This window comes from Alosa alosa, chromosome 11 (genome assembly GCF_017589495.1).
Source record: "Alosa alosa isolate M-15738 ecotype Scorff River chromosome 11, AALO_Geno_1.1, whole genome shotgun sequence".
NCBI classification, from domain to species: Eukaryota; Metazoa; Chordata; class Actinopteri; order Clupeiformes; family Clupeidae; genus Alosa; species Alosa alosa.
The window spans coordinates 22,796,582-23,084,939 of NC_063199.1; the positions used below are offsets into that span (position 1 = coordinate 22,796,582).

General features: G+C 43.8%; 10 protein-coding genes and 3 long non-coding RNA genes across 21 annotated transcripts; 5 read left to right on the top strand and 8 right to left on the bottom strand.

The window, feature by feature from the left end:
- Window positions 1–3,926: 3,926 nt before the first annotated feature.
- On the top strand, window positions 3,927–6,645 carry tmem258 (transmembrane protein 258). Of its 2 annotated transcripts, none has more exons than XM_048258086.1 (4): window positions 3,927–4,035; window positions 4,684–4,793; window positions 5,248–5,376; window positions 6,458–6,645. In XM_048258086.1, the coding sequence occupies exons 1-3, from the start codon at window positions 4,033–4,035 to the stop codon at window positions 5,372–5,374; spliced, it is 240 nt and encodes a 79-aa protein (XP_048114043.1). In that variant the 5' UTR covers window positions 3,927–4,032; the 3' UTR covers window positions 5,375–5,376; window positions 6,458–6,645. The 2 variants fall into 2 exon arrangements, with proteins under 2 accessions (XP_048114043.1, XP_048114044.1); XM_048258087.1 differs by having other exon boundaries at window positions 6,463–6,645.
- A 4,124-nt stretch (window positions 6,646–10,769) lies between these two features.
- LOC125304002 lies at window positions 10,770–11,937 on the top strand. Its single transcript, XR_007195156.1, has 3 exons — window positions 10,770–11,043; window positions 11,181–11,254; window positions 11,629–11,937. It is a non-coding gene; the product is annotated as an uncharacterized LOC125304002 (long non-coding RNA).
- A 1,671-nt stretch (window positions 11,938–13,608) lies between these two features.
- Window positions 13,609–21,171, bottom strand: tmem138 (transmembrane protein 138). Of its 4 annotated transcripts, none has more exons than XM_048257499.1 (5): window positions 20,894–21,171; window positions 18,768–19,343; window positions 16,985–17,156; window positions 15,702–15,777; window positions 13,609–15,078 (listed from the first exon to the last, which is right to left on the bottom strand). In XM_048257499.1, the coding sequence occupies exons 2-5, from the start codon at window positions 18,893–18,895 to the stop codon at window positions 14,966–14,968; spliced, it is 489 nt and encodes a 162-aa protein (XP_048113456.1). In that variant the 5' UTR covers window positions 18,896–19,343; window positions 20,894–21,171; the 3' UTR covers window positions 13,609–14,965. The 4 variants fall into 4 exon arrangements, with proteins under 4 accessions (XP_048113456.1, XP_048113457.1, XP_048113458.1 ...); XM_048257500.1 differs by lacking the exon at window positions 20,894–21,171 and adding an exon at window positions 19,496–19,570; XM_048257501.1 differs by lacking the exon at window positions 20,894–21,171 and adding an exon at window positions 19,485–19,570.
- A 3,349-nt stretch (window positions 21,172–24,520) lies between these two features.
- cracr2b (calcium release activated channel regulator 2B) lies at window positions 24,521–39,396 on the top strand. Its single transcript, XM_048257498.1, is given in 19 exon segments — window positions 24,521–25,051; window positions 27,284–27,546; window positions 27,887–27,998; window positions 28,297–28,453; window positions 29,032–29,178; window positions 29,487–29,577; window positions 30,698–30,793; window positions 30,894–30,984; window positions 30,987–31,080; window positions 31,611–31,682; window positions 31,865–31,919; window positions 33,170–33,252; window positions 33,899–34,013; window positions 35,068–35,212; window positions 35,858–35,939; window positions 36,752–36,866; window positions 37,287–37,385; window positions 37,987–38,063; window positions 39,039–39,396. Coding segments are annotated over 18 exon segments (1,980 nt in total). The 5' UTR covers window positions 24,521–25,051; window positions 27,284–27,285; the 3' UTR covers window positions 39,127–39,396.
- Window positions 39,397–39,959: 563 nt separating this feature from the next.
- Window positions 39,960–45,747, bottom strand: LOC125302806 (trichohyalin-like). Its single transcript, XM_048256126.1, has 6 exons — window positions 45,642–45,747; window positions 45,209–45,366; window positions 43,950–45,075; window positions 40,638–43,803; window positions 40,218–40,501; window positions 39,960–40,115 (listed from the first exon to the last, which is right to left on the bottom strand). The coding sequence occupies exons 2-6, from the start codon at window positions 45,355–45,357 to the stop codon at window positions 40,113–40,115; spliced, it is 4,728 nt and encodes a 1,575-aa protein (XP_048112083.1). The 5' UTR covers window positions 45,358–45,366; window positions 45,642–45,747; the 3' UTR covers window positions 39,960–40,112.
- A 6,673-nt stretch (window positions 45,748–52,420) lies between these two features.
- On the bottom strand, window positions 52,421–92,926 carry tspan18b (tetraspanin 18b). The gene is made up of 9 exons (XM_048256202.1): window positions 92,603–92,926; window positions 74,687–74,754; window positions 59,646–59,741; window positions 56,909–57,103; window positions 56,092–56,166; window positions 55,886–55,984; window positions 54,828–54,989; window positions 53,857–53,940; window positions 52,421–53,332 (listed from the first exon to the last, which is right to left on the bottom strand). Exons 2-9 carry the CDS (start codon window positions 74,687–74,689, stop codon window positions 53,285–53,287), a joined length of 762 nt encoding a protein of 253 aa, XP_048112159.1. The 5' UTR covers window positions 74,690–74,754; window positions 92,603–92,926; the 3' UTR covers window positions 52,421–53,284.
- A 38,470-nt stretch (window positions 92,927–131,396) lies between these two features.
- cd82b (CD82 molecule b) lies at window positions 131,397–154,208 on the bottom strand. The gene is made up of 9 exons (XM_048257825.1): window positions 154,054–154,208; window positions 147,006–147,078; window positions 144,514–144,586; window positions 138,818–138,942; window positions 135,990–136,064; window positions 134,564–134,662; window positions 133,957–134,118; window positions 131,984–132,067; window positions 131,397–131,515 (listed from the first exon to the last, which is right to left on the bottom strand). Exons 2-9 carry the CDS (start codon window positions 147,066–147,068, stop codon window positions 131,438–131,440), a joined length of 759 nt encoding a protein of 252 aa, XP_048113782.1. The 5' UTR covers window positions 147,069–147,078; window positions 154,054–154,208; the 3' UTR covers window positions 131,397–131,437.
- Window positions 154,209–159,158: 4,950 nt separating this feature from the next.
- LOC125303567 (tumor protein p53-inducible protein 11-like) lies at window positions 159,159–213,434 on the bottom strand. Of its 3 annotated transcripts, none has more exons than XM_048257381.1 (8): window positions 213,332–213,434; window positions 207,304–207,429; window positions 177,396–177,533; window positions 168,270–168,328; window positions 167,354–167,402; window positions 166,479–166,575; window positions 164,220–164,321; window positions 159,159–162,104 (listed from the first exon to the last, which is right to left on the bottom strand). In XM_048257381.1, the coding sequence occupies exons 3-8, from the start codon at window positions 177,522–177,524 to the stop codon at window positions 161,971–161,973; spliced, it is 570 nt and encodes a 189-aa protein (XP_048113338.1). In that variant the 5' UTR covers window positions 177,525–177,533; window positions 207,304–207,429; window positions 213,332–213,434; the 3' UTR covers window positions 159,159–161,970. The 3 variants fall into 3 exon arrangements, with proteins under 3 accessions (XP_048113338.1, XP_048113337.1, XP_048113336.1); XM_048257380.1 differs by lacking the exon at window positions 213,332–213,434 and adding an exon at window positions 213,183–213,310; XM_048257379.1 differs by lacking the exons at window positions 207,304–207,429; window positions 213,332–213,434 and adding an exon at window positions 184,753–184,816.
- On the top strand, window positions 171,595–176,866 carry LOC125303570. The gene is made up of 3 exons (XR_007195062.1): window positions 171,595–171,884; window positions 176,461–176,518; window positions 176,622–176,866. It is a non-coding gene; the product is annotated as an uncharacterized LOC125303570 (long non-coding RNA).
- Window positions 213,435–223,595: 10,161 nt separating the features above from the next.
- On the bottom strand, window positions 223,596–224,927 carry LOC125304028. The gene is made up of 3 exons (XR_007195160.1): window positions 224,847–224,927; window positions 224,681–224,726; window positions 223,596–224,185 (listed from the first exon to the last, which is right to left on the bottom strand). It is a non-coding gene; the product is annotated as an uncharacterized LOC125304028 (long non-coding RNA).
- Window positions 224,928–227,641: 2,714 nt separating this feature from the next.
- Window positions 227,642–235,562, bottom strand: si:dkey-29p10.4 (E3 ubiquitin/ISG15 ligase TRIM25). Its single transcript, XM_048257209.1, has 7 exons — window positions 235,175–235,562; window positions 233,954–234,903; window positions 232,921–233,016; window positions 232,411–232,659; window positions 232,103–232,125; window positions 231,784–231,932; window positions 227,642–228,415 (listed from the first exon to the last, which is right to left on the bottom strand). Exons 1-7 carry the CDS (start codon window positions 235,425–235,427, stop codon window positions 227,850–227,852), a joined length of 2,286 nt encoding a protein of 761 aa, XP_048113166.1. The 5' UTR covers window positions 235,428–235,562; the 3' UTR covers window positions 227,642–227,849.
- A 2,337-nt stretch (window positions 235,563–237,899) lies between these two features.
- Window positions 237,900–242,725, top strand: LOC125302807 (lysosomal protective protein-like). Its single transcript, XM_048256127.1, has 11 exons — window positions 237,900–238,075; window positions 238,263–238,374; window positions 238,668–238,754; window positions 239,395–239,553; window positions 239,638–239,729; window positions 240,015–240,099; window positions 240,262–240,420; window positions 241,117–241,244; window positions 241,546–241,716; window positions 241,885–241,966; window positions 242,569–242,725. The coding sequence occupies exons 1-11, from the start codon at window positions 237,900–237,902 to the stop codon at window positions 242,647–242,649; spliced, it is 1,332 nt and encodes a 443-aa protein (XP_048112084.1). The 3' UTR covers window positions 242,650–242,725.
- Window positions 242,726–244,725: 2,000 nt separating this feature from the next.
- LOC125303450 (LHFPL tetraspan subfamily member 3 protein-like) lies at window positions 244,726–278,538 on the bottom strand. 3 transcript variants are annotated; one of them, XM_048257213.1, is made up of 5 exons: window positions 277,961–278,538; window positions 276,959–277,726; window positions 250,831–251,067; window positions 245,227–245,257; window positions 244,726–244,865 (listed from the first exon to the last, which is right to left on the bottom strand). In XM_048257213.1, the coding sequence occupies exons 2-4, from the start codon at window positions 277,383–277,385 to the stop codon at window positions 245,238–245,240; spliced, it is 684 nt and encodes a 227-aa protein (XP_048113170.1). In that variant the 5' UTR covers window positions 277,386–277,726; window positions 277,961–278,538; the 3' UTR covers window positions 244,726–244,865; window positions 245,227–245,237. The 3 variants fall into 3 exon arrangements, with proteins under 3 accessions (XP_048113170.1, XP_048113167.1, XP_048113169.1); XM_048257210.1 differs by having other exon boundaries at window positions 276,959–277,730; XM_048257212.1 differs by having other exon boundaries at window positions 276,959–278,538.
- Window positions 278,539–288,358: the final 9,820 nt, after the last annotated feature.

Below are 288,358 nucleotides of genomic sequence, written 5' to 3' on the forward strand. Positions count from 1 at the left end.
TTGTCATATTTCAGACAGCATGTACTTACATCGTAATGAATACTTTCAAGAATGATGAGTGAATTAAATGTTAATTCTGAACTATCTTTGTGTGATTAATTTGTTTTTCTACTTTATTGTATGAGGGGAGAAGTGTGTCCATAAGCTTTTCTTTAATATATCGGGTGAATAGTGTCTCTGCATGTGTGGTTTTCCATCTTAAATCTAATGATAGGCTACAATAAACAGGTGATTATGGAAAGTTGTTGCAGCATGAGACAAATAGCCTATTAATTAAAAAAAAACATTTTTTTTTACATTATTAACTAAAGGATGGCAGTCAGTTCAATTGGGGTGATATGTCTTGTTCAATTCAATATTAACACTTGCAGCAAAGCTCAAATATAATATGTAGCATATCCAATACATATAACAAATACGGTAATGAATAAGTATAGGCTAGAGAAAAGAAGAACATAACAGATAGCCTACATTAGGGGTAGCTGATACACATTTTTGTTTCCTATACTTAAAGCCATACATTATATTACATTTGGCTGACACACTCCATAAAGCATGCAAACCCAAACGCATCTCTCAAAGTTATATGAAGATCAGGATGTTTGTTGGTAAACAGGAAGCGATTAATGCCTTTGTCAGGCCTCCTCTGACGTCAAGATTGTAGGCGGATATGTCGATGCGCAGACTTCAGTTCCCATTATGCATTATACAAACGCGTGTGACTTCCGGACATACGTGGCCTTTATGCCGAAGCTGTTAAAGAAGTGGATAAGGAGAAAAGGCAAAATGAAACCATGATTAATTCAGAGAGTTTAGTGCTATTTATAGCATAATAAATTGTACTGAGCAGGCTAAAAACAGAACAGAGAAAATTAGAATTATAGTGAAAGCTGCAGCAAAATTCTTAAACCTCACTAACTTATCTTGGGAAAAGATCTATGCTGATCTGAATAGGTTGGGCGAACCCCCAGAGATAGTAGTTTCATCACCATTGATAAGTCAACCTTAGTGATCCTACAATGGAATGCTAGAAGTCTTACAGCTAATGGTCAGGAATTTAAAGGTTTCCTCCAAGATTTAAATGATAAACCAGATGTGATTTGTGTTCAGGAATCCTGGCTAAAGAGTTCACTAGATGAGAGGGAATGGGAGGGAATTTGAGTATCCAGTAATGACTAGTGATCAAAGAGTTATCACAAATAGTATAAAGCAGAGGCCATAGCAAAGGCATTGGTAAAGGTGCATAGCTCAGAGAACCTTAATCATGAGGAGAAAAAGGGAAGAGATATGACAGTTAAAAAATACAGATGTGTTTTATTTGAGGAGACAGGAGATGGGGAAAGTTTAAATGCTCCTTTTAACCTACAAGAACTTAATTGGGCATTAAAGAAAGTTGGAAGGTCTACCCCAGGGAGGGATATGATCTGTTATGTCATGCTAGAGAATTTGACTGATAAGGGGAAGGAGGTGGTGTTGAGTTTATTTAATAGGGTGTGGTCAGAGGGAGTCATCCCAGCAGAATGGAAGCAGTCTGTTATCATTCCTATTCGGAAGCCTGGAAAAGATGCAAAGTGCCCAAGTAATTACAGACCTATAGCATAAACTTCGCAAATGGGTAAAATAATGGAAATAATGGTGAATGACAGATTGGTTTACTGGTTAGAAACAAGAAACCTTTTACATAGCTATCAGAGTGGTTTTAGGAAAGGAAGGGGGACTATGGATCCAATAGTTGCTTTGGAAGATTCAATAAGGAAAGCAGGTTAATAAGGAGACAGTTTTGGCCATATTTTTTTATGTTGAAAAGGCCTATGACATGGTATGGAGGGAATGTCTTCTTATTAAGCTGAGGCAAATGGGAATCAGCGGAAGAATGCTCCAGTGGATTAGTAACTTTTTATCTGGTAGGCGAATTATAGTTAAAATGAATGAAGAATATAGTAATGAATATGTAGTTGAGAATGGTGTACCTCAAGGTAGTATTATCAGTCCAGTATTATTTTTGATTATGATTAATGATGTTTTTAAAAGTATAGAGAGATCAGTTAATGTTGCATTGTTTGCAGATGATGGGGCTATGTGGAAGAGAGGTAGAAATGTTAACTTTATTGTGAATGAGATGCAACAGTCAGTGGACGCTGTCCAAAGATGGGCACTTGAATGGGGATTTAGAATTTCCATAGATAAGACTAAGACAGTATTTTTTACTAGGAGAAATATTCCCCAAGATTTAAAACTGAAGATATTTGGTACAGATCTAGAAAGAGATTGTTTCAAATATTTAGGCCTATGGTTTGACAAGAGGCTAACCTGGTCTGTGCATATACAGAAGATGATAGAGAAATGTAATAAAGTGTTAAATGTGATGCGATGCTTGCGTGGAGTGGACTGGGGTGCAAATAGGCCAGCCTTGAGAACTATTTACATCAGCCTCATTAGGTCTGTATTCGACTATGGGTGTGTAGCTTACAGATCTGTAGTTAAGTCCCACTTAATGAAGTTAGATGTAATTCAACATAAAGCTTTGAGGTTATGCTTTATGCTATAAAGACTACCCCAGTTAATGCAATTCAGGTTGAGATGGGTGAAATGCCTCTGCATATTAGGAGGGATCAGTTAACACTGGTTTATTGGGCTAATCTTAGAGGGCAAAAGGAAGATCATATAAATCAAGCCTCTTTAATCCACTGTCAAGAGAGAGATAAGTCTCAAAATCAAAGCTTTGGGTGGATTATATCTCAGAAGACAAGTGAATTGGGTCCTCATCTGCTTAATGTGTGTCCATCAGTGTCTTATCCAACAGTTCCATTGTGGATACTGAGAAACCCTGTAATTGACTAGATTGACTAATTGATAGAATTAAAATTGAGTGAAGAAATTAACAGCAGTATAGTAGAATACCACATTAGAGATGTATATAGAGACAAAGTAGTGGTATTTACAGATGCATCAAAGTCAATTAGAAGGTAAAGTTGGTGTTGCATTTGTAATTCCTAGTTTCAATATCTTCAATATCTGTAAAAAAGAAAGACTGAGTAATGATCTTGCAGTTTATACAGCTGAGCTAGTAGCTATTCTTATCGCTTTGTCCTGGGTTGAGAGTAATAGACCTAGAAATGGGGTGTTAGTTGCTTCAGATTCTGTATCTGCATTGATGAGCATCCAAAGCGCTATGTCTCAGTCCAGGCAGGATATTGTTTTAGAAATTGTACAGATGATAAGTAGATTGTTAAATTCTGATATAAATGTAAGTTTTCTATGGGTACCAGCGCATTTAGGAGTGCAGGGAAATGAATTAGCTGATAAGAACGCTAAGAAGGCATGCGAATCTCTTAAGGTCACCATGGATATAAATCATAGTAAATCTGAAATTAAAACCATAGTCAAATCAAAATCTAAGGGAAAATGGCAAAGTGATTGGGATAATGCTAGCACTGGTAGGAAATTCTACAGTATCCAGAGGTTTGTGGGCAGTGCAAGACCAACTACTAGATCTACTCATGAAGAAAACATTATCTCAAGAATGAGGTTTGGGCATACTGGTTTGGCTAGTACTTTATTTCTTTTAAAAAAGCATGCTGATGGAAAGCATGCTGATGTAGCGTATGTGATGCCGCTGAGACTGTAGAGCATGTTGTAGAAAAATGTAATAAGTTTAACCAGGAGAGACAGCAACTCATTCAAGAGTTGGAGATAGAAAGTGAGTCTTTAAGAGTAGAAACAATTCTTCAGAAAAACTCAGGTGAAGTTTGTTTTAGAGCTTTGTTTCACTTCTTGGAAGAAACTGGTCTGATTGGAAGAATATAGAGTAGCCTAATTCCTTTTCTTTCTTTATTGATTTTTATTTTTATTTATTTTTTTAGCTATTATCAAGATTTAAACATATCCAGACTCACACTCCATTTCGGTAGGTGGCGGTAATGCTTCCAAAAGATGTTTGCCAACCGCCATTAAAAAGGAAAGAAGAAGAAGAAGAAGAACATACGTGGCCTTTTCTAGAGAGGCACAAGCAGGAGCTCATCACTACACAAAATGGTAAGTGTTTTGCTATTAATTAAGTATATAGGGCAGATTTGTTGTTTCTGCCTGAAACAAACTGGTGTTTACGTTCAGCACTTACGAATACCCTAAGCTTTAGATTTCTGCGACGTACAGGTGCACACTAGCCTAACGTTACTTGTCATTAGCAAGCACACTTTCTAGCAATTGCTGATTAGCCAGCCGAATTAAACACGTTCAGTTTAGAGTGACTAGTTGTCATTAAAATGCATATGCAATATGATTTATCTTCTGTACATACCTGAAACCAATGTAACTAATATACCGTTAACATGGTAACGTTAACCATAGATGTTAGCTAGCATAGCTCACAGCTGATTGACAATCACATAGGCTATAATATGACACATGAATTTAACTGCGTACCCAGGATGTGTGGTAGGCTATCATAATGCAACATCAATAATCTAAATCAGTGATCCGTAGGGTATGACACCTTATATTATGCATAACATGTGCAAATGAAGTCGCAACTTCTAGTCGCTCTGTCTGAATGAAAACTAGCTATTTTGGCTAATGACAGCTCCAATTGCATGCTGTATGCTATTTGTAAGCCTTTTGCTGAACGTATTGATCCTCATCGCGAATGTGTATCTCTCTCCCTTGCTTTGCTTTGCATTGCAGGAGCTGGAGACTATGACGAGATACACGAGCCCGGTGAACCCGGCCGTGTTCCCCCACCTGACCGTGGTCCTGCTGGCCATCGGAATGTTCTTCACAGCCTGGTTCTTTGTGTATCCTTTCTTAGCGAGAAAATGTACCTGATGCTATAAGTTTGCACTGAAGGTGTTGCAGTCAAACCAGCTGAACACAAAGCTTTTTTCCGATCATTTTTGTTAATGGGGGGGTAGAAAAATGTCAGGAAGACCATTTGCTGTCAGCGTCTGGCTGCACATACTGTAATATACTGCAATATACTAATACGATTTGAACTGGAGTTTACCTACTGTAATATACTGCAATATACTAATACAATTTTAACTGGAGTTTACCTCCTGTATTCCTCCCAGTGTTTTGAAATGGCCGACTGAAGGGAATTCTGACCACACATGAGGAGAAACATGCCAAAGAGTCTAGAAGTGAATAAGACCCCATATAGAAATGACACTCTTCTGCATTGCACTGCTCATCTTTGTAGCTCATGATCTCTAAAAAAAGAAAACACTCACCTAACTCAAGCCCTTTCAGCTATGAGGTGACGTCGACCAAATACACCCGGGACGTGTACAAGGAGCTGCTGATCTCGCTGGTGGCGTCGCTCTTCATGGGTTTCGGAGTGCTCTTCCTGTTACTGTGGGTCGGCATCTATGTGTGAAGGTGAGGTGAGGGGAGGCGAGGAGAGGTGTATGGAATCAAAACAACGCCAATAATATTTTGTACCCGTAAAAAGATATTCACATGTGTAATAGAGTTTTGCAGCTGTATAAAACAATTTGTGCTTGTGCATGGAAACTTTGTACTTGTAGAAATATTTTGTGCATGTGCGAAAAAAAAATGTCTTCAAGGATATGATTTGCACATGTCAATCAGCGCTGTGCACCAACTTGCTGGCCCTGAATCTAGCTAGCTACCAAATCGGACCATATCCTTGATATAACGAGAAACAGGTGGAAAGAGCTCTGGTGTGAAAACCCACTGATTGTGTTCTGCGTTTTACATTGACCTTGGTAACCACTCCAAATACACTTACTTGTGCTTGAGCCATTTCTCTGTCTGCTCTGCAGTCAGGCTTGTTTCTGTGGCTGTCTGAGCTAGGTTCAGATTCAGATTCAGTGCGCAGCGCTGATTGGCTAGTCAGTAGGCGATGTAATGTGCTTGGCCGACAAAACACTGCCAAAATTTGTGCCTGTAAAAAAGTTTTATAGTTTTGTACATCCAGTGTTGCACACGAACATGAATGTCTTAATATTTCTGCAGGTAGGCCTATTTATTTATTTTTTTCACACAGAAATTCATTTCACAGCTACAAAACGGTTCTACACATGTGCAAATCATATCCTCGGTGACAATTTTTTTTCGCACATGCACAAAATATTTCTACAAGTACAAAGTTTCCGTGCACAAGCACAAATTGTTTTATACAGCTGCAAAACTCTACACATGTGAATATCTTTATTATCTTAAAATAGTATTGCCGTTGTTTTGGTTCCATAGAGGTGAGGGGGCGGTTAAAGTTTGTGTGTGTGGTGTGTATGTGGTGTTTGTGTTGTTTATTGTTTGCGTGTGTGTATGGTGTGGTGTTTGTGTGCGAGTGTATTTGGTGTGTGATTGTGTGTGGTGTTGTGTTAATGTGCAAGTGTGTGTGTGTGTGTGTGTGTGTGTGTGTGGGTCCTAACCCACTGTGGTACTGCACTGCTTCTGCCTCTAATCCCTGGTGGTGTTCTGTTCTGTGTTCAAGATTAGGCCCTGGTGCTGGTGGCGTGGTCCAGAGGAGCATTCCTGCGGGCCGGGTGCTGATCCCGGCGCACACCATCGTTCTGGGCCGTGCCACGGACACCGGGCTCAGGGAGGGGGGACTTTGCACTGACATGGGGCGGGGTTTCGGGTTCTGTGGTCACCAATAAAGAGAGATTTCGTACAAAAACACACAGATTTCCGACTGGTGATTGGATCAGCTGCTCATGCTGTGCTGTGTGCTTTAAGGGTTTGCTTTAATCACAACATAATGCTTGTATCCTGCAGTAATAATCTGCTAATTGAGCAATATCCCATTTGACCAGTAAAGGAATTTGTAGAGCACTATTTATTCCCTTTAAGGAGGTGCACAATTCCCATTACGTTCTGGCTTTATGCAAGTATGAATAAACAACAGTACTGTTAGCGGGGGAAATGTCACTGTCAATGCCATTTAAACTACAGAATCTCTAAATTATCAGTGATAGACAAGCCTTTGACATGAAGCCTTGGTAACACTGAAAAGAAAGCAATATAAAGTACCTCAGACATCCCTCAGTGCTTTCTTTAACTAAACAGTTCCATATAGTCTATGAGCCAGCGTAGAAGTCTGTGCCACGAGAGGGCAACACACCAAACCTGTTTTATTTGGTTTGTCTATGCCTCCACATGACTGACAAAAATGTGATGGACTTTCCAAACTCATTTCTTTCTACACCCTCTTCAGTAAATTTCCCATTGAAAGGAATGTGTTTTTATGCATTTAGGTGAAAAAAGTACACTATTACATGATGATCTGTGCCATGAAGGGGAAACTGACCAACCCTATAAAGCATATTATATTTTTTCGGGAAAGGGGTTGTCCTGTGAGGAAATTTGTTCTCTGCATTTTACCCATCTGGGTGTAGTGTGCACACATTCACACACACACACACACACACACACACACTTGGAGCAGAGATCTGGGAGACCACACACACTAGGAGTACACCTACACATCTGGAGCAGTGGACAGCCCTTAATCTGGTGCCCGGGGAGCAGTTAAGGGTTAGGTGCCTTGCTCAAGGGCATCTCATCCGTGGATGTGGGAGGGCTATTTTAATCACTCCCCCCACCCATATTTTCCTACCAGTCAGGATTGAACCGGCCGCCCTTCGGTCACAAGTCCCTAAACAGTAGGCCATGGATGCCCAAAAAGAAAGCCAAAGTCCTTTTAGGCAAGTCCCTCCACTCGGCGGCCATTATGCAACGCTTTTTGGGCGCTCATCGGGCATCCTATTCGGCAGAAACAGCAGGATGTGATCTAACATGACATGAGACATGTTCCATGTTCCATGTTAGTGTGCCCGGTCTTGGCTGCTAGTGAATAGCCCTGACCTAAACCATATATTTTCTGAAAGTATACCCTCAAGATGTAACATGGGCTTGGACATTTCCCACCCTCCTTAGGACTTTGCTGCCCAATAGGTAAATTGGGTGTATGGCTACAAGTATATTAAGTGCTCTACTAAGCTTCAGCTGTGAGTTCAAGATGTCCATCATGCTTTTATGTGTTAGACACATACATGTATAGCTATCAGAAAATAACAATAAAGTTTGATGCCTTCAGTTGGCACCGATCGGCCCAAAATGGGCCTTTGGCTCATATATGCATGGACACATGTATCAGGTGAAGGTTCCAGCCAACAATGCTTTCTTGAACTGGTCAGTTTTTCTAACAGCAGAAGTGCCACTGACTGACCAAAAAGTGAGAGATCCCTGACCCCTCCCCTCATGAGTTCCTCCAGCTGCAGATGGATTAGAGCAGGGGTTCCCAAACTTTTCTACGACAAGGCCCCCCAAATACCACTAGGTTCTGGCCAAGGACCCCCTTGATGTTTTATTAATTAAACCCATCGACAATACTACGGCAAATGTATAAATACATTAAGCTAATCTAATAATTATTTTAGCCACAACCACATCGCGATGGAGCATACAGTGTGTAACATTTTTATTTGGGGCTTTCTGCTATATGAGAGCCATCACTCTACTATTATTCCCAATCATTATTATGGGAAATATGTTCAAATATGCGTCACATTATTATAATGGCATTGTATAACAACCCTCATAGTACAGTATATTTTAAATGTTTCAAATGTATTTATTTCTTGCTTTTATTTTCCCCTCCAACTTGCTGAGGCCCCCCTGGCACCCCCTCGCGGCCCCCCAGGGGGCCCCGCCCCCACTTTGAAAACCACTGGATTAGAGTGTCACTCCAGAACTGCAGAGCTGCACAGGGCAGCTTAGCACTGTTGAGGGGTCAGACACCCATCGGCTCAGTCTGTTTCCCATGGTCTCAGTGTTGGAGTTCATCCCCTGCTCATCCACACCTGACTAAACTCAGCAGAGAGATAGGGAGTGCTAAACCTCCTAAAAGAATTCTCTATTAGGGTGTAACCACTTCCTCTGGGTTAAGTACTAAGGTTTCACTGTTACCAAATTGAAATATCCCCCTGATTTGTTAAATCAGAGGCACACACAGCTTATGTCGACAGTTTAAAAAAAAACATTCCATAATCATAAACTGCAAATGATATAGCCTAAAACAGGAAAACTGCAGCCGTGCACATTTTCACCAAAGCGACTGAGAAAAATATATACTACATATAATCACACTAAAGAATTCCGCTCATGAACTATAACAGAGAAACATGAGAAATAATGTATAATCATTTTATCATTAACGTTGAAATCATTTGCAATAGGCCTACTGACGAGCTCAAATTCAGGCATCAACGTAATGACAACCTGCTAAAAAAAATAGCTCTCTGGCTTAATTAATTAATCCAAGATGTAAGACGTCTTGCACCTGCGACACTACGCCTCATTAATTAGCCTAATTCACGTTATAGTCCGGCAGCCATGGGGTCAGACCTGGTTTTGTCGGTTAATTTTTTTTTTTTTTTGCAGAATCTTGTAGACTAGGGGCATCTCTTCAAGATTTAGGATGGTGCCCAGTGATATCCCTTGGGCAATTTTGTATATTAACCCTTTCTTGTTCAATGTACTGTATTGAATACAAGGTGAGACACTAGGTGAGTAGGGTAAAAAAAATAACTAGCAGATATCGCTATGAAACTTCCCCAGTTGATTAGCCTACTTACATTAATATGGAAAAAAATGTATTACAAGTTATCTGAAATGTAATGTTTAAATATGCAAATTAGGCATAATCGAATTAAATATGTGCCGATGTGCATAAACTTAAAAAAAAAATCTGAACATTGGATGATGCCGGGTTCAAAATTACTTTTTCATTGTGTTTACATATATGATGAAAAGTCTTTTAAACAGGAAATTTGTATTACAAGTTTTCTGTAATTTAATGTTTAAATATGAAAAAGCCCAATGTGCCAAAATCATGAAAAACTAGGATATACCTGTAATTTTACGATGAGTACTCATATTAAATGCCTGTCGCCTGTAATAATTCTGAAATGTACACTTTTCCTCTAATATTAGTTCTGATTAGTATTAGTAGTATCTATTAGTCCAGTTCTGGCTCATCCTACCCAAAAACATGCAGAGAACATTGCAAGGCACACCATTAACCTGGCAACTGCATCTGAGAGCTACAAGGATTTTCACTCTTGCAGCCACATCTCTGGTGCAAGTTTGACCTTTTCTGGTAGACTGGTTGGGCTCAGAAACGATTCAATTAATCTTTTTTTCAAATGGCAGTTGAATTTCCAACTGAAGTTATTAAAATGAATATTCTCTTTTTGAATGACGAGTTTAGGCTCTGCGCATAGACTACTACTGCAATAAAGAAAAAAAAAAAGTATATTTTATACAAATTAGAACAGTAGAATAGACACCCTAGAAATCAGCTAAGGGCAGTGTACTGTAGGCTAACAGTAGTCATTTGCATAGCTGTGCAGTAAGTAAACCCAAAGTCAAAGTCAAACATTTAGAGGCCCTGTAAACCAAAAGTGTATGTGCTTTTGAGTATTTTTTTTTCACTCCACAGAAAAAAGGGGTCTATAACCACCCAAATCAGTTTGAAAAACATTGGCAAATATGAAATGGCTGGTGTATGTAGTCTCGCATGCTGTGGGAAGTTCCACTGATGGCAACTAAAGGAGTACCGTTACACCGGTGTGACGGGAATGTTGGGAAATTAACATTCTAAAGAATATCTGGGTTCATTGAATTCAACATAGAATTCTAGAACCTTCAATTGTTGCGGAACTTAGAATGTTCAAAAACCTACACCTTTAAGGGTTAACAACTAATGCTTTTTTTTGTCTTTGTCAATGGTGAGACTGGGTGTTGCCCACCAGCCTTATTCTGTGGCTTTGTATTGTGTAAAAGAGTTCAATTACATTTTATAGATAAGTCAGGGATTTCATTCTTAACTGGTTGTCAGACCTGGTGTTCTGCATTAGTATGTATAATAAGTGATTTGATGAATCTCTACCCCGTGACAATCTAGTGGTGGCTAAAAGAGATGTAGGCTACATAGCAAAGATGGGTCAAGTGAAGATGTGATAACTGCAACCCCAAATCTGCAAAACCTGACCAGTTGCCAAACTGGAAACGTGGGTAAGGATGGTGGGTTGTGTGGCTTTAAATTGTTATAACTGAAACAATATTTACTTAATACTTATGTAAGTAATGTGGTTATGTACGTGACCATGCCCTGAACCATGCCAAAAATGTGTTTTCTATGAAATACAAAGATGAGGCACGTGAAGATGATATGGTGGCCATAACTCCAAATCTGTGGAATTCATACATCAGCTGAAGTAACTTAGTGAGTAAATCAGTGCATTGTGTTTGACGGTCCTGTAAACCAAAAATTCTAATGTACAATTTCACTAAATCAAGGCTATGCAAGGCATTTTGTGTCAACTGATTCTGAGACTGACTGTCCGGAATCAGTGTGGCATCTACTTTGGTGCAGTCGTGCTCTTTCTCCATACAAGTTTTGATGGACATGTTGAGATTAAAGTCGACATGATATTTCAACTTTATTCTCAATTTTGAGTTTAATGTCATTGGCATTTTTTTTTTCTTCATGTGTGGACCTAATTGTACAATCAGTGCAAAGGTGTTCCCACCATGGTTTCAAGCATTCTCTAAACTAGCCAATTACAGCATGTCGCTTTCAATGCTTTTTCTCTGTAGCCGTCTACAGTGTTGCACCCTCTAGTCAGCCCAGACTTGGTGCCACTAGGAACTGCTCGGCGATCTCCTGAGCTGGGTGACGTGACCAAGGTGCATTAGGGGCAGCCTGGAGCCTAAGGTCATCTGCATCCCTTGGAGGGAGATGGGGGAAGGCTTGAGCACTGGTATCTTTGACTGCTCTTTGTTGGTCCAGACTTTCTTGACGGCGGCCCCCAGAACCATGACCTGAAAGACAAACAGGGTGGCCAACCACACCTCCCTGATGACTGCGGAGTGGGCTTGCACCTTTTGCAGCTATTTAGACAGTAATCCCCAATCTCTCATGTTGTGTAATTTCCTACATTTCTCTTTATGAAGAAAAACAAACATAGCTATGAAATAAAATATATCTTTCAATTTCTTATGTGGTATTCAACATTTCTCTTGTTATGGGGAAGTGATCTAACCTGACTCTCGCCAGATGAATTTTGTTCCGCTTAGCTCCGCCTAGCTTCACTCACATCCATCTGGGACCGGTTCCGTTGAGAGTGATTTCTGCTCCAGATTTTATGGTAGAGCCAATCAGGACGCAGGGCTGGAGTTTCATAGATGTGACATAGCATAGAAGCGACTGTGAGACTGTTATCAGCACCACGGGTTGGCTTCGATGTGAGTGGTTGAAGTAGCACGTCAATAGATGACGGACAACTGGCTTATCCAATCATACGCAAGCATTTTTTGATTAGGCCCAGCCTTCTGAAGCAACACTTCAATGGATTCATCCCAGATGGATGAGTGGAGCTAGGCGGAACGAAATTCATCTGGCGAGAGTCAGGTTAGAAGTGATCATCATTGGAGTATGATCATACTTTCTAATGAAGAGTTACAACGCTCAAAAATCCTCCATAGAAATGCATGGGGTTAGTTTCTAACGCCAATATGGCAGTTGTCTACACATATCCCACCCCTTCCGTGGCAAAGTCGACGTGAATACATTGTTCCAATCATGTGGTGGGTTGTGAATACACCATGCCAATCATGTGTTGTGATCTTGCCCCTGGAGCAAGGTTGGTTTTGTGAAGCCTTGTGCACGCATAAGTGCCCGATAAGTGTCCAAAAAGCGCTGTAATATGGCCGCAGAGTGGAGGGACTTGCCTAAAAGGACTTTAGTATGATGGGGTGGAAGTACAGCTCCACTTCCTCTTAGCGCTGTTACTGAAAACATCCAGTAGAGGGAGCTTACGCCTCTCCATGCATTTCAGCACAGAGTAATCCACCATGTAGACATGGCATAGAACACCATTACGATAGAAGCAACCACACAACATATGGTTTCAGAAAATTAACCCATCTGTGTGTTGAACAGGACAATTGCTTTCCTGTTTTTCACTTCATGTGGCAGACGGACTTTACAGGTGTCGTCTAAAATATCAGTGGACTCTTGACCCCACAAATGGCGATAAGGCACCAGGCACCATCGTGATGACACACATCCACAACCACACTCGTGCCTCACTTCACACACACTTCCTGGTAAACAGAGAACAGTCTGATGCGTCAGTCAGCGCCTGGCTATTTCTAGTGCGTCTTCTGTTTGTGGAGCTCTAAGTCCCAATCCCAGATTAATGTTTGAGTTAAGAATAGCAGTCTGAGAGAGTGGACTGGCCGAGGCCATGACTAAGAAGTCACGCCGGGGAAGGGAAAAACCATGACCCCTACATGATCAGAAGGCAGTGTCCATTGGATGACACACACCTGCAGGACTAACACACCAGGCATCTGAGACATAGAGCTCTTTAACAGTAGTGTTCTCACTGTGATATTCAGATGATGTAAGTGCTCACTAGGGGGAAGAACTGTGATTTTGGGCTAATTTCAGACACAGATGATGTAAGTGGTTATCACATCACAGGCTGTCACCACCCCAAAAAAGCGAATTAAAAACACAGTATACAGCAACAGACCCATGACCACAAACTTCAAAGACAACATTTATTTGGACACGTTGAGGCAGGCACATGACGTCAGAGCACAAAAAAAAAACCCCACTGAATTATGAAAACCGAGACACTACGCTGCCAAGGTGAGCACCAGCCACCCGCCTCAAAACTAGTGTGTGCACACCTACACCCACTCAAGAGCAGGACTGATGTGTGTACCTTTACTGATTTATTTATGATCTCCTAGAGTTCTGGAGGCCAAGCATGGTTATGTGTTCTCCTGTGCACAATGGAAGCATGGAACACTCTTCCCTGGGTAGTGTTGTACGTACTGAGCCAGTGGCAGTCAGCTGAGGCACTTTGAGTAAATCCTGGCTGCGGGCCGAATGCTGTCGAGCTGATTTCTGGGTGACTAATGATCGTGAGGCAGATGACACATCAGTCTTGCTCGTAGTGGGAGCTGTGTTAGTTTTCCACGGGAATACAAAAAAAAAAACATAATATGCCAGAGTGAACTACTACAGATTAAAATTAAAGTGGCACAAAAATTAACAATTAAAAAAGTGGCACAAAAAAACAATAAACACAAAATCTACTGAGCTTCCATCTGGTCTCACATGACCTATGCATCACCCATCCCAGCGGATGCATGTCCTCTAATCTAGCCGTTTCAGTGGCTTGCTTTGCACTTTTATCCAAAAACATCAGCTTAAAACAAGGTATCATACCCTCTACTAATCAGTAACATTCATAGGCAATAGAATACGTCAGCTATAACATTCTTCAGTTCAGACAAAGATAATAATCCAAAATACAAATCTGCTTGTGTCCATATAAAGAATGTTCTTGATTTACAAGCTTCTGTCTCTTTGTGATGAATGTGCCAACATATTATAAGTAGACTCTAAGTGAATAAAAAATGTAAAAGCTAGATTATCAGTCTTAGTTCATGGTTGAGCGCTGATGTCTACTTTGTTGCAGTGTTGAGTGCAGAGCCACACAGTGTTCCCCAGTCTGGGCTTCAATTCCACCTTTTTTGCACTACTACTGGACTACAACTCCCAAACCTCAACAGGAAGCTTCCTCCGTCATCTCTGTGGCGACTCCTAACATTCCAGCATCCCCACTGGGACCTGGAGCTGAGCTGACTTCTAACTTCCTTCTGGAAGGGTTTCACAGAGCTGCATTGTCCGCCCACCTCTTCAGATGTCCATGTCCTCCATCTTGGCTCTGTAACACTGCACCATCCGAGTTCCTCTCCTCTCCATGTCGTCCATCTTGGCTCTGTAACACTGCAGCATCCTGAGTTCCTCATCTCTCCATGTCCGTCATCTTGGCTCTGAAGAGTCAGAAGTCCCTCCCTGTTGTATCTGCGTGTGGTGGTGGTGCGTGCTGGACTGTGCTGGCCACAGCTGGGCTCATTGGCGGGCGCGTGCGAAGGCATCACGCAGCCAGGGCGAGTCTTCGTATAGCCTTGGGTCCCCGAGGTACTCCGTGGTGCGCTTGTAGAAGTAGTAGTACAGCACTGCAGCTGGAAATACAACACACACAAATCAAAAGGGAATATATGCATCGGCTCACAGATCACTAAAGTTTGCCTACAAAAAGGACTCAAAAGATGCCATCTTCGCCTATAAGGAGATCCCGATCTTAGCACACCCGCAAACTCAGAAAGGCTGAAAAAGGTGACATATTTCCAAAAACCCCCCACAGAAGATTTTAGATTCCAACACGTAGAAGATTAGATTTCACATTAGAAGATTTTAGATTTCAACACGTAAATGAAGGGATATTGGGAATAACCGACATGTACATTACATGCACATAGGTAGACCTGCAATACTGAATATTAAATATTATCATATTAGGCAAAGATTCAGCTTTGGGTCCTTGTTTGTAGTCGAACTTCAGAGGCTTCTATTTTTATCTTACACATGGTAATCTAGTCTTTGTCATACATATTAAAAATCAAAAGCATAAAAGCAGTCCATTTGAATTAGTGCTGTCTGAACACCTTTGGCACCTTAAGATCTATGCTTGTGCACAGAAAGTGAAAAAAAAAACATGACTATACTATAGGATAAATCTGTGTGTCTGTGTTTACTGCCTGTAAGAGGGTTTCTACAAAGCTGAGCTCAGGGGGAGCTTGTTTACCGAGTCGCTGGAAGACGAAGAGCACTTGGAGGCCATCCGTCCACACAAAGCGGTTGGACTCCATCCATCTGAGGTTCTACACCGGGCCAGAGAGTGACATCATCAGACACCTTTAGCCTACACACACACACACACACCTGCTGCGCCAATTTACACACGCACACACATTATAACCACATAACTGCAGGCAAGAACACCAATTTACACACACACACACACATTATAACCACATTAGCGCAGGCAAGAACACCAATTTACACACACACATTAGCGCAGGCAAGAACACCAATTTACACACACACACACACACATTATAACCACATTACCGCAGGCAAGAACACCAATTTACACACACGCATTATAACCACATTAGCGCAGGCAAAAACACCAATTTACACACACACACACACACACACACACACACACACACACACACACATTATACTACTATATAATTTATTTTCAGCTTTAAAGGTACACTATGCAGGTTATTTTCGGTGACTGTAGAGCTACCCCTAGATTCGCAATATATTTAGATTTTACCGTTGTAAATAGCCTACCTTTTGTGTCTTGCGGCTTTAAAGGCCTGGAGATCTTATGTGTGTGTGTGTGTGTGTGTCTCACCATCATCCAGCAGTGGAGGCAGTTACTGAGTATGAGGTAGAGGGCAGACAGCATGTGTGTGTGTGTCTCGTGTGTGTGTGTGTGTGTGTGTGTCTCACCATCATCCAGCAGTGGAGGCAGATGCAGAGTGTGAGGTACAGTGCAGACAGCATTAGCAGAGTGTGTGTGTGTGTGTGTGTATGTGTATGTCTGTGTATGTGTGTGTCTCACCATCATCCAGCAGTGGAGGCAGATGCTGAGTGTGAGGTACAGTGCAGACAGCATTAGCAGTGTGTGTGTGTGTGTGTGTGTGTGTCGTGTGTGTGTCTCACCATCATCCAGCAGTGGAGGCAAATGCTGAGTGTGAGGTACAGTGCAGACAGCATTAGCAGAGTGTGTGTGTATGTGTATGTGTGTGTATGTGTATGTCTGTGTATGTGTGTGTCTCACCATCATCCAGCAGTGGAGGCAGATGCTGAGTGTGAGGTACAGTGCAGACAGCATTAGCAGTGTGTGTGTGTGTGTGTGTGTGTGTGTGTGTGTGTGTGTGTCGTGTGTGTGTCTCACCATCATCCAGCAGTGGAGGGAGATGCTGAGTGTGAGGTACAGTTCAGACAGCATTAGCAGTGTGTGTGTGTGTATGTGTGTGTGTGTGTGTGTGTGTCGTGTGTGTGTCTCACCATCATCCAGCAGTGGAGGCAAATGCTGAGTGTGAGGTACAGTGCAGACAGCATTAACAGCGCTCTGAAGCGCTCCAGCAGCAGGGACACCAGCCCCACCTGGAACACGTACGTGTTGAACATCATCAACAGGATGATGATCACGTTAAACAGGATGGCGATGTCCTGAATACTACGGACAGATAGCGGGACAGAGAGAAATAAACAAACACATTAATCCTGGTGATGATCTCGTTAAAACAGGATGGCTGATGGCTGACCGACCCACACGTGGGGTTCAGTGCCCACGGGGACCCAGGTTCGATTCTGGCCTGCGGTCATTTCCTGATCTCACCCCATCTCTCTCGCCCACCTGCTTCCTGTCTCTCTCCATTGTCCTGTCGATATGAAGACAAAAGCCCCCCCCCTAAAAAAAAAAAAAAAATATACACCGGTAATAAAAAAAAAAAACAGGATGGCGATATCCTGGATTCTACAGAGAGAGAGGCAGAGAGATAGAAACACAGTAATTCTGTTTGGAAGTCATGGATTTTGAACACTACCACACACACAAGATGTTCTTGGCATAAGTTGTCATTACAGTATGGAAATGTACTCATTTCTGATTAGTTGAATTAAAAGAATCCCCAGACAGCCCTTTGGAAAGTCCATATTATAGCAACCTACTGTACATGGGCCCCAGCCAATGGCGCGACTGGCTGGGGCACCCGCACCGTACGCCGGCGACCCGGGTTCGATTCCCGCCCCGTGGTTCTTTCTGGATCCCACCCCCGACTCTCTCCCACTTGCTTCCTAGTTCCTAGTTCACTTGCTTCCTAGTTCACTTCAATGCTGAACTCTGTCCAAAGCTATACATTTAAAAACCCACCAGATTTGCTATAGAGCCATACTGTGAAAGGCCTACATTAAAGTAGAAGTCTACATCTGCCTTGGGCACCAAGGGTAACTGGCTCTAGCTCTGAAACTGCCCTGACTTCTTCACTTTTCAGAATCTCTGCAGTGAGGAACAGTGTGGTGAGACAGAGGCCAAACCAGAGCATATTGACCTCAGAAGGGTCAACCTGTCTCCTGTGCTCCTCCATCTCTCTCATCTCTCATTTTTCCCTCTTTCTTTTAATCTTCACTCTGTTCGCCTCTTTATCTCTTCGTCTCCCCCTCTCCAAGTTAACATAACCCTGCCCAGTCCATGTCTCCATCTCATCCCACGGGTCCTTCTCTGTCTCGTGAGTCGTGACGTTTCCCCATCACTGGCAGCAGCATGGCGTCCTGCAGTTACGCTGAGATGTGAGGAAAGACATGAAGCCCAGATGGGTTGGCCATTACCCATCTTTACAACCCTACAGCCAGAGTCTGAACACACAGTACATCATGCTTGCAGAATAGTAAACAGAATAGCAATCAAGGTCCACCCAGAGCCAGCCATAGCTGTTTAGAATCTCTGCAATCTTTTAGTTCTGCCCTGCCTCTCTCCATCTCTTCCTCCCTCCTCCTCTCTCCTTCTCTTTATCCCTATCTCTTCCTCTCTTCTTTTCTCCTTCTCTTCATCCCTCCTTCCCTGCCTCTCTCCATCTCTCTCTCCCTCTCTTCTGTTTAGAGAACAGTTTTTGCTTTTCTTGTCAGGTGTGTCAATGTTGTCTGTTGTCTTTTGGTTCGCTCACTTGCAAAAGAGATGCAAATCTCGAGATGAGTGATTTTTCCTGGATTAAATGTAAAATGTTACAGGTGAAATAAAAAATAAACATTAAAAGGTAAAATAAGAATTCAAAATAAATAACCCACTCACATGAAGAGCACGAGCTGGACGACTGGTGCGGCTCTCAGCAGCTCGCTGAAGGAGTTCACGAACAGGTCATAGGTCAGCAGGGCCAGCTGGATCAGCAGCACCAGCGAGTAGTTGTTGGTCTGGAGCATCTCAGGGGCCGTGCTGGGCCCTCTGGCCCACCCAAGGCTGTGCTGGCTGGGGCTACAGAGCTTGGCTCAGCCTCCCTAGGGCTATCCTCTTCCAGAGCAGTCCAGTGTGGTCAACGGTAGCTACATGCCGTCACAATCCCAAGTTATGTTAAGGAATCGTCACAAACCGTGTCACTGAAACCCAAATCCAAGTGATGGATGGACAACTTGGTGAAGTTCAACGTGGTCTTAGACTTCAAAATTGGTGCAAGTCCATATTATGTACAGTAGATGCAGTTTCAGTATTTTGATATTTTGCCTTGGTCTTGTCCATGCTGATCATGGATGAGTTCATAAAATAGCCAATTTCCAGAACTTGCCCATTACTGGGTGTCTGAGTACACACATATCCTCACTGGTGTTGTGTTAAATGTCAGTCTTCTGACAGATTTCAAAACACTATCAAAACCTGTGGAGGGAAATAGAATAATAACTTTAAAAAAAAATAAGCCTGGCACAAGCTGAAGCAATGCTCAAAACATTCAATTAATTTCAAAGAATCTCAATTAAACAGCGTAGAATTTCAAGTCAGTCACGGTCACCACAACACCTATCCAATACCCATGTGTACTTGATTATCTCGTCTCTCTTTTCTTCCGTGTCAGTGTGCTCTGTTCAGCACCTGGTCTACTGGCACACTGGCCCCCGTCCAAACAGACTGCGGGAGTCCTGGCTAAGACGTGAGGTAATTATTGTTCGACACACCTGGACCTGGCCCAGTGTTCCTCAAGGTGTTTTGCGCTAATTAGGCTGTTACACGGGCACGGGTGACCTCAGCAGGAGGAGCGGGGATTAAAGTTTAATTTCACTGAGTGAGGAGGGGAGACTTTTTCAATCTGCACTTAATCTTACTGACAAACTGTATTTCTCTTATCAACACCACTTTGGTAAAATCAGATGGTACGTGTTGTGGTGGACTTGTGAGTGGTAGACTTGAATGTCATCAGTCTTTGTGTTCCAGTTGCAATATACGTTTGGCAAGGCCATTACCCTGCCACCTGGTGACTCCAAATGACCGTTGGAACGGTATTAGTACGCACATGGCGACTGAGGGATTAACTAGCTATCTAGCACCTGTTCCACAACGTTGCCTTCAACTCAAAACTAACGACAGAGGTCAACGCTAGAAAAATATGACCACACATGATCATGGCAAATATTGACAGTGAAATATATGAAGCAACTCGTTCACTGGTATACACGTGGTCAGTGATGTTAGCTAACTCAGACACTGATTTGAAAATGGATCAACCAGAGACGGTATCTTTGGATCAACTTGAAATTGGCTAAGTTATCTCGTAACTCCCCCAATTATCACCACTTTTGTTCGGAAAATCTAAAACAACGATGTTTTTTAACACTTCAAAATAACATTTGCGAAATCAACCTTACATTTTTCAGTAGCCATAGTTGTGTAGATTTGAACAAATTCTGGTTTGGTTCTTAACGGGAGCATGTACTGCCTGAAATATCCGATTTTGTTTACCATGCTCGGAGTTATAGTGCTGGCCTGATGGGTTCCCTATTGAACGGTAAGACCGAGAATTCTCGTCATGAAATTAAAATTCCACTGGAGCTCCAAGCGGATGTGTACAAGCAGCCTTACAACACTGTTTACAGCTCTTCGAGTCACGGTAAAATGTCATTTTTGGTACATAGCTAATTTAGATACACCTATGGTGTGGCTGCTTGCGCTTCTTTAGGAATTCGCTGTCTTGGTTTGTATAGAAATGGATATTAAGTGACCATACACGTAAGACGGCAGAAATACGGGACTGATGGTAATAGGGGGAGTTCCGATATTATTGTGACACCCTGGATATCTTGAGAGAGAGAAGTTATCAAACATATATCACGGGCATAATTTAACATTTACTCTAACAAAGCATTACGTTGCATTTCTTTGAGCAAAACAACAAAGTAATCACAGCTTCAAACAGTAAGAAAAGTTACCGTTACCTGCTGCAGCAGCTGATGATGTTTGCTGGCTGGCTAATTAGTTAGCTAACGTTAGATATGATGGCTAGCTTCTAAGCGTACCCCAGCTTGGCTAACGTTAGATTTCGCCTCGAATGGAGGTATTATAAACTGATAAATCTTTGTACACTAGTAATTACACTGTGTATTGATATAGACCCAAAATATCACACTACTTTGTCCAAGTCATATGATCGGCAAAAAAAAGACGAAACAAATATCCCAGTGTAGCCCGCTGACAACAACTCCACGCTTCCAGGGAGGACTCTTCCGATGTCTCCCATAGCAACTCAGCCAGATGGCTTGCCGCTTTTACCGTAAAGATTAGAAAAACTTGCACTAACACATGCACGGGGTGAAGATAGATTACCGATTTTTACAAGAAATAAAAATTCACATTTTATTCTATAAGTTCAATTGTGAGTGAACAAGATGTCTCATACACTTGTTAAAGAAAAGTACAGTTTATCATTTTTTTTTAAAACATCATACACCGGCCTTTACGGTAAAGCATATTCAGAAACTCTTATTTATTGCCATCTAGTGGAATGAGTTGAACGGGCGCATGCATTAACACACCAGTTCGGAAAGAGGTTTGACGACCAAATTCCACCAGACAGGTGAGTGGCTTTTGGTATGATTAGGGTAGTATTCACAACCCTGAATTAAACAGAAATAAACCCTTGATGCAGCGAGAGATATAGTGTACGTTACGACAATGTGTCTTTTCAAAACTGCACCTTCATAATTTATTGATCGTGGGTCTATCAATTTCATAGGCGAAGCTGGAGACTACACTTTCACGTGTGGCATTTGGAATTCAGGAGCACTGGATGAATGATATTGCATTTGCGAACTATAACCATGGTCATGGTTACCAGAAAATGTTCCCGTTTTGCCTTTAAGCCATAGCTTAATGAATGACAGTTGTATATGCCCCCATGTGTGCGCAATAGCCCACAGTGGGAAGTTACAATAGCCTTTATGAGCCGGTGCCATGGCATCCACTTAGTTGTCTTCTCTCTGCCCTTGTGCAATGAATACTTTTCAACTTAATAATTATTTTAGAATTGGAGTTTGTCTACAGAATAGGTAATAATTTGATTGTGATTGCGCCCTGTTTGAGGCTCAATACATATAATGTTGTTTAAATCATGTAGCCTAGTCTTCTTATCCAGTATGTGCCTTGCCTTTAAAAACTCGTAGTCGTTCTCGTAGGCTATCACTGTGTTTCCACTCAGCAAGACTGAGAAGTCGTTCTCGTAGGCTATCACTGTGTTTCCACTCAGCAAGACTAGCAACTAAAACTTTACTTATCTGAAGTCCTGGAATAGTTTGCTGCATTTTTTTCTTTTTTTTTCATAATTTCCCTCTTGGCTGACATATGGCTGATCTGCCTTCTGATACCTTATCGTGCCCAGGGATTTTCCAAGGACACAGTCACACAGGTGCACAGTAAAGCTACAGGCTACAGATAGCCAGCTGTTGACAGACACAGAAACTCCCACATCTAAACTGTGCAATATGAATCCATGACTTGTTTTGTTGGATCTTAAGTTTTGTAAAGCTGTCAGTCAACTACTGCACGCAGAGGAGAGAAAACAGACAATCTTTCTCGTGGTTGACAGTGTTTATTTTCACTTGCTTATTTCACTTGCTTTCTCAAATAAATGTGTCCATACATTAACATGTGTAGGCTACTGCCCAAATCCTTAGGATTATAATCAACTGCTGCTATAATATGTAAGTCACTCTAGAAGAATTGTGTTGTATGTAAGATGACTGTACTGCTGTACATTGCAGGTCACCTAATGCGTAGTAAGCTTGAGGAATGCCCCAGATGTAATCTCTCCCATATCTGTTCATATCAGTGTAGACTCCTCAGTCTGCATTCACAGCCTGTCAACAAGGCCTTATCTCTCATGAGGTCACTTACAGCGTTAAGAAGATGGGTCAGTGATGGGTCTCAGTGACGGTCAATAGTGCTAAGTGCTAAGTGTGTGTGTGTGTGTCTGGAATGAAGTATGCTGATTCAAAGCTACACTGGTAAGTGCACTAGTGGTGTGCGATACTGTAAAATTTGGTTTAGATTTGGTTTAAATATAGGGCCAGTATTGCCGATACCGATACCAATACTGATATTTGTAACTAAAAGCAGTTTATATACTTTTATGTAGCGGAGAACAGTGTGTTATGATTTATGACGTGAATAAAACATCAATATGCTAAATTTGAATACATTTCCATGACCACTAATGAATTTATGATTTCCACTGTAAATAATTTACAAACATTTCAGCAACGAAACATTGCAAAGCGGGCATGCAAGATGTGAAAGGAATGGTGTTTGCTTGAATGTAGGCTAGCCCTAAAGTGCACTGGGTCTTGGTGGTTCGGACAGTGGATTGAACTGTGTGTGTGATGTGTGCTAGGTGAGGCAGCCGTGGCCTACTGGTTAGCACTTCGGACTTGTAACCGGAGAGTTGCCGGTTCGAACCCCGTGAGTATCCCTCCCGTAACCAGCAAGAACGGCGGAAGTGCCCTTGAGCAAGGCACCTAACCCCTCACTGCTCCCCAAGTGCCGGTGTAGCAGGCAGCTCACTGTGTCGGGATTAGTGTGTGCTTCACCTCACTGTGTGCTGAGTGTGTTTCACTAATTCACGGATTGGGATAAATGCACAATGCAAATGACAGGATCAAAAGAGTATGTATACTTTATACTTAAGGTCTTGGTGGCAGTTGTATATGACCCCATGTGTGCGCAATAGCCCACAGTGGGAAGTTACAGTAGCCTTTATGAGCCGGTGCCATGGCATCCACCTAGTTGTCTTCTCTCTGCCCTTGTGCGATGAGTATTTTTCAACTTAATAATTATTTTAGAGTTGGAGTTTGTCTACAGAATAGGTAATAATTTGATTGTGATTGCGCCCTGTTTGAGGCTCAATACATATATTGTTGTTTAAATCATGTAGTCTTATCCAGTATGTGCCTTGCCTTTAAAAACTGCAAGAGTAGCCTGTTGTGGTTCTTCTCGTAGGCTATCACTGTGTTTCCACTCAGCAAGACTAGAAACCAAAACTTTACTTATCTGAAGTCTTGGAATAGTTTGCTGCATTTTTTTCTTTTCCTTTTCATTTTTTTCATTTCCTTGTGTGTGTGTGCTGAGTGTGTTTCACTAATTCACGGATTGGGATAAATGCACAATGCAAATGACGGGATCAAAAGAGTATATATACTTTATACTTAAGGTCTTGGTGGCTTGAACAGTGACTGTTCAGGATTGGCCAGCTGCTGCCAGCGTTCCTCTCCGGCGCACACCTGTCTGCCGGTCTGTGGGTGTATTGAGTGCCGTGATCGCTGTGGTTATGTCAATGCAAACTATGGCAAATGTTTTATTTGCATAAGACTCAGTGTCCCGGCTCACAGCCCTCCATCGGCGCCTAGATGGAATTCCATGACTGTGTCATCCTGTTCCCTTTGTCCTCACATCCTGGAAAGGAGAGAGGAGGGGGAGAAAGAAGAGGAACAAAGGAAGGTGGAGGAGGTTTGTGTGTGTGTGTGTGTGTGTGTGTGTGTGTGTGTGTGTGCGCGCGCATGTTAGGGGCAGGACATTACAAACTGTACATTATTATATTATCTAGAACTCCTACATAAAACGTTCAAGCCTGCACTTGTTACTAGATAGGCTTGAGTTGGATTGACGACAAGTGCCTGTGACTCCTGAAGAGCGTCTCTTTAGCGCGTGTTCCTTCTCACCTCAGCGATACTGGCGTGTGTTAATGAGTTTGAAATGATTCTGTTGTGGTCTAGTCACCTGAGGGGAGTTTGGTGAGGTTATACTGCGCGTGGTTAAAGTTTGTTTGATAAGGGTGGAACGCCAGCCAGCCTGCCACCTGACACACACACACACACACAAAGTGCACACGCAAAGCAAACAGCACTACTGAAAGCATCCCTACGTGGGTGAAACTTGGTAAACAGCCTTTAAAACCATCTCTGAGACACAAGATCTCACAGGACCGAGCCGTTTGTTTGGTTTGTTTTAAGACATTATTACACCGAGTGATCTCACTTACAGCAGTTCAGAAACATTGCTGTTGGTAACATGCCGGACTACATTTCCGAGAGGCAACCACTGCGGTAACTATGGAGAGAATTCAAATTGATAGGCCTAGTCTCCTTATCATTTTACCATGGGAAAACCTTTAGGAAACGTAAATACCCTCACTGTAGGCCAAACCGAGATGCCTAAATGGCTATTCCCCACTCAGGTGAATAGCTCTGCAGTGTTAGCTGGTGAAGGACGACATGTTTGAAGGTTATTGGAGCAGTGCTGTTTACCTCAGCTCTATTTCTGGTTGCCAGGCAGCTCTTCCTGTCTAGGTGCTCAATTGTCTTTGCAGGAGAAACATTATTGTTTCTGAAGAAAATGAACACTGTTGACACAATGGAAAATCTCCACAAGCTGCAACTCATGTGTATTACTTATTAGCCAAACCAAGGCTGTCAGCTGAATGAAGGGTGATGGTCCATGCAGACTATGTCCTGCTAACCATAACCTAAGCAAACAAAGATGATTAACGACAAGCTGTCACACACACACACACACACACACACACACACACACACACACATTTCATCAGAACTTAACTAAAATGTACTGCTGTGGGAAAGGTACACACGCTCATGAAACAACAACTGAATTAGGGGATTATTAAATTATGATAATTACACACTAGAAAAAACTGTGATGCTTAAGAAGTCATCCCCATGGCTTGTTTGGCTGCCTGCGGGAGTAAGAGCTCAGTTTATTTTTAATCTCTCCTCTGAGGAAGTAATTTTGTGAACACAGCTGATGTTAGCATTTTTGATGGCCAATAACTCGTAACAGTACAGTACAACTAGGGTTGCAAAATTCCGGGAATTTTTTAAGTTGGAAACTTTCCATGGGAATTAACGGGAATATACGGGAATAAACGGGAATTAATGGGAATAAACTCTGAATTTTTAATATGGCAAGTTAGTCTATAACAGGGAACTTAAATGTAGTGGACAAAACCCCATCTTGCAGCATAACACTAGTTAAAACAACCTGATTTAATGCAATTTCAGTCAAATTTCCCTGCACATACAGTACGTCAATCCCATGCACACAGCAATCAGCATAGGCTACTAGACGTAAAGGAAACCTATGGTGCATTCATGTGCATGGGGAAAATAAATTCCCAGTGAAAACGTCATCTCGTGGGAATAACTGGTGTGAAACTGGGATAAGTTTGCGAACAGAGTTGCCCAGTTATGGGATTGTCGTCACTTTTGTCCTCATTCAAATTGGTGAACGTCATTTTGCACTGTAATTAAACTGTAATTAAACTGTAATGGGACGATTAATCTGTCTGATTAAGCTTGACAACTTGGTTGGGGTGGTATGTTTTTTTTTTTTTTTTTGTTTTACCATTTTCTGGGATTCTAACTGAACAAACTGATAGTCAAGATAGTTAATGCTCCAACCAATCGGATTTTTGAGTGGCGTGGTGTATCTTGGGCAGTTCAGTGGTTTTAGTGTTGCTAGCTTAGCACGCTAATAAACCATAGGCAGAGAATGGGATTCCCGCTAGCATGGTAGCTAGCTTGTATGCTAAGCTAAGCGAAAATATGAACAAACAAATCATATTGGTTATTATGAAACAAAATGTTAATGTTTGTATATGAAAAAGTAGGAATTCAAAGTTAATTCCTGTAAATTCCCATTAATTCCCATAATTTCCTTTAATTCCATTAAAGTTTCCAATTTGGAAAATTTCCAAAATTCCCCAGCTTAACTTCCCATGGAAAGTTTCCGGAAATTTACCGGAAATTTTCCGCCCCTTTGCAACCCTAAGTACTAATAACTTAACAGTAATGGGTGATGTGCTGGAGATTGGAGATGCAAGTGATGTTGCTGTACGTCTCACTGTAATTGCCATTTTTCTTTGTATTTTTCACAGTGAGGGCGATTGTGGTGAAGGGAATTGGAATCGTGTTACCTAAATTGTGTTATTCTGGTTGCCAGGTCACTCCCCCTGCTGTTGTTGTCCGTTGTCATGTCAGGAGAAACATTGCTGTTTCTCAAGAAAATGACCACAGAGCCAAACAGCCTGAGCTGCAAATGAGGTCTAGCTCATTGAGATTTTCAGTTGTGTCAACAAACATGAAGGGAACTCCCACTTAAGTTGGGAGTGCACACGTGACAGAAGAATAGTTTGAAACACAGCTGAAAGGTGAACATGCAAAACATGTTTCCCAGCCTATATCTTGCTTTCCTTCATTTCATCTCTCTCTCTCTCTCTCTCTCTCTCTCTCTCTCTCTCTCTCTCTCTCTCTCTCATCCAGTGATGTCAGCCTGGGTGGGGGACGGTGTGGTCCTGGAGGGGGAGGGCAGTGGAGTGACCAGCCCCAGCCCCATCCTTAGCCCCTGCCTGAGGGGCCAAAAGAGAAGCAGCAGCAGCAGCAGCAGCCTACGGAGGCGAGGAGGCTTAGCGTCCCCTGGTGGGTGGGAGGCCCCTCAGCAGCAGCACAGCATGGACAAGGCCACCGAGCTGTTTGAACTGTGTGACAAAGAGGGCAAGGGCTTCATCACCAAGCGGGACATGCAGGTGAGAGAGGCCTAGTGCTGCCAACGCTACTCTCTCTGAACTCTACCCTTTACCCCATGCATTCTTGTGTGGGGGTGACTGTTTGATGTGCAGCCTCTGTCAAACACAACATGCCCAGACATGCCAGGTCTTTTTTTATTCTACTTTCATCTCTCTCTCTCTCTCACACAGTAAAATTCAAATGAGCTTCATTAGCATGGCGTGGTATTTTCAAAGTTCCCTCTCTTTTCTATTCTCTCTCCCCCTCTCTCTCCCCTTTCGCTTGCACTCTCTATCTCTTTCTCTCCCTCTCTTCCGCCCTCTCTTTCTCCCTCCCTCTCTCTCCCTCCCTCTCCCACAGCGGTTGCAGGGAGAGCTGCCGTTGTCTCCTGACCAGCTCGAGTCAGTGTTTGAGAGTCTGGACAAGGACAGCAACGGATTCCTCACACCCGTGGAGTTCCACACTGGACTAGGTCTGCACAGGGCAGCCACCTACAGTCATAGGAGTTAATATTCATACAGTTACTTTACACACACACACACACACACACACACACACACACACACAGAGGTCAGGCTGGTTTATAGAGCTGCCAGGTCAGACTTGCATATAGATAAACAGCTCTTCCAATGCAACAGATTGCAGCCTTGCCAAATAGCAATTCTACAAGATTTTCAAGGATTACTCCTGCTATCTTTCTCTTTCCCCCCCCCCCCCTATTCCCTCCCTCACCTAAACACACACACACACACACACACACACACACACAGGGGAGCTTGTGGGAGAGCAGGAGACGGAGCCGGAGCTGGAGCCAGAGATGGCCCACACAGAGCCGTCAGCTGCAGCGTCCGAGCGGAAGGTGGACCCTAGGGAGTTGAGGTTCACACAGACCCTGGCTGAGCTGGGGGCAGACACAGTCTTCGCAGAGTGAGCAGGACATCTCACGTGTGTGTGTGTGTGTGTGTGTGTGTGTGTGTGTGTGTGTGTGTGTGCGTGTGTGTATATTGGGGCAGCTGTGGCCTACTGGTTAGCGCTTCGGACTTGTAACCGGAGGGTTGCCGGTCGCCGGTTCGAACCCTGACCAGTAGGCACAGCTGAAGTGCCCTTGAGCAAGGGCACTCACTGCTCCCCGAGCGCCGCTGTTGTTGCAGGCAGCTCACTGTGCCGGGATTAGTGTGTGCTTCACCTCACTGTGTGTTCACTGTGTGCTGAGTGTGTTTCACTAATTCACGGATTGGGATAAGAGACCAAATTTCCCTCACGGGATCAAAAGAGTATATATGTGTGACCATGTGTGACCCTAGCTGAGCTGGGGGCAGACAGTCTTCACAGAGTGAGCAGGACATATCACGTACGTACGCACGCACACGCGCGTGTGTGTGTGTGTGTCTTTGTGGTGTGTGTGTGACCCTGGCTGAGCTGGGATCTGTCATGGTCATATACATGGACATACATGCCCTTACACTTTGTGTGTGTGTGTGTGTGTGTGTGTGTGTGTGTGTTAGTCATTGGGAGCTGTGCTCCCTGTGGTCAGGGCTGCAGAGGGAGAGGCCTGAGCTGCTGAAGTTGCTGGAGGAGGTGCTGTCTCAGGCTCTAGCCCACCTACAGGACTCCGTCCGGGAGCGGGACACTTTGGAGCAGGCACTGCGCAGGTCAGACCCTCTCTCTCAACAGGACTCACACATCACAGTTGTTAGAATACTGCAGGATGAGCTGAAGTACAATGTGTGTAATGGCTACAAACTGCCATTGATTTGGAGTAGACATAATCAGATAGAGGAACCTTATATAGAGGATTTGAAATGTAGAAATTTTCTCTGATCTTAAGGAAAGGATTTTGGTGTTCACAAGTGAGTCTTAATGAATATGCATGTTTGTGTATGTTTGTGTGTGTTTGTTCACATACATGTATATGTGTATACTTCTTTACTGTATACTTTGGTGTGTGTGTGTGTGTTAGGAGGGAACACGAGCATGACCGTGAGGTGCGGTCTATCTATGAGGACATGGAGAGCCAGATTAGAGAGGAGAGAGAGAAACGAATAGCTCAGGTACAGCCCCACACTCTACAGCCCCACACACTACAGGTACACACTCTACAGCCCCACACACTACAGGTACAGCCCCACACAGGTACAGCCCCACACACGACAGGTACAGCCACACACACTACAGCCCCACACACTACAGGTACAGCCCCACACACTACAGGTACAGCCACACACACTACAGCCCCACACGCTACAGGTACACACTCTACAGCCCCACACACTACAGGTACAGCCCCACACACTACAGGTACAGCCCCACACACTACAGGTACAGCCCCACACACTACAGGTACAGCCCCACACTCTACAGCCCCACACACTACAGGTACAGCCACACACACTACAGCCCCACACACAACAGGTACAGCCACACACAATACAGGTACAGCCACACACTCTACAGCCCCACACACGACAGGTACAGCTCCACACACTACAGGTACACACTTTACAGCACCACACACGACAGGTACATCCCCACACTCTACAGCCCCACACACTACAGGTACAGCCCAAACACACTACAGCCCCACACACTACAGGTACACACTCTACAGGTACACACTCTACAACCCCACACACTACAGGTACACACTCTACAGCCCCACACACTACAGCCCCACACACTACAGGTACAACCCCACACTCTACAGCCCCACACACTACAGGTACAGCACCCCACACACTACAGGTACAGCCCCACACACTACAGCCCCACACTCTACAGCCCCACACTCTACAGCCCACACTCTACAGCCCCACACTACAGGTACAGCCCCACACACACTACAGGTACAGTGGTGGTGGTGGTGGTGGTTATTATGATGCTTATGATCGTCGCAGTACTGGTGATGACGACGACGATGATGATGATGACTATTTTGGTGATAAAAGACAGAATGAGGATGAAGATGGCAGTGGTGATGGTGTTGATTATGATTATGGTTATGGTTATGGTTATGGTGATGGTGATGATAATGATAATGATAATGATAATGACGATGATGATAGTTTTGGTGATGAAAGACAGTAGGAGGATGATGATGGTAGTGGTAGTGGTGGTGATAACAATGATTATGATTATGGTGATGAGGATGATGATGTTGTTTTGGTGATGAAGGACAGTATGAAGCCTGTGAACAGAAGTGAGCAGCTGCTGGAGGAGCTGGCGATGCGTGAACAGGAGCTGGAATTCGCCCTCACCAAACAGAGAGAGGTACACACACACACACACACACGCACATATATATATATATATATATATATATATATATATATATATATTTCACTTCCTCCCCTCTCTCTCTCTGTCTCAGTTGGAGAGTAGGATAGCCAGTATGCGTGCGGAGCAGGCGACCACCCGTGAGCAGAACCAGCGTCTCCACAACCTCAACAAGCAGCTGCAGGACACCTGGACACCAACCGGGACGAGCTGCAGACAGCACTACACCAGCTAGAACTGCTGCAGACCAGCGTCAACCAGCACACACAGGGACGTGAAAGGTGAGGGGTTACAGAGGTTAAAGGTTAAAAGTTACACCAGGATGCGAGAGGTGAGGGATCAGAGGTTAGAGGTTAAAGTTTACGCCACCAGGGACGAGCTGCCGACAGCACTACGCCAGATAGAACTGCTTCAGACCAGCGTCAACCAGCAAACGCAGGGATGCGAGAGGTGAGGACTCCGAGGTTAGAGGTCACACCAGCTAGTTGGGAGGAAGTGCAGACTAGCATTGATAGAGAAGATGGATAGATAAATAAATAGATTAAATAGATAGACACTGTTAACTACAATGATGGTTAAGGTTAGGGATTGGACTTGGTTATGTTCAATAATTGTTCAGCAACACCACCAGTGTTACATACTGATATTGATCCCAGTTTCCCATTCCCAGTAACGTGTTACGGAATGTTTCAGTGTGAAATATCTGTTTCTCCATCTCTCTCTATCTATCTTTCTCTTCTCTCACTTTCTCTTCTTTTTCTCCTCCTCTTCTGTCTCCCTGTCTGACCCCACGTGCCTCCTTGTCCGTCAGAGTGGTGCTGAAGGTGTCCAGGAACATGCAGAGGGAGCGGGAGAGTCTGACGAGGCAGCTGGACATGCTCAGGTACGCCTCACCTGGATCTGTGTCGCCATGGAGACGGGGCACAAGCTACATCTTGACTGTCTATTGATCCCATATCCAATAAATCCAAAAACTATCCATCTCTCTCTCTCTCTCTCTCTCTCTCTCTCTCTCTCTCTCTCTCTCTCTCTCTCTCTCTCTCTCTCTCTCTCTCTCTCTCTTAGGGACATGAATAAGAGACTGCGTGATGAGAAGGACGCACATCAGTCTCAGAAGAGGGTTAGTTATGATCAATCCTTCCCCTCTCCCTTCCCCTTCCCACAATACACCTGTGCGCAGGTCACGTGCCCCTGGCCACCGTGGTCAGTTCAACCCTTCTGACCCTCGTCTGGGTGGAACCGGCCCGATATCATCACAGCTCGGATGTAGCATGTTACTGTGAGCCCGTTTGGACCAGTGTCTACCCTCTTAGCCGTTTATTTTGGGGCCACTGTTGTTCATTATTTTTCATTTTCATTCATTCATTCATTCATTCGTTCATTTTCATTTCAGCCGACAGCGAAGTTCAGCAATGTATGTGTGATAGGCCACACATCAGTGTCATATTTTTGGATTGTAATGTTAATAATTATCTGAATTTATGACTGTACAGTATACCTCAATGTCATGCTTTATTTATGTTATTCAACAAACAAAAAATAATTGAAAGAAATGACAAAGATCAAAAATTCCTGTCATGCCTTTTGCTTGTGTACACTGTTACCCGGATGTGACACAGAGTCTGCGGTTAACATTTTGTTCTGAGCCAGTTCACTTCTGTACAAATGAATTGTCTCCATTGTGAATGTTCAGTCTAGTCTGTTGAGTAGTCAGTAAAGAACCGTATAGACTTGCAGTGGTCCACTGTGTTTTAAATAGACTGTTACAGCTGCTCCCTACTAAATTCAAATGAGTGGGGCAAGCTTACTTTTCTGTGGGTTTTTCAAAGAGGGATTTTTTAGACACCGACAGACAAAACTGTGGATCTGCCAACTCTATGTTCATAAGTGTTGAACTTTAACAGAAATGTGTAGATCGTATTTAAACATTGCTTTCTTAAACAGTGGTTGGTTAAGAGCACTGGTTGTGTGCTTGTTAAAACCATTAGTCATGAACAAATACACTCTTTCTACAAAAAAACGTAAAAACAAAAAATAAATCCTTTGTTGAAGGTGTTTTTGTCTGTTTTTTCCACAGCACTGTTAAAGCCCCACACACACGCACACATACACGCACACACACACACTTGAGCATATTCTGAACATCTAGAGGTCATGTCTAAATGAAATAATATGACACTCACACCACGTCCTCTCTCTTCCTTTCCCTCTCTTCTTCTTATTCACTGACTTCCTCCCTCTCTCTTCTTCTTTCTCTCTGGTTCTTCCTCCCTCTCTCTTTTTCCTTCTTTCTCTTTGGTTCTTCTTCTTTCTCTATTTTTCTTCCTCTCTCTCTCTCTCTCTGGTTCTCCCATGGCTCACCCTGCTCAGATGTGTGGCATGGAGAAGCGTCCGCTGGAGAAGAAAGGGTCAGTTATTGGTGACTACATGCAGCTGAGAGAGACAGCCACTAGGTGTGTGTTTGTCCACCCTTTCCAACACCCCTCTCAAACCTACCGACCACACAGTACAGGTGCACACAAGGTGAATATCATAGAAAAGTTTATTTATTTCAAAAAGTGAAACTTTCATATAATTTAGAGATTCATTACACACAAAGTGAAATACACTGCTCAAACAAATTAAGGGAACACTTACAGTTTTCCACAATTGTTTCCACCCTTTTCTCCATTCTCAAACTACATTCACAGAATGTCTGACAGTTCTTGGGAAAAAAAAATAAAACAGTGTCAGAGTACCGATCCAGTGTATGAATGAAGAATAACCTTAATTTTTTTTAGCAGTATATTTCAAGTCTTTTGTCATTCTAATCTTGATTACAGTTTACACTACAGCTCATGAAATCAAAAATCCAGTATTAAAATATTACAATAAAGAACTTCTAATACAGAAATGTCAACCTAAGAAGAGCTCTAATCAGCTAATTAAGTCAAAACACCAGCAATGGCTTCCTGAACCTTTAATCTCTCAGTCTGGGCAGGGCAATGGACTTTTCAGCGATATTCACTTTTTTAAATGCACCTGTATTAAAAAAGAGTTTCTATCACACAACCCAAACGATGGGTAAGGACTGAAATATGGCCATGTCAATCATTTAAGGCAAGTGACCTCTGCCAGCGACAGCTTTGTGGACCGGCTAGCAGAGGCGAGGGATACCAAGGCAACAGCCAATGAGAGGGCAGCGATTGCTGATGGATGTTCAGACAGTGGAGAGGTAGATAAACCCTGTATACATTTTCAGAAGGGATGGATGAAAATATCACAAAAACAATGTATGGGATGCTGTGTGTGTGTGTGATATCTGACAGTATAAAATATGCTGTGTGTGTGTGTGTGTGTGTGATATCTGACAGTATAAAAGATGCTCTGTGTGTGTGTGTGTGTGTGATATCTGACAGTATAAAAGATGCTCTGTGTGTGTGTGTGATATCTGACAGTATAAAAGATGCTCTGTGTGTGTGTGTGTGTGTGTGATATCTGACAGTATAAAAGATGCTCTGTGTGTGTGTGTGTGTGTGTGTGTGTGTGTGTGTGTGATATCTGACAGTATAAAAGATGCTCTGTGTGTGTGTGTGTGTGTGTGTGTGTGTGTGTGTGTGTGTGATATCTGACAGTATAAAAGATGCTCTGTGTGTGTGTGTGTGTGTGTGTGTGTGTGTGTGTGTGTGATATCTGACAGTATAAAAGATGCTCTGTGTGTGTATGTGTGTGTGTGTCTGCACCTGTAATAAGGCAGCAACAAAAAGAAAGGAAGAGAATGTAAATGACTCAGTGAATTTGCGTTTCACACCTGAACTTCTCCCTTAAAGAGACAGCCACGCAGAAGGTGCGTTTCACACCTGAACTTCTCCCTTAAAGAGACAGCCACGCAGAAGGTGCGTTTCACACCTGAACTTCTCCCTTAAAGAGACAGCCACGCAGAAGGTGCGTTTCACACCTGAACTTCTCCCTTAAAGAGACAGCCACGCAGAAGGTGCGTTTCACACCTGAACTTCTCTCTTAAAGAGACAAATCACGCAGAAGGGGCATTTCACACCTGAAGTTCTCTCGTAAAAAGACAGCCACGCTGAAGGTGCGTTTCACACCTGAACTTCTCCCTTAAAGAGACAGCCCCCACAGAAGGTCGTTTCACACCTGAAGTTCTCCTTAAAGAGACAGCCCCACAGAAGGTCAGGTTTCACACCTGAACTTCTCCCTTAAAGAGACAGCCACGCAGAAGGTGCGTTTCACACCTGAACTCTCTCTCTCTCTCCACCCTGTTCCCCCAGTCCCTTTCTCCCACAGGCCCTCGTGTGGCGAGCCCACAGCGGGTGTTCAAGGTGGTGTTCCTGGGGAACTCGGCCGTGGGCAAGAGCTCATTCATCCATCACTGTTGCCAGGGCAACTTCCCCAATAACCTCAGCTCCACCGTGGGTCAGTCCCAGCCAATCAGAGCTCTGAGCTCACACCAGCACATAAGCCTACACATGACATGCTGCATACTGCCAGTTTGAGCTTCAACCTCGAAGGAGAATTCCGGCGATTTTTCACATAGATCTGTGTTTCTCAAGGTGACCGAATAGTGTCAGTACAAAAAGAAGCAGAAAAAATCGGTGCTACTTAGTTGCTAACAGCTAACAGCTACAGTACAGCAGCCAGGGAGCCACAGTGTACCCTACAGTGTTATAGTCTGGGGGCATGAACATGGGGGTCATGAACATGCAGCGACTCAAGCTGGGTAGAACCGATTTGTTTTGTCTCTTTTCGTATTGACAGTATTCGGTGACCTCGGGAAACAGAGATCTATGTGAAAAATCACCAGAATTTCTCCTTTAAGTTGTTCTAGCACAAATAGGCATGCATCAATTTTTTGCTTGTTGTGAATCCTCTTCAATAATGTTAATGGGTAGAATTGTAACCAGGTCTATGTGTGTGTGTGTGTGTGTGTGTTGTGTGTGTGTGAGAGAGAGCTTGTCTGTGTCCACTCATATCATTTGAAAAGTACTATTCATGATTTACTCCACATCTACTACTGATGTATTATTGCCGGTTGTAATAGTTGGGTTTGATTGTTGACAGGTATAGATTTCCAGGTGAGGAGCGTACAGCTGGAATCGTCCTCCATCGCCCTTCAGTTATGGGACACTGCAGGGCAGGAGAGGTCAGAGATCAACCACTCAACCGCTAATAACAACAAACAAACAACAATACAGATAAAAACTCTTACATCTACTGCAGTCCATTCACAGTGACTCTAGTAACCTCCATAAACAACAACAGAGATGAAAACTTAATAGAAGACTTGTAACTGGCCTAGTTAAAAGGTGATATTCATCTTAGTTTGTTGAGAACAGCCCCAGGAGTGTTAGATACAGTATGAGTTCCTTCAATCTGTGCAGCACGGCGTTCATTATTAGTATCAGCAGCACAATGTGAATTAAGAGCTATCAAAACCCATCTAGACTCATGTGCTGGATGAGAGGATCGATTGATTGGCAGGGTGGGTGGAGAAGGAGCTCTGAGAGGATCGATTGATTGCTACTGAACAAGCTCAATTGACTAGTTGCACGAAAGGCTCTCGGGAGCTTGTTTGTTTCCTGTGAAGCCAAGTTTGTTTGAACCTGCCGCTATTCTGAATGTAATTAGTGTCTACATGGACCCGGTTGGGGTATGCACCTAGTGAATCAGCACGTTACGGTAAAGAAGGACGTGTAGACACTAATGAGGTCGCTATGAACACAAATGGTTGTAGGTGCGTTGGATAAAGGTTTACCATTCAAATGGAATGTTTTTCAAAATTGTGTGTCTGGTGTTGATCTGTAGCCCCAGGTTCCACTGCATAACTGTACTAGGCTAAATCACTGAACTAGCTGTGGCGTCTGTGTGTCACCTCTCAGCGTGTGTGTGTGTGTGTGTGTGTGTGTGTGTGTGTGTGTGTGTCTGTCCCTGTGACGTCTGTCTTCTCCTCCTCAGGTTCCACAGCATCACTCAGCAGTACTACCGCAAGGCGGACGGAATCCTGGCCGTCTATGACATCACAAGTGCCCCGTCCTTGCGCTCCCTCACGGGATGGCTGGACCAGGTGCAGGTCAGTCGCACGTCTGAAACGTGTTCACACTGAGCTGCTGAAACATGTGTGTGTGTGGGGGTCAGTCGCATGTCAGCGATCAGCATGTTCACACAGAGCTGCTGAAACGTGTGTGTGTGTCTGTGTGTGTGTGTGTGGGGGGGTCAGTCGCACGTCTGAAAGATCAGCGTGTTCACACAGAGCTGCTGAAATGTGTGTGTGTGTGTGTGTGTGTGTGTGTGTGTGTGTGTGTGTGTGTGTGTGTGTGCTGTCATGCTCACACCAGGCTATCTGAAAGAGCCTGGGGTCACTTAACATGCATGGAAAAAGACAACTTATTGCCTTTCTCACTCAGAAATATATGTTTTGAGTGTATATGTTTTGAGTGTATATGTTTTGAGTGTATATGTGTTGTGCATTTGCTTATTTTTGGTTTGGCAGGAAAGGGTGGCAGAGGGTGCTGTGTTGATGTTGCTTGGGAATAAATCAGACATGGCAGAGAGAGAGGTGCCTCAGACAGAGGGCCAGAAAGTAGCAGAGGTGAAACACACACACACACACACACACACACACACACACACACACACACAAGAGACAAGAGACACACACACACACACACACACATAAAAACACTGTACACACACACACACGGACACACGGACACACACACACACACAAAAACACTAAACACACACACACACTCACACACGGACACACACACACATAAAAACACTGTACACACACACACACACAGACACACGGACACACACACACACAAAAACACTAAACACACACACACACACACACACACACACACACAATAAAAACACTTAAAATCTTAGAATCATATGCAGTAACACACAAAGCTATACTAGCTAGATACTCACAGAGCATTGCACATTGCTTTTTTCAGCATAAATGATTTCTCCAAACTGAAACGAACAAAGCTGTGTTCTCCTCACAGCAGGAGAATGCTGGAAACCTTTTGTTACAGGGTCCATTTTTACATAACTATCTAAAGATCTGTTCATCTTTGCCTGTGTGTGTGTGTGTGTGTGTGTGTGTGTGTGTGTGTGTGTGTGTGTGTGTGTGTGTGTGTGTGTGTATGTATGTGTGTGTGTGTGTGTGTGTGTGCGCGCAGCGGTACCAGGCTGAGTTCTTCGAGTGCAGTGCCAAAAGTGGACACAACGTGGTGGAATCCATGACACGGCTGGCCAGGTGAAGCGTTCAGACACTACCTCACACACACATCACCACCTCTCACACACACACACACACACACACACAACACACACACACACACACACACACACACACACACACACACACACACTCCACACTCACACTCACACACACACACACACACACACACACACACACACACACACACACACACACACACCACTGACCACCCCAATGCAACCTCATGATGTCCATGACATGACTGGCCAGGTGAGACCTAAATACCAAATCCCAAAACTATCCAAATAAAATTGTGTAGTCTAAGCCTCTCAGATGCAGCTCTACTGATTTATAGGCTGATATTTCAGATTGCTATTCCCTTTGGAGGCCCATTACAGGTGCTGATGTCCAGCCTCTTACACAGACTGGCAGTGATGCCCAGCCTCTTACCAGGGCCGGCGGAAGGCAATCCTGCGCCCTGGGCGAAATAGGAATATGTCGCCTTACACAGACTGGCGATGGTGCCCATCCTATTAGACATACATAGCCTGGCAGTGATGCCCAGCCTCTTACCAGCCTTGAACTCTGCAGCATAGTTAGCCATGTAGATAGTCACAGCAGAACTCCACACCGGCCCAATACAGCAGCGTGGCCGTTTCTGTGTCCCGTGGGGAAGTTGTGAAATGTTCTCTTGCTCTGCCTATGACTGCTCAGTTAAATGCTAGGGTGTGAATTGCTACGGTGCTTATTGTTGAGTTTTTTTCTGATGAGGGGATGGGAAAATGTCAAAGATTCATTATAAAACAATATGTTTAATCAAAAAAGATTCTATTAATAAGAAAGTCGTACTGAATAAACTGTTTTGTTTTGTGTGGTCCCCAGTGAGTGTGTGTGTGTGTGTGTGTGTGTGTGTGTGTGTGTGTGTGTGTGTGTGTGTGTGTGTGTGTGTGTGTGTGTGTGTGTGTGGTGTAGGTTTCTGTATCATCTCACACGGTTCTCTGTCTCCTTCAGGTTGCTGGCCCAGCAGCAGGACAGGCAGTGTGACAGTGCCCTTCTGCTGGACAGCCAGTCCACCCCTAGAGGGCGCTGCTGTAAATGACATGGACATGTTTGTGGGAGAGGACAGCCGTACGGTGGACGCGGGATGGGTTGACACATGGCACAGAGTGGAAAGCAGTTTTCAGGTTGCAGGAGATAAGAGGTCAATTCAGAATCAGAATCCAGTATTTTTTTTCTTTCCAAATCTCCAGCAACCCAAAGAAATGTAGCAAAGAGTAAACCAATTGTTATTTGCTGTTTGTTGTGCAGTTCCACATTTTACATGTGTTGTATTGTGATCAACAAAATAAAAGAATCATGTGAAACCTTATGACGGTCACCAGCTGACGACAAACGACTGACGACACCATTACTGGTGTAGGGGCCAGTGTCCAGAGCCTAGGGTCCCACATAGCAAGACCCCTGACTAGGGTTTGAACCAAAGACCCTGGTTAGTTTATTTATTTGTGTATGTATGATTGTAATATCATTATTATTATGGGTAGTTGTTGTCATAGTATTAGTATATACTTGCCATGCTTTTTTAAGGGAGACTTGGTCTTACTCAATATCTCACTGCAATATGGAAAGAGCGACTTTTATTGGGGTATTCAGTTCTCTTCCAGGTAACCTCTGTAGGTTTATTATTTTCTTGGATTGGGGTCTTTACTGGCATATTTTGATTACTCCAGCTCCTGTTTTTCCATGTTACTCTTTCTATGTGCTGTATCTCATGCTAGTAACTCTCTTTCTCTTATCCTCCGCTCGTCTTTCAAGCTCTCTTTGCTTATGAATGTCAAGCTGTTAATTGATTCTATTCAATTGAATTACTTCAACTCAAAAGAAGAATGAGTTAAAAAAAAAAAAAACAATACTACACAACACTCAACCAGCTATAGATGAGAAATATCCCATTGCTTGCAATATATTTTATTCAATGACCATGAATGAATATGAATGAAAGAAAAAATAAAATCGCTGAAAAAATAGTTGTTGTCGCATCAGAAAGCCGTCCATCCTTTTTGAAGGCGAGATTTTCTAAACTGCTCACTGAAATGAAAAAAAATAAAAAACTTTTTAGTATTAAAAACACCAACTGACACAGCTATAAAATGACCATTTGGAAAAAAGAGAAAATAACAGAATACAGACCTGGTTACGAGACCTGGAAGCCTCTCGTTGCAATTTTTGTTCGCGTCGTTGTCGCATACTTTCGTATATGTCCTTCTTTTGCTGCCGGTATGCTTGTTTTTTAGCCTTCTTCCGCTCCAATTTTTCTTGCTTTTCAGCCCTCTCCTTCTGCTTTTTCTCAGCCTGTTTAGCCTCCCACTTTTTCCAGGACTCTTCCTTCTGCTGCCATTTCTCCTCTGACCTCCGTAGTTCCTCTCTCTTTTGCCTCTCCCTCTCTGCTCTGGAAATGGGTGCATCTAGATACCCTGAACACAGAACAAAAGGTTAGTACTGTAGCTACACAAAACAACAGTGATTCTTTCTGAAGATGTTGCATTTCTTTACAGACAAATTCTTCAGGGATGCACAAGTGAAACAGCATAAACATGTTGGATATCTTACATGCATAGAAGTTGTCGTCTCCCTCCTTCTCTTCTCTCTCATGTGTCCTACCCATTTTTGTCTGGTAGTAGGTTTTGACTCTTTTATTAACCCACCCCACCATTCTCCTCCTCACACTCTTGTCCTTCTGTTTAGTCTCTGCTTCCCCTGGAATCTCATCAGCTGAGTTAAGTGCTTTCAGGGAAGCGTTTTCAGCCTGCTCCTCCTCATCCCTCACATCTGATGTGTGACTCGACTGACCCCAGCTTCCCAGGGATAGCGTATCTTCTGTGGAAACTTGAGCTTCATTGTCCTCCTCAACCTGTGCCAACTGACCTGCAGTTTCACTTGTTTCTGAGATTTGTTCCACCCTCTCACTCACTGTGGCAAATGCTGATAGCATGAAAGTATTTTCGTCCTGCTTGGCATCTTCTACCTGACAGGTCGGTTTTGGGTATTCTGTAGGTGTTGGCTCAGTAACAGGCAGAGCCTTAGGTGACCGTTCAAGATTGTTTGACTTCCCACGGCGGGACTTTGGCTTTCGATTAATTGTAGTAGGCTGGACGACAGGCAGATACAGTGGTCTTCTCACCTTTGCAGGGTACGGGATTGCTCCTTTATCCATTGGGTTTTGGCATTCAGATCTCTGCCTAGTGACCTCCACAAGTTTACCATTTTCTGGGAATAGGGTCTTTACCGCCATCTTTTGTTGGTCCAGGTCCATATTATTCTGTCTGTGTATCTCTTTCTGCCTTGCAATCTCTTTCTCTCTCTCCATCTCCTTTTGTCTTTCAAGTTCTTTTTGCTTTTCCATTCCAAGCTGCTTTTCTATTTGCCTCTCTCTGTCTTTCTCTTTCTGCCTTGCAATCTCTTTCTCTCTCTCCATCTCTGTTTGTTGCATCAGTTCTTGTTGCTTTTCCATTTCAAGCTGCTCTTCCCTCTCTTTCTGCTTTTCTGCCTGGCTCTGTCTCTGAGTCTCTGTGTGTTCTTTGATGCACGGTGCCTTTTTCTCACACAGCTCTCTCTCTGTGGCTTTGCGTTCTGCCTCTGTCTGTCTCACCAGCTCTGGTTCTTTAGTCACTTGCATCTCTGCCTCCTGCCACTGCTGCTTTTCAAGTTCTTGTGATACCTCAAACTTCCTCTGACGATTTCGTCTACATTCACTCCTCTCCTCACTTTTGTTTTGATCCATCACTCTCTCTGTTTCAACATTTTTGTCAATATTTCTAAGCCTGTCATCTGATTTTCCTTTCACGTGCTGTTGTTCCACTTCTCTCTCTCCATCTCTTTCTCTCTTGTTTTTCTTGACATGGATGTGTTCCTTCTGAATGAATAGTTCTTCACCTATAACTCGCTGTTCTTCTTCCAAATTCTCTCTCCTTCCTTTCACTTTTTTCTGTTTTATTTTTTGGAACCAGTCCATTCCCTCATCTCCAACGTTCTTTACCTCTTTTATTTCCGCTTTATTCATCTCAGTCAGTCTTTGTTCTTCAGCATCTGTTTGTGCCGCACGTCGTCCTCCTGCTCTCACCACAGTGCTTTTATTTGGTTCAGTTTGCTTCTCCAGCTCCTGTCTACTCTGCTCTCTGCTTTGTTGATGTTTCCTCCTGATCTCACTCCATTTGTCCTCACCTTTCTGACGGCCCACATCTCCAAGCCAGTCATCCTCCAGTTCCTTGTGTTGTCGCTCAGTTTCTCTCTTTACCTCTGTGAGTGTTCTTCTACTTGTTCTTCTTTGTTTTCTTTCTTCCTTGATCGTTATTTCACTTCCTGAATCCACCAGTTTCTCCTGTTTTTGTCTGATGTCTCCCAGCCAGTCCATCCCTTGGGTTAAAATGTCATTTTTTGCCATTGGTTTTACCTCAGAGTCTTCTGTTCTTCCTGTTGAGGTATCCTGCAGAAATATCTGTTCCTCTTGCTGGGTGACATCTTTGTTTTTGTCTGCTTTTTGCCTCATGTCACTCAGCCAGTCCATCCCTTCAATGGTTGGTTTCCTCTCCTCATTTGATGTTTTTTCTTCATTTTCAATTTCCGTCTTCCTCACTTGTCTTTTCTCTGGATTATTTTCTCCCTTTTGCAAATCTCTCTCTGTATCTTTCTTTTTCTCCACCTTTTGCTTGATTTCTCTCATCCATTCTTTACCTTTGTCGATCACTTTCTCCAGTTCTGTTGTTCTGTGTGTCTCCACCACTGTTGCTCTTCTTTCATCCCTCTCAGTCTCTCTCTGCCTTTCCATTTCCATCACTTTATTTCTGCTGTGCTCTTCTTCTCTCAGTTTCAACATCTCCTGATTGGCCTTTAACTTTCTCTCCAGCTCTCTGGTCTTCTCCTCCCATTCCTTCTGTTTTTTCTCCTCATTTTCCCTCCATCTTTCCTCTTGTCTCTTTTTGTCCATCTCTCTCTCCATCACAAAGTTTTGCTCCATTTGTTCCCTCAGCTCTTGCAGGCTCTTCTGTTCTCGTCGGATTTCTTTCTCACAGGAAGGAACTCCATTTGTTCCCTCAGCCTGTCTGTCTCTCTCTTCCTCTGATCCAATATCCAGGGGTCTATGTCTTTCTTTTTCCATTTTTGTTTCAGTGTGTCTCAGTGCCTTCATGTGAGTTTTGTCCAAGTGTTCAATACGTCCCAAGAGTTCTTCCTCTCTTCTCTGAGCCATTGCTCTCTGTTTCTCGAGTATTTGCTCCTTCTCCAACATTTTTGCCTCAAACTGTTGGGTTTCTTCATCAAACTCTCTCTGTGTTTCCATTTTTTCCTCATAGTGTTTCTCCATGTCTTTAAGCGGCATCTTTAGCTCATGCATCTTCTTTAGCTCTTTAATTTGTGTCTCCAGTGCCTTCTGTCTCTGATCCCACTCCCTTTCCTTATCTTTCTTCTTTTCTTCCTCTTGCTTCTTCTCTCTCTGCCTGATCCATTCTTCCTCTATCTCTCTCTCTTTTTTCCTCTCTATCTCTCTCATTCTCTCAATATTTCTCATTTTCACCTGGTGCATTTCAATCTCAATGAGTCTCTCCAACTCTCTCATCCTCTCTTCATATCTCAGAGTGTCTCTCTGCCTCTCCATCTCTCTCACTTTCTCCAGTTGAGCAGTTCTGTCTGCCTCGGCCATAACTTCTCTCCTTCCCTCCAGTGAGAAGTTGCTTATCCTTTCTCTGCTGATCTCACTGCTGCCGATTCTCCCCATCTGTTCCTAAAATATAAAGTAATCCATATTATGTTTTAACAATCATATAGTCTGTGGCTTTAATATAGAAAATATATAATGATAACATACAGTATTGTACCACATCTCAACAGCCATTTTCTATCGCTATTGTTAAATGGCTTTGCACTTACTTTGTCTGTCTTTGTGACTGGTTTCCCTAGATGCTGCATGTCTCCCAGTAGCTTTCCATCTTCCAGGTGGGATGATCTTTCTCTCTGCCTCAGCCTCTCCATTTCTCCTCTCCCATCCTCACTCTCTTTGCTGATCCGAGTCTCTGGCACGGCCCCCTTGGCCTCCAGTCTCTGGATCTGTAAAAGTATCCTGTCCTGCTGTTCCTGAACTCTCCTCAGCTTAGTGAAAAGCCAGTTGGGCAGACTTGTAGTGCGAACACTCTCTTGGGACTTGCTCAGAGCTTCGCTGCCCGTCATTTTCTCCAGTTGTTGTTGTTTCAGGCGGGACTGTCTTTCCTTCTCCCTCAGTCTCTGCTGCTGCTCTCTCTCATCCTCACTCATGTCCTCACTGTCCGAGGAGGTCCACACCTCAGCCTTGGCCTCCTTATCTTGCAGTCTCTGGATCTTAAGATGAAGTGTTCCCTCCTGTTCTCGGAGCCTCTGCAACTCCTCAATCTCTTCCTTGGTCAGTCTCCAGGTCTGTTGACTGGTTGTCTTGGCCCACTCCTGCAGCACTACCTGTTTCAGTGTTTGCAGCTCTTTCTCCATCTCCTTCTCCCTTTTTCTCCTCATCTCCAGCAGCTGTGCTGCCTTTTGCCGCCTCTTCACCTCTTTTTGCCTCTCCACCTCCATCTTTCTCTGCACCTCTTTTTGCCTCTCCACCTCCATCTTTCTCTGCACCTCTTTTTGCCTCTCCACCTCCATCTTTCTCTGCAGCTCCCATTCTTCCTGGGCCCTCATGCCCATCCTGTACCAGCCCTCCTCTGGCTGCCTCCTTCCCTCTCTGAGTCTCAGCAGAGTCCTCAGTTTGATCCAGCATCCCCAGCAGTTCATGGACTCTTCGTCACTGTCAGATTGGTACTGCAGGTGAATGTCTACATGGTCGGCCACCTTGAACCTTCCTCTGTCTGGCAGGTCCTGGGCATAATCATATGTCTCCAGGTTGGAAGGAACTTTTGGTTGTTGCCTCTCTCTGTCCATTTGCCTGCCCTGCTTGTTGTTCATGGCCTTTGGCTTCACAGTATAGGCATGTGCTCGGCCCACACCACCCCTTTTGCCTCTTTTCGGTGTACTTGAGCTCTCAGCCCTGTAGGTAGTGCAAAACGTTTCATGATGTTAAAATCCATGAAGTACAGTGCTAAAAAATGTCAATCATGATGCTGAAATGGATTTTTCAATGACGATTGCAGTGATCAGAGTTATGTCACAGGGATTCATACCTTGAAGTAGCAACAGTGCTGGCATCCTCATTTGTGCAGATTTGATAAAAGGGTTCATTAACTGGTCTTCCCTTCTTCAGTGATTGACGGAGCTCTTCAGGAAGTCGGTCATGGACTGTCTGCAGTGTTGACTGTATCCAGTCGGTCATTTCCTGGCTCTGTGACAGCACGTGAGGATCAGTTCAATTGCTTGGGAACATGAAAACCTCTCTCTAATGCACTATTCTCATATATTGGTAAGAAATTATACAGTGGATATAGTATGCTAATTGTACCAGTGGTTGTGCTAATTCAATAGAGACAGAATCACAGTCACAGAATTGCCAGTTCTGTATGATTACAGTACATATAGATTCATAAATTGTACCTTTAGTATTTAGTTTTCAGCTAAAATGTTGTTCATAGTAATTTCCTGCCTGTTTGTAAGACTTACCTGTGGGGAGTCTGAGCCCCCGATAATGATAGCCTGATAACCTTAATTTGAAACTGAAAATGGAGTGTATTACTAATGAAGATGAACAAAAAAATGATGTTTGATTCCTGTGAATGTCAGGGTTTATGTTTGGGTTCTGTTTGCTATGGCAACCATTATGTGTTCTTTGATCTTATTATTGCATCACACTTATTAGCCTACTGTCATTTGGAATCACTCAAAATTCTAGCCTCCATGTCATTTGAAATCATTCAGTCTTTCAGCATTGTAATAAGATAATGCAGTCTATGGCATGGCTCATTTGTTGTTGTTGTTGTTGTTGTTGTGCACAAGTACTTATCAATAATGGTAAACTTGTGATACTTATTTATATATTTATTTACTTTATAAGTATTTACTTTATATATTTATTTACATTATTTTTTATTTCTTCATTCATTCACTGAGCTTCTTATAATGGTGATGACAACAACAACAACAACAACAACAATAATAATAATAATAATAATAATAATAATAATAATAATAATAATAATAATAATAATATATGATCTGTTACAAAATGTTACAAAACAGTAGGCAGGTTGTGTATTTTTTTTTTTTAATTTCCACCACCGAAGCACCACAAACAATCATTTTGGCTGCAATCTGAATGACTATAAGATGTATTAGAAAAGCTAAGCGACCAAGAGTTGAAATGGGCCCGAATAGGTAGCATTTAAATAAACTGATAGTGAATCAGAGATTGCCCTATAGGCCAGCTAGCAGCAGCAAGGGTCCAGTAGAGGTTGGCTGCTAGAGGAGTTACATGTCAAGTCAAGCCAAGTCACATTTATTTACATAGCACGCAATACCCAAGGTCCTATTTGACTGATCATAGACCATATGTGCTTCCCATTTTGTATCATCTGCAGCTGCCTCACTACACATGCAAGCTGTGTATTCGTTAAAACCTTTTGGAACTACCAGAACTCCCCATTCCAAGCTGAGAGTGTTCGTCCAATAACTGTTATACTACTATTATAAGGTTATAATTCAAGCCATCCTCATATGCCGTTTTTTTCCTTGTAAATCCACGGCCATGTAAAATATGTATTAAATACACTAGTATTTCTAGTTCAGTGTAAAACATACCTGTGTGGAATCTCACCACTGATTCAAAACTTTCTCTGTAACAATAATGATCATCGAAGCAAGTAGACTTATGTGCTGCTCTGTCGGTCAGAACTTGACAAATGAGTAGGCTATTTTACTTCAGGATTTACAGAGCTTGATTTGTCCATGGTAACCATTATGACATCACTTATTGTTTTACTTGTCACTCATTAGAATCATATCCTACTACAAGTAGTAGTAGTAGTAGTAGTAGTAGTAGTAGTAGTGGTGGTGGCCTAAAAGAAGAAATCAGTTTGCTATAGTGCCACAAAGACTCAGTTACATGTTATTTGTTTTAAATGCATTTTTCGGTCTTACTCAAAACTTCACCAATTTATGTTGTTTGGTCCCAAATGAGAAATTACATTTGTTATTATCCACAAACAGACCCTAGACAAATCAGTTATGTGCAAAGTGAAGATAAAATGAGAAATTGTAGCCTGGTGCATTGCATTTCAGATAATTTTAGAAACACATTGGTAGAACTATGAGAGATTTTATGGCATACAGTAGCCTATGAAATAATCGTTTAATTTAATTCCCATTTCATTTTTGATCACCTACACCTAGACAATGATTTGGAGTGAAGAACCCTTTTATTTGTTTCATTGAGGAGCATAACTAACTAATAATGCTAAGTCTCTAAATTAACAGAATATATCAAGGCCGAGCAAGGATGACTGGACTAAATGCCGTCATGCTTGTATATATGTTTTGTTACATAGCCCCTTTCAAAGCACAAAAAGGTCGACAACAACCCTCTCTACCAATCAGGGCATGTAGCACTGAACATGAAAAAGGCACATTCAGTGTGTACAGCCGTGGGCAGGTTTTTGGTGGGCAGCCGTGGCCCACTGGTTAGCACTCTGGACTTGTAACCGGAGGGTTGCCGGTTCGAGCCCCGACCAGTGGGCCTCGGCTAAAGTGCCCTTGAGCAAGGCACCTAACCCCTCACTGCTCCCCGGCGCCGCCCGTTGTAACAGGCAGCTCACTGCGCCCGGGATTAGTGTGTGCTTCACCTAACTGTGTGTTCACTGTGTGCTGTTTGTGTTTCACTAATTCACCGATTGGGTTAAATGCAGAGACCAAATTTCCCTCACGGGATCAAAAAAGTATATATACATACATACAGTGTTTTGGACGACGGAAAAACACATTTTGAACACATTATTTATGCATTTACAGTAAGCTATATATTGTACCAGTTATGTCAGATATCTCTATACAACGCACTCTGATACTGTCGCTGCAAAAGGCCTTGAGTTTTTTATTCATCACAATAGACTAGAGTGTAGTGATTGGACACATGCAAGATGTGTGCTGTTGTACATGGGTTTGTGTGCAGCTGTGTGAAAGGTGTGAAGAGGTTTTGAAAAAAAAAAGAGGCCTCAAAAAATGCTTCATCCACTACTGTACGCCGACATACTAGATGCCTGGTGCCACAACTCAGTTTTCCATGACCAGTGTCCCCTCTGGTGTGAATGTTGAACGGCTCAAGGTGACCCGAGAGAAAATTTGGAACAGGCTCCTGTTTTAATTGCATTGCAAGTCTTCATATGAGGGTTGCCTCTTCATTTAAATTGCTACCAGCTAGGCAATGTTTTTGCCCCTTTCTTCTGACCAAAAAAATAGATCCAAATTGTATTTCTTCCACAAGCTATAAAGGCAGTTAACAGCCATTCCATCTTCTCTCCAGCCAGGATGGACTAATCTGCAGCAACTGAGACGGCAGGAGCGAGACTCCTATAGCGGGGGAAATAAGTATTGAACATGTCAACATTCTTTTCAGTAGGAGCTGCAAGGCCTAATGGATGTTCAGGAACAGTGCTCAGATCTCTGTGTGTGTGTGTGTGTGTGTGTGTGTGTGTGTGTGTTTGTTTATCTCTGAGTCCTATAGGCCTATACTTGCAGAGAGACCACACATTACATTTTCACCAGACATTAGGGTAATCCACACATATAAACAATCCAAACATTAAAGGCATAAATAAAATTATGGGTGGATAACTTAAGTGGTTTGACACAGGAAAAAAGTAGGCTACGTTGTAAAAAATGTTGACACGTTCAATACTTATTTCCCCCACTGTATACAAAAGTATAAAAGACTTTTCTCGTTTTATGGCAGGTTGATTTATAATCTCTCTCTCTGTCTCTCTGTCTATCTCTCTCTCTGTCTATCTCCTGAATTTGTTGTGAATCATATGGACATTTTCCCATCTCCTTATCAGCAAAAACTCAACAATTAGCACCATAGCAATTAGCACCATAGCAATTAGCTGAGCACGCTGTCAGAGGCAGAGCCATTTTCCCCACGGGACACAGAAACGGCCTCACTGAACACATGCTTCTCCGTCTCCTCTGCATATGATTCTAAGTGTTTTTATGTGTGTGTGTGTGTGTGTGTGTGTGTGTGTGTGGTGTAGGTTTCTGTATCATCTCACTGTCCCTGTCTCCTCTCTCTCTCAGGTTGCTGGCCCAGCAGCAGGACAGGCAGTGTGACAGTGCCCTTCTGCTGGATAGCTAGTCCACCCCTAGAGGGCGCTGCTGTAAATGACATGGACATGTTTGTGGGAGAGGACAGCCGTACAGGTGGACGCGGGATGGGTTGACACATGGCGCAGAGTGGGAAGCAGTTTTCAGGTTGCAGTAGATCAGAGGTCAATGCAGAATTAGATCTCCAGCAACCCAAAGTTTATTTAAGTTTATTTACTAATATGTGTATATATGTATGCAGGCGTATCTATTATTGTTAGTAATAGTAGTAGTAGTGGTCGCAGTGGTAGGAGGAGGAGGAGTATTTGGGAATCCACTTATTTTAATCCACTTTTTTAAAGGGAGCCTTGGTCATCTCCATGAAATATGAAACTTTTATTTGGGTATTTTATTCAGATCTCTTCTTAGTATTGTCTCACTGTAAAACATAATAGCTTTCCTTACTTAAAATGTTCTAGTAAGTAGAATTCAGTTTTTGTCTTTTGTTGAGATTACTTGCCTAAAATGAGTGTTACTTAATTGTGAGGTGGAAAAGTAAACAGTCAAGTAAACTATAGTTTACAGTCAAGTAAACTATAATTGCTGAAGTTTGTGCTACACTGTAAAGTTAACTTGTTAACCTTACTTAACCTGTTAGTTAACCTTACTTTATAAAAGCATGCAAACCGATTGCCCTTGCAATTTGTGAAAGAAACAAATGCTTACTTAGTGTAGTGCACTTACACTACTAAGAATTCCTATTCCACCTAACTTGGTCATTACAATATAAGTAAACTGTATGTTTATTAAACACCACACATGTATTGATGTTTGTGCTAACTAATGTTACAGTTCAGCTAACTAATATGCCATTTCCCACAATGCATTTCCAGAATGCCACAGCCCTGGCCTACATATTTTTAAAGGGCTCACATATGTGATGTAGTAGGGATGTAGGGATGTAGTGGTAAAATAAGAGGTGGATAAACTATGAGTGGTTTCGGTGAGGTGGACTGCTCCATGCGGTATCGGATTGAAAAAGGCATTCAGATTCAGAACATGTTTGATGATGGCGGAGGTTATTCTACAATACCAGAGTGTTGATGAGTGTACATAATGTAATATTGGATAATACAGTGTGATTTTTTAATTTTGAATGTTAAAAGTGAATAAACTCTAATAAAAGGTGAGTAAACTCTATTTCTGAAATTTCAGAGGTGGATAAACTGCGTTTATTTGTGTTTAGCCTCCACTTCATTCAATTCATAATTGGATCTCTTCCTGAAATGCCTGAAATTGCTGCTAGTGTTGAAGTCTAGCCAGTAAATGATGTTGATCTCTCTGGTCATTTGTAATGTGTCTTATTTTCATAGGGTGAAAATACAATTCTTTGAATGTAATTGGCAGAATGCTATCTTGCTGGAATGTTATATTGAATTCAAACTTCAATGTAATAGGCTCAATCATTCTCCACTTTAGACAAAAACCTGAATTATACTTGCTAAACATTTTAAGTAAGGATAGCTGTTAGATTTTACAGGTTTATTATTTGGCTGGATCACAGTCTGTGTTGTCCTCCTCTAGGCCTACTGCATCTTCCTCCTCCCTCCTGGGACTCAGCTCTCTTTCTGTGGCTTTGTGCTCTGCTTCTGTTTGTCTCACGAGCTCTGCTTCTTCAGTCACTGCTGCTGCTTTCCCAGTTTGTGTGCTTCCTCGCACCTCCTCTGATGATTTGTAAGCTCACTTGGCCTTTTCTTTTGATCCATCACTCTCTTTTTTGACATTTTTATTCCTCCATGGAGCCTACAGCAATGGAGTTCAAAGGTCAAAGTTCAAGGTCACTGCAACTATGAAAGTCACATTCTTCTGAATGCTATATCTCAACAAAGCCTTGAGACACATGCTTCAAATTTAGTGTGAATGTTTACTTGGACTCTAAGATGAATTGATTTTGGAGGTCAAAGTTCATGGTCACTGTCAACACATTTTATGTCCCATTCTCGTAGACATGATATCTGAAGAGTGCCTTGAGGCACGTTCTTTTTGGGTGTAAACGTTCACTTGTACTAAAAGATCAACTGGTTAGATTCCTTTCAACTCTATAATATGTATTACATGCCTTGCCACACAAATGTACAGTATATGTCAACCAGAATTTCAGGGCTGTGAACGCAGAGTAATTCTAGTTTGAATATTTCTCAGCCAGTCATCTAATTTTCCCTCTATGTTCCATTTCTCTCTCGTTTTTCCTTCTGAATAAATAGTTCATCCATAACTTGCTGTCCCTCTTCCAAACTCTCTCCTTCCTTTCACCTTTTCTGCTTTATTTTTTCAAACCAGTCCATTCCCTCATCTCCATGGTTCTTTACCTCTTTTATGTCCTGTGTAATCAACTCTGTCAGTCTTTGATCTTTGCATTGGTCTTGCCGCACATCTTCCTCTTGGTCTCACCCCCCACACACACAGCTCTTGTCTACTCTCCTCAGTGCTTCGGTGATGTTTCCTCCTGATCTCTGTCATTGGCACCATATCTCACTATTGTATTTAATGTTTATATTTCTTAGCATACACTTTTACCACTATTGATACTGCTACTACTACTAATAATAATAATACACAGCCCACTGCATGGTGTAAGGATGATGTCCCTTTCATAACTGAATGCACTTTGCTTTTTGCACGGAAGCCCAAGCCATATGTCATACTTCGGCATTGTGTGATTTAAAGGTACACTATGCAGGTTTAGCTATTTTAGAGGCTGTAGAGCTCCCTCTAGAGTTGCAATAGACTTATTTGCTTTGCTGTTGTAAATAGCAAACTTCTCGTGACTTATCCACCCTGTACACAATGAAAACGCTTTTGTTGTGGAGGTGAAGGATTAAAAACAGGAAAAAACTATTTCCAAAGATTCCGAGATTTGCCCAGCCGCCGTTCTTGAAGTTGCATGGCTGGTTTTCTCGGTAGCGACTCGCTACATCTATGCTGTAGGTAAACGATTCACCTATTACAAGTTTGTTTACAATCAAATTGGCTGTGTAAAGGTGAAAATCTTGCATAGCGTACCTTTAAATAGCCTATGAACAAAATGAACAATAAAATGTTCTATTGTCTAGATGGAAACTAATCTGAAATACATCAGGAACAAAACAGAGCACATTGAAGAGTCATTTAATGGCATCCTTATTTTTAAAGATTCTAATACAAAGGCATACGCAAACATCTCAGCTAAAATCACATACAATCACTATTGCAAGTAACATCACAATACAATACAAAATGCAACTTAAGTTGGCTTTCAAGCTTGAGGGTTTTATGGAAAAGGCCACACAGTCAGTTTCTCTCTCTCTATCCCTGTCACACACACACACACACACACACACACACACTCACACACACACTCAATTAACACGCACATTTCAGCATTTGGCGAAAAAGACATAGAAAGTGGTTTTCTAGGGCAAAATTTACAACAGTGTACACAGCATTTAGAATGTGTGGCTTTGACACAGCTCTTGACTGGTGTCTCAGGAGAAAGAAGTGGTCGGGCTGTGTTTTTAGAAGATGGGTGTAGCTTAAGCATACAGTGAAACATTAAAAAAAGAATCAAATTTCTGTACAGACTAGCCAACATTAATCAGTATAAATATTCTTCATTCAAAGTCAGTGCAGTGTCCTCCTCCTCTTCTGGATAAGCTTCTCCAGATCCTTTGCCCACCCCACTCCAATTACTAGAGCCTCTGAATCATGGGTCCAGATATGCTCTCTGATGCACGCTGTTTTGTTTGTGTTTCTGTCATGTGTTTGCATCTCAGTGTTATTTGATCACCAAGTACCTCAAAGGTCCAGCTGTGAAGTACAGGTAGTTCAGCCAATGACATTTCTCTCAATTTGTCAGATATAAAATGGAAAAAGAGAAAAAAAAAAACTTTATACAAATGTTTTTTTTGTTTTGTTTTTATGGACTTGCTTCTGGTGATATCCCTTTTGAAAAATTGTCCTTCCTTGAATCTCCGTCTTTACTGAATCCCCCTGAAGAGACACATTGCAAACACCATGGCGAAGAGCTGTGGAGAAAACAAACAGTCAACAAACAAACAAACAAACAAACACCACCACCTTCATGTTAACATTATATTACATTTACTGTATGTATAGTCATCACACATTTTATCTCTCAGTTGTATTGGGGATCATTCAATCTGTGTTGTTAGGTAATGCTATGAAGGGAACCAGTTATCCGTGGTGAATTTAGACAGGGCAACCACAGTGACCAAGTCCATTTTGCTATTTTGGTGGCCTTTACTGATAACAGTGAAAGCTGCAATTGCACCAGTTTACCACAAGAGGGACTATAAAATCACAATAAGCATTCCCAAGAACTCAACTAGGGGGCATTGTAAGCCAAGAAGCTATGCATGAGGCACTGGACTGTCAGCTGGCTGACAAAAAACAAGCGCCATTATTTCTGCCAGGCCAGCCAGAGAGGAGGGAATGGGTGTCACACTTGCTTTGACAAACACAATATAATGGGTTTTTTTTTAAATTGTTTTTATATAAAGTTATTCTTTATATAAAAGAGAGATATTACCTCAATGGTCAGAACCACAATAGTCAGAGCTCCAGCTACATAGATGTACATCTCAAAGTAGTCCACAACTGCAGAGTAGCAACCCTGTGTGACAAAATGGAAGACGGAGGGAAAGTGTTTATGAGACGGTCTGCTCAATTCAAGGTAAGAAAAACCTGGTAAAAAAACATATCCTTTCTGGCTGAATTACATAGTGGTGGCTGAATTATCCTGTGTCCCCTGCCTGTTGTTCCAATGCCATTATTGGCAAAAGGCCCTTATTTCAGTCATTGGTTCTGTTGGTTCTGTCTAACACATCACATGTCATATATTCTCGACATTGCGGCGACTTCCGGACTTGGGACAACTCGGAGTCTCGGACAACTCACTCAATCAAGCTGTCGTTATCAGAATAGTTCTATGACATTTTCAATGAGCAAACACAACGACGTGGTTTTGTCTTCACAGGGGGCTGGACGCACTAAGAATTACCGCCAAATGGCTGTTTCTCATGCTTTTCGCACTCGTATACAAAACTGATTGCACGTGGATCAAAGCGCATGGCTATCTGCGCTTTTCTTACTGATGCATATGCATTTATGGGAAGGCGAGATTAAAGTGGTAACAAAAGAGTATTGCGCAAACACATGCAAGAAGTGTTAATAGCGATTAATTAGGTAGTCCTCCATACATTAGGCTATGTATGAAAACAGTCTGTTTTGCAGTGAAAAACTTCCGCAATAAAAGCAGGTGTATTGCGTCAATTACACCAGATTTCCTTCATTGTACTATGTCAAAAGCAACCTTAACTTTTGTTTGCCTTTCTAATGTCCAGCACAGCGTATTAGCGCTTTCTTTGTACATCTAGCCCTGAGTGTCCATAGACTGCGCTTTATGTTAAGAGGAAATGGCGTGGCGCAATGTCGAGAATACAGTCATTCATGGAGGTGAAGGTCAATCCTGAGGGCAGTGGCGGTGGCGCGGGGTCTGACCTTGTTATAGCGGAACATCATGCTGCCCATGAGGCACTCCTGCTCCTCTCCAGGGTGAGTGATCCTCCGGCAGCACGCTTTGGGCACCATGTCGTTCGGATGGAGGACCCGGAAGAGGCTGTCCTCAAAGTCCTCGGGACTGTTCACCCCACAGCACTCAAACTGCAGGGGGAGGTTAGATGGTTAGATTTAGCCTTCCTATTCTTTGGTCTTTTCCTTGAATGTGTAATGTGAAATCCTTTCAAAGCAAAGCAACTGCTATTTGATTAACTGTAGTTATCAACTCCATATGATGTGTGCACTACTGTATATTGTTATGACATCCATTTGAATATAGTGTCTTATCCATATGTTAATAAAATTGTAATTTGTTGTTATATTATTGATTTATTTGACATGATTAACAACAGATATTGACTCCAAACACACTGCAGGGCTCATACCTACTCCTCTTAGACCAAGCACATGGTAGATAGATAGATAGATAGATAGATACTTTATTGATCCTCAAGGGGAAATTCAAGGGTCTCGGTAGCATACAGACATAACACACAACATGCACTTACAGCTGAAGTGGTAAACATAAGTGTAAGTATAAACATATAACTAAACTCCACTGTACAATAAAGACAGTAGAAGATAAGACAGATAAGAAAACTAACAAAACTAAAAACTAAATACACTATATAAGTTAAATTAAGAAAGTCCAATGTGCTTGAGGGTGATCAAGCATAAGACGCTTGTAGTGACAGGGCCAGGACTGGTGATGTGTAGTGATGTGCTAAAGGGAGTGAGTGTCATGGTGAAGGTGCAAACAGTAGTCCAGCCATAGTCCTTAGTTATGTGTGTCTGGCAAGGTGCTCAAGAGAGTGGGTGTCATGGTGGCAGTGGCCTTAGGGTGAGAACGAGTGGAAGGAGACGTTGAGCTACACCTGACACCTGTGACGTGGCGCGGTCCTGCAGACAGGGAAGCGCTCACTCACCGCGTTTATGACGGCGCTCACTCACCGCGTTTATGACGGCGCTCACTCACCGCGTTCATGACGGCGCTCACTCACCGTGTTCATGATGGCGTTCCATGTTGAGGTGAAAACGTCGGTGTTGTTGTAGCCTTGGTAGTGTTTCTTCAGCTCCCTGGTGAAGTACTCCCGTGTGAGCTGCGCACAGACACAAGGGACAGGACATGGGTATCGCCGCTCTGCCCAGCTCTGATGAAAACCATTACTCTTTCTCTCTCAAGGCCGATAACACAGAGGTGACTTACATTCTCCCGGAACACGAAGGCCAAGATAGCAGCCGCCAGCTCCGCCAGGAAGATGATGAGAATAAGCAGGAAGAACTGTGCGGAGGAAGACAGGTAAAATAAATTACCTTAATATAGAGAAGCATAATGCGTGCATGCGTGTAGTGTAGTATGTGTGTGTGTGTGTATAGAGAGAGTGCAGTATGCACCATCTGTGTATTCATGATGCTAAGAGAGCAAGACCAAGCGAGCCATAACCAATATCCTCGATGTGCTCAGTACTTTGAGGATCCAGTATTTATGAGGCTAAATGTGTTTGAGTTCATCTCTTCCCATCCAAACAGCAATCTGATGAGTCAGGCTTTGTAGCTTTTAGACCCATCAAAGCATTGTTGAAATGCAACAAAGAGGGGTAGACAGTCAAGATTGAGAGAGTAAATGAATGCAATCATCACTTTTAATTTACTAACTAGCATAAACCAGACAAGAGGCTGAAAGAAACTCCTCCTAGCATGAATGGATTATAACCTTCTAAATCTGATATTTAACCCTGTTATCAAACACACACACACACCTACACACACACCTACATACACACACACAACTATGCACACACACACACACACACACACACACACAAACACACACACCTCTACATACACACACACACACACACACACACACACAAAACACACACACACACACACACACACACAGTACACACAAACACACACACACACACACACACACATACACACACACACCTACATACACACACGTACACACACACACACACACACACACATACACACACTGATTTGTAATCAGAGGCACTCACGAAGAGCAGCAGACACTTGTTCTCCCGGATGGCTCCGCAGCAGCCCAGGAAGCCCAGCAGGAAGAGCATGCCCCCCATGGCCAGGATGATGTAGACCCCCGTGAACAGGAGCGGGTTGGCCGCCACTATCTCCCTGAAGCCCGTGGGGTCCACCAGCACCCACACGCCCACGCCCAGGAGGAACGAGCCACCCAGCTGGGGGAGAGAGAGAGAGAGGGAGAGAGGGAGGGAGAGAGAGTGTGTGTGAGAGTGGGAGAGCAAGGGGGGAGAAAGAGAAGGAGAGGGATTGAGAGAGAGAGAGAGAGATATAAAGAAAGAGGGAGGGAAAGAGAGAAAGAGAGAAAGAGAGAGGGAGGGAAGGAGGGAGAGAGAGGGAGAGAGAAGGAGGAAGAGAGAGAGAGGGAGAGAGAGATCCATGGTTATCTAGAGAGCCTACAGCCAGTCTGGAGCCCCTATGCTGTAGAGATAATACACACTCTGTGCTGGGGTATCAGCAGTGCTCATGTTGCCCCTGCTCTGTGTGCGTCTGGAGAACATTGTAGGCATATTCTGACACTCAACAGTGTACATTTGCTGTTTTATTCACAGAATAAAAAAAAAAAGTGATTTGAAGTGTGTGCCAATCACCCACCACTACACTTATCTAGGCTTGCTTAGTTCAGACTCCTCCATGTTCCAAAATAACCACGCTGATTCACTCCGCTAAATAAACCCAAACATTAAAACGGCTTTACAGCTGGAGGTAAACAAAGATGGGGAGTGTAAAGATGGGGAGTGTGGAGATACTGGAGCAGCAACACATGGACACATTACTGGAGCAGAGTGGGGGTTGGGTGGGGGGGGTCCTTCTGCCAGCTCGGCTTTACCCAATCATCTACCTGTCACACACAAGACGCAAACAAGACACACACACACACACACACACACACACACACACACACACACACACACACACTGTCAGGTTTGTGCTCAGAAGCACACACACACACACACAAAACCCCCATTGCTTTCACTGAAAAACCCTGACAGAAACTCCAGCAGGCGACAGTAGCTGGAGGTGGGGGGGGGGGGACTGCGAGTGATGGGAAAGGAGGAGTTGGTGATTAGGGAGGGGTAGGAGAGGCAGAGATAAGAGCCTCACACACACACACACACACACACCTCACACAATCCCTTTCTCCTCTGAGTCGAACCTGGGATTCTTTTCATAAATGTCTCATTAGCAATCTGTCAGTGTCTGTCCCACAGTCAGCCGCCTGGCAGACAGAGTGCTTGCGGGCGATAAACAGCGGCTTCATATTCAGGGAGAATGCATTCAAAGGTAGCTTATGATAGACAGCGTTTAAGGTGCGAAGTCAATATTGGCGAGCGCAGATGGCAGTAATTCTGCTGGGGAGCGGTGAGCGGTGCAGGACTCTGTTGTGCTTCTCACCTCTCTGATTCAGAAAGAGAGAGGAAATATGCTGACGAGGGCTTCACCTCCGTGAGGGGAATATGCAGCCGGCCGGGCTCTCTTTAGGAAGAACCGCACTTCTGTCCTCATTACTGCCCTTGTTTTTTTTAGATGTTTTCTGACATCTCCACACAGCGTCTCAATGACATCCTGACATCCTGACATCCAGACATGCTTCAGCCTCCACTCCACTCCACTCCACCCACTCCACCCCACCTCCTCCCACCTGCCTGGTCAACTCCATATTCTGCACACGTGGAGGAGGCCCAAGAGGCCCAGCAGTGTGTGATCAAAGCAGCTCCTGATGAGGAAGAAAAGGCAGACCCTTCCCTCTGTCTTTTCTCGCCTCGCTCCCTCTCCCTCTGTCTTTTCTCCTCTCTCTCTCTCTCCCTTTATCTCTCTTCCTCTCCCTCTCTCTCTCCCTCTCTCTCTCTATATCCCTCTCTCTCTCTATCTCTCTCCCCCTCTCCCTCTTTCTCTCCCGCCTTCTCTCTCCCTCTCTCTATATCCCTCTTCCTCTTTCTCCCTCTCTCTATCTCTCTCCCCCTCTCCATCTTTCTCTCCCTCCCTCTCTCCCTCTCTCTATATATCCCTCTCCCTCTCTCTATATATATCCCTCTCTCTCTCTCCCTCTCTCTCCTCTCATTCTCTAATCCACTCTTTCTTATCTGTCCTCCTTTCTCGGTCCAGTGGGTTGAAGGAGGAGATGAAAGAGAAGAGAAGAGTTAAACACTGACAGAGATAAATATCAGCACCGGCTCCTCATCCCCAAAGGGTCAAGGTAGCACAAATAGCCCACAAGGACTCACATGGTTGTGATTGGGCCAGGGGGGAGTGGGCAGTGGAGGGGGGGTGGGGGGTTATTTCTTTCTTGTTTTTAATTTGAGCTCCCCACCTCGGCTCCCCATTTGACATTTGAGAGCCTTGTTTTGATATGGCTGTGACATCATTTGATGAGCAATCTGGGTGACCCTTTGGACGCTGCAGACTCGAGATGGCAAGAGCGGACATAAAATATGTGTCCCCCCCCGTCTCAGGACTGTATAAAATAACAGCCGGTCATTTGCACAGCGGTGTCTGGCCCCCCATCGGGGCAGGCAGAGATGTTCTGGGGCAGGCCCAGGCACCAAGTGGTTTGGGAGTACTCTGGGAAATGTTGTTTTTTGGACAGAAAACCTCAGCCATTATGATAATTCTGGTGGGAAAGGGATGGAGGGAGAGAGAGAGAGAGAGAGAGAGAGAGGGAAGAGAGAGGGGGGACCAAGATGAGGAAGTTGAACTCACAAAGATGAGGAAGTTGAAGACAAACATGAGGTATTTGATGCAGCTGAGGCAGTCCCCCTCCATGGTGGTCCCCCGTGCAGAAGCCTCTCCAAGCCCCTGTGAGGGAAGAGAAAACAACAACAACATGGTTACTGTGCTGCACAACCTGCACCACAACACAAAACGTACGGCCATTCACATACACACACACATACACACACACACACACACACACACACACACACACACACACTTTTGAGTCTTGTTTCTCATCATGAGAAAGTACAGACTGGATACATGGCCTGCGATATCTCATTTAAAGCGATATATAACCTGCACCGAAAAACAAAAACACACACACACACACACTTTGAGTCTTGTTTCTCATGAGAAATCTAGTATAGACTGGGTAAAGGGTCTGCGATATCTCATTTATAGCGACACTCTTGGAAATATTGACCCAGAAGTGAGCACTGTGAGCAGCTGCTGTCGCCGCCTGCCCGCTCCAGATGGACACGCACTCGGCTTTTTCTCCCGAGAGAAGTTGCATTTTGGAGCCCTCCCATTCAGCCAGGCCCTTGTGGAGGTTATTGGGTCTGTTTTAGAGGCACGACTCTGCCTTTTAGCTTAATGAAGAGAGGGAGGGCTTCTGGCGCTGAGGAAGTCCATCCCTCTACCTGCCAAAGCACTCTTGCTGATGAGGCCCTATTAGGACAGCACTTCACCTTGATGAAACTGGGTCTTTTTCATTAGCGTGCGGCGTGTGGGGAGAGGCCTCCAATGGGCCTGATGGGCCGGCTGGCACAGCTGCCCCCCATCATTCAGGTGCTATTACGGGGAGGAGGGAGGGGGGTGTGTGTGGGGGGGGGATCACGCCGAGTGTCACCCCCAAAGTAAAGTCAGCCAGGAGCCAAGCCAAGGCCATTACTGGTCGTCCTCCAAGGGAGACAGGAATAATTAGAGATAGTGTCACCACCAGGGCCAATAGCCTAAACACAGTGGGTGAGGACAGCGCAGAGTGGAAATCAATGGAGGAAGTAGATATAGGGGTGAGGGGGCTGAAACAGTGGGGGAGGAGGCAGATGTTCTGATGGCAAAACTGTAATCAGTCTGCCTTCAGTGGGGTATTGCAGCCAGAGGGCTAGACGACAAGGTGCACATTAGAGCATGCAATCACAGTGCTTAGCGTTAGTCTTCCCCTCAAAAATGCTCTTAGAATAGTGTGCCATTTTTATATCTGACAGAGACCGTGTGTGCGTGTCAGAGCCTGGTCTTAATACTGACCATTATCTCCAGGGAGTCATCTCACTGGAGCACAGGCTGATTTACTTCTTTCATAAACCTCCTCACTTGAAGTGAGACGAGGGCCTCATCGTTTCGCAGCTCTACATCACGGAGAAGGGAATAACAAAACACAGCAGTGGGCGGTGTGCGTCCAGACAGACCCAGGACGTCTGATAGGGCCCTGGGGTGAAATAATGCTTAGGCTAGATAAAATGGCTGATGCCGCTAATACAATTCCCACCCCCAGTATATTGTTTCCAGCCCCCTTTGACACGATCGCACAATGTTCTGACAGGTGTTTCCCAGGGTCATCTTCCAGTGGAATTATAACCAAAGGCATCTGAGGGCGTCAGCAGGTGAGGTAGTGGAATCGATGTGGGTGGAGCAGAAAGGTGGAGAGAGGGGCAGGGAAAGATCTGCTGCTGGCATCCAGAAAAATGGAGAATTGTCAGTTTTCACCGTTCTTAATTAGAATGATTATTTTCCCCTGCTACTGTTTCTTCATTGACCCGGCGGAATTGACTGATTGTGAACCAGAGTTAACTACGCGCCTTCAATCGTAATGATGGGCTTAAGTATTGATTGTGTCTCTGGTGAGCGGCAGAGGGTTGATAGTGCCCCGAGGGCTATTAGCACTTTAATTAGCCCTCTCCCCCTCACCATCAGCCCCGCCCGCAGGGCATGCGCGCACACACACACACACACACACACACACACACACACACCACCCGCTGAGCACGAGGCTCACATCAGGATCTGCATTTATTATTTGCTCCGTGTTGAGTGTCAACTATACTGTCTGTCTTCTTGTCTTATTCTCCTCACTGTTTCCCGCTATCAGATATCAGAGAGAGAGAGAGCAAGAGAGAGCGGGAGAGAGAGAGAGAAAGAGAGAGAGAGAGTGCCAGGATTATAAAAATTGTGGGTGTGGGAATGGGTGGAGTACGGATGTAGCCTGAACTCTGGCAGTAAATGTGTTTGGATTGGTCTTTGTGCTGGTTGAAGTCTGAGAAAGGAGTATTCAAAAAATAATCCCACATTATTGACACAGTTTGCATCATAAAATACACTGTAAAAGTGCCCAATAATGAAAGAACAAGGATTTATTTTTCTTGGCAGAAGGCAATAATGTGTTTGCGGCGAGAACAATCATCAGATGATGGGTGACGTTGACAATAGCCTGATCCAGGCTTGGAATTTCACCATTCTAAGGGCAAGGCCACTTGGCCTTCAGTTGGGCATATTTGGTGGGGGGCACAAAGGCCACATGTCAGGGCACCAAGGCCAAAGTTAACTATACAGTAGTAGGCTATAAAAATGATCAAAGTTGTATTTAGCCTATTCATCAGTAGACCTGCATCACTGTATGAAACATTACAAAAACATGAAACATGACATATTACATAGAACTGTAAATCATTTGATCATCTAATATTTACAGATATCTAGGCTATATTTAACATTTATTTTATTTGGCCTGCTATAAAATCATGTATTGAACAATTTAAGCACAGCTCAGCTTTAAGAAACTCAAATAGCCTAGATGCAGCTTTCACAAACTCTTAGTCAGCTGTCCTCTGATTTACCGATATCTAGGCGATATTTGTAACATTTATTTTGTATTTGGCCCGTTATGAAATCATGTGGAACAATTTAAACACATTGTAAAACTTAAAGCCCAAATTTGGAGACATCCACGCATGTCAAAATTTACTGCAAATTCAAAACTGGATTACTCTGGAACGGCTAAGTGTACAGGGGACTGCTTTACACCTTTGTGTTCTGTAAGGTCTTCTGTTTATTCTGATATGGTTTGTCATGTGTTAAACGAAGGGTTCGTGAAGTATTCCACCGAGATGAATGGGTAGGGAGATGGACGCAAAACCTTCAGTAGAATGTTTGATTAAATTTAATTATATTATTTACTTCACGAACCGTTCACCACAGCAATTAGTGGCTAACATCGTTTAAAAGCTGAGAAAAAGCTCTTTCATGTGATACTTGTGATGTCTGTGTGATGAGTAGGCTACTTTGCGAGTAGTTCAACTGAGAAGAATGGGTGAATTTGGACGCACTTTCTTTCTTGCGCTGTCACTTTCTCCACTGCGTAAAAGACTAAATTAATTTGCGCTGTGAATGCTACAATTATTTTGACAGGCCATAGGTTAAAAACAATTGCTATTAGTAGGACGCAAAGCAAAATATTGAAAGAAGGGGGCACCAAGGCCACCATGGCCTGTAAACCTCTGATTTTCAATGGGGCATCACGGCCAAACCAAGGGGCAACGATGGCCGTCGTGGCCACCGTGAAATTCCTACCCTGGCCTGATCAATCAAATATTGAGGCACAATGCAGTCCCTGAAAGTACATTAAAATATATGCTACTGCATAGAGGGAGGAGATCAAGTCTGGTGGGCATTAGCAATAAATGCTGACATTACTTGTGGTATCTTTAAACACTGACCAAGAATATGACCAGTATCATTATTCTAGCTCATCTGAGAGTTTATGAAGCTGTCTTGGTTTACACATTCTTCGGAGATTAGATGTGATTCTTGGAAATCATTTTTCAAAATGTCAAACTTGCACAACCTCCGGTACTTGGCTCGCCCATTCTGTTTTGAACAACACTTTGCCTGCAGACTCCCAACCCCCAAATGACATGAAGGGTGATGTGCAAATATAGCTTGTTTTTTGCAACTTTATTATGAAACTAGAAAAGCATTTCCTGAAGGAAATACAGTGCATGAAAATGCTAAAATATGATGTAAAATATCATACAGAGTAAAAACAAACTATATTGGTTGCTAGGTAGATGAGGTAGGTGAAGCAGTTGAACAGGATGTGTAGTCTTAATAGCAGCCAGTTTGTATGCTTAAAGCCTGAGACTGGCAGTTGATACAGGTGGCCTGACCACCTGGCATAGGATTATAATTGCTTAACGGCTCTATTGTGATATCATCAGCCCATGTTAAGTCTATGGGGAAATTTTGAGTAGTTTTTAATTAATAGTTTAAAAAGTATAAAAGTTACAAAGTTGAAAAATACATTGCCCGGGTGTCCTAAGTAAGATCTACGTGACAAAGTCTGAATGAAGTTTCTACGTTAAACGGTTGAAGCTGCATTAACTGCGTTAGAAGGAAGAAGAAGAAGCCTAGGAAGAACAGTACAGTGCATTTTCATGCACTGTAATGACGTGAAATTACTCCCATGAAAGCAAGGCCTTTAAATCCTCCTCTGATTTTTTCTCTGTGTATGTCTTTCACTGTTGTAAACGCCGAGCGCTGCACTGGGCTTACTGTACGCTGGGGAATTGATGGGTCCCCTCGTTGAGAGAGGCGATGGCATAAACCGCAATAAATCACTCCGGCGGCCAGCACCGTCCAGCTCCGGAGAAAGTGCAGAGTAAACACGCCGCCGTTTCCCACGGCTCCCCCAAGACCCCGAACCCTCATCCATCAGCACAAGGGCCTCAGAGAGCTGGACCTGCAGGTCTGCAGAGAGTCAGGCCACGGCACGCTACTGCGCCCGTAACGCATGGGAGGGGAGCCGCCAGTCTCAGAGATGCTTAGCGCAGATGACAACAGACCAAAACCAACTACGATAGATCACAACAGACCACAGCTAATCCACCAACAACGAGGCTCATCCATGGCGCCCGGGGCCAGGACACCTGCAATAGCCACTATTGATCCAACAAATCACATCTAGACTGAGCTCTGCTAACGCGGCTCATTCATGGCAAGGATATTTCAAATTCACAGAATTCTAGAATTCAGAATTCTCGCTCATGGACATGAGAATAAACATTAAATTGGCAATAAATATTCATCAGTCAAGTGCCAGAGGCATGGTCTATTTAATGAACAGCAGATTTTTAGAGACCTCTCAAGTGAATCTTATCAAGTGAAAAGTACACAGATCTGAGACATTCCAGTGGATGTTTTCTGGAGGTAATGAGAATGTCATTGAGCAGTCTCTGCTCTGCTCTGAGGACAAACCACTCAGCACCACAGCTGTGACAGCACATATTTTACATTGACCAAACAACACACACACACACACACACACACACACACACACACACACGCGTGCGCGTTGATACTGATGGATGGCCAGAGTGGCTGAGCAGCCGCGTCGGAAATATACAAGGCCAGCAGGACAGACGCGAAGCCGTGCAGGGGCCGAGCTCTATAGGTACTGACGACTGAAACAGACTGGCCGACACACACACACACACACACACACACACACACACACCCTGTCCCGGTCCATCCTGTGGAATAAGCCGTCGGCTGCCAACACACTGTGATTCCACATGCCTCGCTCCAATAACCTGAAGGTAAACCGTAAAACGCCTGCAGGCATTTGGCAACTGAACAGCATGGCCTCCCCTTAATGCAATGAGAGGAAGCCAGTCAATGATAACATAAGGAGCCTGACACTGGAGAGAAGAAAATTCCTCCACCACTCTAGTAATATTGTGTGTGTGTGTGTGTGTGTGTGTGTGTGTTTGAGTGTGTGACGCTGGTCATGGTTGAGATTATGTACGGTATATTGAGATCATCCATCTTCTCTGCCTGTTTCTGAAAGTCATTTAAAAGAAAGCATCAATGAGCCTGGTCAGCCACTCTCCTATCAGCCCAGAGAGGCCGATCTGGTCAGTGTGTGATCCAACGCAGTGACAGGACACTGTAAGAAGTGGCTCCAGATGTTCTGTTGCATCCACGATAGCTTCTGGATATGGGGGGGGGGTGCTCCTTACAACACTATCTAAACTTAGTTTACTACTCTGCTGATGATGATAGAGGGAGGGCAAACAGGATGAGGTGCAGACAACCAGCCCCCGCCATATCCCCAACTCCCCGTCCACACACACACACTCACAGCCATCCCAAACAAGCTCAGATCCCCAGAGAAAACCTATTTGGAGTCTGTGTGTGTGTGTGTGAGAGGGAGAGATAGAATGAAATCGAGAGAGAGCGAAAGAGAGGAATGCAGCCTGATGCTGTCTCCAGTCCTCCCCAGGGTCCATCACATGAGTCCGGCACAAAAAAGGCAATTGGTACTGGTTTAACACTACGTAAACGGCATGCGTGGCGCTACATAAATAACACGCATAACAGTGTGCAAACACAAACAAACACACACTGCTTAGAATCCAACACTGTGACACTGTGCAAACATCCAGTACCAGCGCTTCAGAACCATTCATCTCATCGGCTAACGGCTCCGCAGTGTTGCTCGCTCTCTGGGGCTTATCACCGCAACATGATTAATAGTCCAGGCACTTGGGCCCACAGGGGCTAATGACCTGTTTTCTGCAGTTATCTTAAATCTATGTATTTTTTTCCACACACACACACACATAAACATACATACCATGACATTAGCTGGAATTGCGTGCACTGAGACACAAACACACATGCACAAACACACACACACATGAACATATGTACACTGAAATGAAGTGAAGCTCTGCACACCACACACTCCCTTTCCACATCCAGTATTCAGATCAGTCTCTGCCGCTCCCCCTATCTCCCTCGCTCTTCCTCCCAACTTTCATGTGACTGATGGGCCGATCCATATTCATTTAGGCAACTATCAAAGCAGCCCGGATCACCCTACACACACACACACACACACACACACACACACACACACACACACATTTCTTGCTAGAGCTAGACGCAGACAGAGCCCCACCCAGCCCAGCAGGCGTATGTCTCACCTCGGCTGTGGAGCTGATCATCCACTTCTCCTTGAGCTTGACACTCGCACTATATGATTAATCCAGCAGCCTTCGGTAGTGCCCCCCCCCCCACCCCCCCACACACACACACACTTCCCTACACGCAGCCCAGGATGAATTCATCATCAGTGGGACAAGGACGCTGTGTCCCCCTTCCTCCTCCTCCGCCTCACTGGGCCATGAGCCTGCATACATGAGGAGTCATCTGGCCTCCGATGCTGATGTCACCAGGGGCCACATGCGGACCCCCAGCCTCGCCGCGCCTCACAGGCCGACCCTGATATCATCACCTGTAATTGACCCCTAGGGAGAGCCCTACTTACCCTCTCCACCACACAGCGGGAGCAGGGGTGTGTGCATGCATACATCATGTGTGTGTGACAGTGCATGTGTGTGTGTGTGTGTGTGTGTCTGCATCAGTGTGTGTGTGTCTTTGTGTTGAGGTTGCTTTTGTGCTGCAGCATGGCCTGCTTCATGTGCTGTGCCGCAGGATGGTGCTCTCCACTCCTCTCCTCTCATCCCCGTCTCCAGCACTGACCTTAAATAAATCCTCCGCTTCTCTTCTCCATGCGTGGCTGGGACTGGGCCAGGTGCGCTGGCGGTGACGCGGAGCAGTGCGGAGAGGAGCGGAGAGAGCACTCTGGCGGAGGGACAGCATCTCCCCCTGAGGCCTGCTCCTGTCCCTTAATGAACCCCCAATTAGGAGGGAACGGGCCCCGGAGATGCAGCACTTTGAAGTGAGCAGAATACTAAGCAGATACACACACACACACACACACAGGCAGGCAGGCAGGGAGCATGTGTGGGGCATGTTGAGGCCACAGTTGGTCCCAGTCAGTGCAGGAGATCACAGGGATGATGAGGCGGTTCCTATGGCGATACTGAGCCTCTCTGCCGACGGCTCAGGGCTCGTGATGAGCCGCTCACCCAGAGGAGAGTGGTGGGGAAGTGATCGCTCTCACATCTGACACACTGGCATTAACAGTGCACTATATTAATTATATATTTACACTATTTTTATGCTAATCGCTTAGATGAGTACAAGTTTTTTTTTTTGGAGTATCTCAGCAAGTCAGGTTCACATGCTGTGAGCCATCACAAAAAATAACGACTTTGAGGAGAACAAAACTAGCTCTTTATTCAGCAATTAAAACATGCTCTATCCATGTGAACCAATCAGTCTACTTCAAAAGACACGGGCAGTCTTGCCTACCAAGTACTGCACTCTTATGGTTGTGATGTTGTGAAAGAGGTTAAACAAACCAGAATATCTGGGACAGTTTGCATAAAAAGGACACATTTCTAATCGCCCATACTATCATCCATGTTGCATTATAATTTAGCTTAATGCAACATCATATGTTATCCATTTGTTATCCTTATCCTGGTTTGCATGTGATGTTAGCAGACTGACAAGAGAGTGTGTAAGTTGTCATCTTTGTGCGGTTGATAGATGTGCTTCATCTGAAGACATTGTGTGTGTGTGTGTGTGTGTGTGTGTGTGTGTGTGTGTGTGTGTGTGTGTGTGTGTGTATGTATGTGTGTGTGTGTGTGTGTGTGTGTGTGTGTGTGTGTAGTGTGCTTCTCCTGGAGAGAGTGTGTGTGAGTGTGTGTGTGTGTGTAGTGTGCTTCTCCTGGAGAGAGTGTGTGTGAGTGTGCCGTTAAGTGTGTAGGGCAGGGGACAGCGCCTACAGCATCGAGAGCAACGCGCTCCGGCCGAGGCAGCTGACTCCCACATGAACAAGAGTCAGATCTGGAGGAGAATACGTCCAGTCAGAGGACACTGAGCCACAGAGCGTGATGCAGCGAGTGTGTGTGTCCGTATGTGTGTGTGTGTGTGTGTGTGTGTGTGTGTGTGTGTGTGTGTATGTATGTGTGTGTGTGTGTGTTGTGTTTGTGTGTGTGTGTGTGTGTATGTGTGTGTGTGTGTGTGTGTGTGTGTGTGTGTGTGTGTGTGTGTGTGTGTGTGTGTGTGTGTGTGTGAGCGTGATGCAGAGATGCGGCCTGGCAGTGTGCCTCTGACTGTCTCTACTTACACACAGGGAACACGACTCTCAGAGCCAACCAAGAACACTGATCACTTAACTGAGTGCTTATTATACTGGTCACACAGACAGTCAAATGACTTCAAAGAGTCTGTGTGCGCATTAAGGCACCCCAATACGGCTGAAAGACTGAGCGAAATGTGCAGTGACTATTAGGGGAATAATGAAGTAATGTGTTCACTACTTCCTTAAATCAGGGCTCAGACAAAAGAATCAGGACTACTTTGGCATGTACTACTGGTGAGACGCAGGTGCACATTAGGCACTAAATAGAGCCAATTTATGAGAACGGAAAGAGCCATTTATTTTTAGCTGACTGGTGAATGTGGAGAGAAAAGACTGTCTATATGGAGGAACAAATAGGGAGGCAGTCAACCAGTCAGGATCTCTGATACAGTACATTAATGAGTAGTGGGTGAAGAGAGAGAGAGAGAGAGAGAGAGAGAGAACAGGGAACAAAGAAAGAGAGAAATGGCAGCAAAGAAAAGAGCGAAACAAAGAAAGAGAGAAATGGCACCAAAGAAAAGAGCGAGACAAAGTGTGATGCCAATAACAGTGTGCTGTTCCATCTTTTTAGACACGTGTGAGAGACGCTGGGTTTGATGGGATGCCTCTGGAGCTCGCTCCGCATGCCGATGGGGATCAATGAGACACTCGGGCAGCTGATCGATTGGCTATCAAGCCACTGAGGCCAATCTGTGGACTCTCTCTCAATCTCTTTCTCTCTGTCTCCCTCTTTCTCTCTCTTTCTCTGTCTCTCTCTCTCTCCTCTCTCACTCTCTTTTTCTCTCCCCTTCCTTGCCCGTCCTTTATGGCTGAATGGCTCCTCTATCTTCGGAGGTGTTAGAGGACATATCGGTCTTGATTCACCAAGGCCTAATAAGCCCCTGCAGGGGTTTCCCAAGGCACTGGAATCCACCCCCCCCCCCCCCCCCCCCCCCCCACACACACACACACACTGTCCTGTTTCTTATTAGTAATTCAATCCCACTTTAACAACTCGAGCCATTGTGCTGGTAGTACTGAGCGCTAAGTCTGGTGCTTTTCGATCCGTTTAGCAGTTAGGGGGGTTGCACTTAAACAGTGTTAACATTCTTGTGGTTTAGATTAATGTAGTCAGCATCTACAGCCCCACTTGGTTCCAGAAGAACACCCCACCCCACCCCACCCCTTGGTCCCACCCCAGACCACCATTCTTCATCTTCTTGTACCAGAGCCAGTCTTCTCCATAGTCATGCCTCTAGTTGCTGTGAATAAGGGCCAGCGTTTACTTAATTAATGACTGTGCTGGTCAACAGTCACACCCTAATGCCCACAGCTCTGGAGAGGGTCAACAGTCACACCCTAATGCCCACAGCTCTGGAGGGGGTCAACAGTCACACCCCTAATGCCCTGTGAGGGTAATCACTTGCCTACTCTCTGGTGAGATTTGCCCCAGTGAGAGTAATCACTTGCCTACTCTCTGGTGAGATTTTCCCCCAGTGAGGGGTAATCACTTGCCTACTCTGGTGAGATTTGCCCCAGTGAGGGTATTCACTTGCCTACTCTCCTGGTGAGATTTGCCCCAGTAAGGGTATTCACTTGCCTACTCTGACAGACAGAGTTGATGTACAGTGGGAGCGAGAGCAGTGACAGCAGTGTGATGGAACGGGCCACAACCATGACACCCAGTGGCACGACTGGCAATCATCACACTTTTAGCATGGCCTCAGGGGTCTGCACACACACACACACACACACACACACACACACACACACACACACACACACACTCACACACACACACACACTGTCCTGTTTCTTATTATTAATTCAATCCCACTTTAACAACTTCGAGCCATTGTGCTGGTAGTACTGAGCGCTAAGTCTGGTGCTTTTCGATCCGTTTAGCAGTTAGGGGGGTTGCAATTTAACAGTGTTAACATTCTTGTGGTTTAGATTAATGTAGTCAGCATCTACAGCCCCACTTGGTTCCAGAAGAACACCCCACCCCACCCCCCCCCTTGGTCCCACCCCAGACCACCATTCTTCATCTTCTTGTACCAGAGCCAGTCTTCTCCATAGTCATGCCTCTAGTTGCTGTGAATAAGGGCCAGCGTTTACTTAATTAATGACTGTGCTGGTCAACAGTCACACCCTAATGCCCACAGCTCTGGAGAGGGTCAACAGTCACACCCTAATGCCCACAGCTCTGGAGGGGGTCAACAGTCACACCCTAATGCCCCTGTGAGGGTAATCACTTGCCTACTCTCTGGTGAGATTTGCCCCAGTGAGAGTAATCACTTGCCTACTCTCTGGTGAGATTTTCCCCAGTGAGGGTAATCACTTGCCTACTCTGGTGAGATTTGCCCCAGTGAGGGTATTCACTTGCCTACTCTCTGGTGAGATTTGCCCCAGTAAGGGTATTCACTTGCCTACTCTGACAGACAGAGTTGATGTACAGTGGGAGCGAGAGCAGTGACAGCAGTGTGATGGAACGGCCACCGCCATGACACCCAGTGGCACGACTGGCAATCATCACACTTTAGCATGGCCTCAGGGGTCTGCACACACACACACACACACACACACACACACACACACACACACACACACACACACACACTCACACACACACACACACGCCGACAGGCTGTCTCTGCCCACATGCTCTGCGCCGGTGACGAGCAGGGGCAATTATGTGCCTAGTCTTATCACCAGTGTTGTTGCCCGAGCTGCCATCCTATGCCTCCTCCCCTCTTCTGGGTGACCCTCACGTGGGCACCTGACATGTCAAGATCTGGCCAGCTTTGGGCCTCATTACCTCACAGCTCCCATAGTTTCACAGTAGACATCCACCTCTTGAGTCTCATCGTAAAAACACAGAACCTGCTGACCTGCAAGACGAGCGAAGGAAAAATGGATGTGTGTGTGTGTGTGTGTGTGTGTGTGTGTGTGTGTGTGTGTGTGTGTGTGTGTGTATGTGTCTGTGTGTGTGTGTGTGTGTGTGTGTGTGTGTGTGTGTGTGTGTGTGTGTGTGTGTGTTTCTCATATTTCTCTGTCTATGTGTGTGTGTGTGTGTGTGTGTGTGTATGTGTGTGTGTGTGTGTGTGTGTGTGTGTGTGTGTGTGTGTGTGTTGAGGTGGAAAGAGAAATCACATATGGTGTGATGGAATGGGGGCTGAGTTTGGGATGTCTCAGAGCAGTAATGAGACCTTCGGGAGCTCTCGTGAATAGGTTGAAAAAAGTTTCCAGTGTCAAGGAAATGCTGTGCATTCAGCTTGGAGGGCAAGGAGGAGGGGGATGGGTAAATGAAGGTTGGTGTGTGTGTGTGTGTGTGTGTGTGTGCACTATTTCTCTGTCTATGTGTGTGTGTGTGTGTGTGTGTGTGTGTGTGTGTGTGTGTGTGTGTGTGTGTGTGGGTGTATGTCTGTGTCCACGTGCATGTGGGTGTGCGCGTTGCATGTGTGTGTCTCCAAGGTAACCATGGTTTTTGTGGAGCCGCAACATGGGTAGGGGGGGTTGCCTGCAGACTGGTGCTCACGGCGTCAACACTTAACACAAGCACCCATCAGCGCAAACGAACACAGCACACTGTGCACTTTACAGATGGGGCCCAGGTTGGGTGGCCATTTGTCTAATGAGTGATCACTCAGGGCCCTGTCACCCCGCCATCTGGAGACACACCTCAGGCTCCACCCTGGTGAATAATGAGCAGAACGGGTCTAAGTGCCACAGTCAACAACCTCAGACTCAGTCCTCACTGTCAGAACCAGTATCAGAATAGCAGCTCAGAGAGACAGTGCGCCCAGCAATGTTTTATAATTTTATAATGATATATTTGTTCCAGCATGGCGCAATGAGGTAAATGGAACAAGTGGCCCTGGCTCTTCCTCTGCTGTGAGTATTTAGTATTGAGTATTGAGCATAGTCTGGGGGTTGCTTTTTTCTCCTCCCCTCTCCTCATGTTGTGCTGTATTCTTCCTCAATCCCCTGTCTTCCTGTCCTGTTTACCCCCTTGTCATATTGTATGTACCGGTATGTTTGTGTAATGTATGGACAGGTTGAAGGTTAATTTCACTGGTACTTGTGAGTATGTGACAATAAAGGCCTACTACTACTACTACTACTACTGCTATTTGCGTAGCATATAGTATGTATGAGTGTAGTTCTATTTAGTTCTTCAGGGTGTGAGTGTAGCTCAGTGTGTTTGTTTGGGGCACTGTGACTGCTGTCTTTAGAACTGTAAGCAAGAACAGAGGCTATTTATTGCAAGTTCAGGGCAGGCAATTCCAGCATAAATGAGGGAATGATATACGTCCTCATTGACATGGATGCAGTTGGAAATCGTTGAATACACACTGTTCTCTCCCCAAGTCACATGTGGGTGCCATCTGCGCTAGAATAAACACGCCAGCACAAAGGATTTGTCTTTGCAGACAAAAATGAGTCAGTCAGAACTAACAGAATCAGAGTGTGTTACTGAACAGGACATGTAAACGCACAAAGACTGCAAGTCAGTGTCCATGTCGGTGGCAAAAGTTCACGCCGTAATGAATGAATGGCACATTTCAGGGGAGGGGGGGGAGCCACCTGCTACTTCTGCTCCCACTTTCCCCAGCAGATTGTGTGTGTGTGTGTGTGTGTGAGAGAGAGAAAGAGGGAGAGAGAGAGAGAGAAAGAGGGAAGGACAAGAAGAGAGGGAGAAATGGTGTGCTGCAGTCAGACGGAAAGAGAGAGAGAGGGAGAGTGTGTGTCTTTCTAATTATGCAGGAGGCCATACATGATTAATCCATTTTTATATCACCAATCCAATATGCTCTCCTGGAGGCAGAGTGCACATACTCAAATATTAATGTGACAAGAGTGCTTATGCCTGATACACTGACACTATTACAGGGCAATTGACTTGCGCACTGCAGTGGCAAAGGTATGAAAATTCTCACTAAGTTTTAGCGTTTAGTCAGCAAAAGTTATTCCTCACCAGACAGCTACACACACACACACACACACATCCTCTCTCTCTCACTCTCTCTCTCTCTCTCTCACATACACATAAACACAGACACACACACACACACACACACACATAGACACACACATACTCACACACACACACACAGAGTGAAGTCTAAAGAGTAATCAAAATGATTTGCCTTGACACGCCCACCACCACACAGATAGAGAGCAAACAGAACAACACATTTGCTGTTTAGATCAGGAGAAAGGACCCATTTTGGAGGCCATAGTAATGATGAGCGTCTGTCAAAGCCCCCTTTAACCCCTGCAACCAAAGCTAGTCGGCTGGAGCTGTGTGCCTAGAATTTTAATGCCGTACGTCTCAATGCAAATGGCGCTTTCACAAAGGCCCCTCGGAGAGCCGGCGTGACAGCCGGAGACAAAGCCTGCGCCGGCTCTGCGCGGGACGTGGACACCTCCCGGTGGTTGCGCCACAATGGCCTTTGTGAGGCAACCGTCCATATCCAGCCAAACAAGGCTGTCAACAAGCACATTCGCCTCGGATTTCCTTTCAATTACTTCACCCTGCTGTATCGCACCTCCCCACCGGCCGCCAAATCGCATGCTAATGAACCACACTGGTGCTATCTGGCATATGTGGCCCCACACAACCACACAGCCCTGCAGAGGAACCAGAGACAGAGGAGGGGAGGGGGTAGCATGCTGACTGGACTAGGTGATGTGCATGTGTGTGTGGGTGTGTCCGTGTGGGTGTATAGTGTGTGTGTGTGTGTGTACAGTGTGTGTTTGTGTGTGTGTACAGTGTGTGTTTGTGTGTGTGTGTGTGTGTGTGTGTGTGTGTGTGTATGTGTGCGTGCATGCGTGTGTGTGTGTGCGTGTAAGGGGTGGTCTATGAGCTTGGTTGAAATACTTCACTATGTGAGGGGAGGGGTGGGGGAAAGAGCGGCCGTGTCAGGTGGAGGCGGCTGCTTCCAGGCAAGTTCAAATAAACACGACACAAGTCATAATATATACGTACCATGATGTGCCTCCTGGTTCAAGTCAGTGCAGCTCGGTCTGTTGCCACTCTTCTCCTGTTTACATTAGCTGTGTAAAAGAAGAGAGAAACACAAATAAAGGTTGGAGTTTGCCTTTCAGGCTCAGTGCTGATGGTAGTAAGGAACAAACATAATGGATTTACTTTTACAGAACAAAGAGGATGTCATCCTCCTCCCCCTGCCGCCTTCGCACCCCCTGAGGAGTTTTCAGTTTTGATTTGGGCAGCTGACAGACGTGCTGAAACAGGGTTGTGGGTGATGCGCACACTGCAGGAATCTGAGATGAAGTAAGACTCAAAGGGCCTTAAATGACGCGATTTAAGATTCATTATTTATGACACGCTCCCCGCGGTGCAGCAGCGGTGTTTTACCCGTCTGAATTTTTCACCGCGCAGCTGGAGGGCAAAATTAACGGGGACACAGTGGCTTTAATCGAACCAAAACCAAGGCTGTGTTGGAAGCAGGTGAAATATTAATGTCTGCCTCAAGATATTAGGCTCGGAGTTTCCTCCCGCTTGCCTAATTACCCTTCATTGTTGTATCCGATGTTCAGCACTCTCTCTCTCTGCCTCTCTCTCACTCTTCATCCCTATCTCTCACTCTTCACCTCTCTCTTCCTCTCTCTCTCTCTCTCCCTCTCTTTCTCTGTCTCCGTTCCACACTCTATATTCCTGCTATGGCGTGTGCTGTTAATGTTGATTAGCATCTGCGCTCATGAATAATTTACGGTAAACAGCGTTCCTTTCTAATTACCTGTAGCTCACTCTGAGTGTCAGCGTGCATTTCTGACTGCGGTGGGCTAATGAGCCTAAATACTTTAAACTTTTAGCTGTTGCTGCTGCTGCTCTGCCACAAGTGGCTTCCAGCTGCAAGGGAAAATCCAAAGGTGATGCGGTCTAATTAAGGGGCTGATATCCCTGCCACAGAACGAGGGGGGGAAATGTATTCCATCACGCTGTTTGGAATGACAACACTTTGGTGTTATTTCAAAAGGTATGCAGTGATGGATGGGGAGGAGTGCTGCATATGGAAGCAGGAGAATCTCCTCTCCGAAGAGGAATATTGGAATCTAGGCCATGTTTGGCCCACGAGGGAACCCGCTGAACGACAAGTGGCAATCGACTCGGATCGGACTGGGAGCCGTCAGCATTTGCATACTCATCACACAGAGCAGTCCCATCAGACGCGCTGGTCTGGTGGACTGCGACGAGCAGCATCTCGGCAGTACGTAGAGCAGTACGCGGACCGTGTTATTCCTCTCTAGCGCAGCCAATCACAGGCTTAATGGACACTGACTGATGGAATTATGAGAGCCTCTGCCTGTGTAATTACACACTTCCTACAAGGACATAACACTTCTTGCAATATCATCCTGACACACGCAACCACATCGGCAGCTGTCTGCATTAGATCGCAACAGTCTCTGTGCTGCAATGAGAACCACAAGCATCAATCAGAATATTGATTCTACAATTTATCTGGCGTTAATGAGTAAACAAGCTGCTTCTTTATAAAGTTTACAGATGGCATTGGTTTTGGGAGATGTTCTCTTCAGAAACCCAATGCTAGTGCTCGACCCCGCAAAAAGCCCGTGTTTGGAGTGCTGCTGCTTCACACTGAGCATGGTTGGGGAGAGTTGTCATTATTGTTCGGTAACCATAGCAACACACTGGAAGGAAAAGTGGAGCACCAATTGGATCTGCATCTAACAGCGATGGTGGGGTGAAGGTAGAGGAAAGGGGAAGGGGGGTGAAGAGAGGATGTGGGGGTGAGGAGAGGATGGGGGGGGGGTAAGGAGAGGATGGGGGGGGTTGAGGCAGGAATGAAAAGAGGAGAGCATAAGAAGGAGGCAGAAGCACACTGGGGAGGCTGGAATGGCATTGGGTCAACCAGGTTGAAAGAAATGAGCGCACAATGAGAGCTCATCTGCATTTTCTCAAGTGGCCGCCTCTAACCGGGCCTCCTCGTACTCACACAAATCAATGGCATTTGAGATCGACCACGCAGAGCTGGGGCCATTCATTGTGGCACTAATTGATTGGTCTCTGTTGACATTTATGTGTGTGCGGCAACCATATTTTCTCTAATGGAAGCTTTGAGGCAGAACACAGCAGCGTTTGCATCTTTACAATGGAAGTTTAGCAAACTCTCACGAGTCAGACGGATAGATTCCATGTACAGAGCATAGAATGGGGAGAAGTGCACAAAAACAGACATTACAGAGATTATGCAGATTACAGAAATTATATTTCCATTCAGATGATGATGATGATGATGATGATAATAATAACAATAACAATAATAATATTTTTAATTTCTAGAGCACTTTTCTAAATACTCAAAGACGCTTGAAATGTTGACTGCTGTGTCAGTGAGGACGCTTGAAATGTTGACTGCTGTGGCAGTGTGAGAGGTGGAAGAGCATTTGCTGGCACGCTGAGCGCATCATGTGGCTGTTGTGGACAGGAAGGCAATAGAGGATATCCTCATCCATGTTGTGCCTTTGCTCTCTTCCTGTTAGCCCAGTGCCCTTGTCCTCATTACTGAGCCCCTCTCTATTTCTGACTGCGCTCATCCCGAGCAAACCCCCAGGGGTCAGGACATGGCTGCAGCCGATGACAGACAAGTCCTCTGAGCTGTCCGTCGCAGAGGGAGGCAAGGAGGATAGACCAGGGCTTCAGTACCATGTGGGCCAGACACAAACCACTGGGTCTTCGTCGGTCACCCAGTAAACACGACGGTTTATTACTTGTTGTGGATGGTAAAGTAAATAAATACTTGACAGTCCATTCCGACTGGAATCATCCATTTTTTTTGTGTGTGTTTGGGGTGCTGTTGACATATATGGTTTGCTGCTCTGTCAGCTACTGTGGAATTCCTGTGTATCGACAGACGAGGGTGACAGGCTTGATATTGTCTACTGTTGCAGCCAATCACTGCTGCCGTTTTATTGATTGTAGTCATGGCAGCCAGATTTGTGGGCAGCTTGCTGGCTGCAGATAAACTCTATTAGGCCGCATCCAGCCTGTGGACCGCTAGTTGAATAGGCCGGCTCTTGATGAAGGTCTCAGACCTGAGAGATTCTTGATTCGCAAACAAGACTGTGGAAACATTTTAAGTAAATGTGGTAAAAAAAAAAGCTATAACCATTTAAAATGCCTGCCATTCACTGCTTCTCCTCCTCTCAGCATCCTCTGTTGCCCAGGGCCCAAAGAACCGCTGCACTCAGGGCCAGACGGGAGGAAGGTGTGTGGGGGGCATCAAAACATGGCTTTGAAGACAACGATTAGACTTGTGGGACTGGGTCAAGAGGTTTGAGAGGTGAGGGAGTTGTGTGTGTGTGTGTGTGTGTGTGTGTGTGGGGGGTACGGGGGAGCATCACCATGAGTGACGGCAAAGGCCGTGGAAGCTCTGTGAAGGCTAAGCTAGACCCGCGGGACACAATTAAGAGTGAGTCTTTCACAGCCAGTTACAAAAACAGAGCCAGCAGTCATGGGAAAGCACTTTCACAATATCTCTCTCTCACTCTCTCTTTCTTTCACCCTTTCTCTCTTGTGCGTTATTATTGATATTGACTAGAGTCAGGCGGGCAGGATGGGGGTTAATATGGATTCCTATGCACTGGGAGATACCAAAGCAAATGAATATCATTACACCTTTGGTGACATGGCAGACACCATGTCCAGACCACCATTTTTCTTTCTTCTTTGTTCTTTTCTTCTTGAAATATGTAGCACTTGTACAGATGTAAGTGATCGGGTTTATTTTTTTCAGTCTGATGTATAATGATATATTCAAAATATTGAATTGATGCAAATGTAATACTTGGTGGGCTAATATACACCATTATTTGCTCACAATTGTCTGATTCATTGACACGAAGGACTGACTGATTGGTAGACATGAGGCAGTGCCCACTATTTTGTCTATTTATATCTCCACCCACTCATCTGCTTGATACCTGATGAAGTCCTCTGGTCGAAACATTGTAGCCTAATAAAACACTCTGGGAGCTTATATAACAGTATCTCTTTATTTTTTCATTTATGGCTCAGCCTTATACCCAGCACCTGTTTAATTTTTTGTAGATGTGCGTGCACTTTCATTCAAAGAGAGGTAAACAAAACGTGTTGTTTGGACCTCGCTACAAGATACAGAAAAACTAAAGAGAGAATGATAAAAGATTTCTGAGGAAACAATGTCAACAAGACAGCAATGAAATCCCCCCAAAAAGAAAACATTAGGAGCTGCTGGACATGGGCCTTCTTTGTGTGCTATAAACACCCCCACTGTAAGCTTGCGCAATGAAGATGTGAAAGAAGCTCTACTCGACGCCTTGTTTAGATAAAATCCCAGGACGCTCCTCTGCCGTGCTGAGTTTCAAGAGGTGCTGCAGTGGCCAACATCTGCTTTCAATTGCGGCCTCTCATTAAAAGCCCACGGTAAACAGCATACATGCGCCTCTGATGTTGGCCCATGGTAAATCTCAAACACTGACGTGCCAGCGGCACGCATTCGTTATGAGGCCCTGACAGCTCTACTGCTTCTGAGAGGCTCTGAAGGTGTTTCTTCTGTGGTCCTGCCATGCCGTGTGTGTGCGTGTGTGTGTTTCTTCTGTGGTCGTGCCAAGCCGTGTGTGTGTGTGTGTGTGCTGAACAAAGTGTGCCTCTGGAGACCGGACCTCACCCTGTCACTCCCCTTGCCCCATTTGTCTCCCCAAAGGCACACAAAACATTTATTTAGTCGCTCAGACAAGAAGAGGAGGAGAAAACACACACACACAGCGATAACTATTTCAAAGCGAGAGGCCCTGGTTAGACAGGAAGTGTGCTCCTGACGTGCCTAATTAAAACCAGAGGAGGACCTCCATATTTACTTTCCGAGCGCTGGCTTCAGCACAGCTGATCGCCTGCTTACGCCATCAGCTAGCCTGCCCGGTGTCAGCGCTGGCAGTGGCTCTCACCACCAGCCTTAATAAGGGAGGCAGTGTGCCACAAGTGAGCGCACTCTCTACATCTCCCCCAGCCCCTCAGCACATAACAATAGAACTGGGAACTGGGAACGAAAGACCATTAAACAACTGACAAAATACATCCAATCTCTCCCACCCACACACAGAGTTCATTTAGGTCCGGGTCTTTCTGTTCCAGCTGCGGCTCTCTCTCTGTTTGCACTGGTCGATTAGCCAGTCACTGTGTGTATAATGTCCTTAAACACTGAGAAGACAACAGCTGATTAAAACTGCCATTGGAGACTCTAAGTGCTAATGAATAATGCTTGTGTTGTGGTGTTCGTGATGAATCAATAATGTTCCGGGAAAGAGTGTGAGGCGCTCGTGATGAGAGCAGAGCATTGTCGGAGATGGGTCACCAGTTAAAGGTGTGACACCAGCGAGGACTGTCCTGATTTCATGGGCCAGTCTGCGGGAGCACAGAGGCCAGACCCTCATGCTGGGCTTACGAGAGTCAGGAGTCTTGCGGCCAGATCGTTTCCTCGCTGGGACGGTGCAGACTGCAGGACTCCCTCATAAACACACACACATGTGCCCATAACACACACCAGCTACGGTTGGACAGGAATGTGTTCCAGCATGGAATGTGTTCCAGCATGAAAAGTGTTCAGACACTGCAAGGGCTTAATGTCACTTTGTCGAAGACACAGTATATTCAACATAATAGAAGAGTTGCCTGCTTAGATACGACATATCAGTACAATATAGGAAACAAAATGTCATAGCATGTCAACCGTAAGGCGAGGATCACATCAGCCAGCGGCAAGCAGCAGCGGCAAACGTAACGCAATGTTCAGACCATAATAAGTTTTATCTTGTTCCTAAGCAACATAAATGGTTTGTCAATTGAATACGCTCGCGTTGCGCTTTGAAAGTTGAACCAAGTTCAACGCTCAGCTTGTTCAACGCTAGCGTTACACCAGCGTTGCCATCGTTCCGCTGCCGAACCATAGAGAACAATAGGAAACCTGCCACTTGCCGCTGGCTAATGTGATCCCCGCCTAAATGTTTGAGTTTGCACAGCCGCTTAACCTGCTTGGCATCAGGGGTGTCTTGCCCTTAGACGCATGTTGTGTCATCCTGACCTGCTTTACCACTCAGTTCTCCTCATACACAGAGACCTCCATCAGGAGAAATTCTGCCTCCATCAGTCCCAGGAGAACTCTTATGAGGAGGAGGAGGAGCGGTGTTGGGTGGTGGAAAAGAGGCTGGCCATATTTTCCATCAGGCAGGCACACCCGTAAAAGCTCCTAAAACAGCCGTAAAAGCTCCTAAAACAGCATTAGAAGCATTCCTGCTCTGGGCAAAGGAAGGAGCGAGCGAGGAGACGTCATGTAAAATCACCCTCAACACAAAGGGGCCCTCCACACTCTGCGATTTAATCTTCAGGTGCAAGTGCAGAAATGGCCGCCCCATAAACAGTCCAACCAGGCTGTGAGAACTTTAAGAGCTCCCTGTGCGTTTTAGTCTGGGAAAACAAAGCACACAGGGGCCGCTGGGAGCTTATCAAAAAGAGACTAGCTGGTCAACAAGCTCTGATTGCTGATATGAAGTTTATGCAGGATGGGGTCCATTAGAGGGACCTGAGCGGTCTGCACTACAGGGACTGTCTTTGGAGAAACAAATGGGGGTTCGGGGTTAACCTACCACTCTCTCAAATGCATTTTGGCTACAATAGGCACCACTTGAAGTCTCTGGGCTGTGGGAAGGGGAGTTTACGTGATTGCGTCACAGTGATTTATAGGGTGAGGTGGGGGTTGGGGGGGGAGAGAGAAGTGCAAGTGGAACATGAGCCCTTCTGGAGGATGTCCAGCGTGAGATCCCTGAAGAAACACAAGTCAATAGGTTTCCACCACAACAGATGATGGATGTGGGGCAACAGGCAGAGACTAATGTGCTCGCTCAGTCAGGGTAACACATCCACAGCCTGCAGTCACAAAACTGCAAATAGCACAAAGGATAACGTAGTAACCTGATTTTTGGGAATTCTTGTACGCCGATGTTCTAGAAAACTGAAACCAAATTAAAACAATGTAGATTCTTATGTATTAGATGGCATAACTAAATTTGTTTATTCCCTGCCTTTCCAACCTAGAAATGTTGTAAATATGCTCAAACGTGTCATATTATATTGCCACTGAAGAGTGTTCTCATTATTTGACAACCCGAGTGGCTTGAGGAAGGGGTGTGTGCGTTGCAGCCCACAGTCTAATGGTTAAAACTAACATTTATGCCTATTTCCCACTCATCTAAAACATGCAGGCAAAACCAATCAACAGACACACTGGTCTCGTCGTTAAAAACAGGACCACACAAATAGTATGACTCAGTTTTTTAACCATCTAAACCGTTTTTTTTTTATCTGACTACAGACTGCTAAAGAAAACCATCTGGATCTGTTTTGACAGAAAAACAACCCTAGTTGAGTCAAGGTGAAATCCTTTCAATGCTATCGAGTTGTTTCACTTTTTGATGTGTCTGTCTATGATGATTTTTGTCAGTGTATTGGTAACAGTGCATGAAGTGACCAAGATTAAGAGGGCTAATCAACAGCCGCATTAAACACTCTGTCAAAGCTGAGCAGCTTAGCAATATAAACGGCTTTCAAAGCCATGATCTCCAACATTCACGAAACACAAAGCACAGTTCAGAGCTCAATTCCAAATGCCACAATTCACTCATAGGCACGGGGAATAACAGAGGTCTCACCCAACGCTGGCAGAAAGACCCTGACTGCAGGCTTATGGGAGGGAGAATAAAAATGCCCCTTTGAGCTTTCTGATGTGATTCTGTGTGTTGGGCTCTGAGCTGTGAAAGAATCCCTCAAACGACAATGATATCAGTGATGAAAAAGAGAAGATTACCAGGGGTAGATGGCTTCTGCAATTTTGGGAGGGGGATGGTATGTGTGTGTGTGTGTGTGTGTGTGTGTGTGTGTGTGTGTGTGTGTGTGTGTGTGTGTGTGTGTGTGTGTGTGTGTGTGGGTGGGTGGGTGCGTGCGTGAGTGTGTGTGTGGATATGTGTGCTAGAGAGTGTGTGTGTGTGTGTGTGTGTGTGTGTAAATAACATGGTATCTATTTTTTCAGAGCTTGCAACAGAATTCCCCTGTGGACTTCTATAATCTATTTGCTTCTTCAAAAGCAGCACATATCTTCAACCCCAAGTTTCAGATAAGATGACACCCTGAGCTTGCCTCCCCCAACAGCACCCTTTGAACCCCTCGAAGCATCCAGACTCGCTAATCGAGCACCATGGCATTGATTAGGTCATGTGCACACACACACGTACACACACTTGTGGTTGGGGGAGGGTGCTATCCCGGTCTCCTCCAGAGATCTCCAGTCCAGACCATCTGCTTTTACTTAGACTAAGACCACTCAACACCCTCCACAGCCTGAGCTGATGAAACACACACACACACTGCCAGTGGTTTATGACTACTGACTGCTTTCTCCTGTATTGCTTCACTCAAATGACTCAAAGGGATTTCGTAAGCTTCATTACATACCAGCATATAGTCAAGTCAAGTCAATTTATTTTTATAGTACATTTAATGCAACAGAGTTGACCCAAAGTGCTTATGTCCATTTTAAACATGATCTCAAGACAGCACCTAGCTCATATGTCACTATAAATTTTGAAATGAATCAGAGGTTGATGATGGTGCAACTCTTCCATAATAGAGGGACAATTGGGAGGCTCTGGACCCTTAACACATTCTCTTGGCCTCTTAGCCGTTTTACCTGCCTTAACCAAAGGTCTATTAAACCACTTCACTATCACCAGTGATCATAGGGGTCAGCTGGTAGAGGAAGGTTCTAACATGACCAAGTTCACAAATTCAAGTCCTTGGAAACCACACACATCAAATGTTTTGCATTGTTTTTGGAGACTATCGCCCGCTAAATAAACAAACGTAATGAAAATGCATCTCCACACACTCTAGCGTGGGGTCCCCCCTCTGACGGCAAACAGCCGGCCCTCCTAATGTTGCGCCCCTGTTTCTCTGCGCATCGGCCTCGCCAACAGGTGCATATAATTAGGTCAAACCGCCGTGGAAGCGTGCTGGCAGCGGAGCGCATGGCTAATCTTTGGGAACCCGTCCAAAGTTATCACTTCCTGACGATTGTTATTGGCCCAAAGCGAGATCGCACACGCTTGATTTACTGCTTGTCTCTGTCGTTTCCGCAATCTGCCCGTCGCGGCTGCCCTGTATCTGCATGGCCGCAGACACCTGCCACACCTTGTCCCAACTTCTGTCAAACCAAGTGAAGGACGTCACACCTTTTGTGGAGAGTCAGCGACCATAAGAAAGCTCCCTATTGCACAGCCCTCTTGCTTTTTTACATGGCTTTACCAGCCTCACGCTTAGTGCACAGTGCACGCTCACCACGCAAGTGAGGCTGATATGGAGATGAAGAAAGGAGAGAGAGAGAGATAGACATGAAAAGAGAAGGAGAGAGAGATAGACAGAGAGAGAGAAAAGAGAGAGAGAGAGAGATTAAGGCCAGTGGAGATTAGACTTCATGGTCTATTTCTCCCATTTGCTCGTTTAATGGGTAAGGTAATGATAAAGGAGCTCAGAGAATCCCCTCGGTGGCTCAGAGGAAATACCTTCAGCTTTTTTTCACGGGCTGCCTGCCACACACGTCTCCTAAAGAGCCACCTCCACCTCCTCCTCCTCCTCCTCCTCCTCCTCCACCTCCTCCTCCTCCACCTCTACCTCCTCCTCCTCCTCCTCCTCCTCCTCGCCGAGATGTGAGGAAGACTGCGGCCCTTTGATGAGGAGCCTGCACGCCGCGACTTATTATGAGGTCACAGTGGCTGCCGGTGAACTGCCCCCTACCCACCTCCATCATTCCGACTACCACAGGCATGTCTTAACACATGACCCTCGAACACCACCCACCTCACAGAACCACCACCACCACACACCACACACACTTCAAGCGCTGTTTGGCTTGAAAGTTTTATAAAGTGGTATTAAAAAATCATGAGGCACTCTCTGGACATGGCCTTTAATCATTCCCTCCCCTCAAGGGTGAAAATAAAAATCTACAACATGGAGATTTAATCTGCTTTAAACACCCACACTATTATGGCGGGGGTCTCCTAGGTAGCACATCCACAGGGGATAGGCCGAGAAGCAAATAGGTAGAAACCAAATGGTGGATGATGATCCCAGCAGGCGACTGCTCCAGAATGTTTTGAGTATTGAATAAAATGCCCAAGAAAGGAGCTGAGTAGAAACACGTGTTGTGTACTGAGTATGTCCATGTGCTGGTTTAGCTCAGCCATTAGCTAACCAGAAAACAGAGCACATTTTATTCCAGAACCTTCAGTGTTTAGAAGAGACAAGTAAACAATGTGCTATTGTGGAGAAGACTGTCATTTAAGCAGATCCTGGGTTTTTCAGATCATTCATTGTGAGGAGACTATACACACTACGGGCTACTGCATGGAAGGTATTTGCCTTCATATCCTACTGGCCCTGAAGGCCAGCATGCATAAGACTGTCTACTTCTGCAACTTCCAAATGAATGAGAGTGCAGGCAGCGAAATGTCCTTTTAACGGCAGCACTGCAGGTTTGCGGCATGCGCACGGTCCACTCCAACCCCCCCCCACCACCACCACCACCTCCTGTGGGGATGACGGAGTCGGTGATGGAGGAGCCACGCACGTCTGTCCCTGGCCAAGAAGGGAGCGTTCGGCCCGCTCGCTCTCACAGGTGCCTGCTTAAGCCACCAAGGCTTTTTTAATAAAGCACTGAGCACGTCCCTGGGCGGCCATCGGAGCGCTGCAGGGCCAGGCAGGTGCGGCGCCGTGTCTAATGGACTGCTGATGAGTGTGAGCACCCGCTGGGAGAGAGCGTGATGAGTGCGGGCACCCGTGGGGGGAGAGAGCGTAATTAGGACCAGCAGAGCAGGGACCCGCTGGAGACACGGGGGGAGCCTGGCGAGGTGCCGGTGATGGAGGCGGAGGAGACGCCGTGGAGGAGGGCTAACCTGGGGGCTCATTGGGCTGAGTTTAGCTGCGAAGGAGCAGGAGGGCTAACCTGGGGGCTCATTGGGCTGAGTTTAGCTGCGAAGGAGCAGGAGGGCTAACCTGGGGGCTCATTGGGCTGAGTGGGCTGCAGGATCGTGGCTGTGATGGCTGTGCTGGGGCTGAGGGCTAAATAGGTTTTACAATGGAGCCCACTGGAGCAATTAACACTGACAACTGGATTTGCATGTTATCTAAATATGTATAGAACTAATTACTCTATAATTACACTGTGTGTGTGAGTGTAAGGGTGGGGGGTATGGTGATGACCCATTTCTGTCTGTGAAAATTTACCATATTCACCTCCTTTCAAAATCAAAAAGGGGAATTCTTTCTGCTTGCATCAATGTGGGTTACATTTTCATGAGATCATTTGCCGACCCACAAGAATGCAAATAAACAGCCTAACTGCCGACCCTCCGCGGATAAACTAACCGACTCCAACACATCTCTCAGCACGCAACGTGGCACACCGAGGACGTCTCGTTTGTGGGGTTTGCGGCGTATTCTCCAGCCGATTTGTGTGTTTTTTTTACGCATGCCCTCCAGACAGTGCGCCTGATTTACTGCAACTACCCCAGAGGAGGGCCAGAGACGAGAGAAGCCAGCGGTGGAGAGCACAGCTCCAAACATGCTCGCCTATATCCAGCTCCTAAAAGGGCACACTGTTATTTAACCACGTCTCCAGAAAACCACCGCAGCAGCGGACCGACGTCATAGCCACTTCAGTGTCCCACTTCTGCTTCATGTCTATAAACTGTCCCTAACTGCAGCCTCCAGCATAATGGCCCGACATCCAGCCATAATAATCCCTGACCAAAACAAGCCTTTAATTAATAAGGCACCAGCCACCACAAGCCCTGAACATGTGTTTAGTTTAGTTTAATTAATATTTGGCTAATTGGTTTGGTTCAACCCCAAGGCAATAATTATGCCCATTTTTGTATTTGGTTGGCTAAATTGTGTTTGTGTGTGTGTGTGTGTGTGTGTGTGTGTGTGACGTGCGTGCACACGTTTGTGTGTGTGAATTTAATCACATCATCAGCAAGATATCACTGAATGTTTTGAATTAAGACACACACGTATATATATATATATATATATATATATATATATATATATATATATATATATATACATAAACCATAGACTGAACCATAGACTGAACTATCTCCGCCAAACTATCTTTTAGGCACAAAGGGAGGCCTGTTTCATTGTGGACAGGCCCCTTCACTCTCAATGTGAAACTTGATGCACAGAAGCATACCACAGACACGCTGCTAAAGCCAAGGGAGAAAATAGAGGGAGGGGGCAAAGTGGTCGGGTAGGAGGGGGTGGATTTCGGGAACAAATCTCTGCTGGAGAACACGGAGGCTAAGAGAAAGACCAGAAGCTGGAGGACTCCCATTTCAGCCATGAAATATGCCTGAGTCAGGAGAAGCAACCCAGCAGCTGACTGCACGGAGAGAGACAAGCTATGAAAACAAGCCCCAGACTGTCCAAGTGAGAAACAGAGGACTGCACTCTGCCCCGCGCCCGGCTAAAGGCTTCGCCGGTCAGTGAATGTGTTTATTAGGAGGAGCTCTACAAAAAAAAAAACCACCAAACAAAATGGTTCTGTATGCGACAGAGACACCACACTGAGGGGTCTTTTCAAAAAGCGGACGCCTGTACATCAATGCACACACACTTCCTGTACATCAATGCACACACACTTCCTAGGCCTTAACTCGGCTGCACCGCTTCATTCAGCGATGGAACTTTTTCTACCCCGCGGGAACATTTTCTTAATTATGATCCCAAATGATAACTCTCGCGAGTCGAGTCGGAGTCTATGGAAAACAGGAAGCCTGGCAGTTAACCACAAGTGGAGGAAAGAGCTGGGCTCATAGCAGGGCCGTTTTCACCCGGGACAGGATTTCCAGTGGAAGGCAACTCTGTGAGCGAAAACAATCACCGGTCACACGACTTCATTTGTGTTTGCCGCTCCACTCCCCCACTATGAACACAAGCACAGTTCATTGGGAAAGTCCAGTTGTGAGGACCCAGAGAATGGACTATAAATCCTTTAAGCTGCAAGCTGAGTGGCAATTATACCATGAGTTGCTATGTGTGTGAGTGTACACATGTTTGTTTGTTTGTGTCTTTGTGTGTGTGTGTGTGTGTGTGTTTGAGACAGAGAGAGAGAGAGAGAGAGAGAGAGGAAGAGAGAAAAAGAAAGAACATTACAACCTTATCTGCACTTCAACTAAGAAAATGTAAGCAAAGAAAAGCCAACAGATAACATTTTTTCAAAACCTTTTTCCAACTCCAAAACTTCCTTCTGATGTTGCTCTGTACTTGCTTGCTCAGCAGCTCATCCTCAATCAGCATAGTGCCTGTGCCATTATAAGGGACAAATCCCAGCTTGAGGACGAGTGTGACACGGTGCTATCTGCGAGGGAAGCATCTGGCTCACCTTAGACCTGCCAGACACCTCTTCAAGAGCGCGCTGGCCAACTAGGCGCTCCTCAGTCAGTGCCTCTCCTATCTGCCAGGTCCAGCTTGTCAAACGCTCACTTTTTAACTCATTACGAGCCCAACACATGCATTATGGAGGGGAAACCAACCAAAGGACAGATAAGCACCAAGAATCCTTGGGCCAAGCACAAACAAACAGTCTGTTTCCTCCCGATAAAGAGCACTCGTCAGCAGCTGTGGTGCTGGGACTTCCTTGTCTGGAGAGGACTAAAGGGACCCTCAGTTTAGGCTCCTGTCCAGTCCGCAGCTGGCTGTGACTGAGATTATTGTGCGTCTGGGTTTGTCTGTGCGTTCATGCAGGTGTTTTTTGTACCTGCAGGAGTGTGAGCATACATGTGCATCCGACTGGTTTAAAGTGAACAAGGACATTTGTGGGCTTTGATAACTATCTCTGCTCATAGAGTAGGGCCCCAGTGGACCGAACAAATCATCCTCACCAGTATTAATCATGGAAGTTTCGTCCTCGCATACATCTCTGCAGTAAAATGTGCACCCCATCCATTACAGGCAAGCACCTTATGCCACGCGCAGCTAATGGAGGGTCCTCCGGCAATCGAAAAAAGCAATTTTCTCATGGAGCCGGCAGATACTCTATTTAGCTTCCAAGCTCTCCGCGGACCATCGGCACTGGTGCATGCCGGACCTGACGTGCGCCACTGGGAAACAAGTGATGACCCGGCCTCGTTTTCTGCTAGCTCTGTAAAAATCTGTCGATACAGGACGTGCGCGGCAGGAGGAATGGGAGAGTGCAGGCAGGAGGAGGAAGAAGAGGAGGAGGAAGAAGAGGTGGAGGAGGAAGAAGTGCAGAGAGCACGAGGCAGAGAACGAAAAACAGAATCACCTGGGCTGATTAGGCGAGCGAAAACCGCAGCGGTGGACCAAACGAGGCCCGACGAGCAGCTCATCTGCAGGCGTGTCAGCGGACATTAGCGTTGCGGAGGGGCAGACGGAGCCGCCGCTTCCAACACTGGCGCCCCGCCGAGCAGAACCGCAGATTAATTTAGAGGGGCTCAGCCCTTTAATGACCGATTCCACGCCTACCCGGGCACCACAATGCCACTGTCTCATCTCTCTCGCCAGAGAAACGCCAGCGTAGCACCAGCAGCAACCTGAATCAGTGCCACACAGTAAAGACCGATAACCACCACAGGTAGACCCTGATGGGCTGGAGAGTTATTGAGAGCTCTATCAAACTAAACACTGATTGGACTAGGAGCTATTGAGAGCTCTATCAAACTAAACACTGATTTGACTAGGTGCAATGATACTGGGTGCTGTTAAACTGGATCCTATAGCAACAATGAAATGTGGACAAAAATCATATCTGACCAGCCTCCGTGAACAGGAAATAGAGACAACAGTATATCAGAAGGAACTAAATGTCCTGACGGCCCATTAAAAGGACAGTGTGTAAACTGTGAAACCAGAGGTTCAAGTCCTACTGTCACAGAGTCCCTTCTACGGAAATGCATGTTGTAGTCTAGCCAGGACTGTTAGTGTGAGGTCATTCCAATAGTTAACATTGAACACACAATAAAATACTGTCAAATAATTATTATGCGCACCTAAGCATTCTTGAATTTCCCCTTGGGGATCAATAAAGTATCTATCTATCTATCTATCTATCTATCTATCTATCTAAGTAACCTCACAGCTGTATTTTTTCAGAATCTGCTGAATTGGCAATGTTTTTAAAAAAGCAACTTCACTCAATAGCAGTTTCATCAAATGCCGTTCATACCATTGTTTCAGCATCCACTGCCATTGCTAATGTTAATAGATAATATGTTAAGACTAGGTGACATTTTCATTGAAACCTCCATCACCACCGACATAACCAAGTCATAGATATGGAAAATGCTATTTTCTTTTTTTGCCATTTTATCATCTGTCATGAGAATAAGAGATAGTATTAGGAATGTGCATAGTGGCAGTTGTGAGATATAGCGTCCATAATGAGATGTTCATAACAGGGTTATGTCAGTGCCATGGGACAAAGGCTCCAAGTGAACGTTTACTTCGTGGAGTCCATAGTTTAGTCAGTGTCCAGGACTTATGGATGGAGAACATCACAGGGTTTACCAATGTAATAAAGCTTTGGTGAAAAGAGGCCTCAGATTGTTTCACTAGGAAAGATGAGCTTTAGAGGAGAGCCTGTTATTTTCCTTCTGAGCACCATATATTTCCCATTGCAATATAGCATTACTGAGCTCTCCACTTTGCACATTCATCTTAAAAATCCTTACAGTCACAGAGCTCCTAGCTGCAATCTACCGGTCCATGAAAAATGAACCATAATCCTTCAGTGATGCTGCCTGGATGTCTCTTTTTGAACGAATGTGCAGTTTGCTCTTTTTTCTCCCTGCAGACATAACTATTGTTGCAGGGAAGCATAATTACTTCCCATCTCCCATGCTAGAAATGTTAGGAAAACACAGCTCTGGGCAGCTCTTCCAGAACTTTAGTCATTCTTATTGGCACGGCAACGGCACTGCACACCCGTCTCCACATTGCTCAGACCTCCTGGGCTTAAGATGCAAAAAAAACGTCTCAACCACTGGGAGAAGGAAATTACCCATAATGCCCTCAACATCCCTACAAAACGTGTACAGGCAAAACCCGACATCAGCCACAAGGCTACATCAACAACCAGAGGTCATGGCGAGAGCATATGTCGGGGATTACCTAAGGTCAGCAGCACTGCTGGGTGGAAAAGACGCAGGTCTCCTCAGCTCCCCGCAAAGCAGCACGACCTGGCCGCCAGGTCTCCTCAAACTCACCTGAGGGCTGACAGCAGCCATGACTTCAAGCTGAAGCACACGGACGCGCACACACACACCCGCCACGGCTCACCTCTGCTCACAGCAGCGCCACTTTAATGGATCCCTCTGAGCCAGTATGTTCATGCACAAGTGCCGGGCTAATTGAAACCTGATTTCCTTCTTCAGGGCCTCCACTCTCTACACTACTCTGCTGAGCAAGTGCACCACAGGCACTCCCAACCCATATGCCACAGATACAGGTCTTTAATACAGGCTTCTGCAAGCCTTTATTTTTCCTAAAAAGACATATATCTGCTGGACCTTTTCGGATGGGCTGTTGTAGGCTTAAAAGTGCTTCATATAAATGATTGCTAAATGTTTACAAAAGCTTTGTGCGCGCATATATTTATAGAGCACATTATATAAGAATGGAGTTAATAGGAAACAAATGACGTTCTTGGAATAAAAACAAGACACATTGCCAAAAGCAGCTACTTTTAAGACTACAGAGTAGTCGCCGTGAGAGTAGCATTCTCTCTAACACGCAGTGCAATAGGCCTAACTATATATTTTTTTTTATATCAGGACGAAGAGTCGTCTCTCTTTCCTCTTGATTGATTCACACTGACAGTGGACTCCTGCCCTACAGCAAAGGTGCCGCCAAAAGAGACATCCATCTGCCGACCCCGCGTGTCTTGGGGGACAATTCCCGCTATGAAGGGACCTCCATGGGCCGACGATGAGTGCTGTCACTCCCCGTGGGAAAGCCGCCAGCTTGACGGCACACCAGTTACGCTTTAAGATCACAAACGAAACATGACATTTTCCAAGAAGAAGCCCGTTCTGTGGGCTACTTGAGGCAACCACATCAACCTTAATTTACTTTCACGATTTATAAAGCACAATTTAAAGAAGTTTAGATGGGCAATACTTCACAACTATATACCCAATGCTTTTTGAACCTTAACTGCAATTCGGTTTTTAGGCTACTATCGTGAACTGCCATAATATTCTAACAGTATCCTTATCGCGGGTGCCACAGCAGAGTCAATGTGTTTTACAAATACATGAAGTGGAAACCAAAAAGAACAAAGAACCCCCTCTGTAAACGGACTAGAAATACCAGAACGCCTGCTGGAAATGTGGTACACACAAACATATAAAATGGAAAACGCGATATTAAGAATACTTGAGCTACATTGTGTTTAACACCAAGCAATATCCATTACCAAAGTATCCTGCCTACATCAGAATTCCACTTTGTGTTCCTCCAGGCTGCTAAAAGAAGCACTAACAGTAAACCCCCTCAGAATAACAATGAATGGTTGGCATGACATCTAATTAAATTACCGCTATCTACGAATACCAATCAGCTGCAAAATCCCCTCAACAGCCCCTGCGACTGCTGCGCTCTGAGATCGCATACAACACAAGCTCATATTATCATTCCAACATCGTTACAAAGCCTATCGACTGGAAAGTAGTATCATGGCATACATTTGAATACAAGAAGTTACAGTCCGTTTCAAAACAATAAAAGCAACTTGTTTGTAAAACTTACCTCAAACGCGCCTTAGACTCGAGATGTTTGTCTTGCCTACGTTGCGCTCCTGTAGCTATAACGGTATCAAGCAATAATATTTTTTGATTGTTGTATAGCCTACTGAACCGACTGATAAACTTCTCGGGATAATTCAAAACAAACACCGCAGTCTATAAATTCCCGTGTCCCTAGAACCGTACTCCCAGTTTGGTCATGCCTTCTCAGTGCCGGAATGGTATGCCAACAGTTTTCTTTGGGAACTCGCTTCACGCTGAGGACCGTATGAGCATCCACAGTGATCAGCCTACAAGGGCGGGCACTCGGCACCGAGGTTTACGCCTACTGTTAACTTATTTGCTCGAATACCGAGCCGACATTTCTTCCGTTCAAGTTGTAAATAATATACAGATAAACAGTTGTTATATCGCAATGTTTTTTGTTTGACAGATGAGTAACTTCCAACCAATCACATATTCTAATCGACTCCTCCCTAAAATAAATGAAAGTGTTGTTTTACAAGTGGGAGGGGACTGTGCGTTGTGGCAAAAGTGTTTGCTTTCCGCTGCGCCCCGCATGTCACTGAAACCACCACAGATGGCGAGATAGATAAGACAGCCTAAACGATCTTTCTTCCCCTCACTCACAGGTCATGACACTGACATTCCCTGTGGCACACGTGCTATACCCACACCGCCCCTCTTTAATTTTAAGATGAATCGCAGATTTCTGTGGGTAGCGTCTTGGGGATATACGCGCGTCTTGATTGATAGTTCAATGAGTGTGAGTCTGCGAGAGAGTTCATGATATGATATTTGGACAGGATTTCGAGATTAATCTCTCTCTCTCTCTCTCTCTCTCTCTCACACACACACACACACACACACACACACACTTGTATTCTATTTGTAAGCATCAGTCTCTTCTTAACAATATACAATGTTTCTGTAATGTCACAGCATTATTAGCTAAGTATTTGCTGGTTAACAACTGACTGTAACAGTATCTAGTAGAGCACAGCTGCCTGTGGTCATTGAGAGGAGAGACACGTGTTGGTGTGTTTTGTAGACACATGTGTAGGAGATTTGGCATGTGCTGTCTGCGTGTTATTGAAATGGGAGCCCTCGAGCCTAGTCAGGGAGCTGCTAGGGGCTGTAGAGAACGTGATTTCAGTGGGAAGAAGGGGGGAAGGGGAGTGTCTTAAGAAAACACAGGAGCCTGGGCCCTCTCTCTCTCTCTCTTCACTGGTCACCATAAAACCTTCTCTCAGACCAAGGGTGTTAGACTCTGGACTCACTCTCCCTGTGTCTCAACCCTCTGAAACCAGCTTTGCTTGTAGTTGCTCTGTGTTAACAGAGACACAATGGGATGACACAAATCTCATGGTCATTTATTACCCCCAGACAAAAGACGCTGTTAAAGGCCTTCCGTTTGTGCTCCATTTGGTTCTTGATGAATGAGCCATTGAGCAAGCGCTGTGACTGAAGGGGGCATGTGTGTGTTTGAAGGACATGATTGAAAGACTTCACTAAGAGAGTCCCCAAACTGCATGTTTATTTCGACGATCTGTGTAAGACACTCAAAACAGACCCTCACAACATCATCTGTGTGCCTCGCAGAGATTTTTCACTGTCTGGTAGACATTTGTTTTGTTTCCTAATGAAGACAGTATTTGGGATCATCACTAATATACTCGGGCTTCATCAGACACACTGACAGGTTGGGTTGTAAAGACTCCTTTTAGAGATACTCATGTTTATGCACCCCCTCCCACACACACACCCTGCTCTGTTTCTCTCTCTCCCTCACACACACACACACACACACACACACACACACACTTTGCCCCCCAGACTGGAAAGCACAGCAAAGCTTTTACTTCCATGCTACTGTGAGCACACTAATGTCACTGTCAACCTCACACAATCACACACACACACACTCACACACACACACACACACACACACACACACACACACACACACACACACACACACACACACACACACGCATAGATCCCAGGACACTGCTCTCATTCACATTTTGTCAACACGCATCATCACAGCATTTGTGGACAAACACACACACACACAAACACACACACTCAAACTCACTCTATTGTCACTCCCCAATGTTGAACACCCCCCCCCCTCCTCCTCCTCCTCTCTCTGTGTCCATCTTAGCCTTCTCTTCAGGCAGCCTCATTCTGTCAGGGGGCATCAGGCTGCACCCACGGGACAAGCTCCCTGCGCTCCACTCCACTGCCGCTGCCCGACACAGTAGCCTCCAGGGCCCCACTCCCTCCTGAGACGTGCGCCCTACCCGGGCAGCTAATCACCGTACGGGGGAAGGCTGGCTGGGGTGAGAGCACACTTATCAGGCTGGAGCACCGCACCGGGAGTGTGTATGCATGTAATGGGGACAGGCCAGAACATTTGGACTCACTGTGCGAATAAATCCTCTGCACACGTACACACATGGTCTGTGTTACCCACAACGCATGCACAGACGCGCACACACACACGCACACACGCACACACACACAAACACGCACACACAGAAGTGGTAATGGAAGGTCATGGCAAAGGAGAGTGTCTTCCTTATTTGAAATGTCTCCTTTTGTTCTAGAGCATTTTGTTTGTGTGTAGCTTAGCAACCAGTGAGAGCTATGTATGTTTATGTCTTCATGAGTGGAGAGCAGAGAATAAAACTGTTTCTCTCCGTGTATGGAAGTTAGGGACAGAGCAAGAAAGACAGCGAGAAGGAGGAGCTAAGAAATACTTATGGCAAGGTGAACAAGGTGCAAAGAAAAACAAACCCTTAGCTGTTGACACTGTATCAGCAACACTAACATCATGTAACATCATGTAATCCTTATATTGTAGTCACTGTCAGATAGTGTCTATTGACTCTGGGTAAGACTTGTTGACTTGATTTGGTTTTTATATTCTGGCTGCAAATGATAATCCCAAAATAGCTCATGTTAGAGCTCACATAGAGCCCAAACACAGAGTGCGAGTGTGCAGATTGGCAGATCAATGTTAATTGAGGGAGAAGACTCTGAAGGGTCCTTTAGAGACGTGGAGCACATGCCTGCTGGGGCTCATGTTATGAGATCTGATGAGGATACTTGGGGTGGAGAGGATGCAGAGGAACCATACTGTAGTGATTAGCCTGTAGAGAACAGTACTGTAGTGATTAGCCTGTAGAGAACCGAAATGTAGTGATTTGCCTGTAGAGAACCGTAATGTAGTGATTTGCCCCTAGAGAACAGGCTACTGTAGTGATTATGTAGAGAACTGAAATGTAGTGATTTGCCTGTAGAGAACAGTACTGCAGTGATTCGCCTGTAGAGAACAGTAGCCTACTGTAGTGATTATGTAGAGAACCGAAATGTAGTGATTAGCCTGTAGAGAAGAATAGGCTACTGTAGTGATTATGTAGAGAACTGAAATGTAGTGATTAGCCTGTAGAGAACAGTAGCCTACTGTAGTGATTATGTAGAGAACCGAAATGTAGTGGTTAGCCTGTAGAGAACAGTAGCCTACTGTAGTGATTATGTAGAGAACCGAAATGTAGTGGTTAGCCTGTAGAGAACAGTAGGCTACTGTAGTGATTATGTAGAGAACCGAATTGTAGTGATTTGCCAGTAAAGGACCGTATTGTAGTTATTTGCCTATAGAGATCTGTACTCTAGGGATTAGCCTGTATAGAGAACCGTACTGTAGTGATTTGCCCATAAAGAACCGTACTGTATTGATTAGCCTGCAGAGACACTGCATGTTTTGTAGACTGTTCTCTGAGCACACAGATCAGTGCGGGGAGATGGATGAGAAGTCTCTCTCGCATGTATTTGTGGGGAGACAGAAGACGGCAGATTTATTTGATGATCGGAAAGCCAGCAGCAGGTTTTTATTTTTGTCTTTCCCATATACAGTATGCGTATGAAATAAACTTGGCTCAGGCAGCGTCTCTGCCAAGGGTGGGGATCTAAAGTTAGTAAATTTCAGTTTAACATATTTTTGGAGAAAGTTCCTTTTTCCTGTGATTTTCCACCGCAAACGTCTCCACTCAAACAAAGTAATCAAGTCAGGTCTGTCTGTCCAGTCTCACCAGACAATACTGAGAACAGTGGCATCTGCTAGAGCAAAGCCCGCTGTCACGACACTCACAGTGGATGAAGGGCACTTACAGCCCACCCCAGGGGGTCAAGCCTGAGAGGATGGAGAAAGTGAAGGGAGGATAGAGAGAGTGGAGAGAAGGAGGATGGGGGATGGCAGGGGAGAGTGCGGGAATGAGCAGAGGGTGGTGTGTGTGTGTGTGTGTGTGTGTGTGTGTGGGGGGGGGATGCAGGGGGTAAAAGAGAGAATGAGCAGTGTCACACATATTCACATTGAGGCCCGCTGATGCTTCGTGCCCCCTCCCCCCATGCTCCTGCGGGGGCAAGCTGCGCTGCGCTGTGCCTTCCCGGTCTCCGTCTCTGGAGCAGGCCAAGCCAAGCGTGGCAGAAACCCACCATGTACCTCCACAGCCCCCATGAGGACGCGCTGGTGAGCTGGGAGAGGAGAAACTAGGGCAGGGGAACCGCACCTCTCCATCCACTGCTTCCCCACCACACTGCCCCTAATTTGATTCACTACCAGGGAGCCATCCATTTCTCTGTCGAGGACACATTTGTCCCTCTGCTTCCATTTCATTTGAATCTTTCTGGGGTTTTTTTTTCCTATTCTCTCTCCCAGCACCAGCCGGCTCTCCACAGTCATACGTCTGCCGTTCAATTAAATTTGCACACCAGGACACCACTTCAGCGCACGGCACATTTTTCAGTATTTCATCAGAGCGGTTAAATGTAATAATGTACCATGAGGAATGCATAATGTATGTTTGTGAAGCACTGACAGAAGAGCCCGTGTATTAAAGGTGAATGAGAGTGTGTTTGGAAATGCTGCAGGCTCTATACAAGCACAAGCCACTGCACAGAGTCCTCTCTCCAAGCCACAAGGGTGCTGCTATTTCCAAATGCCAGGCTCGGCAGTGATGAAATTGGACATGTGAGTGCTCTGATTGATTGTGTGTGTTTGTGGCGTGTGTGGAGGGTTGCTGGAATTGAATAGGAGAGAGATAAAGGCTTCATTTCGCTGGCCTGGGTTCATTGGAGATTATTCTGTGTAGGGCTCATCAGTCTTTTTTCATGAACTCTGATGGAAATTCTTTGCTTTGAATGATGTGGTGAAGACACCACAACTATTGTGCTCTCTCTCTCTCACCCGGCTAAATTTGTCCACGGTTAGGCTGATGCAAAAACCCGTTCACATAGCATCTGCAGGACCCAAAATTACCATAATTCTCACTGCTGTCTCACTTCTTTGAGCCCCAGACATACCACTACAACAGACCAACTGTTAGTGGACCTTGTAATGATGTCCACAGAGTTTGTTTTGGATTACGCCCAGTGGGTTCTCCATTGCAAAAAGACATTTCTTTTCAATGACCTTAATCACCCACACTCTTCTTCTACTCACTAGCTGCTCTAGCTAACTGTATGTAGGCTATGTGTGAAATATCCTTCACATGTTGCTCAAGCAATAGATTTTTTCTTGTTTCCCCTTTTTTGGAGGATGCTATCCTGCCAGTGTCTGCATGGAAACCAGCCCTTCCTTAGCAACTGCCTCCCCACTGGCTGCATGTGGTGCCCAGTGTATGCGCTTGCTGGAGGGCTCAGCTGTCAGTGGAGCTGGGCGATCGAGCGTTTTTCATTACCGCTACCTGAACTTCACTCAGCCCCGGCGTGCTCCTCCGGGGATTGCACCAGCACCTGCCAGCGGTCGTGGACGTCAATGCGAATCCCAGGCCTCCTCCTCTGTCTGAATTACTGCGGGCGGAGGATGGGAGCGCAAACACGGTTGAATTCTACGGGCCCTTTGTGTCTCCACGTCGCTTTGGTGCTGTAATGTGACAGCCGAGCTAGATCAAACAGACAGAGACAACACTGCAAACAAAGACAGGGTTACTGCACGCTCTGAGGAGATTTCCCACAGAAAACATTGTCTACACAAAATGTGTCGGTATGGATAGCAAGGAAGCTGGTGAAAAAAAGCAGACAAAAGACAGAAGCATGTTCACAGTCATCCCGTCTCTCTGTTCTTCTTGGAATGCTTTGATCCATTCGGCTGGGCTGTATACTTACCTGTCTGGACATGTAGGAGGACTAGAGCCTCAATGACGCGTTACAATAACAAACACCTTTTAGGGGATTGCCCAAAAAATGTTAGTCATGCATGCTGCCAAAATGAAATCCCCAAACAAGCACAAGCTACTTTTTCTAGTGGCTATTGTGAAATGTAGAAATAGGGTGTATGTTTCCAAGGCAAGGTAGGATCATACTCACAAGTCACTATTGTTATGATGTGGAGTACCTCATGGACTAGTTTGTGGGCCCTTACGGTCAGAACTGATAGAGGCAATACAGACAGGCAGAAAGGTCACACAGCACTGAGAGGGAGTTCATGCAGAATGATGTAGCTAGCTCATTTACTGGCTCTAACAAACTAAACCATGTGTTTGGATTTTTCTTCATAAGCACAACATAAATGTGCGCTCTATAATGTGAATATTAAAGCTCTGAAATGTGATTATGCAAGGTCATTATGACACAGTGAGTCATGGATGCCTGGGAGTATCTTTTGTTTTACCAGAGAGAGAGAGTGGTTGTGTTGTGAAATGTACAGCTCCAGAGTTAAGTTAAACTGTGTTACTGCTCTCAGCTCGACCTGAGGGACTTCTCTTCATTCCTCCCAATAACAGCTTCAGATCTCAAAACTAATGTCTTTGATGCCATTTCCTCAGGGACTATCCTGACAGCTTGGATTCCCTGCTGCAGTTGAGACGTCTGGCTAAGGAAATGTTAACATGAGATCTAAGCAAAGATTACCTTGTTAAAATGCCTGTCAGCTTTCTCCCTCTCTCGTCTTCTCTTGCCCTCTTTCTCCTGCTCTCTCCCTCTTTCTCCCTCATTCCCTCTCTCCCTTTCAGCTTTTAACAAGCAGAGGGTGTGGTTTTGAGGTCTTTGCTCACCTCACACCTTGCATCTCTGGGTTTCCTTCCTTTTATTAAACTGTTTACCCTGCAGAAAGCACATTGTTAATTACCGCAAACGCCACAGACGCTAGTGCCGGAGGGGGGAGAGCTGCTTAATTATTGAAGCAGTTTCCACTCGCGGAGCAGAGATGTGACAGAATGCACACGCGGGAAACTGGAACAAATTTAGGCCCCTCCCCCCTCCTCCTCTTCCTTCACCAGCACCACCATCACCACCACCATCAGCACCACTCAGACAATGGCTCACACATGCTTGTGCCAGAGGAGGCGAAATCAGCCAGGGAGAGAAGAGGCGCTCAGTATGCGCCCAAGTGTTTACCACCCACATAGGTGAGCGCCCATGCTAAGTAGCACTTATTTTCAATTAGCGCACCAGAGTCGGCAGGAACACAGGGAATTATATGCTGAGGCACAGACTTATTCTTCTCTTTTCGAAAAAAAAAACAAAATAATAACGGCAGATAATTTTTGGAATAATTGCAAATTTGCGCTGACAGCTGAATGCTCTCCAGAGGAGAAAAACCTTTCGAATCAAACATCTTAGTTCCCCTGTGCACAACGAGAGAGAGAGAGAGACAGCCAACGGAAACCTGCCCTACTGAAGTCAGACTAATGGCTATTTAATTCCAGGCAGTAACAGATTATCAAAGCCATTTAAAATAGCAATTATGAGAAGATGGAACGTGAAACGAACGGCTGCAGTAGAGGGGAAGAAAGAGGGGGGGTCACTTTCACCGAGAGGCCACATAGAGTGATGAAGAATGCAAATGAAATAAGCGCTTTTTTAATCCCTCTTCTCTCCAAGAGTCGGAGAAGAATATGTTTCTCTCTCGCTTTCTTACCCCCTCCACCATCATTGAATTCAAAAGGCAGAGCTTATGATTTAATCTATTCTACAGCGGAGGCCAGAGAGAGCTGGAGAGGGAGGGAGGGAGGGAGGGAGGGAGAGAGAGTGAGGGAGAGAGAGTGGGAGAGAGCGAGCTTCTTTTCCGCACTTCCCAGTGCAATAATGAAATGCATTTAACTGGAACTGGGGGAGGACAGAAGACAAAGAGGCGCAGAAGAAAAACAGGCAGAGAACGAGTGAGAAAGGGAGGAAGAAGGAGAGGATAGAGGGAAGAAGAAAATGAGAGAGGGTGAGGGAGGCAGCAGTCGGATGAGAGAAAGTGAGGGAGAGGAGGCAGGGTAAAACCACTTTAACTTAAGTGCCTCACACATAAAATATACAAAGCTTTGCCTGCTTCTGCTCTTGGGCCTGACATTTGGAGTGAGTGCTCAGAAGACGCTGACAGAGGAATGCTAACACGTTCGCCTCTCTTTTTTATTTACACTGGGGCTAAAAACAGACCAGTGGAGGTGAAAAGATAGCAAATGCTACAAGAAAAGAGAGAGAGAAAGAGAAAGAGAGAATGTCTGAGGTATTGTGAGAGGGGAGGGCCACAGAGATGCAGGCACCTCAGCATTGACATCACGGCGTGGATGAAATAATGACATAATGACATAAATGAGATGTGACAAGGGGTTATTACGGAGCTGACCTGTGGATCAGAGCAGAGACATACACACACACACACACACACACACACTCACACACACACACACACACAGATGAGATAAAATAATCTTACACAGACATACATACACATTCACATTTATACAAAACCACAAACACACAATGACAATAAACCCCAAATATACACACACACACATGCACACGCACACACACACATGCACACGCACACACACACACACACACACATACACACACACACAAAACATAACAGAAGTTTGCTCTCACAGCACACAAATTCAATTGGCTTCATATTACTCCATCTCAGCCTATGCTATTCTCTGATTCCTTGCCATTTCTGAACCCTAACGATTGGATCCCAAGTCAAATAAATATTTATGGCCATTAATACTCAAAAACCCCCGCCAGAAGAATGCATAATACTGTAGGCTTGTTCTCTCTCTCTCTCTCTCTCTCTCTCTCTCTCTCTCTCTGTGTCTCTCTCTCTCTCTCTCTCTCTCTCTCTCATGGAGGTGCACTCCAAGTACTACAAAGTCTCCATCACCATGACAACTGAGAGTTGAGCGTGTTGACTCGGCCGCGTCTGCACTGCACTAATAAAGAGCGCGCAGGTCCCCAAGCGAAGCATGCATATCCCGGCCAAACAAGTGTACACACACACACACACACACACACAGCATCCATATTTATGGTCAGGACATCACAGGGAATGCAGCGTGGCCCAGAGAAATGGTCCAGCTCCTATCATATCCATTACGCCGTTGTGTTTTGTGATGATACGCTGAGCAAGGAGACCTGGAGAGTTGGTGCTTCTTGCGTACGGTTTTAAGGTGAAATATGGCCGAAAAGGAGGAGATGGGGAGTGTCTAGTCTCTAGACTGGGGGTTGTGGGGGTGAGAGCTGTGTAGGGGGATCCCAGTTGAATGCATTTACAAGGTGTGTGACATATTTATTCATGTCAGACGGGTTCTGACAGGAACACATGTAAACACAGTTTCACTCTCACTCTCTCTCTCTATCTCTCTCTCTCTCTTGCTCTCAAAAACACATGCACACACTCATTATACACACACATGCGTAACATATGAATACATGCACACACTCACTAACAAAACAAACTCTCACACACTCTCTCTCTCTCTCACACACACACACACACACACACACACACACACTCACTCATACAAAACTTCTCCCAACCCAAGACATTCACATTTCCCTCTCAAATACAGATTCTCTCAGAAAAAAAACCCCATCAAAATAGATTTGCTTCCGTCTGCGGTTGTGTTGTGTGCGGATTGACATGATTTGTCTCTGCTGTGTGACACCTCCCAGGAGAGTAGGCTGCCAGGAGGAAGTCTGCTGTGGAGGAAGAGAGGGAGAGAGGGAGAGAGGGAGAGAGGAAGAGAGGGAGAGAGGGAGAGAGGAAGAGAGGGAGAGAGGAAGAAAGAAGAGTGACAGTCACATAAAAGGACTGAGATGGAAGGAAACGCACATAATAGCGAGATGCACACCTGGAAACAAAAGTTGAGTTATAATTAATGTGTGTGTGTGTGTGTGTGTGTGTGCATGCTTGTGTGCATGTGTATGTATATGTGTGTGTATTGGTGTGTGTGTATTGGTGTGTTTGTTTTTGTGTATGTATGTGTATACAATAGGTGTGTATGTGAGTGTGTGGTTAGGTGTGTGTGTGTGTGGGGGGGTGTCTGTGTGTATTGGTGTGTGTGTATTTGTGTAAGTGTGTGTATAGGTGTGTGTGTGTATGTGTGCATGCTTGTGTGTATGTGTATGTATATGTGTGTGTATTGGTGTGTGTGTGTATTGGTGTGTTTGTTTTTGTGTATGTATGTGTATACAGTAGGTGTGTATGTGAGTGTGTGGTTAGGTGTGTGTGTGTGGGGGGGGTGTCTGTGTGTATTGGTGTGTGTGTATTTGTGTAAGTGTGTGTATAGGTGTGTGTGTGTGTGTGTGCATGCTTGTGTGCATGTGTATGTATATGTGTGTGTGTATTGGTGTGTGTGTATTGGTGTGTTTGTTTTTGTGTATGTATGTGTATACAGTAGGTGTATATGTGAGTGTGTGGTTAGGTGTGTGTGTGGGGGGTGTCTGTGTGTATTGGTGTGTGTGTATTTGTGTAAGTGTGTGTATAGGTGTGTGTGTGTGTGTGTGTGTGTGTGTGTGTGTGTGTGTGTGTGTGTGTGTGTGTGTGTGCGTAGAACAGCGTACCTCCTGGGAGGATTAGACAGCTGAGGCATCAGTGAGCTCAGGAGGAGATGGCTTACTGTGGCTGCTTTCAAGGTAACACCCATATAAGCACCGCACACTGCCAGCCTACAGGGGGATGATGGGAAATGTCCCATCTCTGAGTACGTGTGTGTACCTGGGGGGCAGAGGAGGGGAGACAAGTTACAGCTCCAACTCCCACACAAAAACACTGGAATGGAATGAGGAGTTGTGATTGGAAAGGGAACAAAAACATAATTTGTGCTTATATAAACCTGCGCTTACATAAATCTTTCTCTTCCCTAGTGTAGTCCTAGCCTCCACAGCTGATGCCCCCTCACACACACACACACACACACACTACCACCCCCTCCAAAAATAAAACTCCAACACTCCTGCCTCTCCTTCATCTCACCCACTCCCACTCCACTCCAGAACAGACAGGCAGCTGCCACAGTCCCTGCACACCAGGTGTGTGTGTGTGTGTGTGTGTGTGTGTGTGTGTGTGTGTGTGTGTGTGTGTGTGTGTGTGTGTGTGTCTGTGTGTGTCTGTGTGTGTGTGTGTGTGTGTGTGTGTGTGTCTGTGTGTGTGTGAGTGTGTGTGTGTGTGTGTGTGTGTGTGTTGTGTGTGTGTGTGTGTGTGTGTCTGTGTCTGTGTGTGTGTGTGTCTGTGTGTGTGTGTGTGTGTGTGTGTGTGTGTGTGTGTGTGTGTGTGTGTGTGTGTGTGTGTGCGTGTGTGTGTGTGTGTCTGTGTCTGTGTGTGTGTGTGTCTGTGTGTGTATGTATGTGAGTGTGTAGGTGTGTGTGTGTGTGTGTGAGTGTGTGTGTGTGTGTTTGTGTGTCTGAGCGTGCCCATCCTTCACAGGCTCAGTATACTGTATCTACACACTGAGCTTTATGAAGATCCCCCCATCAAAATGAGCCCCTGAGATGCGAGGAGACAGTGTGTGCAGAAGACTTGGAAGATACTTAGGAGGACATTACAGTACCCTCCATAATTATTGGCACCTCTGCTAAAGTTGACTGAAAACAGGTATAGGTATAAAAAATAATCTGATGGTGATTTATTGTAATCTCACAATTATCTTCACACACACACACACACACACACACACACACACACACACACACACACACAGACACACACACACACACACACACACACACACACACACACACACATGCACACTCACACACACACAATATGTGTCACGCAGCCTGCATTCTCACTGCCCTCTCAGAGTTGACTGGACTCCTCCGCCTTGCCGATGACTCACCTATCCTGCTTGGTCACTGAGTTCAAGCCCCAGTAATGTACATGCAAGGCCCACAGCTACACACACACACACACACACACATAAACACACACACACACACACACACACACACACACACACACACACACACACACACACACACACACACATACACACACTCTCACACACACATACACACACACACACACACACACGCACAGGCCCACAGCTAGGCTACAGCTCATGTAGATGTTAGTCAAAGCCGTCGCTGGACCCTCAAAGCAGGAGGGTCGAGATAAACCTACTTATGATACAGAACAGCCAAATGGTGCCACACCTGTTTTCATTAGAAGCCTAATCCATTTACATTAAGAGTGTAGAGGGTATCTTGAGACAGATACAGGCTGAAATGGTTGTTTTTCAGACCTACACTACTGAATCCGGAGTATGCTTCACATGCTTTGTTACTGCTCTTTACTGGAATAAAGACTGAATGCTGCATCAACGAAAATAAAAAAATCTTTTTTTCTTACATGAAAGGGGGTGACGGGGTGACGTGAGATTTACCCGTCTGCCTTTCATTAGTTTGCCGCCCATAAGTCGGCATGTGATGGTCATTCAGAGGAGAGGGAGAGAGAGTGAAGAGAGGGGGCGGCAGTGGGGCACATGGTTAGAGAGTGAGAGGGAGGGGGGAGTGAAGGAGAGGGGTCTGCCCAGGGGCATGGGGCAAAAGGACAGCACTCAGAATGAGGACAGGACAGAGCGCCCAGCGAGGGAGGGAGCCTGTCCTTCTGCCCGCCTGCCACTTCTCTGTGTCATTAGGAGTCGTCAATTAAGACTGACCCAAAAACTCAGTCTGCACGAAACTCCATCACCACAGAGACCACAACAGATGTGCCAAATTTACTAACACCCCACACACACACACACACACACACACACACACACACACACACACACAGAGTCCCCTTCTATCCAGGCATGGGCTGTCTGTGGAGCCACAATGTATATCCACATGCAGCTCCTGTCCAAGGCTTAACACAGACCGACAGAGCACAGGGTCTAAAATTAGCTCATCCATTTCAGAGCTTTTGTGGTGTGTGTACTCTTTCAAAAATCCTCCCTTTATTTCGGCGCAATTGTCATCTAATAGTGGGCGAGCGGCGGTAATGACTTGCAGGGTGAGTGGGTAATTACTGAAGTGAAGCCCGTCTCACAGCCCGTCTCGTGCTGAGGGGACCAGTGGAAACTGGCATCCGCTGCACGGAAAAGAATGGAGGGCAGACAAAAAAAAAGGGAAAAAAAAATGGACGATGGCCCTTTCGTCAGAGAAGATGGAAACCGGCAAGGCACAGTTTTCTTCTGGTGTCACATTTGTGGCAAATATCCCAGAAGGCTTTGGGCTTTTGGAGCGTGTGAGAAAGGCAGGCAGGGCTCTGTGTTGTGGTGGCGACGGCTGCCGCGGTAGCAGCCTCGCCCGTCTCATCCTCATCCTATCCCCTTCAGGCACGAGGGCGGTGTTCCCTGCCAGGGCGGCCATCTTGGGGATATTAGCGCGTTAGCGTGATGATTTCGGGTGGAGAGAATGGGGCAGCAGTTTCCATTTGGCTGGTGCCAGGCATGTGCGGGGAGTTAGCGGTTGGGGAGAGGTGCCTGGGGTTGGCACGATGCTGGCAGGCTGGCACGGTGGCTGGCAGAGCCGGGCAGCAGATGCTGGGTCTCGGAGTCTCCAGCGGCCCTTATGAGTCTTGACACGTAGAGCGGTGGCACAGACCCGCACCCCCACAGACCTCCAGAAGAGCGCTCTGCGCCACTCCGCTCAGTTCAGCACGGCTTAGTTTGGCCTCTCAGCTGCCCCTTCCTGCCACTCAAGAGTGATAATGGAGCTGCAGAGTTGGAGCTGCAGAGTTGGAGCTGCAGAGTTGGAGGATTTATCCCTCTCCCTTTTTCATCCTTTCTTCTTCTCTCTCTCTGTCTCTGTCCCTCACACACACACACACACACACACACACACACACAGTCTTACTCACACACACACACACACACACACACAGACACACACACAAACACACACACACACACACACACACACACACACAGTCTTACTCTCACACACACACACACACACACACACACACACACACACACACACACACACACACACACACACACACAGTCTTACTCACACACACACACACACACACACACACACACACAGTCTTACTCACACACACACACACACACACACACACACAGACACACACACAAACACACACACACACACACACACGCACACAGTCTTACTCACACACACACACATACACACACACACACACAGTCTTACTCTCTACACACACACACACACACACACACACACACACACACACACACACTTACTCACTGACTTGCGGCTGTCAGTGCACACTCTCACTCTCTTTCTCTGTCTCACCCACACATACCATACAAAGGATTTTTCCTGTGCTCCTTCATCTTTTCTCTAACTGACCACGTCTTTCCGAAAGCTTCATCACTCTCTCCCTCTCTCTTTCTCTCTCTCTCTCCCCTCTCCCCCCCCTCTCTCTCTCTCTGTCCTTCTCTCTCACCCTCTCTCTCTCTCCTCTCTCCTTCTCTCTCTCCCTCTCTCTTCTTCTCTCCTGACTGTAGCGCAGGCTCTTTTCTCTACCCCTTGTCTTGTGTCTCTTTCCTCTCGGCAAATTTCAGTAGATTTCTCTCTCCTCCCTCTATTTGACAGCCGAAACCAGACAGAGCTCTCAGCGCACCCCGCGGTAATGCAAGCCAGATGAGTTAGAAAAACAGCAGCCTGCCTCGCCGAGAGAGGGCCTCCATTAAAGTGAATGGGGCCCATCATTCCTCCGCCCCCAACCACCCCCTCACCACCACCACCACCACCACCATCCCGCAGCCACTGGGCACAGCTCTGCAGCAGCACTGAGTGCCTACGTCCAGTGCCGGGTCCACACGGCGACCGTGGAGCTCCAACCTGATTTACAACGCCATTTGTGGGGAAAAATAAGCCGTTCTAATGACCAGCTCCCACAAGAGTCCCCAGCGCAGAGTCTCTGGAATCCACTGGCCCCTGAGGGAGAGTGGGACGCATTATTGGGTGTGACTGAAGTTATGGGCCCGAGCGTATCCGTCCAGACAGTCTCGAGCATTCCCCTGGCTGACCATCTCAGGCCATTACCCTGCTATTACGGACAGAGAATGCTAGAAAAACAACAGCCAAATTAGGCTTGAGCACACACAGTGTGCTTTGGCTGAAACCCAGCTGTTGGTAATCTAATCCATACCCAGGCCGAGGTGAGTCGAGCCTGAGGCAAGGCTGAGTAGGGGCTGAGTTAAGGCTGAGTAGAGGCTGAGTAGAGGCTGAGGTAAGGCTGAGTAGAGGCTGAGTAGAGGCTGAGGCAAGGCTGAGTTAAGGCTGAGTAGAGGCTGAGGTAAGGCTGAGGTAAGGCTGAGTAGAGGCTGAGTAGAGGCTGAGTAGAGGCTGAGGCAAGGCTGAGGTAAGGCTGAGTAGAGGCTGAGGTAAGGCTGAGGTAAGGCTGAGTAGAGGCTGAGGTAAGGCTGAGTAGAGGCTGAGGCAAGGCTGAGTAGAGGCTGAGGAGAGGCGGTCTTTTGAAGGGACTGCAGGGACTGACAGGCTGTGTCAGAATGTGCAGGCGGAGAGCAGGCTTCACCTTGCACGTCCCCGGACAGGTGACGTCAGGCAGGGCTGGTGTCTTCACTCTGTCACACAGCATTTGGGTTTGGGTCGGTCGAGGCTATTCTGGACTGCATTACTCTCTCCCCTCAGCGCGGTGCAGTGGGCGGCCGGGCGGAAGGACAGAGCTGGCCCCTCTGGGAGATTGTCCTGTCCCATCACGTCACTTTCTCTCTCATCTGGGCTGGCCACACAAACAGCACGGCACGCAAGTCACAGCCGCACTCTGCCCCCTCAGAGAGAGAGAGAGAGGGGAGGGGAAGGGAGAGATGAAAAAGGGAGGGAGAGGGAGTGATGGATAGAGCGAGATCAAAAGGGAGAGAGAGAAAAATCAAAAAAGAAGAAGTGGGTGGAAGGGAGGAATGTAGGGAGAAACAAAAAAGCAAGTGAAACAGCAAAAAGCAATGATTAAACTGCAAAGCAGAAACCGAGAGAGGGAGGGAGAGAGAGAGAGAGAAAGAGAGAGGGAGAGAGAGAGTAAGCAAATAAGTGAGAGAAAGAGAGAGAACAAAAAAATAGACATCTGTGAAGACAAACAATCGCGCTGAAGACGCTCCTGAACGCTCGCGCCACCTGATTACCACGCCTCCGTGTTCCGGGGGACTCCATCTCCCCCTTACTCTCCTCTTGTCTCCTCTCCTCTCTTCTTCCCCTTGTTCTCCTCTCCTCTCGTCTCCTCTTCCTCTCCTCTCGTCTCCTCTTCCTCTCCTCTTCCTCTCCTCTCCTCCTCCTCCCTCCTCCTCCTCCTCTCCTCTCCTCTCCGCCCGGGCGCAGCTGTGCATGCGGCTCATCCATCTGAGTGAATAATATCTCCTTACCTATAAATCTACATTTCCACGCTCCACTCGGGGAGCGTCTGGGGAGCTGGAACAATAACCCTGCAAGTGGTGGGGAACAAAGCCGAGGCCTTATCCCCAGCACGAGCAGTCGACCGGGAGACAGAGAGCGATGAGCACCAGCCAGCCAGCATTTAATGTGAAGCTCAAGTGGGTTCATACTGCGTAGACAGTGCAGGCTATAAAAAAGTGGCATTTCAATTAATGGGTGATTGCACACAGAAGAGCAGACAAAACAGGCTTTGGCTCACACACAATGCAGCGTTTTGTTCCCTCATAAGGTTGAACAAAACCTTTATTGGCTTCGAGGTGCATACTAACGTGTCTGTTTATAACATGGAGCAGCATGCAGGTGGAAACAAAGAGAGGGAGAGGGAAAAAAAGAGAGAGATAGAGATGGAGTGTGTGTGTGTGTGTGAGAGAGAGAAAGAGATAGATAGACAGAGAGCAAAAGAGAGAAAGAAAGAAAGAAAGAAAGAAAGAAAGAAAGAAAGAAAGAAAGAGAGAGAAGTAGGAAAGGAGAAGCTGGGAAGGAGAGATAGAGACGGGGTGTGTGTGTGTGTGAGAGAGAGAGGCAAATGAGTGAGTGAGAGAGAGAGAGAGCAAGTGAGTGAGTGAGAGAGAGAGAGAGATAAAGAGAGAGCTGTTGAGTGAGAGAGAGAGAGGGTGACTGTTAGCTCCATCTCTTCCACCACCCACTCCCTCCCCAGTGCGGTGAACTCTGAGAGGAGAAATAAGCAAATGACAACACTGGCAGACAAAAATACACCCGCATGCATAAACATCCCACGTCTGCTCGACTCTGCTTGCTTTTAACTGGCTGGCAACGCGCTCTGATGTGTGCCCAGCAGTGCCACTAAGCAGTCTGACCAGCTCGGCTCTCCTCCACCTCCCTCGTCATCAATCCCCGCCCTGGCAACCGCAGCCCCTGCAGCAGTGACCGCTGACCGGCTCCTCTGGACACGGCAGCAGTCGCGGCTCCGTCACAGCCGTCCAGGCACCAGGTGCGGTCCCAGATGAGAGCAGACCTGGGGCTCGTCCACCTCTAGCAGACGCAGCAGCAGGATAGGCAGGGCTGTTTTAATAAGGTTGTCATGGAACAGGACAATCCCATAATACCCATAAGCCCAGGTCCCTCTCTTGGATCTAGTCTGTCTCTGACGAGCTGAGCTTGGCTTGTAAAACCCAGATAACAGGGCCTAGTGGAGGGGAGCCCATCTGGACCTGGCCCGCGGGCTGCAGAACCCATCTGATGTTCGGGAAAGTGAATCTCGGGTCTTGTGTGTCCAAGTCGAGGAATGTTCATTGGAAAGCTTTTTGCTGCTGTCCGTATGTGTTAGACTGAGTGCAGTATTTTGAATGTTTGCTCATCTGTGCAGCTCCTTACAAGGCAAAATGTTTGGTCATCACAACATGAGCTCATGCTTTCGGGCATACTGGTCAGGAAAACATCCACTCACATCGTTTCAAAAAATGAGGGCACATGTGGATACACGAGTGGGACTGTGCTCCAAAAAGAGGGGAAGAGCTGGATCTCTTTGAACTGTGACCACTTTATAGATCACTGGTGCATTATTCAGTCCGTCTTCCTGGTCTTGGAAAAGGATGAATCTCCCCTGTCTGTCCTGGAATCAGAAGAATGTGAGCGGATGAGTGAATAGATGGCCGAGTGGTGTGCAGAAGAGCAGAGAGCTGCAGCTGCAACGCATCGTCCCTCTCATCACCTTTCTGTACTAAACACAATGTCTCCGTATATGTCCCACTCATTCTAGTCTCAACACACTTTGTTTAAGCAGCTAATCTGAACTGACATGCAGATAAAAGGATGGATGCAGCATGGTCTCCAGGTCCATTTCTCTATTATGTTGGAGCACAATCTACCCATCAGTTTATGCATATGTCTAAAAATATATCTATTCAGTTAATGCATAATGTAAAAATATATGTAGATATGTAGATACATCTAAAAATATATCAATTCATGTAGTTATGACTGAGCGATGCATGTTTCATTTGTAAAGGAAGGGACTTCACCTCTTAAAGTTTTGGGTTGAGCAAAATGTCACAAAAACCAAACATTCAAAATGTGTGAGAACCATCATCTGATTCCACGGGCACACACGCATACCGAGAGTGATTTACAGCCAAACACACACACACTCGAGTGTTGCTGTGGGGTCACTGTAGCGTGTGTGTTTACGCTTCCCCGGGGACGTGTGTCCTGGAGGTCTCCTGGACAGTTTGCTTTGCGGTTTGAAGGGGGGAAAACAGTCCCTAAATGTTCTGTGTCCCCGAGGAGGAGCCTGGGGGGGGGGGGGGGGGGGTTAGAGAGGCCCTGTCCTTTTGGGGGGGGGGGGGTTAGAGAGGCCCTGTCCTTTTGGGGGGAGGGGGTCCCCTCCCTCCCCTGACCTCCACTGCCCTGCCGTTCCTGCGGTTGGCTCTGTGGAGCTGACAAACACCACTCCTCTGGACGTCCCGGCGAGGGAAAGCCATTAGCTGCAGTGTGCTGCATCCCTCCCACCACAGCACACTGGAAACTGGATCCCCTCCACACACAGCCCAAGTTCCACCTAATAGAGAGGCCACTTACTCAGATTTAACGCTGCCAAGCAGTCACACACACTCACACATACACACTCACACATACACACTTATACACACACGCACACACACACGCACACACACACACGCACACACACACACACACACACACACATGTCCATACACACAAACTCCTATAGTCACACACACACACACACACGCACACACACACACACACACACGTTTCCCCTTCCCTTTGCAAACCCTATATCACTCACTGCCTTGCTCTTTTTCTAAGATCATAAATCTCTCCCCCTCTCTGAAGAACATTTTTCTCAGCCATCAGTGATAGCAGAAAGGCCGAGTAAAACTAAGTCAACAACATAATGTTTCAACATGATTTAGTATTGTTGGCACAAAACCTTCTCAGGACAAGACCTTTTCGGTATCTATTTTTTGTGTGTTTTTTTTTAACTTTGCTTCCAAGGGCACAATTCATTTTCTCACCTCGCTAATCTCCAGTATTTAGTATTGTACTCAACAGTATTTAGTATTGTTGGGAGAAAATATTTATGGTCTCTATTTTCTGAGTTTATTTACTTTCATTCTCGGGCCATAATTTATTGTCTCACCTCTGTACTCTCCAGGGAAGAATAATTATTCTTTGTCAACTTCTCCTTTTCAGGACATCCAATTCAGCATGTAAACATACACTACTCACAAAAAGTTAGGGATATCTGGGTCTGTGTAACGCTTTGCAGTGCTATGTTCTATTTGCAGAATTCACATTAAAAAATATAAAAATAGGCTTAAAAATCCATTATCCATTCTTTAGGACGGCACAGTAAATGGGTTATTGTTGCATATTTTGATTTTCAATTGAGCACAGTTACGTTTTTCTGTTCAGAAGTTAAAAATTGAAATGATGCATCAATTTTCTAATTTTCCTTTTTTGAGCTTTTGGTTGGACTGAACCACGAGCACCGGGGGGAGAACACCATTAAGCATGGCCAGGCTATATGGTGGAAGAAAGCGCCGCCTGAAGTTGTTTGTGATTTTGACTCATTAGCCTACTTTAGAGATTAATAACTAAAACTTCGCCGGTTTTTGGGAGATGGCACGTTAAACATAATTTTCAGCCTATGTTGAACATATACAGTATATTTGAATACCATGGCCATGCCATACCATGGCAAATAATTCCCCAAAGCAGAATGCTTTGCCATCGACGTCAGTCTAGGCTATACAGGCTACCCCAAGCACTGTTTGACATGGGACATTTTTGCTTATTTAACACTTTACGCTAGACTATAGGTTTCATTAGGCTAAACGAAGACACAACAGTGAGTATGCTTAATTTATCAGTTTATCCATTTATTAAGTTCAACAGCAAATAGCCTACATTGCTATAGGCTACTACGGCTCAAGTCCATTGGATCATGTACAGTAGTTCTCCAAAGCCTCCCAGAACATGAACATTCTACACACGTACTCATAAGTGTCAGGATGCAGCAATGTCTCCCTCTGCATCTGAAGTTCTGATCTCGAGCTGACATTATCAATCGCTTGGCACCTTGATGCAAGCTGAACTGTGTTTGATAGCCCTCCATCTCTACATCCGCTGATAAAATGTGATCACCAACATCGTTGCCAATATGTATCAGGTCACCCCCCTACGCTTGTGGTTCACCCCAACAAAAACGGTAAAAAAGGCAAAAATCCAATATTAACTGAATTTTACCTTTGTTTCCAATCCAATTTCTGTTTTTTTCCTTATCTTGCGTGACTAATGACACATTTAGAAAATAGCAGCAATTATCTATTTGCTGACCAGTTAAAAAAAAAAAAAAAATGGATTATTGAACACATTTTTTATTTGGATCAGATGGATGGAGAAAAAAAAAACAAAGCACTGCAAAGCGTTACACGGACCATATCTGGCTTTCGGGTGAAATTGAATGTTTCACTACAGAAAGTACTGAAACATTGAACTGTTGGGCATTCAAAGGTTATAATGGATTTTAGGTTCATCCTGATATTTCACCCGAAAGCGTGAGTAGTGTATAAGGCATTTTGCATTTTCAGATTATATTGTATAATATTTTTTATTAGTATATCCTATACATCTTTCTAGCTTTTAAGACCTTTTTTTCCACAAATGGCATCAAAAAAACATCATCTACTTTTCAGTGCTAAAGGTGAGAATGTTGTAAGTCACATAGCTCAACTCTACCCTGTGTCTGCCATACCAGGCACTCGCTGCTCTGTTCCAGAGGGAATCTTTATGTCGGCAGTTAGTGTGGCAGCTTGCAGCTGAGAGTGCTAAAGGTAGGGTGACATGTTTGTTTTTCTGTCTTTGTTTTTTTCTAATTGAATACCTGAGCCGTGCGCGCCTGGCAGGAGGCCTAACCCACAGCAGTGGCAGCAGCGGCAGCTGAGAGGCGTCGGCAGGACGGCAGCCCACTGACACGCTCATCATTAGTGCACTGAGCAGCACACAGCTGCTCCACTCTCGGCACCGCCACTCACCCAACTCACCCCCTTTACACACACACACAGACCACACACACACACATTCGTTCCCCACTACCCCCATCCCAACCCCACACACATACACACACACACAAACATCCACACACATTCATTCCCAACTACTCCCCCAACCACCCCCATTCCCCCACCACACACACACACACACACACACACACACATTCATTCCCCACTATTCCCCGCCACACACACACACATACACACACATTCATTCCCTACTCCCCGACACCCCCATTGCCCCACCACACACACATACACACACGCTACATTATTACACACACGCACGTACGTGCCTTGCATGTATGCGTGACGTGACGCACGCACACACACACACACACACACACACACACACACACACACACACACACACACACACACACAGTCATTCCCCACTACCTCCCTTCCTTTCCCCAGCCAGGAAGCAGGAACTGCAGAAGGGAGCGGGGTGCGTGTGGCACCATCTAAGGTACAGCGCCAGCGACTTGATGATCACAAGGCAGCCGCAATAAGGACAAGTCCCCTGGTGGAGGCTTCTGCTGTAAACACACAAACACCGGGAGGGCATGACAACGAGAGGAGAGGAAAGGAGAGGAGAAGAGAGTGCTGAGAGAGAGAGAGAGAGAGAAAGAGAGAAAGTGTAAAAAAGAGGAAGAAAGGGAGAGTGCGACCGAGCGCGTGAGAGCTCAGGGAGAGAACAGACCGAAGCGCAGCGGGGGAGACACTCTGGTCTCCATTTAAAAATGTGCCAATGAATCTCATTAGCTAACAGGGGCCCTCTAATCAGCCTCCAAGAATATGCACTGCAATAGGAGAACGAGAGGAGAAGAAAGAAGAAAGATCTCAGTGAATTCCTCTCCCCGTGGCCTGCCTGGCACCGGCATTGCAGTGCAGCACACACTAAAACACACACTAATGCATAAATTCACTGATTGGGCAACTAAAGGCTTTGATTAAAAGTCCTCTGGGTGGAGCCCCTCTTTTGTGAGACATCTGTTGCTTGTTGTACTTCCTGTGATTCTTACCTGTTCAAAGTCTCCAAGTAGCCGAGGCAGCACTTAAGTATGGGACTGCACAAAGCGATACGCCAACATCTGAAGGATTCTTTTTTTTTCTGGGGGTTCTGTTTTTTTGTGAAGTTTTCCACCCACTGGTGCGACAAGAGAGAAAAGAGTCCCTGAATAAGCATGTGGGTACCATAGAGGCCCAGTGTCAAGATCACAAGACACATGGCACATGTGTAACCTCTGGTCAATGCAATATCACAAAGGGAGATGAGTGAGGTTCACAGGTCACACACCATACATCAGGAGGAACCTGTAGCCTAAAGAGAGGCATCAGTTAACAATAGCAAACACAGGGTGCCCCTACACGTGTTCCCTCTGATGTGACCACCGCTACAGGAAACGGTGAAATAATGCCGGAAAACCAGACGCTTGACTCAGGACAGTTTTGTCTTCTTTATTTGAAAAACACCAGCATACTGCACACAATGGTGCCATGACTTTACAGAGGAAGCAAAAACAGAGAGCAAGAGACACAGCAGGAGGGAGAGAGAGCAGGGAGCCATTGCCTAAGGGAAGCTATTGAAGTGAATTTAAAGAGAGAGAGAGAGAGAGAGAGAGAGAGAGAGAGAGAGAGAGAGAGAAACAGAGAGTGAGAGACAGAGAGAACAGGGAGCCATTGCCTAAGGGAAGCTATTGAAGTGAATTTGCATGAGTACAGACACACACTAGCTTGTTCCTGTCAAGCAAAGACGTGTACTGTTATTACCAACAATTCCCATCTTACTCCAGGGCCTTCAGGGAAGGAACATACCTGTCCTGTTCTACATCAATAACATTGTAGATGACTGACTCGTGAGGCCTAGCCATGGACCATGTGCTGGCTACCAGGGAGGCATAACCGTTAAGTCCTGCCTGCAGAAACACCCTCCCGCCAGCTTTAAATAGCCTGCATCAGCCGTTAGCATTAGTATATTCATGCAAACACTATAAAAGTCAGGATTAGCATAGCTGGCAGGACACGGTATTAGCATTAGCAGCACTATCCCCTCTCCTGGAGACGATAAGCAAAAGGCCATCTTGAAAGCAATCAGCCTGGCTCTATTCTGAATGGATGAGACACTTGGAGTCCCTCATTATCCCTGCTGTTGCTCTCAGGGATCAGGCTCTCCAGAGACGGGCTTTGAGAAAGCCTAAGAAACAAGGCGATATTAGCGCTGAGGAAAGAGATATGAAGAGAAGAACCCAGTGAATACTGATGAGCCCGGGTCACCTGCTACTCAGCCCACTGCATAATGCTCTCTCTAATTTCTCTCAGTAGCCTATCTACTTCCCTTGAGAAATGCTGATTGAGTTGTAATGCATTCTTTCTCTCTTTTTTTCTGTACATATCTCGTATAATCCACCTGCATTCTTGTGATCACTTATTAAAAAGGCAGTGTTTCTCTCTCTCTCTCTCTCCCTGTCTCTCTCTCTTTGGTTCATGTCTTTGATACGCCATGCTGTTAGAGGGGATTTGATGACACAGTTTTGTGTCTGTTTGATCTACGGCCCTCTCCATTCCCTGGCTCCTCTTCCCGCTCTTCCTCGGCAGAATTCCCATGCTCCCTTGCTCCTGCCCTGCTCCGAGGGCGTGTGTGTGTGTTCCTGGCACCACTGGCCCGGCCGGTGGAGAAACGCTGCGTCCGCATGGGATAAATCACACTGGGAGCGAGGGGGCAGGGAGGGCCCTCTCACTGCAAGAGTTGGCTGGAAAATGACCACATCTGGGGGTCTGGAAATAGATAGATAGATACTTTATTGATCCCCAAGGAGAATTTCAGGGGGTCTCAGTAGCATACAGACATCACACACAACATGCACTTACAGCAGAAATGGTAAATATAAGTATAAGTATAAACATATAACCAAACTCCACTGTACAATAGAGACAGTAGGAGATAACAAAAACAAAACAAAACTAAATACACTATATAAATTAAATGTAAAACATTCAGTGTGCTTGAGGGTGATCAAGCATGAGACGCTTGTAGTGACAGGGCCTGTAGTTCTGTGTGCATGGTGAGGTGCTCAAGAGAGTGAGTGTCATGGTGAAGGTGCAAAAGTAGTCCAACAGTAGTCCTGTAGTTCTGTGTGTATGGTAAGGTGCTCAAGAGAGTGAGTGTCATGGTGAAGGTGCAAAAAGTAGTCCAACAGTAGTCCTGTAGTTCTGTGTGTATGGTAAGGTGCTCAAGAGAGTGAGTGTCACGGTGAAGGTGCAAAAAGTAGTCCAACAGTAGTCCTTTAGTTATGTGTGCATGGTAAGGTGCTCAAGAGAGTGAGTGTCATGGTGAAGGTGCAAAAAGTAGTCCAACATTAGTCCAACAGTGCAACAGTGCAATAAGGTCTAGAGCAGGGGTCCCCAACCTTTTATGTACCATGGCATGGACTGGTTTGATTCCCATTTTTTTTTCACGGACCGGGGGGGGGGGGGGGGGGGGGGTTGGGAGTTCCATGTTCCGTGTTGTGCATGCATTACTTGAAAAGAACTAGCTCCAGTTATATATGAACAGTGAAGGTAACAAACTCTTAAAAATGTGAAAAACGTGAACTTGAAGAAGTGAAAATTGAACAATATGAACTATGAAAATTGAACAACTTGAAGCTACATCTATCATGTGTGAACATGCTTAACAAAATATGGTAGCAAAACATGGGAACTAAACGTGCATTACGAATATAATCAGTGGGAGCCCTGTGCTTGTTTCCCTGCAACAAGAAGGTTCCATCTGGGGGTGATGGAAGACAGTGACACCCTCAGTGTGTTTGAAATGTCCAGTCGATTGCACAATTTGGTCTTAGTTGCAGTCATTGCCGAAAACCTGGCCTCGCATAGGCCTACGTGGTGGGAAATGGTAGCAATGTTTTCAGCGCTTTTACGGCTATCTCGGGATATTCTGCTTTGGTTTTCATCCAAAAACCCGCCAGAGAGGTTTCCTCATAGCCTACACCCTTAAGACCACCGTCATTTGCAATTTCGATCAACTGCTCTTCCTCCTGCGCTGACAAGTTAGTACGACGGAGTATTAGGGCCAGACATGAAGAAAAAAAATAATTTTGCCATGGCGAGATTAAAGTCGACATGTTGACTTTAAAGTCGACATGTCGACATTAAACTCGACATTTCGAGAATAAAGTTGAAATATCATGTCGACTTTAATCTCGACGTGTCGACATTAAACTCAACATTTTGAGAATAAAGTTAGTTTAGAGAGAGAACGACAGCTCGGGACGATTGAAAGGGAGAACGAATTAAACATTGCAGTTTTCTTCGAGTGCAACATTGATTAGACATACATCATGTGTCCAAAACATAGAACATATTAACCTCCGTTGCTCAGCCAAATACTTTCCTGTTATCATGGAGTTACAGGCGATAAATGCGATGGTCAAAAGTAAACGTCATAGCGGTTTATTTATTTATTGTAGGCCTAGATGTTTTTCATCTAAAGGTTCAACTTCATGCTTATGCACTAGACTAGGTATACTAAGTGCTCTCCCCAATCCCAGACTTTCACATTGCATGTTTGTTTGTAATGGATGCAAAACAGCCTGAATGTCTATGGAGGGACGAATGAAGCTGTCCTCCCGACCAGGCAACACCATGTAGGCCTAAGTAAATGCACACATATTCCCTCACGGGATCAAAAGAGTATGCCTATATACATATCTGTGTTTATAGCCTCCTATATGTATTGCAGGTGAGACATGGAAAAGCAGTTTTAGAAAAATGAGTTTTGCATGTTAACTATGGAGAGTGACAACAAAACATTCAGCTAAAGTTTTTCTTGAAGAGCTAGGTGAACTGCTATCAGTTGTTTGCATAGAGTATGACTGTCTTATTATATCAGGGGATCTAAACTTGCATGTGGATAATCCTGAAAACAATTATGCCAAGGAATTCATTGCACTAATCGATACTTTCTCCCTAACACAGCATGTACAGGGGCCAACACACTCTCTCGGCCATACCCTCGACCTTGTTATCACAAAGGGTCTCCGATGTCTCTACAGCTGTTAAAGACCTGGCCTTATCTGATCATTTTTGCGTGTTCTTTGATGTGTCTATGTCCCCACACTCTCAAAACACAGCTATGATGGTAAAAAGGAGAATCATAAATGATCAGACAAGTGCTCTCTTTGAGCAAGCACTTTCACTAAAGTCAAGTCAACTGTCAGACTCTGAAGACTTATTTGATCACTTTAATGCAAAATGGCAAACATTATGGATGACATTGCTCCATTACAATTCAAGAAAGTTAAGGACAAACAGAAAGCACCATGGAGGCAAAATCCAGCAGTTAAACTTCTAAAAAGAGAGTGTAGGAAGACTGAAAGAAATGGCGTAAATACAAACTTCAGATCCACTATGAAATCCATAAAGAGATGCTCGCACATATAACTCTGAAATATGCAAAGCAAGACAGTCTTTCTTTTCTAACATTATCAATAGAAGTTCAAATAACACTTTCGTATTCTATTTTCAACTGTTGATAAGTTAACAAATCCCCCTCACAATTAGCTCCTGAACTTCTCTCAACTAATAAATGCAATGAGTTTTCATCTTTTTTTTTTAAAGGTAAAATTGACAAAATCAGACTCAACATATCTGCTCAATTACAAATTCAACAACCTGAACTTCCAGCAACAAACAGAGGGAAACTAAACTTGATGTCAGAGTTCAGCTTGATAGACTACTGAAACACTTGAAAAAAACGGTACAGAATCTCAGCCCTTCCACATGTGTCTTAGACACTCTGCCTACCAATTTCTTCAAAACTGTTTTTCACCTCATAGCGGCGGATGTCCTTCAAATTGTAAATGTATCATTGCTGTCTGGCACGCTTTCTAAGTCACTGAAAACAGCTGTTGTAAAGCCACTTCTCAAGAAGAATAACCTGGATGCCTCCATGCTAAACAATTACAGGCCCATATCCAATCTACCTTTTATTGGCAAAATTATTGAAAAGTAGTCTTTAATCAATTAACCACCTTCCTAACATCAAATGGGTATTTTGATTACTTTCAGTCTGGTTTTCAGGCAAATCACAGCACTGAAACAGCTCTCATTAAAGTTTCCAATGACATGCAGCCTCAACACAGATTCAGGTAAAACATCAGTCCTAGTGCTACTGGACCTTAGTGCAGCATTTGACACTGTTGATCACAATATTTTACTACACAGACTAGAACACTGGGTTGGATTTACAGGCATAGTTATCAGCTGGCTAAAATCATATCTACAAGAAAGGAGCTTCTTTGTTGCCATTGGAAACTGTACCTCAACACCAACGTGTTTGACCTGTGGTGTTCCCCAGGGGTTGATCTTGGGGCCACTATAATTCAACCTCTATATGCTCCCACTTGGACAAATCATTCATAATAATTTGATTTCATATCATAGCTATGCAGATGACACACAAATTTACTTAGCTATATCACCAAACGACTATGGTCCTCTTGAATCTATGTGTCAGTGTATAGAACAAATCAACACCTGGATGTCTCAAAATTTTCTTCAGCTGAACAAAGAAAAAACTGAAGTAATTATATTTGGTAAAAAGGAGGAAAGACTTAGGGTTGCCACTCTCCTTGACACAAAAGGGTTGAAGGCAAAGATACTGTTAAAACCTTGGTGTATTAATTGACAGTGATCTAAATTTCAACAGCCACATGAAAGCGATAACTAAATCAGCTTTTTACCACCTCAAAATATTGTCAAACTCAGAGGGCTGATGTCAAAACATGACTTAGAAAAACTCATTCATGCATTTATCTCCAGCAGGGTTGATTACTGCAATGGACTGTTCACAGGCCTTCCTAAAAGACTATTAAACAGCTTCAGGTGATACAAAATGCAGCAGCTAGGACTCTAACAAAACTAAAAGAACTGACCACATTACTCCAATTCTTAAGTCCCTTGCACTGGCTTCCAGTAAGTCACAGAATTGACTTTAAAGCACTATTGCTTGTTTATAAATCAGTAAATGGAGCAGGACCTAAATACTTGTCAGACATGCTTCAGCAGTACACACCTTCTCGTCCTCTCAGGTCCCAGGTGAAAACCTGCTAGTAAAACCTACAGTTAGAACTAAACATGGTGAAGCAGCTTTTAGCTGCTATGCGGCTCAGCTGTGGAACCAACTTTCAGATGACATTAAAAGGCCCCAACTGTAGCCAGTTTTAAATCTAGACTTAAGACCAAACTGTTCTCAGGCGGCTTTCTGCTAACTGTGCCGAAGTTACAAATTCTGAATCTGCCTCGATAATTATTCTACTTTGTCTTTTATTACTTTTTACTACTTTTGCCTTTGTTTTTGCTTACTAATTATTCTTTATTTTTTTAAATGATTTTTACCTTGTGTTTTATGTTTTCTTTTTATTATGATCTTTACCTTTTAACTATTCTTTGACTATATTGCCCTTCTATGCTTTTATTTGTTATTATCGTTTGGTTTTGTTTATGTAAAGCACATTGAATGACCTCTGTGTATGAAATGTGCTATATAAATAAACTTGACTTGACTTGACTTGACTTGGGCCTTTGGGTCATGAAGGGCAGTTATTTGGATGTCGGTGGCCTTACCCACGTAAAACAGAGTGAAATAACATTTTGTAGCCTACTATAGAAACATTATATCAACATTAGTATTATTCTAGCTATATAATTGTGCATGGTATAACCGTGAGATACAGCGCTTCACGATGATGGCAATGAGAAGACGCAATCTATCTGAATACCTGCAATCTAGCAATCTATCTGAAATAACACCTATTTGAAGTAGGCCTATTATTCATGTCACATATTGTGTGTTAGTGTAGGCTACATAGCTTAAACTGTAGGCTATGTTTAAACTTTCTTTTCGAAGTTTAATGTCTGCATGTCGACTTTAAAAGTCGACACGCCGAGATTAAAGAATCATATTCAAATGTCGAAGTTTATTCTCGAAAAAGTCGACATGTCGAACTTTATTTAATGTCGACATGGCGACTTTAAAGTCGACATGACATTTCAACTTTATTCTCGAAATGTCGAGTTTCGAGAATAACATGTCGACTCGACATGTTGACTTTAAAGTTGACATGTCGACATTAAAGTAAACATGTCGAGTTTAATCTCGCCATGGCAAAAATATTTGTTGTCTTCATGTGTGGCCCTAATACTCCGTCGTAAGTTAGGACTATTCGGGATATTGACAAATGGGTTGCGGACCCACCCTACTGGCATTTCAACATTGATAAACGTTATAAACGTTTTTAAACAAACATTATAACGGGTGAATCAACGTTAAATTATGTGTTGGATTTGCAAATTGAATCAACGTTGATATCGCAACATTATTTCAACATCCGCCATTTCAACATTGGTGCTGATTTCCTTGATTTCTTATTTTACAACCATTTGTCAACATTTTACAATTAGCATTAAAACAGTGTTTCAACATTGACACAACAACTGACATTATTTCACCTATAATTCAACATTGATTTTCTTGACCTTTTTACAACCAACGTTGTTTCAATGTTTGTCTACATACCCTTTTACAACCATTTAGCATTAAACATTGTTTCAACATTGTTTAAACATTGACGCAACAACTGACGTTATTTCCCCTATATTTCAACGTTGAAGGTCGGTAGTGTGCCGGCTGGGCACTTATTGGTTTGCCGTGGATCTTTGGAGGATGGGAAGTAACGCTCAAACTCATTTGAAAGCGCAACAAGGTGATCGCGCACCAGCTGCGAGAGAAAGGGCCCTGCCTCAGTCTCTCCCAAAACCCCCACTACTGTTTGGAACATATCAAATACACCCCGATCCACTCGTCGTACCCACAAATCAAGCTTGGCTTTAAATGCAGCGACTTTATCTGCCAGTTTAGAGACAGTCGTCATTCTCCCCTGCAGTGACAGGTTGAGGTCATTAAGCAACCCAAATATGTCACACAGATAAGTGAGTTTTGACACCCAGCCCTCATCACTAAAATATGCAGCTAACGGTGACTTTTTTTCTGTAAGAAATCTCTGCAGTGGCTCTCGCAACTCAAACACTCTGGCCAGTGACCTGCAACCAACCAACTTGGATAGCGTACCACGGTGACCCATTCACCCTCTCTAACAACTGCCTCAATATCCTCTGACATATCATCAATTTGCCTATGGACAGTGCTTGCAGAAAGCGGTACCTGAGCTATTTTTTTAGCTGCAGCCTCCCCAAGGAGTTCATTGCACATGCCTTTACCAGCAGGCAGAATGAACTCTTCCCCAATAGTAAAGGGCTTCTTAGATTTAGCAATCCGACTAGCCACTATGAGGCTTTTAGCGCAGCCACGTTCACCGATGTGGTTGCTTTACGCACTAGTTTTTTGCCCTTCTTGCTCGCGTTTCTTACGCTCAAAGAACTCAAGGGGTTTGTCTTTAAGTGTAGGATGCTTGGACTCTGATGTCGAATTAGCTTTGATGGTTTCATTGCTTCGTTTGACAACTTATCGCCAAATACCACACATAAAGGACTTGGTGCATCACGAGTCACCGGTCTCTCTTGAAACCATATTTTAAATATGACTCGTCATATTTAGTATTGAATGACCCCTTCTTTTTCTTTGAGGTATCTGGCTCACCATCGTCAGTGGGTATTATTGTGAATGTGACATTATTGCGAATTAAATTGAGTTTATTTAGTTTGCATGCATTTTTTTTAAACTCTTGTCGTAGGCTACGGCCCGGTTAGGAATGTCCGGTGGTTGGGGACCGCTGGTCTAGAGACCAGCATAAATAATATGGACAAATAGGAGAGTAAAGTATAATGTAAACAAGGTAATATAAAAAACTATAAAAAACTATGTCAGTGCAAGAACAGGTTGAGGTTATAGGGTTACAGCCATTCAGTATTGTAGCAGAAACCATTGATCATGTGTGCTAATATAGCATGAAAAACAGTGTAGCAGAAAAACAGTAGTAAAAACATTAGGCTGTGGACATTAGTAAAACAGTAGTAAAACAGTAGTAAAGCAGTAGTGGGCAGTCAGTACTCAAACATGGAGAGGGTGGAGAGGCAGACAGACTAAGCAGAGAAGTCTATCTCTCCTCTTCCCTTTAGTGAAGCATTGAACAGTTCAATGGCCCTGGGGACAAATGACTTCCTCAGCCTTTCAGTTGTGCATGGCAGTGAGCGAAGTCTCCAGCTGATCAAGCTCTTTTGCTTTTTAATGGTGCTGAAGAGTGGATGGCTTTTCTTATTTCTTTTTTTTTTATATGTATAAAATAACAAAAAACAAAAATTGCAATGTAACATGCGAAATAAGTGAAGTGGGTACCTTACATGGATGTAGATAAATAATTGCAATAAAGTATAAAAAAAAAAAAAAGAGTGGATGGCATTCATTGTCCAAGATGTTGATCAGTTTGTTCAGGGTCCTTTTGTCAGATATTGAAGTGATGCACTCCAGTTCAGCTCCCACTACAGAGCCAGCCTTCCTTACCAGCCTGTCAAGTCGCCCAGCATCCTTCTTCTTTGTGCTTCCTCCCCACCACTGCATAGAAGAGGACGCTGACCACTACAGACTGGTAGAACATCCTGAGGAGCTCGCTGCACACATTGAAGGACCGCAGCCTCCTCAGGAAGTACAGCCTGCTCTGCCCTTTCTTGTAGAGTGTGTCAGTGTTGGCTGACCAGTCCAGTTTATTGTCCAGGTGGAGACCCAGATACTTGTAGGTGCTTACCACCTCCACATTGACCCCATCAATGGAGACTGGTAGCAGAGCGGGCTTAGACCTGCAGAAATCCACCACTATCTCCTTGGTCTTTGAAGTGTTGAGTTGAAGGTGATTGAGTTTGCACCATTGCACAAAGTCCTCCGCCAGGCTCCTGTACTCCTCTTGCTCGTCCCTGATACACCCCACAATTGCAGTATCGTCAGAAAACATCTGCATGTGGCATGACTCGGTGTTGTAGCAGAAGTCAGATGTGTACAGGGTGAACAGGACTGGAGAGATCACAGTTCCCTGTGGTGCTCCGGTGCTGCTACAGTCTGACAAACTGTGGTCGCTCGGTCAGGTAGTCTGTAATCCAGGTTACCAGGTGAGCGTCCACACCCATCTGCAAGAGCTTGTCTCCCAGTCTGAGGGGTTGGATGGTGTTAAAAGCACTTGAGAAATCAAAGAACATGATTCTCACAGCACTTTTCCCCTTGTCCAGGTGAGAATGTGTCCTGTGTGGAAGATAAGTGATGGCATTGTCCACGCCCACTTTCTCCTGGTATGCAAACTGTAACGGGTCTAGGGCATGGCGTATCTGGGGCCTGAGCATACCTAAGACCAGTCGCTCCAGTGTCTTCATCACATGTGTTGTTAGAGCGACAGGCCTGAAGTCATTAAGCTCACTGGGGTGTAGCTTCTGGGGAAGGGGCTAAGAGTCTTTTTTGGGGAGAGGGGGTTCTCAGCCAGTCTATGGCGATAAAAACACACAGTCTGTCACTGTGAGGGGGGATCCGAGTCTTTTTTCTGAAGACCATTGGACACTTCAGACTGAACATGTGAAAATATCTCTTTATGACACATATGTGCATGTCCCTTTTGTGTGGAGCAATATGACAGATGTGTGCTGTGCTTGATTGTAACATAATAGAATGGGTGAAGTATCAGGGTCAAAAGGGATCCTTTCACGAATTTGTATCAATAAAGTGATGCGATAACGCAGCCTTTTGTGTGTGTGTACCTGAATGCACGGTTCAGTCAACACACATGCTTGCATGTATGTATATCTCTGTACAACATACAGCATGCCAACAGATTCTGTTCTGGGTAATACTATGTTTACTGCTTACGGACCTGTTTTCATGGGTATATTTCCAGCGTTGGTGTATGAAATAGTGTTGTTTTGTTCCCTCAGTAATATGTGCAGAGGAAGCTCTATCACTGGAGGTTAATGGGCATCTCCGTGATGGAGCACAGTGGCACAGAGATAAACAGTCTCCATTTTAACCCTCGCCCACGGACCTCCTCTGCCTGTCACTCACACACATGCATTCAGACAGGATGAAAGAGAAGGGGAGGTGGTGAAAGGGAAAATAAAAGCAGACAAAGAGAGGGAGAAAGAGAGCAAGAGAGAGAGAGAGGAAGAGAGAGAAATGTCCACACTCCCCACATGAAATTATAATGCTGAGAGTTGTGTGCAGGAAGACACATGAAAAACGTTTTCACACTTTCCACAGGATGTACTAGATAATGGTGTAAAATTATGTTTAAGATACAAGCCACCACTATACAAAAGAGCCATTTAGGATGCTTGACAGTACAAACTGTGTAAAGACCAAGCAAGGCATATCAGGACAATAGCAACTCACATCACACCTGATTCAACAAAATACCTCACATCCTGTCTTTGGGTGGAAATCGAAAGTGATAAATGTCAAAAACCTGGTTTCTCTGCACCCGACTTAAGCTGTGTACAGTTTGGTTTCTCTGCACCCCTGGTTTAGTCGGTGTAGAGTTTGGTTTCTCCGCACCCCTGGTTTAGTTGGTGTAGAGTTTGGCCGGAACAACATCCTCTGTAAACCGTGTTTCCTCTGAGAGGGAGGAGCAGGTCGGAGCCAGAAAAAAAAAGGGACTAGTGGTCTGGTACTTCTCCAGCATCTTTCTCTCTCCTCATCCCCCTCTCTCTCTCCCTTATCTCTAGCTCTCTTCCTAATCTCCCTCTCTTTCCCCTCATCTCTCTCTCTCTGTAGGCTAACTCTCCTCATCTCTCTATCTATAGGCTAACTCTCCCCATCTCTCTGGGCTAACTCTCCTCCATCGTTGGCTTGTTTACAGTAGTGAAGAGAAATGTGTACCTTTCTGAATATCTCTGGCTGAGAGGCAAGGAGAGAAAGAGCATGTTTTTGGACCTTTGTCATCTTTGGCATTTGAACCCAGAGAGAAACTAAACTGCCATCTAATTCAAAATATGTCTAAACATTTATCCATTTCGGTATTGTTCAGCTTTCATGTACAGGAACTCAAAGATGGAAATGATGACCCTGTCCAAGATTAAATGAAAACTAGACCACTCAGTCTGAGGAAAGTGACTCTCATCATCTTATAATCTTTGCTCACTGATGTGATGACGGCCATTTTGCCATAGCCATGACGAGATCAACCCATACAGAAATCTTTTAACTGAATCAATGGGTTTCTGTTCTGTATATCTACCATTAACCATTTTAGTAACCCTGTCTACAGTGTCTAGTGTGTTGTAGACTACATAACTGTGAGGTGTGTTTGTGTATGTGTGTGTGTGTGTGTGTGTGTGTGTGTGTGTGTGTGTGTGTGTGTGTGTGTGTGTGTGTGTGTGTGTGTCAGTGGGTGGGTAGGTCTGAACCCAGTTGGCATCTGAAAACAGGAAACTCAATCAAACGGGGTGGCCAGATGAGGAAAGGGCCAGCAGGTGGGGGAGGGTCCCCTCCATTGTGGCTCTCTGGTAGGAAAGCGCCTGTCCGGCCGGTTGGCCCGCTACTCCAGAGAGAAAAGGATGCCCTCAGCCTCAGGGGCAGGAGCAGGGCACTGGGGCAGCAGGTACCCTCTGTGACCTCTGCACCGAGCAGAGCAGGAAAGCCACCGACCACGAGCATGACAACGCTGCAGCTACATCCTGCAGTGGACACACACACACACACACACGCATCCTCAGTGGATGAGAACCTGGCTGAGTTTGGCCAGATGGGATTGTCACAGCGTAACAACACATGGTTGGATATATGCGCATGCTGTCAGTAGCATACTAAAGAGAGGAAAAGACCCTTAGAGAAACCAGTCCAGGCCTAAGCTCCCTCCGCCTGATGCTAACAGCTCCATGGCTCCCAAATACCACACAAAAGGTAAATTGTAACTGGAATTTATCTGATTACATGCTCAATTCTCCACAGCATGCTCACACATAGCCGCACGCTCGATTACACACAGCTTGTGTGGAACACACACACACACACACACACACACAGTGTAGCCTACAACAACAACAACAACAGCAGCACTATTCTCATCACAAGAGAGAGGAATGTTTTGGTCTTGTCCCATTTCCACGCCCAATGTCCACATCTCTGCCTGCTGGTTGGCTCTTCCTCCATGGGATTGTGGGAACAGGTTGAGCAGGCTGCTGTTTCCTCCGTTAGGGATCTGCCTTGCCACTGAGGTCTTTGAAGCTTAGGATGAATCTGGCAACTCGCCTTCACATACTGGCAGAGCCCAGTGACGGGAACTTGGAAAACGCCTCTAAAGAATTAAGTGCTTCGACTGAGAAAACACACACACACACACACGCCAGGCAGGATCAGTGTGAAATCACAGAAATGGAGTCGTGCGAGTGAAGATATGTGGCCAGATTTATTGAAGTCCCTTATCAAGGAAACACACTTAACTGCATAGCTAACCACTACTATGTTCTGAGGATGTGCACCACCATACGTAATAGGCTACAATACAGTTTGTGACTTGCTCTCAGCAGCACTATAGAAACATTATATTGTTCTGAAAATAATTAGACTCAACTATTATAATCAGCACCACAAGTACCTGTGTTAAGGTAATTGCCCTTGATAATATTAGATCATAAAACCTTGACTAATAAACTATACCCTGTAAACTTCATTGTTAACAGGCATGTTCTGAGCAATGTTTGAATAGGAAAATAACAGGAGAAAGAGTGAGCTTATACTGGCCCCTGGTGGATGTTGTTTGTTCACTGCAGTTCTCTCAGTATTGGAGAGTACTGTATTAGTGTTTCACAATTGCTAACACTAAACTCCATTCTCTGAACCAAATTATCAGTTGCCTGAACACATTTCTTGAATCGATCACCCTTTTGGCAAACTGGCAAAAGGTAAACACAAAGAAAGCACAAATGCCATGTTTAACACAACTCAAAATTGATCACACTTGTTTTAAATGATGTGACAACCAATATAAGCTAGTTCGGAGTGTGAACGGGTTGCTGAACAGTGTAGGTTCATATCATATCATAACAGAACCGATCAGTGAGGCATTCAGAGTACATTGCAGGCTGTAGATTGCAATGTACTTCTCTTTTACAGTACTGAAATGATTGTCTTCTCTAGCATGCAGTTTTTCACAATTGCTAAAAACACAAACCTCCATTCTCAATACTGTTTACTGGATTTACAGTAAATGTTGAATCCACCCAGCAATCTTTTTGTTATGTTATTTAGATGCAAAATGCACTTACTGTATTGAAAACAAATTTCTCCTGGAGCTATGAGCTGCCCTGAACACCGTTTTCCATTTTTTGATGTAGTGTCTAATAACTGCTCAGTAGTATTTTTATTTTGACTTTGAATTGGAAAGGGTGGAAAAAATGTGTTTAGCACGCACACACAGAGAAATACACACATTGCATTGTTACATTAAATCATGTTTATTACAACAGATTCTGCAGTTGCAAACAAATGTGCATTACAGTCTAAATTCTTAGAATGCTAAACTTATTTAACAGAAATTAAACTGTGGTCTTACATGTTTGTCTTTATAAAAGTCCCTTTAGCAAAACAAAACAAAACAAAAAGCCTTCATCTCACATTATTTTACACAAAACTAAGTACAACTATTCAAAATTAACTGAAGAACTGTACTTACTTACACATCAAGACTGAGATGAATCTAAAATATATTTCCTGAAATATATCACATTAAAACAATGATGAATCAAAAAACTAAAACCAGCTACAGACTGGAAAGAATCAGACGGTGGGAACCAAAACAAAAAGGAATATGTCACAATGCTTGAAACCATGGCAGTGGATGTAACTGCAGGCTACTGTGCAAATGGAAACAGGTTTGAGCACTCAACCTGCTTTATCATGAACATCTAACGTAGGAGCCAGCCCCGGAGTAGTTGCCTGCATGTTCAGAGGACAATAGACTACCTCGTGCGACTTTCTGCCAAATAACAGAAAGCTTACATGTGTCTAAGGTGTGTCTGAGTCAAGCTTCGATTCCGCGTCCAGCTTTAGGTCCAGCATTAGTAGGTGAGGACAGCCAAAGAACCACAGACACAGATAGCCAAACTGGCAACACTTTACATTGTGTTTTCATAGACAAGAAAGGGGCCAAAACAAGGATTTATCTTAGAGCTCCAGAAAAGACTATTGTCGGATTGCTTAGATTTTGACCACATGCTGCTGATGAGGCTCTATGGGAGCCAGGCCTCCGTATCACACAGAGGAAGACGAAGATAAACGGTCATCATGAACAAAAATAAACAGACTCAACGCTTTCCTGTGAAAAAAAATAAGCTCAAAAGTTCTAACTAAAATCATATTTACATTTTCTTGAGACATTAAAAAACAAGAACAATCAAATAAAAAAAAAAGAAACCTAACGCACACACAAACCAAATCAACATGCAGATCGTGTGGATGGTACAGAGTGAGGATTTTAGGAGGAGCAGGTAGAGATGAAAACGCCTTCAGCTTTTGGTCACAGAGGTCGAAGAACGAAAGCCCACACTATGGGCTGGTGAACTGTTTTTGGATTACCACCTGGCCTCAATCCAACAGATTCATCACAACTCTCCTAGACCCCCATCCCCCACAGATCCAAGCTAGCATCCTTCAGTTGCCCTTCCCCTTTGCCCCTTCAGCCCCCATAACAACCCCCCCCCCCCAAACCCACAAGGCTCCATCACTGCCAAGCATCAGCTACTGATTAATGCTCCTGGTTAATGTTAAGACCAACACAAAGAGCTCTATAAGTGCGTCATAGCAGAGTGCATGATTTCTGAACAGTGATTGGGGGGGTATAACAACTGTACCTCTTTCTGAGACATTCCTCTCAAACAAATGAGAATAAACATGTGTGTACGTGTCCCATAGCATGTAGTGAAAATAGATGAAACGGAAAAAGATAAGAGAGAGGGGGGAAGGTCACGGTGTGAGCAGAATTGAATTCTTGCTTTTGTGTGGAAGATGGAAAGCTTTACAAAAGTGATTGTGTTGTTTTGTGAGTTTGTGAGTATGTGTATGTGTGTGTGTGTGTGTGTGTGTGTGTGTGTGTGTGTGTCCATCCATAGTCTCAGTATCTGGGCACTTTGGTGTAGTCTTCCTGATGGACACTCTTGCACAAACACATGGACAGGATCATTCCCAGGAGCTGGACAAAGACAAACATAAACATAAAACACAAACACAAACACAAACAGGTCAGCACCAAGGCCAGCACGCTGTTCAAAGGACACCCATTACAAACACAAACAAGCACTCTCCCACCCACATAAACAGCTCCCATTACCAACTGGGCCGAGGCTCCGTTTAGCTTGGCTTCCCCTCCGCTACGCAATGTGAGCGTTAATAACAGTGATTTGGTATCTGTGGCTGACTAAGTGTAGTGGATGATTATTAGGGGTGTCATGTCAATCAAAGGAAACGGGCCTGGGCAGGCAGAGTCTGTGTGTCACTGCCTTTCTTTCTCTCCAACATCACACACACACACACACACTCGACCGGAGCCATGCCAACACAGATATCACATACACACCTCAATCACACACAAACACTGCAATGCCGATCACACACACAAACCCCGACGACAGCCACACCAATGCAGATTACACACACATACCTCGACCACAGCCACGCCAATACAGATCCCAAGGATTACTCCACAGTTGTTGAGGAGCCAGTCCTCCACACTGGACATGCAGCCCTAGAGACAGAGAGAGAGAGAGAGAGAGAGAGAGAGAGAGAGAGAGAGAGAGAGAGAGAGAGAGAGAGAGAGAGAGAGAGAGAGAGAGAGAGAGATGAATGAGAGGATGATCCTGTGTGGACAGAGTCAGCCTCTCCAAACACAACTGTTATTGTTGGCTGAAGCAGCGGAGAGAAAGATCAACAGTGCAGGCCAGCGACGGACCAAATCATTTCAACGCTGGAATGGTGACTAGCAGAGACATAAGTGCAGATTGACAATAACCCAATAACCCCCACTTATTAGAATGACGGCTTTTGTTTGCTAAACTGACTACAGTGAGTGATGAAGAGACATGAAAATACCGGTAGCATATCGGAACTCCCCCTATTACCGTCGGTCCCGTATTTCCACCGTCTTGCGTGTATGTGTCACTTAATATCCATTTCTATACAAACCAAGACGGCGGACTCCTACAGAAACGCTAAACCACGCCTTTAACATAGGTGTATCTAAATTAGCTTTGTAACAAAAATGATATTTTACCGTGACTCGAGGAGCTGTAAACAGTGTTGTAAGGCTGCGTGTACACAACCGCTTGGAGCTCCAGTGGAATTTTAATTTCACGACGAGAATTCTCGGTCTAACTGTCCATGTGCCGTTGAAACGGTGAAAATAGGCGACCCATCAGGCCAGCACTATAACTCCGCGTGGTAAACAAAATCGGATATTTCAGGCAGTAAATGCTCCGTTAAGAACCAAACCAGATATCGTTCAAATCTACAATAACTATGGCTACTGAAAAATGTAAGGTTCATTTAGTAAATGTTATTTTGAAGTGTTAAAAAACATTGTTGTTTTAGAATTTCTGAACAAAAGTGGTGATAATTGGGGGTGTTACGATAGCATCTTTGAGAAAGAATCATGTTATAAATCAGACTACATGTGAAACAATAATAAATAAACTATATGAATACCTCAAGTAACACAATCCGTCACCATGTAAACATTCCTTCCTTCTACTTATTTCATGACTCATCTCAAATTCAAGATGGAATTGGGCCCTCTCTTGATAACCCAACTCTTCCAAGGATACCTCTTCTCCTAACACTTCTAACAACCTCACACACACACACACACACACGCTTACATTTATTCATTTAGTAGACACTGTTGTCTAAAGTGACTTACAAATGTTAACTATATTACAAGGGATTACATTGTCCCCAGAACAACTTGGTTAAGTGCCTTGCTCAAGGGCATAACGGTGGAAGCCGGGAATTGAGCCCACAACTTTCAGGCCACTGCATACTAGCCCAGTTCCTTAACCACCATATTACCACCACACCATGCACTTCACTTTACAGTCCATTTCTACCACTTTCTCCTTCGACTACACTTAAACTAGTACATACAACTTCTACACACTCACTCATCCCCTGGTAATAGTATTGATTGATATAGTATTAATTGCTCTGCATTGCAACTTGAATGTTATTCCTCATTTTTGTAAGTTGCTTTAGGGTTTCTCAACGGGGGCGTTCGTACAACCTAGGGGGGGCTAAACATGAGAGGTTTTTTTTTACATTTTAAACTTTCATGGTTTTCACATATTTTTGGTGCAAAAATAGGCTACCTGAAATAAATAGGCTATTTTCATTCATGGGTTTCTAACCCCTCTACCATCCCTGCTACATTTTACTGTTTATCTATGCTCAGTGGTCATACAGTGCAGTTCGGGCCTGCACACACCCGGACTCACGTTCCCCAGCCCCAGCTATCGTCATCTCTATAGCCCGTTTTCCCCTCGCTCTGGATGTGCACCTTAGAGGATGGTGGATTGCGCTTCTGAAAAATGACCTTGGGTTTGAAAAAGGCACTATCCAAATAAAAATGATTATTATTATTACCGTGGAGTAGACAGGCAAGGAAGGGGTGGAGGATTCACAAAGGCCTGTCTGCGGCAGACCACTGCCATTACCGCAGGAGCAGGGGTACAGGATCACGGAGCTGTTCCTTATCTGGACGTTCTCCGACCAGTTACCAGGGCCTGTCCAGCCACAGCACTTAATCTACACACATACAGAGAGAGAGAGAGAGAGAGAGAGAGAGAGAGAGAGAGAGAGAGAGAGAGAGAGAGAGAGAGAGAGAGGAGAGAGAGAGAGAGAGAGGGGGAGAGAGAGAGATTAGATTAAAATGATATGATATGGACAAGCAATGTAGACATGATCTGCATCAAAACAACATAACATCATAACACCAAATCTGCATTACACAATATACAGTTTCGGTAGTTTTGACTTCATTAAAGGGGTGGGGTTTTGGTTATGAACATTCTAACATAAGATTCCGTTCCGCAATAATTGAAGGTTCTAAAATTCTATGTTGAATTCAGAGCCCTAAAGAGAGAATTCAATGAACCCAGATATTCTTTAGAACGTTCAATTTCCAACATTCCCGTCACACCGGTGTGACTATACACCTTTAAGGGTTAAGGTCAAAAAAGGGAGTGCTCACCGTCTTTTGTAGGTAGTCCCAGGCCACGTCAGCTGTCCTGTTCTCCCCAGTGTAGTTGATCATGATTTTATTCACAATACCAGCCATCTCTTCCTTCAGCTTAAAGACAAGACAGAAGAAAATTGCCTTAGGAGGAGGCAATTGTTTACGACATCAAGTATGTTTCTGCCTGTCCGTGTGGCGCTCAATGTGGTTACTTGGGCTACATTTTCTGAGTCATATTCTGAGTCATGGGCCTCTTTTGAGGACTGTGCATTAGTGTACACACACACACACACACACACACACACACAGAGCAAAACAACAGTCATTGCAAAACCAGAGGTGCTTTTCCTTCTGTCTACGGTTAGCAAGCAGGTATGAGAGCCGGGACTTGTGAGAAATGTGGCAGCTGCGCAGCTAAAAGGCCTGGAGAGGGTAGGGGAAGGGAGAGCAGAGCGGAGCCCTCGTAAGGGACGCTATATGCTGCCTGAAAGCATCGCCCTGTTTTAGGAAGAAAGAGACTGCCCTGCCCTATAGTGAACCATGGTGGTTGAGTGTGTGTCTGTGTGTGTGTATGTGCACTTATGTGTATAGGGGGCATGTCTGTGCTTGGACTGTGTAAGACTGGTCCATCAGGTAACAGGGCGCGGAGTAAAGAGCAACTCTAATTACTGAATCGGGGAACTCCCAAAAGTCAAACCACAACTGCCGCCCGGCCCTTGCTGTGGGTCATGACGGGAGCTGACTGTAAACGCACTGGTGTGTGTGTGTGTGTGTGTGTGTGTGGGAGGGGGGGGATTTGGAGGTTTGCTGGTTTGGAGGTTTGCGGTTAACCAGAATCATTTGGAGTCCAAATCAGTTCGGAGATGTTGAACCTTTCAATTATGCGCTCCTTAAAGCAGCTCTGGCCACACCTTGTGGTGAGATGGCGGAGGAACTCACCTTCACATGTGCCTCACCTTCACATTATCAGTCACACACACTAGTGGTTTGTGTCATTTAATTTACTAAGAGCCTCAGGCCATACTCAGGAAATTAAACTATCCAAACCAATACTATATCCTAAGATGCTCTGCCTGGAGGGGGCACCATACCCACATGCAAAACTAGAAAACCCCAACATCTGGCTCCTTCAGCCTGGAACACTCTGTGGTTGTGTTTACCCTTTAAGTTTAAGTGCATAAAGGAGAAAACCACAGCACGGAATGACGCTATGTGCTATAAATATGACCTACCATCATGTCTGCATCACCTATCTGACTCACACATCTGCCCTTTGCCCCAAATGTGAAGGGGAACTCTGACAGTGCAAGGATTTCTTAATCTTATTTGATACCTACACATCCACGTGCACACACACACACACACACACACACACACAGACAAACTAACACATACACAATCACACACACACACCACTGGCAGTAGCGATGGGGTGACTCACCAGGTCCCGCTGGAAGTATATAAGCACAGCGGCCGTCACCTGGGCGATCAGGATGAGGAGCAAGCAAGTGAAGTACTGAGAGGGCGAGAAGGAGAGAAGACATTACCTCACACTCATTATCAATTACACCACACTCTTTATTCATTTATTTATAAATATATGTATGTTCATATGTACGTATGTATCTATGTATATATGTACAGTATGCATGTATGTATGTATGTATGTATGTATGTATGTATGTATGTATGTATGTATGTATGCATGCATGTACACACACCTGTGCGGTCAACCATTATTAGTGTTATTTTGTGAAAGGAGCCATGCAAAAGAGTGTGAGATCTGGAGATGATGACCTGGTGACCCTGGGTCGGAATTGAACCAGGGCCCCTTTGGGTACCTAGAGCCAAATATGGTCAGGATGCCACCACGTGCACCAAAGCTCCCCCGTGTCTTAACACTCTTCAGAGGACAGGGAGACGTTGGGTTGCAGTGCACTGGAATACCTTCCATCATGGAAGCTTGCGTTTCATTACCAAACCCCAACTTAACAGCAATTTAATAATGACGTTCAGAATTGGGACATCTAACAACATTTGAGCATTAAATGCTCATATCTGAGGTGCTATTATCGTGCAGAGAGGATCAGAGGATGAGACAGTTGTACATGTTGGGGGTTGAAGGGAGGGGTCCCTACTCTCACTACACATGGGGCATGACAGCTGGTTCACTCAGTGGGGTAAATGGGTCAAACAGTTCAACGTTACACCCACTGACCCCCTGCGATGGATTTAACCCTATGAAGGACACTGATCTGTCAGTTCCCCTCACAGACCCCTAAATCTCACGGGCTTATCCCCCCCCCCCCCATCTCTGCAAATCCACCAGCACGAAACCTGAAAGAAGGCACTGGCAAAGCCCCTTTACTGCTGAGACACACGCATACTCATACAGTTTATGATCATAAAGTGCAGTCCTTTTTACCTGCCAAGGGAAATTACTGCGATTCTGCTAGTCGCAGTATACATCCCGCCTACCAACAACAACAGCTATAAGAACGCGGCTCTTAGTGAACTGTACCAGGCTGTCAGTGAACAACAGACGGCACACCCAGACGGTTTCACCATCTTCACTGGAGATTTTAACCATGCTGATCTTAAAACTGTACTTCCAAAGCTACACCACCATGTTGATTTTCCAACAAGAGGAGATAACATCCTGGACCTGGTCTACACTACACACAAAGGAGCATACAAAGCCACCCCCCTCCCCCACATTGGACTTTCAGACCATATCACTGTTATGCTAATGCCCGCATACAGACAAAGGGTAAAGCTAACAAACCGGTTCGTAAGCAGGTAAAAGTGTGGCCTGAGGGGAGCCTCGATGCTCTTCGAGACTGCTTTGACACAACAGACTGGGAAATGTTTAAGCAGGCAGCCACTTACAACAACCGGACAGAGATAGAGGAGTATACAGACACTGTAACCTCTTACATCACCAAGTGCATCGATGATGTGACCCACACAAAAGACATCATCACTGGTGGGTCTCATCACCAAGGGCGACGAGACTCAATACAGGTTGGAGGTCGACCATCTGACCACGTGGTGCAGGGACAACAACCTCCTGCTGAACGTCAGCAAGACCAAAGAGATTGTTGTTGACTTCGGAGAGGTCACACCCAACACCTGCCACTGATCATCGACGGTGCTGTGGTGGAGAGAGCGAGCAGCACCAAATTCCTGGGGGTATTCATCAGTGAAGACCTCTCCTGGACCACCAACACTGCATCACTGGCTTAAGAGAGCTCAGCGCTGCCTGTACTTCCTCACGAAAACTCAGGCGAGCAAGTGCTCCACCAGCCATCATGACCACATTCTACCGAGGGCACCATTGAGAGCATCCTCTCCAGCTGTATCGCTGTGTGGGGCCGGAAGCTGCACTGAATACAACAGGAAAGCCCTGCAGCATAGTGAACACAGCTGGAAGGATTATTGGTGCTTCACCCCTCCCTGAAGGACATTTACACCTCCCACCTCACCCGCCAAAGGCGACCAAAATTGTGAGTGATGCAAGTCACCCACTCACCCCGTCCTGTTTGATCTACTGCCCTCTGGGAAGAGGTACAGAAGCCTCGCCCCCAAGACTACCAGACTCACCAACAGCTTCATACACCAAGCTGTAAGGATGCTGAACTCTCTCCCTCCTCTCCCCCTCCACCCTCAGCTACATAACATCCTGACATTGGACCCACAATGGCCGCCTGCACTACTCCACTTGCACACTTTACAACTTGTTGTTGTTGTCCTGAAAACACACTTCTGCTGCTCTTACATAACTTGCAACACTATGCCACTTTCTTTTTCTTACTTAGGTCAAACAGAACTACCCAAGCCTTTTATTGGCCTGACTTTGCACTAGTATTTTATTGACTGTCTATGCAACAATTTCAACCAAATTTTGCTGCTCTTATTTTTTTCATTATTATATGTGCCCTCTTATTTACTTCTATTTACTTACTTTTTGTTTACTTGAATGTTATGTTTGTCTGTGGACTTAAATTGGTAAAATATGTCTTGTCTTCACCGTGGGATAGTGAAAAACGTAATTTCGATCTCTTTGTATGTCTGGAACATGTGAAGAAATTGACAATAAAGCTGACTTTGACTTTTGACTTTTTGACCTTATTTGAACTGGATGAGAATCCAGCATTGAGCATCCACTTTTGGGTGGCATTCTGACCTTTCACAATACTCTCTCTCTGTGTGTGTGTGTGTGTGTGTGTGTGTGTGTGTGTGTGTGTGTGTGTGTGTGTAGGCACTCACCAGGCCGAGAAGGCAGCGGATCTCGTAGATGGCTCCGACACAGCCCAGGAAGCCCATGAGCATGGAGAGGGAGCCCACGCCGATCAGCATGTAGGAGGCCACCTTCAGCGTGCTCGACTCTTCCTCTGCACAGGAGATTCAAAACAATCAACAGTCACATATTGTTATATCACACATTCACTATACGTTGCGCATGTACACCACACATACATTATTCATCTCATTAAGGAGGGTAAAAATCTTGAGCTTTAGGCTCCTAGGCAGCAATAAATGAATTAAGAGTAGTATATTTAAGTGCATGTCATAAGTGTTGTGGCAATGTAGTAGCAGCTTCGTCTGTGTGTGTGTGTGTGTGTGTGTGTGCGCATGTGTTTATGTGTGTGTGTGTGTTTGTTGGGTTGTTTATGAGGAAGAAAGAGGAAAAACACGCCATATGCCAACAGGGTGAGGTTAACTCCCCACCTAGTCTCAAAAGGTCTAGCAGCATGCAGCATTTAACATATGCCATTTTTCTTTTTTACATTAGGACTTTAATCATTTCAATGTGTACTGGCATCCAAATGGCCAACAAATAGTGCACTTTAGCACACACAATGGGTGTCAAACGATGTTCGGAACCAAGAACGGCTGTTTAATGATCAGCACAAGGAAGAATGGATGTGAGGAAGCCAACATGCGGAGCTGCAACGCGTGGAGCTGTGGGAGGTCATCTTCCTGACCTAGTGCTGTCGCTGTGCGATGTGGGGGGGGGGGGGGGTCCACAGGATGGGGCCAAGGAGGAGTCACACGGCAGACCTTTTGGGGTTTTCCCAGATTCACACTCCTGTTATCTCCCCTGGAGCTTCTCCAGCAGGCCCTGCTGTGTATCCGGCGCTGCAGCCCTGGCTCAACGCACCGCGTCGGCCGCATCCCAAACCGCTCACTGCAGAGCTGGCGCAAAACGCTGCGTCGGCAGCATCCTAAACCGCTCACTGCGGAGCCAGGCGATCTGACATTGCGCAACCTGGACGTTCTCTGGAATTCTTCTGCTCTTTTCTCACTCTAACTGTAATCAGATCAAATCCTCTGCAGCCTTCCACACACACACACACACACACAAAACTCCTGGGCCACTACTTCTGAATCATTTGATTAATGTCCTAAATGACCGTTCAGAATCTTACTTGCATGTCTGTCAAATGTACACAGAACTTAAATTAGCCAAATGTTGAGAATTACTGTAAAAAAACGTTCTTCTTGCCTTAGATTTAAATTTAAAGTGTGGGTGTAGCCTATGGGCTATTTTCTGTGTGAAATGCATACCCAGTTTAAATGTCTAGGGAGACTAACAGCAGGTCTGCACTGTACAGTAGATTACATCTATGTACAGAACCACCTAACATACATTTTCCACTCTCTTATATAAACACAGAGGAATATATAGGCCTACATCTGTCCATGTGATGTGAAGACCATAGAGTATGCCTAAAGCCTACTACCGCAGACAGTATGAGAAGGGCTATTTAAACTGTTCCAATACCTTATCTTTCTTATCTTCATTTATTCGGCTGTAGCTTTTATCCAAAGCTACTTACAGATGTCAATTAATGACAGGGCCAGACTTCCTCACAACTTTTTAGACTACGGCATGCAAACCCGGCTCTATCCACAACATCATCATCATCATCATCATCATCACCACCACCACCACCACCATCACCAGTTTCTCACAACAAGCACAAATGTGCAGCATTCTACCTCACCTCAAATGTGCAACATTCTTAAAAGAAAGCAAACATGCTTTTTATAGTGTGCATCTCTGTGCCTCTCATAGTGGGAATTGTATATAGAACTATATAATTGTATATTTTTCTTTCTTATCTAATTAGTTTACTAAGTATTTATTCTGATAATTTGTACACACGTGTACAAGTGGCAAATCAAATCTAATCTTTTATCCTCCAATGTTCAGCACGTTCAGTATGTGATAAAGCACTCTAAAAATAAAATACATTATCATTATTATAATCTAATCTAAATTACATATGATCCATTTTTACAACCCAATCCATACCAATCAGGAGATATGAGATGAACCAACCTAAACAAACATATTTTTGAGCGACGCCAAGAAGAGGGGTTTGAAAGTTTAAAGCCTAACTTCCTCCTATATGCCGCAGTTATCACTTGCGATGACTATGTCAAATCACAATTTTCCACTGAGGTTAGCTAGTGTTTGCGTAGCGACTGCTGAAAACTCTCCCCCGTCTGACCCTCTCTCAGCCCCCCCTTTCTCTCCCGCTCACTTGAACACTGGCAAGTTTCCATATAGGCCGGAAATGGAATTCCAAAATAGCTTCTTCTCTGGGTTTGTACGGAAAGTCTGACATACAGAGAGTTGCGTTTTGTGACAAAAGGCATCGTTGATTTTCCGTACATTAACCTTTTCATCCATGGGGTCTGAAGGAACATATTGCTCAAAAACATTAGCCATACAGGCTGAAAAGTGTGATGGCATATTTATGGGAACAGAAATCAAAGTGCAACTTTCTCCATATAGAGAGACTAGCCAGAATATGGTAGTGACATTGAGTGTATAGAGTTGTACACAATTCAATATGAATGTCTTTCTAAAGCATAGATGACCTCCGATGCACAGCAACTCCTGTTCATATCATAACCACCTCTCACCAGTGTCCTTCTGCCACAAACACAGTGTTTTAATAGAAGAAGAAATCACTCTGGCATTTTACTCAGCTGAGATAAATATGTCAGCAGGAGGAAAACTGAACAATGGTAAACTAGGGAGGGTACCCCATACATGGCAACCCAAAAAAAAAAAGAAATCTCCTTAAAATGGAGCATCTGTTGTGAAGCCCCTCTATTAATAAGAGTGGCAGTGAAATAGGAGGAAGGAGAAGGAGGAAGAGGAGGAAGAAGAGGAGGAGAAAAGAAACAGGCACTGGAAAACTGAAAAAATACAGAATTCCTGTTTTCCACAGGCCTCTGAGGAGCTTCAGAGCAACCAGCTCCAGAGTCAATAAACAAACAGGCCCCGCTCACGCAGAGGCGCGCGCGCAAACACACACACACAGCGCTGAACTGGACACAGGGACCCCTGCGTAGGACCACCTCCCCCACCCCCAGAGACAGCGTCCTGGAGCACACCGGGGTGTGGATCTCTGACAAAGCACGGGGGATCTCATATCAAGAGCGTGTTGAAAGAGAGAAAGAGAAAGAGAAAGAGAAAGAGAGAGAAGGGAGGAGAGAGACAGAGAGAAAGAGAAACAGAGAGAAGGGGGAAAGAGAGAGAGAGAGAAAGAGAAACAGAGAGAAGGGGGGAAAGAGACAGAGAGAAAGAGAAAGAGAGAGAGAGGGAGAGGGGGAGAAAGACAGATAGGGGAGAGAGAGAGAGAGAGACAGAGAGAAGGGGGAGAGACAGAGAGAAAGAGAGAGAGAGAGAGAAGAGAGAGAGAGAGAGAGAGAGAGAGAGAGAGAGAGAGAGAGAGAGAGAGAGACAGAAAGAGAAAGAGAGAGAAGGGGGGAGAGAGACAGAGAGAAAGAGAGAGAGAAAGGGGAGAGAGACAGAGAGAGAGAGAGAGAGAGAGAGAGAGAGAGAAAGAGAAAGAGAGAGAAGGGGGAGAGACAGAGAGAGAGACAGAGAGAGAGAGAAAGAGACAGAGAGAAAGAGAAAGAGAGAGAAGGGGGGAGAGAGACAGAGAGAGAGAGAGAGAGACAGAGAGAGAGAGAGAGAGAGAGAGAGAGAGAGAGAGAGAGACAGAGAGACAGAGAGAGAGACAGAGAGAGAGAGACAGAGAGAGAGAGAGAGAGAGAGAGAGAGAGACAGAGAGAGAGAGGTTGGAACACGTTGGAAGTGAGCCAGATCCCTGAAATCTCAAGAGGGACTCCAATGGATCGCAGGAAAAAAAACAAAACAATGGGGATTCAGCAACAGTCAGGATAAAACGGGCCAAAACAAACCTGATAAGCAGACTCCGCAGCAAGACTGGACACGGTCCAGCAACGGCTCGCTTTTTTTCCAAAGATTTATGAGAAAAGGGAGAGAGGGAAACGAGAGACAAAAGGATGAGCCGTTTGGTAAGCAGCTCAAGTTCCCCTACGCTTTGGTCAAAATGTCACTCATCCGCTAACTCCTCCGGCACATCCAGCATAAACAAGAGAATTTTTTGGACAAATCCTTCCCAAACCTCTTCCAGAACAAACACCTTAACAGATAGTCTTGTGTCTCATAATATTCAGTTTCAAACGGCCCATATTACTCCAGCTTAATAATAATGAGCATAGAAGGTGCTCTGAAAAATGGGAAAGTGTGTGCGTGCGTGTGTGTTGAGTGTTGTGTGTGTGTGTATGTTTAAATGACATCCAGAGCACACAAAAGTTGCCAAACGAAACTCTAAAGAATCATTCATACACCCGATTCGTCTCAGCAAACTACTGCTTAGGGCTGTGCTCCATCTGTGGCGAACACATTGGAAGCATTTATTATAAATGAGGGAGATTTATGCGAGTTTCCGTCCCCTTCGCCTGGACTCCAGAGGGGCCGGGCCGAGCCAGGCTGGACTGAATGAGTTCAGCTGTTGGAGCTCGTCACTGTGGAACAGGGAGGGTTTTTAAAAAGGTACGTCCACCGAAAACCAGCTTCAGCTAGCCCAGTGAGCGCGCTGGGCTTTCTGGAGGTGGTGATGTAACAAGGAAAGAGACAGAAAAAAAGAGAGAGTGAGCGGGGAAACCACCATTTCCTGCCTAATGAAGTCACATATCTTCCTGTCAGCTGTACGGTGACGAGACCCAAGGTACAGGTACACTCATGAGAGGACTTCATACCTTTCGCCCCCCCAGCCCTCTCTTGGTTCCTTGACATCTGTGTGCGTGTGTGTGTGTGACTAAGCGAGGGAACATGAGCATGTGTGTGTGAAAGAGAGAGAAGAGAAAGAAAGAATAAGAGAGAGAAAGAAAGAGAGGGAAAGAAAAAGAGAAAAAAAAAAAAAAAAAAAAAAGACAGCAATGTGCAAATACAGGGTGTCGGGGTAGAAGACTCCTCCACCACTTAACTGTGCTTTCCATCAGACCTCTCCCCCAGCTTGGAGATGGCGGGGGCAGATACAGCAACATCACACTTGTACACATGCACGCAAGCTCACACATTCATTCACACCTTCTAGGCAGTCACACACGATGCACAACACGATGACACTACACACCCGCTCTTAATAAGCAGCAGTGGAAATAAGCAGGAGGAAATGCGCTGTAGAGGAAAGCGGCCCTGTCTAAGTAAGAATCTAAGCCGAAGTCGGGGGGGGGGTAGCGGTGATGAGTGCCGCACTTCACCACGCCGCGCCGGAGTGCCATGGGGGAACGGCTGAGTCAGTGGCAGCTTTGAAGAGGGGAAAGTGCTGAGGAGAGCTTCCTGTCCAGTCCCCGGGCCAAGACTATGACCTGCTTTTTTTTTTCCCCCCCCCGGTGGAAGGGGACGGCTGTACGGATTCTCGTCTGTGGGTCACATATTTTGGGTTTATTGCTCACATCCTTCGGATTTTACAGCCTTGTTCCCGGGGGACCGTGGTAAATGGGGCCAGAGAGAGTGAGGCATGGAAGATCAGATACTGCGTGAAGGAGCTTTGGGGGGATCCACTCTTAACTGTATGGTATAATTCAGTTCTGATGGGTTTTAAGTTGGTGAAACATCAAGTACTTACGCAACACAGCAATGAAGCTCTGGTTGTCCAGGAGGACCCACAGGCCAAAGCCCATGATCAGGGCTCCGAACAGCTAACAAAGGGAAGGGAAGAGAAAACAAAACCATCAGTTACTAAAAAAGAATGTGTGAGTGTGAGTGTGAGTGTGAGTGTGAGTGTGAGTGTGAGAGAGAGAGAGAGAGAGAGAGAGAGAGAGAAAAAGAGAGAAAGAAAGAGAGAAAGAGAGAGAGAAAGGCAGTGAGCATGTCCAAGACATCTGGGACTGATCAGGTCTTCCCTCGATAGGACAAGCTGGTGGATGTGGCTGTGGATACCCACATCACTGGCATTGCTGCCACGAGTGCTCGTAACTCTTCACTAACTAGCCCTCGCTCTCCAGCGACATTTTGATCACGTTTTTCCAACACTCTCTACTCCTAAACTCCTCCTACAGCTGTAGCTCCTGCCCCCCTCTGTACAGCTTCACATAGTACCCAATGTAATAACTCTTGCTATTATACACAGTTCCTGTCTGCCTTGCAGATGCCTACTCACAAACATCAAAGGTCTGCTGAGCTACCCTCGTTTCCTGCTGGGACTAATGTGTTGATGAGAGGAGAGACCGTCTCAAAACGGGGCGGCTCTCAGACAGAGGCTTGGGCCACAGGGGAAGGGCGGGGGTGGTGGGATGTCTGTCTGTCTGTGTGTGTGTGTGTGTGTGTGTGTGTGTGGACAGCTCTCCAGCGGAGATGGTCGAGGTGCCAGTCAGCTCTGGGAACTGGGGGGGGGGGGGGGGGGGGGGTGGTTGGAGTAACTGTGCGGTAGGAGAATGGAGGGGAGCGGTAGCAGCAGTGGAGGCATGTCGCTGCATAATTAATGTATGTGTGTGTGTGAGAGAGTGTGTGTGTGTATGTGTGTGTGTGAGAGAGTCTGTGTGTGAGTCTGTGTGTGAGGGATGCCTCACAGTGGTAAACATGGCCTTGTCCCACAAAAAAAAAAAAATCACCTAATTTTTCTCTTTAAATTATACATTTTTTTCAGTTTAAAAATTTGATATGTCATCTATGTTCTATTCTGAATAAAATATGGACTTTTGAAACATCCACATTATTGCATTCCGTTTTTATTTACAATTTGTACCTTGTCCCAACTTTTTTGGAATTGGGGTTGTATGTGTGTGAGAGTGTGTGTGTGTGTGTGAGTCTGTGTGTGAGTCTGTGTGTGTGTGAGTGGTAGCAGCAGTGGAGACCTGTCGCTACGTAATTAAAGAGCACTGCAGAGACACAGCAGGCACAGATCAGAGCAGGCACTCACTATAGCTCTTGCTCATACACACACACGCTGTCTTACATACGCGCACACACACAGTCTCTCACTGACACACACACACACACACACACACTAATGAGCTCCAGACCATGAGAAACCTCATCACAGCTCTTATCAGAGCTGCCATTATAGGGCTGATGTAACCCACTCTTTCCCCATGTCTAAACAGACACCTCTCTCTGCACGTCTAACTCCAACGCACCCTACAGCTGCAATGGGTAGACCCGAGTGAGTGCACAAGTGTTTGGTGGTGTTCGCTTTCTGAAACTCACTGGGACAAGTGTGTGTGTGTGTGTGTGTGTGTGTGTGTGTGTGTGACCCACTTATAAAGTATGTAGTATCTTCCTGAAATATTCCTGGCAGGACAAACAGCTGCTGTGTGGGTCAGGCATGTCCGAGGAGAGAGTGGAAATATGCGGCTTGGACGAGAGTGAGAATGAGAGCGGTAAGGGAAGCATAACCATAAGGCATGAGAGCAATTACGTAAGGGATAATGTATAGAACGCCGGTCATTATCTGGAAAATAAGTCCTGACGGCGAAATGGACCAGTGGAGGGGTCTTGCTTCGCCCTGAAGGGACTTATTTTCCCGATGATAACCCGCGTTCTATATATTATCCCGCTTATTATATGGCTACTTGCCAAAACAAAAAAATAAACTCCACATGATATGTCTCTTTACGTTTATTTGTTACCGTTTCATCGTGGCTTTTGCTGAGAAACAAATAATTTGCAACACACTGAACTTGAATCAAACATTCTTTAGAACACAGCTGAACCGTCTGCTTTCACTTTTGCAAGAAGTGACCGGATGAGTGAGCCATATAACAAATGCAAATACTTGCTGCGGGGAAGTATGTGGATAGTCAAATAACGGTGTGTAAATAACGTGTATGCTGATAAAAACATTTTACTAAAAGCCTACTCATATCACAAGTGAAACTGTGAGAATAAGCAGATAGGAGAGATCACAGATGGGCAACGTGCAGAAGTTAAATGAAAGGAGAACTGATTAACCATGTAGTTACAGTGAACTGAAGTAGTTACAGTGAACTGAGGCAGTTACAGTGAACTGAAGTAGTTACAGTGAACTAAGGCAGTTACAGTGAACTGAGGCAGTTACAGTGAACTACAGTGAGGTATGGACGAGGGAAACGGACGGAAGAGTGTTTTGAGCATACTCACAAAAAACAGGAGGTTGAAGAGGAACAGGAAATATTTGGTGGCCGTGATGCACCCCTTCCCCATGGTGACGCCCCTGGAAACGACAATCAACAGTTGAGTTGAGGAGGGTTAACTGGCAAACAGCAAAACATACAGTGGAAAAACAAACAAACCAGCTTCAAAACATTCGGAGTCCATGTCCAGTGGTTACATCAGCGCCGAGTGGGGCCTCTAAGAAGCCACACACAGCAGGTGTGTGCTCCACCACAACCCTCAGCTTCCGTCAGCTACTAAGTTAGAACTAATGCTGTTACAACTGACAACCAAAGAGACAGTAGCTTCAAGGAGAATGAAACCATTTTTTAAAATGTAGCAATGACGCATTGTTTATATACTGAAATGTTTTCTTGCCTCAATATTTACTGTCAGCTAATGGCAGACATCCCATATTAGATACTCAAGTTTTTTACCCTCAAGAGTTTTTAATCCTGATCGTGGTTTCTTAAACAAGCTGTTGGATGAAAGAACCAGCAGCTAGCTTTACCGTTTGGCCGTAGAGAACACGTTTTCATTTTCAAAAGGAAATAGCATCCGGCACACTTGTTCATGTGTGGCATGAAGGCCTGTTTACTCATCATTACAGTGTACTGTTATCACTAGGCTTCTTCTTCTCCTCCTCCTCCTCCTCCTTCTTCTTCTAACCAGTTTTTCTGCGTTTAATTCAGCTTAAACCGCTTAACGTAGAAACTTCATTCAAACTTTGTTGCGTAGGTCATCTAGAGGACTGGTGGGCAATGTATTTTTCATTTTTGTTGATTTGCACCTGTTCAAACTGCCATCTGCTCAAATAGGCTCCATTCCTCTGTGTCTCTCTATTGAACAAGAACACAAGGCACCTTCCATCCAACTGTCACTCACACATCCACTTCAAATTATTCATTCATCCATTAAACTATCTGTCTATCAACCTCCATTAAACTATCTACCTACATGTCCATTAAAGCAACACCAAAGAACTTTTCCTCTGCCGCACGCACGCAATTTGTTTATCCAACGGCTTTGTAAATAACGATGTCCATAGACAAGGTAGAATATGTTGCATGATTTTATGAAAGTAGGCTACGATGTATTGCGACATCATGCAAGTCAAATTTGTAGTTTCTTATGTCTGATTCCATCGAACTACAGATCCGCTACCCGATCTGGCAAACTTACATAGTGCGGTTATAGCCGATAGAGGGCCGCGAAGCGAATGCAGAAGTGCCGTTCACCCTGTTACGAGTTGATGAACCACGGAAACAATTTTGGAAACGTTATTTTAAGGTACAAAAAACTCTTTGGTGTTGCTTTAAACTATTTGTCTATCAACATTCATTAAAGCATGTCAACCTAGCAACCACCATAGCAACCAACATAGCAACCGCTTTATTTGGCAAAGCAATCATCATATGTACCTTTGCAGCACCCTAGCACTCATCTTAATTACCCTAGCAACCACCACTATAATGTCAACCTAGCAACCAACAGCAGGCATCCATCTTAATTATGCTAGTGAACAATGAGCAACTACCACTGTCAACTTAGTAACCACCATAGCAACCAACATGACTACCCTAGCAACCATTATAGCAACAGCTTTATTTAGCATATCAACCACCATGTCTACCTTGTCAACACCATTGTAACTATCTCTGCATTATCTGTTTTTAGTCTGTATGATATTTTACATAATATATTTTGCATTTTCATGCACTGGTAATTCCTTGGAATTTAGTTACAGCAAACAAATTGTCCTACCCGCTCTACAGTGAGTGTGCTCTGGGTCCTGATATGCAGTGTAGCCTACATGTCTGGCCTGTGCGTCTGTGTGTACCACATTGCGTGTGAAATTTCTATCCAACACATTATCCACAGCCCATAGACGCCACTGACAGAGGCTGTGGCCTGATACAGGGTGTGTGTCAGTTAATGCAGCCACAAGGAAGCAGGCCTTGGTCAAGCACACCATGGTCCTCACACATAGGCACTAGAGGAGTCCCCACACTTAAGGTCCTTTTACAGGCCTGTTTATTGCTCTATTTGGGGCTCAAAGAGACCACTATAAGAACACGCCAACTTGTGTTTAATAGCTGGGATCGTGCCATGGAACTGTTTTGTTGTAGTGTAACTGGGAAACCATACTAGCTCCGGAGTGGTTAGCGGTGCCAAGCAGAGGCAGGGTGACTGATTGCAGTCCGCAGGGGGAATTCTGAAATATAAAGTGCAGAGGTTGTAATGGGCTGGTGGAGAAGCCGCACTCTCAGACTAATCCTCATTCCCCTTAATAAGGGAAGGGTCGCTGCACAGCACCACCTACGCCACACACACACGGAACACCAGGCCAATCTCCTGCACTCAAAGCCTGCTGCTGCTTCACTATTCATTTTATTTTGCCTGTGCTGCACAAGGCTCTGTGGAAGACTGGAGGACAGCGTTGTTGAAACATGTCAACACACTGTGTTCCAAGCACCATAATATATTAAATGAATACTCAAGATAATAGGTTATGTGTGGTGTGTCTAGGGGTGTGTGTGTGTGTGTGTGTGTGTGTGTGTGTGCGTGCAAAGGATGTGACCCACCCAGTTTTTTTTCCTTTCTGTTAAGGCCATGTGAATTCACAATAAATGAAAGGGCAGAGAGTGTAGAGGGGCAAAAATATCACTCTCTTTGAGAGACTTGTTTCATATGTGCTCAATTTGGCATTTTTGGCAAGAAGTGCTCGGTCTCTTTTTTACCAAATAGGCAGAACTCAGCACAACTCAAAATGCAAAACATAGCCTGCGTCTGGCATCTATTAGCATCAGTTTAAAAAATGTAACTGCTAAATGTGGTTATTTGTAACAGTTTGGAAATATGTGGGAGAAAACGCAGTAGAGTTCAAATAACAGACTCAGGAGTTCTCGTCTGGCATCTGGCAAGTTCAAGACCATCTTGGTCTCTGTGGACAGAGAAACAAATACCAAAGCTAAAAACAGGAGCCAACATAAGGAAGTAAAACAGAAAACCTGTGCTCCAGTAGCTAACATAGGTGTGTAATTTGCCAAAGATATATTAGACACACACTGGAGACTGTCTGCTCATGAAGGGGCCCATTTTGTATAGTAAAGTCTTTACTTTAACTGATGCTGATAGATTTCAAAAGAAGGCATTTTGTTTGGACCTTGTCTAGATTATTTGCCGGTGAAAGTACAGTTATATTACAGAAAATCCTTCTTCAACAAAAGTGCTGGTGAAAAGATCTAATGATATCTGGCCGCAACAGTTACAAGAAAAACGTGACACCAGGTGGCACAGCTGGCTGCAATGGCATGATTCTAAAAACAGGGTCAAAGTGCTCTCCACACAAGTGGTCACTTCCCTTTCTATAACAACCGTGAGCCATTTTTGAAAGGGCATCTCAGTAATCAGAACTCATCCAAAAAGCAGATCCACAGGTGTCACTTGGACTTATGCTACAATGTAGAATGGCTGAAAAATAAGCCATTTCTATAATGAGGCCTTTCCTCCAATGCAACTGATCATTGTATTCACTATACATTCCTCATCTGAGTAAACAAATGAGATACTGTAATATTTTCCCTCAATGGTAGGCCTGCATGTTGCTTTGAAACAACAGGTGTAAACAGAACTGAATGTGTTGCTGCTGTCTAAAATGGCAATTTTACACAGGACTATCAAACTGAAGTACCCATTTTATCCAAAATACCCCTATTTCCCCCTAGTGAGTTTACCATTACCCCTCCTAGTCTCTACCCAGACTAACAGCAGACCCCCCCCCCCCTCCACACACACACACACACACATCCCCCCTCTCTCACTCTCTCTCTCTCACACACACACACACGTACACTCGAAAACACACCAGACAAAGGATGCCTTCTCCAAGCTTCCTAGCTAAGGACAAAAGGGAATCTGAACACAACCAAAGTAACAACAGCAGCAAGAGGAACAGGCCTACAATCTAGTCTGCTTTCCCAGAGATGCCTACTGAAAGTAACAACAGCAGCTAGAGGAACAGGCCCACAATCTAGTCTGCTTTCCCAGAGATGCCTACTGAAAGTAACAACAGCAGCTAGAGGAACAGGCCCACAATCTAGTCTGCTTTCCCAGAGATGCCTACTGAAAGGTCAGAGGACCTGAAACATAATCCAGGATAACCAAAATGGTTTGAAGTGCTCCTAAATTCCTAATCTGCTCAAGTAAGGGAAACTGAGGATGGCCCGCTGTAACAAGGGGCCAGATGGATTGCATCAGACTGCTTGGGTCTGACCATTACAACACAGGCTAGCCAATCCACAGCACTACAACAGAGATCCAAGCAAAGGCTCCAAAGCACCAACAATCAGAAAAGATGGCCTCTCTGCTTTCCTTCAACAGCTTCATGTCAGCTCAGAATGGATCACTGACTGTATCTCTCGCATCGCTCCTCAAAGAAGTGCATGGTCCGCTCGAGAGGATTTATAAACAATCTCACGCTTCACTCTTCCTGAAACCCCATCAGGCCCCACCCCTCCCTTCCCCAAAATCCCCACAGCCTTGTTTCCACATTGAGCCCCCCTCCCCTCTCTGCCCCTCTCAAAACAAGGCCACAGCAGTGGACCAATGTCTGTGGATGAGCAAGGTCAGCTGGTGCAATTCACTCACTTGGACTTTAGTTCAGTTATCAGTAGACTACACATCCAACTAAACTAAAACTGACCAACGCCACCGTGAATGGTCACCCTCACCTGAATCAGCATCGCATTGTTCTAATGCTCAATTTCTGGGTTAAAAAAAAGTGAGTATTTGTGCAGGAAGACAACATAATGTCAGCAGCGTACGTGCTTGCTTGTGGGGGTCAGATCACCCAAGTGGCCAGACCACTCTTTGGAGGTATTAGCCTGGTAGGCAGAGAGGGGACAGACAAGCCTGCCCAGATTAGGCCTTTTGTTTCGGCTCAGAAGGATCTGGGGGCCACGAGGGAATTAAACTAAGCAGTCTGTGTGAATGGGGGAACCACTTATCGGGCGACGACAGCAGGTGAGATTTTGCCCGAGCGACTGGCGTCCGTCCTTATGCTGTCTGCTGAACTTTTCAGCGGGCCGATCAATTTTTCAGAAGTGAGAGTGTTTCTACTTATTGAGATAAGTGTGGGGGGGAATCAAGAGCCTATGTTGAGTACAAATATGTCTTCTGAAGGCCTAAACAGAGCTCAGCCAAAAACTCCAATAACATTTTGATCAACTTTGAGGGACCGCTATGACCATGCAGGATCATCCATACCAAGCGTGACAATTTTCCTATTTATGTAACAGCATGCAAAACGTATGGGCTTGTGAACTTTGACAAAAAAAAAGAGGCCAAACAAAATCAACACCCTCCTCCCCCTATACAACTGTCTGTAACTTAGAAAGTATTGATCTTACATAAAAGTAATTTCACAGTGTGTCTCCTGGGTAACATAGGTACACCTGGTAATGTTTTCAGAATTTTTGAGACCTAAGTGTGTGGGCCAATTGGTGGTTCAATTAGTAGTGGAATGACCCAGAGGGAGTGGGTTTGCATATGTTGGGGAATTCCGAGGGACAGTGGGAACTTTTATCTCAGATTCGGCAGATATATGATCGCAGCACCATATGATCGCAGCAGATTCAGTGCTAAGAAGGAGAGAGGGACAGAGTAAAAGAGAAATAGAAAAAAAAAAAAAAAAAAACCACAGCAAAAACTTAGGGAGAGGGACAGCCTACTGAGACATAAGGCTGCCTTACACAAGGTAGAACCCGTGGCAACAGGGACTTTCCCTTGGTATGGTCAGATAGTGCCCACTCAGCTGAGGTTAAAGTTGACCGCTAAAATTCTCTGATCAAAACTGAAACTAAAATGCTGAAACACGTAGGCAGGTATTAAAAAACCAGCCATGTGAAATTAAAGGCTTTTAAAACATATAACCCTCAAGAGTGTCTTAGATTTTATAACCACCATAACCAATCATAACCATGGGGGATCCCTTGAATGAGATCATCTTATGAGAAGTATGAATCACTCATGGTGGGACGCTGATATGGGCCTGATTCACAAAAGTGTAAAGAAACTAACAAAATTAACGTTACACATTAGGCTACTTTCAAGACAAAAACTGTGAATAGACATTTACAAACACGTTAGTTGTGGCTAGATGTCTCAGATTCAATTCAGAACCAGTGCTGATATCTTACCTACTTTGTGGCTTTCAGGGATTTTTTTTTTCAAATGCTAGTAGGCTAAGGTGAACTTTGTTTGATTGTTATATAAGGCTATTAGCTAGCAATGACTGGGACTCTTTTGAGACTCGAAAGTCTGGTTTGAGTAATTAAATGTGTGATACTTTCTTGACAAAGGCAACCTTCACAATCTAACATTGATTAGCCTACTACAATAAAGTGACTGCATAAGATCACGTTATTAAGGAGGCTAGCATGGCACTGTTGACGCCAGCTCAAGTTGAACAAGCTGGCACAAAACGGCTAACGTTAGTGCCAACGCAAGACACTTTCATTTTCATTGGTGTACAGGCGTTATATGTTAATAGCAAATGTCAACTTTCTCAATTATATCTAGTTAATGGCTTCGGATATTATGAAATTAAATGTAATGATGTTAACGTTAGACACATCACAGGAACTGCCACCTGTACTTACTTTGGCTGTTAACGTTAACTAGCACATGACGGTCCTTTCACATGTCATGTTTGAATGACAGGCATTTTTTATTCATGTATAAAACATTTTCGTAAAAAAAACAACAATGTTTTGTATTTTATATTCACTTAAAAGCGAACTTTGCGAGTTTAACTGCCGTTCAAAGTAACGTTAAATGTTGCCATTTGTATCATTACTTCAAATTTCGTTGGCTAGCTGACTAAAGTTAACATTTTACATTGCAGTCGGCACTTGCTCAAAGTTTCATAGCGTTGCCATCTAACAGTAGCAGACAAAGAGGCGCAACATTAATCGTTACTGTAATGTATTCAGAGTATGCCGTTTCAGGAAGACAACGAAAAGGCTGTACTTACGTTCGTTATTTAAAACCGGAACAAAACTTTAACAATACTCTTCGACCTTCTGTCTGTCTCAAAGTGCTTGTAATGAGTGTTGGGATTACAGTTACACGCCACGGAGCAAAGCATGGGAAAGCGTTCAGGCCCCTGCACCGCACCACACCCCTCCCCTCAGCGCCGCGAGACTTCATTTAACCCTTTCGCGTCTCGTGCTGTGCACTCTAGGTTCATTGACTTCAGTAACTTGTCAACAACAATAATACACACAGTCAGCAAATCCGCTCCGCAATAAGTGGGACATCGAGATAACGAATTCAAATTGTGTCCTGGTTGTTTTGAGGGATTTATTCCACCAGTTGCTTGAAATAAAAAGTAGGCCTACACTGAATTAAATCTGGACTGTCATAATGATTCAATTCCATTTGGGTAGAACGAGATGAAAGCCTTGATTCAAGATTGCGAAATGAAAGGTAGGCTATGCAGGCTAAAATGGTGGCATCAGTAAAAAGAGAACTAGACCTATTTATTTGGAGAGTGCTTCATCTCAGGAAGCCATGTGGGTTTGTACGATGGAGTATTAGGGCCACACATGAAGGAAAAACATATTTTTGCCATGACGAGATTAAACTCGACATGCCGACTTTAAAGTCGCCATGTCAACATTAAACTCGACATTTCGAGAATAAAGTTGAAATGTAATATCGACTTTAATGTCGCCATGTCGACATTAAACTCAACATTTCGAGAATAAAGTTGAAATATCATGTCGACTTTAATCTCGACGTGTCGACATTAAACTCAACATTTTGAGAATAAAGTTAGTTTGGAGAGAACGACCGCTCGGGACGATTGAAAGGGAGGACGAATGAAACAATGCAACAAGTGCAACAATGATTCAGAGTGTTCGAGTGCAACAATGATTAGACATAGGTCTATATCATGTGGACAAAACATAGAACATATTAACCTACGTTGCTCAGCCAAATACTTTGCTGTTAGGTCCTTATCACGGAGTTACAGGCGATAAATGCGATGGTCAAAAGTAGCCTAAACGTCATAGCGGTTTATTTATTTATTGTAGGCCTATTATTAAAGTGTTGTTCTAAACATTTAGTTGTTGCATCTAAATGTTCAACTTCATGCTTATGCACTAGAGGCATACTAGGCGCTCTCCCCAATCCTAGACTTTCACGTTGCTTGTTTGTAATGGATGCAAAACAGCCCATTGCTGAATGTCTATGGAGGGACGAATGAAGCTGTCCTCCCGACCACCCCATGTAGGCTAGTAGCCTACTTGCACACATATGCACACAAAGTGCATAAATAAAGTGCATGGACACATATTCTCTCACGGGATTAAAATAGTATATATGCTTAGGCTATACCTGTGTTTCTAGCCTCCTACAGGCTCGATTGCAGGTGAGACATGGAAAAGCAGTTTTAGAAAAATGAGTTTTGCCATGTTATCCTATGGAGAGTGACGCCCGTGGGTCAAGGGCAGTTATTTTATTGTTAGGGCAGTTATTACTTTTCTAGCTATTTAGCCTAAACGGCATAGTATTTCCATAAACCCGAGACAGCACTTCACGATGACGGCAATGATAGTTAACAGACAAGACGCAATCTATCTAAATATCTGCAATCTATCTGAAATAACACCTATTTGAAGCCCATTTTTCATGTAATATATTGTGTATTAGTGTAGGCTACATAGCTTAAACTGTGTAGGCTATGTTTAAACAGTAGGGCCTATTATTGAAGTTTAATGTCAGCATGTCGACTTTAAAGTCGACACGCCGAAATTAAAGTAGATATGATATTTCAACTTTATTCTCGAAATGTCGAAGTTTAATGTCGAAATGTCGACTTTAAAGTCAACATGTCGAAGTTTAATCTCGCCATGGCAAACATATTTTTTCTCTTCATGTGTGGCCCTAATACTCCGTCGTAGGGTTTGCCATAGGCTTACAGATGGAAGAACTTGATGGACATGAATGCACAGACAGCGTCCACCATTTTCTTATGGATTAGCCGCACAAAAGAACATCTGTGGGATGAGATGTTTTGTCAATAGGAGTCATCTCCGTTTACTCTGGCTTGTTAGAGCAGTTGTCATTTTGTAACTTTTATCTAAGGAGGTTTAACTTAAGTAGGCTTTTGATGTAGGCCTACACAAACTACCTCGAAACAAAGCAGTTACTGAAAGTAGGCCTAGTAAACACCTCTCTTCATACACAACCTATTTTACAGTCTATGTACACAACCTGTCTTTACTTGCTCAGATGATTGTGATTTGTGAATTTGGCAACAATACACTATGATACAACCTTCACAACCTGTGTAGACATGTTTTGTATGCCTGTTTATAAACTGTGGAAGCCTACTTAGATATGAAAGAATATGCAGCTTCCATTTGAGAGTGATGACTGACCTTCAACACATCCAGCCTTGTGAGCCTCCAGCCACAGAAACACTTTATACAGATACAATGAGTAAGATTAGGGCACTGTGATACCGAGGTGAAGTTAGTTTGATATTTGATATTCGGAGATTGGACAGATATTCATTTTTTTTTTTAATGCGGCCGGTTTCACCCCGTGTTTGCAGACAATGTACAAACAGATGACCTGTATACTTGCTCCCAGCCGACCTACCTAGGGACCGTCTATAAAGTACTTTCAATACTTGTCAGGGGAGTCTGATGAGTCCCATATAGGATAACTATTCTGCATTGGTTTGGAGTCACTAGGTCATATGGCTTGGGAGGTATTGAAAAAAGGAGTCTGTTTCTTTCTATGAAATAATGCATTTTCTTTAAAATATTCATATAAAATACAGTGTGCATACAGTGACTATAAAAAGAGGTGTGTCTGATGAGTCTCATAAAGGATAACTATTCTGCATTGGTTTGGAGTCACTAGGTCATATGGCTTGGGAGGTATTGAAAAAAAGGAGTCTGTTTCTTATATGAAATAATGTATTTTCTTTAAAAAATCATATAAAATACAGCATGCATTCAAAATAAAAAAGAGGTGTGTCTGATGAGTCCCATATAGGATAACTATTCTGCATTGGTTTGGAGTCACTAGGTCATATGGCTTGGGAGGTATTGAAAAAAGGAGTCTGTTTCTTTCTATGAAATAATGCATTTTCTTTAAAATATTCATATAAAATACAGTGTGCATACAGTGACTATAGAAAGAGGTGTGTCTGATGAGTCCCATATAGGATAACTATTCTGCATTGGTTTGGAGTCACTAGGTCACATGATGTCAAAGCTATTGACAAAAAAGACTATGAAGGTAATTCAGAAGGTACTTTATAGACAGTCCCTAAGTAGGTCGGCTGGGAGCAACAGGTCATCTGTTTGTACATTTTCTGCAAACACGGGGTGAAACCGGCTGCATTAAATTGAATATCTGTCGAATATCCGAATATCAAATATCAAACTAACTTCACCTCGGTCACAATAATTAGGGCCCGACGCTGCTAAATAACAAATACTGATGTGCAGTCCAGTATTTTTCAGTCTCTTTTCAAAGTTCAAAGTCAAAGTCAAAGTCAAAGTCAGCTTTATTGTCAATTTCTTCACATGTTCGAGACATACAAAGAGATCGAAATTACGTTTCTCACTATCCCACGGTGAAGACAAGACATATTTTACCAATTTAAGTCCACAGACAAACATAACATTCAAGTAAACAAAAAGTAAGTAAATAAGTAAATAAGAGGGCACATATAATAATGAAAAAACATAAGAGCAGCAAAATTTGGTTGAAATTGTGCATAGACAGTCAATAAAATACTAGTGCAAAGTCAGGCCAATAAAAGGCTTGGGTAGTTCTGTTTGACCTAAGTAAGAAAGTTACGTTGCGAACTGCATGTAAATTGAAAGAATTAGTACAGGAAGCTAAACCAAGAGTGGGAGTGTAGTTTGGTTTATTTTTAGCCACCTTAATTGAATGTGTACTTCAAATAAGAGGAATGTAAAAGGTCACTTCTTTCCCTCACACATTTTTATTGCTGGAAAAAAACCCTGGCCAAGCCAAGTCAATCCAACATAACCTTGTTGGATGACTGGTCCGACAAACAAATTCCCTGTGGTCTGCCAAGTTAAGCTAAAGTAAACTTATTTAGCAGCCCTTGTGCGGCCTGCAGCTAGGCCTAAAGTCGTTCACTGTTAAAGTCCTGCCTGGCATGAAGGGGAACTTTGTGGGAAAACCGGGAGGAATGTTGGGAAGCGAACCAATCAGAATCCCAGGAAAGCACCACACATCTGTGTGTCTAAGCATGTAAGGAACAGACCACTCCCCCTGACTACACCCAGTTAAGATTTACCAGGTTACAGCCGTAACCATATGCTGGTTAAGGGAGTTCTTCTCACCATGTGGAGAATTTTCATTGCTGTCATCACTGAACAGTATTACAACAAGCTGTCCAGTTGCTGAAGAAGCCCAGTATGTTCAATGGGAAAACTGCTCAGGGGAATGTGACACTCTGCTGCCCTCTGCAGGACAAATGTATAACTACACATTTTATGAGGCCAGCTGCCACAAGTATTGCCCTGAGTTAACCTGTGAGTGTTGAACAATGTCTCATGCGAAAGATAAACACAACCTGGAAATAAACCGCTCATATCGCTGCTGTTAGATACCAAGAGCACAATTCATGAAAATAACATCCTAGAGCAGGGGTTCCCAACCTTTCTTGGCAGGTGACCCCCAGGTATTTTGATGTTGCAAAACATTAGCGACCCCAAGCATTCACATCTTGTGAGAGTGCGCATCTCATCTCTGCTGTAACTTCCAGTCGAGAGCGGTATTTTGAATTTCAAGTATGATTACATTGCTTGATCTTCATCAAAGATCTCATGCGGGCTGTAAAATGTATATTTATATAGCTAGATTGTAGGATCCATTCTAGTTTCATGAGGTTTTTAATATATATATATATATATATATATATATATATATATATATATATTATTATTATTTAATGTATATTCTTATGTAATGTACTGGTCAATTTTAAGATACCCAGTATCTCAGCCATCCCATTCAGGTGACCCCACATGGGGTCCCGAGCCCAAGGTTGGGAAACAGCAAAGAAGTTCAGTGAAGTTAAGTGATCATGTATATCTTTATTTGAAAACTATTTCAGGACAACCACATTCTCTTTTGTACAATATTTACACATACACAGATAAAAACAAACAAAACTATCTCGAACAGCCTTACACACGTAAAGTAGGTATGAAGAGACCGCTGTTAAGCTGCAGTTATCAAGTTAACAGTTATCAAGTGGTAGTGCAGTTATTAACAGTTATCAAGTGGTAGTGATACAAGTAGTCATCAAATGACTGACACACACATTTCACACCTTACACAAGGGCTTCCTGGGCAGTACTGATACTCTGTAGACCTAATGAAACCTGGATGATGATGATGACAAGAATTGGTTTGTTGCTCAGAACAGTTTGATAATGAATGACGAGTATACTTTTGTGCTTGTACTTCTTACTACAAAAGGAAACTACATAAAAGATGGTGGTTGATCCCCTTAACCAGTCTGGACAATCAAGCTGAACATGCATCAGAGTCCATTAGGGTGTTCTGGTAAATGAGTTCCAGTTCAGCTACTATTCTATACAGCTAATTTAAAGAAAAAAAATAATTAAAAAAAACAGCTTCAGTGAATCCGTCTAATCAGCGACTGTGGACATGCAGTTGTTGGTGCACAGCACTCTAATTGCCATTGGTTAGATATTTTGCACTTGGCCAGAACAAACATGTTAGAAGGCCATGGTTAATTAAACTTTATAAAGAAGAAAATTGTTGTCTCACAAGAGCGCCTGTCAGAGTTAAAACCTTTGCTGGATACTTGCTTTGCCAAACATTTCAACACTGCCTTACTGGGCACAAGAGAACCTCTATGATGCACTTCAAGCCATAGCAGAGTCCTTCGGGTTACCATGGTTGGAAACAAACAGTCAGAACACTGTGATTTACTAACCCACGCATACACACTTGCTGCAGTCATAAACAAATCTGCCCCTCTGTGTGTCCAGCCGTGTTTGCAACACATGGGAATATTCCATGCATCCTCTTGCCAGAGGACCTTTTCTGTAAACAAACCCAATCCAGCACCAGCTCTGTGGGCACTACATGCAGTCCATTACAGGTTGCCTTATAATCTCCAGATATTACTATTACATGTGGTTCAGTGAATTTGTTCATTTAAAAAAAATTTTGTAGTGGTCAAAACATCAGTCAGGGGTGCTTATGTGACATATAAAGAACACTGTTCACAATGATAACGACTGAAATTGAAAAATAAACAGGTGGACAAATGACGTTCTTCCTGGAATATGCACAAAGCTCTTTTAACACACTCTCATACACACACACACAGACAAACACACACACACACACACACAAACCTACACTCACTTACAAAATAACGACTACTTGTGTCAAAAACAAAAACAAAACAAAAATGCACACAGAATAGTTTTTTTTCGATAGCTCTAAACAACATTAGTGTACAGCTGGGCGGCATTTTGTGATTCATCATTTCACATGCTTAATCTCATCTCTCCTTAGGTGTGGCACATTCCTTTTTTAAAGATGTCTGCTACAAAAGCTACTTAAACATGTATCTTATGCATGCAGTAGTCCACTACAAAAGGAAGGGATATACCCATCTCACGTCATACCAAAAATACAAAATGACTCCAGACACTCAAGACACACTCATAAATAGTGTAAATAAATAAGCTTATATTCATAAAATATCCCCCAAAAAAGATAAATTGTGCAATTTACAGTTCATAATAATCACAATTATTGGCAGTAAGTATGGCTACTGTGAATTAGAAAGAAGACACTGATTCATGACTGAATGTCCTGTCGCTATATCGGAAGTTTTTAAGGCAACACTATAGTAGAAGGAAACATCTGTGCTACAACTGATCAACAAAAGCAGTCTGCTACACTGTACATGCCTGGTCACAAATCACTTGGAAGAGTCAAGCTCTTTTGTTTTCTCTACCTACAGATCAGGGACAAGGGCGGCACACCGACCCACCGAATCTCACATTACAAGAGAGAAAGAGAGAGAGTTCATATAAATTGCGGCATGCAGATACATGTAGTGTGTTACTCTAGTCTAGAGCAAACCGTGTAGTGTTCATGTAAATAGTAGCCTTTTAACTTTGGTCATTCAGTACAATGTCCTTATTTTCTTCCCATATGAGTAATTTAATGGTTACTCAAATGCTTATTCCCTGATAGCGTAGTGTGCCCTGTGAACTCCTGTCCTGTCCTGTCCTGTCTGAGGGGAGGAGGTGACTTGAGGACTCTTTTGTGGAGGATTTAAAAATGTACCCGGCTGGGCTGAGGGGCTGAGCGCAGCAAGGAGGCTTTTGCAAATGAGAAGGCCCAAGTGCAGAAAGCCTCCTAAAGCTGAAAAGGCTGTTTGTTAATATCATTGTCCTTGTTAAGTCTATACTGTGTTAGCGAGAATATAGGGTTGTGTAATTAAGACATATCAAGCTATCAAACTATCCCACTAAAATCATACTGAACTCAACTACTGAAATGGCAGCATTTCAGGTCATGCTCAGCAGCAGTTCTTGTGATATCCTGGACAGAAACATCACAGGGCAAGATACTGTTTATGGTGATGCACCACAAATCAAACAACAACAAAAAAGAAAACAACACTTCTTATTTACTGTGTACACGTGGCGATGTTCCCTATTCAAAAAAGAATATTGTAAAAAGGCATTAAAACTGTGATGTGTGTGGTGATGTAATTTCCAACAAGGCTTAGGTGTTCTTTCCTGACGGCAGCTGGGGTTGATGGGAAAGTAAACTCGATGTTTGGCACGTCCGTTGTCGCCGCGCGTGAGTCCGACCACCCTCGGGCTCCTCACATCTTCCTGTTTCGGCGGCCCAGGTTGTAGTAGTATGACAGAGTGACCGTGAGGAAGAGCAGACGGCTGAGGAGGAGGAGAATGGCTGAGTTGGAGAAAAGGCCCAGTTCTATGAGAGTGATGGAGGTCACTGAAGAGTCAAGAAAAAGATGCACATTTAGTTTAGTTTAAGGCCTTAATAATAATGCCACATAAGGCCAACGCAATCCGCTTTCATGTAATGTCGATACAACTCCCCACACCAGCATCGCACTTTGCCACCGCTGCCGTGTAGATTACGATTCAGTGCTATTTTGTCGGCTCCCCTGCATAAAATCCATTGTTCATCCAGTGTTTACCAGTTACAAACGTCGATGCTGATGTGCGTGGCAAGTGACGGCACAACTGTAGCCAGTTTTAAATCTAGACTTAAGACCAAACTGTTCTCAGATGCTTTCTGCTAACTGCACAGAGTTACAAATTCTAAATATGCCTTTATAATTATTCTACCTGGTCTTTTATTACTTTTTTACTACTTTTGCCTTTGTTTTTGCTTACTAATTATTCTTTATTTTTAAATGATTTTACCTTGTGTTTTCTTTTTATTATGATCTTTACCTTTTGAACTATTCTTTGACTATATTGCCCTTCTATGCCTTTATTTGTTATTATTGTTTGGTTTTGTTTATGTAAAGCACATTGAATGACCTCTGTGTATGTGTGACAGAGTGCAGCGCATCGGTCACGCGGACAAAGGCAGTTTTCCCGCTGCAGCATAAACAATGACTTTTGTTGGAATGAATATGAAAGCCTATGTATTACGATATGTGTCTGGTTGTAATATTGATTGAGGACATGTGAAGTTGTGTGTGTTTAAGACCTGCTGTGTGTCAAAGAGCAAAGGTAATTCCACATGGGAACATGTTTATGTGAGTGTATGTACGGGAAATGAAGACGCAATATGCGTCGGGCCGACTGTAGCATATTCTATCTGTACGGTAATGTAAGCGATAAGCGCGCATTTTTAACATCAATGCTTACTAGCCGATAGTGAGAAATGTTAGGTCTGTATGTGGAGATCTGTATTAACATGCTTACCTGGTTGCCTGCTTGTAGTGTCTTCCGGGTAATGGGAGCAAACTGAGGTGCATGGCACGGAGAACTTTTGTGCGTTCTTTTCGCGCTTTGAAGTGAGAAGCGCTCATTGGAGCAAGGGTGTCTAGACGGTTTATATTTGTTTCCTTAATGAGGTTTTGTTGGGCATGATAGTAAGTGCACATGAATGTTTCTTAGTAATGTGTATTGCCTGGATGTTGTGTTATCATCCAAAATATGGTGCGTATGCGTTAACTGATTTATATCGTTACATGATGGAGACCTGTGTTTTAAATGGGGGCTGTTTAGCTCAGACGGGAGATTCCTCTGTAGCTAGAGGTCATGCCAAAAGACCTCAGAGGTAGGCCTAGTTATGCGTGGGCATCGTCCCGGTGTTTATTTCTTATTTTGAATAAATGCTTTGTTTGTTTGTTTGTCATCATTGTTTTGTTTTTGTATTAACCTGCCGGCAGTCTAACAAAAAAATAATAATAAAAGAAAAGGCTTTTGACTACAACGCAGCATTTGTACATCCTTCAGTCTGAGCCACCATCCGCTCGGGCGCACTCCTTTACCTTATGAAATGCGCTATATAAATAAAGGCGTTGGCCTTTAGGGCTACATGTTATTGTGAAATGAGCATTTTACTGAGATACTGTGCCTACAAAAAAAAAAAAAAAAAAAAAAGTTAAAACTTTATCTGGATTTGTTGTTATTTTTTCATGAAAGACTACATTTTAATTGCATGTTACTATATGTAATCAGGATTTATGTTTTTAGGATGTAAAAGCTCCCCAACACAGCACTTTTTAAGATATTATATAGCTATTATAGTAAGCACTGGCACATTGAAAAACACGATTCTGTCTCTCAAGACTTTATTATTATTGACAATGAACTCTGCATGCAGGTATGATCTAACCACCACACCTCCATTCTATACTTGTACCTTAGCCTGCTAACTGTACTCATTAGAGAGTGCTGCCTGTAGGCTGGATACTGTGAAGGTTCTTGTTGGCAAGTCAACATGTGCTACCAAAATCACCACAAGAGGGCGATGTTGCTCCTAGGGAAGTCCAGTCCAAATCAAAAGACCCAGGTGTAAGGGGGTCACATTAGAGTCTCATTCAAGCATGTAGGAATGCACTGAGATATACCCATGGCACCTCACCTATAAACTGGATGGCAAAGTAACAGGCTTCGCTCAGCAGGGTCCACTGGAGAATGACCTTCTCAGTGGTGTACAGCCCATTCCACATAATGAGGGAGAGACCTGTGGAGGTCACATATACACACACACACACACACACACACACACACACACACACACACACACACACACACACACACACACACACACACAGCAGTAGAGGGTCAGAGGTAAGAGTGACAGACACAGAGGGGTCATGGGAAAGCCAAAGTGGTGTGTGACAAACTCAAGGTCTAGTTGCTTACAGATATTCTGTGAATGTCTCAGTCCATCGGTCACACTCTGCGGTGTTTTTTCCTCCCTAGATCACACCCTGCCATTTGGCTTCCTTGTGCTGCCCAGGGGATGCGCCCTGTTTGCCTGCCCCCCCCACAGTAATACTGATTGATCGGGTGTCAACAACAACAACTGAGGAGGCGGTACGTGTAGTGGAGGAATGATGTAATCAAATTCACATTCAAAAGTAAAATCAGCACTCACTGATGCACTTATTCTTACTGTACTCTACCTTTTTTAAATTGTCCTATAATTGTTGAGAGAATTGCTTTGTTGTTAGTCGCTTTGGTTAAAAATGAGTCAGCCAAATGTAACGTAATGTAATGTAGTCACTGGGGGCACTGAAAATTGCACTGAAAATACCCATGTTCTCCATCTAGAGCTGTGGGTGTGTTCTATCTCCATAGTCATGTTCTCCACCTAGAGCCGTGGGTGTGTTCTATCTCCACAGGCATGTTCTCCACCTATGTGTGTGGGTGTGTTCTATCTTGAAGCGGATTCAGCGACAAGGGTAAACAAAGGGAGTGGGGGTGAGCAAGAACACAGTTACTATTTGTGTGTGCGTGTCTGTGTGAGGGAAAGAAAAAGGACTGAGTGTGGAATGCATGTGTGTGTGAGCGAGCGCGCGCGAGAGAGAGGGAGAGATAGAGAAACCATGAAAGAGAGAGGGACAGAGAGAAAGAAAGAAAGAAAGAAAGAGAAAGAGAGAGAGAAAGAGAGGGAGAGAGGCTTAACTGGACAGGAATGTTGACGCTTCTGGCAAAAAGTGACCTCCCCACCACCTCACTCCTCGGTGCTCTACCTTCATCTATGAAAATCCCACACAATCTGCGTGGTTCCCTTAAAGCCCTCAAACGCAGCACGCCTTCGAGCTGCCACTGCAGCAGCACTAAGGCTTAGTTAAAAGCCCTAAGCACTCACAACAGCCTCACCTCACTCTGCCTCTTCCACAGTCTGAGAGACAGGGGAATTATGGCTTCCAAAACATCCTTTTTCATCTTCTCTGTGTATGCTTGTGTTTGTGTGTGTGTGTGTGTGTGTGTGTGTGTGTGTGTGTGTCAGGCTTGTGCAAAATTCCATGATTGAATTGAAACTTGATTCAATTCTTGAATTTCACTGGCATTTCAATTGTGGTAGCAAACAGGAAGCAGAATTGCAATTAATTGTGCACAACCCTGGTGTGTGTGTGGGTGTGTGTGTTGGTGTGTGTGTGTGGGTGGGTGTCTGCCTTCGTTTCTCACATGAGCACACATAGACAGATGCACAGATGTACAGAGTGAGAAAGACTAAGAAAGCGAGAGAAAGCAAGAACATGTGTGAGAGAGAGTGTAAGAGAGTGAGAGAGAGAGAGAAAGAGACCGAGCGATAGAAAAAGAGGGCTCATTGTCTGGCTGATGACAGTGGCGTACAGATGCAGGATTTCATGTGTAATTAAAAGAGTGAGTGGCATGGAGCATTTTCATCTGGAGGAATACTCCACCTCCCTCATTCTGCAGGCCACCCTCGCCCCCACCCCCACCCCCTCCACCTCCTCCCAGCCCCCCTCGCCTCAGCATAGAGCCTACAGTGTGGGCCATCATATAAGAAGTATATTGTGTGCCTTTTGAATGGGAGTGAGGAAATGATGGTGTCTGTGTATGGGATTATGTGTCTCCAGTCAGACAGAGCTCTGTGTACAATATTCAGACTCAAATCAAAGAGTGGCTTCATCCAAACCACAGAGAACCTCGCTTGTGTGGCTGACAAAGGAGGAGAGAGCTGGACAGTGATGGGGAGGGGGGCAAAGAGAGACAACAGATAAGTGAGAGGAACTGGTAAGACACACAGACAAAGAGAGAGAGAACGAGAGAAAGAGAGGGGGAGAGAGAAAGAGAGAAAAAAAGAGCGAGAGAAAGAGTGAGAGAAAGGAAGAGATAATGGAAGAGAGAACAAAAGAGATCTTACTGAGCAGGGCTCCTCCGTAGAGACGTACAGAGAGACTCGTGGCTGTTTGCTCCTCTTCAAACACAATTTCATACAGCTGACTAGGGACCGTAAGGGCCTACAGGTATACAGGGAACACACAAACACACACACACACACACACACACACACAGTCAATCACAAACTACAACAACTATCGCATTCATATGAGCTTGTCCATGTTGAAAGTCAATGACAGCCATTCATCTCATTGTCATACATCATTAACCCAGTGAAACTACAATGTGGCTCAGTCACTGAACTTAGTCAGCTGACCTGAATGAGTCTATATTCAGTACATTATACAGACAAGGGCTGTGGGGGTCTGGGTCCGCAGGGCGCTATGATGCTGACGTAATCATTTTCATTTACAATTATTCATTTAGCAAACGCTTTTATCCAAAGCAACTTATGAACATGAGGAATAACAGTCAAGCTACAATGCAGAGGAGAACTTAGGTAGGATTTAATACTGCATCAATCAATACTATTACTAGAGGAATTAATACTGCATCAATCAATACTATTACTAGAGGATGAGAGTACGAGTAATCACACCCACCCCACACATCTTTAAAAATAAATAAATACATTAATAAAATGCAACACTCTCTCAGTTATCAGCCCCCTCTCCAGTCCCCTCCAGCAGCCCGCGAGGAGGAATCGCCGGTACTAGCATAGCGCTCCGATCCCCTCTGACCACCTGCTCACTGTCTCTCCAGCGCAGCCTAATGAGGCAGACTGAACGCCTGGCGCTGCCACGTCTCCCGCAGGTGCACGCGCCCTGGCGGGGAGCGCTCCGCCCGATCCCCCCGTCCCCGCCACTCTGTCCTCGCCCTTCTCACCGCCACACTCACCATGAGGGCCACGGCTGTGAAGACCACCGCGGAGAAGAGGATCCACGGCCTGCAGGAGAGGACACACTGTTACGCTCGATACCCATCGGAGGCAGCAGCAGCAGCACAGACGTGCATTATTGAGTGCCTCGTGGGCTGCTCCAGAGAAAGACACAGTACCCAAGGCCACGGCATTGCGTTTTGCACGTCTGAATGACATTCTTTTTGGTTTCAGAAACTAAGCAGGACCACAGGACGTTAAGGACATCACATTGTTTTCATTGAGATCTTCTTTACAGATACATCCCATAAATCATTCACAACAAGCAATGGCAAAGGAGGTAGTTCATTATTTATTTGGGCTAACTACGTACTGCCATGTTCTTGTCTGATGGCTGGGTACATTACTGCCTGAGTTAACATTTGAATAGACCAGTTGTGAGTCAGTTATGAAGTCCTATATATAAACCTGACAAGGCTTGATTAAGGAGACAAAATATCTTCAGTAATGCAATTCAATAATATATTATCCATGCACAAAGAGGTACAGTACATACTGTCATTTTAATTACTGTTTAATTAAGTAGACTTTTTAACAAGATTATTGCAGAGAGACCTGCAGGCTAAACATTAGTTTCAGGACCTAAATGGCCTCTGATCAGCAGGCTGACTAGATGCTTCTCCGGCACCTGTAGAAGCAACACTAGTCTGAGTGCAGTCATAAGGAAACAGCACGACTCCCAGTGGAGGAGGGGGGGCAAAAAGAGAGGGAGAGTGAAGGGGTGCTCTAGAGAGAGGGGGGAGGGAGAGGGAGGGAGAGAGCGCGGCAGAAAAAAGCAGAGAGAGAGGGAGATGGTGGATAATGGTGGACGAGAGCAATTCCAGCAGGTCAGTAAGAGGCAGAAGAGACGCGCCCTCAGAGGCGGAATCATCTTACCTCAGTCCCGCAGGCTCTCGTAGTCCAAACTTGATCTCGTTCCCCAGCATCTGACTGATCTGCACGAGGGAAACGGAGTGAGAGAGAGGGAGAGGGAGAGAGAAGGGGAAGAAAAAAAGAGAGAAGAATGTGAGAAAGACAAATGGGTAGCTGTGAAACATTAACAGGGTTGTGCTGACACATTAAGAAACAGGTTGATGGTGCACATGGGATCAAGCAATATCAAAACAAACACGGGTGTTTTTGTGTGGGGTCTCCTGTAATGGGCTACCCATCACATCTATTACTGGAGAGTTGATTGTTTGTTTGTATAACTACATTTTCTCTATTATTGTGTGTTAAATTCTCCAAATGTAAAGCACTTTGTGCTGCATTGCATTCAGTGTATGATAGATGCTATACAAATAAAGCTTATTATTATTATTATCATCATTATTATTATTATGACTGGCAGAGTGACAAGACTTAATATTTAGCACAAAATCAAATATGCTGCATTGCATTCAGTGTATAAAATGTGCTATACAAATAAAGCTTATTATTATTATTATTATTATTATTATTATTATTATGCCTGGCAGATTGACAAGACTTAATATTTAGCACAAAATCAAATATGCAAATATGCTGACAAATTAGCCAATCAATGTGGCTTATATGTGCTTTTCCAAGCAATAGCCACAACTGAAGCCAGTTTGATGTCATCTCTACAACATGGCATGGGTTAAGAGCTGGGGGGTTGAACACTTCCACAAGCAACGGCAGAATTGGAATCTTCTGACAGAGTTTCTGCAAGCAACAAGCGTTTAATATTGGTGTCCATCAAATCAGGTTTATACGCATATTAAAAAAATAACAACCTGACTAAATGAGCATGCTAATGGACTCTATTTCATCAGGGGCTCAATGCTTTATTACTATTATTTGGGTATTCCTCTCTTGATGCCGTCCAGCTGACCGCAAATTAATTTCAAGCTTTGTTTAGATGTGGTCACCCTGGGTGTGTGTGTGTGGATGCACTAAACGGATCTTATTGTTATGACTGCGCCCAGCACCTGCAGCTACAACCAGCATAACAGAAAACCAGCAAAAGCAAACCTATGGCCTCTCTCTCTCTCTCTCTCTCAATCCCCAAAACTTTGCCTCAGTCAGGGTGTCACCATTTGTGTCCAGTACACCATTAGGGAGGCTATCCAGATCAGGCCATCTAGATCCTTCCCTACAGTCCTGCACCTGCACCCCAGGTGTTGGCTACCTGGGACTATACGCTCTGGCTGCATTAACCAATGAAGCTATATACTTTGGCTACATCAAGAAACTTGAGAGCTTGAAACCAGAGCTGCAGGCATTGATTCCTGTCAATTATTTCATGCCATTGTAAGTAGCCACTGTATATTGGCTTTGAGTGGTAATTCGACCCATTCAGTGAGTGTGTGACTGGGTCAGGTTTTAGCACTTGAGTAACATGCTTTTGCTTTGAAACTGACACAAACAATCCAAAAAAAAAAGATAACCTTACTTGATGAAGGAGCAGTATACACTAATAATAATTTAAATGACAACAATGAGTAAAAACAAAATAGTAAGCAACAATCAAAACTAAACATGCTGACTGAAAACAGCACCTGTTCATTACTTTACAAACTATTCTATCAAGACTCAACAGCCTCTACTTCACCCTCACACAAACAAACAGGCCAACAGGTATGCACAAACAAACACACTAAATTCAATGCACACAGCAAAACACACACAATATCTCTCTCACACACACACACACACAGTACAGAGAAAATAAGGTCGTGGTTTTATGCATGAGGCAAATTTATGGGAGAAAAATTAGGTAGGGGAAGAGATTCATTTTCTGGGTGACAGTGCGTGAAAGGCAATAATAACCATGAGAGAGGAGCTTTCAGCCTGCAAGAGCTTTGAAATATCAGAGTGGGAAAGCAAATGATACGAGATGATACTTCTAGAGATGAAAGAGATGAAAGCCAGACAAAAGAGTTCTGCTCCACCAACCAGATCTCCCCTACTCAGGTAAAGAAAATCACAACAATCTACACCTATTACCAGGCATTATGCCACGCCAGGTCACCCACGCCCCTACAACAGGACGCAAAGTGCTGTAGATACACGAGGATCACAGAAAAGGTGAGCTACAGAGGACATGAACAAAAGAGCTGCAGCCGACAGCACAGGACACACACATCCATTTGGAACGCCGGCTGCTGTATTTACATATGAACACTGCTGGTGCACTGCCCGGAACCTGGCCAAGTTTCCCATGACCCCCCCCCCAACCTCTCCAGCGGCGTGGCCACCATGCTCGGAGAGAACGGTCATGCAGAAAGAGGTCAGACAATTCAGCGAAAGGGCACAGACCGTAGCGAGGGTTTGCATAATAGCATGCACATTAAGGGCTATTGCTGTACCCTGCCCATCGGCTACTCTGGTCGTCCCTCTGTGTGTGAAGTGGAAATAAAAGCAGCCTGATACAGAGCAGTAGTGGACCTTTAACAGTGCAGTGGTGGACCTGACACAGTGCAGTGGTGGACCTGTCTTAGCTCTCTCTCCTTCCATGTGCTTGGCTCGGCGGCAGCTTAAGGCTAAGTGCAAACACGCATGGGCTGCGGCAGGCACAACACCGCACTGCACTGATGGGCAAATTGGATGTCTAGAAAAAAATCCACCTATCTAGGATTCTGTGTGTATTTACTGTGTGTAATTTGTATTTGTGTGTGTGTGTGTGCATGTGTGTGTGTGCGCGCTTAACTGTATGCATTTAGTGTGTGTGTCTGTGTATCAGTGTGTGTGTGTGTTTTGTGTGTGTGTGTGTGTGTGTGTTTATGTATGTGTGTGTGTGTGTGTGTGTGTATCTGTGTGTGTGTGTGTGTGTGTGTGTGTGTGTGTGTGTGTTTCACTTATCTGCTCTTCAAATATACTCTTGACATAAATGGCACTCACCCTTGACACCATTTGAACAGCATGCTTCTGAGGCAAACTAATTTGCAGAGAGCAAACGCTGGGATTGTCATTCGGCCCAGCCTCGGCCTGGCAATCATAGGTGCGGATCCAGAGAGTGTTTTGCTAATATTTACATAAAATGTGTTTGCTTAGATATAAAAAGTTTGTGTTAGTATTAAAGCGTGTTATGCTAAATGAGATGTGCTGTGAACAAAATGTAAAGGCAGAATGTAAGAACATAATGTACCAGATATAAGAAACTGTTTGTCAGCAAAAAAAAAAGCTGACTGGCAACTAAGCAAAACAAAAAAGCAGAACCAATATTTCATGATGAGATATAATACCAAACTAGGACATGTCCTGCCTGACCGAGAGGGGTATAAAAAGAGAACGACCCCTTCATCAGGGTTCTTCTTTTTCCTTTTCATTTTTCTTTGGACCGAGCGTTTAGCCTTTAGACTTAGACAGTTTTCATTTCTTATATTTTTTGTTTGTATTTAATAAAAGTCAAAATCCTAACCTTTGATTAGGAGTTTGTAAAAAGACCGTCTAGCGTTTTGTTCGAATTTGTCTGCCTCTCCTGTGTTGCTGAGAACCCTGGATGCCTTGCAATAGGGCCTCTGCTCCAAAGATTTGACTTCGCTCCGGGTAAGTAAGGCGTCCGTTTGAGGGCTACTTTCTAAGACACTGTATATGGGCAAAAAACATACTGCACTGACATACACAGGAGTAGCGAACTCAGCCAGGCATTTGGGAAGGAAAGTCCTATGCTCCAGGGCAGACAAAAAAACAAAAAGGCTTTGTTAGCAAATTTATTTGGCGCGTCAAATTGTTTGTGAAGCTAAAGTCTAGGACCCGTTGGGGTCTAAATGCACATCACACACCCAAGCGAGGATACGGAAATCTGTTTGATAAATACGAGTGTATGTATAGATAGAATCTAAATTGTTATAGATCCGTTGTGGTCAATTGAAGTTCTTATATGTTACAAGAACTGTCATTTCTTGTTCTTATATGTTACAAGAACTGTCAAGAGCCTTAATTTCAATTTGACAAAGCTCCCAAAAGAATAGGGTAGTTGATCTTCCCTCCGATCTAGACAGACAGACGAATGTCTGTAGTGAGTTTTTTCTCCATCAAGTCAATCCTCTTGTACAGCCTAAACCCGTCGAAAAGGGGCCCCCGCACCAGACACACACACTGAAAGATACTTCCTCTTTTACCCTGTGATATTATCATAGTCCGAAGACGAGCGCACCCACACCTACAGGAGTGGCGATCTCTACTGTTACGGGAGCCCCGTATACACCAGAGTGGACACAAAACGCAACAGATCAGATGGACTTCACATTTTGCAAAGGGTTAAACTCTCCTGGAATACCTGCACTGTGCTCCTGGCTGCATACGCTTGAAATTTCTTTGGCACAAGAGATTTGCACTGAACAAACCCCCACGCCTCACCAGAGGCAGCAGCAACAGTCTCAATTAGTCACCGTTTGTGTGTGAGTGTGTGTGTGTGTGTGTGTATATATATATATGTGTAAGTGTGCCTAAGTATGCCTGCGTGTCTGTGTGAGTGTGTGTGTGTGAGTATTCAGTGAGGCCTGTCCACTGACAGCTGTGAGGTCTCCAGCACATGATTCATGCTTCCTCTGCACCATTTCATGGGCTGTTTTTCACAGGAACAGACACACTCAACAGGAAGCAGAGCTCACTCACTAGCCATGGGACTTGAATTCAACAGGAATTAGAAATTCCACCACTGGCACTGCTACTGGTGTGGAGAGGGATGGATGGAGAGAGAGAGAGAGAGAGAGAGAGAGAGAGAGAGAAGAGAGAAGGGAAAACAAAGACAACTAAACAACAAAGCGAATTTACGCTTAAACAAATGAGAGCAGAATAACATGCAAGGATTTCCCCATCAATTGCGCATCAGCCAGGAAAATACAAGCCCATGAAAAAACCACACACTTAAAAGCAATCAGTTAGAGGAGTTAGAAAAAAACAGTGCCATCATAATGCAATCAGCGAAACTCTTACAGATCCTTTTTTCTAATTGCCTTATTAACATGCAAATATCTCCAGTATGTTCCTCTTTTCACAAAGCAAGCCCTTTGTGGCCTTTGGACTGATTGAAATGATTACCACGATGAATGAAGCTCCGTTCATTCATTAAGCTCTAAAATAAGGAGCAAGATGGAGACTACATAGAGTTATTCCTGCTACTCCTATCCAGGGACATTAGGCGGGGATCACATTAGCCAGCGGCAGGTTTCCTATTGTTCTCTATGGTTCGGCTGCGGAACGGTGGCAACGCTGGCGTAACTTGGTTCAACTTTCAAAGCGCAACGCAAGCGTATTCAATTGACAAACCGTTTGTGTTGCTTAGGAACGAGATAAAACTTATTATGGTCTGAGCGTTGCGTTACATTTGCCGCTGCCGCTTGCCGCTGGCTAATGTGATCCTCGCCTTACTGAGCCTGTGGCATGGAATGGGAGACATGCAGAAGACATACCATCCACCCACACACACACCCACACACACACACACACACACACACACACACACACACACACACACACTATCCCTATTTACTCCCACTCTCCGAAGCCTCTGCGGCTGGCTGAGCCAGGAGAAGAGTTGGCCGTCAGCAGGGGGGCTGGTGAGGGAAGGAAACGGCGCGCTTCTGTTTTCCTTTCTCACAAGGAGCAAACAGGAGAGAGAGAGAGAGAGAGAGAGAGAGAGAGAGAGAGAGAGAGAGAGAGAGAGAGAGAGAGAGAGAGAGAGAGAGAGAGAGAGAGAGAGAGAGAGAAAGAGAGAAAGAGAGAGAGAGAGAAAGAGAGAGAAGCATGCTTCTGTTTTCCTTTCTCACAAAGAGCAAACAGGAGAGAGAGAGAGAGAGAGAGAGAGAGAGAGAGAGAAAGAAAGAGAGAGAGCATGCTTCTGTTTTCCTTTTTAACAAGGAGCAAAGAGGACAACTTCCCTCCACTGCAGAGCAGAGCAGCAGGAAGAGTGAGTGGTAGGGGGAGCATTTCCCCCTTTTGTTTGAGGCCACTGGAGATGTGTGGGAGTAGTGGTGTTTGTGTGTGTTGGGGGGGTGGGGGGGCGGTTAGTGGTGTTTGTGTGTGGTGGTAGTGGTGTGGGTGTGTGTGTGTGGGTGTGTGTGTGTGTGTGTGTGTGTGTGTGTGTGGGGGCGGTTTGTGGTGTTTGTGTGTGGTCGTAGAGGTGTTAAGAAATTATCCTTCAAGGCCCTTCTACTTTCCCAGGAGTATGAAAAGAAAATAATGAAAAAATAACATTGTGACTTACAAGGTCAGAGAGAAAACATCACATGGGCAGAGCAGGGGAGCACAATGACCGCTTTCTCCGACTTTTCTGAGGAAATCCCATTAAGTCAGAACCATGGATATGGGCCTCATGGAGGACACGCTTACAACCGACATCCCACGTCAACCAATTGCGCATTGGCAAAACAGCTTCAACATTAACATTGCATGTGGCTAAAAAACAGCACTGTGTCTACCGGTACTATAATAACTCACAAATGAGCTCTGGAGAGAAAAATGACTTCTCACAGTCAGACACAGATTGTCTCAAAAAGATCTTTATACAGCCCTCTTCATCAGTGAGAGACGATCAACTCGACTACTCCCTCCCTGACTTCTCTAGTGACTCCAGACCGCTTCTCAAATCCCAATTGAGATTGATTGAGATTTTGAGATTGAGGGTGGGTCTGGAAAGGCTTCATTGATTTTAAATTGGTGGATGAAACTCTTACCACATTGTTTCGTCAATGGGATCCTTCCCAGACTGACCTGCTGAGCTAATTCAAATATGCTAGCAGGTTCTGATGACCTCTTACCACCCTCTATTTTGCAGCCATTTCCGCAGCATGCTCGAGTATTGTTACTGGCCAAAACAAGCAGACCACATATTCAGAGGCTATGCTACTTCAGAAAGATTAAACACATGCTTTAAAATGTATATGGGCTGTATTTTGGGCTCCAGTGCATGGCGTAAAGCTCATTATTCACCCGCGCAAAGCTTAATTCGGTATTTTGCACGTTTATTTTTTAAACATTGCGACCAGGGGTGTGGCAATTAACAACCTAGGGAGGGGCCTGGCGCATTGTCTAAAAATTGCTATTATACACCACCTAAACCTGGTCAGAAGTCAATGGCGAGTTGTTCATATGCTATTTTAAGAGCGCATGTCTACAGTCATATTGGCGGGTGCACGCACCATCCTTCCAGCATTCATGTACGCACACCAGCGCACGTCCATGCAAAGCATTACAAATTGCACGATTACAATGGGAAACATAATTAGAATAAAGATATTACGAAATACTGTACATCTCATGATGAGTAGTTATTCACCATCATTTGCAAATCGGTAATGACGGTTAAAAGTGATTAGGGGAGAGGCGAGAGACACGTATGAAGCACAGCTGAAGACGCACTGTCACGAGATATCCTCTGCAGGATAAATGTCGTTTTATTCAGTCATTTGAGCAATATTAGGGTAAGTGTTGCTTTTTCCAGCCTATGTTTTCGATGGTAACCCATTGTCAGTCAATAGTGAAAGTAACTGCATTTAACTGTCTTCGTTGACTGACACCTTGGTGAAGTAAGTTTCACTTTGCCAATGAGTTCAAATAATAGACGAGTGCAAATGCGTGAAGGCTATGCTAGGTTTTAGTAATGCATGGTTTAAGAATGACTATTTCATACGGTCTCGCAAGCAGCCTCCTTCAAATGAGCCGTTGAATGCCAAAATACCGATGCATTTATTTGACATATCGTGCTTTGCGCCGTTAAAGGGAATGCCAGATGTCATTCTCATTGGTTTAAAATCCCCAAACACACCCATATGACTGATTAAAAAACCTAGCAACACCTTGTTGCGCCATGCACTCCACTTTTGATAACGAAACCCCTCCCAATGTGAACTGGACATCCTACTAAATTTGAATAGACTTTTGACGAGTGACGATGCACTTTAGAATGTCATGATAGGGCCCTAAATGTATAACCAATGCCATTTAGTTAAGGGATTTCTGTTAATTTCACTACACATGCTCAGTGCATACGTGAAGCCACTGAAACTCATGTGCATACTAGAGAACAGACTAGCATCGACTGGGCCAGTGACACAGTGACAAAAAAGGCAGATTTTGTTTAAACACTTTCTTACCTCCTCCTCCTCTCATGCCTTAATAGGCTCCAGAGATGCTGCAGGGACAGGCACCCATTTTCTGATTTAATGAGAATATTTCAGGTAGGCTGCATTAGTAGCGCTTGGTACTCCAACTGGTTACAGCTCGGTTAACGTGGAGGCAGAGCTGAAGTCTCTAACTCTCTCTCTCTCTCTCTGCCAGCAGCATCTCGACCCAGCTGAGGGAATTCAGGCTGACATCCATAGATAATGAGTGTGACCTGTCCATGTGGCTGCTTAATGACGGTGTCTGTTCGCTGGAGGAAGTTTGATGCCCACGTTGTGGGGCACGAGCACACTGCGACTATGTTACCAGGGGTTCTATTATTTACCGTATATATCTGCATTTGAATTATCGCTGTTAATTCTTGAATTTCCCCTGGGGATCAATAAAGTATCTATCTATCTATCTATCTATCTATCTATCTATCTATCTATCTATCTATCTATCTAACAGATGAGCCTTTAAAACATTCATTGCTGTTGCACTATTTCTGATGTTGCAAACGCTTCTAGCACCATGAGAATAAAAAACATTTTCACAACTAAGCTGACAAAGACAAAGACGTGAAATATAAACACTGTACAGAATTATGCCATATTCAAACTATATACGCAGTAAGTTGAAGAATCACTTCAATGCCATGCATTGTGCATGTGCTTACTGCCCCAAACTGTGCTGTCATATTTCTATTGCCTGGTATTTTCACATTGGGGAGCGCATAACTCAGACTGCATGTGGGATTAAGGTTGATGCTCAGGAGTCATTCTCTTGGTGCCTCTGCGGGAGGTTAATGCACTGCCTGTCGCTGATGTTTCAACTGGAATTAAGAGGGAGCTCTGCACATAGTCTGACAGACATCCTCCACCCCGACTCCTCAGGGGTTTATGATGTGTTCAGTGGCTGTGGAGCCATAGAGCCGTAGAGCCCAGCGCTCACCTTGGACCGATGCACCTCTCCATCATCGTCCTCGCCTCCCACGCCCAGGATCTTACGCGTCTTGAGCCGGCTCACCAGGTCTGTCTGACTGTGCTTCTTCATCAGAGGTGGATGGGATTTACCAGCCATGCTAGGAGCCTAAAGGGTAGAGAGAAGAGAAGAGAAGAGTCAAAGACGAAAAGAGAAACAGGAGAGTTGCTATGTCTATTACATAATTAACCAATAATTATTAATGTTATTAACAATGACAGAAGAGAAGAGACGATAGAGTCAAAGACGAATAGAGAAGCAGGAGAGTTGCTATGTCTATTACATAATTAACCAATAATTATTAATGTCATCAACAACAACAGGAAATTAACCCATTGAAATATCTATTAGACTGCATTAGGATTGTATTCTAAAAAACAGAAACCACCACATGGCTGCCTCATTGCAACAGCTGTTCTTGTCGCAAACAAAACCCCTCATATGCAAAGTCCTATGTCTGATTCTGTTGCTTCTCCCTCTCTCTACTGCCCCACACCAAGTGGCATCGCATTAGCATCGCATTAGCACCTGGTTAACCCCCTTAACAGTTTAGATCAAATGCTTGCAAAGCATTTACCAATACACTTAGCTCATTCTCAAATCCATACCCAAAGCCATTCCCACATAGTCGGGCCCTCACTCACCAGGTTTCTCATCAATATGCCCAAAGCGCATTTCACAACACACTGAACACATTTGTCATTGCACAGATGAAATTCTGATTAGATTCCTATGCGGAGGACCGTCACAGCTGATTTGCTGAATATACTCGACTTGGTCAGCCGCATATGTTTCACACTCCCTTGGACTCAGTAGTCACTTCCCAAGTTCAAACGGTCAAGTTCTCAGTTCAATTTCACTTTTCCAAGCATTTTCTTTTCCAGGTGGGTGCTACACATTGGTGGTGGTTAGTAAGGTTCCCCCTTCACTGCAAAGCGTTTTGGGAGCCTTGATAATGCACTATATAAATGCAAGTTTATTACTGTTGTTTATGCTTTTGAATGTGTATGCGACTGAAAAAACAAATCACAGTCTGCCTGGCATAAGAGATCATGAATGTAGACCTCTGTTAGCCTAGAAATCTAGACGCGCCCCTAGCGGCAGCGAATTACATTTGCTGCCAGGGCTAGTCTAGCAACTCTCCGTTGGCTTGTGAGCTCCAGAAATCGAAACTTAATCAGGCCAATTAAATTGTGTATAGAGTCGTTAGGTGGGCTTAACATAATGATTGATGGCAGAGTTGCAAACGGTTTGGCTTGAATTCCTGCTACTTGAAAACAAATAAGATGGATGTTGCTGCTGGCCGAACAGTGTGACACGAAGTTAAGCTTTTATTAAGTTGCCAAACGTTTGAACTAGCCAACTAGCTCGGCTGGTGGGAAACGCATGGGACTCATAAGCTGCGCTGTCCCATTAGTGCAGAGGGAATTTGAGAGACAACTGATTATCCGCCCTCGGACTGAGCACTGCGAGCGGTGAGTGTCCAGACCCTACATTTTAATGTGGGTCTGGCTCGTCAGGCTAGACCTCTGTCCTACTAAAGAATACATTTCTCATGTAATTAGGATTACACTTATTCCTACAGAGGCAACAGATCAGTTTGTTACATTAACAGCTGTGCAGTCAGCCTCGGCTTTGATATCACACAGAACATGGTCATGCTCTGCAAGTTATGGATTGTGGAAATATCACACGCTAATTATTTTGTCTAGTTCAATAGTCATAGTTGTGTATCTAGGTAGGTTTTGCTGCCACCAACAGTAAGATAGTCATTGTAGAATAAGCAAGATTTTTTAGTAAATTACTCTGCAAGGAAAAGTACAAAATAACTAGTTTGTGTAATATTCACAAATGTAATTGAGTGTACCAACTTAAAACAGGGAAAATATGTAATATGAACTCCTGCATCATTAAAAATGAGCTGGCACTTTTGACCTTTGAGGATTTCTTCACCAATCATCAAGCCAGCCCAGAGGCAAAAGAAGAAGTCAGCTGTCCAGGTAATTTCCTCTGAAAGAAACTGGGTCTCTTATCTTGTCTTGATGTTACATCATATACTTTCAATGGTCACCATAGATGACCTCGTGATTGCATCCGTGTTGTTGTAAATCTCACTCAGATATTTCTGCATTTGTGGGCTGAGCTGTGCGTAAACGATGGCTGCCAGTTGTCAGTGTTTTTGTACGCCTCTCACCTTAATTGGGTTTTGAACTTGCATGGACACGAGAGGAGTGGCCAAATACATTCTTGGGCAGCACAGGGACTCTGCTACAACACATGTAGCACCTTTGTGTCTTAAAGATAAGTATATTAATATTTCTTTTGACTATTTAAGAGCATGATTGGGTCTCTCCCCGTCTCAGAATCAGGCCCTTTTATCAAAATATGAAGAGTACTGTAGCAGTCAAGTAAGAATGTTTCTCAGAGAACCCCGCGCCTGCCAAACAGCCCACACCCAAAGATGTATGCACTGTGGCAGTATCCAATTCAAAACCCTTTTATCAAATCTGCAATGAGGTTCCATGAAAGGTTCTAGTGTCAATAAGTCTTTTGTATGTACACGTAACATATTGGAAACAAAACTGAAGGAACATCAGTGTATATCTGAACAAAGGGATCAAACATTCTGACAGATGGCATTAGTCTCTAAACTATGGGGCCACACCCAATGAATCTCTGTCTGGGGAAAGACTCTCCATCACTGTGGAAAGATGCATCCACATGTTTACTCAAATTTACAAACAAGTACAAACAACCCATAGAACCTGTTCCATCACATGACACCAACGGAAACACTGAACCTACAGTAGCTGCATTCTGCCACTTATGCCTAAAACTTGGCCTGCTTGGAAAGAAAGAGGTTAATCCAAAAAATTCTTATTTGACAAGTAGATGACACGGCACAAATTAAATCATGGTTAATTTTAGAGACCATGTGCCTCCAGCTTTTGCCATTTCTGGGCCTTAAAAAGCCTTTAAAAAGGTTAAATATCAACTGACCAAGCCCATTAAAGAGTTTTAGTTTTCAATATAAAACATCTATAAAACACAAAATGTTTTAATTTTTACCTTAACTAAATGCAACAACATAAAAACCCATTTTGATCTCACAGAATAACTAATCACACACAGAACAGCTTAATAGCCTACAGAAACTTATTGATGAGCCCAGATGGAACTATTTAAAAAGTTCAACAACTGCATCAGTTGTATATTGATGGACCAACAAAAGATACACTATCCAGCAGCTTAGCTCTGGGGCAACTACTGGTCAATATCCTCTTTTTATAGCAACAGCACACACCCTGTCCAATGATATATATCAAAGCTTTCATCATTGTGGGGAAAAGGTTTCATTGTTCTGTTTAAATACTCACACAGTCCCTGCATTAACATTAGTAAATTATGTTGAACACCACTGGTACTTATGTAAGCTAGTACTGCATGATGAAAGACGACATTATCAAATATGGCATCCTGCCGTAGCCTTCACAGAGCATTACTGTCTTAGCTGTGATCCATTACCAAGTTTTGTAACTAAATCTGTTGGGACGACGGCACTAGAAAACAAGACACTAGACAGGAACAGAAGTTCCTCATCCTGGCATGAAACATGTCCTTCATTTTCCCCAGGTCCGATGGTGCATCATTTCAATAATCATGGCATGCAATAGGACAGGTATGAGTCCATGGTTTCCCACCACTGTTAGGCAAACTTTTGCCAACTTAGTAAAAGTTTAACTTCGTGTCACACTGTTAAGCAACAGCAACATTATCTTATTTGTTTCCATAGCAGGGAATTCCCAAACCGTTGCCCTGCCATCAATCATTATGTTAAGCCCTCCCTTACAACTCTATACACGATTGGATCAACTGGGCCTGTGCTGCTTCATACAATATCCCTCCCCAGTAGGACCTCCCGCCAACACACAGAGCAGCAGGCAATCACAGCCATCATTTCAGCACTTCCACAACAGCTGGCCAGTTGTCTTTCAAGACACGCTCGCCAAGATTACTGCTGATGTTGAGAGGCTGAGGCACTTGCCCTGCCAGATCAAGCGGGGAATGGGCCTCTGTGTTCAAATCAACGGGGGCAGGTGACGGGGCCCCCATCTGGGGCCTCCGTACCTTTCAGGTGATCAAAACGTAGGTGGAAAACAAATCTGTGGATAAGCCATTCAGCGCCAGCCATGTGAAATTAGAGGTCTGTCGGCTGAAAAGACTTTCATATGGACAGTCACGTTTCCTTTTCTGCAACGCTCTACTTAGTGTCCATTTCTAGGAATACCTTTCACATTTCAATGCCTCCAATCTACTGCTCAGAATTCGTATCAGTTCTGTTCTGGAGGAAAAATGATCCTTTTTTTAGGAGGGAATACAATAGAAAGTCTGAAGTAATTGTTTTGAGGGTGAGCTGTTGTGAGAAAACATTCCTGCTGTCTAATTGAGGTGAGTGAACGCCTTTTACTTAGCCTGACGAGCCAGACCCACATTAAAATGTAGGGTCTGGGCACTCACCGTTCGCAGTGCTCAGTCCGAGGGGCGGGATAATCGGTTGTCTTTCAAATTTCTTCTGCATGCAATAGGACAGCGCTATGAGTCCCATGGTTTCCCACCAGCGGAGCTAGTTGGCTAGTTTAAACTTTTGCCAACTTAATAAAAGTTTAACTTCGTGTCACACTGTTAAGCCAACAGCAACATTATCTTATTTGTTTCCAAGTAGCAGGGAATTCAAGCCAAACCGTTGCAACTCTGCCATCAATCATTATGTTAAGCCCGCCTTACAACTCTATACACGATTGCATCAACTGGGCCTGTGCTACTTCATACAATATCCCTCCCCAGTAGGACCTCCGCCAACACAGAGCAGCAGGCAATCACAGCCATCATTTCAGCACTTCCACAACAGCTGGCCAGTTGTCTTTCAAGACAAGCTTCGCCAAGATTACTGCTGATGTTGAGAGGCGGCACTTGCCCTGCCAGATCAAACGGGGGAACGGGCCTCTGTGTTCAAATCAACGGCGGGGCAGGTGACGGGGCCCCCCCCATCTGGGGCCTCCGTACCTTTCAGGTGATCAAAACGTAGGTGGAAAACAAATCTGTGGATAAGCCATTCAGCGCCAGCCATGTGAAATTAGAGGTCTGTCGGCTGAAAAGACTTTCATATGGACAGTCACGTTTCCTTTTCTGCAACGCTCTACTTAGTGTCCATTTCTAGGAATACCTTTCACATTTCAATGCCTCCAATCTACTGCTCAGAATTCGTATCAGTTCTGTTCTGGAGGAAAAATTATCCTTTTTTTAGGAGGGAATACAATAGAAAGTCTGAAGTAATTGTTTTGAGGGTGAACTGTTGTGAGAAAACATTCCTGCTGTCTAATTGAGGTGAGTGAAGGCCTTTTACTTAGCCTGGCGAGTCCCATGGTTTCCACTCAGCGGAGCTTAAGGTTGGCTAGTTCAAACTTTTGCCAACTTAGTAAAAGTTTAACTCGTGGTCACACTGTTCGCCAACAGCAACATTATCTTATTTGTTTCCCAAGTAGCAGGGAATTCAAGCCAAACCAAGCAACTCTGCCATCAATCATTATGTTAAGCCCGGCCTTTACAACTCTATACACGATTGCATCAACTGGGCCTGTGCTACTTCATACAATATCCCTCCCCAGTAGGACCTCCGCCAACACAGAGCAGCAGGCAATCACAGCCATCATTTCAGCACTTCCACAACAGCTGGCCAGTTGTCTTTCAAGACACGCTCGCAAGATTACTGCTGATGTTGAGAGGCGAGGCACTTGCCCTGCCAGATCAAACGGGGGAATGGGCCTCTGTGTTCAAATCAACGGCGGGGCAGGTGACGGGGCCCCCCCCATCTGGGGCCTCCGTACCTTTCAGGTGATCAAAACGTAGGTGGAAAACAAATCTGTGGATAAGCCATTCAGCGCCAGCCATGTGAAATTAGAGGTCTGTCGGCTGAAAAGACTTTCATATGGACAGTCACGTTTCCTTTTCTGCAACGCTCTACTTAGTGTCCATTTCTAGGAATACCTTTCACATTTCAATGCCTCCAATCTACTGCTCAGAATTGTGATCAGTTCTGTTCTGGAGGAAAATGATCCTTTTTTAGAGGGAATACAATAGAAAGTCTGAAGTAATTGTTTTGAGGGTGAGCTGTTGTGAGAAAACATTCCTGCTGTCTAATTGAGGTGAGTGAACGCTTTTTACTTAGTTTCTGATGAGCCAGACCCACATTAAAATGTAGGGTCTGGCACTCACCGCTCGCAGTGCTCAGTCCGAGGGGGATAATCGGTTGTCTTTTCAAATTTCTTCTGCATGCAATAGGACAGCGCTATGAGTCCCATGGTTTCCCACCAGCGGAGCTAGTTGGCTAGTTCAAACTTTTGCCAACTTAATAAAAGTTTAACTCGTGTCACACTGTTCGCCAACAGCAACATTATCTTATTTGTTTCCAAGTAGCAGGGAATTCAAGCCAAACCGTTGCAACTCTGCCATCAATCATTATGTTAAGCCCGCCTTACAACTCTATACACGATTGCATCAACTGGGCCTGTGCTACTTCATACAATATCCCTCCCCAGTATGACCTCCGCCAACACAGAGCAGCAGGCAATCACAGCCATCATTTCAGCACTTCCACAACAGCTGGCCAGTTGTCTTTCAAGACACGCTCGCAAGATTACTGCTGATGTTGAGAGGCGAGGCACTTGCCCTGCCAGATCAAACGGGGGAACGGGCCTCTGTGTTCAAATCAACGGCGGGGCAGGTGACAGGGCCCCCCCCATCTGGGGCCTCCGTACCTTTCAGGTGATCAAAACGTAGGTGGAAAACAAATCTGTGGATAAGCCATTCAGCGCCAGCCATGTGAAATTAGAGGTCTGTCGGCTGAAAAGACTTTCATATGGACAGTCACGTTTCCTTTTCTGCAACGCTCTACTTAGTGTCCATTTCTAGGAATACCTTTCACATTTCAATGCCTCCAATCTACTGCTCAGAATTCGTATCAGTTCTGTTCTGGAGGAAAAATTATCCTTTTTTTAGGAGGGAATACAATAGAAAGTCTGAAGTAATTGTTTTGAGGGTGAACTGTTGTGAGAAAACATTCCTGCTGTCTAATTGAGGTGAGTGAAGGCCTTTTACTTAGCCTGACGAGCATCAGGCATCAGGCCTTGGTTTATAGTAACAAACCATCTGAAGCAATCAAACTTATATGCAACGTAGACATACAAAGCACCTTAAATTTGAGTTTGTGAAGTACGTTGGTCACGCTACATTCTCTAGTTAGAAACCCACTGATCTAAAAACAGCTTACCTGAAAAGTTACCTTCTTTTTGCGCATTTCTCTGAGTAGTATAAAGAATAACTACACCTTCTCGAAGGCAGCGTTAGGTATGTCATAAGTACCTGGACGTGACTTGTGTAAACATGTTTAAGGAGGAGTCTGGGGTGACTCAAGACAGGCTCACAGAATCAAGCATCGATTCCCAGATTAGGAAATGAAAACTGGAGGACTGAACAGTTGGTCACACACACTTGTTGTTTGGGGAAAAGGCATGTCAACACACATAACCAAGGAAGACTGGAGGACTGAACAGTTGGTCACACACACACTTGTTGTTTGGGGAAAAGGCATGTCAACACACATAGCCAAGGAAGACTGGAGGACTGAACAGTTGGTCACACACACACTTGTTGTTTGAGTAAAAGGCATGTCAACACACATAGCCAAGGACCAGCGCTTGACTCACCTCAACATTGAAACAAGTCAACCCCTTAGGGAAACCTGTGTAAGAGCACTGACGCTCATCCATAGTAAGTGACAAACTAATGCTATTATTATGCCAACTATATCACAGTCATGGAGACAGTCTACGATTACACTTAGTACATTCCATTTCAGGGACAGTCAATAACTTGTGCAAGATAAACTGTTAGGCCACAGACTTCAGCCATGTACTCCCTTGAAGCAGTTTTTGATGTAAGAAATAGATACAATAGATAGAGACAATTCATGTGAGCAGAATAAACTGAGGTTGTCTGCCGGTAACATTAGATCAAAATCTCTCCTGCACTCAGTTTTCTTTCCAAAGAAACCAAACATCCTTCTTTTTAACAGCAGCAGTAAACACACACACACACACACACACACACACACACACACACACACACACACACACACACACACACACACACACACACACAAAGCACACACACAAAGCGCAACTTCAGTAGAATAAAATAAAAACAACCTGAGGGACTATTTAAGAGACAGCCATAGAAGGCTATGGATTGGATAAGAGGAGTCTTTCAGCAGCTAATGGCAATAGATCTCTTCAGAGAGTAAAAGGCATTCATTAAAACCATTTAACTTAAAAGAAGAAAGAAATCACATGCTCTAAATAGGGCATCTTCTTTAGTGCCGACAAAGAGCCTGGGTCCAGTAAAGCTCATTACACAGGGTAATTGTTTCTTAAGTAGCCGCCAGAAATTGTGTTGATGATGGATGTCTCCTACAGCAGTGAAAATGCCATCAATTCTCCTGAGGTTCAGGGGCTGAAACATCAGTCGACATTCCTATCAACAGAGATGTCATCAGTGAGCAGCATCAATGTCATTTTAACAATCCACAATCTGACCAAAGCCAAAAGGAAAAGAAATGCAATCATGTTTCCCCCAACAGTAGATGCTAGAGGGAGCAGGATCAGGGAGGAGAGCGGGGCTGCATGACAGTGTAGGAAGAGAGATGCTCTTCTCTTTTTCATGTTTCTTTTATGTGGGAAAAACACACTCCATTACTGCAGGGCTTCAACTGGAACATTTAGAAAATATCGCCTCAGTTCTTCAATAAAAGCTACAATGTGTTAAATCAAGCCAGAACCAGCCAGATATTTGAACAACCTCCCTCATATTCTCCACATCCTGGAGGCTATAAATTCATATTTGAGGCTCCTCTTAGCTTTTTAACTTTAAGGTTATCTAGGGTTAGTTCCCCTTGAGAAACTTCACAAGGGAAGAGATAGAGAGTATGCTTTTCAGGACATTTCTAATTGGAAAGGATTCCCCCTCTCTTTATTAATGCTATGAAAAACAAAACACAAGCCATATATTTGCAATTTGTTTGTTCCAGTAACAGTATTTTAGCACTTCCCGTTTTGGGCGGTACCCCAAAAGTAATATTCCTGGACCTGATAGAACTCTTATGTATATTATTTTTTTCTGATTGTTTTCATTCCTTAAACCAGTTCAAAGCCTTGAATTTAAGCGTCATTGTAGTTAAATAATTGAGTACCCATACACTATACTGAATCTTTTTAATGTTAAATTTATATTATCGAACCTTCAGCTACAGTGCGGTCTCCCATTTAATGTCACAGATACTTTGAGCCAGGTAGTTGTGACAATTGCAACATCCCATAACTTATGCCAAGCTGCCTGCATTAGGAGAAGCAGTACTATTGAAGACGTCAGTACAATCTTCATGGATGCCTTTGGAGTTTCCATGAAGTTACATCAGATTACAGCAGCAGAGGAAATCAAATCTAATGGTCACTTGAGTGAGCCTGCAGGCAGAACTCCTTAAAATGCCTTCACAACGCAACGGCTCTTCACAGTGCAAGTAGAATACTCCATTGATTTGAATGGGATTTCCCAAAGTTCTACAGGTCATTATTTTCGTCTAAGGACCTCTGAAATAATGACTGCTGTCAATGGCAACGGATTTTTATTCAAAAGTAAAGGCAGACAGTTGATCAACTGTGTTCTAAAGAACGTTTGATTCAAGTTCAGCGTGTGTTGCGAAACTATTTGTTTCTCAGCAAAAGCCACAATGAAACGGTAACAAATAAATATAAAGAGATATCGTGGAGTTTATTTTTCGTTTTGGCAATTAGCCGTATAATAAGCGGGATAAATGTATAGAACGTCGGTCATTATTGGGAAAATAAGTCCCGAAAGGGCGAACCGGACCCCGAAGCGCCATATGGAATTCCTGAAAAACTTTTATTATCAAGGGAGTGTCATATGAATCCATCTCATGATGCAAGATTGCATTCTCTTTACTTCCTCTCCATACATAAGGAAAAAGGGGATCCATGTCCACACACCACTTCAAACACACCATGCATGGTGTTCAAACCTCCATTTCACACAAACCCTCCTTGAAACAATATCTCAGAGTTTGACATCCTCAGCACTACCCTGAAGGTTACCAGGGGGGAAAGGAACAACAGAATCTGCTCCTTTATGCCTATTTCCCTCAAACATGCATTGAGTGAGTGAGGTTTCCTTCCATCTGCTTCTTGCCTTCTTAAGACTGTCAGGGTGATGCTGATGCAGTTGCCTAGCAACGGCCACTGGCACCACTTTGCATGCTTTCTCATTATCGAGAGTGCATGCCAATGATGGGGGCCTTTCGTCTCTGGATGATTCCCTCTGGTTCTTTTGTGTTGCTCTGCGTCGCTGTTGCACCCTTTGATGTTGGCTTAAAGACCTCCATTTCCATCTAATTTGCAGGGCATTTTCTTTAAAAATCCTGCTTCTGAGTGTTAATAGTGACAAGCAACCTGAAAAATTACCCAAGAAAACCCCTGAGTAAGTTTGTCCTGCGCTGTGTATTTCCTGTGCAGCGTGCGTCCAATATCCCTCCCCACCGAAATCCCGCAGTACGCCAGAGACGAGCAGGAGAAAGACACCGTTCACCCTTTTTTATGTTTGTAAGTTGTCTGGTTGGTCGCCAGTAGGTGTATGCATGTCAGTGGACCAAACTCGGCCAAGGGGTGTGAGAACAACAACAAAGCATTCCAGCACAGCTGTCAGAAACAGATGCCCGAGGGGTGGTGGTATCTCGGTTACTCAGAGAGTGAAAAAAGCCCATGGACACACTTTCTTTCTCAAGGCAGCAACACAAATAAACCACCATGTCCAAGATAAAGGCAATCAAGTCATCTGTCAATCTTTTGGAAAAAGTGAGAAAATGTACCAGCACAAAAACAAAAACCTTAGACACTCATGTGGGTTATGCTTTTTTAAAGCTAAACTGGGGATATAATGGCTCGAAAAGACGTCAAAAGAGAATATTCCTCCATATCAAATGTTATGCATTCATGCAAGTACTTTAATGAGAAATATACTCAATCTGGAGGAGAATAAGTGTGTGAATAAGTGAGTGTCTAATGGGAACTGCCTGGATGTACAATATGAATTATCAGGAAGCAAGGCTTAAAAAAGCATACTCACTGGTTGATCAACCCCTTACAGAATTCATGGGTGCACTGCAAAAAACTGCTTATCTAATAAAATCTAACCAAGATTATTAGTCTTATATCAAGATAAAAATAACTAGTTTGTATTGTTTTCAGTATAAAGAGACTTTACCTAGCTTTCAGAAATCATTTGACTTAATTTAAGAAAAGTTTGACTTATTTTAAGACATCTCATCCTGAAAAACAAGCAAATTTTTCTGCCAGTGCTTAAGCAAATTTGTCCTAAAACAAGCAAATTTGTCTGCCAGTCGCGTTAAGTAAATTTGTCTTGATAAGACTCCTTAAAATAAGTCAAAGTCTTCCTAAATTAAGTCAAAATGATCTTTCGAGAGGGCACTAGGTAAGTCTTTTCATACTAAAAACAATACCAAATAGACTTTTTGATTATATTATAAGATTAATAACACTTGGTTGGATTTCATTTTTTGCAGTGTGTAGCCCTCAGTATAAAGAAGAAGAGAGCTACGGACTTCCACGAGTAAATATAAGTCACTCGATTTGTTACAGACGACTAACCTTGTGTGACCTGTGATGCTAATTTTAAAAACATGGCTCCCCAGGGACGTGCTGTGTGCCCACCCCTTCTACAACTGAGCTTTGTGTGCGAGGGCATGTCCAGCTTCAGTCCTATATTTGGACCATCTGCACACAGAATAAAAGTAACAGTCCTTTCCCTCAATGACCAGTGAGATGGACACTGCCTGCAGTCCATTGCTTTGTGATGAAGGGGTTGGTAGACTTTTGCTAATAGATCATAAGAAGGACAATGTTTACCCTTTACATCTACTGTACATGTTTTTGTTACAGGTTACTTGTTTTTCTTTGACAGTACAATGTGATGAAACAAGTAAAATAGAGTCAAGAAGCACAGTGTGTGTGTGTGTGTATATATATATATATATATATATATATATATATATATATATATATATATATATATATATATATATATCATGTGTTTTCTTTTTAAAATAGTGTCTAATTGTTTTACATAGCCCTGTTCTCCCCCTATTCATGTTATTCTATCCAATATCATTGATTAGGGATAAATAAATTACAACCATAACTATGATATGAACTATGATAGGAAAATAAAATAAATATTTAATTTTTTATTTTTGTGATTTTGAAACTTGGTCATGGAATATTTGCATGTTTACTCTTCTTTCTTCTAACTTTGCCTTTTTAGCCTATGTGTAGCCAGATTACCATGGATCAGTGTGAGCACCCTAGACTAAGCTATGACAACTTAACAGGATATGTCCTTGCTCCTTTCTACCTTCTATCCCTGCCCAATTGGCATCATGTGCGCTCTCTCTCTCTCTTTCTTTAGTCTGCCCTGAATGCACCAGAGTGAAAACATTATATCAGTAAAAAAACAATATGCACAGACGTTGACCAGCATTGCCCCCAGCCATTGCCCTCTGCCTCGACTGTACATCTCCCACCCCATCCCTCATGCCTACGCATGGACACACAAAAACACACACACACACACACACACACACACACACACACACACCTTGTACAGGGATGGCGGCAATGACTCAGGGCCCATATTTACACAAAATATTTTGTTAATCTTAAAGACAGACATGCAGGGCACCATCATAGCCATATACCACACACTGCCTGCATGACAACATTCACTGGCATGGGACATGGACATCACCGTAAGTTATCCGTGAAGGTACCTGCCTATCAGATTTTTATGCTAACACCCAACACCAACTGTAAATGTGTGTCTGTGGGTTAGTTAGAATGTCAATCCATTCAAGCCACAGAGCTCCTAGGAAGAACAAAACCTGTTTCACCAGTTTTACAAATATTTCCCCACACTAAGGTCTTTGCTTCCTCTGATGTTATAATTTAATTATTATATACGAACAACGGAATCCGTCAATTTTGTACTGTATAAATGAAGTAAATTGGTATGGTATGGTGTTACAACATTAAATGTCCCATCAACAATTGATTTTGAGCAGAGCTGAATACTGGGGGGCATGTCCCCCTCAAATTATATTACGATTACGGCCTTGGTCTTCAGATGCACAGGGGGGTAAAGCTTTCATCTTTTGCTATGTTCAGAATGATATCACTGTAGGAAGCCTAGAAGCATTTTAAGAATTACATATGGCAAAATTCCGCCATAATTGTGAGCAATGCGTTCTAGTGAAAAATATTTATTTCTTTATGAGATTTTCCTTTTTCTCAAAATAAATTTGCTTCCCTTCAAGGTTGTATTTTTCCAATTTTTTTCATTGTGAGATTACAATAAATCACCAACAGATTATTTTTATACCGGTTTTTAGTCAACTTTAGCAGAGGTGCCAATAATTCTGGAGGGTACTGTAGGCCAGGGGTTCCCAAACTTTTCCACAACAAGGCCCCCCAAATACCACTAGGTTCTGTTTTATTTCTGTTTTATTTAGGTTTTATTAATTAAACCCATCGACAATACTACGGCAAATGTAAAAATACATTAAGATAATCTAATAATTATTTTAGCCACAACCACATTGCGATGGAGCATACAGTGTGTAAAAATTTATTTGGGGCTTTCTGCTATATGAGAGCCACCACTCTACTATTATTCCCAGTCATTATCATGGGAAATATGTTCAGATATGGGTCACATTATTATAATGGCATTGTATAACAACCCTCATAGTATATTTTAAATGTATTTATTTCTTGTTTTTATTTTTCCCTCCAACTTGCTGAGGCCCCCCCGGCCCCCACTTTGAAAACCACTGCTGTAGCCTATATACACACAGTAGGCTATAGGATTAAAACTGGCTCATGTTTCCATATGATCCACGTAAGCAGAGAGTCGCAAGGGGGAAAAAACAGCCACATAGCGGCCTGTGGACCACTCAACAATTTCTCATTTAAAACTCTACTCTCTGGTGGGGAAAATTCAGTTCAGCAAATGCATTAGCTTAGCGGTTACTAAGCTACTCCACCAAGTTAATGTTTCAGCTAAAATGATTACAGCCCAAGATGGCCTGTGGAGTGCCCAGAGGAAGCCTCTGTCCAGGCAGCTTCCTAACGGTCACTCCCTGCTGTGGTACTGGCTGATGACGGGAAGTGCATCTTGCCTTCTATGATAGCATTACTTTAAATGTCTTAAGGAGACAAATCTAATTGTAGCCAATTGAAGTCTAACAGCAAATTAGCTGTTTAAAAGAGCACACACCCCTAAAGCACACAGTTTGATGAAGTACTAGGGCTTGGCCACACTTGCTGTCTGAATCGGTGGAACAGATTTTAAATCAGGGCGGATAAACAAAACACTCCTCTGGCCCGTTAACAACAGGAAACATTGGAGATCCTCCTTGCAAATTACAGCCAATTCACTTTGAAGAGCTGACTGTTGTTCTTTGCTGCTACTAAAAGCGATGTATTCCCCCTCCCAGTTGTGTTCTGACAAGAAGCAGAAGAAAGCATGTGTCAGAAAAGGCAAGCAGAGAACAACATGATGGATGCAAAGGGCCTAAAACATCCAAAAGTAGAACCCTCCTGCTGAGCCTGTGCAGACATACAGTAGTGTGTGTATGTGTTGGCATGGGGCTGAGAGAGAAGAAACAGTGTGTGTGTGTGTGTGTGTATGTATATGTTGGCATGAGGCTGAGAGAGCAGAAACAGTGTGTGTGTGTGTGTGTGTGTGTTATGGCATGGGGCTAAGAGAGCAGATTTCTGTATTTCTTGGATTTCTGTTACCCATTACCTGCTCAGGTGAATGGGGTCACAGCCGTACGGACGCTACAAAAGTCAGATGCACTGGCCTGACCGATGAGGTGCAATGCCAGGAGGTCAATGATTCATGCAGATCATTAACCTCCTGGCATTGCAGTGTGTGTGTGTGTGTATATATATGTTAGCATGAGACTGTGAGAGCAGAAACAGTGTGTGTGTGTATATTAGCATGAGACTGTGACAGCAGAAACAGTGTGTGTGTGTGTTTGTTATGGCATGGGGCTAAGAGAGCAGATTTCTGTATTTCTTGGATTTCTGTTACCCATTACCTGCTCAGGTGAATGGGGTCACAGCCGTGCGGACGCTACAAAAGTCAGATGCACTGGCCTGACCGATGAGGTGCAATGCCAGGAGGTCAATGATTAATGCAGATGCATGTTTTACCACGGTCTTTCTGCCTCACTGTTTGCGTGCTATATTAGCACATTAGCACATATGCATAACCCCTCCCTCCATGCCATAGTCGAACTGTGCCCACACTTATACCTTTTCTTAAAAATATATATATATATATATATATATATATATATATATATATATATATATATATATATATATATATATATACATTTGCACTATCACCACTATGTGGATACTGTTTTAGAATTGATTTAGATTAAGTGTTAGTATAATTTGTATTTTAGTATATTCTTTATCTTCTACTGTCCTTATTGCTTAGTTGTGTTTTTATATTATATACTTTTAATTACTTTTTCTGCTGTTAGTGAATGTGTGTGTGTTGTCTGTATGCTACTGAGACCTTGAATTTCCCCTGGGGATCAATACAGTATCTATCTATCTATCTATCTATCTATCTATCTATCTATCTATCTATCTATCTATCCCACTGTCCAGGCACAGAGGCAACTCTGATTAAAAGGATGTTAATACACCATCTGCAGAAAAACATGCTGTCTCTTCCTCTCTCTCTCTCACTCTGTTATACCTTTTAATAGGGGAGTCACATTTACTTGAACTTGCCTCAAAGTACACTAACAAAACAAACTCAGACAAATGTTCAGGGTAACTGATCATTGAGTGCTTATGAAGAGAATCTGCAGACACCTTCCCCTGCAGTCATTATTTTGACTGCCTTGCCTGGTTGTTCCCTCAGACTGGATGTATCGTTATTTGCGTTCCGCTGCTGCACTCTCATTAGCTGTGATACCAGCTTGTGCACATGTGAGAAAGATAAAAAACAAATCAAAGTGCGCCCAGTGAGCAAGAGGAACACGTTTGATGTGTTTTCTCTGTTTACCTGGTGGTGAGCTGGCCGCGTTGGCGGGTGGCGTGTGAAATGAAGCCTGATGGGTTTATTGGAGTGCTCACCCAGGAAGATCACAGGTACCCTGCGCCTGCCGCTGTACGCAATTTCAAGGTCTGTCATCAAAGCTTAGCCAGAGTGACAGGCCGAGACCGTGTGGAGTGCCCAGCTGTGCGGCTCCTCCAAACCCTCCTGTGTGCGTCCACGCATCACTTCCCTGATATATCGTCTCCTCACAGTCCACTAGGAAGGGCTTTTGTGTGGCGTGGTGCCTCTTCAAAATCATTTGCCTGAAAAAAACCCAGATGTGTCGAAACGTCGCTGTGTTTAATTAAAAAAGTTGGGAGCTACTCCGGTGTGCAGATATTCTTTCTCTTGTTTTAAATATTAACCGGAGTCAAATTCCTTGTTTGTTTATGCAAACCTGGCCAATAAAGCTGATTCTGATTTTCAAAATCACACACAGTGCTAAAGCAACCGTGCAACCTGTGGGCACGTCTCCCTACAAAACCCAACTTTGTTTCCAATGCCTTTTTCAGTTATGTTCATGTGGTGTGATTGATTTGGGACAGATTATCTATTCCAGGAATAGACTTGATGATGTATCTAAATCGGACAGGGTCTGAGGTCACCACAGGTTCACTGAATCCATGTTCCTAAAATGGGTATGGCGTCCTGCTGTGAGCCCATGTCTATGTGAAGAAGGCAAAGTGTAGGCTACATCTAGAACAAAGCAAAAGAGTTCTGAGTCTGAGTCACTCTCTTCTCCATGCAGATGATTCTGAAGGCCATTTCACCACAGGAGACAACAGCCTCAGCAAACTTGTTGCAGCCTCACAACAGGACGAAAAAACATGAGCACAGCTGGTGTAAACACTAATGGTGGAGGATTTAAAAAATCCTAAGAAAGAAGCCTATAAAAAAAGAAAGAAACAAATAGAAACAAACAAACAAACAAATAAAGAAACAAATAAATAAAGAAAGAAAGAAAGAGTTAGTCTTTTTTCCTTGTCCTCCTGCCTTGTGTGTTCCCCAGCTCTACAAAGGCTGAACGCAGAGGCATCATCATTTGTAAATGTCACGTCCAACACGTGCTGTGCTGTTCTCCGCTGCTTTTTAACTCCCACTCCTCCTATCCATCTCTCCCTGCGGTGACGATCCCTCCTGTTCGCTGAGCGAGGCCGACACCCCCGGTCCCCGGCCCCCACCGCCTCCCTGGGGGTCCTACGCTGACGCAGGAGAAACCACGAGCACAAAAGCCAGCGAGAAGGAGACGCACACAGCACCTTCACCAATGCTCCAGCAGGGTGAGGCATGAGGCTGGACACAACTGATGGACAAAAAAAAGGGAAACCGCCATGACATTGCAACGACGACTGAGAGATCTGCCAATGTTACCTTTATTCCTGCGAGTGACAAATCCATGCAGTACCTCCCTATCAGAAAAGCACTTATTAAAGTGTTATTAATGCCAGGTTTAGCTCTGTGACACATTTCTGGAGCACAACTGTGGGGTCACGATCACACACACACACACACACACACACACACACACACTACAGGTCTCTCTGTGTATTTTAAGTGTGACTGGTAGCAGAACATATGTTAGCGTTAAGGTTATGACACTCCCAGATGTCATGGTGTGTGACGCAACAGCACCAGAGGAATGTGAAACACTGAACTGAATTACATCACACACGCAGTTACACACACATTGCTCATCGGCGCATTAATAAGATGCACTGCCTGCATTAATACCAACTGGGTGGTGGCATTCCAAAGTGTGAATGAAAGAAAAAAAATCCATGAAGATCTAAACGTGGAGATGAGTAATACTAATCACTGAATTAATTTGCACAGCAATCCACAAGATTACACAAGAGAGTACAGTTCTGTCTTTTTCAATCACAGTCTGCCATTTCTAGTGGGGATTTTCCTTTGAGATTGCAGGCGAAGAGCAATAATATGACACTGTCATTGTCTACCCAAGGTAGAGTAGGGAGTAGAGTTGACCAATGTTGTCCTTGAGAGTTAGGGCTGGGCTGAGTAAGGTCACAAGACCTGGTCCTGTATCAGCTCCAGCTAGTCTGAGGAGACATGAGGCAGTAGAGCCATTTAGGGAAGGAGTTGCTTTTCTATTCATGAATTATTATGGCGGGTGAAGGAGACAATGGGCCTGCAGTCCTTTTTAAAATAATAAAAAAAAAAAAAAACCTTTCCCATTATAGCCAATGAATTCAACCACGGTAGTCCTACCTGTGCCCAGTCACTTGAGTGATATAAAAAAGTGTGGTAGCGGCTTTCTGACAGCTCATTAAGCTTCTGTTCATACTGGTGTGTCTAAGTCTGTGAATAACTTAGCCGTAGAGACATTGTATCCTAGGGCTGGATGTTTTTAATTTGTGTCAGGCTACTCATGTAGAAAAACTCAAAGGCCAATTTGCTTAAGCCACTGCCATTAAACCATTGGCCTGAATTCTACACGAGGGAAATGAGAATGTAATGAAATCTGACACAAATTAACTTCCCTTCAGACTTCACATCACTCCTGACTCAAACTGTCTCAGTATATGTGCAAGCCAGCGCAAGCATGTGTGTGTGTTTGTCTGTGTGTGTGATTTAGAGCAGGTGGCTCATCTTGCTGTGAAACACCAGTGATAGCTTCCAACCTGCCAAATGAACCCCTGCCAATCTGTTCCCATGGTTCTCTACCATTCCACCTGGTTGCTAAGCACCCTGATCCGGCGACGGGTGCTGCTCAATAAAGAGCTTCACCTGCATCAGCACGGAACCCCTCGTCAGGAGCACTGATTGCCTGGTGCCGGCCAGACTCACGTATCCAAGGCGTCGCCGCAGCTCTGATTCAGGGGACTTTGCACTATCCGCTGGACAGTCTTTCAAAGACTAATGTGCTTTGAGGAGATCCTTTGTAAATACCACAGACAGTTTAGCTCTCCTTTATCACCAAGTCCAGTCTCTACTAAAGCACCTGTTATGCTCATATTTCTTTAACAAACTGCAAGACGGCTTTTACTGACTTACTTGACCCCTAATGTTGGAGAAAGACATTGGCGAGTTGAAAACCAAAAAGGTCATGTAAATAATGCCCAACAGTGCTTGTGGCATATCACTAAATTATTTAGAAATCCTAGAGTCCACTATTGAAGCCCCTTCCAATGCCTTTTGTTTCCTGCTCAATTGCCAATCCTGACTACAGCAGGATGTGTGTGTTGCGTCATCATTTTCCTTTTCCTGAATAACAAGGTTATGACCAAACTGAATAATCAATGCACTTTCAAAAGGCACTGCAGAAAGAAACATGGCCACAGCCACACCTTCAGCAAACCAATCAATCACATGTTTTAAAGGAATTATCCGGAGTAAAATGCACTTTAGATCAATTTACGTATGATTGGGAGTACATACGTTGAGTTGACATCAAAATCATCATTCGGATGTGTTTTGAGAAAGTTCGATTTTACCGTTTTTAGTCAAAACTCGACCCGGGCATGTCATTTCGCCGCTACATAACGCTATTTTTATACCTCTTCTACAGTTCCAAACAACATTACACTGACGTGGTAGTGAGTAGAGGGTCCCTAAAGCCAAACCGAAGTATCCCGAGGTCTTTATGTGGTCGGATAGAGAGTCCAGTCGATTGCCGAGTGTGGATTAACACGCTCTGGAAATTCACAATTTCGTCGCCGTTTTTTTTTTTTTTTTTTTTTTTTTTTAAACATAGTCCAGTATTTCTTTCAAAATTGAAATGAAGTTGTATGCAACAGCAAACCCTAGCTTACTAACAGGTTGACATTTTGAAATGTCACGTGACGTGATGTCTCGCGTGAGGTAGCCTCCTGTTGACAGCAATCGACTCCTACGGACTTTCCCCTAAAGATGGCAGCTGCAGCAGCAACATTTCCGGAAAGGTACTGGCTTGATGAAATTCATTCTGGACTCTATCCGACCACATAAAGACCTCGGGATACTTCGGTTTGGCTTTAGGGACCCTCTACTCTCTACCACGTAAGTGTAATGTTGTTCGGAACTGTAAATTGATCTAAAGTGCATTTTACTCCGGATAATTCCTTTAATGTATCTGAGCAAATAAACTCATGGACTTTTTCATGGTAATTTTTTTCTACTCACTAGTTGCTCCACCCACACATAGTCACTGCCGACATGTGGAACCTTATGTATAGCGTTAATGTAAATGAAGCCTTTACTATAGAGGTTACTCACCAACATGGTTACCGACTTAATGTAAATGTACACACAAACACACGTGCGCGCACACACTTAAATCGCATATGAAATCAACAAAAACAGAGAAAAAAATATTCCTGCACCGAACATGTGCAACTGCACATATGGCTCAACAAGTAGTAAAATCTGGTCACTTGATTGTGCCTGGACAAAATAGTTCTGCACCAAACATAGGTTTTGCTATTTTAATCATACACCTGGCAGATAGAAGTTCTACTTTTTCCTTTATTACAGCATGTCCAAAAGAAATCACCTCCAAATACAACATTCTAAACCTAATAGTAAGCCTATCTTCACAGGTATGCCAATATACTGAGGAAAAGCAGTAAGTCAAAAAGACTGCCAAGTAGAACCTCATTTGAACTGACTTAATACATCCAAGTGTTCCAGAGGTCTTGCTGTGTCAGCATACGACCACCTAAGAGTATGGTGGTGCACAATGTTTGTCACTTTTTGAGTGAGTTAACTACTGAATGCCTAATTCCTAAAAGTGCCTTTAAAATGGGAAAGTGATCACACTTGGCTGATGTCTCTGCCCAGAACTTGCAGAAGGCCACTGTGGGTTCTCATAATACCATTCTTAACATTTCCCCCTCCGCTATTGCGTCTTTGATTCCACTTCATCTAAAAGGAACACTGGTCTTTCCGGCATCCAGAGTCACACAAAGAGCCATTGATACTCCAGCAAAAGAAGGATCATGGCATACACAGTACAGTACTGCATTATCTGGGAAAAATAGAGAAAATGGGACATTTTTATGACCGATATTGCGAGTGTGATTTGTGATATCATTTTTGAAAGTCAAACTTCAGTTCAATATTCCAAAATCCACTTCAAGTTGGGCTATTTCTGATCGTTGAACGTGTGTAGTGCACGAGAAACACAGCACTCCTGCAAGGTGGGCTTCATGGTCTGTCACACAAGGAGGATGACTTGAATATAGAAATCCTAGAAGTAACAAGATTAACTACTGGAACTGGGAGTTACGAGCTGTACAATTAATGGCTTTTGCCATTTGTTAATTGCATTAGTTCAAATTCCCATTTTGATAAAAAAAAAAAGATTAATTATGCAGCCCTCTACAGAATAGTGCAGACCACATAACTGCAGCAATCTGCAGCCACCAGAAAGCAGCCCTGACTTTGTCACAGTGGCAATTTAATGATTGCAGCTCTTTTCCTTGCTATAACAGGGCAGGCTCCAAAAGCATTCTATCAATCTGGTGCCCATTAACACTGCAAGAATGTTGAGAGTAGTTAACATGGTTACAAGGCTAATGGTTCCTTTCAGCTGTAACAAACCGACAAACAAATAAATCAAACCTGTGTGCTTCCCAGAGACTAAACATATGTTTTAGTTTTAGAAGACCATGTTTAGCTGTTTTTAAAGACATTTGACCACTACAGGAAAACAAAGAGAAGAATGCCCTTAAAAAAGCAACTTCTAGTTTGAAATTACAACTTGGAAATAAGGGAACCTGAGACGGTTAGGAGAGGAGAAAGAGCCATCAGTATCTCAGCATGCAGTCGTCTGTTATATGCAAACCCTCTGATATAGGCAGATCATCCCCTCCCACTGGAGCTGAGAAATTAGATTCCGCTTGACAGCATCTAGACAGCCGATCTATTCCCTTCCTTCTGTATTGCCATTACAACCAGGTATAAATGCACAAAGCTCACCCACACAAATACACACACACACACACACACACACACACACACACACACACACACACACACCTCACAAAAGGATTATTCTAGAGAATCCTAAGCAATCCATTCTTCTCCATGATGGGAATGGGCACAGGGAGTTCCCCTCCCCTCCTGACTAAGTTAAAACTGCAATTGCATAACCACTCCAGGGATTTCAATCACCCAGTCAGCAGGGGCCCCGGTAGTAGCCCCAGAAGTTAGCATACATTTGCCTTCATTTACATACATCTGGTAGCCTGGCTAACGTCAGACCTCATCTCATTGAGATGGGGTCTGGGAACTAGACATCCATTTTCTCGTTTTTGAAACCTGGTTTACGAATGCCCAGAGCCGTTTATTGGGTGCTACGAATGTCTATCAAATGCGTCTGTACGTAGCTCATAACGGCTTCGGTCTGTCATCATCATCTTGCTGCCCTCCCTCCGTTTTGTGATTGGTTCCTTCGTTGAGGTGAAAACGAAGTCCATAGAATCCAGGCTGCCTAGCAGCGTGAATAAAATGCGCGCGAAAGGCAGCATGGGAAAAACCAGGCTATACATATGGCTGCATTTCACTTGATTGTGTCACCTCGGGATACTTCGGTTTGGCTTTAGGGACCCTCTACTCACTACCACGTAAGTGTAATGTTGTTTGGAACTGTAGAAGAGGTATAAAAATAGCGTTTTGTAGCGGCGAAATGACATGCCCGGGTCACTTCCAGGCTAACGAGTTTTGACTAAAAACGGTAAAATCGAACACTCTCAAAACACATCCGAATGACATGATTTTGATGTCAACTCAACGTATGTACTCCCAATCATCCGTAAATTGATCTAAAGTGCATTTTACTCCGGATAATTCCTTTAATGTATCTGAGGAAATAAACTGTCTCATGGACTTTTTCATGGTCATTTTTTTCTACTCACTAGTTGCTCCACCCACACATAGTCACTGCCGACATGTGGAACCTTATGTATAGCGTTAATGTAAATGAAGCCTTTACTACAGAGGTTACTCACCAACATGGTTACCGACTTAATGTAAATGTACACACAAACACACGTGCGCACACACACTTAAATCGCATATGAAATCAACAAAAACACATAAAAAATATTCCTGCACCGAACATGTGAAACTGCACATATGGCTCAACAAGTAGTAAAATCTGGTCACTTGATTGAGCCTGGACAAAATAGTTCTGCACCAAACATAGGTTTTGCGAGAGTTTAACAGGTGCGATAATTCAAAATCCCCATGTTATTTTCCCATAGGAAAAATCACCAGATACCGGATGTCAAAGATGGCAGCTTTTTTGTAGGCGAACTTCAGAGGTCTATTTAACAAATTGGTGACCAACGTACTACACAGTCAGAACAGGATAAAGATTTGTTGAAGTCTGGAGCTTTGCATCCAAAAATATGACGTCACTCCTTATCTCCATGACAAAGGCAGGAAACCGGCCACATTGCGTGCATTTTTTTGAAACAAGGAGGAAGACAATACCATTAGATACGAGTCATCCTGAGTGTTTTACTTTGTCCTGTGTAGTTCTGGTGTTATTTTGCCATATTCCTTTGGAAATCGGCAACATAGCAAGGTTTACTTTGATGCTTCCCTACACTTTCCAAATGTCTGACACTATCCTATATAATAACACTACACTATAAACTACAAACCCCAGCACTCAGGCTCATAAATAACTGTATGATGTTTAAATTGAATTTCCCCTAGGGATCAATAAAGTATCTATCTATCTAAATGATGGTATCTCGAATCCATGGGATTTTGCCCCACTTCCACACATTTACTCCTCATAAACATTACATGATGTAATTAGGTATTCAAAGTCATTGGGTCAACTGACACATTCTGTACAGTGCATACAAGGTTATGGCAGACACAGGCATATCAGTCAATTAATTTGATCCTATGATATAACACCAAAATCCTATTAAACACACATGGGCAAGCTGTGACAAGGACAAATCAATACAGTAAGAATGCAAGAATGACAAACTTCCCACTGAATAACTCATTTGCACCATCAAACAAAAAGTGCCATAACTAGATGTACCGCATAGCGGTACAAAATATGACCGCCGCTCAGTCCTGTACATCCGTTCCGCGAAAATAAATCACACTTCAATTTGTCTCCATATTTTACTCCATCCCCACTCTTGAAACTTTTGTGTATGCTTGTTTGGCATGCCTGAGTGTGTAGCAAAGGGCTGCACAGAAAGTAGCCTACTGGTGCTGAAAAAGGTGAATAGATTGTAGAATAGCCAAAGAAGATGTAGCATTGTTATAAAACCTTTAAAATCTCTAAACAATCACAAGTAGGGCAGTTCATCACAGTTCATCCATTGCAACTGGATTGATGAAAGGTCACTTACACCTGTAGGCTACATTGTATTTGGGAAAAGCAAAAGGTATCAGCATATTGTTATTTATTTATTTATTTTTATTTTTTTTATGTATTTACAAACAAAAACATCTCTGTCAGTTCCATGCCGTTTTCAACAGCTATCAAAAACAAAGGTCATTTTGGATGGATGGATTTTTTTTGTGAATGTTTCTTCTTCTACATAAGATTTTAGTCATCTTTAGTTCATGTAATACTTTATTGTCAATGCACAAATTAAGTAACAGTAGTCTGAAACGTTATTGTTAATGCACAAATTAAGTAACAGTAGCCTAGTCTGAAACGAAATGCTGTTTTACATCTAACCAGTGGTGCAAATAACTGACATGGCCTTGATGAAATGCGTCGCTAGACTGTTCATACACATTTTAACGGGCCAAAGTAGAAGAGCTTTTGTCCGTTATTGTTCGTGCAAATATAGGCTGATTCATGTTCCCTTGCATTGTTTAACTGAGGTCCATGGCTAGTCTGGCTTTCATCAGACCAAGCTCAATCTTTCAAGAAATCAAAAAATAAATAGCGGGCAGATCACGCTGGGTTCACCCAGCCTAGTCCATAGGCACCCGATATTGTTTAATTTTCCCGATTGAGATATACACGCTCTGGCTATTCTAAATGCAAAAATGCATCAGGGAGTTATGACAAAACGGTAACTAACAAACTAGATCCTAATAGAAAGCTGTTAGCTTCCATAAGCTACAGGTAGGATTATAAGGTAGGCCTATTTACACAAATAAAATCTCCTTTGAAACCAATGGCTTACTTTACAGTATCAAGCGGACTTAAACTGTCATATCGTATGAAAAGTTGTAATAACATTCACGCAGCTCCATGAGTCAAGGAAAGCGCCAATGAAGTAGCCACTTAAATGGTACCCACTACACAGTAGCTTAAGGTGTTTTGCTAAAGCAGCCATAATGAAATGAAGGTGTCATTGTTTGGATACTTCACACACACGTGCTTTTAATTTCACAGACTACAACTACCAAGCTGTAATCAAAGCACATCGATTCCCCTCTCACACCCTGCACGCATCTTAAAACAAAATAAACAGGCTGCCTCAGTCTCACGCATGTATAGGAAAACTGTATCAGACCGGTGTAACGTTGGTAAATCTTCCATTGCACAGAATGATTTTGTAGCACGGCAATAAAATGACAGTCGAAAGATACAAACAGTGCTGCTATACATTTGCTTGGTATAACCGCATTTATAGTTTTCTACAAATGCAATCAATCAAATGCCTCCATCACTCAACCAACGCTTAACGTAACATTACCTAGGTCCTTATTGATATTACAAGATTAACGCATTCCTGCAGTAAAAACCAAGCATGTCCGATAAACATCCTCAGATTTATTTCGCTTCAAGAAGAAATGGGAATTACACTTCATGTGAACATCGCCCCATCCTTATTAGATGTTCGCCAAGGTAAATTACAGTCCTTTGTAGGAAGCATCCATTGTTTTTTCCAACCCACTTTTAACTTCCAACAAAATTACGCCTCACTGCAACGATGCCATCTAGTGGACAAACGACTACTTCACCGCCAATACTGAAAATGCAGCCATGATGATGATGATGAATATTTATTTTGGGTTTCTTTTAATCCTACTGAATTTGTAATTATGTATCGGCCGCTTCTAATACCGATAGTATGTGGGTGCCTGTGTGTGTGCATGTGTATATGTGTGCACTGCCATTTACAGGCCAATGAGTGTACAGTCACTAAATGTACACATAACCTAATTTTTTTAGACCCCCCATGGATGAAATTCTACGAAACTTGGCATACCCCCAGAGAATGCCAGGTCAATCATACACATAAAATTTGGTGCAGTTCTGAACATCTTAACTGAAGATAGGGGCGATTAAAGCAGAATAATATTGCATTTTCATTTTTACCGGGGGGGGTGCAAATCACAAATGAGTGATTATGAGCCAGGTTGATGTGGGGCCCTTGAGACCAACATACCATAAAAGATTCTTCATCCTCAGTGCCACGGTTCAGGTAGTTATTTAGGAAAAACTGTTTTGTTTTTTTGCGGTTTAGGGGCCCAGCACGAGGGTGGTGGTGGTGGTGGTCCCCGGGACTAAATGAAATTTTTCCGTAAAAGTCTAGTGGGGCTACATACCCACCAAATTTCATGTACCCCGGTGGTTCGTTGTCCCGGTATCAATGACCAAAAATTCAGGGAGTAGATGACGGAAAAATTCTTGAATTGTGTGCATGTGTGCGTGTACAAATTTATGTTTATGTGTGTGGGTGTGTGTGTGTGTGTGTGTGTATGTGCTGCTTGTGTGTGTTTGCCTGCGTATGTGTGTTTGTGCATGTGCATGCATGCGCATATGTCTACTGTGTGAGTATGTGTCATAATGCATGATTACTGTAAATGTATGTGTGTGCGCAGTGTATCTGTTTATGCACATGTGTGCACATGGAATGGGTTAACATGACCCCTGGAGACAAACATAATGGAAAAATTGGTCATCCTAGGCCCTACAGTTCTCAAGATATTCACAGAGAACTGTGTCTGCCCCACCCTCCTTTCGGGGTCCAGTCCAGCGGGGGCTACAGATCAAAACGAAGAATGACGGTTCCATGCTATCCATGTGGGGGTACATGCCCACCAAGTTTCGTGGTACCCGGGTCTTTCAGTGTCCCGAATCCTTGTTGGTGTACGTCACTAAATGTACACATAAATTATTTTATTGTAAGGCCCCCATGAACGAAAGTACTCAAAACTTGGCATGCATTCGAGGGTGTCATAATGATCCTACACTTTTAATTTCGTGCAGTTTTGACCTTGTCAGCCAGAGATATTGAGATGAAAACACCAAATTTTTGCTTTTTTAATTTTTAACTAGGTGGCTTATACATGAAATAAGTGGTAATGGGATGGGTTGACATGCCCCCTTAAGACCAACATACATAAAAAGGTGGACCTCCTAGGCCCCACGGTTCTCGAGATATTCACAGAAAACTGTCTCCGCCACCTACAGGCCAGTTGGTGTATAGTAACATAAATTAATTTATTGTGTGGCCCCCATGAACGGAATTCCACGAAACTTGGCGTATACAGAGGGTGTCATAATGATCCTACATTTCCAATTTCGTGCAGTTTTGACTATGTTAGGTCACAGATACCTTCAATTACAACACCTCATTTTTACTTTTTTGTGTTTAACTAGGTGGCGCTATACATGAAATGAGTGGTTATGGAATGGGTTGACATGGCCCCTTGAGATCAACATACAAAAAAAAAAAATGGTCCTCCTAAACCCTACGGTTTTCGAGATGTTCACAGAAAACTGTGTCTGCCCTACCCTCCTTTCGGGGGGTCCAGTCCAGCGGGGGGGCTACAGATCAAAACGAAAAACGATGGTTCCATGCTATCCATGTGGGGTTACATGCCCACCAAGTTTCGTGTACCCCCGTCTTTCAGTGTCCCGACTCATTGGACGGAAATTTGGGCATGCGAAAAAAAAAAAAAAAAAAAATCTGACTAAACCTATATGACCGCCGCTTCGCTGACGGCATTTGCCCAACGGTATACATTTCATGATAAAATGGCTCTAGGTATCCATGTGGTCAAGTTATTGACTTAACATGCATGCCTTCAATTAGAAATGTCATTTGATTAGCAAAGACCGTGTTAAAACTGTAATGAAAAACAGTTATTCCTGTCTTATTTGCGTGACGGGGTGGTTGGATTATGCTTGACGGACCCCCTCAGAGCAATCAAAAAGCAACAAACAAAACAAAACAAAGTAAAAGAATGTCATTTTTTCTGCTTAGTTTCTTGGGTGCTCTACAGGCAGACATTATAAAACAAATTGTCTTTGATTTCAGTATGTTATTTATGTCACAAAGTCAAACCAAGGGACACAAAAAAACAATACAATATACACAATTCTGAATAAATATGTCCAATGCCATTAGCAAAATATATTTAATTCTGAAAATAACAAAAGTTTGATAGGAATATAACATTTACGTGGTGATATTTTAGATGTAAATGTCGGTCAACCTGGACACATGCACACATGCATGGTCATGCACTTGTGAAAAATGGTTAAAAATGGTGTGTTACTCTTTAAGAACAGTATTTTCTTGTACACCATGTTAACAAGAACCCTTGAATTATTAGCGTTAGAAACTCACTTTGACTCTAGTTTGTGCCTAATGCATCTCATCAAATGTTGTGGACCCAAATGGCACCCATTTCATAGAATGAAAGAAAATCTTAGAGATCAGCCTTTTATCATCCTGAAAGTGCTTGGAGTAGAGTTCTGTTTGAGAAAAGGATTACGCAGGATATCAGTGGGATGTGCAATAATTGAATGCGCTAAAGACCACTTCTTTTAGACAAAAAATTATCGGATTGAGTGTGAAAAAGTAGTTGGCAGTTGTATTTCCGTCAACAGACTGATATTGCTATAATCTGTACTGTATTGTAGTTGGAGAGACTGACTGAACCCAGAGAGAACGCAGATTGGGCAGGTGTTGTTGATGCAAACAAACCGTGCGTTGTGCTCCACCAAGACCAGCATGAAAGGGGCGTCTGTACTCACACAGATGGAGAAACATGACACCATGTCATAAAGCAGCCGCATGCACAATGTGTCACTGTGAATGGCCCATCAACACAGCAAGCAAGCCTCATTTGTGCCTAGTAACCTTCTTCTGTTATATTCATTCATGCAACTTTCACTTTTTGATCTCCAAATAAGGAGATTTTTTTTAAGTTAGTTTGATGTAGCTAAGTAATTAGTGAGAAATAAGGAGTAGGAAAACCACAAAAAGTACTGAGTGTGTTTTAAAACTGTGGGTGTGCCCCTAAGAAGGCTACAACCCTTGTACACTCTCCAGCCCTTCCCATGGCTACCACCAAACACAAATCTGAAAATCAGCATAAATATTCCACAAATGAACGAGCAACACATCATGACTTTGAAGTGAACAGCAGAGAAGGGGCTACGGTTTACTCCAAATAGGGCTGAAGCAAACTCAAAAACCTTAAAAGACATAGCTCACCTTGGAATATCAAATGCCATGAAGCAAAGCTTCATTTTTTAGATTTCCATTTGTCAAACTCACATATAAAACCACCTTCACAGCTCAAAACACAAATCTTGAATAAAATGGGCTTTGCATTCCTGTGCATTTCCACTCGGTGCAATCTCATTACTTACTGTAGGTGATTGAACAGGATTCCTCAGTCTTGAGGGAGAGAGGGGGTCAACGTCTGGGACTTGACCCCAGCCACTGGTGCTCCCGTCTCAAGCAAGAAGTTGTAACGACTCCCTCTTTGAAGCAGGCTGTGAGGAGGAAACAGAGAGCCCACACGTCAGACGCCAGGACAACACACAGAAATCTGACCAATCCTGCTAGTGTTTATGTCAGAGGCGCATCAGCAGTGGCCATGCATGACCAGCTGACCCTAAAGATCTAAAAACCGCCCAGCAAGATAGATGCAGGAAGTTGCATAAACAAGAGGCCCAAAGGAACATGAAATGTTTAGCCCTGAAGGCAAGAAGCATGTAAACACATGACAAGCTAGACCTTTAACCCTGAGACTGAAATTAGCCCATTCAGTCAAACACTGCAATTAGCAGTGCCTCACACCTACAGGTTAGTCTGGAAAGCCAGACCCAAATCTGAAGGATTAAGGATCTGGCTACGAGTAATAAAAATGGCCCAACTCGAAAAACATGCATTTGAAAATATCACTGCATGCAATTGAATAACTCTACGACCAATGTTTCCGGACTACACTCATCTGTTTATCTTGCCTCTAGCCTGCCTATATCAGATACACCGATGTGATTGGTGCAGCTCCGCTCCAAGGGCATGGGTAATGAGCATCATGCATGCATCGTGCTCTCGCGAGAACTCTATTTCCAGGGTACCTACTGGTGGTAAACAGGCCATAACCATGTCTACAAAAACACACAGGAATTAGCAGTGTCTTGCACCTACTGGTGGTAAACAGGCCATACCTATGTCTACAAAATCTCCACAGTTGAATGGAGAGTGAACAAAAACACGGGCAGTCTGTTGTGAGAAAAACACGGGTCCCGTTTGACTGAATGACAGATGGTTAGCTTCATCACAAAACACTTACATAACAGAAGAATTTGTGGCATCCTCTGCCCTAAGCTGTGAGGCAGGTAGCAAACTAGGCTACTTCTACCAAAAGCATCATAAACCTTTTCAATAGCTCTGGGTGGGGGACGAGGTTTCAAGTTTGATATGCTTCTTATTGGGACTTTCATCAATACTTCTGTAGTCTATGTGACAATAACACACTTGAGGTGTTAAAATACAGAGGAGGATCCCTCTGTACACAGGTGCTGTTTTGAGATGAAGAGGCAAATCCTCACAAAGGTGGAAACTGTCGTCCATTTGGGAGAAGTTTGACCCATGGAAAATGTTTTGGAAAAAATTGGACCAACAGCTCAGTTGTTTGTATCCTTTATATGCAAAGCTGTAGACGGAACACATTCTCATGGAATACAGCAGGAATATGGACTGATCTGTAAAGGACTCTAAAGGTTACAAGGATGCAGCAGAGTACAGAGTCATCTACAGCCCCTAAACAAAGCACACGACCTTGGTCACATAATAAGTCGAGTCGTGCAGAACTGGGATCAATGGAAACTCAAGCTGCAAGGGCAGCAGGAAGATCGAGTCATTGTGTCCACAACAATTCCCATAAGGACAACACCTCGGGCAGCTGACTTTGCTTCATACTGCCTTTACAGTGAACCCAAACACACACATACACAAACCTTGTGTCACAATCTCCATCGAGCACTCCTCCCCCTGATGACCTGAATGCAAACTGAAGTGCTGCGGGCCTGCACCGCAACAATGCACTTTAACTGAATGAGGAAGTGAGGTTTGAACTGTAAGGCATAGATGTGGTTCAGCTGAGGGTAGAACATGTTCATCCTTAAAAGAAAAAAAAGCAGCTACCTGTTTCTTCTGTCTTAAAGGTAGAGTATACAATTCAGTTTTGGTTTTGTGAAAGGCTGTTGATGTTTGAGCTCAACAGTCAATCAAATCCCCTCCTCTCATCTCTGCTACTGAAGCTGCATGCTGATTGGCTGAAACTGTGTATGGCTATAGGTTGGAACCAATACATTTGCTTCCCGTTTCCCACTAACAGAGCCAGGAATCTGAATGAACAAGACCAAAGTTCTTTTAGCACAAACAATGCACAGCCTTGAGAACCATGAGGCGAATTTATTGAATTTGACAAAAAAGTCTATGGGATTAGAATAATCATCTACCTTCAGTCAAAATCTTGCAGACAGATTTAGTGAATGAAGCTAATAGGCCCACCACACTGTGGCTTTGTGCTTAGACAGGTGTACAGCGAGTCTGGCAATACTGGCAAGTCATTGCAATTACAGACACAGCATGTGCTAAACTCTAGATATTCCTAAAACACAAACACTTTATGATTATGGTCCATGGCGGACACTGGCTATATTGTCCAAAGCGACAATAATAACAATAAACATTATAAATAAAAAAGCAATCTTTAGACATTAGCCTCTAATACTGATGAGCTATAAAGGTCACTTGGCGAAAAAAACAAAACAAAAAAAAAAACATGCAGAATCCTACATTCTCCACAAAGTAATTTAAGAGAAAAACCCACAACTGTCACTTGTGCCAATCAGGCAACAGAAATTCATTTTCTACTGAACTGGGATTAACAAATGAAATTGCACAGCGGTTAAGTTGAGGATAGAAAGCAGGTCACCATCTGCCCGCACGACTCACAAATCCAAGCTCTCTCTAGAACTCCAGGACATCCGAGGACCCTGCTGGCCTTTGCGTCATTGCTACAAAATCTATACTGGATGGCCGTCCAAACTGCTGATGCATAAGGGCCGTTTTAGCGGTTGTGCTGCACCTAATGTAATGTATAAGAAATGATCAAGCTCATCTATTCGTCAGGGATTCCAAACCCACAGTAGTAAAACCACTGAAACATGTCTATATGGGAAGACTGATATAAAACATCCCACATAGAGAAACCAGTAAACATACAAACGCCTGTGCAATACTCTCTAATAGAGCCATCAGCAGCATTTGAATCATATCTTGCAAATTAACACATTAATGAGCTTGCTTCACGCAGAGGACAAATGATTGTTTCTGTGGGCGTGTATCTCTTGCTCTAAAGAGCACTCCTCCACTCCTCAAACAACATCTCCTCTGCTTGTACTTATTCCCCAAGTACAAATCCCTCATATCAAAATCGTGAGGTGGCAAACTGACAACAACAAACAACAAAGTCCAAATCATCTTGGGCCATGAGTGCCATTTGGCATTCTCTCAGGCAGTCATCGGTAGGTTAGGCAACTTAGGACAATGGCTGACCAGGCCACACAGTGATGGAACTGACCTCCGGCACTCTGTCCCAATGGGGGTGGGGGTAGAGACAGATCTACCTGCTGCCGTCATTTTCCAAAAAGCTCCAAACTAATTTGATTGCTTGGACTTGACGTGTTGATTCCAGAGCAGCTGATTACAAGCAAGACCAGAGATCCTGGGCACACAATGGCAATTATGAGTTGATTACATATAAACCAGGATTGGCGTCAACAGAAGGCCAAACCCACTGGGAGGCCAGACTCACTCACTGGACTCCCTGATGATGACAGCTGTACCACGGCAGGAGGGGTGACATACGGGGCCACTAAAGGATGGCGAGGTCCACACAGTACACACGACGTCAGCGAGCTTTAATATCTCCTTGGTGAGCAGCATAGCATGAAGAGTGTACAGAGCATTCAGTGCATCTCAATTGTTTGTTGACATTTCTAAGATGTATTTTGTTTACATTACTAAGACCTGAGAAAGGTAATCAAAGACTGTGTAGTCTGTACAGAAAGCAGCGCGATATCAGAAAATACCTTTTTGAACCTGCAACACGGCAAAATAACGTTGACAGTCTAGGCCCATTTTACTTTTCACAGCAGAAAATCTCCCACTTTTATGTAAGGTGTGGTGTGGCAGTCTGCTGTCTGCAAGGGAAAAATGTCTGTGCCTTCAGTTATCTGAAACTTTCAAAACTGTTATATAATGACTTAAAGTCCTCATGCACTGTGGCTGAATTCAAAGATGGGCAAGTTGAAATTGCTTGAAATGGTGCCTGAGAGCTTTATGCCCTGTATCAACGGAAGTCACATGAGGCAACCAAAGTTTTTTTAATCTATTCCCCACTTATTCATCACCATTCAGGTGCGACAAGCCACTCTTACTCTTACTCTTAGCATTCATACAGTAAGTGAACATATCAATGTGCCTGAATTCAGGCATGGGCCAGATTGTGTAAGATTTGAAATAGTTTGAAACACTACCTTTTCTAGTCCCCACTTAATTCATCTCCATCCAAGTGTAACAAGCCACGCTCTAAGCACTCAACATGGATTTTATTTGATCTTAGGCTACTTTTATCTTATCAGTTTAGCACCCTATTATTGCAATTTCAATAATGATGCAATGATGTACATTCTACTATGCCACAATTGGTCTGGGGCCGTTGCCGAATAAAGAGCAGACTTGAGCCTGGAAATGTGAAAAGTAGGTTAAAGAGATTCCAAAGCCATCCGGTGACATGGTGCATCCCCTTGGCTCTCACTACCGGCTGATCAAGTTGGAGAGGCTGTCAAGCGTTTCAAAGCGAATGACGCCATCTAACACGCACGTCTGAAGTCCCTATTCTTGGCAATGGTCGTACCTCTTGTTGTAACATCCATGGTGCACATGCAAAATTGAATGAATTCCAAATCACATCTGGATAGATAACTGAAATAATTAGGCATGCAAGGCAACAATGAACACCGATGAAGTAACTGTGCCAGCACATAAGATTTTTTTTTTCGAGTAACATTATAGCACATTCTGATACTGCATAACACGAAATGCCTACTCGAGGGGGGTGAGGAGAATAATCGAACTAACTACCCCACAGCTGGGTAGGGATCTCAAACGCCTGGAATTTCCAAAACATACACCTTCGAGTCATGTATTAGGACAGGAAGGGGCCCACTAGCAAACTACACAAAGCTCACATTTCTGTATTACTCACTGCACAGTAGCCTAACTTGCCAAACGCGGTGAAATAAACGCCTGTCCGAGGTCTGTTTCAGATAAATCACATACACCTTACCGTGACAGCTGTAAAGATTCATACTAAAAAGCCTATGCTGTCTACAGTATGGCATTCGATAATGCATGTTGCGCACAAGACAGCGACAAAGCTACGGCTATTGTGTATATAAGTTGACTCTGGCTTGCTGAAGCGTGTGGGGGCATAATGGCATGTCAAGAACTTCCATTTCCATTGCCAATTCCAACAACACAAAAAATGTGCTTTTGGCTGTTTTGAGATGTCTGTCATTCTATAGGAAACGCTGCAAACCCTAAGGGGCACTAAACAGGCGCACGATGGAGCTACAGTTGGAGAGTGTTGTAAGTTGCTCATCCCAATAACGTTAAGCTATTTAGTCCTGAAACTGACGGAGTCCTAAACTGACTGAATAGTCCTTCAGGTATGGCAAACGTGATACCCGTGAGCATAGCAGTAGGCTACGCATCTTTTTACTGCACTGTTTCAAACAGGTCTTCGAGTGCCATTTAGGAAATTGAAAGTTTTACAAACCCTAATTAATGTAATTTCTATTTACACAAATCAACACAAACTACCAGTAAACGATTCAAAATAACTGGGTCTTGTATTACAGTGCAAAGTCCATTCCATCACACCTTTAACTCGTCAATCCTTTTCCCCGCCCGCGATGGTCTTTTTGAATCATTCAGCCTATGCGCTTCGTTTTTCCGCAACGTATCCAACACACTTGCCAAACGTAGGCTATTTCTAAAGTCGTGTAATTTCCACTGAATGGTTTAAAACATGTTTCCATCATTTTACAACATGCTGGACGAAACACTTACAGAAAGACAACAGGAAACAGTCCTAAAACTATTTATAAATGTATAAATGTTTAAGGTTTTCACGGGGTTGCCAAGTGCGGGTTAGGCTACTTACTGTGAGACCACCGGCAAATTCTCAACGCTTTCGGTTTTCCCTCTTGCTTATTGTCGACTGTCACGAGTGTGAGTGCCTCAAACATTTACATCGCCTTGCTTGTGCTCTTTGGGTTTGCAAACACGAATCCGACAGACCTATAAACTTACCGTAATGTGACAAATAGAGACATTTGACTCCGTGCTCTTCTACCGTAACATTTAGAAGAATGCTACCATTGGGATTGTAACATCATGTCCGACCATACAGTAGCCTAGGCTATACCACACACCTTTGAGATGCAAACCTACAGAAGAGTTAAGATGTCTATCAGATATAGGCCTACATTGCAAAGTCTGTAGATTGCTTTAAAATTAAATTAATTGTTGTCTAGGCCATGTAATGCCCTCCGAAATTGTAAGGTTTTTCCCTAGAATTTACTTTTACTCTATTGGAAATAAACAAACTGGAGCTGTTATGCATGACACAGTGCTGAAGAAGAGAACATATCTGAACATGTGCACATATGGTTAAAAACAAAATCTCCGAAGACTCATTTTGAGGGACAGAGATGGGTCTGTAGTTTCTGAGTGCAGTCTAATTTAATGATGACACAATGATGACAGCCTACTGAGGTTTTGAGGCTATGGGAAACTCTCCTTCTCGAATGAGTAGTCTACAGTGCCCCTTGAAAGTATGTGAACAGTTTGGAGTTTTCTGTTGTTTTATCATGATTTTCTTATTTTATCATCACCAGTTTTTTAAATATGAACTGTCAGGTGTGTATATTTATCAAATGGATGGGCTTGTTTAGAGCGAATTGTGTGAGAAACCAAAAATCAATCAATTTTGTATGTACAAAAGTAAGTGAACCCCCAGCTGCATTGGTAAAGTCAACTGGGTAATTGATTAATGTAAAACATATTTGGGTGCTGAAATAATCAATTAAAGCATACTAATCAAACAGACTTCCTTTGGAAAGGGTTTGAGCAGCCATGATTAAAACAGGGAGGAAATCCACCAAACCACTGTAGTGCCACCCACAGGGATCATCAATGCCAAGAGGAAAGGAGATATCCGAGGACATAAGGAACAGAGTAATGACAGTCCATCATTCTGGGGAAAGCTACAAGACCCTCTCTAAAAGATTTCAGCTCCATTTATCCACTGTAAGACAAATTATTTGCAAATGGAGGGTTTTCAGAGACCTTCTGGAAGTGCACTCTCTGGACAGGTGAGGCCAAAATAGAATTATCTGGTCACAATCCAAATCGCCATGTTTGGAGAACCAGATGTGAGACGCTGGTTAATGGGTACAGAAGATGGTTGGTTGAAGTAGTGGTGCAAAAGGAGGTGCTACAAGAAATTAACATTACAGTTTTTCTCAGTCGCTTTGGTGCTTTTTGCAGATCAGAATGAAAATTCTCATAACTATTAGTTCAACCTCCACAACATTTAGTCATTTGTGCACATCATAGTAGCAAATTCTCCTTCCTCTGAACAAATTGAAAATGCTTTTGGACATGTATTAGTTGCTTTCATACAATTCTCTGCTGTTTTTTAACATTATCATTTGCTTATGTCATGTCAGTCAAAATGAACTATATTTATGGATACTGAATAGTCGTTCCCTATAAAACTAATAGTCTTAATTTCATTGCTTGAGTCATTACATACAAAATTGTTGAACTAGTTATCAAATTCTGTCACAATGCTGTAGAATTGCAAAGAGCATACAGTAAAATGTATTGTTATTCAGTGTCTTGTACTCACTTACTCCCTAACTACAGCAATGTGTAACTTTACTGTAGTTTTCAAATGGCTGTACAAGTAGTGTATAGTGCTGTCTTGAGCATGTTCAGGTAGTGTCACCTTTTTTTCTGCCCTTTTTTTGCATTGGAAAACACTGAGAGAACTGTCATAATGAAAACATGACAAAGCCATTTGACTATCTTGTTCATAAACGATGGTGTCAAGACTTCTCATTTTGATGACACTGACAGTTTCATTGACATGAATACGTGCTTTTGAGGAATGGACTACCCATTTTGAGCAAGTGACGTGCTTTTGCAGGTCATCCACTAGGTTTTGCAGTTTGCACTAATAGTTTTGAGAAAGGCACTAACTGCTGTGCAAATGTTAATAGTGATGTGAGAAAAGCACCAAAGCGACTGAGAAAAACTGTAACTACATAGGTTCACATACTTTTGCAAATGTCATATTTTGAGTTTTTGTGAGCTAAACCACTTCAGTTGAATATAATGAAAATATATAACTTTCTTTTGTTTCTATCTATTATCTGGTAGGTCAGCTTAACAAGTGTGGTTGCATGTGCATTAAATATATATATATATATATATTTTTGGAAAAAACAACTGACCATGTCCGAGGGTTCACAAACTTTCAAGCAGCACTGTAGTATTCAAAATATTCAAGACCAAACAGCACTAGAATTGTTAATGACTGTTAGACTAATATAACCTTCACTAATCGAGTGGGGAATCGAAGGGCCAGAAAACCCATTACAAACTGGCATTTACATTTTTTAATCATTATTATTATGTGGTGTGAAAAACATTTGTTAACAGCCAGCATCGCTATCTCTGTTCTTATAGCAACAATTTTATCACTGAAAAATAAAGGTGATAAAAATACCACTGCAGTGTGAGACTGAAATGTTGTTTTAGAGGGTAAGTTGGTCAAACAAAAGACAGCAAGAATTTAAGGTTGTCTTGGTAACATACAGCCATTCAAGTGAGGTGAGATTGCACAGACACTTGCACAAGCTCCATGTCCCTGCTTAATGTTTCTGAGGGACTTTCATAACAGCCTGGCGCAGAGATGGCTTTGCGTTTCTCCGTGTCCTTTTAGCCTCCTCTGCAGTGTCTCTGTTAGTTTTAAAATGACAGTCGTGCTTTTCTGTGGGGCCTTGACTTTTCCACAGATAATCACCCATGCACACCCACAGACCCTTCTGCCAACACCATTCATTCAAACTCTCATGCCCTGAGCGACCAATCAGACACCTGGTCTCCCACTGTCTCTGCCAATGGAACATCTCAGCAGTTACCGAGACAATACACATCATCTCAAATAGCCTCATTTCCTTAGTACTGGAGATCGCTGATTAACAAAAACAGGTGTCAGAAGGGTTCAGTTCCTGTATTGGGAAACCCTTTCCTGTGAGTGAGATTACCCTGAAAAAAGACTGACTGATTGAACTGTAATATTTGAATATGCCGTATGGTATTATGTCCCATGTGCTTTTTAAAGGACATTTCTAAAGCTCCATTTAAAGAGGCATTTCTGAAGCTCCATTTAAAGGGGCATTTCTTATTCACATTTCAGTGTCTAGACACAAGCACAGAGTTCAGAGATTGAAGTCAAGCAGAAGTTTTCAAATGATGGTGTGGTATCCCCTATATCCATCTTATCCATCTTCAACATCACACTGAAACACATGAGAAACTGATGGCAAGGTGAAATTCAGGGAGCCACTTTGATCTAGCCTCGTGAGACCATCCTGATCTCGCGAGCTTCAGATTTTCACTCGCAGATCAGTCTGGCATCTCTCCGATAAAGAAAATTTGGAGCAGTTCGCCAAACGAACGTCCAATCAGCGTTGGTTTTGAGGCGGGTTTAGGTGTGACGCAACGAGAAGCTACTGTTCAATCTAAACAACATGGCGACTTCCACGGATGAGATGGAGAAGTTTTATCAGAATATTTGAGTATTCCTGGGTAAGCTAGGAGTCTCTGCAATGTAGCTGGGAGGAATGAAGGACACAGACATCCTCCACGGCCAATTCAAGTTAGTGTTTGGTAGCACTGAATCTTAGTTACTTAACGAGAAGGAATATGCTTTCTTCCGACTTGTAGCCTACCATGAAAACTTAGTGGGGGATTGTCGTTGATGAGGTTCATGTCACATACAAATAGTACGTTTTAAAATGTTAACGTTAGCTACTTATCTAACTTGTATGTTAAAAGATGGCATTAGAAGAACGCTTCATTTATCTGATTGGTTGATTTGGACCGTCTATCACCAACATAATGTGTCTGGCACTCGGCAAAAGACTATTCAAAGTCTGAATAAATTCAGTGGCTGTACAGTGCAAGATGGAAACAAATACCCAATTCGTAATCAGCTTTTCAGGAACAGACAGACCAAAGCCCCATTCTTTCAGGTAATTCAAAACTCCCCCTCACTTTAGTCTATACAACTCAGCCTTGTAAACACTGGGAGCTTGAAATAATGGTTAAAGTAATTCTCAGTAACATTAGGTGAGCAATTACGTAACCTCTATGACACTTTATGGATTATCCATTTTGTTTCGGGTGGGAGTCCAACATAAAACAGACTGGAGAGTGTTATGAAGAATATGATGCATTAGCAGAGAACATAAAGAATGTAATACTAAAGTGCAACATCACATTAGTGCTGTAGCTTTACCGATGATGCCTAATTGTTATTCAGTAATACTTCATTTGAATTCTTATACAATGCTCTAGTGAAGTCACAGAATGTGTTCCTAAGATTGTGATTTCAGCTTAGGATTTGGCACAGATTTATTGTTGTTTAAAGGCTTTATCCCAGACGGGTTAAACTCTCAACTGTTCTGCTGGTGCTGAACCAAATATCTCTATGCCGTTTTGGCTGTAAGCCACGTAACTGATGAAGTCTCCTTCTAGTGTAGACTGGCCTGATACAATCTAATTTATAATGTCAAGTTGTGGATGTGAATGTTTGATATGAACTGGAAAATGCTCACGGTTCCAGTTCTCCATTGCGAAGGAAGGAGTGTGATAAGAGTCATGGTGAAGCAACGACAACAATAACAACAACAACAACAACAACAACAACAACAACAACATCAACAAATTGTATTCGTAAAATGCTTTTCAAGGCATCCAAAACGCTTAACAGTATCTAGTGACCTCCACCATAGAATCTCATGAAGAAGAAATTGTGTTGCTCTGAGTGTAGCTGCTGTAGGGTGTTGTGTAATAAATGAAGATTAAAGTGTGCACTCTTTTGATGGCAGAGCTGAAAAAGTGAGAGGGCTTTGGAGACCCAGGGGAAGGTAGGGTATAAAGATTAAGGGGGAAGGGGAGGGGGTATGATATCACAAAGCCCTAAAACTGAGCTGTGGCCTCAAAACACGTCATATGTGTGTAAACCTGGCCTTTCCCGTCCAACTAGAAATAGAGAACAATGGCATTCCTTCTGAAACAGTGTCACGGTTCTAAAAGAGAGAGAGAGAGAGAGAGAGAGAGAAAAGATGTGAAAAACAATACAGTATAATCTTTTGGCTGGCTTCTGACTGCTGTACCTCTATTCTTTTTTGCTTTTTGCACTGAAACATATCTTGGCAAAATGTCACACACCCAAAACAGCAATGGCAAAGTAAAAGGCTGTTATCTAAAAGGGACACTCTGTCATGTTTTGGTGATAATGCAGCTATAACCTGCTGGTGAGCAAGGTAGGGCTGGCTGACGGAGGGGCATTTGTAGTAGTACAGACTCATTCTACCCTTCACAGTCCCTGGTGTGGCATAAAAAAAGCTCCCTGGTCTTGGATGTCCTAAAAGCAGCCCTCACAGATGTGGCTGACAAATCGACCTTCCTCTGAAGAATCAAATAGACAGCACTAGCTCGTCGCTGTGCGGTCAGGCTGGCTACCCCCAGCCTCTTGACTGCTCCATGCTCCGTTGGCCCAGAACCACAGTGGGACCAGTGGCAAAGTTAATCCAATATCAATGAGGTCCCTGTCACTGCCAGACACATTCTCTGTGCTGCTGTTTTTATCTGGCTTATGTAAATGGCACCATTGCAGGCCCCCATCATGCGCTATCTTTTAAATATTGGGCCACATTCGTCTGTAATGGCTTAATAAGGTCATCATTCTTCTTCTTTATTTCGAGTAGGTAATGTCTTTACACAAAACCCTGCTGCTTGATTCTGACCATCAGGATATGCTGTTGTTGTTGCTGTTGTCCCTCTATGCTAATAGTGTGTGCTATGTAAATGGAGGAGCCTGTGGTGGCCTCTGTGCTTCCATGGGCATGCGACACACACATATTAAATGTGTGTGTGTGTGTGTGTATGTGTGGAGGCCTAACTCAATAACGCTCACGAGTCAGAGTCCTGTGGAGTCACTGGGGGAGACAGAAAACAAGGACCTGGACTCACGCTAGCAGTTTAATTATACACAGTTTAACAGCTTGCCATTTTCCCCCCCAAATGCTGCACTACATCAAAGGTGCACCAACATGGTATTGTAATCAGCCATGCACATTAGCACTGAAGCACGTGAAGCCAGTTAATTGAATAGCTCAGGGCTAGCCCAGGGTGAATAATCCGTCAATGGTTTTGCTTAGAAATGTTTGTATTTTGTATTTTGGGAATGAACATGAATGATAGATCTGCAGTCAAAGCAACTCTCGAACACCTGTGCATATATTTGTGATATTATATAATCCTGTCACATCTGCTCTGAAAGGATTTCTATGTTGGTCCTACAAAATGTGTGTAATAAGTGAGTACAGTAGATACAATGTGTGAGCATTGAGTATAACTTTGTCATTCCCTCTACTGTTGAGATTGACTTTTAATGTGTCTGTGTTGCACTTGGGCACCCTGGTCATCCCTGACCTCTAAAAATGCCAGGCATTTATTTTCCAAACTATTGTGTCTGACTTTCTCTGTCTGCTTGCTCGCATCGGGTCAGACATGAAGCAGAGGGAGGGCAGTCCCATGGCAATTCACTGGACCACTTTTAACTTGACATTTTTACTGTGGAGACCTCTTATGTGGTCTGAACCACATATAAAAGCATCCAAAAGGTTGAGTTGAGACGGCATGTCATTTCCTGACCAATTCTCTAGGTACCGATGCACCAGAGCCTCCCGGTCCATTTCTACAGTGTGACATTGCTGAGGGAAAACCTCAGCTGGTGCAATGTCATACTTGTTCATATCTGATTGGAAGTTAATACCATGCAATTCTGGAACTGTGCAGAAGTGAAAAGCTGATTTTTTTTAGCAATTATGAGGTTGCACTCGGCAAATGAAAGCCAACAAGCAAATGAGGCAGTGAAACTTACTGGAGTGTCAACATTCCAGCACTCACAGAAGCAACCAAGGATCTGTCTTCGTGTGAAGGGCTGTGTTTGCGTCTTCAGCAGCAGGTCTGACCTTTCACTGGAATGGAAGAAGGACCTGTTGGGGCTAATCAACGACCTTGGCTGAAGCACACTCAGATGCAGACAGAAACACTCAAAAACACACACATGCACACACGCATGCACGCACAGACGCACACACACACACACATGCACACACACACAAAACGTACACACACACCGCAGACATGCACACACTCACACACTAACACACACACACACACGCACACACGCATCTATCTATCTGCGTGCAGGCTGCTTTGTGCCTTTTGATCACCATGTGCATTCACCATGCAGGACACAAAAGAAGACCATTATCTTTTTTTAGACAGGGAATATTACAGGTGCCACCGTAGTAGTCTACGATGAACGACTGACTGATTTTTCTCTCATTCAACTACTAAATTGAGTCAGTCAGGCAGGCCAGCATGTTCCTCTTGTCAGTATTAAATCAAGAATATTGATATGGTGGATAACTACCTGAAAGGTCCTCTCCTTGTTTGATTGTCAGTTAGCATAATGTCAGAGGTACAAAGCCTAAAACGGTATAGAACAGCTTCGGAATAGTTTGTAAGTTCTCTCACCTGGGACCTCTGTTTAGCCACCTGGGTAAAGGTGCCACACCTGACCTTGAGAGAGCCCCTAAAACTGTGGGCACCTCCATCACCTGACGTGATTGGATGTGTCAACGTGCCAGGGCCAGCCAAACAGACGTGGTGGCTGAAAGGAGGGAACTCATCAGAACATCACAGGTACTGAGCTCCTCTCATCTTCTCCAGTGAATCACATACAAATGATGGGCTCGCCCTGTATAGGAAAGGACATGTGGAGGACATCAAAAAATCAGGGACATATGGTCTTTGTGGGAAAGCATGACAGGGCATACATTTCCTTGAAAGACTTCTACCCTTGGGCATTAATGATTATTAATAGGTTGCAGTCAGTGTGATTATAATGTGTTGTAGAGTGGAGACAGGTTTAAGGCATGGGAAGACTCCAAAAGCACTGTTGGCCACAATGAATGGCAGGTGCTGTTGTTTCACATCTTAATGGAGAATAAGCACACCAAAACCAATGCATTAATCAGTCTACACCCCAACCCAGGAGGCTGCTTGATAGATTATGGTCCGGTTCTAGTGTGCTCTAGGTGTCCTGTCAACATAAATAATTATTTTGTTTATCATGTCAACATTCAATCGTATTCTCCTGCAGCGGGAGCACAATTCATCTCAGATTCTGTTTCAGAAGAATGTTTCTCGGCTTTATCTGCCTTCAGAAGAATGACCAATGCCACCAGGTCAAGATGATGTGAAAATAGGATAGGGTAGGGTAGAATAGGATCGGAGGTACCATATTGATCACTATGTACTATATTGATCACTGACAGGAAATTCAATGCATAAAATCAGCGAAACACATAGAATTTATAAAAACATATAGAATAACCAAAGAGTTAAATACATGTAAATGCATCTATAAATATACAAATAAGCTATTGTGATGTTAATGAGTTTGGCCCTAACATGCATTACCCCACTGGTGCAATCATCCTTTGGCAAATGTTTAAGCTATATTTCATATTTTGGACATTTGAATGTGTTTTTGCAGGAGTCGTATCACACAAACAAGCACAGGAAAGCCTTTGAGATGCAGCGTCTGTGTGTACAGTATACTGTAGATATCTTGTGTCTGAAACTGTGTGCTGTGCATGAGGAGTGCTGACAGCTCTGCAGTCCCAGTCCCAGCGGCCCCAGCAAGGAGAGACGGGACTCGTCAGCTCAGAGAGAGACTCTGCAACGGCGAATGAGGGAAAATGAGCCTCGAAGATGAGATTTTAGAATAGAATGGTGCACCCGCAAGGAGGTGCTTCGGAAAAAAAATCAAGACAGCCAGATAGGCCAATCAAAGGAGTGAACTGACAGTCACAGGAACATTGCTCATCTCCGAGAAAGAGAGAGAGAGAGAAAGCAGGGAGAGAGGGAAGGAGATAGGGAGAGAGAGAGAGAGAGAGAGAGAGAGCAGGGAGAGAGAGAGCAGGGAGAGAGGGAAGGAGATAGGGAGAGAGAGAGGAGAGAGAGAGAGAGAGAGAGAGAGAGAGAGCAGGGAGAGAGGGAAGGGAGATAGAGAGAGAGAGAGAGAGAGCAGGGAGAGAGGGAAGGAGATTGGGAGAGAGAGAAGAGAGAGAGAGAGAAAGCAGGGAGAGAGGGAAGGAGATAGGGAGAGAGAGAAGAGAGAGAGAGAGAGAAAGCAGGGAGAGAGGGAAGGAGATAGAGAGAGAGAGAGAGAGAGAGAAGAACAAAGGCTGACACCATTTTCTTCTCTCTCTGCGTAGCTCTGATGGAATGTGAGAAGGGGACAGGGCTGGTGGCAGTGATGTGGTGGTAAGTGGAGGAGGTGTGTGTGTGTGTGTGTGTGTGTGGAAGGGAAGAGGTGTGTGTGTGTGTGTGTGTGTGTGTGTGTGTGTGTGTGTGTGTGTGGAAGGGAAGAGGTGTGTTTGTGTGTGTGTGTGTGTGTGTGTGTGTGTGTGTGTGTGTGTGTGTGTGTGGAAGGGAAGAGGTGTGTTTTGTGTGTGTGTGTGTGTGTGTGTGTGTGTGTGTGTGTGTGTGTGTGTGTGTGTGTGTGTGTGTGTGGAAGGGCGCAAATTACAGGGCAATTGCTGGGCTAATGGACATTTAATGGAGAGGAGGTCCACATTCTGAGGGCACACTGGATGAATCGTATTCATGGGCCATTTAATAAAATCCCATTCATCTTCCTTCCAGTCTTTCCCTGGCTTAAGCCCAGTAATCAAATGAAAATATGAGCTTTGGAAACGTGAACTACATCAGTGGTGGCTCACAGCACTGGAAGCCTATCTCTGATGCATGGACATGGCTGGATTACACAACTACTTGGTTGAATTCTTACATGCAGTTATCATGTCCAATTTATCTGTAAATACTGTCACGCTCATGGAGCAGGCTACCCTTGAACTGGCAGTCGTCAGAAGCCTGACTCATGGAATGAGACGGTTCAGTAGATATGACGTCAGATATTAAATATCACATTACAGTAAGACCTGGTCATGCGGTTCTGATGTCTCTTTTACAGCAACCTCTCCAGTATGCAGTGGCTATTCCCTGTGTGGGCACCTCAGTCATGACATGTTGGGATTGGCATCACATGCTTAATACACTGTAATTCAGGCCTGCTGTAGTCACTCTACTGTACATTCAACAGAGGCAGTTATTTGCAGTGTCCGCAGTGCAGAAATGTTTTATTCAAGATTAGCGGGCATTTTGAAGTTGACATTGAGTGAATTGATGATGTTGAGCAACTGTGTTTGAACTGAAGGTGACACAACAAAGTTTTTTTTTTGAGAATGAGGTTTTGAGAGAAACTGAGAAAAATCTTAGAGGCATAAGGGCTGAGAAAAGCTGAGAAGAGCCCAGAAAAAAAAGTTATGGTAGTTGCTGTTCTCAACAATGGCCCACAGTTTCATACATTTCTTGTAAACTGCCTTCCTCCGGTCCGTTGTCTATCTGCCTAAGGCCAGGGGACGTCACCTCCTTTCGCTGAGAAGTCAGCAATACTGTAGCTCCTCCCTGCAGTCTCATAATGGCGCCCGGACAGCAAATTTCAAGGGATTTATGTGAATCCCCATGAAGAGCCAATGAGAGTCCATGACATTTCTTTTCATCTGGTTCACAGCAGGCCAGAGACCCCAGGTCCGGTCTCTTGTCCTCGCAGCACCAGATGATTTCATAGTTCATCACATGATTTACGGTCAGACAAATGCGTCTCTGCAGACAGTCTTGTCTTCTGAGAGAATTAGATCAATTATTCTCTCATTTATTTTAGGCCTAGACAAAAGAGATGCACAGCTTTTCAGATAACTGCAAAGTAATTCCACAATCACACATAATAGGGAACCGAGAACAATAGAACATTATAGTATTGAATAGGTTTTAATAATGATTTTTATAATGCGCTCGATTGTTCTTTCTTTTTCTAAAAGCTATTTTTTGAATGACAGAAGAGTAGCTTTGCTTCAGAAGTGTCTTATGTGAGCTGCTGTAAGGTGCCATATTAGCGATGATTGCACCAGCACAACATGTGGGTTGTTGTGATTGTTGGCTGGGAATTTGCGGAGGCCTTTGTGTGAAAAGTCTGTCTCGTGAGATGACCATTGGAACATGGGTATTAGCCCGAGGCCATTGCCTATTCCCCAAACCATCTGTTTGCTGAAGCAGAAGAAGCAGGAGCACAAAATGTGGCATGTTTTAAAAAAGGGGGGCGCAAAGCCAAAGTTTACAGTTGGGTTAAAGTGTCATTGTATTTATTAGTTGGAAGATTACCTTTGACCAGTGCCTAATATATCCAGTATCTTCTATACTCAGTGCACTGATGTAGAAAAAAAAGGCAAAAGCAAAAGGCTCAAGACTCTATTTTCCCTCCAGACATTTGACAGAAATGAAATGAGGACTCTTGTTACTTGGTGCAATTTGCCGAGATGGAACTCACAAGTGCCTAATTAAAACGCAGTCCGACGTGCCATACACCTCCAGATTGTTTGGTGGTTGTCTGGACCTTTGGGAAGTCTTCTGGGACAAACACACACACACACACACACACACACACACACACACACACACACACACACACACACACACACACACACACACACACACACACAGTGTGGTCACAGTCAGCTGGTGGCTGAAAGCTCTTGAATTAGCTGGCCTGAGTAGTCAGGCTGCAACACCTGTCCCTTGTGCAGTCGCGCTGCAAGCAGCTGAGGACGAGATTTGACCATTTCCCGGCAATGATGTCAACACACACTCCGACACACATGGCTGCAGCTGTGAAGATTATTAACGTGACAGTACACCTGCACTGGCTGTTTGAGTTTCCCTGAGTCTCTTGAAAAGAAACTCTTGAGTTCTTATAAGAATTTATACATTTATTTTTTATATTTATATATTATCTTTTTTGGGAGGGGGTTGGTGGCACTTCCATGCACTATCGCCCAAGTACATTTCCAATTAGTTTTGCTGTGTGTCTGCAGTGTGAAGATAAGAGCAATGGAGAGCAGCCATCCTTTCACAATCTCCTCACATCTGACTGTGTTCCCTCCCCCTCTCGTCTTCTCCTGCGTTGGATCTGACACATAGCTGTCTGGTTCTGTTTCTGCTGTCACCCCCTCTTGTGACAACAACTACAACTACAAAAAATAATCCTTACCAGTGGGAATGAAAAGGCATACCAATAAGTTCAACAGCCCCACCCGAGATGTTCCATCAGAGTGCATGGAATGCGCGGCAATCAAATATAGAACTTCTCAGGACACTCGCCAAGAATCAGACAAATAGATGGACCATACTTGAATGTGCCATCAGCAGCTGACCACAATCTTTCTGAAGTGCTGAGCCATAAATAAGCCTCAAAATATGTCTGTGATATGGCCTTTCAAGGAAAAGAAAAACTCTTTAATAAACATTTACAGCATTATGACGAGGCGAGTGTGAGTGGATACTATTGCTGGAGCCCTTCAACGTCAGAAATCCAGAAGTAAAATGGAGGACACTGAGTGTGGGAACACACAAACAGATTCACTGCCACTGCTGCAACCACCGGCCTACACACACACAGTTATTATGCTGTGACGATTATTGAAACATCACCCCACATGAGAGTGTGCCAGTGTGAATGTGTTGTGTGTGTGTGTGTGTTTGTGTGTGTATACATGTGTGTGTGTGTGTGCTGTTTTTGAAAGTGCAGGCCTGCAGGCTGCTCTGTGGTAATGAGCTCAGTGAAAGGTTGGGAAGGCTGCGGCTTCTTCTCTCTGTGTGTGTGTGTGTGTGTGTGTGTGTGCCCTGCTCCTCTGTGGCTGCCTCCACTCCTCGCAGCTGCTTCAGAATCAGGAGAATAGAGGCAGCATATGCTACCAGTGCTCTCTGCTAACTCCACTAACGCCAGAGGAGCAACACCCTGTCAGCCTGCTGAAAACTGACAGCATCATTTAGAAGCACAGCACAAATTAGAGAATATAATTGGTATATAAGTCTGATGTGAAATACGTCATGGTGGTGGCAAAATTATTATTTACACCTTCAGGTTGCGTTAAAATATTATACAAGGATACACTGCCATCTTGTGGAGACATCTTTAAACAGTTTTACTTGATCACAGTATTATTCAACACACTGGCTCCCAAGCTAAACCTCCCAAACCATAACACCATCTATCAAGACAGAACGATTTCTCTAATCTAGACACTGTTACGTTTCATATACCACCGGCTGCCCCCTGTGCTCATTTAGAATGCGCTGCCACTCAGTCTCACTAACTGAAGGCAACATAGTTCAAACCCAATTACAGTAATATCCAGTTTACCAGGTGGTAACACCACAGATATTAGAAAGCTAGATCCTGCATTGGGCTGCATCGTCGCCGCCATCATGGTGGGGCCAACAATCACTGGAGGCCAATAGAGAAACCGGTTTCAGATTGCCGGCAAGTGTTGCCCATAGACAGTAAGGTGTTTGCCCCCAGCAATATGGCGGCCGCGTTCACATATGCCACCTATTAGAACTCGACAGACAGTGCGGCATCTAGCTTTCTAATATCTATGGGGAGACCTACGAGTCAAAATGTTCACACCTGAATTACCTCTGGGTACCTAGCTAGAAGGGCCACGGTCAGGCCACTTGTTTTAGAACACTGGATCCCCAAAAACATTTTCTTATATGCAAAGAGTTTGAATGTTTTCACAGAATATTTAGTCTTTCACTGGATTTCAGTTAATTTCACTAGGGTTTCAACCCTATGGTTAAAAATAATGCATTAGTTGTCTTTTATATGTTATTCATCACCTAAACAGGTTGTTGTAAGGGAAACCCATGTTAACATTAGGCCTACTCATTGCTGTTTATGGTAGTGATTTAAATGGATCTGGCCAGCATACTAGTCTATATTGTAGTGTATGTGTATTTCAGGGCTTTGTGTGACGTCTGAAGGCAAAGTATGGTTTTGATGCAAGATTACATGGTTTTGAAGAGAGTTTCATTTTGAACAGGAAGTTTGAAGTTTGGGTAGTTGAGTGTGAAGTCATGCATGTGTCTGGGCAATCAAGAATAGTGTGTGTCTTTCCAGTATCATTTCACAGGCTGGTTCACAGACTTCATGGGCCTCCATTTCTACAATGAATTTAAAAGAAGTTTACAAAAAGGACAGTTAGAGCCTAGATGGTCCCAGCTCTCAGGCTTCAAGGCACCAGGGCTGCTTAAACAAAACAGTGAATGACAAAACACATAGAATTTGTAAATACATAATTTATGACTGAATTAAAAACTGATAGAAATTGAGTGACACTACTCTCCATTACTTTTAAAAGAGCATACATAAAAAAAAAAAACTTTAGCCAAGGTGCAAGTCTGTCCAGTAGATGAAAAAGTATGTTCCAGAAAATAATTATACAAAAATATGGAATGATAGAAGTGATTTTTAAAAGTGATTTCAGAGACTCTACTCCTGGCTGCCATCGTCACTCTGGAAGAGGTCACAGACGGTCAGCTGGGTCTTGGACACAGCCAGCGCTGGGTATAGGGGCTGTGAGAAGGCATGCTGGTAGCTGTAGAGCAGCGTGAGAGCGCCCTCTTCAGCCACGCTGAAGAACGACAGCGAGCCCTCCTGGAAGTCCAGCAGCACGCCCACCCTGTGGGGTGCGTCCGCGCACACGGCCGCGGTGGCCTTGTCGTGCAGCACCTCCACCTTGCCCTTGCCCTCGCTCAGCAGGCACCATGAGAACCCGTTGAAGCCCAGGCGGCTGGCGTCTTTCTGGCCCTTGCGGCCGATCTGCCCCTCACACACCCCAACCTTCCACCGGCCCTCGTCAGACGTCACGTCCACCTCCCAGTACCAGCGGCCACCACGCAGGGCCTCCGAGGCCAGGACCTGCGGGAACGAGGTGAAGCGTGCCTCTCGCTCGGGGTAGGGCTGCGGTGTCTCGCTGAAGGTCACCCGTCGGTTCTCCATGGACAGGAGCAGCTTCGGGTGTGCACTGTCAGGGTCCAGCACTGGAGAGATACCATCTGTAACAGGACAAAACAGCAGCAAGTTAGCAGAACACAGCCAGCACTCCATTAGTAAAACATAGCCAGCACTCCAATAGTAGAACATAGCCAGCACTCCTTTAGTAGAACATAGCCAGCACTCCAATAGTAGAACATAGCCAGCACTCCAATAGTAGAACATAGCCAGTACTCCATTAGTACAACATGGCCATTACTCCATTACTACATTACTTTCAATACTCCATTACTACATTACTTTCAGTACTCCATTACTACATTCTTGAATTTCCCCTTCTATTGAATTTCCCTATCTATCTATTAGTAGAACATAGCCAGTACTCAGTATGCATTTCATCAGTACATATCTGTATATACAGTATATACAGGAACACTGTGGTTTGCACCATGGTGCAGGGTAAGTGCTGGGCAATTCCATGCAAAGGTCATCCTTACCATGAAAAAAAAAAAAGGTTGTGCATACGCAAATAGAACTGTTGTTAAAATCTTCATTTAGGTCTATATTTTATTGTTTGTAACTGATCTGATTGAATTTGATGGAGAATGACACTCTTTTTACATCATAAATATGGTGTGCAACCATACAGAAACAACTTTTTTTACATGGTAATATTATACATATTTCAAAAGTTGATAAATGGACCCAATGTTCAAACAAATTGTGTCATTTGACAAATTCCAGATTGACAAGGGAATGGTAGAGCAATGTCTATGCTCAGCTTGCCTTTAAGAGCACAACTCCTTACATTTGTAAGGCTTTTGTTTTTAAGTCAGCAAGTTCCATGGCCATGTCACATCCATAACGTTTTATAGGAAAAGTTTATGCTACACATACAGTGTTGATGCGACAATGTCCATAGTGTCTGTGCAAAGCTGATTTATATCAATGTAAAGTGTGATGACCAAATTATGCCCCTTTCTTACTTTTAAAACCTTTAATGGTGCGTTATGGATGTGACGTTATGGATGTTACATAATGTGAATTTACAAGACTGGGGACTTTATTATACCTCAAAGCCGATAAAACGTTCTGGTGGCATGTCAGTTTCAACGCATTTCAACTTAGTGTTTACAACTGACATTTCAAAGATTATTAGGTTGATCAAAACCACAGGGAGGCCTTGCCTAACCATTAGCAAAACAAACATAATATTAAAATACCTCCAGTGATTAGCCTAGCCATAGCCTATTTTCAAGTGGCCTAATAACGAAAATCTGAGCGATTATCTTCCTGTAACTGTCATACTAATGTTGTACAGTAACTGGATTATCGTGTTAGCTAGTGAAGATGGCTGACTTTGCAGCTGGAGTTAACATAGCAACCTCCTTCTGTTGCAGATCTGTTCAGCCTGCCGTTCACGTCTGCTTAACACAGTTTAATTTTAAATGTGACGCGATATGACAGCATTTGAAGTGTCAGGTCCTCTATAGCTAATACCCACAGAGTAACATGAGTAAGGGCAGCAATAAACTAGATGTACCGCATAGTGGTACAAAATATGACCGCCTCTCAGTCCTGCATATTCTCTTCGCAAAAATAAATCACGCTTGTCAATTTGTCTCCATCTCCTACTCCTGCAACTCATGTGCATGTAAATGAGTGTGTGCATATGTGAGTTTGCTTTTGTTTATAAGACTGTGTGTGTGTCTCTGTGTGTGTGTGTCTGTGTGTGTGCATGTGCGTATGCGTGCCTGTGTTTGTGTGTTTATGTGTGTGTGTGCGTATGTGTGTGCATGTGCGTATGCGTGCCTGTGTTTGTGTGTTTATGTGTGTGTGTGCGTATGTGTTTGCATGCCCACAAGCGTAGGCGTGCCTGTGTGTGTGTGTTTATGTGTCTGCATTCATGTGGGTGGGTGTTTGTGCATGTGCTTTCCTGTCTGTATGTGTTTATGTGTGTGTGTGCTTGCCTGTCTGTATGTGTGCGACTGTGCGTGCGTGCGCTTGTGTGTGTGTGTGTCGCGTGTAATGCGTGCGTGCGGCGTGCATGTACTTTATGTGTGCAAATCACAAATGAGTGGGTATGGGTTAGGTTCATGCGGGCTCTTGAGACTAACATACCATAAATATTTTGTCATCTTGGGTGCAACGGTTCAGGTAGGGCTAGTTATTTAGGGGAGTGGCCACCAAGTTTCATGTTCCCTGGTGTTTCAGTAACCCGGGAATCACTGACCAAAATTGATAACGGTAAAAGAAAAAAAATAAATTTCTTATTTATATTTTAAATGACTTGTTGTCCTGATTCTTCCTGTGGATCTTAGTGGGCACTGAGGAAGCAATAATTTCATCGCTAGCTTTTCATGATTACCATTTCAATTGTTTCATATCAAAATTCACTACTTAATTATGTGTTTTATGTAGTTTGTTGAGGACTGGTTCAGACACGTCACATCCATAACGTGAAACCGTCACATCCATAAAGCCAGTTTTTCCTACATAATGCATTACGAAAATGACGCATAGTTTCAAAAACACACTTTTTGTGTTCATTCAAGTCTCCTTCATGGTACATATATCATAGTTTCGGCAGTTTCCTTTAAAAGAGTTAGAGTTTTAGAGTTTGTAGAAAACCTGTAATCTCTCACAAAAGTGTGTCCATTTCATGTCACATCCATAACGCTGATAAAATGCCTTGTATTCTTAGGATGAAATTGATTATATGAAATTTGAGGATTTCTCAGTATTCAGAGGACAGAGGTTGCATTAAAAGTTATGCAAATTAATTCACTGATACTAATTTTGCCCCCACTCTAAGGCATTTTGTTTACCAATATGAGTCCAATTGTCACATCCATAATGCTGGAATTGCCCTGCTACATACATGACGAGGCCAAGAAGCCAGTGAAGGGTCTGGAAGGAGGGCTATTTGTCCGTTAAGCTGATCTGATGTTTCTTTTGTAAGGGATGATGTATAGAACGGCGGTCATTGTTGGGTAAATAAGTCTTGACAGGGCTGATGGGACTTATTTTCCCAATAATGACCGGCATTCTATACATTATCCCGCTTATTATACGGCTACTTGCCAAAACGAAAAAATAAACTCCACGATATGTCTCTTTACATTTATTTGTTACCGTTTCGTTGTGGCTTTTGCTGAGAAACAAATAGTTTTGCAACACACGCTGAACTTTAATTATACGTTCTTTAAAACACAGCTGATCAACCGTCTGCCTTCACTTTTGAATGAAAATCTGTTGCCATTGACAGCATTTATTGCATAATTGCTCTAGTCAATAATGTGTGCGAGATCAGCATAGCATAGCCATAACAGCATAGACAATATAAGCTGATCTGATGTTGAGCTGTTGATGTTGAGCTGATCTTGCTTTGATTTGCTGCCTGCGAATGAAATGACGCAGGTCGACTTACACATCAGTCTGAACGGGTCTCTGTGGGGACGTGAGATGACCACCGTGTCTAGCCTCCTCTCCGTCCACCCCTGCAGGCAGTCCAGACGAGCGCGGTCCACCTCCCGCAGAGCCTCCAAGTCCTCCACCGGATTGGAGAGTCCACTAATCCTGCGGATAAAATGCCAGCATTATGATGTAATGCTCTTGTAGCGCTCCACAATCGACACAGTAATCCCAGCCGAGTCACCCTGCTATTTGTGCAGCTCAGGCAATCCACTGATTCATTATTGATATTCCATATGATGAAAACAGCTTTTTTTATACAGTCATGCTCTTACCTGTTGGCCACCTGGCTGTACTCCTGTTAGAGAGAAACAGAGAACAAGGAAATACAAATAAATAAAGATAAATGAAGACTTTTGCATTTGTAGAGGTGCGATTACACAAAGCAATTTTAATCTTGTATAATTCCACTAAAAAAAAAAAAACAGGTTGTCAAGACCTCTATTCAAAGTAAAAAAAAAAAAAAAAGTCACATTGTCACTTTGTTGTTAATTCTGCTGTATGTACAAGACAAGAGACAAGAGAATTGAAGTTGCATTTCTCAGTCCCACGGTAAACAACGACAACGTCTGGGTTGCAGTACCATGATGAAGGCCTGGTCCTGCACCCTGAGAGCCCCAGTGGCGTCGGCCAGTTTGGTGAGGGAGCCCACACTGTGCTGGATGGTGGTCAGACTGTCATGCAGGAGGCTCAGCTGGTCCTCCACGCCCGCCAGACTGCCGGCCTCCTCCTTGGACACGCAGCGCAGGGCCTGCTGCTCCTCCAGGTCCAGGGCCTCCCGCATGGCCTGGTACTGGTTCCGCACATTGGCCCGGGCCTCGTCTAGAACCTCCTGCAGAAGTGAGTGTGTGTGTGTATGTGTGTGTGTGTGTGTGTGTGTGTGGGGGGGGGGTGATACAGAAAGTACACAGGTCAGGTAGACATTATATAGCATACATTACTTTTTAAAAATTGTTTAATTAATAAAACCAACTAAACACAAACTGCTACTTTTATTTGAGTAACCGAACATATACACACACCAAATCAACATGCTTGTGCTAAAGTAAACAAAAAGAAGAATATAGCTCGGACCACATTTTAACCACCTTACCTGGAATGTCTGTTTCTTTTTAAGAAGTTCATCTGTTCTGGACAGAACAGCTTCTTCATGTTCCTGTAGCTTCTTTATCTCTTCTTTCATTTTACCCTAAAAGATGTCATCATTAACACAACAATCTACAAAACATCTTAACACAAAACTTAAAAGCAGTGTAGCAAAAACATCACTGCTTAGACTTCAGTGAAAGACACATATAGCTAAGTGAGCATCAGCCTTTGATTTTTCAAAGGGAAGACCTGAGGCAACATCGTATTTATTCAGTACGACTAGTTTAGGTCACTGAAATGTAAAACCTACATGCTAGATCAGGAGTCTCCAACCTTTTCTCTTTTGAGAACTACTCTCACAAATTGAACATGGCCGAGAGCTACCAATGTTTCAAGTAGTAGCACAAAGGCTAGCTGATCTCCACCCAAAACAGCTGAATATGTTTTGTGTGCATTTTAAGGCTCCTTTAAACTCATTTGCCTTCTCTGTTTGTAGACTGTGAATTTGATTTTGATTGGAATTTTAACAGGTCTACCAAATGACCAAAGTGTTATCAGATTAATGAACATTTTCTTTGAAGATTTAGGAGCGCTACCCAGAAACAGGTGGGGAGCTACTGACCGCTGGCGAGCAACCTGTTGGAGACCCCCAGTGGTCGTCTAGCTGCTCTGGATTCTCCCCATGACCCCCGTGGTCGTCTAGCTGCTCTGGATTCTCCCCATGACCCCTGTTTGCGAGAGCAGCATCCTCACTTCCCCAGACTGTTGGGGGCAGTCGTGGCCTACTGGTTAGGGCTTTGGGTTTGGAACCGGAGGGTTGCCGGTTCGATCCCCAACCAGTGGGAACGGCCGAAGTGCCCTTGAGCAAGGCACCTAACCCCTCACTGCTCCCCGAGCGCCGCTGTAGCAAGGCAGCTCACTGCTCTGGGTTAGTGTGTGCTTCACCTCACTGTGTGTTCTGTTGTGTTCACTAAATGCAGAAACCTGCAAGTATACTTGGCCATAGAAACCTGATTTACATTTGACATTTGACTCACCCTCAGCTCCTTCTCGGCCTCCTTGATGCTAATGCAGGCGTGGTTGCGGTGCGAGCCGATCACCGTGCAGACGGTGCACACGCACATGGCGCACGGCCGACAGTAGATGCGGTTCATCTCTTGATGATCCTGGCACCTCCAGGGCGACACGTCGTTCACGGCCGGCACCAGCGGGTGGCCCTGGAACACGGGCGACTCTAGGTGGATGCGCAGATGTTCGGCACACATGGACGCTCCGCACTGCAGGCAGGTCTTGACCGCAGGCCTTTGCTCCTGGCTGGGGCAGTAGTGGCAGAGGACAGGCTTGCGGCCAGAGGCTGCTTCAGGGTCCAGGGCAGCAGATGCAGCCGGTGGAGACTCGTTGCGGGGTGAGGGCCGCTGACTGACAGTGAGTGTAAGATGGAGTGGTGAGCCAGTCGCCTGAGGTGAGCCGCTAACACGGGGAGATCTGGATGATGGAGAGATGTCCATTGCAGGTGTCGTGGCACTCGGGGATTTCCTCCTAGTCGGGGTGGATGCTGGAGAGGACTCCGATGGCGCCAATGCAGGCTCATCTAGTGTTTCTGCTGCCACTGGTGATTGGCTGCCTGTGGAAGCACCACTTACAACCTGGACCTTCTCCTCATCACTGTCATCACTGACTGAGACTGGGTTTTGATTGGAGCCCCACAAGTCTGCAGACGTCCCTTCCAAAGGTGGTGAGCTCCTGTCAGTGGATGGCCTTCTAACAGAGCCATGGTTCTTTGGTGTGGATGCATTACTGCTGGAATGTGTTTTCTTACGTGGAGGAGAGTAACCACCAAGGTACTCAAAGCCATCACTCTCTGCTCCGTTTGTAGTAGGAGATGGCCCTAGCCTCTGGCCGCCTCCTTGTTGCTGAGGGATTCTGGAGTTAACTCTCTTGCCCAGAAGACTGTTGGAGGCTCGGGAGGAAAGCCTGTCTCTCCAACCTATGTTTCAGTACGATGTAACAACAGAAAATAAATTATCAAAGTTAACTTAAAGATAATGATTTATGTTTTGTACATTATGAAAAGCATTTTGGACTTTGATAACACAAGAATGTGTTGTGGCAGTAGGCCAACTTGGTGGACTTCGGTTTGTGGATAGGCCTGCACTGCTCCAATTTGGTGACTGATTACGGAAGCTAGGCTATTCTGTCTATCACATAACGGGCATGGCATTTGCTTGTCCTTTTCTAAACGAATATAATATACATACCCGTAGAATTTCTGCTAGCCGATGGCGATGTTGATGTTTCCGTATCCCAAAGCGCCTCATTTAACTTCCTGTATTCTTGTTTGCATTCGGGGCAATAGTAAGGTCCCGACTGTGACCCGCTCCACAACTCGCCAATGCATCCCTCGCAGAAGCGGTGTCTACACCTCAGCGTTGTAGGTTTCTTGCATTCATTATGACACAGTGGGCACACAGAAGCCCGAACTCGCGCTGGGGTGTCCAATGTGGCACCCATTTTCGGATGCGCACCCGATTCTTAAGAAACTGAAACCGTTGGACAACATTGGAGGAGGAGCTTTGCGTGTTGTTTGAATCCGCATTTCCCAACCCTCTGAGGTAGTTTCCTCTTAAAGCCACAGTGCCCTAGCCTTACTGGAAGCCTGGCGGGCCACCCTATATCATTGAAATGTATAGTCTGGAATCGAGCCATTCACCTCAAAGGGGCGGGCAGAGAATTGTCTTTCAAACTGCCTAGGCCAAGGGGGCAGGCGAATTCCCGGAAGTAGAAGAATCGACGTAGGCTGGAGGGACCACCTCTCTGCTAACTCCCATAGAAGTCCATTCATTCTAGGATTTTTTGAAATACCATAACTTCATATAACATATATCCTGTGCCGATATTGTAGCTTCTGTAGCTGTAGCTGTAGCTGATGCAGCTGTAGTTCCTTATCACCGTGTTACGACAAAACTCAAAACAATTCAACTGATCCTAAAAATAAGGTATGACCACTTGAAGCAATATAGGTAAAAAAAAAAAAATCTCATCCACTCCGCTAAACTCTAGGAACGCAACCACTAGATGGCGATGAGATTACTTTCCCTCCCAATGGTTTGATACTAGACGTACAGGCTGAGCAAATTAATTTGCCGCCTCTAGGCTGCGTCTAGATTTCTAGGCTAACAGTGCCCTTGGTGAACTACTTGCTGTTGATGTCAACGTCAACCTCAGCATGATGCGAACTTCTGCGAACCCCCACACACACATACACACGCAAATACATCCATTGTGTTTAGGTAATTAGTGATGGAGTAGTTCCTAACTTCCAAACCAAACTGATAAGCTCTCATAGTAGAACACTTGTTCCCAGTAGCTGTCAAATTGTTTGGATTGCCTGATAACACTTCCTTTTCCAGTTAGGTCCTTGCCAGTACAGATAATACGAATGGCAACGTTTTCTCTGATTTTTCCTTTAATTTGTGCTTCTAAATTATAGAAAATTAAATTCTTAATTTTATTGATTGTTTGCATGCACCAATATTTCAGTTGCATCTTATTGAAACAACTAAAATTTGACCACAATTTAGTGAGAATACACTGTAGCCTATAGTTTATTTAGACATTTGGACTAGTCCATTACACTGCTTTATGCTCTAACCCATTTTGTTTCCTTTTTCATACATATAACATAACTCATTCTGATGGCAGGTCTTATCACACTTAGTTAGAAAAAGGATTATACTTGCAGTTAGATGATGTGATAGATGATATTTTACAGTGATATGATTTGGAGTTTACCTCTTGCGTTCCTCCCAGTGTTTTGAAATAGTTGTAGTAAGAGATTATGCCATATTGATGACTTGGGCACACATTTAATGTAAACACCCTCAGTCGATGCCTATGGAAACTAATCAATTAAATAAAAGGGCTGAGAAAGTTATGACAAATGAAACGTTATAGCACAACAACCCTTTGGGACATTGTTATTGTTTTTTATTGTTCTTTACTCTGACTATAAGTCATTGACACATTTACTCTGAAATAATAGAATAAATCATTTACAACATGTTACATTTCTACGGAGCCCCTAAGGGGACTTGAGCAAAAAAAAATCTAAAGTTTAGTTTCATGTGCTCACGTGAAACTTTCATGTGCTCACCTGAAAGTTTCATGTGCTCACGTGAAACGTGAAAGTTTCATGTGCGCACATGAAACTTTCATGTGAAAAGGTTTTGCGTGCGCACACGAAACTTTCATGTGCTCACGTGAAACTTTCATGTGAAAGTTTTACGTGCACACATGAAAGTTTCACGTGAGCACATGAAAGTTTCAGGCGAGCACATGAACGTTTTACATGCACACATGAAAGTTTCACGTGAGCACATGAAAGTTTCAGGTGAGCACATAAAACTAAACTTTAGATTTTTTTTTGCTCATGTCCCCTTAGGGGCTCCGTACATTTCCTTCCAGGTCAGAAACCTTCTTAATATATGAGCATTCCAAATAATATGCTGAAATGTATCCCTGTTATGTCTTTTATGTCAGAAATAGTGTTCCCCTTTCAAGAAGTCAATTATTTGCATCTTTATTACTCATTTATTTTATGACTGCAATAGATGTAGACAACATCTATCAAAAAAGCAACAAAATCTTCTTTAAGTAAATTATAATAATAAATTATTATTATTTAAACTTATTATTTCAGTCAGAACATTTTATTCATTATTGTAAGTGCAGTGATTCATATAGCAACAACAGCAGTACATTAGTGGTGGTAATTACTGTAGCCATTTAACCTTTTATTATTTCTCTTTTTTTTATCGATTTGCAAACTTCATGGAATCTCTCTCAAACGGAAATGTACACTTTCTAAGTCTTGATAACATTCAATAAGAAACTGTAGCTGTGTACAGTAGCTGATAACATGGTGATAAGAACGGCAATAAAGACCCAGGTAAACGAGACCCTGGCATCCCTTCCAGAGAATCCATGATGTTCCTGTGGTATTATGCTCTTGCTGTTGCCCTCTGCCTGACGGGCTTGGGGGCTCAGAGTGTTCCTGAGGCCGATCTTGTCAGCAATCTGCCCGGTCTGGCCGAGAACCCCTCCTTCAAACACTACTCTGGCTATGTCCAGGCTGGGCAGGGGAAGTACTTTCATTACTGGTGAGAACCAACCTGTCTTTTTTACTTTTATTTAGTTTCAGTGGCAGATTTCTATCTAAATGCTTTACCCATAAAGCAGTAACACTCTGTTACTTTTCACATTTGTATGAATAGTATATGCAATCTCAAAGTTTGTTATATACGTCTCTGTGTGCAGTGAGAATTGAATGACATTGATTTTGTGCAGGTTTGTGGAGTCCCAGAACAACCCCTCTACTGACCCTGTGATCCTCTGGCTGAATGGAGGTCCAGGCTGCAGTGCCATGGAGGGCATGCTCTCTGAGAATGGACCCTTCCATGTAAGTCTGGGAACCCGGGCATCTATTCCATAACATGCTATCAACCGCCTGGTGCCCAACCTCAATCTTGGGCACATCTCATCTCCATCTTGGTTTTGTGTACTCTACTGATCTCCATTAATAGTTTTTTTTATTACGTGCTTATTGTTGTGTTTTAGCTGAGGGATGAATGTTATTCTCCATTCTGTAAGATGCTTTGGATAAAAGCATCTGCGAATTGAGTAAATGTAAATGTTGTATTTTAGCTGAGAGATGATGGCACCGTCTACATCAACCCCTACAGTTGGAACCAGGTGGCCAATGTCCTATACCTGGAGTCTCCCGCTGGTGTGGGATTCTCCTACTCCACCTCTGGGAACTACGCCACCAGTGACCCCCAGGTATCAGAACCGGACGAAACGCAGGGGGTGGATCAGCAGGGTCCCTTATAGATGTTAACTTGCTCACCTTCATGACTTGTATAATTATTATTGCTAATTTCAGTGTTATTGGAATATATCACTCTCTCTCTCTCTCTCTTTATATATATATATATATATGGAATAGATAGATAGATACTTTATTGATCCCCAAGGGGAAATTCAAGGTCTCAGTAGTATACAGACATCACACACAACATGCACTTACAGCAGAAAAAGTAATATAAGTATATAAATATAAAAAACTCCACTGCACAATAGAGACAGTAGAAGATAAAAAAATACTAAAATAATTAAAAAAAAACTAAATCAAATATCCACATAGTGTGCTTAAGCATGATCAATATCAATATCACACATTTCAATGTTATTTTAGAATATACCACTTTTAGATTAGATTAGCTCCAACTTTATTGTCATTGCATATAGTGCAAAGTACAACAAAATGCAGTTTTACCCATTCGGTGCACAGTGTGTACTTTCTTGATCCATGTATTCATATTGAGAGTCTTTATTTTGTGTCCCTATCTACTGAGTATTTTGGCATTCTGGGAAATGAAGTGCCACATAAACATGTCATGACTACACCTGTCTCTCTCAGGTGGCAGAGGACAACTACGAAGCCCTGCAAAACTTCTTCGCCAAATTCCCCTCCTTCCTCTCCAATGACTTCTACGTGTTTGCTGAGAGTTACGGGGGCGTCTATGGACCATCCCTGGCCCAAAAGATTGTCAGCAACCCTGGAAGCATCAATTTCAAGGTGAAATAACTGAACTGGTGTCATGGATGCACTAATACTATCATTATTATGCAGATAATGTTGACAACTGTATTATGTGAACAGGGAATGGGTATTGGCAACGGAATGTCCAGCTATGCTTTGAATGATAACTCATTGCTTTACTTCGGATACTATCATGGGCTTTTGGCTGAGAGGTAAGTGAAATTTTAAATATGCATAAAGAATGAAAGTATTTAATTGAAAGCATCAGCTATCTAAAATATGAATTGCTATTCAAATAGTTATTTTTATTTCTTTCATTTTATTGTATCCATCATATTATGAGACAGCTACACATAGGCTTATTGTATATAAGTTGCTCATTCTTTCCATTTTAACATTTGGCTTCTTGTAGCTGTGTGTGGTTTTGTTTGATTGCTGTGTGTGATCTTTGCTGTGTGGTGTTAAATGTGATTACATTTCTTCTGTTAACCCTGCAGTCTGTGGAGTGATCTTAATCAGCAGTGCTGCACGGGAGGCTCCTGCAACTTCTACAGCAACAGTAACACCAACTGCCAGAACTCAGTGAGTGTGTCCTGTCAGAGTAGCCACAACACAATGACAGTATCGATCCCTTGTCCAGTCATCCATCCTTGTCTTAACCCCAAAACTGTTTTCAGTATGACTTGAACCTGCCCAGGTGTATCTGCATTGACACTGTTTTCTGTATGACTTGAACCTGCCCAGGTATACCAGGCTCTGTACCTGATCCAGGACGTTGGGCTCAACATCTACAACCTGTATGGGCAGTGCTATGGCGGAGCACCCATGAGCAGCTACGCTGGACGTTATGCTGCTGACATGTCTAACCTGTTCAGAGAGTCTGGGTTCTCCTTCAAGCCTTTAGTGAGTCCTACCAGCCAGACCCTTTCAACAATAAAAACAAAAACAATTCTTGAACATTCTATTTGGTTCCCAATCTACTTCCTCTGCATGAAGATAACATATGGAATGTTAAAACGGAAGCCTTGTGGGGCCAACTATGATGCTGATAATGGAACTCTCTTGAAAGGGTCTATTCACCTTATTCAGCCCCACCCATTTTTTTAAATTCCACGTTGTCTTTAAACTTCCGGTCGGCTAGCTACGTCTAGTTAGCTTCATTGGGATAACACGGCAGAAGAGGATAGAGAGGCTAACTTACAGAACAGCCGCTCCAAAGCCGCTTTTACAGAACGGCCGCTTTTTTCCTAACTTCAGATAGGAAAGCTGTATAACAGAAATGTCTTAAGTTACCAAAATCCTAAATAAACGTTCCTAACTTTAGGATGACCCATAATATATGATGCCAGTCATCTCGATAGAGTTCTGCTATCTCAATGTATCGCAATGGATGTACTGCTCAATTGGAAGTTCGGAGACAATGTGGGCAAAGCTAGCGACCCCATGTTTCACATAAGGTGAATAGGAGAACAAAGAACCCTCATCTCTATTTCTCTAGGGGTTCAATACTTTACCATATTCCTTTCCCCTCTCCACCCCTTTTCTTTTCTTAGCTTACCACATCTTTTTTTCTTCTCCCATCCCCTGCTTCTCTGACAGGAGGAGGTAGCTATTCCTGGCAATCCCATGTGTATTAATGGCACCGCCATGTACGAGTGGCTGAACAACCCCAACGTGCGTGCAGCGCTCCACATCCCCTCCTCTGTGCAGTCCTGGGAACTCTGCAGGTGAGGTGCACACCTGGAAGAGTGATCCGTATGCCCCATGCAGCAGCATGTTGCGTATCCCCTCAGCCTCAAAATCCTGTAATATCAGGTTATATAAATCTTATATAAGATCAAAATCTTATATTTATTAGCATCACCCATATAGCAAATGTTTTATGTAATTCTATGGCTGATAAACACACATATTTCTGTCTGATAATGGAACAAAGTTGTCACACAATGATATGTAATTTTATATGATCATCTGTTAATTTTAAAACACTATTGCATCCCCACACTAAAATAACAACTATGCTTGCAGTCATACCGTTGGGTCACTCTACCAGAGGACCTACAAGGACATGACCTGGTTTTACCAGATTCTGCTGCAGCAGGACCTCCAGCTGCTGGTGTATAACGGAGACGTGGACATGGCCTGCAACTTCCTCGGGGGGAAGTGGTTTGTGGAGTCTCTGAATCAGCAGGTGACCTTGTCTTGTCTGCTAGCATTAGCATTTTCATTCATGCTAAACCAAGAGTAGTGTTGACTGCAAATAAACAAACATCCGAGTGAGTGCAGAGTGGGTGACTGTGGTGACGTTGAGTTTGTTTTGGTAAACAAAATGGTTTCCTTGGTTTGGGTATTGTCTCAGGTGGTGAGTCAGTACCAGCCGTGGTACTATCAGGACCAGATCGCCGGCTACATTCAGCAGTATGAGAAGATCACCTTCATGACGGTGAAGGTAAGCTGTCTGAACGTGCCCTTTTTACGACTTCTCAAACCCCCTTGGGCACATACACTGGGAGCGTACCTATGTTCCCCGCTTTGCATGGGACTGGGGAACATAGGACCCTTTTTTAAAACCCTAACCATAACCCTAACCCTGAGTGGGGAACATAGGACCTGGGGAACATAGGGATGACCCCCATACACCTCACATAATTACACACACACACACACACACACAGACAGACAGACACACACACCCCTACCTACTGTACTTCTACTACTGTATTCACTCTTCTGTGCTCACATTGCTGTATTGTTTTCTCTTTCTTATGTTTGTGATATTACTGTGCCATTCGTAACACTTGCTTTGGCAACACTGTACTCAAACAGCCATGTTAATAAAGCAGTTAGGCGCTAGACGACTTCCTGTGTGTGTTTGTGATTTGAGTTAGGCGCTAGACGACTTCCTGTGTGTGTTTGTGATTTGAGTTAGGCGCTAGACGACTTCCTGTGTGTGTTTGTGATTTGAGTTAGGCCGCTAGATGACTTCCTGTTTGTGTTTGTGATTTGAGTTAGGCGCTAGACGACTTCCTGTTTGTGTTTGTGATTCTATAGGGTTCCGGCCACATGGTTCCGCAGTACAAACCTGGCCCCGCTCTGCAGATGCTGATGAACTACCTGGCTAACTCCTACTGATCTGTGTGTGTGTGTGAATGTGTGTGTGTGTGTGTTTGACAGACATCCTATGTGATCAGAATATTGTCATCACTCAATGGGCTACAAGGAATGTTGTGAAATAAACAGTTATTTTCCTTCACACGGCACAGTTGCTTTATTTTCTGGCCCTTTTGTTCTGAATATCTGGAAAATGGAATATAAAATGTATGGACGCTGTGCAGCAGAGGAAGCAAGAGATGTCTTTCTGATTTTGTGTCAGACACTTGGTGAGAAAGAATCAGATAATCAGAATAAACACAAAACTGAGAGAAATAATCAAAATAATCGGAATAAATACAAAACTGACGACAAAAGACCAGCCCATAATCAGGGTGCCTACACAGTGAAAATCTTTATTGACATTTATAATAATCTGTAGTCTTTGCTGATTTCATACACATTTGTAATGTATGGGCTATTTACACAAGTATACATCCATAACAGGAGAACTAAACAGATGGGATTATAATGTGGCATATCATAACCACCCCCGTTGGTGCGATGCCTCTTCTCATCAAATACCCTGTATATATAACCCAACTAAAGGGTGCGTTTGCTGAGACACGGCTCAGGCCGAACAGAGACAGAGACACAGAACACGTGGGGGGTGTTTAGATTTTTTGACATATTTACACATCGCAACAGAGTCAGACCAGCCATGTTGGTCAGTAACAGGAAAAGCTATAGTGCAGTCATCTGCATGTGCATGTTTACATTGTCTAGCAGTGTGCAGTATATGTAAATATGAGTACAAACTAACACCATAATACATAACTAGCATGTGCATGTTATATGTGTGTGTGTGTGTGGGGGGAGGGGGTTGGTGGGTTAAGCTTTACACCTCCTTTAGAGCTATGCATTCAAAAAGATAAGGTCAAGTACAAATGAAGTAATCAGCAGTAATGGAACAATTCTGATATGCTACAGAGGTTCTGATATAAGTAGAGTCTGAACGTTATCACAGAGTAAATAAATGTGTGAGGAGCCATAGGACAGTATTAGTTGGAGGGGACCATAGGTTCCTATGGAAAAAGGTAGAAGCTATTTCATAACCACAGGACAGAAAGAGCGCTGGTCTTAAGGGTGATCCAGAATAAACTATAAATAGCTAGGTATGCATTATGGAGTACTGTATTTACATAATCTCTTGGTTTTATGTTGGAAAGCCATTAAACATTAAATGGGCACTGTAAATTTTACAACACCGATGGGTTTTGGATTTTCTTGGTTTCAGCTGATGTTAGGTTATAGTTAAACTGCCTGGTTGTTATCCTACCATTGTCATTGTGTGCTCAGGGTACACCAACACACACTTACTCTCTCTCTCTTTCTCTCTCTCTCTAATAGACGCAAACACAACAGCCGTACACTCATATTGAAACACAGGACAGGAAAAGCTAGTGCAGTCTTAATCCTTTCACAGTGCGAGGGGATCCAGTGATAATCTTCTGAAGGTTAGGTTAGGTGGAAATTGTCTTTGAAATGCTTCCACATGTGATGAGAAGTAGAACTGATAGCCTGTATTCATATATTCATTAATGCTAACTGCTCCAGAAACATACTACTGATAATAAAGCATTCTTTGTCAACAAGTTATAAGTCATGAAAAACACAGGAAACAGAGAAAAACAGAAATGTAATCCTGAACAGGAAACCAGCTCTAATATGCTTTTTTGGCAGTCACAAGAGCCGCCATGTACATGAATAATTGTCCATGTTGAGAAATGCATTCTTGACGGGCTTCTAGAGTGTGATTGTCTACTATACTGTACATAGGCTATGACATTGTTCATTTATGTTGTGTGAGTGTGTGTGTGTGTTTGTGTATGTGTGTTCTGATGCAGTTGTGTGTGTAAAAGATGCGGGACAGGGCTGGTGGTTGTGGTAACAGTCTCTAAATTATGTGCTGCTTAAATATGTACAGAGAACATGTTCCTCGGGAGGCTTCTCACAGCCTGGGAAGTGGCAGAGACATTAGGGGCAGAGTGAGAAGTTCAGTTCATAGCAGAGTTCATGTGTGTGTATGTGTGTATGTATGTGTGTGTGTGTGTGTGTGTGTGTGTGTGTGTGGGGGGTAACTACGTAGTTGTGTGTGGAGTGTGTGTGTTCTTACATTTTTTATGATACTATTGTTGTTTGACGTCTTCTGGGATCCTGGATCATTATGCAAGGATGTGACCCTGGTGCGGCGAGCGCTACGAGCAGGGAGGACAGAGAGGGCAATTACTGACGTGGAACTTTCACATATTCCAAAAAGATACTTCACTTTTCACACACTCTTCCCAGGTGGGTGTCCTTCAGGATTAGAAATGCTTAAATGGCTGAATGCTAACTTTTTCAAGGTTAACACTTAACAACACTTAACAACATTTAACAACACTTAAAAATTAACACTTGCTTTCAAACTAGTGGTCTGTAACTTATTAAAAGTGAGTTTTTTTTAAGTGTATTTTTTGCCTTTATTTGGACAGGACAGTGGAGAGTGACAGGAAGCAACATTTAACAACACTTAACAACATTTAACACTTTACTTCTCTCTTCCCTCTCAGCACTCACCTCGGTGTGTGTTAGGCGTTCCCACCCTCCGCTGGGGAGAGAGAGATAAAGAAACAGAGAGGAGAGAGAGAGAGAGAAGGAGAGGGAGAGAGAGAGAGAGAAGGAGAGGGAGAGAGAGAGAAGGAGAGGGAGAGAGAAGGAGAGGGAGAGAGAGAGAAGGAGAGGGAGAGAGAAGGAGAGGGAGAGAGAGAGAGAGAGAAGGAGAGGGAGAGAGAAGGAGAGGGAGAGAGAGAGAGAGAAGGAGAGGGAGAGAGAGAGAAACATAATATAAACATATTTTGATATACAGAGATTGTTACATTCTTTCTAATCCTACAGAAGGTTGTTTGTACATCTCCTGAAAGATAATAATAATGGAAGCATGCAAACACAAGCATTTGGTTGGTTGGCCCGCACCACTGCACCTTGTCACATCCAGACTTCCGTGACAAGACAAATAGACTACATGCTGCGTTTGGGCACGGGGAAGTCAATGACAAATTTGTGAGTGTCCTCCTTCGCAGAGGTTCAGGACAGAATAACAACCTCACCAATTACCCTAATTGTCTTTGTAAGGGAAATGAGAGAGATGTCTCCCGGTGTCCTGAGAGATGGCAATCCATCTCCTGAATCCACCATTATGGCACAGATCTTCCTTCAAGCAGAATGCTTTCTTGTAATCCTACCAGGCTACAAGACCACATTCACACTAGTCCGATTTTCTTTTTAAAACATTGTTTCGCTTTAACCTAAATCACAGATCACATGACCATTCATGCCCAGAGGCCAGTAAAGCTTGCATTTTGGTCTCTATGTTGCATTCATCGCTGGCAGGCTAGTAGTGCAAGTTGAGTCTCTTTTTTTTTACGTCATTGTGTTTAAATATTAGTGTATTCACTGTCCACACGAATACAAAAGGATTGCATTTAATGAATATGGGGCAGACCGCCTTTTCAAATTGTTCGGTTTCAGGAGCTTGAAAATACTGGAGTAGTAGTGTGGTTGAGAGGCAAAAATGAAAAGAAAGTCTTTCGTTTTCAAACGAAAACAGAATAATGTGGACTTCGCCTAAGGCTCTGAGTTTAAACAAACAAAAACAAAACCCTGATATTGCTCTTAGGCCAAATTAATTCAATGCACAGGCTGGTAATTAAACTTTTCACACACTCTTCCCAAGTGGGCGTCCTTCAGGATTAGAAATGCTTAAATGGCTGAATGCTAACTTTATCAAGGTTAACACTTAACAACACTTAACAACATTTAACAACACTTAAAAATTAACACTTGCTTTCAAACTAGTGGTCTGTAACTTATTAAAAGTGAGTTTTTTTTTAAGTGTATTTTTTGCCTTTATTTGGACAGGACAGTGGAGAGTGACAGGGAAGCAAGTGGGAGGGAGAGAGAGACTGAGAGAGATGGCAATCCACTCCTGAATCCACCATTATGGCACACAGATTCTTCAAGAGAATGCTTTCTGTAATCCTACCAGGCTACAAGACCACATTCACACTAGTCCATTTTTTTAAAACATTGTTTCGCTTTAACCTAAATCACAGATCACATGACCATTCATGCCCAGAGGCCAGTAAAGCTTGCATTTTGGTCTCTATGTTGCATTCATCGCTGGCAGGCTAGTAGTGCAAGTTGAGTCTCTTTTTTTAATATTGTGTTTAAATATTAGTGTATTCACTGTCCACACGGTAATACAAAAGGATTTGCATTTAATGAATATGGGGGCTTTTCAAATTGTTCGTTTCAGGAGCTTTGAAAATACTGGAGTAGTAGTGTGGTTGAGAGGCAAATGAAAAGAAAAGTCTTCGTTTTCAAACGAAAACAGAATAATGTGGACTTCTGCCTAAGGCTCTGAGTTTAAAAAACAAACAAAAAACAAAACCCCCTGATATTGTTCTTTTAGGCCAAATTAATTCAATGCACAGGCTGGTAATTAAACTTTTCACACACTCTTTCCCAAGGCCCTTCAGGATTAGAAATGCTTAAATGGCTGAATGCTAACTTTATCAAGGTTAACACTTTTCTTAACAACACTTAACAACATTTAACAACACTTAAAAAATTAACACTTGCTTTCAAACTAGTGGTCTGTAACTTATTAAAAGTGAGTTTTTTTTTAAGTGTATTTTTTGCCTTTATTTGGACAGGACAGTGGAGAGTGACAGGAAGCAAGTGGGAGGGAGAGAGAGATGGGGTGGGATCGGGGAAATGACCGCAGGTTGGATTTGAACCTGGGTCCCCGTGGGCACTCGGACCTGTATATGGTACGAGCGCTGTAGCCTGCTGCGCCACAGCGCCCCCCATTAAAAGTGAGTTTTATAAAAATGATTATATTACAAGAGCATTGCATCATTGCTGCTTTCTGTAAGCAGACCGTATCTCCTGGTTGGCATTTTAGGACCCCTCTGACAGTCATAAGAAGACATCTTGTCAAGCACCTGGCGGCTGGCGTTAGGGTTCAGTTAGCTCCAGCCATGCAATGGACACTGTTTGGCCTCTCGGCAGCAGCTTAGACAGATAAACAGTCACGGGCGAAAGGGCTGAACCCTCCATCACAGAGCTGTGGGCTGCAATTAGCGCATGTCCACCCGACGGTGTGACTGCTCCCTGAACTGGAAGCCCTCCTCTCATCCCCTTCTTTTACACACACACTCTCCCCATGTTCTCTCACACACACACACACACACACACACACACACACACACACACACACACACTCCCTGAGCCACTGACTTCCCCTTCTCAGTACCTTCCTTTTACACACACACTCTCTCTATGCTCTTACACTCACAGCTGCGCTGTGCCTGTCCCATCCCATCTGATACAACAGGGCATATGCACACACACACACACACACACACACACACACACACACACACACACACACACACACACACATGCTCACAAATGTATACACGCACACACACATTATCTTTTTCACACACACACACACACACACAGACACACACACACACAAACACACACACACACTTATACTCACAAATGTATACACGCACGCATAGTCGCATACACACACACACACACACACACACACAACACACACACACACACTGCCTTGTCATATGCTGTGACTGTGTGTATGACGATATTTAGGTTTGGCTGTTTTACTACGGTAGTACTTAAACCGTCATCATCTGGCAAGAGCTTCACGCTGGACAAAATTCAAGACACTGGGGCGGTGTTGCCTGCTTCACACTGTGCTCTGTGGCGTTAGCGATGTCATTACTCCACACTCAGGTGGGGGTGCTTTGGCATCTCTGTCGCTACAAGGGAAGCTATTGCTATTACAACACACATTACACTCTACAGACCAAAACATGACCATGTTCTATTCAAATATGTACAGAGCAATATGTACATATGCAATCATCACAATGCAATTTTGACCTTTTTACTTTTTACAAGTCTCCATGCTGCTAAGAAATGACCTACAAAGTAATGTGTGGTATCAATCTTAAATTGCTTTGTGGTTTGAAACATAATCAATCAAGTTCATTATTTTAAGATGAGACACGGTTGGTTTCTTGCTATTACAGCCCTTAATGGCTCAGTAATTAAATCAAAGATATGCCACGACTGAGATTTATATACATGAAAAACTAAAACTATGCACAATGATGCCAATTATTTTCACATTGACTTTCTAACCATATAGATTACAGGGCATATAGGATTTGTGTACCTTATAAATGTACCTAATATCACTATTTACACCATACTGTAGTTTCATTCTGGATATGATCTGCAGAGAACTTCACACGACCTCCACTCATGTGTCTTTCCAGATCTGACAGACAGCACTGGACTCTTGGCTAAAGCATGGAGTCTCTAGCTAGCCAAACTCAGCCTATGAGTGGCACTCAGCAGAGCTCTGAGATAGACACACAGCACTCCCACATAATCTAGCCATTTTCTATATCTTCAAATACCAAAAAGAGGTTGGTTGTCGGAAGTGCTTCGTCACTGATATCTCTCGAAAGCAGGTGCTCTTTGGTTTCAAGGGAATACTTCTTGTCTTAACCCTCATGTTATCCTTGGGGTCAATTTGACCCCAAGCAACGTTTAACATCATAAAATATATGGTTCACTTTTTTTTTTTGCTTCATGTTTCATGACTTTTCAATTGAAGGGTACAACAGAGTTAGCATGAAATTTGTACAATAATTTGTTTTCAATGTCCTGTACAAATATTTTGTACATTGATGTTCCTTGGGGTCAGTTTGACCCCAGCTGTATGAAACATAGGATACATGAATATTTGACACATTATGAATATTATTATTCGAATAGTATGAGAACATATTGTTATTATCATTATTACATACACAAGTACATATTACATATAAGTCATTTTGGCAGGACTGTATAAGCCGTGGGGAAGCAACAGCAAGCCTTGGGCGCTGACACTGGATGGGCAATATTGCCAGCCAGGGTTCCAAGGTTCATAAAGGGTGTGGGGGTGGGATTGTTTTGTAGGGCTTTGATGGTGGTTATTACACCTTGTTAAGCACCTGTCACAAAAAAAACTGTAACAATATTAATTATAATCATTTTCTGAGGGTTTACTTAGCTGGGGTCAAATTGACCCCAAGGATAAAGAGTGTCGGTAAGATTTGAGGATAACAGAAGGGTTAAAAGAGTGTGCCTTTGGAATCTTTTGGTCAGACTAGCCATTTTCTCCTTAACCCTTAAAGGAGTACCGTCACACTGGTGTGACGGGAATGTTGAGAAATGAACGTTATAAAGAATATCTGGGTTCATTGAATTCAACATAGAATTTTAGAACCTTCAATTGTTGCGGAACTTAGAACGTTCAAAAACCTACACCTTTAAGGGTTAATTTCCCACCTGCTCCCTCACACTGCCTCTGACTGGCGTTTAGTAGTGCCATAGCAGGTAGGTGTAAGAGATTAAAGTGAGATGGGGTGATAGTCCCCCTGAAGCAGAAATGAGGGCCACTCACGCATGGCATATTGGGGACAGCCTTAAGACAGCCTTAAAGGCTAATTCTATTTGAAAATGGCCAAGGCATACAATTAAGGAGTCGTTAGGTGGTTTAAAAAATGTTTTTTACTTTCTGAACACTTTGCTAATCTAATACAGGCTTAAAGGTTTGTCCAATAAATGTGTCATTGGAGGAGTTCAAGAACTGTGTTTATAATGGCAGGAATATAATTCCTGTTAACTACAGACAACCTATATCATCAGATAGATACAATATTAATCACACAGTAATAGATATCTTAGACAATGTTCGCAGTGATAAGTGTTTGGTGATTGGTGCATAGGTGCAAGGCTCAGTAGCCAACCTATGATTTTCTTTTTTTATGTTGGTGTTAGTATAGTTAGTCAGTCAGGTTTGGAGTTGGAGTTGGACCTTGTCATTCATATTAGCTAGAGCGATAGTTTTTCGCCGTTATCGTTCTAGTTACCATTCTTGGTGTGAACGCCCCTTTATTCTCAGCCAGCAGCTCCCAAGTGTTTGGTGATTGGTGCCCTGGTGCTCTGCTGCTCAGGTACCTCTGATGGTGCTCTTATTTATTCCCTGTTACTTCATATGCGTTGTGAGGATGACAAACGGACAGTCCTCACCTTTACTCTCCGCCAGCAGCTCCTCGGCCATCAGGTTGTCCTGTCGGTTGCCCAGCACGAAGGCCAGGAAGGAGAGGATGAGGGCGTCCAGGATGCCCATGATGGCCAGGATGTAGGCCCAGCGCACTGAGCACGCTCCGATGGAGTATTTGTCCGTCTGCTCCCCGCACATGCTCTGCACCTCCTTGGCGTCCCAGCCGTCCGGGTAGATCATGCAGCCCAGCACCAGACACACACCTGTCCAGGCAGGGAGGGAGGGGGCCAGAAGAGAAGGACGAAATCAAGGTCAAAGAAGTTTCGAAATAGGGACGCAGATAGGTGGGAGGAGCTGGAACAGTTCAAGAGAATAACTGAAAGTTGGAAAGGACCAGAGAGAGAGAGAGGGAGAGAGAGATGGTGAAGAGAGAGAGAGAGATTGAGATGGTGATGAGAGAGAGAGAGATTGTGATGAGAGAGTTAGAGGGAGAGAGAGATGGTGATGATGAGAGAGAGAAATCTTGTAAATGTATGTCTAAATTTTCTGCTTTGGCAATACAAAAATATTTGTCATGCTAATAAAGTTCACTTGAATTGAATTGAGAAAGAGAGAGAGAGATGGTGATGATGAGAGAGAGAAGAGAATGACAGAGATGGTAATGATAGTGAGAGAGAGAGAGAGAGAGAGAGATAGATAGATTTGAGATTTTAACTCATTCTTTATTGGTTTACAAAAACACTGAAAGGTTCACACAATTAAACTTTTGTATAGGATAAAAAATATGTTCAAAAAATTAAAAGGACTACAGATGGTGACTAAAGTGCAAATTGTCATCAATGACGGAACACAGTGCCTGTCTGCAGCACCAGAGAGGGAGAGAGAGAGAAAGAGATGATGAGAAAGAGATGAAGTTAGGACACATATTCCCACTAGCACTCTAAAAGCCCTGGCGGTCATCTTTTACCCCCCCCCCTGGCTGTCTCGCCCCCCATTCTGCATGCCACACTTCATTCACAGCCTGATTCATTTTCTCTGCGGCTCTCAAGAGGAGCAGGAGTCAACAATAGCCACAACAACAACAACAACAACCAGTCGAGCAACATAAATTCAGGCCCACGAGGAGCGAGAAGCCACAAGGACAAACCACAAATCACATCCCTTCACTTTCAACCTTCAACGCCTTCGTCAGCGTGGCGAGAGAAAGCCTCCCCATATTACATGATTTTTATGCTCAGATATATGACAAAAGGCTACGGTGCAGATTTCTATTAGGCGGTTAATCGGCGTGTTCCTCTCTTGAATATTTAGTCGAGGCTCCTCGCTCAGCGTTCAGCGTTCCCGCCTGGAGCGGCCAGGATTAGATGTTCTCCTCCGGAGGTGATGGCACTGCGGAGAATCAGAGCAGCCAAAAAAGAGCTGACTACATATTACCCATAGTGCACTGTACATGAATAATGAAACACATTTACAAGTTCACCTCGCACTTCCTCCTCCTTACTGAAAAAAAATTATAAAATTTGGTCTGTGTGTGTGCGCGCGTGAAACCCTCTGGATATAATTTTCCGGTTGATACAGTGCTGTCCAGCATGAATTCCTCTGCAAGACTGCACACACATTTTGGCTGCTGTTCCGACTGTGGAGAGACACTAGTGTTGGTGATACCACATCTGCTTTATTTCCGTACACCATGGTGCTACCTGTACAACAACATCTTTGCTTTTCTTTTCTCTCCCTCCATCCTTCTCTTCCTGTCTTCCTCCCTCTCTCCCACAGCCTTACCTTCAGCTAATCTTCATTGTATCATTTTTGTACAATCACTCTTTCAAAAATGCACATTTGCTAATTTGACAATTGCTACTTTTTGCTAAACAAACACCAACCCCCCGTAAATATGCTGCAGCTGTGCAAACCATTTGTAATATTTTCAGTGTTTCTGTAGACATCTGGGGAAATTCTCCTCTAACTAATGCTTAGCTGCCTGCCATGCTTTCAAGTGTCCACTTTGACGGTGAGGCCAAACATGCTGCCTACACTTTGGGCAAAGCTAGCTGCCCATCACTCGTCCAGCCCTCAACTGACAGCATTACGGAGATGTCCAGTGGCCTGGTGCAGAACAGCTAGCCGAAGGAGAGCTGGGTTGGTTGCGAGCCGCCGGGAGTTTGCCATGTTTTAGAATTAAGGTAGATGAATTATTAAAGGTCTGCTCCTCTTTGGCTGCATGCCAAGTGTTTATTATTTTATTTATACTGAGAATGACATGTTAGAGCAGTGGCCTGAATTGCACGCTGAGGTACAAAAGGCTCAGGGAGATATGATGTGGTTTGCAGCTGCCACATGCTTCATGGTAGCAGTGTCAGAGAGGGCCCATATGTTTTGAGGGTTTCTGGGAGATGGAGAAGCATAACACTGCTTCAAAGTCAGCAAGGGGATCTCAGAAGATCAGTTCCCTCTGTCCAACACTAGGGGAGCTGTACAGTCAGTGCTCTCCCCTGAAAATAGCATGTCATAACAACACAGGCACATGTATGCTACACAAGCTCTGAGGCAGGCTAATCCACCCCCACCCCAACACACACACACACACACACTCACACACCGCCTCATCACACACCAGTTCCCTGCCAGCTACCCCTTTCAAACTCTGCACACGCAGACACAATCTGTCCCTCTGCAAAACCCGCTGTTGCGTAACAGAGACTTTAACTCAGAGAGAATTAAACAAACAAACAAAAAACAAATGTAAACATGGCCCCATCTTCCCTCCATGAAGGGAAATAAAAAACTGTATCACCACCAGATGTTGAAAAGACAGATGGGAGGGTTTAGGATAGACTGTTTCTTCCCCCTTTAGATGCAGATCTTTGCCCATAAAGCCTGAAGTAGCCTAGCTATTTCCTTCCAGATACTTAAAGAGGTTACAATTAATTCTAACGAGCTTCTAGCAGAGGAGATGACGCTGTCAAATAATTCAGCCAGTTATGAATCTGTTCATGGGTAACATTTTTAATTTTCTGCCTCTCTGCTGCTTTCAATAATGCTATGAAGACTTTGAGTCCCATGGGCGTGTACAGTGTGCCTGGAGCCCCCTCCCCCCCCGGCATCTTCACCTCTGTGCTTGAACATGATGTATGACAGCTCCCGAGTTCTCCAGACTCTACCAGACTGCAGGTCTTTGATGAAGTTGCCTGTGACGGTGCAGCTGTATTTCTTTCTCTGGCATATTGATTATAAAAGCTTCGCTCAGTCTGAGCGCCTATACTATCATACAGGGCATACAAGCCAGCCATGACAAAAAAAAAAACTCCCTGACTTAGGAAAGCAAGGCAACAGTTTCAAAAAGAAGAGCTTGATCTATTAGCGAGAACTGAAAATAAGCAGGTGGGTGGTCCTACAACTTCCTTTTAGGCTTCGATTGGCATCTGATTGGAAATGTTTAATAGTGACTGGGAATAATAGCGAATAAATGTCTTAGGGAAAAACAGTCAAACATTACATTCACTTACCATATTACTTTATAGCGTGAGACCTTTTCATTTGAACTATGAGGGGAGAGCAGAATCAGACACAACAAATCCATGATTGATAGTCATTGAAAAGGCCTGCTGCTCTTCAAACAAGAGGAAATGCACCATCCATCTTCTTGCACATTTCTTCCCCTTTCAAAGTCAATTATTTTGCAGATATACATTTGAGACACATTGACACCAGTGGATGAGGGAATGCAGGGAGTATAGAATCCTGATCATGGTTTTTAACAGACCAACAGCAAACACCATTGACTGAGGAGGAAAAAGCTGAACACAGACAGCAACAAGACATGGATGGATATACAGTACAGACAGCAGCAAGACATGGATCTGCAGACAGCAATAAGACATGGATGGATCTGCAGACAGCAATAAGACATGGATGGATCTGCAGACAGCAATAAGACATGGATGGATCTGCAGACAGCAATAAGACATGGATGGATATGCAGAAAGCAGCAAGACATGGATCTGCAGACAGCAATAAGACATGGATCTGCAGACAGCAATAAGACATGGATCTAAGACAGCATGGATGGATGGATCTGCAGACAGCAATAAGACATGGATGGATATGCAGAAAGCATAAGACATGGATCTGCAGACAGCAATAAGACATGGATCTGCAGACAGCAATAAGACATGGATGGATCTGCAGACAGCAATAAAACATGGTGGATATCTACTTACTGGGATTGCAGTGAGAAAATTAGTTCTGCTATTTATCAGATTTCTCACACGAACAATTATGGGCCGAAATTTTCTGCGTCACAAGGGGCATAAATGCTCACAATTATTCTGACAGATTAATTTGCCACTCCGTGAGAATGATGAGCACAAATCAAGTCATCTGCACAGGCATGAGACCCAAACCAAGGCCAATTAGCGAGCGCTAAGATACGCCCGTACCCTCCTCAGGTTATCACCGAGTCATTCTGGCACTCCAAGCCGTATGCACTGACGCACGGACGGGACGTTCACACACACACACACGCAATCACTCACACTCAGTCACACACACACAGTCACTCACACACAGGCAGTCACTCACACATAGTCACACACACACACACACAGTCACTCAGACACACACACACACACTTGAGAGGAGACCAAAGCAGCGCCAGAACCGGAGCGTTTAAAATAGCCACTACCGTCGGCGCCACCGCAACCCTCTGGATTACAAATCAGCAGACACTCACAATGACCTGGTAAGCTCCTCTGAACCGCACCCCCCCCCCCCCCCCCCCCCCCATATAGAGCCCTGCAGAGAAAGAGTTACCAAAAGCACAGCGCCAACACTAATAATGATGGCTGCCAGCTGTTCTCCTGCTAGGCAGGTGATCTCTGTGCATCTATCTCTCTCTTTCCCCATTCTCCCCCAGTTCTTCTCTTTCTGTGTGTTTCTCTCTCTCTCCCCATTTTACCCCTGGTTCTTCCCTTTCTCTCTCTCTCTCTTCCCCATTTTACCCCTGGTTCTTCCCTTTCTCTCTCTCTCTTCCCCCATTTTACCCCTGGTTCTTCCCTTTCTCTCTCTCTCTCCCCCCATTTTACCCCTGGTTCTTCCCTTTTTGTGTGTTGCTGTTGTCCTACTCAGCATGCTACCGATTGAGGGGCCTTGTGGGTAGTGCACACCGGCGCAGCGGATGCACTACCCACACTCACTGTAGCTGTCAGTTAGTGAAGTAACAAACGATAACGGACAGCACTACGCCCCCCCCCCCTCCCTCTTCTTCCCCTCCTCCATCTCTCATTCGCTCCCACAGGCAGGGACAAGCATGTCGTGATGTCACAGAAACACATAGAGAAGAGTGAGGGAGAGGTAAAAGGAAGAGAGAGAGAGAGAAAGAGAGAGAGACGGAGAGGTGGAGATAGAGACAGATCTCCTGCAGAGCGCTAGGTCCTCTCCCCTGGCTCCCAGCATGCTCTTGGGCTCACACATACGTCACGAGACTCCGCTGCCATATGCCAGGGCCCCTAGGACAAGCTTGCATATGTGCTTCATGTGAGCTATTTGCAGCGCTGGGTCCTAAGCACATAAGATACTACCAGCCTTCAACAAGGTATCTCAATCCACTGACAAGGAGAGCCTCTTTTATTAGAGCGAGGACTGTAAATGACTTCGTAGACACGAGAAAATTGATCTTTCGGTGGCCATGGTGCCCTTAGATTTTTATTGGGGTGAGGGAGAGTCATGATGAAAGGCTTAATGAGAGAGTGGGGCATGTAGCAGGTACAATGATGAAGAGGCACTTCTCCATTCATCGGTGTGACAGCAATTGTGTGGTGACTTTCAATGTGTGTGCATGTGTGTGTGTGTGTCGCAGAGCGAGTGTGTATGTGTGAGGATGGAAGTGAATCTGAAGAGACCATTGTGTATGCAGACTCCATAATTCTATCTCCTTGAGTGAATGTGTGTGTGAATGTGTGAATGTGCGTGTGAGTGTGTGAATGTGTGTGTGAGTGTGTATGCGTCACACTGCAGAGACCAGTGCCTCTGCTCCTCTCTACTGAACACATCTGCAGCACATTTAAGACCCCATGAAATGGGATTAGCATGTTTTGTCTCCGTCTGAATCCCAGTTCTTTCTTCTCTTTTAAGGACTCGCTACTATGAGCATATAAAAATATACACGATGTGTGTGCGTGTATAAAATCCTGTAAAGACACGCATATTTATCGCTCATTCACACACATACGGACACTGCATCTCAGAGCGTGTCTCCACTGGCGTATGAGGGCTTTATCGTTGGCGATGCTACACTGTGTCTATTCCTCACTGCGCCATTTCGTCTGTGTGACTGTGGCTGACGCTTGCTCTCCTCTTGTGCTCTTCTCTTTTTTCTTTTTTTCAACAGTCTGTAGTCTGTATTTGTTAAGCTGACTACAGGGCTTACACTTGGCAAGGAAAGTCAAAAGAATGAGAGAAGAGCACGCCTCCCGTGCTTTCCAAATTATGGTAGGGGCTTTATGGGTCTGAAATGGGACCAGAGCGAACCATTTGAATACTAAAGGGGGGTGTGTGGGTGACACAAGGGAGGGAAGTGTTAACAGTCAGAAACAGTCAGGTGGTGTGGATCTCTGCACATGACACTGCATGTCTCAGTGTGTGTGTGTTTGAGAGAGAGAGAGAGAGAAAGAGAGAGAGAGAGTGTGTGTGTCTCCCTGCATAGATGGATTAACTTCCCGATGCACTGGAAGAGTGGACACTGACACCTGCTCTGCTCCTTGGCACTCCATCATCACTGTCACGCCACCTGCTGTGCGCACAAGGTTCCGCTGGGCATCGTGTTCTTGTCTCCCGCTACCTGGCACTGAGACTAGTGGACTTTCATATCGCCACAAATAGTGCACCAGCCTGCAGACAACAGCTATCCATCACAGCCATTCCACTGGGGGGCGTGGGATACAAATTGATGACATATTAGTTGCACTTCACCCATCGTCATCATCAAGAGCGATGATTAACGATCCAAAAAATGCACCTGTAGTATGCAAGAGACTGTGAGGGCGATTACAATATTCTGTATCTGACACATGATTTATTAACGAGGAGCTCATATCTCCCCTTTAGCTCACTTAGCCAAAATAGAGATATGTAAACAACGTCAGAGCAGCAAATACTGGTCATTAAATCAAATTTGTGCCTTGTAACAAGGAATGGAAAACGGGTCAGTTTTGTCATTGGATTAACATTCAGCTCCATTTACCGGATCTGTTGTGACCTTGACATGACCTTTTCTCTTCTTTTTGTGACCACTGCATGACTAATAGTTCTGATGGCAGCTGATTTGAGGGCAGGGGGGTCTAACCTAATCTACACCCTATACTCTAGATATGTTTGATTTGAGGGCAGGGGGGTCTAATCCAATCTATACCCTATATTCTAGCTATGTTTGATTTGCAGTGCAGCGGGTCTAATCCAACCTATACCCTATATACTCTAGTAATACTCTAGATATGTTTGTGGCAGGGAATGATGCCTTATGAGTGAAATCCAAAATGTCACAACTTGACTGCACAATGAACACAATCCTCCAGACACAGTGATCCATATGTGTGCTTGAAGCCTGGCAGTAAGACTTGAGGTGACCTGCGGTATGTGTGTGTGTGTGTGTGTGTGTGTGTGTGTGTGTGTGAGAGACTGCAGACAGCGTTCAGATTGTCTGGTGAGGTGGTGTGGGACACGTGTGAATGCTCAGGGGAGGCAGCAGCATGGCGGTAGCGTTGGCAGCGAGAGCCACATCATCTCAGGAGAAACAAGGAGACAAGAGGTGACTCAACACACAAGGACACTTTGGAGCAGCCAGTGCTTTGATGTGCCTATAGTTTTGAAACAAAACTAAAACTCATGAAGCATCTCACACTATTTTTTCTAAAATAGTGTGATATTTTTATAAGTCTGCACAGACTGACTATCTCAAGGATAGAGTGGTGGTGGGGGAAAAGGTTGTGTGCAATATAGAGTATGCAATTCTGACGAAAGGCAGTTGATATTGGAACACAACAATTCAAATGACACCCCCTCCATGCTCCTCCACGTCGCTTGAATGGAGTTGTTTATGGCTTGGCCTGGGTCACTATGTTCTCTTCTCCTTCACAGACGGGTTGGTGCGACTACTGAAGCCCATGCTGAATGTATACTGTAGCTATCGGACCATGAGGATAAATTTGTTGAATTTGTCCAAAAAAAAAAAAATTCAATTAGTCTGGCAGAACTGAGCCTACAACAGAAAGCACTCAAATGGGGCAGATAAAAAATGCCTGTCGGTTGGGATCTGTTTAATTCTTCGGTCAATTTTCCAAAAAGGAAAAAAGTGTTTGCGGTTTAATTACACACAAAGACTCCTGGATCATGGCCATCATGCCTAGGGGAAGGACGAGCTGACCTAAGGTTGACATTGTTTGTGGGCCAACTCCTATCAGCTCATCCACGCTGCAGCTCCGGGTGCTTAGTCACAACCTTCCCTCGCTCACACACACACATACCCATATATAAACACACACACACACATACATACTGCTCTGAGAATATGTCGTCAATACTAATGAGACACTAGCCTGGGCTGTCAGCATCAGTTTCTCTCAACAGCACTGGTCCCTCCCTCTCTCTCTCTCTCCCTCTGTCCTTCTGTGCCCCTGACCTCCACCGTGGTCCCTGACTTACCTCATGCATCCTGAAGGGATCTGTGACTGTGCTGTGATTTAGTCAGGTGAGGTTGGCTAAGCCTCGAGCCCTATCCAGGCTGGCTGAGGTACTTCATAATCACTCAGCCCTGGCAGAGGGCACCTGACCCCAAGAAACGCCAGAGCTATCAGAGAGTCACTGGAAGGTGACCAATCAATACGCTCGCACGTCTCAGGGCACAGTTGCATAGCCACAAGGTGACACCTTCAGGGAGGTGATACAGTGGATAATTAAGAGGGCTACCAAAGTGCAACCTGTTCAGCAGCATAGCCTTTAGGCAGGGATCACATTAGCCAGCGGCAAGTGGCAGGTTTCCTAATGTTCTCTATGATTCGGCAGCGGAACGATGGCAACGCTGGTGTAACGCTAGCGTTGAACAAGCTGAGCGTTGAACTTGGTTCAACTTTCAAAGCGCAACGCGAGTGTATTCAATTGACAAACTGTTTGTGTTGCTTAGGAACAAGATAAAACTTATTATGGTCTGAGCGTTGCGTTACGTTTGCCACTGCCGCTGGCTGATGTGATCCTCGCCTTACTGAAGCAGTTAAAGGGATTTGAAAGGCCCCTCACACTTGAGCCAGATTCTTCGCTGTGAAAACAAGGTAGTCGTCTCTGAGACACAAGAAACAATCGGTTAGGGCTAATAGGTCATTAAACTTTAAGGAGAACCAGGTTTCAGCTGGTTCTCTCTGCCTCCAGATTCTTCCACATGCAGGTCAAACCTTCTCGGTTGATTGAGAGCATTTGGCTGAACTGTCTGTTGATGCTGTGTAGCCAGAAAGTGAGAGGGCAGTGAAGCAGACCAGTCTTATCTGAAGTTTGTGTATTTCTTTTTTTAAATTCATGTGTATAAGCAATCTTGTATGAGAGAGTTAGGCAGAAAAATATTTGAAACATCTATTGACAATGTAAAAGGCATAATGCCACTTGTATTTGTATTGCAGAGAAAACTGAGTGAATGATGCAGATAGCATTTCTCCATTTTAGCTATTGTAATGCTAATTTGGCTTAACTCCCCATAAATGTCATTTAACTTTTACTGTAACCGGAACCAAACAGAGCACACAGAATGCCGGATTCCTCAATTCTTATCTTCTACTGGATGTCTGCAAATGTCAAGATTAATATGATGCTTTGAAAAGCACTGATGCCATGTAAGATTAGCTCCTTTACTCTGGAATAGTCTTCTTCCCTGTGACGTAAAATATAGAATAGTTTTCCCCATTGCGTCAAATCTGCACTTCTATTGCTCCTTTTAAAGGTGCAAATGTGGGGTTCTGTAAGTTTTGGGTTGTCTTGAACGTAGCCACACAACACTCTTTCATTGCCTTACATTATAATAATAAAGCCGGCCCAGTGCTAGCTGGATTGAATGCTAACTTTACTGGATATCTGGGCATTTTTAAAAAAACTTTATTGAAGTCATTAAAAAATCCAGCCATGAAGAAAACATTAACAGCACAGCACACTACTTGGTTTAAACTAGCTTTTTATATGGTAGTTTGTTGAAAAGCAACACAAAGAGGGACCTTAAATAAATGATCAGTTTTGCCTCAGGAAAACCAAAAATATTTACAGCCATTAACAAACTTGTTCAAAGGAGTCCTACCTAACCTCTTGAATTCAGTTTCTTTTTTATTGGAGACAGATTTAAGAGTGCATTTGTATTTGCTCTACCTGGCCACGCTCTCATTGAAACCAATTTCTAAAGCCAAGCTAGACCACTGGTCCAAGGTTTTCAATATGTTGCCATCAAAAATTTGAACTAATGTCACATTCCAGTCGTGAAACAATGTCCCATCCGTGTAAAAACCCGAGCTGGTTGTGTTGCAGTTAGTCAACAAGTCATGCTACAGTTTGTTAGTAATTGTCTGTTGTTAGTGATATTACCAGATATAGCAATACCAGTTTGAAACAAAGCATTACTATTTTATACAACTGTTTATGCAACAGTGTTTTACCCAAACAAATGTCACAGATAGAGGGGACACTATTGTTTCTACGACTTAAAGAGACACAAATCAGACAGAACTTTTAATAAACAGAGTATATCTACGACTCTCATTTATCGTTAATCTTACTCATTTATCGTTACTCTGGGTTCGAACGAGCAGAGTCGGGATACAACTTCAGGGGACGTTCCATTTGGAACTTCCTGTTAGTTGTTGGGAAAACAACACGGTGACTGACCTGGGCGTACAATTGGAATGCGCTTTGGCTTTCTAAATCTGCTTAAAGGGTACACAACTGGGGAGTTAAATGCAATAAAATGCATCGCCACTTTCAATATGAGAGTAATACTGACTTGGCATTTGCCAGACAGAAAGCACACCAATGGCTTCTCCAGATCTATCTATTTCTTTGCCTCGCACGACTCGAGTGACAGCACTGCAATGTCATGCCCAATGTGTGGTTGACTTCTGACGGTCAGAAACGCAATCTCCTCCTGCCACACTCGTCACCGCAGGATATCTCATGAGTCTGGTCTGTCAGACCAATATCAATCAGAGGCCAGAGAACCTGCAGATAAATAACTAGATGTACCGCAGAGCGGTACAAAATATGACCACTGCCCAGTCCAGCCCATTTTTTCCACAAAAATAAATCACGCTGAAAGGCCTATATGATTCTAACTGTCTCACTAAATTGCATTATCCACACTCAATTCTCACTGGTATCTGCTAGACAACAAGTACCAAAACATGATTAGTTCATAGATTTCACATGTAAAATTCATTTTATACAACCCCACCCCCATCTTGCCTGTTCATAATTCTGAGAAATTCTTGAATTGTGTGCATGTGTCGCGTACACGTTTATGTTTATGTGTGTGTGTGTGTGTGTGTGTGTGTGTGTGTGTGTGTGTGTGTCGCGTGCTTGTGTGTTTGCCTGCGTGATGTGTGTTTGTGCATGTGCATGCATGCGTGCATATGTCTACTGTGTGAGTATGTGTCATAATGTGATGATTACTGTGAATGTATGTGTGTGCGCAGGTATCTGTTTATGCACATGTGTGCACATGGAATGGGTTAACATGACCGCTGGAGGCAAACATAATGAAAAAAAATTGGTCATCCTAGGCCCTCACGGTTCTCAAGATATTCACAGAAAACTGTGTCTGCCCTACCCTCCTTTCGGGGTCCAGTACAGCCGGGGGCTACAGATCAAAAACGAAAACCGATGGTTCCATGCTATCCATGTGGGGTTACATGCCCACCAAGTTTCATTTACCCCGGTCTTTCAGTGTCCCGGGAATCCTTGTTGGTGTATGGTCACTAAATGTACACATAAATTATTTTATTGTAAGGCCCCCCCATGAACGAAAGTTCACAAAACTTGGCATGCATTTGGAGGGTGTCATAATGATCCTACACTTTCGATTTTGTGCAATTTTGACCATGAAAACACCTAATTTTTTGCTTTTTAATTTTTAACTAGGTGGCGCTATACATGAAATAAGTGGTAATGGGATGGGTTGACATGCCCCCTTAAGACCAACATACAAAAAAAGGTGGACCTCCTAGGCCCTACGGTTCTCGAGATATTCACAGAAAACTGTCTCCGGCCACCTACAGGCCAGTTGGTGTATAGTAACATAAATTAAATTATTGTGTGGCCCCCCATGAACGGAATTCGACGAAACTTGGCATGCATTCAGAGGGTGTCATAATGATCCTACACTTTCAATTTCGTGCAGTTTTGACTATGTTAGGGTCACAGATACCTCGCGACATACAACACCCCATTTTACTTTTTGTGTTTAACTAGGTGGCTATACATGAAATGAGTGGTTATGGAATGGGTTGACATGGCCCCTTGAGATCAACATACAAAAAAAATTGCCCTCCTAAACCCTACGGTTCTCAAGATATTCACAGAAAACTGTGTCTGCCCTACCCTCCTTTCGGGGGTGCAGTCCAGCGGGGGCTACAGATCAAAACGAAAACCGATGGTTCCATGCTATCCATGTGGGGTTACATGCCCACCAAGTTTCATTTACCCGGTCTTTCAGTGTCCCGGAATCCTTGTTTTCGATTTTGTGCAATTTTGACCATGAAAACACCTAATTTTTTTGCTTTTTATTTTTAACTAGGTGGCTATACATGAAATAAGTGGTAATGGGATGGGTTGACATGCCCCTTAAGACCAACATACAAAAAGGTGGACCTCCTAGGCCCTACGGTTCTCAAGATATTCACAGAAAACTGTCTCCGGCCACCTACAGGCCAGTTGGTGTATAGTAACATAAATTAAATTATTGTGTGGCCCCCATGAACGGAATTCGACGAAACTTGGCATGCATTCAGAGGGTGTCATAATGATCCTACACTTTCAATTTCGTGCAGTTTTGACTATGTTAGGTCACAGATACCTGCGATTACAACACACCATTTTTACTTTTTTGCGTTTAACTAGGTGGCGCTATACATGAAATGAGTGGTTATGGAATGGGTTGACATGGCCCCTTGAGATCAACATACAAAAAAAAAATTGCCCTCCTAAACCTTACGGTTCTTGAGATATTCACAGAAAACTGTGTCTGCCCTACCCTCCTTTCGGGGGGTGCAGTCCAGCGGGGGGCTACAGATCAAAACGAAAAATGATGGTTCCATGCTATCCATATGGGGTTACATGCCCACTAAGTTTCGTCTACCCGGTCTTTCAGTGTCCCGGGAATCCTTGACGGAAATTTGGACATGCGAAAAAGAAAACCTGCGCGGCGGTCATAATAAGAAGATGGAATTGCGTGGTTATGTTTAGTATGTTTTATGTAATATACCTTTGATTTTGCCCTGCCCATTTTAACAGCATTTTTGTGGTCCGGAATTGTTTTTCATTTAGGAGGGATAAGTGGTAGGCCTACAGTACTTGAGCAAAGCATCTAAAAACATGGCAGTGGGCAAGAAAATGATTAGAATACCGTGAATGGACAGAGAAAATTCTTTAATGGCTACAGCTTAAGTGTTAAAACACATTGTTGACCTTTTCAGCAGGAGTTTCTCTAGTGTAATAATTATACACCCAAGATTCATTCTGAGTGATCGTGTGCACCTGTGAAATCTAGTGCAAAGTGTTCCTGGATGTTTATCAGAGATCAGAGACCTATTTTCCTATTCCTATCCTACTTCCGTTGGCCTTCTTGGCAAAAAAAAGGAGACATTGAAAAGACAGGAGAATATAGAGATGGAAAAATGTGAGAAGGGCAGAGAGATAGAGGGAGGGAGAGAAAGAGAGCCTTGCAGGCATGTTTGGAAGCCCACCCTGTCAACATCAGCTATTTTTCACACTGCAAGCACAGAAAGCCTGTAGTGCTCAAAGCCCCATCAACTCAGGGATTAGATGCAGCAGGAATCAGCTTTCCCTTCAACTTTCCAGCTATAGGCTCTTTCAACGTGAATACTGAGCCCTTATGAAACTTCACCATCTACAAGAGCAGATGACTCTCTCTCGAGTACACGTGTCTGATGCAGTAAAAAAAGACAAAGAATCTCAGGTTCCTTGATAGTGTATGGACCACTGGAAGTTACTGTATACTTCACTATTACAATTCAGGATTGAGTGAAAGTTTTAAAGAAACAGAAAAGAGTATAAAACTAGCGGGGTCAGCCCTATGTTCCCACAGCCCAATGGTCCCAGAGCCCTATGTTCCCACAGCCCTACTGTATGTTCCCACAGCCCAATGGTCCCAAATTTCTAAAGATTTTTTCCCCACAACCCTATGTTCCTAGGTTTAGGCTGTGGGATCATAGGGCCCACAGCCCCATGTTCTTAGGGGTTAGGGTTAGGCTGTGGGAATATAGGGCTGTGGGAACATAGGCACGCTCCCAAACTAGCAAGCTCACTAGCAAACAGTGAAGTCTTGCCTTGACAACAGTATTTGGTACAACTCATGTGCTTACATCAAATGACCATTGATGTTCAAAAACAATCTAACTAAGAAACTTAAAATTGAAAAACTGTGTTATTGCTTCAAAGTCATCTAATTCTATCTGGTTGATAATACAAATATTCTGCCATCACCTAGGCGACAACAAGCAATTCCAAAGCCAATTTGTGAGTAATATGCAAACAATTATGAAGGGAAACTTAACAAGATCAATTAATGTGTAATTTTGTGGTGAATCACCACTGCTCATCTTATTAATTGGAATATAAATTAATTTGATAATGTTTTGCATCATATCCTCAGTGCTCTATAAATAAGCTACTTTGGGTAATCAATTGGGACAGAGTACAGAGAAAAAAACACTCTGCTGGCCTTGATGTATGAGTGAATTTATTCTGGAGGAACTGCTGCTTGACTGCTAATGACGAGTAGGCTACACAGTTCTCCAGCCACAGGGATGTCTGTCATTATTCCATATTGATTTATTGTGTGGAAGAAAAATCAAGGGCACTGAAGCAGGGGCTCAGCCAGAGAAGAGAGACGGTGGAACACACTCCGCTTTTCGGCTATTAGAATGCGTTTGGGCCCGTCGGTTTGCTGCTTACGAACACGTCAACCTTTATATGAGGTCTCCTTCAGAGAGCTTGTCATTCCTGGCATTTCAGATGGTCTCTCCAGAAAACACAGTTTGTGCTGTTTGACTGAGGCAGAGAGAGAATGTGAGCAAGCTGGCAGAACTAGTGCGTGTGTGTGCGCATGTGTGTGTGTATGTGTGTGTGTGTGTGCCGAGCTGTTGGTGCTTATGTAACACAGCCAGATGCGCCCCGCACCTCTGCGGCGGCTCTCTGCTCACGTTGGAGAAAAGGAGCAGGGAGAAGATCAAAGGAGCTGGGGAAACGGCGCCTTTGATTCTCAGCAGGAAGACACACTGCCACGGTCCCGCAACGGAGAGCGTCCATGGTGTGGGCTACTGTTCTGGTCACAGAGAGGCATCTGTGGCCCATGCCAAGCCTGGCAAGGGCAGCGAGCATTCCCCTTTGTTAGGGATCGGGCACGCATGCACACATAGTTGGGCATGATGTGCTCACTCACTCACACAAACACACAATGGAGTTGTTTGTACATGTATATGTACACCTTGTATGAATAACGTGAGGCAATAAACCTATTCTTTCCTGATATGAACCACAAACTAAATATTAACCTTGCCACACTACTGAAGGAGTTAAAGAGTATTTTTGTTGTTTCATGGAACATGAACATTTTTATCCCGACACCAAGAAAACAAAAACTCAATCTCAAATCATCAGCTATTTGTTATGATTTTCGGTTCCATTTTTAGGATCATGTGATGTTAAAACATTATCGGACCTGACTTATGCCCAGCACATCATGGGACATAGCATGTGCAGCATGTGACCAATGCAGATCATCTTCTCATCCAGCTTTCAAGTTGTGGGTGTGTGTGGTCAGGCACATTGATTGCAAATTGCTATTTTGACAATACTGAAAATGATTATGTCACTTACCATCAGTCAACGCATCAATGGATTATTTAAAAACACCACAATAAAAAAATAAAAGTACTAAAAGTACTTTTCTAAGAAAAACAACACAAATTAGTATGCTTTTATGTTAAATTGGTTACCCAGTGTGCCACCATCTTTGTTTTCATCACAGTGTGATGTCACAAGAACGGTTGTTTAGCATGAGTTCAAAACTGGGTGGTTCAATGGAGCTAGAAAGTTTGGACAAACTAGCCAATTGCAGAACCGGATTACTTGGGAACGGCTAAGTGTACAAAATAGTTTGTCATGTGTTGAGTGAAGTGTTTGTGAGATATTCCACCGAGAATAATGGGTGTGAATAAGTGTGAATTTGGATACACTTTCTGTCCTTCAGAAAAAGCATACTGCCTGTATCATACGATTAAACGATTCTGCCTTCATTATGGCATCTTGCGTGATAAATCTTTGCGTTTATTCCATGCTAGTGATGTCACCATATGCTTTTATCAAAGATGGCTGCGCCCTGGTGGTGAAAATCTGAAATACTACCTCGTTTTCAAACAAAACCACTTGCATTTTAGGTGCGATTGTAAAACCATATCTCACACAGGATGAAAAGCAACAGAAGAATGCTGACATTGTACATTGGTCCAAATCCACTTTAAATGCTGGTAAGGTCTAACATCCTAAGCACAAATAGTGCTGGGTCAGGTAAAGGCTTTCACGCCACATGATGCGGTTAGTTCACGCACGAGAACTTTGCTCATATAAACTGACTTTGCACTTCAAATTAAGGCCCCGTGGGTTTCAGATCATCAAAATTGGGCCCAATGTCTATGACAAGGTCATTTGAAGGACAGAGACTAGTTTTTCATCACAGAGAGCAGATATCAAGATTGCAGACGGTAGGAGATGTTTCAGAAAAGGCATTTCTGAAAGGGTACAGGACATTTCCAATGTTTCGCTTGGCTTTTCCTGCTTCCTCTTTGTGCTGACGTGCGCTCCTTCAGACCAGAACAAGGTCTCATTAGGCCTTACATTGCCCTGCAAAGTACATGGCGAAATCATGACAGTACAGTTCCACATTTCCTTCCCAGAAATAGATGAGGCAACATTGTGTGCAGGTGTACCAAGCAAGCAGTGAAGCATGTTTATGCAAGCATTTTCCCCTTTTTTCTGCTTTGAGCATCATTGTGAGTATTTGTGCGTGCCACAAGCATGATGATGCGTCTGTCCGTGTGATGCACTGTGTATGTACGTGTATATATGTGTGTGTATGCATGCGTGTGGGTGTGTGTACAGTATATGTGTGAGCGCACGTGTGTGTTTCTGTGAGTGTGCCACTGCTACCTTGTTCTCGTACACTAGCTCGTCGACCTCAGCAGGGCTGTGTACTGCATGGCTGATGGCTGCTCCACGCCTCCAAGCTCTAATTAAATTGAACTCAACTGACTGTGTTTCTTAATTAAAACGATGGGAAAGAAAGGCTTATTGCTGCAGTTGGTTTAAAGCAGATCAACTGTTTGGAAAGAGAGCGAGTGAGCGAGCGAGAGAGAGAGAGAGAGAGAGAGAGAGAGAGAGAGAAAGAACGGTACAGAGACGGGGTAAAAGAGGCCAGGCTCGAGAGATCTTTCCACACATGAGCTGTATCCCGGTCAAATAGGTTACTGCAGCATCTCTGAATTAGTGTGCAGAAGGGGACACCGTGTGTCTGGCTGAAGTGATTGAAAAGGGTTGGAGGTCTCCACAGACAAGCTCGACAACACCATTCTCAGCAGCACGTGGACAAAAAGGAAGTAGATTGCTTTTGCAATTATCATCCACCTTGCGTCGATCCATTTCTGACATTCCTGTCAGCTCTGTCTGCTGGTTCAACTTTGTCATCCTCCCCCTGCAACCCCCTCCCTCCCCCAGCTCCACCCCCCTCACCAAATCCGCTCTTTCAGATCTTTTCCCAAAGCTGCCGTCTCATGCTGCACTGGCTTCAAAGGCTCCCCCTTACCTTTGTGTTAAGCTGTATTTGCAAAGCAATGTCACAAAACTAAATTAGCAAGGGACATAGATGGCAGAAAGGTATACATATTTCGGTGGTTTCGCAGAGAGGATGTATTGTTCTTCTTTGATGCCACTAAGAAAGTGCACCCCTTTACTCATATTCAACTGTCTTGCTTATTTACAGTAGAAGGGCAATAAACTGCGCATGAGGGTTAGATACACAACCACAGATGGATTCCTAGACTTGACACCAATTCATCTCTGAAGGTGAGGTTAGTTAGATAGATAGACAGACAGATTTTATTTATCCCGAGGGCTATTTAGGGTTTAGGAAATTTAGGGTTGACTGGGGTAGAAATATTGACAGTTTTCTGAGAAACCTGACAGTGAATGAGACTATTAGGAAAGGTCAACGTATACTTCAGTAGCGTGGCCTACATACATGACTGTTTATAAACCCAATGATATGGATGACTGGATCTTTCTCTCCATTGCCTCAAGTTAACTCCCCTGTGTGATACGGTTATGAACGCTAACATTCCATTAGCGCTGTAGTTACTCAATCCCTCTCTCTCTCTCACACACACACACAAACAGTGTCTTGGGCTGACACTTCATACCTCATAAAACTGTCTCAGGGGAATTGACATTTCTGCGGTGCAAAAGAAAGCAAGCGGCCCATGTGACAGGCGTCATTATAAAGTGAATGGCATTTCCAGCCATCAGTTTAGGAGGTTAAGTGTGTGTGTGTGTGTGTGTGTGTGTATGTGACTGCTGTTGGGCAGCCTTAGTGGACAGCTTATTTGGAAGAGCAGAGCTCTAGTCAGTTCCCCCTCAGTTTCCCACCAGTACCACTGACAACAATACGCCTGTGTGTGGCTCTCTCACATCCTCCCTTATGAAAGATTAACACAGACGCGGCTCCTGCTCCCCGTGCTCTGTTCACTAGGAGATGAAACAGGTCTGCCTCAGGGCCAGGCTCATATGATCAGGCCTTTACAATCGCTGGCAAACTCTCACAGTGATCAACCCCGTCTCCCCTCCAAGGGACAGGGCACACTTGAGTCTCCAGGCTAACAGTCAGTCACACGCAATCTGTTTGCATCACCAAGGAACCAGCCACATTGGTTTGGCTTGTTTGGTATGGCAGTTGGGGCCTATACACAACCAAGCCATGTTGATGGGTTCCATCAAGCTGCCCTTTGGGAAGATCACCCAGCATTGCCTCATGTATCCCACAGCATCCCTCTCACACATCCCCCAGTCATGTTCTATCTCTAGGAACCACCATAAATCATCTTTTGGAAATTTATCTTTAATTTAAAAAATGAGAAAAAAAAAATCCAATCTTTAAGGACACACATTTTTCTTTGTGAATGAATAATGTATCGTAAATAAATAAGTGTTCTTCCTTTAAATACAGGGGCCATAAGTATACATACCCCTATGTTAAATTCCAATAGAGGTAGGCAGATTTTTATTTTTAAAGGCCAGTTATTTCATGGATCTAATTTTCAAATCTTAAACGTAACAGCCCACGACTGAATTAGGGCATAGTGCCTGAACACTTTAAGCCCTGCATCTGATGTAGCTAACTATATTGATTATAGTGGAAGCTATCACATCTGGTGTAGCTAACTATATTGCTAATTGCTGCAGCATACAATCAGTGAAAAAACGCTTGAGTTGCACGCCTGCTGTTTTCCAGCTGGGAGTGTGAGGGCCAGGTGAGGCTCCTCCTCTGTCTCTTCTCGCTCTCTCTCTCATTGTCACACGGATAGATATGCTTCACTCAGGCAGTGGCGTGCTTGTTTGACTCTTAAAGGGGAAATGAGGTCATACCCCTGCGAAGGGAAAGTCCCAGCAGCTGAAACATTCATGAGACTCTCTGTATCTCAAACTTTTGTCAAGACTTTTTAAAACAGCTCAACACTTTTTTAATACCATTTGCAACCGCATCTGCCACAAATTATGTTTCTTGGCAAGATTTCATACCAAACCGCTCAGTAAAAGATTATCAGTTTCAAAATATTCAATTTTCAGATCAACTACTGGACTAGCCACCTCCGTTTCACAGTAAAGAGGTGCTCCAAAGCAGATGTCCCTGCCAAAGAAAGGATAATTACAATATACTGCTTTAAACAATCAGTGGAAACAGTTGTCTATACCACAAAATGGTGTGATCCAAGTACCTACACAAACCCTTACTTCTTAAACGGACCAAGAACCCAATCACTAGAGTGGTTACATTGTTGTAGTCGTCTGGCACTGAAGTAAAGATTCTTAACACTGTGGAAACATTTTCTGTCTTCTGATGTGGAGCCGGCAAAAGTGGAACACAGCCTGCTTGGTAATGGGCCTGCTCTTTGAACTCTCCATGAAGAAATCTGTTCAAAATATGTGGAGCTATTTGATCCTGGTTGAAATCTAGCTTTATATACATCTTGCATTTATCAACAGTAGTGCTGCATCAAGACAAATGGATCAATAAACCCAAACACACACACACAAACAAACAAACAAAAATTGTGAATAAAAAAGTATTGTTTTATGGGCTTTTAAACATAAACAGGGCCAAGCATCCTCTGCAATTGTGCACCAGGAGAAGAACTAAAAAAGTCTGCTCTTTCATAAAGAGGACTGGAACGCTCTGACGACTGTCCATTTTGTGTGTGTGTGTGTGTGTGTGTGTGTGTGTGTTGTGTGTTTGTGTGCGTGCGCGTGTATGTCTGTGTATGCGTGTGTGTAAGAGCCAGGTTCACCTCTGTTTAGCTGGCCCCTCAGGACCTAACTGTGCTTTCAGCTTCCTCTTCAACCTTCACCACACTGTCTGCAAACATCACCACCAACCTGAGATGACCTCAGCTCTGCTGCGGGCCATACTGCCCCTCCAATAATGTCCTTACAGCTCCTCTTACCATGACATCCCACAACACAAGATTTGAGGCCACTAACCCTGATAATTATGGAGAATATTAATTGGAAGACATTTGCAATTAAGGACACTTCTTTTCCACTAAAATTCCTGCTATGATTTTTTTTTAGAGGTCAGATCAAAAGATCTCAGAGTGCATTAAATTAATGATGCAATATTGTTCTTTCTATCTAAATAATTCCATTTAATTTCGTATGCATGGAATATTTTTCACCAGGAGCCTTCACAGAGCCATCCCAGGAGCATGCTGAAGGCTGAAGTGGTAAGGCAAAATGGTCAGCATAAATGCTCTTATTATTAGAATGAATTATCTAGCTGTGGTGCTTACAGACAGGAAGGATCAATGGATCTAGGAAACAACATAGAGAACAGTAAAAAAAACAGGCTTCTGAACTGTTCCAAAATGATATTCATTAAGAAAAATAGTCGCTGGCAAAAAGGAAGCCCACACAAGCCGTCAGAGGCTGAGGCTAATAACCCTGATATGGCATTTTGTGTTTTGACTGACCGGAATTCATCACAAAAACACACATATGTGCACATGCACAAACGCAAACAAATACCCACACACACCCAAACCAATATGTGTACGACGACTCACAAGACTCCCATGAGCTAGAAAACAAGACCACCACATATTTAAATTCACCGAAAGCTCCCAAAGGATTCCAGAAACGACTAAGCAAACCACAAACAACTACTAAACTGGTCTATTTCTCAATTCTAACGAAGCTTTAGGTCTCTTGCTATATATACACTGGGTTCTGTTGTGCATGTACTGTAAGGCAGTAGCCCCGATCTTTATAACCGTGTCGAACAGAGCGAGATGCTCCGTGCTTACTCTGTCATCGTACCACAGAAACACACACTAAGATGGGAATTGAGTGCTAGCGCTCCAGCTACCATGATGCAACGCTGCTCCTTTTGGATGATGGCGACTCTGTGTCTACACAGGCAGACACACCACACCACATGCGACAGACCGCAGGGAGGGCTTTAAAATAACCATGCGGCACAAGAGAACAGAGGAAAAGAAAAGGGAAGGCGTTGAGGTAATTATCATTGACCTCACGGTCTGGTTGCCTCGGAGGCCACTGCCAGCTTTGCTTTGCATTTTGGAGTTAATTGGTGCGCAGTGGTGCAGGGTGGCTGGGAAAAGGAGGTGGAGAACATGTGCTGATCTGCTCCCCTGTTCTCTCGCTATCTCTCTCTTGCTCTGGTTCTCTCTCTCCCTTGCTGCCTTTCTATCCCTCTCTTGCTCTGGCTCTCTCTCTCTCTCTCTCTCTCACTCTCTTTCTTCCGCTAGCTCTCTTTCCGCACAGGACCCTGTGGACCAAGTAAAAGATAGAAAGAGTAAAAGCTGGTAACATGGGCTGTACAGAGTAATCACACACACACACGCGCGCGCACACACACACATATACTGTGTGTGTGTGTGTATATATATATATATATATATGTGGAAGGGAAAGAGAGGCAGTGAAGGGGATATCAGAGGGAAGCATTAATGTGAGAGTGGAGTATGGACACGGGAGATGCACAGAGCAGATGGACAGATCCTGTATGTAGACGTTGAAGAGCAGTCCTATGGGGTATGTGAAGGCTTTATTGGTGTTGTGATAATATATAGCCAATATATGATGCCCTCTGTTGCTTACAACAATTTGGCTAATGCCAAATGCCATTTTAGCCAGAACTTTGAAGGGTAAACCAGGGTGGATTTAAGATTCCATTCTGACATGAACCTTTTTGAGTGATCGGGTGCTTTAGAATACAAGCTAACAGGCCATACAGTACATCACACCAGCCCCATGCATACTCTGAGAAATCGGAGATGACAACAGAACCATTATACACATTAAGTCTAGACATCATAGCCTAGGCAATCATAGCTAACACAATTATGTTTTCTCACCCCTTTAAAACAGAGCATGCGGGGGCACACTCAAGGAGCTACCCTCTGTGCTGCTGCTTAGATCTCTGGGTGGGTAGTTTCATCTTTCATTAAACATGCAACCTTTTTACAGTTTCTACGCGGGAATGTTTCTGCCTTTTTCTTCGAGATACGTGTAGCGGCTCACATTCCCTGACAACCCTGAGAGCAGTGGTGCTGAAATTCCTTAAAGCTGTCGGCCTGCATAAGGCTCAGGAAGGACCAGGTCTATTGGAAAGGCAGGCAAGCGGCCGGGCAGGCCTGCGGACTAGCCACTGCTCTGCTCTTCCACAATAAATGGCTTGGGCTGGCCTCTGGATATGCTGCAATCCACACTCATACACACCACTGGCCGTACGCATGAGAGAGAATGAGAGAGGTGAGTTTGAGAGAAGGAGAGACAATGAGAGAGGATGAGAGAAGGAGAGAGAATGAGAGAGAAGAGAGAGAATGAGAGGTGTTAGGTCTCAGGCCGGAGAGAAGCGATGTGAATGTGTGTGAGTGTGTGTGTGCCACCCTAAAGAGCAAGGTGCCATGATGTGCTTTGATCGCTATGACAACTGGGAGGGTATGCCGTCCACACTTGGGTGAGGTGTCCTGTGGAGACCCTCCTCAATCAGGCACCTGATCAAAATACTGTGAGAGAGAAAAGCTATGCAAGTGGGCAGTGCTCCTGACAATGCTTTGGAAATCCCTCTAAAATCCCCTGACCATGACTGATCCATAGACATTAATGATTCTTGTCCTGGGTAAAAAACTCCCAAAAAGCACCATGCCTTTCAACATTCTCAGAAAAGCAGAAAGAGCCATTCAATATTCTCCTCAGAAAGTACTGTGCCTTTCAAAGTCCTCCAGAAGGTACTGTGCCATTCAAACCCCTCCAAAAAAACATGGCGTCTTTCAAGAGTGTCCTTTTTATTTTTTTAAGTACCAAGCCTGAGTGAGGTTGGTGTGAGGGAACTATTAAACCAGCAGCAGTCCTGACATTTGGCTTCATGCCGGGCAAACTTATGAACACAAAATGCTGCATGTAGGTTGAGGCTGAAGAGTGGCATGGGTCTCATTACTTTGAGCGCCCTACTCTCCCTGGCACTGACAGGCGGCTTCACTGGGCTACTGCGGAGGTGGCTGGGGGGATGATGAGGGCATGGGGGATGGGGGGTTGATGGTGGTGACTGCTGCAGAGACCCTGGCACAGTGGAGGGCTCATTAGGATGGGCTATAGCGTTAATTTAAATCCCAGATAATGCAGCTGGATCAAGCACTGCCTTTCCCAAGACATACCCTCATTTGCACTCGTTCGTTCGCTCGCTCGCTGCATGCATGGGTTCCTGGGCCACTCAGCTTCCTCTCTGCCTCCTGTTTGCAGCCATGTGTGCTGCATTGCTCGCTCGGGCGACTCGGCGACCCACGGCGACCAGCGATGGGCGTTCGGGAGCGGGAGGAGTGTGTCAGGTCGGGCAGTGAGGGTTTGCCACACCCAGGGCAGGGCAATCTTGAAGTGTCTACTGATGGAGTGGATTACGTTGGCAGGTCCAGACTCATATGTGGCAATTTGCTGATACATTATCACACGCAACATCAGGTTGATCATGTTAGGAAGACCATCTAATTTGATTGCTTGATGGGTGGAAATCAGGCGTGTGAAATATGCAACAAGACATGTGTCTGAGTCTGAAACTGGATTTATATCTCTTGAAACTCCTCAAATTAAATCGAAATTCGATAAATTAGCTTTTACATTTGTTGCATTTAATAAATGGAACAAACAGAATTTTTCAAATCAGATAGGTTTGTGTCACTAGACCAATTCAAGGGTATGGCTGTTATACAATGTTCTTGTTTTGACTAATATTTAGATATTTTATTATATTATTATTATTTAAATTATTATTATTATAATATATATATATATATATATATATATATATATATATATATATATATATATATATATATCTTCTTTTCACACTATTTTTTATTTTTTATAATTTTATTGTTCTTGTTTTGTTATTTTGATTATTGTTGTTGTATGTTTTATAAACTCATGGCATTGTTGTAAAAGAGCTTGATGCTCAGTCAGTTTGTCCCTGAATAAAAAATGGAGAGAATGATATGATGATGATGATTTGAAGGTAAAAACCTTGGGACCAGTACCATCTTACTACAGCATACTACAGGACTGGGTAGAAGTGTTGCATGACTAGACAGTATAAGCAGTTTGTGTTGGTGTTGTAAATCCTGAACTGTTGCAGAAAGGTGAAACACTGCTAGAGATTCAGTTTCAGCTGAGACAGACATTGCTGTTGGAGGGTAAACAATCAATTTATTCCTGGCTGTTGAATAGCTTTGTATTCAAGTATAAAGAAAATCTTCATACTACCTCAGGGACTGTGAATTAACATAATCAAATACATCTGCCCTTGAAACACTGTGCACTGTGCACACTGTGCACTTATCTACAATGGTAAGTGCATTATATAATACTTACATTAGATACTTTTCTAAAAGGTACAGAGGGTGATGTGATGACATTTGCAGAAGAATGGATATTGTGATTTTCATTACACTAATGAATTATCCTAAATCATGTTCATTACATTTTTACATAAAACTATAATTACCCAAGTAGCTGCTGTATATTTTGCTATTGTCTGCTATACTCTTGACTTAAACTTTGATACAATAATTTTCCTGGTTTGTCTTCCTATGCTGAGGGGGAAGCAGAATCCTCAGTGCCACTAGCAAAAATCTAGGGCAATACTTTAGCAAAGCTGAATAGTTATTCCAAAAACTATTTCATAAAATAGGCTCATCGCTTCATAATAATCATAGATATGAACATTTTAAAATATACATACACTATAAAAATTGGTTTTAGAATAACTCTTTCTTTTACATATGGCAAGTATGTTGAAACTGTGGCAAAAAACACACGCACACACACACTGTACAAATGTGGCAAAAGTTGATCAAGATCTCATCTCCTTGTGCATGTATGGTGAATGTTCTACAACAGCTCTTAAAGTAAATTTACAAATGTTCACCTTAATCCGAGATGAAAACTCGATCCATGGCTTTACTAAGTTCATATCTATTGTTATCATTGTGTAAACCGGTAACATTCCTACAGACACTGATTCCATCATTAACTAAACTTCGTCAGGTGGGCACTCACCTGAGGCCAGCTGCATCCATCCGCATATCTTGAAAACTGTGTGCGTACTACAGAAGAAGAAGAGGACGAAGCAGCCGATGCAAGAGAGCACAAGGACCATGGATGTTCCCACGAAAAAGGACGCGGCCTTGAACGCGGTGGAAGGGATGGCGGCAAACTCGGTAAAGGTTCCCTGGCAATCAAGGTCCCGGGAGAGCCCGTCACCAATACAGTAGTGGAAGAGGCCGAAGTAACCAACCTGAGGTGTGTCCATGCCGTCCCCTATCCAGTACGGCTGCATGAAAACCACCACGTTCAAGATAGCAAAAAGTATAGTGAAAATGGACCACAGGAGTCCAATGGCGCTGGAGTTCCTGATATAGTTCTTTTGGTAGAGTTTCGCAGCTTCAGAGGAAGGTAACATCGTTGCAGCAGCTCCTGGTATCATATCCTACTCTGCTATAAAACTTAGTTTGTAAATAGGTGATAACGGGGCAGAGCTCACTTGCTAAATTCAGGAGCAGGTAGGTTTCAGAGGCAGTTGTGTTCTCCGAGATTTGAGACTGCTCCAAGATCAAAGCATTATGTCCACAGCGGTTTGTGTTACCGAAGCGGAAAACAGTGGCTCAAAGTCAAATACAGGATTTCGGTATTACGCTTAATTCCCGACCGTCCGTGCAGGTTGAAGACACGAACCACCTTCCACACCTTTAGAGTGCCATTTTTGGTGTTTGACTCATTCTTCAATTCAAACTGGCACACCACCAGTCAATTTTTAGCAATTGGGTCCTTTCTGATGAAATAAACAGAAATTAATGAATTAGTAGCTTATCTGCGACAGTCTACCACAGTGTATTCGTAGCCTACATTACGCGATTTATCATCGCAACAGCTAACGCAAATCTCTCAAGACCTTGTTTGAAAGAGCACGGTCGACACAAGCAAAATCCGCGTGTTTTGTCTATACAGAAAAAAACTGCTAGTTATAGAAATTACTTCGTCAAAAACTGTATCGATGGCTACCTCACGGTCAGACGCAGTCCTGTCGTGGCTACGGTGAGCATCCTTTTCTCCTAGCGGCCGTCAGGCTCCTCCGTCAGACAGGGATGCCGTGGGTAGGAAAGGAGAGACGCGGTTAAATGAAAGCAGATGAAGCGGCGATGATGCTTGTGTCAGAGCTGACGATGTTGTCTCCACCTACAACAACATTATGTCATGTGCATGCCCTGAAATATTACCATGCGTTTTTTTTCCAGGAACACCTGTATTCGGAACCATCCGATAGGCTAGACAATCTGCGCAAAGCACCCTTAACTGCTTGGTTGGTAAACGGAAATCGGACACATTCCATCACTATTTCGTTGTTCAGACATTTTACACTCAATAAAGCATCCAGTCGTACACTGTCATGCAATCAAAAACCTAGTATTATCCGAATCGACTGCCTTTACCGTTTAAATGTTAGATAAGTGGCTGGATCCTGCATGTACGGTAGCCGGTTTGGATGCACTACACGACGAGATCCTCGCAGTCGCTAAGTGGACTTGAAGCTAGAGGATTGAGAAATGCTGCAATATTTGCGTTGCGCGCGCGAAGGACGCTCAGAGGATCTATACCACTAGTGACATGCACTGTATTAGCGTTGCGTAATAAAATGTCCAGTGGTGGGATAGGATTGCATCACTGAGCTGGTCAAATTTGTTACGCAACTTTTGCATGTTAGTTTTATGTATTAATTCCAGAGAGGACTGATGTACCAAATGATGCCTGCCACTCTTTTAGTATTTTATGTCGCTCTTCTCCATCTGGCGTCCTCTTGTTTAGCACTACAATTCTGCACAACATGTATTCGATCTGTTTTTTTAAGGCCGGATTGAAACTAGATTAAATTGAATGACAAGACAGCTGTGTTGCATGCTCTACAGACAATAAGACACTCTCCCTGGTCCTTTTCGAGTTGCAGTTTTATCTACTCAGGTTGGAAACGAAACAGACTGAAAACTTTTAAAAAGTAGTTTACATTATTTTGCCTAATGATAGAACATTAATCTGACATTCTTAATCTCTCATTTTTAGTTGTTTAGTTTCATTTATTCATTCTCTCTCTCTCTTTCTCTCAGCAGTATTTGGTCAGGTCATTCTAAAGGGTGAATAGCTCCAGCCACAGCCACTGGATTACCAGTCATTTGGATGATACCCTGGGTGTGACTTTCAATTTTACAAGCTCTAAATTGTGGGAGGTAAGCTACTGAGAGACACATTTACAATTGAAGTGCAGTGCAGGAGCTTAAAATGGACTGTCTTGCCCATACTGCCAATGTGCTCCCAGGTCCATAATGGGACACACTGTGATCTTCTCTTGCAATGAATGGATAGGGTCAGCAACTAAACGAAATATGAGGGGGAAACATAACCTCTGTTGGGATAATGTGTCAACTGTAGATTGACTATTTAATTTGATTTTATGAATATAGAAGACACAATGTAGATCCGAGGGAAGAAATGTGAAAGTGAGAACACATATTTCCATCATGGTCCTTTATGCAAGACAGGACAGGCGATAACACAACACATAACACTCTTGCTATAGGGAACAAAGAGGCACAGCATCTAATATCCTGTCTTAGTAGCTTCCCTTATTTTCAAAACCAATACATCCTAGAATCATTTAATAACAATAAAACATAATAAAAACAAATAAATAGATGGACAGGCCCGTTCTTTTCTTTTTTTCTGTAGTACACAACACTGAGGTGTCACAGCCACAAATACCTCTGTAGTTCATGTGCTAGATCTCAGACACAAATACCTCTGTAGTTCATGTGCTAGATCTCTATGTTTTGCTATTTCAGTGAGAGAGGGCATCATTGGTGCGTGCCTGGCTGTGTACATGTACATGCAGAGTGCCACCCTTAACTTTCGCCCCATCCAAACGGTACACCAGCACTGGGCTCTACCTCAACCTAGCAACGTCTGTTGAGTTCAATCTGTGAACATAAAAGAAAGAATTGGCTGCCGTAGACATAATACACAGAACATTGAAATTCTAATCTAGACTCAACTGAAAAACTTCTTCAAAGCAGGTTAAAATTAGAGGCCACCTGCCCTGATGGGAATGTGTATTCGTCTAAGCATATTTCTTACTGTAATATGGAGGCCAAACAGGCTCTAGAGGAAAAACAGTCTGTGGAGCGGTCTTAGTTAAAACGATTTCTTTATTTGAAGTTAATATAATTTTGTCATTATTCATTACATTATAGTTCAAATGACACACTGCAGCCATCCCTGTTAATCGTTTTGTGTGGGTGGATGAGTATCAGCAGAATAGTATTATTGTCTTCCACTCCCCCCTGCTTTATTTACTGTAATATTGGCCTGTGATTATTAGGAGATGAATACCACAGCTAACAGCTATTTCCTTATTATCCCCTGCCAATATCAGCAAGTCTACTGAAAATTAAATGTTTGAGGCAGTATTCTCCACATCTGACATTCTTTGTATGCTGATAGGTGTAGTGGGACATGCTTGCATTCTTCCAAGCATGCTTCAAGTCTTCCAAGCTTATCCAATGATGTTTCATGCTATCAGTTGAGTGAATGTATTACTGTAATTAGATAGATAGATAGATAGATAGATAGATAGATAGATAGATAGATAGATAGATAGATATATAGATAGATAGATAGATAGATAGATAGATAGATAGATAGATAGAAGATACTTCCCCAAGGGGAAATGCAAGGTCTCAGTAGCATACAGACATCACACAAAACATGCACTTACAACAGAAAAAGTAATATAAGTATATAAATATAAAAAACTCCACTTCACAATAGAGACAGTAAAAGATAAAAAATATAAATAAACAAACAACAACAACAAACAAATATCCACATAGTGTGCTTAAGGATGACCAAGGATGATCAAGCATGAGGCGCTTGCAGTGATAGGGCAGGGACTGAGCCTGTAATTCCGTATGCATGGTAGGGTGCTCTATGAGAGTGAGTGTCATGGTGATGGTGCAAATAGTGCAACAGTGCAAGAATAAAGTCTAGAGACCAGCATAAAATAAATATGGACATATAAGAAAATAATGTAGACAAAGTAATATAAAAAACTATATCAGTGCAAGAATAGGTTGAAGTTATAGGGTTACCGCCATTGGTCAAGTATTAAGTATAAAGTACGGCCACAATCCAGACTGTGGGAGGGAGGGAGGGGTTATGCATATGTGCTAATATAGCATGCAAACAGTGTAGCAGCAAAACAGTAGGCTAGTGGACAGTCAGCACACAAACATGGAGTACACAATTATCCTTGAATGTTCTGACAGCCAAATGATTGGACAAGGGCTGTTGCCGTTGTAGATAATGTTAGAAGATTTCCAGGCACATTTCCAGGTAATTAGCAGGGAAATGCTTATGACCTGTTCGTTTTAAGACAGCTAAACTGGTGTCTGCCACAGCCAGGTGAAATAGATCTCCAGTGAATTGTATATGATTGGAAAGGAAGTGCCTGATGATTTAATATGGACATGATAAAAACAAGAAATAACATTCAGGTTTTAATTCTACAAATGTGCTTTACACCTTTATATTACAGAGCTATATCTAATGTCTCCTTATATCTCCAGGATTATGTTGATTATAGAAATAATGATATGGAAAGGTTGGTGAAAACACTTGCAGCAGAGTGGTCACTATATTTACCACACACTCGGCGTGTAGCCCAAGCAGACGCAACTCCGTTTCTCTGTTGCACTTGATTGCGCCAGCTGCGTGCTGTAGGGGAGCTTGACTCTTGTGTTTCCCAAGGCCAGACTCTAAACAAGGCACTGACAAAATGTTGGACTCCAACAGTCCGTTCAGTCAGTCAGACACGCCATCTCACTGGCTGGCATAGAGACCACCAATACTAATACCACCAATTACTAAAGTCACATTTAACCTATGAAATCTATAGGATACTGAGTGAGTATACACCTATACTCTTCTCTTCATCCATGATGTCCATATATTTACAGTATATATATAGTATATATCTTCACTTCAAACAAGGCCCTTTTCTCTTTCTCCTTCCTAGCTTCAGACTCTGGCTTTGAGAATGTTAAGAACACCTTTGGTGCCAAAATAGTTGTAGACATGGCTCTCATTAAAACATTATATACTTACTTATTAATTTGGCTGATGCTCTTATCCAAAGCGACATACATTTTATGAAATAAAACAGCACATAACACTGCACAGTCACTTCATTTGAATATCACACCAGAGGTGAGTGTGAATTAAGATATTGCTAACATCTCTGTGGGAAGTGCTAGATCCCAAGTGTAAAAGCAAGAACAATAATCATCATGTTAGTGATCATGAGACAGTACACAGCCTTTGCTCACTAATGTTTCCTTTCCTCTTTTATGTCAAAATCTTATATTATTTGGCATTACTTCAAGAGATCAATGAGAACTTGGATCCAGCTAATTGTAATATTGAGAATTCTCATTCTAATACTCAACTGAAGCGTTTGTGCAGCGTTAAAATAGTTTTAGAAGACTGGTCTAATTCTTTTGAACATACTGTACGCGCCACTATCGCATCTGGTGTAGTCAGTTCCATTGATTATAGAGAAAGTTAATTGTTACAGCAGACACTCCGCGAACGGAACGTGCTTTTTTGAAAACATTTTAGGCCAAGCAAGTATTCTCGTGTATTTTTATCTTCCACATGTGGCATTTGTGGTACCCTTGGGTATTTCTTGTGATGTTTATCCTATAGGCCAAGCAGATTCTTGGTAGGAGGACTAACTTTTCAAGCCCACCAAGCTAGTTTTTCTGTCTACTATGCAAATTCTACACAGTAGATTTGCGTGCAAAACCCTATTTGTATTCACAAAATCCGAGTTGTCTCTCAGAGCAGGAAAAGCACATCAGTGGTCCACTGCATTTTTGTCATTGCTGTAGGTTGACACTGCTATTTTTATTTGTCACTTTGAAGCAATTGCCAGGAAAACTTTGCATGGGCTTCAGCAAAAGATTAAATTTTTACATGTGGGATTCCGAGGGCCATTTTAGATTTATACATGTGGGATTCCTAAGGGTCATATCTTTCCTATTACCAAATCAAGCAAGATCACTGATCACCCATCCTTTGGTGCTATGCCAGGCCCAATGTTCCTTTTTTTAAATGATGCAGCATCCAGGGGGTGCGATGCACTGCACTGCCACTGCGCTGTCTCTCGGTAGCTATGTTGGTGTGAGCGTGAGGCTTGCGGTAGCGTTAGCGTTAGCTACCTGTGAGTGTGACCCACTTACAGTAGTGAGTGGCTGCAGCAGCAACAGCAGCAGAAGCAACAGCAACCGAACAATGTGTGTGAGAGAGAGGAGCGAGCTGCACAGAGTGCTGGAGTGGCTATCTGTCGGTCCGCTCCCCGGAGAGAGCATTAGTACTGCCCCAGAGTGCCCTTACTCCTGATGGTTCAATATTTCATAGAGGAAAAGTGTGGGAGAGAGAGGGGGAGCAAGAGAGAGAGAGAGAGAGAGAGAGAGAGAGAGAGAGAGAGAGAGAGGGAGAGATACAGCTTAATAGACAGACAGATAAGCTGTGGATAGGCATTGCATTACTAACATCGCCTGTCTACTGCAACTTGGCAACTCAGCCCCCTCTCCCTGTCTCTCCCAGTGTGTGTGTGTGTGTGTGTGTGTGTGTGTGTGTGTGTGTGTGTGTGTGGGTGGGTGTAGGTGTGTGGGGTGTGTGTGTGTGTGTGTGTGTTTCAGAGCATGTCTCCTGAGTGTGAGTGGAGTGATCTTGCACCTACTGCTTTTTACTGATAGTGCTAGCTACAGCCTGTACTGAATCACATTGGTGAGAAGTTTTGATAGCAAGTTGGGGTACATGAGGAGACTCAGTAATCCAACAGGCTGTAAGGCCACAAGCTCAAGGGAGTTGTCACAGATGACCTTGCTAAATGGTACATGATGTAAATGGACTCTCCGGGAATTCTGTTCACATTCTAAAACAATATGGGCTCTTCTGCACTAAGGATTAGACAAAATGGCCTCTCAAGGGAGGGAATTCATTTTACAAAACCAACGAATTCATCCCTTCATGCTCGATTTATTGTCAATGTGTTGAAATAAGTATATCATGAAATATAGAGACAAATACAGAATATATACAGCAATATATGCCATATCTACAATGTGTGAAATATAGATAGATTTAACAAAAAACAGCAATTCTCTATTCCTGTGTGTACTAGCGCATGTAAGCTCAATGCCAAAACCAGTTTTATTAAGCTTTGCTGCGGTCAGAGTTTCTGGTAGAAACATGTGAAATACAATAGTGTATTAATGTGGGGAAAATTTTGGCAGATGTATTAAATCATTTGTGAAAGAGATTTGCAACAAAGCACACCTCAGGAATGTTGGCTTTGTGTTATAGAAAATATCTTTACTTTCATGGTTTAAAGCACAAGGTTTTAAATAAATAAAAGATTTGAATGACTCAGCAATGACATCCCCTGCTGAGATATGACAGTGAGTCTGTGGGAGGCATCCATAATGCTAGATGGTGCTTTTACTGTAATATCTGACTATTATTGTAGTTTTGAAAGTTGGCCAGAAGATGTCAGTGTAGGCCAAAGAGAGAAAAGATGAATTTGTCATAGTTGTGAGTCATACAAGCCTATATATTTAGGGTGGGGGAACAATAATTGAGGAATGTTTTGTCATTCACAAATACAGTTTGCAAGTTTTTAATCACTTGGTGCAATGTTGAACTAATAAACGGTGTCTTTGTTGTAGTTGTAGTTTACTAAAATACTCATGTATATGTAAATGTGCTATTTAAAAAGATGTTTCGATATTCAAGAAGTACTGTGTCTGTAATTTCTGTATGTGTCCTCTTGCAGAGAGACTCAGAGAAAGAGACAGAGAGAGAGAGAGAGAGAGAGAGAGGCCGGTGGGACATCCCTGACCCACCCCCTTTACCAAAACACTGGAAATCTGACTCAAAATGAAATTATTCTGTCAAAGAATAACACTTGTTTTCACTTCACAAGGTACATGCAGTCAATCAAAGTACACCAGGTTTCAAAATACTGACTATTGTTGACATTACAAAAACTGCATAGACTTTTATGTTTCAGATTTACAGGTATTTGCATGCAAAACATGCTCTATCCACAGTTTTTAACCTACATTTCTTGGTTGGGAACTGTATGTCCACATAATGTTCACATTCAAAAGCATTCCAGTAAAAAGCAAATGTGTTTTTTTCATTTACTGTTTACTACAGGAGGTACAGTAGAAATACTGTTTACAGTATGATAGAACAGAACAATTTTTACAGTATTGCTTACAGTGAACAAAATATCCATGAAACATACAAGAGCATTCTGAACAAAAAAAGCCCAGATAAAAAGGGGGGAACTAAAAAAGCACAAAATTACTGTATCTAATCTCTGCGATCTTCAAAGTTAGGCCACATGTTTTCATCAACATCGCATCTGATATTATCCAAGGCGATGCACCTGAGATAAAATCATTTGGTAGCAGAAGCAGAGCAGAAGCAGAGGTTTTGATAGTGTATCTAAGGTTTGGAATATTGTGTTTGCTATTGTGGGATGTTGTGTGTTAACATTCGTAAATACTACAAAAACAATCCATAGTTTTGTTGGGAGGTATAGCTTGTCTGTTAAGAAAATGTAAACATTGCGGAAATGTGTTCACTGACTGCATATTGTGTGAAAACGACTTGAAATGTGTGAATGGTATGGCCACAAAAGACCGATGCTGTTCTAATTGTGTTTAGAGTTATGAAAATGTGACAAATGATTAGACAAACGCTTGTTAGCGACTGAAAAAAACTGTATTCATTTGTTTGTTGTCTGTCTTGTATGTCTTGGTGTCACGGGTACGCTGGCGACTACGCCACTCCGTCCGGCATCTTTTGTGTTTGTTATTTCTTAAATGTATGTCTTGTTGTCACGGGTACGCTGGCGACTACGCCGCTCTGTCCGGCATCTATTGTCTTTGTTAGTCTATGTGTCAATGACAATGTCTTATATGTGGAGTGCTTTGGGTTGGGGTGCATGTTAAATGCGCTATACAAATAAAACTGACTTGACTTGACTTGACTTGACTTGACTTGACTTGACTTGACTCTCTGTTTTAGGGTGAAGGAAACGTGAGGGATTTCAGAGAGAAGATGGACGCGGCACAGATGATCTGGGAGAGGAGTGGTAAGAACTGGGGATGAGGAACTGAGGGAGGAAAGGAGGGCAGAGGAGGAGGGAGAGGAGGGAGGGAGAGAAGAGAGGGATGAGAGAAGAGAGGGATGAGAGAAGAGAGAGAGGAGGGAGAGAAGAGAGGGATGAGAGAGGATAGAAAGGAGTGAGAGAAGAGAGGGAGGGGAGAGAATGGAGGGATGAGAGGAGGGAGAGAAGATATGGGTAAGAGGAGGATGGAGAGAAGAGGGAGGGAGAGAATGGAGGGATGAGAGAGGAGGGAGAAAAGAGAGGGAGAGAAGAGAGGGATGAGAGGGAAGAGAGAAGAGAGGGATGAGAGGGAGAAGAGAGGGATGAGAGAGGAGAGAGAGAAGGGAGGAATGAGAGAGACTGTTTTTGTGTTGGGAGGAGATTGAGTCTGTTCCTCTATAGTTTTTTTTAGTTTTGTGGTGGGGATTGCAAGATGAGATGAAAAATACCCACCCAGCCAATTAACATCCAGCCCTAGCGCTTGGCTGGGAAAATGGTGATGTTTTGAGTTTGGTGTGTGTGTGTGTGTGTGTGTGTGATTGTCACAGAGAGTTTGAGCCAGAATGAGAATGCCTGGGTTTAGGAAGATAAGGGGAGGTCGTGGGGAGGTTGTTGTGTGTTCTTTGTCACAATCTCTCTCTCTCTCTCTCCCTTTCTCTCTCTCTCCTTTCTCTCTCTCTTTCCCTCTCTCTCTTACATACAAACATACACTCTCTCTCCCTGTCACTGTCTCTCTACCCCTATCGCTCCCTTCCCTCACTCTCTTTCTCCCCTCCTTCCTCTTTCCTCTCTCTCTCTCTCTTTCTCTGTGAGTGTATGTGAAAGAGGGGGTGGCTGGGTTGTTACTTGGTGATTTGGGACTGAGCAGTCTACTTTGAAATGTCAGGCCTAAATGGCGCCACTTGTGATAAGCGTCTCTCTCTATCCCTCACACACACACACACACACAATATAAACACATATGTACATACAGTACACACACACAAACACACGCACTGACACACACACAAACACATATGCACGCACACACATACACACACACACACACACACACACACACACACACACACACACACACACACAACACATATACACGCACTGACACACACACACACACACACACACACACACACACACACACACACACACACACACACACACACACCCACACACATCTCTTTTCCATTCCCTCGCTCAAAAGTGCAGCTTTTTGTGCAACTTTTTTCCCTTTCTCTGTTTCCTCCAGACATATATTCTTTATCCTTTTTCCCGTCCATGTAGCTAAAAGCGTCCTCTTATCTCCCTGAGGACGGGACTGCTGGCTGCTTAGATGGTCAACACTCCCATGTACTGTGACTATTTCTGACCAGTTCCTTTGTTTTGCCATGTGTTGATTATGACTGCTCTGCCTGAGTCAGAGCCCTCAGTTCTCAGAGGTCCCATTCCCCAGAACCTGACACATGGGACGTGACTGAAGTCATGTAGCCATGCTATTGTTTTTTTCAACTGCTTACACACTAAATCTTTGCTAGTCACACAATTTTCTAAACATGTCTTTCAAACACCATAACCCCACACCAATACACTATAGTTTTTTTTCAATCGCTAACAAGCGCTTACCCATACTTCAGATACTTTTTCTACTTTTTACTCTTAACACAGATTTACACCTACAAAACACAATTAGCAAATGGATCTTTTCTCTGAACACATTTTGTTAAATATATACTAAAACACACACTAAATTTTACCAAAACACTGGAAATCTGACTCAAAATGAAATTATTTTGTCAAAGAATAACACTTGTTTTCACTTCACAAGGTACATGCAGTCAATCAAAGTACACCAGGTTTCAAAATACTGGCTATTGTTGACATTACAAAAACTGCATAGAATTTTATGTTTCAGTTTTACAGGTATTTCCATGCAAAACATGCAATTCACCATTTTTACACAAAAGTTCTTGGTTGGGAACTGTATGTCCACATGTTATGTTCACATTCACATTCAAAAGCATTCCAGTAAAAAGCAAATCAGTTTTTTTCCCTTTACTGTGTACTACAGGAGGTACAGTAGAAATACTGTTTACAGTATGATAAAACAAAGTTTTCTAGTATTGCTTACAGTGAACAAAATATCCATGAAACACACAAGAGCATTCTAAACA

Excerpts from the sequence above, each read along its gene's own strand:
- tmem258 (XM_048258086.1), top strand. Across the intron at positions 4,794-5,247 it reads TTCACAGCCTGGTTCTTTGT|CTATGAGGTGACGTCGACCA; the intron begins GTATCCTTTCTT and ends AAGCCCTTTCAG.
- tmem138 (XM_048257499.1), bottom strand. The coding sequence starts at position 18,895 with ATGCTCCAGACCAACAACTACTCGCTGGTGCTGCTGATCCAGCTGGCC. Across the intron at positions 15,778-16,984 it reads GCCTCCACTGCTGGATGATG|AACCTCAGATGGATGGAGTC; the intron begins GTGAGACACACA and ends GGCCCGGTGTAG. Across the intron at positions 15,079-15,701 it reads CTTCGTCTTCCAGCGACTCG|CTGCAGTGCTGTACTACTAC; the intron begins GTAAACAAGCTC and ends TTGTATTTCCAG.
- LOC125302806 (XM_048256126.1), bottom strand. The coding sequence starts at position 45,357 with ATGACCGACTGGATACAGTCAACACTGCAGACAGTCCATGACCGACTT. Across the intron at positions 43,804-43,949 it reads CAGTCACAAAGACAGACAAA|GAACAGATGGGGAGAATCGG; the intron begins GTAAGTGCAAAG and ends TTTATATTTTAG. Across the intron at positions 40,502-40,637 it reads AGACGACAACTTCTATGCAT|GGTATCTAGATGCACCCATT; the intron begins GTAAGATATCCA and ends TTCTGTGTTCAG.
- tspan18b (XM_048256202.1), bottom strand. Across the intron at positions 57,104-59,645 it reads TCTTCAACTTCCTCATCTTT|CTGGGTGGCTCGTTCCTCCT; the intron begins GTGAGTTCAACT and ends TCTCTCCCCCAG. Across the intron at positions 55,985-56,091 it reads CCTTCGTGTTCCGGGAGAAT|CTCACACGGGAGTACTTCAC; the intron begins GTAAGTCACCTC and ends GTCTGTGCGCAG.
- cd82b (XM_048257825.1), bottom strand. The coding sequence starts at position 147,068 with ATGGGGAAGGGGTGCATCACGGCCACCAAATATTTCCTGTTCCTCTTC. Across the intron at positions 144,587-147,005 it reads TCTTCAACCTCCTGTTTTTT|CTGTTCGGAGCCCTGATCAT; the intron begins GTGAGTATGCTC and ends TCCCTTTGTTAG. Across the intron at positions 134,663-135,989 it reads TATACTTCCAGCGGGACCTG|CTGAAGGAAGAGATGGCTGG; the intron begins GTGAGTCACCCC and ends CTTGTCTTTAAG.
- LOC125303567 (XM_048257379.1), bottom strand. The coding sequence starts at position 184,779 with ATGCGCAAAAAGAAGGTAACTTTTCAG. Across the intron at positions 168,329-177,395 it reads GAGAGGTGCATCGGTCCAAG|ATCAGTCAGATGCTGGGGAA; the intron begins GTGAGCGCTGGG and ends TCCCTCGTGCAG. Across the intron at positions 166,576-167,353 it reads TCACAGCCGTGGCCCTCATG|GCCCTTACGGTCCCTAGTCA; the intron begins GTGAGTGTGGCG and ends GTATACCTGTAG.
- si:dkey-29p10.4 (XM_048257209.1), bottom strand. The coding sequence starts at position 235,427 with ATGGGTGCCACATTGGACACCCCAGCGCGAGTTCGGGCTTCTGTGTGC. Across the intron at positions 234,904-235,174 it reads GGCTAGCAGAAATTCTACGG|GTTGGAGAGACAGGCTTTCC; the intron begins GTATGTATATTA and ends ACTGAAACATAG. Across the intron at positions 232,126-232,410 it reads AGGACCAGGCCTTCATCATG|GAGTACAGCCAGGTGGCCAA; the intron begins GTACTGCAACCC and ends TCTCTCTAACAG.
- LOC125302807 (XM_048256127.1), top strand. The coding sequence starts at position 237,900 with ATGATGTTCCTGTGGTATTATGCTCTTGCTGTTGCCCTCTGCCTGACG. Across the intron at positions 240,100-240,261 it reads ACACCAACTGCCAGAACTCA|GTATACCAGGCTCTGTACCT; the intron begins GTGAGTGTGTCC and ends GAACCTGCCCAG. Across the intron at positions 241,967-242,568 it reads TCACCTTCATGACGGTGAAG|GGTTCCGGCCACATGGTTCC; the intron begins GTAAGCTGTCTG and ends GTGATTCTATAG.
- LOC125303450 (XM_048257213.1), bottom strand. The coding sequence starts at position 277,385 with ATGATACCAGGAGCTGCTGCAACGATGTTACCTTCCTCTGAAGCTGCG. Across the intron at positions 251,068-276,958 it reads ATGGATGCAGCTGGCCTCAG|GTGTGTGTCTGGTGCTGGGC; the intron begins GTGAGTGCCCAC and ends CTGCCTGGACAG. Across the intron at positions 245,258-250,830 it reads GCTGCTGGCGGAGAGTAAAG|CGGAGGGTGGGAACGCCTAA; the intron begins GTGAGGACTGTC and ends CTCTCTCCCCAG.